Source organism: Bubalus kerabau, chromosome 20 (genome assembly GCF_029407905.1).
Source record: "Bubalus kerabau isolate K-KA32 ecotype Philippines breed swamp buffalo chromosome 20, PCC_UOA_SB_1v2, whole genome shotgun sequence".
Lineage (NCBI taxonomy): Eukaryota > Metazoa > Chordata > Mammalia > Artiodactyla > Bovidae > Bubalus > Bubalus kerabau.
The window spans coordinates 59,134,386-59,420,052 of NC_073643.1; the positions used below are offsets into that span (position 1 = coordinate 59,134,386).

Genomic DNA, 285,667 nt, shown 5'->3' on the forward strand with positions numbered 1-285,667 from the left:
ATTTTTAGATTATTATTTATAAATACATCTTAGAAATTCTAACCTATTCCATTATGTGAGAAACATGTATGAATCCCCAAGATCACTTGCCTTAAAAATCCTTTATATGTGAGTGTTCCTCCTAACATGTCAACTGAATCACACTAGAAGCATGAAATGTTAAAACTTTTTAAAGCATGTGTACTTTGGATTTTAAATATTAAGTTGGATTTTAAATACCCCATCTTAAGTTGAAGCCAACCTTGTGCCGTATCATTGCAGAAAAACACAACTGTATTCACTGTTGCAATTAGAACACTGAAATAACACTGGATTACGTACATGGCTGGATAAAGACATGCATTGTGTGTGTTATGATTTTGGGGAAAAGGTCCTACGGATTAGTCCATGGCAGTCAGAGTTTTCTGTTGATTTTAGGAGGGACTTCACATTGCAAGTGTGAGAAAATATTAATAACTCAGAGTATCAGCAGTTATAAGCATAGGTTTCCCGATCACGAGTGTGTGACCCCAGGCTAGTGACACAAGGTCTCTATTGCCCCGTTTCCTCATCTGCAAAATAGAGATAACAAGAACGCACCTCAACAGGTCCTTGGGACGATTAAATGGAGGAGCGGGGTTAAGGTGCTCGCTCTTTATTATTTGTTGTTAATAATCACGCAAAGGTCTCCTAGGAGCTTGTGAGAGACCACTGCTGTTGGCTGCTGATTCAGTCACTGTTTGATTAGGGGCTTAAAATACAGTAACATCAAACCAGCTTCCCCAAAGTCCCTGAAAGTAATAGCAATATATACAACAGATGCCCCAATAATGCTTATGTAAGTTACTCTCCCACAAAACATACCCAAATTCACAGCAAGGCACAGCCCTTGCACTACACTAATCCAAACCACAGTCTTCTTTTCAAAAGATGTGGTTCCAGAGAGTGGCCACTGGGGGTGAGTCCCCAGCAGCCGGCCCACCCCACTCCTTTTCCCCCAGCTGACGGGTCTATGCGGGTCACCTTGATGCCCTTCGCAGTGACCAGCTCACTAAGTATGGTCCGGCAGCCGTGTGCAGGGCCCGCTCAGTGCTTCTAAGAAAAAGCTACAGCCCCCACCACTGGGGGTGGTCAGCACTCAGCCTCTTGGGAACCAGCCTTGAAATCAAGCTGACAATGGACAGTAGGTCAGAGAAACCCAAAGAGTCTGGAGGTTGGGAGACACTGTCCAGCCCTGAACCCACCCTGCTCTCCTGCCTCCTCTGGTTGAGCTGATCTCCTAGCTGTCTAACGCAGCGTGAGGTTGGTTTCCTTTTCCTTGCTATTGAAAAACAGACATCTTAGTGTGGACACAACTGTCCCCTCAACTGACAGTTAACACGTGGAAGCACGGAGGCCTCCCTGCTCAAGAGGCTGCACACCCCAGGCTGAGGCCATGAATGGAAGAATCTTCCAGAATGTTGTTGACTTTGTCTCAAGGCAGAGAGAAAGCTGGGCTCCATCTGCTCCGAGCACTCCCAGCCCAGGTGGCCTCATCCCGATTTACAGCCTCAGTGTTCAGCGACGCCATCTCCACTGTCAATCAAACGAGAGGTTGGACTAGACGGAGAAAGGACTCTGAGCTGCACACCTCAGCCCTCGCGCACGGTGCACGCCCCGACACCCCCTGGGTGTCAGCCTCCACGCCTCCCCGGCCCAGGCCGCGTCCAGGGGAGTCTGTTAGCCTGAGTAGAACAACTCAGAGCGGATTTCTGACACCCAGAAGCTCCATTAAGGGACCCAGGACCTCAGTCACTTTCCCCGGAGGCTCCCGTGTGCCCGTGTGCGCTGTGTCAGTGACCACAATCACTTCTTCCTGCTGATGAGGCCCCGTCCAGGCTGGAGAGACGTACCGTCTCAGGAAAGCTGTGAAACCACCGCAGTTAAAGAGAGTGCTACCTGCCTTCCAGGGCCGGGGCCTGCGGTCCGCTTTGACAGACAGCCGGTGTGTGCTGAACGCTCTTGGGGGCCAGGAGGGTCTCCGGGTGATAGGTGAAGGCCCGGGGCTCCGAGCTGCTGGTTCCTGAGCCACAGCGCAGCATCCTCCCTAGAAATGCACTCTGCTGGGGACATGCAGGAGGGGCTGCCCGGCACCCCCGGTGGGCAGGCGGAGAAGCAGTGAATTGTGGGGCCGTGGGCGGCTGCTCCTCCAGCCTCCCGGCCCACGGAGAAGCACCATCAGCCAAGTGGGCGGCTTCCCCTGAGTTACTCCGGGCTCACCCAGCGGACAGACAGTGACATGAACACGTAAGGCAAGTCAGATAGAGAAAGGGGCAGGCGAGGAACAACGAAAAAGTTGGCCAGTAGAAATCGGATGAAATGAGTCCACCGGGGGAGCACAGGAGAAAACAAGGCGCCCAGGTAACCAGGTGGGTCATGGCCCCGTCACAGAGGAGCTGTGGAAGACCTCTGTGGCTCCCTCCTTCTACAAGACCCATCCAGTGTGTTCTATCTACAACCCGGGCTTCTATCAGGGGCAACTATTCACCGAGAATAAAAAGCCCTGTCACAGCTCCTTTAGAGTATCAGAAATAGTATGTTACTCGGGGGAAGAAACCTTGAAGGGGATTCTGGACACATAATTCTCCCTGGAGCTCAGAAACTGATAAGGGGCCACAGCACAGGCAGGCTGGGGAAGTGCCCACTTCCTCTCTGAAGTCCTGCTGCACTTAAAAAAAATATACATATTAATTAAATTAAATCTAAATTAAAATTTATTAATTAAAAATTTTAAAATATTTATTTATTTGGCTGTACTAGGTCTTAGCTGTAAAGGCAGGACCTTAGAGCTTCCTTGCAGCCTGCAGATGTGGCATTCAAACTCTTAGTTGCAACATATGGGATCTGGTTCCCTGACCTGGGATCGAACCCAGGTCCCTGGATTGAAAGCATGAAGCCTTAGCCACTGGACCACCAGGGAAGTCCCTTGCTGTGCTTTTTAAAGGATCAAAGAGTTTAGAAGGCCCGTCTCAATATGCCTGATGGTGAAAATGATTCCATGGGCGTTAAGTCCTCAAAAATTAACAAGAAGACCTCTCTCATCACTTAGTCTGGGTCCTCAAGATTTTTAACCAAACATTTTTAAAGAAGAACTGCAAACTAGAAAAAAAAAATTCCCCTGAAAATATTTAATGTAAGCAAATTCCTGGAGATGTGCTTTTTTATAAAACGTTGGTTAGCAACTGCCTTTTTTTTTTTTTTTTTTAGGGAACAGGGCAACAGGAAGGTGGGGACAAGACATCAGAAAATGGTATGATTGCTTTTTATTTCGATGAGAGTAACAAGGAAGCCCCCCGCCACTCTGCCTTATGTAAAAACACGTCCAGCATCGTGAGCAGCAGTCATCAGCGGGAAGGGACCAAGCCCCAGGCGCCCACAGAGCATCTTCAAGCCACAATTCTAGGCTCCCTCAACTGTGTGCAGAGCCACTGGCCAACACCATGAATTCAGCTTCCCATCGCATCTTGTCTTCTCTCCTTTCCTGTCTTTCAAGGCTTCAGGAATACAGCAGAAGGATCACGATGTGGAAAACAAGGATAGTTCTCACAAGCACATCGCTGTCGGCCTGTGCGGGGTAAACTCAGGAAGGCACGCAATAAATTAAAGCAGACCCCGTCTCTCGGGAGGGTCTGCAGTGGCCTCCAGGGTGGGGGCCGGGTCTGCCAGCAGCCGCGTTTCCAGCACTGGTGAGGTGTCGGGACCGCCACAGGGAGGAGGCAGTTGCCTCCTTTGGGAAGCCGCGGCGGTCTGCAGGGTGAGCGCTCGCTTGGAGGAGACAGGCCTCCGCTGCTGCTCCGGGGCTGCCTGGCCCGCGCCCTCCGCGGCCGGGGGCCCTCCCGGTGTTACCTGCTGGCGCGCCACAGCCGGTGCTGGTGGCAAACAGTCCACAGGGCTCCGTCTACCACTGGCTTCAGAAGTCCCTCGGTGGGGGGGGGGGGGGGATCAAACCGGAGGTTGCTGCTCAGTAAAACAATAAAGTGCTTTTTGTTGAGAGTAGCTGTTATTTACTGGTTCTTTTTTCATTTCACCTGAGGCACCAGCATCAATGACATGAAAGGCGATCATGTTTACCAGGAGTGAAAAAAAACTGTAAAAGCTTGTTTCTACTAAGAAGCCTGCAGTTCTACAACATACTTCTCTACTGGTTTCCATGTCTTCATGTTACTAAATTTTAACGCACTACTGGAAAGGGAAATAGTTTACGCTGGAGTGGGGAGGGTGGAAAACACGGAGACAGAAAAGGTCCATAAATATCCCTTAAGGGGTCCACTTGTGAAGGTGTGAGAGAGCGGGTGACAGCCGAGAAGGCCAGGCCCCGTGCTGAATCCAGATGTGTCTGGACGGGCGGAGACACGGATTGGCTTCTGGAAGGGTCCACATATCAACCTAAGAGTGTGCTCTGAGTCCACATGCTAGGTAACTGCTATAACACACTTGCATCTTCCATGGCCTCGATCCACCTGCAACACAGAAGAGAGGAGACACTCGGTTCTGCCTGGAACTCTGGTCACGGAACCCAAGAGTGATGAGACAACGGTATCACTAATCCAAGGTGAGTGACCAGGTCCCATTCTGTTTGCTTGCCTAGCATTTAGCAAAAGGCCCGGAGTGCAGTGCACAGTTGCTGAATCAATGCACGCCTGTGTGGGTGAGTCATAATACAGGCGGGCCCCACTTTATCATGCTGTGCTTTCCTGCGCTCAGAGACACTGCGTTTTCTCTAAATTTGAAGGTTTGTGGAAATCCTGTGTCCAGCAAGTCTAGCAAGCAGCACCATCTTCCCAACAGTATTCGCTCACTGTGTGTCTCTGCAGCACATTTTGGCAATTCTCACCGTATTTCAGACTTCTCCATTGTTAGTCGACTTGTTGTGGTGATCTGTGACCAGTGGTCTTTGATGTTACTACCACAAAAAGATTATGACCTCTTAAAAGGCCCAGATGATGGTTAGTACTTTTAGCAATAGAGCATTTTCCAGTTAAGGAATGCACACGTTTGTAGACATAACACGACTGCACAGTTAACAGGCTACATGATAAACACAACTCGTGTATGCACTGGGAAACCAAAAAGCTTGGGACTCCCTTGACTGCCACATGCGCTTCATTGCGTGGTCCGGAACCCCACCCACAGTCTGTCTGAGGTTTGCCTGGGAACTTCAACCTGCTCTTCTGCTGTGGCCCAAGGGACCCTGACAGGACAGGAGGGCTGGAGAACAGAAGCCAAAGCCCAGGGTGACAGCTGGTTCCCTTCTGAGAGAGGAGAGGGGGGAACGCAGGACTAGTTATTTGGGTACCTCTGAGCCAAATTGCTATCCTCGGCTTTGAAGCTATAAAATAGGGTTTTCTTGTGGTAAAGATGAAACGTAGGGCTGGCTTCGCTGCTGCCCTCCTCCTTGCCTGACGCGACGGTGAAGCCAAGCAGGGGCATACTCTCCAAGGCCACTGTGTCCTGCAGAGAGGCAGAGGGGAAAAGGACGTTAAACATGGCAAGACACCCATCAGCAGCTGAGCATCCATGCTCTTCACCCCTACTTCCTGCCAGCACCAGTCACGAGGAGGGAGACTTAACATTCTGCGACAGCGTTTACAGAGTCCTGGGACTTCCACATTATCTTGTTTAATCTTCATGACGGTCATGGAAGGTGTCACCACCATGCTAAGAAGAAACTGAGGCTCAGGGAAGGTAAATAATGCCCCAAGGTCACACAGCGTGGAAGGGGCAGGGCCAGCATTGGAACTCACGAACGTGTAACACTGCACATTCCTTCCACTGATTTGGTGTGTCAGTGACTCAGATTTTCCACTGTCATTACCCCTGTTAATGTATTCTGTGCTCAGCCCCCCATGGTCTCTTTCAGTGCTTCAATATGGAGCACTCAGGGCATCCGTGCTTAAAATCATGGAGCTCGGCAGAAAAAGAGCGAGCTTCTTATATGTAGATAAAGAGCGTTTTATAATAAACACACCCATATTTATGCACAAATACACGTTCATACAACTTAATAAGATTATACGTGAACAGAGATAAGTGGTTAAGCACATTAGAATGACTGTAGGAGAGAAGGGGGAGTTAAGTTTGTGTGTAAAAGGCAATCAACTTTCTAAGACTGCTGGATCAGAAAACACATTTGACAAAATTCAACATCCACTCATGATAAAAACCCTTAGCAAACTAGGGAATAGACAGGAACTTCTTAGGTCTTCCCGGTGGTACAGTGGATAAGAACCCATCTGCCAATGCAGGGGACATGGCTTTGATCCCTGCTTCAGGAAGATTCCACATGCCACAGAGCGGCTATGCCCGTGTGCTACAACCACTGAACCTGCACGCCTAGAGCCTGGGCTCTGCAACCAGAGAAGCTACGGCACCCAGCTCCCCTGCTCCCTGCAAACAGAGAAAGCCCTCGTGCGCCAGCAACGACGCAGTGCAGCCAGTAAACAAACAGAAGGGGACTTCCTCAACCTGTGAAGGGTGTCTATAAAATACCCACCAATAACATCATACTCAAGAGCGAAATACTTAATGCTTTTCCCCTAAGACTGAGACGAAGCAAGAGGGCACTGCCTGTTACCAATTAAATTCAACACTGCGCTGGAGATCCTAGCCATTGCATTAAGACAAGAAAAAGAAATAAAAGACATCAAGATCAGAAAAGAAGAAGCAAAACTACCTGTGCGTAAAAAGGATACGTTTGATTACAAACAACTACTAGAACTAATAATGAATTTAGCGATGTCACAGGATAATTAATTGCGGTCTTTTAAAAATATTTTTGTACTATCAGTGAACACTAGAAAATAAACTCCATTCAAAACTGCATCCAAAAATAAAGTACTTAGAATAAAGGTAACAGAAATGAGAGAAGTATAAGAATCTCAATACTAACAAGTACAAAATATTAAATGCAGAATTTAAAGAACTAAATAAATGAATTATTCATGGATTGGAAGATTCAATATGGCTATGATGTCAATTCTCCCCAGATTGATATATAGATTCAATAATCCCTGTCATAATCTTAACAGTCATTTTTATTGAAATTGACACATTTATATGGAAACACAAAAGACCCAAAACAACCTTTAAAAAGAACAAAGCTGGAGGATTTACACAAGGCTTACTATAAAGTATTAAAACCATGTTAAGATACTACTACCCTTTCACCAGAATGGCTAAAAGCAATACCAAGTGCTAACAAAGGTGGAGCAAACAGAACTCCCAAATTCACCTACATCGTTGCAGAGACTGTAAAATGCCACATCGTTTTGGAAAACTACCTGGTAAATTCTGAAAGACCATATATGTATATCGTTCTGTGATCCAGAAATTCCATTCCTAGGTATTCGCCCAAGGCAAAATAAAAACCTATTTTCACACAAAAACCTGTATGCAAAAGTTTAAACTGGCTTTATTCATAATCACCTCAAACTGGAAACAACTCAAATGTCCTTCAACTGGTGAAAGGATAAACAAAGAGGTATATTCACAAAATGGAATACTGCTCAGCCAGAAAAGGGTGTGACCAACTGTAGGCAACAATATGGATGATTCTTCAAAACACTGTGTTGAGTGGAAAAAGTCGTGCACGATTCCATTTATCTGAAGATCTAAAAGATATAACTAACATATGGTAGGAAAAAAATAAAACCCAGTGTGTTGCCTCTGGGGATGGGGGTGAGGTGAGGATTTACAGGGGCATGCATTAGTCAAAACTTAACAAATAGTATCAAGATTGGTATACTTCATCATATAGAAGTTGTACTTCAAAAGAAAAACAAAAGATACACAAATATTGAACTCTTAGGGAGAATTAGCTCAGTTGGTAAAGAGTCCGCCTGCAATGCAGGAGATCTCGGTTTGATTCCTGGGTTGGGAAGATCCCCTGGAGAAGGGATAGGCTACCCACTCCAGTATTCTTGGGCTTCCCTGGTGGCTCAGCTGGTAAAGAATCTACCTGCAATGTGGGAGACCTGGGTTCGATCTCTGGGTTGGGAAGATCCCCTGGAGAAGGGAACAGCTACCCACTCCAGTTTTCTGGCCTGGGTCGTGAACAGTGGGACAGGACTGAGCAACTTTGACTTTCACTGAGTGGCTTTCACATTCACTTTTCAAGGGGAATTATACTTGAAAAGCATCAAAAAGCAAGATGGACAAGAAAATGTTAACTGTATAATCGAAATTCCTCCAATGTTTCTTAATGTTTGAAATTTTTTGTAATAATTAATATATTAACTACATAACAAAATATTGGGAAAAATGTGAAAGATTCCTATATATTTCTGACAAGCAATCTCTCCCAGGGCTGATGCTGAGTAGCAAGTTACATCAGCTTTGGGTTACCTCAGGGTACGTGATGGGGCTGCATGGCAGTAGAGACAGTGAAATCTGTCCACCCACGTTACCAAATCTCTGTCTTTTGATGGAATTTGAAAGCTTGGCCTGTCACTGGTTTAGGCTTATTGAGCAACTATACAAGTTCCTCTCTCTGAAGAAGTGGAAGCATCCTGAAATCCATCTTTGAAAACCAACCCACACTGTCACTTCCACGACAACCGTCGCTCGGGACACAGAGCGTCCGGCTTTTCCGCTCTCAGACAGGATCCACGCTCTGATGGTCGCTTAACTGTCAATAGCTTTTATTCCCCAAGCGTGTTTTCCACGAGATGCTCTGTGGAGGAAGGGCCTGCTCTCAGGACAGCTGGGTGCTCTCCACACCTCGGGGACCCACAACACACCCCTGTGCACCCCCTCAAAAGCGCTGCTGTGAAGAAGTCTCACAAAGTGTCCACTCGGGTCTCCCAGAAGCCAGGTCTCAGAGGCCACGCCCCCTCGGGGAGGGCGTAGTCACACAGCACCCGTCACTCAGGCGCACAGGGGGTCCCCTCTGTGTGTCTGGGATCCTGGACGACGGGGCTGACTGCAGCCGCCACAGCTGCAGTCCCTCGTGAGGGGAGCTTCACGCCCCCACGGGGGACGTGCCTTGTGCCCGATCGCCAGCACCCGTGGTCAGGGGAGAAGGGCCCGCCCTGTGGTGATGTGCTCATCCTCGTGGGGAGAATGTGCTCACCCTCTGCAGGAGGGGAGAATGCACTGAAGGCCCGTTTTCCAAAGCGGATTTCGCCTGCAGAAACCATCAGATAGACAGCGGGGTCTGGACCTGGTGAATCTTCCCCTGTATCCCACAGGTTCAGCCCGAGCCAGGACCAGCGCGCCCCCTGCCGCGCAGCCGCGCTCACGCCTCTCTGCTGCAGAAGCAGGCTGGACCAGGGCCCTCTCCCCGCTGCATTGTAGCAGATCAAAGTCTAAGATGCTGCGATACACATGAAGGTCGGGCTTCTTTAGTAAAGAGCTGCCATGCACGAGGCAATACGGTTCCCTGACCGGTGCACAGACACAGAGGATGGTATTTCCCTCAGGCTCTTGGGTTCCGGCCCGAACAACGGAAGCGGAGGGCAGAAAGGCGCTCTCAGGCAGCGCCCTGGATTGCTGCCCCCGCCCGCCCCGGGGACGTGCCAAGGCCTCGCGGCACCGGCCCTGCCCGCTGCACCGCCTGGGCCCACAAGGGGACGGCCGGCTCCTCGGAGAGACAGACGCGTGCCGTGCACCCGCGTGGCGCCCTCAGAGAAGACCTGCCCGCCGTGGCAGCCGAGCGGGGGCCAGACGCAGGCCCCGTGGCGCGCCCGGCCCCACGCAGCCGGTGTGAGGCGACGCTTAACCCCCCCGGCCCGCGACAGCAGAGGACAGAAGGCAGGACCACGCTACCTCACGGGCCGCGTACGTGTAGAGCACTTTGCCGTTGATGACGAACCAGAGCTTCTTCCAGTGCCTCTTGCCCTTCTTACACCGGCTGAGGTAGCCGCTGATGGCGGAGCCCTCTCCGGAGGCGGCCACCTGGCGGAGGGAAGCAAGCGGGGCGGTCAAGGCTCCTGCGGGTGGACACGGTTCCGAAAGGACCTAAATGACACTGAAACCGGCCTGCGGGGCATTCGTGCCGCTCTGGAGTCGGGGCGCTCGGGTGGTCTCGCGGTGCCTCCGGCCCCTCAAAGGCCGCCCGACAGGGCCGGGTTTGAGAGACAGGGTTGACGAAGGGACCCGAGACCCGAGAGTCGAAAAGGGCCTGCAGGAGGCTGCCCTCTGGCGGTGAGGCGGATTCCTGGTTCTCTCCTCTCAGCCCAGGACCCCAAATCACAGAACTGCAGGTCTCGATCTGGGTCAAAGTTTCCTCCTCATAAAACTGGTTCTTATGCTTTTCAGCTTACTTTTTTCTCACATTTAAGAGGGGATCCTTTCTTTCTTCAATTGTTTCCCTAAAAGGTTGTATGATCTCCTGCCTAATGAGTTTGTTAACACCTCTTAGTAGCATCGGGGCTTCCCTGGTGGCTCAGAGGGTAAAGCGTCTGCCTGCAATACGGGAGGCCCGAGTTCGATGTCTGGGTTGGGAAGATCCCCTAGAGAAGGAAATGGCCACCCACTCCAGTACTCTTGTCTGGAGAATCCCACGGACGGAGGAGCCTGGCAGGCTACAGTCCACGGGGTCACAAAGAGTGGGACACGACTGACCGACTTGACTTTCTTTCAGTAGTATCAATGGTGTGGTCTTTTGAACACACCTCTCACAGGGGCTAAGATCACAGGCCTGGAGTAAGACCCATCTCAGGTTCCAACACAGACTCTAGCAACCACTAGAGGGGTGAGGTGAGACCACTTACTTCCTGTATGTCTCAGTGTCCTGACTAGTTAAACTGGAATCAAAGGACGTCAGACAGGTACCGGTCAGGTACAGTGTCTGACCCACAGTTAAGTGCTCCATAAACATTCACCTTAATACAAGAGCAAGAAGGCCAGGTTACAAAATAATGTCATTTGACTTTCTCAGTTCATAGGTGGGGAAACTGAGGCCCAGAGGAACTGGGGGGGGGGAGGGGGGTGGAATCTACCAAAGATGAAGTTCCGACTTAGTTGAAGAAAGGGCAAGAACTCAGAGCTCTCGGCAAATGTTCTCAAGGTCAGGGAACTCCAGTGTAGGGAGAGGAAGCTACAACCAGCCAGGTGTTTTGAGAAGTACCGGGCAAGGAACCTGCCCCTCTTGGGTCCCCAGGACCCCTCTAACTCGGACAAGCCTCCTCTCCCCAGAGCTGACCTGCCGGAGCAGCTCCCAGAGTCTGTTATCTGCCCCCATCTGATGCTCCCGGGACAGCGCTCCAGCAGACCGTCCCCTGGGAAGCAGGTCTCACTGCCAGGGTGGGGCTCCTGGGGGCGGGGGACAGGGCAGCTGGAGGCGGGGGCACATTGCTCCTGGGGATGCTGCGGAGCCCACAGTGTAGTCCATGTTGAGTAATAAAAAGGCTGTTGCTTTGGGCAAAACCTGCCAACATGGCTTGGGGCAGGTCCACACGGCACCTGGATCACGGTGGCCTGATGCCTGAAAGGTGAGAACAGTGGTTCTCAAACTCTATACCCATGGCACACTCAGGTTCTGTGAGTTCAGCTCCTGTTGACAGGACTGTGGGAGTGAGAGGGTGGTCTTTTCTCAATTTGTGGGAGGAGACTAGTTAATAAATGACAAGACAGCCATGCAGTGTAAGAAGTGTGAGATTTATGTGGACAAGCTAATGTGAAATTATGATATCAAAGGTAGATTAAGTGAAAGAAATGTATGGAAGATTCAGAGTATCATCTTTTGAGTTAAAAAAAGGATCTATGATCGTCTATCTTAATTATGTATATGCATAAACATTTCTGGAAGCATCCGTAAGAAATCTGATGGCAGTTAACTTTGAGGGGTGGGACTGAAGGAGTCTGGGGAGGGAGAGAGAGAAACTCAATTCTCATCACACATTCTTCTGTCCTTTTGAAAAAAAAAAATTGTTATCACATAGGTGTTAACTTCCACGATTTTTAAGATGCAAAAGGAATCAAGCTAATGGATAGAACCATACTCACTTAAAATTTTCATCCCTAACACTTTTTGAACCCTTGCCACCTGCTATTCAATAATGAATATTTAAAAATACTTGGTAACAGCTGCTCAGTCTTCTTTTGACAGCTTGTATATTCACGGGCACACATTTGTTTGTGGTTATGATTAGAATACAGTCAATAATCTGGTTCTGTCTGCAGAAAGGAATTGAGTTGTGCTAATTCTGAGGTTTCCTGGAAAGAGTCCTACAGCCTTTAGGAGGCTCACCACCTGAGCCTGTGTGGGATATCTCCAGGATGAGACAGGGATGAGGTTTGAGGGGACCAGACTCGGGAGGGCTGAGCCAGGCCGAACGGCTTTAGACCCAAGTGCTGCAGCGCTGTGTGCATCTGGGGATGGGTCAAGGCTGGGGGGCCGATGTGTCTCCCCGCATCTCTGACAGCCACTCGGGCTCCTGTTTTCTGCTACCAGCAGGGGTCTTCTCGGTCACACCCAGGAGATGGCCTATGCTTCAGGGCGGCCTTTGTGAGCACGAGCCAGAACGCCTCCCGTGAGGGATGCTCTCTAATGTGTCCTCAAGAGCCTGGTCCGGCTGGGGCAGGGGGTCTGAGGACCCAAAACCTTCTAAATCCCCCTGGCCCCCAGGACGGCAGCCCTATACCCGCCTCACCTCGGTCAGGGCTGACGAGACTTTCCTCTGCTTCCTGAAGGCCGAGGGGTTGATGCTGTGGAAGACGGACGAGAAGGCGCTGCTCGAGAAGCGGGCGGAGGAGAGGGGGAAGCTCATGCTCAGGGGCCGCTCTGCAGCGAGACAAGCCGCGGGGAGGAAGGTAAGCGTCTGCGCCCACGGCGGGGGACACAGACGCCTCCAAGACCTGAGCTCCCGCCCTCCCGAGGTGGCACCCAGCCACGAGGGGTGGGATGGGGTGGGGGTTCCATGTGACCCAAGAGAAGGGCCCCCCCCGGTAACAGAGCTGGAGTGGGGGCAGGCTTTCCCGATGCTGGCTATGCCCTCTTCCCCGTGTCTGCAGAGGCCAGCGGTCCTCTCCACGGCCCCAGGCAGCCCTGGGGTAGAGGTGACCGAGGGGAGTCTCTGGTTTCAGGCCCAAGATCCACCCTGCTCCCTCTCTAGCCAACCCTGAACACAGGCGCTCACAGGCCCTCTCAGCCACCTCAAGCTCTGCTATCCGAGGACCTCCAGCCCCTTCCCTGACCACAATGCCTCTGGTCTCCATCTCGACATCCTCATTCCAAGAGGGCCCCAGGGGACCCAGGCCTGAAAATAGGGCCGCTGTGCAGAGTGATGTGAGTGCCTGCCTACTGGCCTCGTCACGGAAACGCACAGACCCAGCATGCCATGTCCCAGACACGTGTCCCAGGCATGTCACCCAGACACGTGTCCCAGACACATGGACCCAGACGCGTCACCCAGACACATGGACTCAGACGTGTCACCCAGACACGTGTCCCAGACACGTGACCCAGACACATGGACCCAGACATGTGTCCCAGACGTCACCCAGACACGTCACCCAGACACGTGTCCCAGACACATGACCCAGACACATAGACCCAGACACATATCCCAGACACATGGACCCAGACACGTCACTCAGACACATGGACCCAGACACGTCACCCAGACACATGTCCCAGACATGTGAACCAGACACATGGACCCAGACACGTCACCCAGACACGTGTCCCAGACACATCACCCAGACACGTGACCCAGACACATGGACCCAGACACGTGTCCCAGACACGTGGACCTAGACGTGTCACGCAGACACGTATCCCAGACACATGGACCCAGACATGTGACCCAGACACGTGTCCCAGACACATGACCCAGACACGTGTCCCAGACACATGGACCCAGACACGTGTCCCAGACATGTGACCCAGATGTCACCCAGACACGTCACCCAGACATGTGTCCCAGACACATGACCCAGACACGTCACCCAGACACATGTCCCAGAAACACGGACCCAGACATGTCACTCAGACACATGGACCCAGACACGTCACCCAGACACGTGTCCCAGACACATGGACCCAGATATGTCACCCAGACATGTATCCCAAATACATGGACCCAGACACATGTCCCAGACATGTGACCCAGACACATGGACCCAAACACGTCCCAGATATGTGACCCAGACACATGGACCCAGACACGTGTCCCAGACACATGGAACCAGACACGTCACCCAGACACATGGACCCAGACACATGTCCCAGACACATGGACCCAGACATGTCACCCAGACATATGTCCCAGACACGTCACCCAGACACGTGTCCCAGACATGTCACCCAGATACGTGTCCCAGACACATGGACCCAGACACGTGTCCCAGATACGTGGACCTAGACATGTCACACAGATACGTATCCCAGACACATGGACCCAGACACGTGTCCCAGACACATGCCCCAGACTCAGCTGCTATGGAACCCTTCCTCTGGGGCCACCTCTGGATTTTCTACAGAACCAATGGTCGGGGAGAAGGTGCCCCAGAGCAGGGTTTAAACCCTGCCTCCTCCTGGAGGGCAGCATTTTGTCCGGAGACCCCCAAGAAAGCGGCTGGGAAAGGCCGTGGGAAGAAGCGGAGGGTGGTCCGTGGTACCTCTCATCATGCCTGGGGCGTCCCCGCCCCTCTTCTTCAGCTCCCCATAGCAGCCGTCACACACCTTGGCCATGCGGTCCTTGAGGTACTTCAGAGGGTACTTGTTCCGAGAGCAGTTCCGGCAGACGATCTGGGGGAGACGGGGGCCCGCGGGTCACAGGGTCTCACCCTCCCGGCCCAAGCAGAGGACCGTGTCCGACCCCTCTGCCAACCCGCCCCCACCTACTCGAGGGCGTCGTGCTCTGAGCAGAGTTATTATGCTCCTCTGCAGGTGCTTACCTGTTTTTCTTTTTAAAAAATTATAAAATAATATATAAAAATTATGTTTTTTATTTTTTTAAAATTTAATATATATTATATTTAATATATAATTTTTTTAAAATTATATATTTTTTATTATTTTTAAAATGATTTCTTGTCTTATGCTTGTGCCCAGTCATGTCCAAGTCTCTGCAACCCCATGGACTGTAGCTTATAATACCAAATATCATATTTGAAGCATATGATACCTAATATAATATCAAATACCTTATAATACCTAATATAATATTATAATATCTAATATTATAATATTATATACCTAATATTATAATACCTATAATTGTTTATAATACCTAATAAAATGAAAGTTCTGTGTGAAAAGTGAAAGTCTCTCAGTCATGTCCGACACTTTGCAACCCCATGGACTGCAGCCCATCAGGCTCCTCTGTCCATGGGATTTTTCAGGCAAGAATACTGGAGTGAGTTGTCATTTCCTTCTCCAGGGGATCCTCCTGACCCACAGATTGAAGCCGCATCTCCTCTGTCTCTTGCATGCAGGCGGATTCTTTATCCACTGAGCCATCGGGGAAGCCCAATAGAAGTGATATATAACATTATATTATTAATAGTTTCAGGTATACAATGCAGTGATTCAATGTATGTAATATAGTTGGCTCTCCATGTCTGCGGGTTCCATATCCACAGATTCAACCAATGACGGACCAAAAAGATTTTTAAAAATTCCACAAAGTTTCAAAAGCAAAACGTGCTGCCAACTATTTGCATGGAATTTACACTGTATTTATAACTATTTACACAGCATTTATAACTCAGCTGGAAAAGAATCCGCCTGCAATGTGGGAGACCTGGGTTCAATCCCTGGGTTGGGAAGATCCCCTGGAGAAAGGAAAGGCTACCCATTCCAGTATTCCTTGCCTGGAGAATCCCGTGGACAGACGTGCCTGGCAGGCTATATATAGTCCATGGGATTGCAAAAGAGTCAGACTCGACTGAGCAACTTTCACTTTTTACACAGCACTTCTATTCGTTAGGTATTATAAGCGAAATAGAGATGATCTAAAGTATGCTAGAGGATGTGTGTAGGTTACATGGAAATGTTACACTGTTTTAAATAATGGACGTGAGCGTCCTTGGATTTTGGTATCCACGGGGATCCTAGGATCCTAGAACCAGTCTCCCATGGATATCAAGGGAGACTATATGGTGAAATCACCACAATGTCTAGCTAGCAGCCGTCACCACACATAGTTTACAAATTATTTTTCTTGTGCTAAGAACTTTAAAGATCTATTCTCTTGGCAGCTTTCACATATACAATACAGCTTTTTAAAATTAATTAATTTAGCTTTTACTTAACTGCACCGGATCTTGGTTGCACAGGGATCTAGTTCCCTGACCAGAGACTGAATCCTGTCCCCTGCGTGGGAGCATGGACTCTTAGCCAGAGGACCACCAGGGATGTCTCTACAATAGTTTTGCTGACTATTATCACCAAGCCGTAAGCTTTCCGTTTTCTGATGAGCCTGCACCCTTAACCAAGACGGGATATTCTTCCTCCTGGAACAACAGCCCCATCCGCTACAATTTCCTTCGGGGAGCAGGGTGGTGGAGTGGAACGGGTCTGGGGTTTGGAGCCCTGGTGGGAGGGCACCAGTTAAAGGTGAATTAACTTCACGCCCCACCCTGGGCCCGGCCCGCAGCAGCTGCTGGACGCCCCGGGTCCCCAGCCGCGCGCACGTCTCTGTGCCTCACCTTGCCGCAGGCGTGGCAGTGGTGGCGCCTCAGGGTGAGGGAGAAATCGCAGCCGCAGTTCATGCACATCATGACATGCGTGACCGGCACCAGGGTCGGGGGCCTCTCCCCCAGGCTGACCCCCAGCCTCTCCCGTATCTGGAGCAACGGAGTCAGGCGGGCAGCGGGGTCAGGAGACCAGCTGGGCCGGCGCCCCGATTCCTGTAGGGGGGTGTGTGTGTGTGTACGGAGGTGTGGGGTGGACTCCACTCTACACCCCACCCCCCCACCGCACCCTCCAGGGCGCCGACCTCGGTTAGAAATGGGCGGGAGGGGCCAGGCTCTGGGCTGCACAGGGACCGCCCTGAGCTGGGCCGCGGGGAGGACCCAGTGGGGCCCCGATGGAAGGAGGTGCTCGACCCTGCGGGTGCACAGGGGCCCAGGGAGGCCCGCTCACCTCCACGCTGTGCTGGAAGGCGGCCAGCGCCTGGGCCTTGTAGTCCTCGGGGAGGGCCCGGCTCACGCAGCTGTGCCACTCGTCCCTCTCCGCACAGGAGCTGCAGGTACGAGCCAGATTGAGCGAGGGCTGTGCACCCTCTCGGAGTAGACCACGTCCCCGCGGCCCTCGCCACGCCCCACCCCACGCCTGAAACCCCGGCCCGGCCACCCGCCAGACCTGCACAGCGGCACGTCCGCTTCCAAGCGGGCGGCCTTGATTGTGAGGTGTCTCTGGGCCTGGCCTGTAAACGTGGAAACATCAAACACTCTAACTCCCAGGGCGGCTGCAGGGACCAGATGACATGTGGGGGTGGAGGACTCTGCCGATGGCAAAGCACTGCAGAAGCAAGGGGTCCCGTCCTCTCGGAGGGGTGCGCTGGCCGGGGGCACAGAGCCAGGCACCACTTGGGGGGCAGTGGGCAGATGCTGGCAACAGTCACTATCTCATTCTCTCTGTCCTCCTCAGTTTCCCACACACCCTCCCAGTCATTCACTCATTCAGAGCGCAGACATCCCCCCTTCCCCTCCGGGCCTGGCAGGGTCTCCTAAGAGGCGATGCCCCCGAGCAGCCGCCAGATGGAAATTCTCACAGACCCCACTAGGTGTCGCTCCAACCCCGCCACCGTGCCTAGAGCAGCTCCTGGCAGGAGCCCCCTTCCTGGTTTCTGAGCCTCGAGCCCCATCCCAGCTCCAGCTGGTCTTTTCCTGGAAAGAGGGCGGGGGACTCTTTCTTTGCCAGAAACCAACAAAACGGGGCAGAGCCTGAGGGCCTGGGAAAAAACAGCCATTTCTGATAGAAAGGCCTCACCCCACAAAAAGTAAAAGGGAAAATAAATTGATGAGGGTTCACCCCTGATGTTTCTCTCACTCTCCAGACCTGGCAGCCTAAACATAGACTATTTTATGAGCTAAGGTGTACCATGCACTTTTCACTGGCTTTAACCTTTCTTACTGCTGCAAAGACCCAATGATTCATAGGGTTTTACAACAAGGAGATATTGTTATATTTAAGCAATGGGCTCTGGAAACCCCTGAGATTCCATGTTAAATTTTATGTGTATGCACATGTTTTCTGGGGAGAGAAGCCATGGTTTTATCAGATTCGCCACATGACTGTGCAAAACTGGACAAGAAATAACGGAACAAAAGTCATTTACCCAAAAAGGACACCAAAATAAAAATGACAACACATTCAGCATCTGCGATTCCAAACTTTCCCACGTGCAAAATCCTGCCCCACACTCCCCCGGTCCTTCCTTTCCTCGTACCTGGCAGACAGAGTCAGGCAGGACTCGGGAGTCTCGATCTTCAGGGCGTAGGGCACTTTCTCCATCACAGGGCGGCTGACCTGGAAACCAGGAGCGGCCCTCAGGATGGGCACGGGAGGGGTCCTGCCACCACCCAGCTCTGAGCCTGAGCTTCCTCACTGCGAAGGGCAAACCTTTCTCACCTGGAAGATGGGGTGTGTGTCTGTGTGTGTGCATGTGTGTTTGTGTCTGTGTGTGTGTGTGTGCACAGTGGGAGCCCAGTTGCTGACTCTGATTCTGTGGCCACCCGCTGACCCCCAGGAAGGCATCCTTCTCGGAGCCCACTGTGCCGGACAAGCACCTGCCCAGTGGGCACCCTCCAGCATGGCCTCCGTTAGACTCCTGAGCAGACGGATGCTTTGGTCCAAAAAGGGAAGACACCTCCCAGGTTAGCGAGGTCGCCCTTCTCCTGGTTGGGGGCCTCAGGAGGGAGACAGCCCCCTGCAGGCCCCTTTCAGCTCTTCCTCCCTTCCAGCCCTCCGCCCTCCCAAGTGACAGCCTGCACGTACCCCATTCCCCCACTTCGGTGCTTCCCTTTCTGACCCAGTCCCCACGATGGGCGGGAATTACCTTCCTAAAACTCCCGGCTCATTGAAAATCCCCATTAGCTCCAACCAGCCCCGTATCTGGGACCCTGGTCACACTGAGTGAGGTCACACCTGACCCGGTCACACCGTCCTGTCTCTCCAAGCTCACCCACAAGACTGTCCAGCTGAGAAATAGCTGCCGCTTGAACAGGCATTTGCACACTCGCATGCGTTACTCAGAGCAGCCAAAAGGTGGAGGCCACTCTAGTGTCCACGGATGGATGATGGGTACACAAAGCGTGGGCTAGCCTACACCCACGATGGAGCACTATTCAGCCTTAAAAAGGAAGGAGGTTCTGACGCTTGCGACCACGTGGATGAACCCTGAGGCTGTTACGCTAAGTGAAGTAAGCCAGTCACAGAAGGACAGGCATTGCCTAGGAGTCCACTTATACGAGGTCCCTAGAGTTGCTGAGTTCATAGGGACAAAGAGTAGAATGGTAGTTGCCAATGCCTGGGGGAGGAGGGGGGAGAATTAAAGAGTTTAAGGGCACAGAGGTTCAGACTGGAAAGATGAAGAGAGTGCTGGGGATGGCCGGTGCAATGGTACACCGTGAAGGCACTCGATGCCGTCAAACTGTACGCTTAAAACATGGTTCCAACAGTAAACGTACATTACAGATATCTTACCACGATGGATAAACACACGCCTGCTTGCTTCCTCTCTCCGCATTCTCCTCCCCCCATGGACCCCCTTCCTTGTCTCTCTTCCGCATTTATCCAAATATTATCCACTCCGGGCAGCCCTCCCTCATCCCACCCTCCTTGAGCCCCCGACGACAGAATCCTGGGGCAACTCACAAGCCGGGGTCCTCCTTGTCCGCAGGCTGTGAGTTCCACAGGCGGGGCTGTGTCTCCACGTCCCCAGGGCCCCCGCCACCCCAGGGCCCCTGCCCCCAGGCTCTTACCTTCATGCTGGCCACCGCCAATGTGCTCTTCAGCCGGTACTTCCCGTCCTTCTGGGGGTACGTGTACAGCAGCACATCGCTCATCTGGGGAGAGGGGACCCCGTCAGACGTGTCTTGGGCCCAGAAGGCGCGTGCTGGGCGTGTCCTGGAGCCTCACTGAACACAAGCATCTCGCATTCCCAGGGACCAGGGGAGCAAGGGCACTCTAGGCTGAAACAGGAGACCCCTCCTCCGCAATTTCACATGGATACAGAGGAGCAAACGCATACATGCCCACAGGAAGTCCGGGACGGGGATGTCGGGACGAGGTTTATCCAGCACCACTCCAAAGGGAAACAACCCAAACATCTATCAGCGGGTATCAGGACACGGAAACGGCGGCACATTCACAGCTCGCAGCCACACAGCAACCAGCGGGCAGACGGAGCACGCCTGACGACAGGGCTCAGCCTCCAAGACACACCAGCGAGAAGAAGCCGGACTGTGGAGTCCACGCTGCTTCACAACATGTACATGAAGCTCCAGAAGAGCTCATCTGCACTGATGGAAGTCAGGGCAGCGGGTGCCTGGGGGACAGTGAGGGGAGGTGCCCCGGGGAACTTCCGGGGGGCTGGATATGCTCCGTATCTCAACCCAAGCAGGTCACACGTCAATATGCAGCTGTCGACAGACACCAACATATACACGTAACACTGATGAACTCTCTATCAAGTCAGCCTCTAACAAGCAGAGTTAAGGGAGGGAGGGAGGGAAGGGGAAGATTCTTGGGGACAGAGAGCTGGCGGGTCCTGTTCACTGCAAGTTAGATAGATAGCGTTAGTCACGGCCGACTCTCTGTGACCCCATGAACTGTAGCCCACCAGGCTCCTGTGTTTGCCTGGAGAATCGCAATACTGGAGTGGGTTGTCATTTCCTCCTCCAGGGGATCTTCCCCACCCAGGGATGGAACTCGCGTCTCTTGCATTGCAGGAAGATCCTATCCTGTCTGAGCCTCCAGGGAAGCCCGTTCACTGATGCACCTCCAGCAACATAGCTGATGCTCAATTAAGGTTTGTTGAATGAACAACTGAAGCTTGCCGCCCCGAAGCAGGGCAGACATGCACAAACGTAAGCCACTCTGCCTTCAGAGAAAGAGTGTTTCTGTCTGGCTAAGTGCACAGCGTGAAGAGCTGATGGCGTCCTCCAGGTGGCGCTATGGGCCGTCCAACCCTGCTGTGCAGGAGCTGAGTGGCTCCAGACAAGCTGTCTCACTCCCCGGGGCCTCAGCCGCCCCATCTGCCAAGTGGGGAACACCGCCACCCCCACTTCACTACAAGCATCGAGGGAGAGTGGCCCCCGGGGGGGCCCCATGCGTGGGAGCCAAAGGGGATCAGGAAGACCCGGTCTGAAGGTGGGGCGGGAACTCAGCGTCCGTGCTCCTCTCCCTGCAGACAGCGTCTGCAGAGGGGGCGGGAGGGGCGAGTTTTCCTGCCACTGGCTCTCCTGGCGCTTCTGGGACTGGCCTGGGCACTGAGCCGCGGTGTAGTCTCAGGCAAGCCCTTCCTCTCTCAGGGCCTCACTGTCTGAACAGAGTTGGAACAGACCAGGGTCGGCAAACTGTTTCATAAAGGGCCAGATATTCATGTACAGATGTGAGAGCTGGACCGTAAAGGCTGAGCGCTGAAGAGTTGATGCTTTCCAACTGTCTTGAGAGTCCCTTGGACTCCCAGGAGGTCAAACCAGTCCATCCTAAAGGAAACGAACACTGAAGGTTCATTGGAAGGACTGATGCTGAAGCTGAAGCTCCAATACTTTGGCCACCTGATGCTAAGAAATGACTCATCGGGAAAGACCCTGATGCTGGGAAAGATCGAAGGCAGGAAGGAGGAGAAGGGGACGACAGAGGGTGAGATGGTTGGACGGCATCATTGACTGGACGTGAGTTTGTGCAAATTCTGGGAGATAGTGAAGGACAGGGAAGCCTGGTGTGCTGCAGTCCATGGGGTCGCAAAGAGTTGGACCCAGCTGAGCAACTGAACAACAAAGAAAGTAAGTATTTCAGTCTCTGTGGGCCAGATGGTCTCTGCTTCAACTGCCTGACTCAGCCATCGTCTTCCAAAAGCAGGCACGAGCGACACTCGAGGAAGAACGCGTGAGGCTGCGCTCCCAGAGACCTCCCTCAGCAACACAGGGGGCCGGCCGACCCCCGGCCCAGAGCAAGCTTCCAAGCCCTGTCCGGCTCTGTTGTTCTAACACTGACAAGAACCACTGGCCAGGCCAGGCTGAGCCCCTGGCAGGAAGGATCTCAATTCGGGCCCCACCGTCCCTTCAGGCAGGCGCAGAGGGGGAACTGAGCCACAGACAGGCTCGACTCCCCCCTCCCAGGTCTACAGACTTCATCGTGGAGGGGTCAGAATCACAAGTGAATGAAGGTGCCTCCAGGGCGTGCAGGGTGGTGTGTTTGGGGGTGGCCACACCCCGCCCACCCGCAGGGGACCCCCCCGTGTCCCCACGGTGACCCCGCCTTTCTGCGGCTACCCCTGGAGCCACTGCTGCCATGGCAACGCCACCGGCACCCAGGGCTGTGTGAATGGTCCAGGACCACATGGCCTCCCTGCACGGCAGCGCCAGCCTGCCAGAGTGGGGGCTTCTCAGGGGAGGTGACAGGTGCTGGGGAGGATGAAGCAGAGGAAGAAGAGCCTCTGGACTTGGCTCCTCTGGTCTTTATATGGAGCTGAGTGACCAGTGAGGCCAGGCCAAGGCCCCGGGGCACAGGCCACAGAGGCTCAGCAAACCTTGGCAGGCAGCCGCGGATGAGATGCTTCCAGCCAGGCCCGCAATTCCCCTGTTCAGGACTGTGAGGCCAATCTGGAATTTAGCCCCCCAGCTGGCAGGGCCACTGGAGACCACCACACCCTGCCAACCCTACGAGCGAAAGCGCCCATCTGCAGCTGTGGCTCCACCAGGCCAACAGAGGTGTTCCCGACACACCGCGCTCCTCGCACCTCTACCCTGTGCTTCTGCTCTTCCTGCTCCTGAAATGCTCCTCCTTCATCCGCCTGACAAAACTCCAATCCTTCCTTCCAAGCTTAACGCGGGTACGGTTTTCCCCAGGGAAAAAATACACAAAACACTCAGCATACGGCACAGCACCCAGAGAGCACTCAACAAATGCCAGCTGCCCCTGTGCTATCCACCTTCCTATTTCCCCACTCTCCTGGATCCTCTCTTTCCTTCCATATCCCCCCCGCCCATCCCTGAGATTCTGCCCAAACTACTCTCATAACTCAATCTTTACCCTGGACACTGGAGGTTGAGGGCAGAGAAAGGGACCCTTAGCAATTGGGTTCCAGCACCCAGCACACAGGAGGTGCTTCAACAGAGAGAACTCCTACCCACTGACTCGGAGCCTTTCTACTTTTACTTTGCACACAATTCTAACAAAGTGAACGGAGACTGTAATAGCAGGAACAAAAACTGACAGCGAATGGTGGAGGAGTAGAGAGAAAAATTACTTCTAGCAGAGAGAAGAACTTAACAGGCAAAACACCTCGGGGGCTCAGGACGGGGGCCAGGACCTGCGTAAAGCTCAGCATCCACCGCTGTCGTTCAGTCGCTCAGTCGTGTCTGACTGTCTGCGACCCCATGGACTGCAGCATGCCAGGCCTCCCTGTCCATCACCACCTCCCAGGGCTTGCTCACACTCATGCCTGTTGAGTCAGTGATGCCATCCCACCATCTCACCCTCTGTCGTCCCCTTCTCCTCCTGCCCTCAATCTTTCCCAGCATCAGGGTCTTTTCCAGTGAGTGGGTACTCCCCTCCAGGCCTGGACGTGCCCTGGTGTTCCAGACTGGGCTGAGACGTCATTAAGGATGTCCCTCTGTCCTGTCCTGTGCAGACTGTAGACAGGGCCAGGCTCAGCTCAGAGCCCTGGCTTCCTTCGGGCCTCCGCCCCCGACCTGCTGGGAGGGCCGGCCAGGTCAACTCTCCTTTCTGGGTCTCTGGTGGCTCACATGTCAGATAAGGCAGCTGAACAGTTACCCCAAGTTTAAGACCCTCCTGGTTTTAGGATGGGCACATGAATAATGACATTACACGTCACAACATCCCCCTGAAATCTTTCAAGTAATACCTGAGGGAGAGGCTTAAATCCTCGGCTTTCGGCTTTCTTGGACGATCCTCGCCCTAAGGGGTCGGCTCTGGTCTCCACGGCCTTCCTGCCATCCTCAGGTAACAGCCCCCAAACGCTTCACAGAACCTGTAGTCCGGGCTTGACCGGAGGCTGGGTACTTACCAGAAACAGGTGCCGGGGGCGTCTGTTCTTCCCTGTTACTTTCATCAGCGTCCCTTCCTTCAGAAACTCCTGTGAGCAGAGAAGCAGACCTCGGTGGTCAGGCTGACCCCCTGCTCCATCCTGGAGAAGGCTGGGGGGAGGCCCTTAAGCAGGAAACCAATTACAGTGCCTCCCGGAGCTCGGGAGAGCGGCTCATGGAAGAAGCCCCCTGCCCAGGAGCCATGCTCCACGCCTGATGGGGCAGCCCTGGAGACGGGCATCTGGCCTTTGGGGAGCACCCTCTTTGAACCACACCAACCCAGACAGCGGGCCAGCCACAGAGTGGTCCCAACAATGACTCGGCCCCTGGTTTGCTGCCATGGGCGTCTGATGAGAACAGAGCCTCTGAGATGCCAGTTTGCTACAGCGGCTGAAGACCTGTGAACAGTTGCTACAGCCCCCTCCATTCTGGAGGATACAAACAGATGTCTGATACGTCTTCACTAAACTGAGGCCTCTGGCCAAAACACCGGGTGGGATTTTACACCTAAGTACCATCTCTCACTCTTGTTTCTTGTTCTTTGTGGCCCGGAACAGGTCATGAATACTTTTTTTTTTTTTTTACTACTCTAGAGCTGAGTTTTGTGTTTTCCATTTGGAAGCTTAAAAGTGGGTAAATCTGTCTTTTAAAAAACGTTGGGGTTCCTGAGAGATGGTTTCCCAGCAACTGGACTAAACTGAGGATACCGGTGTCTCTTCTGAGAGGAACGTGGAACCCCAATGGCACTGCTTTCTAAAGTCCCCGAGAGCAGAAAGCCCTAGGGGAGACAGCCAGGGGCCTGCGGAGCCCAGCACAGCCCTTGCCCTCCCGCCCTCCCCGCCCCCTGCCCCCCTCCCTCCCTGCCTGTGGGCACCTGCGGCCAGGCCCGTCTGGGGCCAGCCCAGCTGAACAATGGGGCTTATCAGGGCCTCGCCCACCTGCCTGCCGGCGCCCTCCGCTGTGGAGGCACTCACCCTTCCTGGCTGGAGGAGATCCCCTTGGCCCCGAACGCTGTGCTCGATGTGGACCAGCTTCTGAAGGTTTTCCTGCAGGCGGGAGCAGGGCGAGGGCGAGATGGTCAGGGCCCCTCATCTCCTCTGTAAGGAGCGGGCGGCCCTGCTTCCACTTCGGAGGAGGAAACGCAGCCCAGGAGGGACCTGCTCCCAGTCCGACTTCCTGTCGCTGGTGGGACCGGGAACCGAGCCTGGGTCCACGGGATGCCACCCGTGTGGGCTCCCGTCACTCCAACTAGTCCCTGCGGGCCTGGGCTGTGACAGTGCCCCCTGTCTGCACCGCGGACACCGTCACGTGGCCTCACTATGCCGTCCGATACCCGTTTATCTGTGACAGTGTCCTCTGTCTGCACGCCGCGGACACCGTCACGTGGCCTCACTATGCCGTCCGATACCCGTTTATCTGTGACAGTGTCCTCTGTCTGCACGCCGCGGACACCGTCACGTGGCCTCACTATGCCGTCCGATACCCGTTTATCTGGGGGCCACTGCTCCCGCTCTAGCCTGTGTCCCCCATAACGCCTGGAGCATCCAGATCGCAATAACCCACAAGTGGCAGAAGCCTCAGGCCAGACTGGCTCTGTGGGCTTAAACCCTTTGCTGGAGAGCTCGTTTACTGAGACAGAGTGACCGAGAAAATGCAGTGCCTGCCGAAGAAACACGCTCTGGGCTCCCTGAAGAAACACGTGTGCCCAGGAGCTCACTGAGAATTCACAACACGTACGGTCCCGGGCCCCTCCCCTGTCACAGCGGCCTGGAGTGCTGGAAGGGTGATGACCCTGAACCTCACGCAGGGTTGGGTCTAAAGTCAACGAACACGGTGAAAACTGCAGAGAAAATGCCCTGAAAAGGCTTCGACACCGTCCCCAGTTCAGTTCAGTCATTAAACCATGTCCGACTCTTTGCGACCCCATGGACTGCAGCACACCAGGCTTTCCTGTCCTTCACCATCTCCCAGAGTTTGCACAAAATCATGTTCCTTGAGTTGATGATGCCACCCAACCATCTCATCCTCTGTCGCCCCCTTCTCCTCCTGCCTTCAATCTTACCCAGCATCAGGGTCAGTTTAGGGCATAAAATCCTACCCATCAGAAAACGTGTAAAAGTTATTTTACCTCTGGTTATGACGTAGGAGCTGCAAGGAAACAATGCCCCCACCCTAACAGGGAGAAAAAAGAATCACATCATCTACAAAAGCAGAACTCTGCTTATGGCTATTGGAGCGCGGGGTCCCCAGGACCCCACCGTGGACACAGGAGATGAATGAGTTATCGCCTCTGGCAACACACAGGGAGGAGGTGGTCAGCATAAAGAAGCTTGAGAAGAAAGCAGCTAAAATGTTAATGGCTTCTTAAAAGTCAGGTATGGGCTGGCGGGACAGTATTAGAATAGAGGGAGCCCCAGACCCAAGGGGCACGTGGAGGCCCTCGCAAGCTCTTTCCAGGAGTTTCTGCCCGGTGCTTACAAGGAAGAGTGGGGGCAGAGAGAATCCCCTCTTGGTGCTGAAGGGGTGCAGGCTGCCAACTGTGAGGCGGGCACAAAACCCAGCCCATTTCCCCAGGGCCCTTTCTCCTATAAGACCCTTCACCACTGTGGGAGGTGAGGTGACCCTCCACCACCGTGGGAGGTGAGGCAACTCTCTCACTCCCAGACCCTGAGGCAAAGAGCCCATGGCTTCCGAGGCAAGGGCAGAAGCAGCTCGAGGTATCTGTTCCAAGAAGAGGTGGGTGACCTCTCAGGTGCAGAATCACACACCAAGACAAAGCAGAAACCTGCCCAAGACCCGCCACTGATACACGGCAGAGGCTGGCTGCCCGTGAAGGAGGGGCAGGAACGCCGAGAGCGAGCCAGGCTCTCAGGCCCTCCTTAAGACTGAGGCTTGTCCGCGGGAGCCGTGACCCATGAGCCCTGCGTGACAGGACGCAGTGGTCTATCCCTGAGGAGGGGAAGGACGCAGAGGTCCCTTCCGTGGTGCAGAGATTGCAAAAAGCAGAAGACGCAGCAGGGAAAGCCCCCGGGCCCTCGGGTCCCACACAGAGCAGCAGGTGACAGCAGCCACCTTCCAGAGGAGCATGACTGTGGGGGTCTGAAGGGGACGTCTGACGACAAAACCTAAACTCAGCTCAACTACTGACCGCACGGATTCAGTTCTCACCCTTGACGTGAACAGCCTGAGCAGAAAAAGAGACACGTCCACTTTTAAAGGTAGATGCTATTTCCCACAGGGTCTACAGTCCCTCTGCACATAACGGTGTTCAATCAGGCACGGGAGACACGCGAAGCAAGGGAGAACCCTAACCCATTTTCAAGACATAAAGTGTTCCAGAAAACCAGAACGTGAGGTGACACAGATGCCGGAGCCGGCAGATGGGGACATCACAGTGACTGTGACTACTTATGTTAGAGGAGCCACTGGAAAAGATGCATGCACGAACAGAGGGAGTTTCAGCAGAGACGGAGACAAACGAGAGATGGAGATGTGAACAGTAAGAAATGTGTTATCAGAAACGAAGAAGTCCTATGACAAGCTTAGCAGCAAATCGAACACAGCTCAGGAACGAATGAATGAACCTGGGGAGGGCTTCCCTTGTGGCTAAGCTGATAGAGAATCCGCCTGCAATCTGGGAGACCTGGGTTCGATCCCTGGGTTGGGAAGATCCCCTGGAGAAGGGAAAGGCTACCCACTGTAGTATTCTGGCCTGGATAATTCCATGGACTGTCAGTCCATGGGGTCGCAGAGAGTTGGACACGACTGAGCAACTTTCACTTTCACTTTCTTTTCAAGCTGAGATTTACCACCTTGAAACAAAAAGAGAAAGTAAGAGTGCAGGCTGGGGGGCAAGGGAAGAACAGAGCACCCAAGAAAAACTTCAAAAATTAATGGACAAAAAGCACAAGCCCAGGAAGCTTGATAATCACAACAGGATATATGCCACTACTTCTCCAAAACACACATATTTAGACATCATGGTCAAACTTCTAGAAGTCAAGTGTAAAGAGAAGATCTCGAAGGCAGCCAGTAAAAACGGGACCCATTACATAAAGAGGGTAAATATAACCACTGCAGCAGATTTCTTCTCCAAAACTAGGCAGGATATAAGGCAGTGGAGTGGCATCTGTAAAGCACTGAAAGAAAGTTCTGGTCAACCCAGATTTCTATACCCAGGAAAAACATTTTTTAAAAAGGAAGGTAAATCGATCAATTAAATGAATGGATGTTGGATGCTAGGAGCCAGGTTTCCACTCCCACACTCCTCTTGGGAGGGGAAATTTACAGAGAAGCCAGGGGAGGAGGCTGGAATGATCCACTTGGTAACAATTAGAGTTGAAGACTCAGTAAGACACTCATATTTAGTTTAATACAGATGGCTATGTATAGAAACGGCTATTCATATGAGTATATACACAGTAAATACACATGTAAGTCTTTGTTCTGTAGCTGACAGAATCAGAAGAAATGCTACCCCAGTAGCAGTGAACATACCGTGCCCACATCCTGGTTTCTAAAACCATTATCCAATTAAACAAACCAAGGCTGTCTGGAGAAACAGCTGATTCTAGGACTGGGGCAGGACACACGCAACGTGAACACGGAGCATCTCACAGTGCCAGGAAGTAAGGAAGTGCTCAAAAACTAAGCAAAATAAAAATCCCCACCCAGACCCCCACTGATGGGGGCATGTGAAAGGGGCACAGGACCAACTGGCCAACTCCTAATGGCCAAAGCTGGGACAATTTGAGAAATAAAATCAAGTGCATGGGATTAGAAGTCAAACATAACATGTTTGTGAGTTCTTACTGATATAAATAATTTAGGTATAAATTAACTTAGAACTGGTGAACACATTAATAAACAAGGGAGAAGAGGCCAATCTCCCTTGCAGAAGATGTCCAAATAATTTAGGTAGATACTCTTTCCTCAAAGGGAGGGAGCATAATTCCCCACTCCTTACATGCGGGCCGCGCACAGACACTTTCCTCCAACCAGTATGGACCGGCAGGTGGGGGTGGAGCTTTACGTGCAGAAATCCCACCAGCACAACCTTGACCAGGCAATCACGGTTCACATCAACAGTCCTACGTCACGTTGCCAGGGTGTGCCCTTCATCTGATATTAAAAGTAGCATTTTCTGCGATCTTTCTCCCCCTAAACTATAAACTATGCATGTGTGTGTGCGTAGTCGCTTCAGCTGTGTCCGACTCTTTGCGACCCTGTGGACTGTGGCCTGCTAGGTTCCTGTCCATGGGACTCTCCAGGCAAGAATACTGGAGGGAGCTGCCGTGTCCTTCTCCAGGGGATCTTGCCGACCCAGGGATCGAGCCTGTGTCTCTTATGTCTCCTGCACCGGCAGGCGGGTTCTTTACCACCAGTACCACCTGGGAAGCCCAAACTGTAAACTTAGGCTACTCACGACAGCTCAGCGTGGGAGTGAAGACGTGGCCCTTCCTGACCTGGTTTTTCTCTCTGGAAGCAGAGACATCCCCCCTCACAGGAAGTGGGAGCCCCCCGGTCCATCTGCTGCTACATCTGCTGCACCGACTCCCAGGCGCCTCTGTATTTTGGCTACATCGAGGGAGATCTCACTGTCTATACAAAGTGCCAAAGAGCAGGGAGCTCCCAGACATCGGGGGAGCAGAGAGGGCCCGATGACCCACCGGATTTCCCAGCCCGCTGGCTTCAGACTGCAGGCTTGCAGACTCCTCCACCAGCTACCCGGATGTCCCCCCAGACTCTTCCCAACTGCGCCTGCACTGGGCCGTCTGCCAGCCTCCCTGGCGGCCCTCTGAGCTCTGACGCCGGCACTCTCCCGTCTTCACGCCTGTATCCAGGCACTCTGCCTGGACCACCTCGGCCCCCTGTGCCTTCATGGCGTGCGTACAGTCCTCCCTGTAGGGGCGCCTTCTGTATCATCGCGTCTCAGCATCCCCGGGGGAGAGAGGAAACCCTTTTCTGAAACTTGTAGCACTTTCTCTCTCTCTCACGATGTTTATCATGATTCTTCATGTCCATGTCTTAAATGCTCTGCTAAGCAGTGACTTCCTCAAGGGCCAGGACTCATGGCTTTATCTCTGTATCTCCAGATCCCAACCTAAGACCTGACATATAGCAGGAGTCTAAAAGACGTTACTTCCCTTCCCCTTTTTCTACCTGTGGATGACTCGCTATAAGGATGCTCTGTGCACCTGCCACAGCAAAGCCAAGCAACAGCTTGGCACACATACCACCATCATTCCCACCTCTGCCTGTGTCAGACATCACTAATCAATCACTGAACTTTCCCCACTGAGCCAGGACTCAGCCTCAGAATCATTCCCAACACACAGCTCTAGCTTATTGACAGCTTAAAGGAGCAGGAAAAAAATGTAGACACCAGTAACCATGGAAACCACTGGAACAGAGTTGGGAGGTGGGATAAAGCTGACCATCTCGGACAGACACCCCGTAAACATCTGGTCAGCGTGTCCCGAATGAAGTTACACACTGTCAGAATCAGGCACGTGCTGAGAGATCATGTGGTCCCATGAATGAGCAGCTCTCAAACTTCTGTGGGCCAGACATTTACCTGGGGTGCTTGTTAAAACTGCCTATCTCTGAACCCTACCCCAGAAGTTCCAGTTGGCAAGACTGGAAGGCATGTCCAGAAATCTGTAGTTTACAGAGCACCCCGGGTGCTGATGTAGATGTCTCAGACCAGGGTCTGGACGCTACTTATCCGGTCTGTGAAAGTCTGCAGCCCTCCTCATTGTTCAAATAGATGGGGAACCAGAGACTCGGGGAGGGACACGCAGGGCCTGAAGTCACACACCAAGTGTCAGGGCCAGAAACCACGGCTCTTTGCAGGATCCCATGAGACACATGATGGCCTGCGCCCCCCACCAAGAAGTGGGGGTATCACAAAGCAGACCTGGGCAGGGTGGAGGGCCACTGGCACCTGCACCCACGGGGAAGGTGCCCGGGGCCAGACTTACGCCTTGCTCCATGCTGTCATTCGCACGGTCTGTGATCTTGGAGATGAGGGTCAGCGCACCTGTGGAGAGAAGCAGAGCACTGGACCTCCTGGGCAGGGCCGGGCCAGCTGCCACCTGCTCGCCTCCTGCTCCGGAAGTCCCCCTGCAGGGCCGTGCATGGGGGTGGCACCAATCCTTCCCACGGCTGGTGAGGGCAGTGGCCCAACCCCAGCTTGGCCGCTACTGCCTGAGTGCCTTTGACAGCAGTGTGACCCCTCTGTGCCTCAGTTTCCCTGGCTGCGTGTGGAGCATGTTAACACAGAGACTGCCCTGGCAAGTCACATGCAGTGATGGCCACACAGGACGGGGAGGAAATCAGGAATCTAGGGGGTTTTTTAGACCTGGCGCCCCCTCCTATCACCAAACTCTGGCCACGCCCCTTCTCCTCCTCCTCTGACTGGATGTTAGCCCACCCCCCAGGGAGTCCCCACGGTTGAGGCAAAGGGGGTGTCACTCAGCAGCCCCGGAGGCCTCCTGGCCCCTGCATACCCAGCCAGCACGGGAGGGGGCCGTGCTGTGCACCTGGGAACTGGGGTGGAGTCCAGAGCCGGGGGATGGGGGGTCCAAAGCTCCACTTTCTCTGGGTTCACACGCACACTTACCCTGCGTGTCGTCGTACTCCGCTGAGTCTGGGCAAAGGTTATTTAAATAGTCTGCAGATTGAACAAGAGTCAGGAGTCAGTTTGCCCTGGTGAGGCCTGCCCCCTGGGGTCCACAACAGGAGACCCTCAGTCTCCAGAGACGGAAGAAGACTTTCAGAAGGATGAGGGGAGCCGCCTCTCTCCTGTCGGCCCGACCATAAGAACACGCGGGCACAGAGCCAGGCCCTTAGCACCACCACCAGCGTGGCGCCTGCCACCGCTGGCCGTCCATTCATTCATCCACAGACGCCAACTGGGCGCCTGCTGTGTGCCTAGTGCCGTGCGAGGCCTGAAGAGGCACACGGTCTGCTGGGGGGACACAGATGTGACCACCACTCGGCAGAGGGTGACACGCGAGACCCCTTAACACATTCACACCCACAACTGCTCGACGCAGGCTGGTCTCACTCTAGCGACCTCTCCACGCCACTCACTCACTGGGGCAGGGTCGGCATTCTTGCTACTTCTTGAATGTGCCACGTTTGCTCAGACCCCAGGGTCTTTGCACTTACAATTTCTTCCCCTTGGTACGCTCTTCTTTCAGATGGTCATATGGCTCGTGCCCTCAGTTCACTGAGACCTCTGTTCAGTGTTACCTCCTCAGACAAATCTTATCTGACGCCCAGATCTAATACAGCAGCCTGTTCCCCTGAATGCCCTTAATCTGCCTTCATTTTCTTGAGAGCTCTTATCACGGACATAATATATTTTTAATTCCTTATTTGCTTGTTTGAGTATAAGCTCATAGTGTCACAGACTCTGGTTGTTTAATTTACCTCTACATCCTCAGTTTCTAGCACAGAGTCTGGTACACAGCAGGTGCTTAATAAATCCTGGTTGAATTAGATGAACAAACCCTCCATCTCCTGGCCCAAATGTCTTTTTTTACAGGTTGATTGCTTTCTGGGGTTACACGCGTATCTCTACGGGTGCAGTTCCATTTCTCCCCAGCAGAGCATCAGCTCCTGGGCCAGGGGTCTCTGTCCACTTTGGGGGCAGTTGCTCAGGGAGGGGATGACATTCCCAGGGGACAGTTTGTAGAAAAGGAAGCAAAGAGGATCTGGGGATGAGACCCAAGAAACACTGACATTCCTGGAGTCACGAGGAGGAGAGTGAGAAGAGTCAGAGAGGTCAGAAGGAGGAGGGAGAGCGTGTGTCACAGAAGCCCAGGAGGAAAGGGCTAGAGAAGCAGGAAGCGGTCAGTGACAAAGCCACAGAGAGGGCCAGCAGGTCCGAGGGGAAAACATCCGCTGACTCAGGAGGGCTCTGGTGATAAGAACAGATTTAGGCAAACGAGACCCACAGAAGCCAAGGAGGAAATGCAGACCAGGGGAAAACGAGAGTCGCTGTGTGTTCGGCTGGGAAAGGCTGCAGCGAGATGCAGCAGCTGGGCACTCAAGCAAGTTTCCACGTGGCCGCGGGGGTCCGGAGCTCAGCGGAAGGAAGGGGGTGGGCTGGGTGCCTGGCACCTTCCCAGCGGCGGGGGGCAGGACTGAGAGACCCTGCCCTCCCCGTCCAGCCACAGTGGGAGGCTGGGTGTCCCCCGCCACTCCGCGGGTGCCGCCCCTCCACTCTCCCCACCCGGCCTCTGCGCCCTGCCCTCCCGTCCAGCCACAGTGGGAGGCCGGGTGTCCCCCACCGCTCCGCAGGTGCTGCCCCTCTGCTCTCCCCACCCGGCCTCTGCGCCCGGCCCCCCGGGGGCCCACCTGTGAGGAGCGCTTCGTACTGGAACAGGCGTCGCACCACCCGCAGCAGCCGGTGCTTCATGTTCTGGCCGCCTCCCTGCTGACTCTGCTGATCCCGAGAGACCAGGACAATGAAACTCCATCAGGGACCCCTGCCCCCAGCTCCGGACTCACGGCATCCCATGTGAGCCCAGCCACACACGTCCCAGCCATGCCTTCTACTGGCCGGGCCGGGCCATCTCCAAAACCAGGGTCCCCTCCTCCAGGAAGTCCTCTCAGATTAGCTCTGCCCCACTCTGACAGTTCGTTCCTTCAGGCTCACACACTGCTACCTACACTCAGTAATATGTCTCTCCCAGCCCCCATTAGCGATAGAGAAAAGTCCATCAAGCTAGCGGTTACTGGATCCTCAGCTGGTGGCCATTTGTTGCTCACTCCGATGGCTTTAGGGCCCTGGCTTGCTTTGTGCTTCTCTCCCGGGACAGGAGAACAGGGACAGGAGAACAGCTGCTAAAACCCCTCCCCATGGCCAGTGCTCATGGAGTTGTCAGTGATGGCCCAAGGCGGGATGTTCTGGGTTTTCCCTTCTGCTGGGTCGCCCTCTCCTCCCCAACCCCCCTAGGTCTGACCTCCCAATTGGCATGAAGCCCTTCCATGCCCATCTCCACCCCTGCATCCTGAGAGCGGGTTCCTGGGATGACCAAGGGACCCACCTCAAATTCTCGGACAGCCGCTGCCAGCCGCGGGGCGTGGAGGCAGTTCTCACCGAGCAGACTCAGGTACCTGTCGAACTGCAGGATGTGAGTGGCGTGGTGCTCAAACTCCTGCTCCCGGGCCAAGAAGACGTCAGCCACCTTCTGTTGGCCTTCCCTGCAGTCAAGGAGAGGGGGACAGGACCCCAAGAACTCAGGCTCGTGGCCCCCATGACGGTGAGGACCGGCATGGCATCCCGGGTGGTGGACCCTCCCGCAGCAGGCGAGGGACCAGGCACCTCCGTGTCTTGGCGCCCCGGCCCGTCAGATGGAGACACCGCTTTACATGGTGCGGGGTGGGGGGGTTGCCCGCCCCTCCCCAGCATTCCCCTTGGCAACGGGGTGGGGGTGGGGGCCCGGGCAGCTCACCAGTGTGCCAGCCTCTCCTCCAGCTCCTCCAGGATCCCCTGGTGAAGGTCGTGGATGGCCGGGAGCTCACTTAGGCCGCGTCTCAGCTCCTCCCGGGCCACCAGGTCCTTGCCCTCGTAGTCCATCTCATCCAAGGCCCTCACGACTGCTCCGTGGAAATCCTGAAACCCAGAGAGGCCTGTTACTAATGTGTACGCCCACAGGACTGATTGAACCCAGGCCCCCTGGCAACCGCCCCGCGGCTCTGGAGTCCTGACTCCGTGCTGACTCCAGGGACCTCCTGCCAGGGTCTCAGACCCTGTGAACTGGGGGTGATCACAGGTAACAGATGCCCAAGGAGCCCCCACAAGCTCCTGGCGTGGAGCAGGTCTAAAGCTTGCTCATTCCTCCCCTTCCTTGTGGGGACTCCCCTGCCTTGGGTGTACCCTGTTCTTTTACGCGACAGGTAAGAAGTGGGGTAATTCCTTCTCTGAAGAAATATTATACAGCTCTTGCTTTACAACCATCCATCTTTAAAGAAGTTTATGGGCTGCTCTTTCACAACAAAGTCTAAAGAAACCATAGGCGCCTGCTCCCGGGTGTAAAAGCAGTGAAGACGGCGAGTGTGTAGAAACACCCACAGGAGGGCTAAGAGATCAAGAGAAAGCTGCCTCCCCATCACAACACAGCTGTGTGAAAAGTGAGCAAAGGAAAAAGCTGAAAGGAAGCGGGATGAAATGTAAACAGTGTCGGGGGTATGGAATTAGGAACCGATTACTTTCCCTCTTCTTGTCTCTGTTTTCTAAAATTTCTGTGAAACGATTAGGTACTTTAAAAATTAAATTTAATAAACATTAACATTATAAAGAATGTAAGACTTCTTTCTCACAACAAAAATATATGATCTTCAAATACACAGGCCCTTACATGAGGCTCAGCGCTTAAGAGTTATAAATACACGGAATATCCTGAAGCCACCTTGAGTACTGAAGCAGCGAACATCGGGTGAGCCTCAGCACCAAAAGTCACGGTCCAGCCATGCAGATGTTGCTGCTCAGTCACTAAGCCACGTCAGACTCTTTGCGACCCTATGGACCGTGGCCCAGGAATCCTCTGTCCATGGGATTCTCCAGGCAAGAACACTGGAGTGGGCGCTCGTGCCATCCTCCAGGGGATCTTCCGAACCCAGGGATCATCTCTTACATTACCTGCACTGGCAGGCGGATTCCTTACCACTAGCGCCACCCTGGAGTTTGCTCATATTCATGCCCACTGAGTCAGTGATGCTATCTAATCATCTCACCCTCTGTCGCACCCCCTTCTCCTCCTGTCCTCAATCCTTCCCAGCATCAGGGTCTTTCCTGATGAGTCAGCCCTTCGCATCAGGTGGCCAAAGTACTGGTCCAGCCCCAATCCAGAAGGTCAAGCCGCCTGGCAGATTCAGGAAGGACAACCACCCTGCCTTGTTCAACTGCCTCCCTGGCGGGGACCTCATCAGTGGGCAGGACAGTTAACCCCATCGCTGAACAGCTGTCACTGTGGGAGAAGTCTTTCGTTACAGAGGTATCTGAAAAGGGCAAGTGCCCAAGAGGCAGGGAGGTGGGACGGGGCCGAGGGAGGGAGCGGAGGAGAGGGAAAGAAGGGGAAACGAGAAGGCAGAGGAAGAGGCATGGATGGACGGAGCAAGACAGATCACAGGAGCGGGGCAGAGACCCAGGGAGACTCTCTGGCCGCCCCAGAACATCGGCAAGGAGGCCACTGTGCTCCAGGCGGGACAGCAGGTATGAGGTTGCAGAGGTCTCCACTTCAACACTGCACCCTGTCCCGCAATGAACTCCTGGACGCCACCACCTTCTCTGCCGGGAACCTTCTCTTCCCTCCACGGGGAGGGCGGTCACCCTGCTTGCTGTCCTGAGGAGCTCACCACCCCATCACTCAGGTCAGAAACTCTGAGTCCTCTGGGCAAAGAGAGCATGTGTGTCCTTAAGCGGAGGCCACACGCTCGAGCCATAATTAGAAACCGAATTCCATTGTACCTGAGCAGCCAAAGCCTTTCCTGAAAGCCAGTCCCGGGGGGTGGAGGAAGTATGAGTGACAGGGAGAGGCCAGCTGGGTGGGGTCGGCAGCCAGAGGGCGGTGGTTCTGAATTCTTAGTTCTGCCCAGAGCCGGCTCTGGGACACCGGGGTCGTTCTGAACCTGGAGGCGAGGTCTCTCTGCTGACCTGGCGCGGGAGGACCCACCCACCCCTTCCTTCCGGGTCTCTGTGTCTTTTAGGAGCCAGTCTCTCCAGCCCCACAGGGACTCCTAAGCCCTGTTCAGTCGCTCAGTCGTGTCTCTTTGCGACCCCGTGGACTGCAGCACACCAGGCCTCCCTGTCCTTCACCATCCCCTAGAGTTTGCTCAAACTCATGTCCACTGAGTCAGTGATGCCATCCAACCATCTCATCTTCTGTTGCCTGCTTCTCCTCCTGCCCTCAGTCTTTCCCAGCATCAATGTCTTTTCCAGTGAGTCAGTTCTTCGCATCAGGGGGCCAAAGCTTCAGCATCAGTCCTTCCAAGTAGCATTCAGGGCTGATTTCCTTTAGGATGGACTGGTTTGATGTCCTGGTTGTCCAAGGGACTTCTCAGCCCTGGAATCCAGGAGAGAGAAACATGCTGACCCAGCCGACCGCCCCTCCTGCCTGGCAGCTGGTTGACAGCGGACTTTAACACACTCCCTCATTGGCTCTGGCCAGGTTCCAGCTCAGCTACCCCAGAAGTGATCACAGGCAAACTGCCAAGCTATCCGAGCCTCAGTTTCCTCACCTGTAAAATGGGGAAGACAGTGCCACCAAGTATACACAGCGTGAGGCTCCTGAGAGGCTCATCCTGATGTTTAAAACTGCCTTGGAGACTGTCAAGCGCTATTCCCACAGCAGCAATGCTTCTGCTTTACTTTATTTTTTACAGTAAGTTCATTTATCTTTGGCCGCACTGGGTCTCCGTGGCCGCTTGAGGGCTTTCTCTAGTTGCGGGGAGTGGGGCTACTCTCCAGATGTGGCGCTCCAGCTTCTCCCTGCAGCAGCTTCTCTTGTTGCAGAGCACAGGCTGTTACTCTGCAGCAAACGGGATTTTCCCAGACCAGGGATTGAACCTGTGTCCCACTGCACTTGATTCTTATCCACTGCACCACCAGGGAAGCCCTGGCTCTGCTTGAGATAAGACATCCTCAGAACAGGGCCACGTCTGTACGTTCCCTCCCATCTTCTGACGTCCAGCAGAGTGTGCTATCAACAGAGGAGTTTTGTACGTTCCCTCCCATCTTCTGACGTCCAGCAGAGTGTGCTATCAACAGAGGAGTTTTATAATGCCTGCGGACAGATGGATGGCAGGGCCCTCATTTAACAGAAAAGGAGAGTGAGTCATGGGGGAGCCAAGACCTGAATCGGGTCACCCTGACACGCAGACCGAGTACACAGAAGTGGGGATAGGGAGGGGGAAGGACAAGCAAAGACAAGGCTGACGGCTGCGTTTGCATCACACTCCAGGGAGCTGAAATATTAATGGCTTTGCAAGCTGGCTTCTCATCTGTAATTAATTCTCACTCAATTGGCTCAGTCCCAACGGGCAGGACGGCCACCATCAACATGAGTCATTCCATAATCTGGGGCACAATGGGAATTGTTCAAACATCAGTTCGCAAACTCACTGGAAGCGCAGAGAACCCGCCACCCTGTCCATGGCTCCCTGGACGGTTTCTGCTGTCGCCGCACCTGGGGGCCCAGCAACCACCACAGATGGAGGCAAGGTGTACTGGGTCCGTGGTCCTCATCTCTTTATCACTCAACAAGTATCCTGAGCACCTGCTCTGCTCCGAGCCGTCAGGGAAGAAGGGTGGGAGCAGGAGAGATGCTGTCCTGCCCCCAAAGAGCATGCAGTCTCGGGGAAAGGCAGAGAGCAACGTGATGATGTCAACACAGGGTGTAAGCGTCCACTGGAAAAGCACTGGGGCGTGCAGGCCCCAGGAAGGAGACCTGGCTTAGCTCCAGGGGGGCCGCGCCCTGGAGACAAGAGGGGGAGTGGTATGCGCTGGGGACGGCAGGTGCAAAGGCCCTGAGGTGTGGGAGGAGCTGAGGTGGCTGTGGTCTGAGTGTGCGGGTGTGGCTAAGTGGGTGCATGTGTGTGTCCGCTCAGGATGGGAAGCTGAGGATGCCGAGGGGTCAGACGGGACCATCCCACAGGCGCCCTGCAGGCTTCTTAAGGGACTTGGGTTTCATCCTGGGGTGATGGGGAATCCTGAAGGGTGCTAAACAGGGGAGTAAAATGACCAGATCTCTCTCTTTACAAGTTCACTTTGCTGGGAGAACAAACTGGAGGTGGCCAGTCCGTTGTTCTGTGTTCGGTTCTAACTGTTGCCTCTTGACCTGCATACAGGTTTCTCAGGGGGCAGGTAAGGCCCAGTATTCCCCTCTCTTTAAGAATTTTTCACAGTTTGTTGTGATCCACAGTCAAAGGCTTTGATGTAGTCGGTGAAGCAGAAGTAGATATTTTTCTGGTATTCCCTTGTTTTCTCCATGATCCAATGAATGCTGATGATTTGATCTCTGGTTCCTCTGCCTTTTCTAAATCCAGCCTGTACATCTCAAACTTCTCAGTTCAAATGCTGCTGAAGGCTAGTTTGAAGGATTTTGAGCATAATCTTATTAGCACGTGAAATGAGCACAATTGCATGATAGTTTGAACATTCTTTGGCATGGCCCTTCTTTGGGATCAGAATGAAAACACCTTTTCCAGTCCTCTGGCCACTGCTGAGTTTTCCAAATTTGGTTACATGTTGAGTGCAGCACTTTAACAGCATCATCTTTTAGGATTTGAAATAGCTCAGCTGGAATTCCATCACCCCCACTAGCATTGTTCGTAGTGATGCTTCCTAAGGCCCACTTGACTTCTCATTCCAGGATGTCTGGCTCTAGGTGACTGATCACACCGTCATGGTTATTTGGGTCATTAAGACCTTTCGTACAGTTCTGTGTATTCTTGCCACCTCTTCTTGATCTCTTCTGCTTCTGTTAGGTCCTTACTGCTTCTATCCTTTATTGTGCCCATCTTTACATGAAATGTTCCCTTGATCTCCAATTTGCTTGAAGAGATCTCTAGTTCCACTATATATTACAACTGTCTTTTAAAGTAGATAAATTAATATTTTTAGTTGGAGTTTCAATATCAAGCTCTCAAAAATTAAACAGAAAAGTATACCACTTAATACTGTTAACAGATCAGCACACTCCAATTTGATGGATTCACATCAACCCCTACTGAGATCCCAGCTGCCTTTTATTTTTTTTTTTACAGCAATTGACAAGCTGATCCTAAAGTTCATATGAAGACGTAACAGATCCACAACAGTCCAAACAATCAAAAGGAACAAAGCTGGAGGAATCATGCTTCCTGATTTCAAAACTTACCATGAGGCTACAAGAACCGAGATTGTGTGGTAATGACATAAGGATATTTAGGTTAATGGAATGGATCTGAGAATCCAGAAATAAATCCTCACACATTTATAGTTAATTAATTTTTGACAAGGGTGCCAAGAAAATTCAATGGGAAAATAATCTTTTCAACAAATGGTGCTGAGATATTTGAATATCCATATGCAAAAGAATGAATGTGGACTCCTTCTTTAGCTCATACACAAAAGTTAAGTCACAATGAAAGACTAAAAGTAAGAGCTAATACTATAAAACTTTTAAAAAATGAGAGTAAATCTTCGCGATCTGGGGTTAGGTAAAGCTTTCTTTGCAGAAGACCCAGGTTTGATCCCTAGGTTGGGAAGATCCCCTGGAGAAGGGAAAGGCTACCCACTCTAGCATTCTGGCCTGGGGAATTCCACGGACTGTACAGTCACACTACACAGATGGCACAACTGAGCGACTTTCACTGTCAAAGCTTTGTTAGATACAACACCAGAAGCCCAAGCAATTGAAGAAAAAATAAATTAGGGTTTATCAAAATTTAAAACTTCTGTGCTTCAAAGAGTACTATCAAGAATACAGAATGGGGAAGATATATTTGTAAATCATGTATCTGATTAGGGGCTTGTATACATAATTATAGTAAAAAAAAAAACACCCATTAAAAAATAGGCAAAGGATTTGAAAAGACAGCTCTCCAAAAAATATATACAAATGGCCAAAAAACACGTGGAAGGATGCCTAACATCATTAGTCATCAGGGAAATGCAAAATCAAAGTCACAACTGATACCGCTTCACACCCACCAGGATGGTTATCATTAAAAAGACCTAACAACAAGCACTGCAAGGAACCGGAGAAACTGGATCGATCACACGACACTGGTGGGAGGGCGCTAGTGGCAAAGGATCCACCCGCCAATGCAGGAGATGCAGAGATGTGGGTTCAATCCCGTATCTGAAAATGGACTTGCGTCCAGAATATTTAAATAACTCCCACAAATCCATGAGAAAAGGACAGACAAGCCAACGAAAGAACAGGCCAAGGACGTTTTTCAAAAGAGGATTTCCAAAGGGCTAGTAAACAGAGGAAAGATAATTTCATTCATCATCAACTGAAACAACGTAAGAAACCACAATGGCCCTGACTAAAGCACTGCCTGTGTGGGAATGCTGGCCAGCGCGCGTGGGAAGTGCTAGACCCACATGCTGGGAGTCAGGGTGTATGTCGCTTCAACCACGTTATAAATCTACTTGGCAGCTTCTAATGAAGTTAAATCTACGCTCACCCTATGGCCCGACAATTCCACCGTCTTCCCAGGGGGCACAGCGGTAAAGAATCCACTTGCCAACGCAGGGGATGCAAGACACCCAGGTTCAGTCCCGGGGTGGGGAAGAGCCCCTGGAGAAGGAAGTGGCAACCCACTCCAGTGCTCCTGCCTGGAGAATCCCATGGACAGAGGAGCCTGGCGGGCTACAGTCCATGGGGTTGCAGAGAGTGGGACACGACTGAGAGACTAGCCCCTGGGTCTTAGTTGCCGCACGTGGGATCTTCATTGCATCGTGTGTGCGTTCTCTAGTTGTGGCAGGTGGACTCCAGAGATCTGGGGTCATGGCCTGAAGAGAGCCACCCTGACCTCAGAATGTCTCTGAAGTCTATTTCAGCTTAAAAATGAATGCATATTTTACACTGTTCTCCAAAATGTGCTGTGCTTAGCCGCTCAGTCGTGTCCGACTCTTTGTGATCCCGAGGACTGTAGCCCGCCAGGCTCCTCTTTCCATGGGGTTCTCCAGGCAAGAATACTGGAGTGGGTCACCATTCCCTTCTCCAGGGAATCTTCCTGACCCAGGGACCGAACCCAGGACTCCCGAATTGCAGATAGATTCTTTACCATCTGAGCCACCAGGGAAGCACCCAAATATATCCATGTCCAATTAATTTAAAATTATGTATCTAGAGCAAAGCAGAGGCTCTTAATAAATGTGCCATGTTTCTCTGGGGACGTCAACTACTCCACAGGCCATCTATTGTCTACCTGGAGCGGATTCACGTGTGTCCCAGCCTGGGAGGTAATGACTATACAGAATTTTGCACTGTCAGGCTACCTGCCCTTCTCTGCATGTTTCTATTATCGCCCCTCCAATCAAGCAGGGAGCAGACTGTCTCACTCATGTTTCTTTCACTCTCGCATTGACCTGGCTTTGTTCACAAACTGTGCTGAATGGGTGTTTGCTACTTTCCCACTAGGTTCTCAGTTCCAGGGGCAGCCTTTCAACTCCCAGTGATCAGGCTGCGCTCCGGACCAAAGAATTGCAAATCTCTGAGGGTGGGACCTGAGCATCCGTGTTTTTTAAAGCTCCTGGGTACCCAGGTACGGGTAGCCTGTGCTCAGGGAACTTATAGGATCACCCATCTGTGGGTCTCAAATGTCAGTGTCAACACCAGTACTGCCTGCAGGGTCCTGAGGACACAGATGTCCAGGCCCCACCCCCCAAGTCTCGGACCTAGAAGATCTGGGGTGGGATCTAAGCATACTTCTCTCCCTCAAGCTCCCGGGAGATGCGGATGCTGCTGGTTCAGGGACCGCACCTTGGGACCTGCTGATGGAGACGAGTCTTTCTCACACTGTCCTGTGCAGACACCCAGGGGGAAAGGAGGCAGAGGCAGAGGCAACTGTGGCCTCCCTCTGCCTCTGAACAAAAGTGTCTCCGTTTCATCCACTCTTCGTTTTGGCGTCCTGAGTGGCATTCCCTGTGAGAACAGGCTTCCGTGGCTAAAGACATCTGAGTCCCACCAGCCGTCTCAGGGTGTGGCCCCGAGACAGAAGAGACTTTCCAAGGTCACACAGCAATTTTTTTCCCTGTGTTGCATGAAAATATAAAAGGAAGAGCCAATGCCTACAGTGGGAACCTCCTCTCCTAAGATGCCCCGACAGCTCCTGCCTTCACACCTCCCAGTATGGGGAGCCCGTCACCCGCTCACCCCATCAGTTCAGGGGGAAAGAAAGCACGTCTTCTCACACTTGACTAAAATCTGTTTCTCTCTGCTTCTCTCAAAGATCCATGCCCCTCTGCCCTGGAAGAGCCCAGCAAAGACTTAGAAACCTAACCCCCACCGTATCCCTCCAAGCTGATTAAAAACTATTTCTGAATGGGCAGGGGCTTCAAAGATAAGTAAGAGACAGTTACTCTCCCTGTCCCTGAGAAACACAGAATTTTCTTGGTTCTGCACCCACTTTCCCAGGATGAAGCCATTTGGGGGCTTAGTCTGGGTTATACTTGGGGTCCCCCAGTGCCACTCCCTGCCACCAAACCCACCAGACCAACCTCCCCTACAACTCCTTTCCTGCACCTGCCTTGCTCGAGCCCTGAGGGCTTGGAGATTCCTATATTTCCCTTTTGAAACACGTGGCATTCAGGCTCTGCCTGAAGACCAGCCCTCCAGACACTTCCTGTACAGCCCACACTCCCAAGCCCTCCCCTCTGTGAACTTGTTTCTGCTGCTTCTACCTGCCGAAAAGCCTGTTTCTACTTCCTATCCATCCACGTCCATCTCAACATCTCCTCTTCCAGGAAGCCTCCCTGGACTTCATTCCTCCCACTCACATGACTTTGTCCCTCCTCAGGCTCCTTGCCACCTCACTGGAATGTCCCACATCTATCTGCGTATGGATGTGAGAGTTGGGGGCTTCCCAGGTGGTGCTAGTGGGTAAAGAACCCACCTGCCAATGCAGGAGACGTAAGAGATGAGGGTTCGATTCCTAGGTTGGGAAGATCCCCTATTGGAGAAGGAAATGGCAACCCACTCCAGTATTCTTGCCTGGAGAATTCCATGGACAGAGGAGCCTGGTGGGCTGCGGTCCACAGGGGTGCAAAGAGTCGGACACGAAGTGACTTAGTGCACACGCATGGGAGAGTTGGACCATAAGGAAAGCTGAGCACCGAAGAATGGATGCTCCAACTGTGGTGTTGGAGAAGACTCTTGAGAGTCCCTTGGACTGCAAGGAGGTTCAACCAGGCCAAACTAAAGGAGATCAACCCTGAATACTCATTGGAAGGACTGATGCTGAAGCTGAAGCTCCAATACTTTGGCCACCTGATGCAAAGAGCTGACTCATTGGAAAAGCCCTTTATGCTGGGAAAGACTGAAAATAGTAGGAGAAGGGGGCAACAAAGGATGAGATGGTTGGATGGCATCATCGACTCGATGGACATGAGTTTGAGCAAGCTCTGGGACAAAGTGAAGGACAGGGAAGCCTGGGGTGCTGCAGTCTATGGGGTTGCAAAGAGGTGAACACGACTGAGAGACTGAACAACAGCCAGTCTCTCAGGGCTCTGCAGTCAACCAGGCCTGGCTCCGCTTCTCACTCTGGGTAAGTCACCTTCTCTGGGACTCAGTTTTGGACCCACCCAACCACCTGAGAAATAGTTACTGAGCACAAACTGTGCAACTGAACGAGCTAACGTTAGTAAACTGCCAAGCACATGCCGGAGGGGCTCAGCAAAGGCCCCTGTGGCTGGGTGGAGAAAGTGGGGGCTAGCGGGCTCAAACTGACGGCCCACCAGTTTAAGTAAATAAAGTCTTAAATTCGCTGCTAAGTCCCTCTAGATCCTGTGTTTGTCCTAGTCATTCATGTCAGCACCGAGGCCGCCACCAAAGGAAACTCCTACGTACTGATAAGACAGAGGGCTTCTGAGTGACCCCCTGCTTTCTCTGGGCAGTGTGTGGAGTCGGGCTGGGTCCATGGTGCTCCTGATGCCCCCAACACCCTTCCCCGTGGTCACCGCCATTGGTGGGGGGAGTCGCTGTCAGAGGGAGGGCTCAGGGAGGACCCGGGAGCCTCTCCCTGCCCTTCTGCACTGTGTCTGCCCAATCCCCCTCCCCACGTCCTTTCGCTCCTTCCTAAGACCCTGCCAGTCCTCAAGCCCCCTGCTGCAGGCACCTCTTTTTGCCCAGGGTCCCTGAGAGCCCTCTCCTGGAGCGTCAGCTAACTGCTCTCCACTTAACGCTTTGCATGCACATCCTTCCCCAAGCCCCAACCCTCCGCCCCCACAACTTAACCCACCATCTGTCCCCAAGCTTAGCCTGGTCTGCTCCAGCGCTTGCTGCCTTAAGGAGCCAACAAGTCAGCCGGCCCTCCCCTTCCCGCACTCGACAGCCCACGGTCACCGGGCTCACAGTCCTCAAATCGGCCCGCTGCGCTGCAGGCCACCGGCACTCTTGAAGGGGTCACCCAACAGCCTCCCACGGACCTTCAGTGGATCGAGCCCAAACCCCCAGCCTGCCTCGCAGGGCTCGCCCAGACCCCCAGGTGCAAAGCCCACAGACATGACTGCGTCTACAGCATCTGAAGGACAGCAAGGAGGAAGCGGTCAGAGGAGGCGGTGCAGACAGGGGTGAGGATCAGGTCAAGGAGGGCCTCCCCGGGGAGGGGCCTCTCCTGGGGTCTCAGACAGTGACAGCTTCCAGAGTCACCTCTCCCAGTTGTGTGCTGGCTTCTGCATGGGCCTACAATGTCTTAGCCCAAAGGAGAGATCGAGGGTGGGAATGCTCTGCGTCTGCCAGGAGAGGGATGTTTTGCAGATGAGAAAACCGAGAACTGAAGGTGTCTAGGGACCATGTCGCTTCAAAATCTCCAGTGACTCACTATATGCGAGGAAAAGCAGAAGCCACTGAGCCTGGCGTTTTTAGGGACATCTCAGGCTGGTTCTAACCTTGGTTTTGGGCCAGTCATTTGACCCCTCATTCCCTCTCCACCCTGCCTTTCCCAACGCACCCATGCCAAGGGTGTGTTGACGGTGCCCATTCTCCACACGTCACCATGTACCTTCAGGCCTGGGAGTGCTCCTGGCTGACCACCTGCCCTCCTCCACCACCCGGGCCTGGTGACTCCTCAAACTCCGTGTCCGTGGCAGCTCTTCTGCCAGCCTTCCTGGGTACACGCAAGGGGAATAAGCCTGTCCATCCCCCACGCGCCTAAGGACACCTGCACAAATCACACTCACCACAGAGCAGCACCGTGGCTCACGTGTGCAGTTCTCCTCCCCACTTCCACCCTCTCCCCCAACAGAGAAGGAGACACCTACTCAAGGGCAGGTTCTGGGCCTTCTCCATCCTGGGGATCCAAGGCCTATCTCAGTGCCTACGGTATAGGAAACATCCTGGGATGTTCTGTCCAGAAGGAACGGTTAAGTCAGATGGATACACAGTGGGTGGGTGGGTGGGTGGGTGGGTGGATGGATGGATGGATGGACGCATGGGGAGTTTGATGAATGACTGGATGGATAGATGCGTGTATGGCTGGCTGGCTGGATGAATGGATGGATGAAAGGATGGATGAATGGATGGATGGATGGGTGTATCACTGGCTGGCTGGCTGGCTGGATGGATGGATGGGTAGGTGGTTGGGGAATTTGATGAAGGGATACATAGGTGGATGGCTGAATGGACAGATGGATGCATATATGGAGAGTTTGATGAATGACTAGATGGATAGATGGGTGGGCGGACCACTGAATAGATGGATGGATGGATGAAATGGACAGATGGATGGATGGATGGATAGATGGATGGATGGGTGGGTGGATGGGGAGTCTGATGTATGACTGGGTGGATAGATGGGTGGGTGGACCACTGAATGGATGGATGGATGGATGAATGGACAGATGGATGGATGGGTGGATGGGAGTCTCATGGACGACTGGGTGGATGCATACATCATTAGCTGCATGCACAGATGAAAAGAAAAACGAGTGGATAAAATCCTGGCTAGATGAGTGGATGAGAAATTGAACAAACAGACAGATGGGCAGGTGGATAAATAGATTTAGGACTTGGTTCATGGAAGGACAGAACAAGTCTTTAAACCAGAAGTCAGGAAAATTTCCTATAAAGGCCAGATGATAAATATTTCAGACTTTATGAGCCACATATGGTCTCAGTCACATAATTCTTCTTTGCCTCTTTTTTCCACAAGTGTTTAAAATATGTGAAATCCATTTTTAGTTCATAGGCTGTAAGAAAACAAGATCCTGACCATCAGAATTCAATTCTGGATGACCAGAAATTTTACTAATCCCAGAGGTAGCTCCATCTACCACATGAGAAACACAAAGTTAAATTCGAAACACAGAAGGTCAGAGGCCATCCCCATCCGCCTCTCAACAAGAACACAGTGGAGTTGAGGCGTGTTCTGGAATGAATGGGCCCACTGGTCCCTCTCCAAGACGGGGCAGCCTTGGGACTTCAACAGCAGTGGATCTCCATGGAGAAATTCTTAAGAGTACCCACCAACCTTAGCAATCAGACAAAGACCCTGGGGGAGGGCAGTGGTGGAGAACATCCCCAAGTCTGTCTCCTTTGGACCGGTGTCCCTGGCTAGGACTTGAGAGTCACGCTGGGGTGTTTGTGCCCCTTCTCTCCCCATAAGCACTGACGTCACAGTGCAGATCCAGACCACAATTTCCCACACTAGCTTCTGAGTATTTTTTATGGGCTCTTTTTTCCCCTCCTCAGGATATTGTCAGGGATTACCAGCGGCTTCAGCATCTTTCCAACTGGCAGGAAGCAGTGCAAGCCCAGATGGAAGTTTCCCAGTTAGAACCCTCTTAACGAAGTCATAAAACAGAAAGGCCCAGCCCCTCGGACACACAGCCAGCTCAGAAGCAAGCGAGAGAGCATCAGCCATGGGAGAGTCATGCTTCCCGTCGCTGTTGCTAAATGCATCTTTGAGGTTCATCCCTGGGGCCGGTTTGCTTCACACCCGAGGGCATGGGGTTTAACCTTGCACAAAAAGTCCTGAGTCAGAAGGGCAAAAACCGGGGGCTGGGAGCACAGACCACGCTCTCCCCCTCCCAGGGCCCTGGGCCTCAGCAATGGGACCCCAGGGCGATGCCACCGGCAGGGGCCTCAGCGGGTTCAGCCAGAGACCTGGCTGGTGCCGGTGTCTGCTGCCTCCAGGGAGGCCCCCGCGCTGAGGAGCTCCCGACACGCTACGGGAGCGCACCAGGAATCAGGAGACCTGCGGCTTCGTCCTGGCTCGGTCACCGCGTGACCCTGGCCAAGTCACTCCCCCTGGGCCTCCATGTCACCACCCACGAACGTTCAGGATGGATGTTCCCAGCTCTGATGTTCTTGGAAAGACACAAGGGATGATACAAAGCAGCGCAGGACCAGAAGGTAACCTCCGAGGAGCCCGCAGACGGTGAGAGAGCTCGGCCAAGCCGGGAACTGTCCCAAGAGCCTTTATGTGAGACGCGCCCTCACATCCCGTGGCTCTGCTGTGCCCTCTTCCCTGCCCCCTCCTATGACTCAGTCCCAACGCCACCTCCTCCAGGAAGCCTGCCGAGACTCCCTGAGGTTGTCAGTTACTCCCCCGTGCTCCGGATGATTACCCATCTCACTCATCTGTCTCCTTCGCTGGCCAGACTGCCCTTGGGGAAGGGCCCTGTCTGATCCCACTTTCCACCCCCAGCTCCCATCACACAGTGTGTGTCCAAAAAGCATTCACTGAGCTGAAGGGAACTGATGGCTCAGGGAGACTGCGGGCAGTGTGGCGGGCTGTGAAGGGGGGGTCGAGCCGCAGGTCCACGCAGTCCCCAGTCTGGCCTCCTTTCCTCTGAAAAGTCCAGAGGACAGCCCCTGCCCCTCCCACGTGCTCAGGCGTTGCTGCCCCAATGCCAGAGCGACTGAGACAACCTCTCGCTACCCCAGCTTTGCTTGGGTCATCGTGCAAACACATCACCTTCTCCCCAGAGGCCTAAACATACAATGCGTGCATACACATGTACGTGTACACGCACACACATACACATGCATGCTCTGACCACACATCTGAACTCAACACACACAGCTATGACCCAGAACTACATCTGTCTTCCTTCTGTCTTCCTCAACCTGAGGGTCAAGGAGACAGCAAACACCCTTCTGGAAACCTTAGCACGTTCCGCATACGCCACTCCCTACCCAGGCAGAGTGCAGCTCCATGGGAAGCCCATGCCATCCGCCCCCCCGAAGCACAGGGATCAGGGGCCCGGCTTCCCTGAGAAGCCCCGGTGAACAGGGTCTCTGCTAGTGGAAGGCACCTCTGTCTCCTCAACTGCTTTTCTGCCCCTTGTATCGTAGTCGTGTCAGAGGGCAATTCGCTCTGGACAATTGAAGTGACTAACTCACCAGATACAAGTGCTGGAGCATCTCCACGTATCTGCAGGGGGAGAGAGGGTGGAGTGGGCATTAATTCTCGTTCTGCACAAGCCGGGCAGGGGCTGACACTCTGTTACCAAGCTCAAGGCCACGGGCCGCGGCTCAGGGACTCACGCTTTCTCTGAAGACAGCAGCTCCTGCGCGATGACGTGGGCTCTGGACTGTCCTTCCACCTGCGGGAGGAAACAGAGCCGTCAGGAGGGGCTGTACCCAGGGGGACGGCAGGACGGGAAGCCCAGCTCCACAGGCGCCAGTCAGGCTAACAGAAGGACCGTCACGCTATCGGAGGAGGACCCACACGCTTCTCAGCCACCCCACCCCCCAGTACTCGCTACCAGGGCGGTGTTCAGCCTCGCCGCACCTTGGCTGCCCCACCTGTAACGGGGATGGGACATCAGCAGCATCTAATGCCCAGCCCGGGGCCTGCTGCCCCCTGCAGGCTTAGTAAGCTGCCCAAGGGGACTCTGCCCACAGCCGGGCAGGTTCTGAACAACCTGTGGTTCTCTGTGCCAAGCGAGCCCTCTCTTCCTGATTCTGTACTTGCTGTCCCCTCAGTGGCCTCTCCCCGCTCTGCCTGCCCACCTCCCAGTTATCATACTTGGAGACTTGGCCATCCTGTCTATCGCTTCCTCCAAGGAGCCCTCCGGATTCCCTCCCCAACTGGTTGGATTAGGTGTCCTTTCTGGGCGGCCTCTCTAGGGACACTGATTACCTCTCCCTGGAGGCAGGGCCTGTGAGGTGTGTCTCTGCGGCCAGTGCCCGGCACGGGGCTGCCCTTCCTCTGTTACCAAAAGAATGATCGAGTGAATGAATGAATGACTGTTTACGCCACTTGGGAAGCACTGACTCTCCCGGCTGACCATGAAGGTGAGCCATTTAACCCATCTGAACCAGAGCCTCCGCACCTCTGAGACAGGGGAATAACTGAGATTCTGTCTACAAACAAGAAGGATGGGCAAGGGCGGGGGCGGAGGCAGAGGCCCGGGCCTTCTGCCATGGGCACCCCCTGCGGCCCCAGACCTGCCCAGTATCAGACCCTGTGGAGGACCTGGACGAGCAGAGACCCTGCGGGGCAGTGACAGGATGGACATGGCGCCTGTACAGGCGAGGCTGGGCGGCGGGGTCGTGGTGGAGCAGAGGGCGCCAGGACCCACGACTCCTGGCCTCCCACCGCCTCCCGACGCGGCCCCGCGGAAGTCACTTTCCAAGATCAGACCTCAGCTTCCCGTGTGTGAGCAGAGTGACCTCTGAAGGCCCTTCTCTGCTCAACCTCCATGCTATTACACTTGAGAAGTGACGATCTACTCCCACGACCAGAAACGCACCGCCTGTCAAAGGAGCAGCTGCTAGGACGCCAGAACCAGGCATTGGGTTGCCATTTCCTCCTCCTGGGGATCGGGTTGCCATTTCTGGGCTCAAATCCCACCTTCTGCCTTGGGCTTGTTAAGTCATTTAACCTTTCCATACCTTGACTTTCCTATCTGTAAAATGGGCACAGTCCTATAATGGTATCTCACACACATGCATATTGTGAAGTTTAAACAAGTGTGTGTGTACATATATCTACACACACATGGAGCTTCCCTGGTGGCTCAGATAGTAAAGAATCTGCCAGCAATGCGGGAGACCCGAGTTCGATCCCTGGGTCGGGACGATCCCTAGGAGGAAGAAATGGCAACCCAATCCAGTATTCTTGCCTGGGAAATCCCCACGGACACAGGAGCCTGGCAGGGTGCAGTCCACAGGGTTGCAAAGAACTGGACATGACTGAGACTAACACACACACGTACACAGAGAAAGACCTCTCCTTGCGTCTGTGTCTGTGTCACACACCCGGAGCAGGGCCTGGCACACGGTAAACGCTACAGAAGTATCAGCTGTCCTTATGCCTGTGGCATCTGTACCCTGAGGTGGTGCTGGGCCCGGAACCCAGCGCCCAGGGATGGAGCAGGAACAAATCATCTGCAGGGACAGGCAGGGAAAGGCCTCCACCGCTGGGTCAAGGCCGAGCCGCTCCTCCGACAGCAGCGGCCGAGGCAGAGAACGCACACGGGCCCTGGGACTGAGCACACCCAGGTGCCAACGCCGGCTCCGGCACCGTGCACTTGTGAGACGGCCGGCACACCACGACCTCTAAGCCTCCGCTACTTCACCTGAAACACGCGGAGAGCAACCAGCCAGTCCCATGGGCTGGCTCTGGGACGATGCCCTCTTAACTCAGGGCCTTCGCGTTTGCTGTCCCCTCTGCCTGCAACACTCTGCCCCAGGTCTTTTTTAATTAAAAAAAAAATTATTCTTATTTGGCTGCACTGGGCCTTAGTTGCGGCACATGGAATCTTTGATCTTCACTGTGGGATGTGGGGTTTCAGTTGTGGGATGTAAATCCGCCTGCCAATGCAAGAGACGCAAGAGACGCGGGTTCGATCCCTGAGGGGTTGGGAGATCCCCTGGAGACGGGAATGGCAACCCAACACAATATTGTTGCCTGGGAAATCTCATGGACAGAGGAGCCTGGCGGGCTATGGTCCATGGAGATGCAAAGAGTCAGACACGACTGAAGTGACTGAGCTCAGCACGTGTGAACTCTCAGTTGCGGCATGTGGGATCCAGTTTCCTGACCGGGGATGGAACCTGGGCTCCCAGCATCGGGAGCATGGAGCCTTCGCCACTGGACCACCAGGGAATTCCCGGATCGTCTCAGTCTCACTTTTGGACTTTTTTGGATCTCTGCTCAAAAGCCACACACACACTCGGGGGGCCATCCGTGACAGTCTCACCCCGGGTTCTCGGCCTTGACCCCGCTGACATTCTGGGCCCCCCGGCTCTCACTGCCTATCAACAGTGACCACGGCCTCTGCCCGCTGGATGACGGCTGCAGCCCCTCCGAGCTGTGACAACCGGATGTGTCTCTGGACACTGCTGGATGTCCCCTGGGGCCGAGCCCGCCCCCGGTGAGCACCTCCGCTCTAACCTGCTTCTTGCATCCTTTTCTTTACAGCAGTCACACTGCCTAACGCCGCCCTGGGACACAGCAGAAGTTCAAGACGCCCTGGAATGGATGAATGGAACTGAGATACACAGTACGTGCTCAATAAATGAGCCTGCTCCCTGACTGGTCTGTCGCTAACTGCTTCCTGCGTAAGAGTACAGTGTTTTGGAGGTTCCGGTCTCCCCAAGGCCACCCAAATTCAGCAGAACGTGGGCCCGTGGTCAGCCCTCCTCTGGCCCCTCATTGCCCCCTCTGCTGCAGAGCAGAAGGGAAACCTGTGAGGCCTCAGCCAGCCTCCTGCCCCTGAGTGCCCCCTCCTGATGGGCACTACATCGAAGTCTGCCTTCTGCACCCGCAGGGCTGGCATGGGCTCTGTGGCCCTCGCGCCTGGAAACGCATCCTGCCGGGACAGGCCTGGACAGCTAAGGAGACCTCGTGGTCAAGCCTCCGTAACGAGAATCACTTTGTAGAGGATGGACAGGGCTCAGGAGACGCACTCTGTGAGATGAGGCTGAAAGTCAGGATGACCGCCGATCTTCCAGGGGCCTGTGCGTCCATTCTCACTTGCGTCCAGCTTGACGCTGAGACCTGTGCTTTGGTTTGGAAGGCCTGGGTTCAAGTCCTGGGCTCTGCCCCTTCCTACACCTACACCCTTGGACAAGTTATTCCTCTTCTCCCAGCTCCATCTGGAAAACACGGCTGATAATAATACCTACTAATGATCTGACTCTGCAACCCCATGGACTGTAGCCTGCCAGGCTCCTCTGTCCATGCGATTCTCCAGGCAAGAATCCTGGAGTGGGTCGCCATTCCCTTCTCCAGGGGATCTTCCCGACCCAGGGATCAAACCTGGGTCTCCTGCATTGCAGGGAGATTTTTTTTTTTTTTTTACCATCTGAGCCACCAGGAAAGAATAACAATAACAAACCAGGCAGCATTTACTGAACACTAAAGTTTAGCTCTGGATTTTCACATATATTATCTCACCGAACTGTCCCAACGACCCAGGAGGTAATTGCTATTATGAACCATTTTCAGATGAGGAAACTGAGGCACAACTAAGTCCTACCCTTTGCTCAGAGTCACCGCTAGTCAGTGGCAGACACGCGTTTCAGCCACAGGTAGTCAGCTCCAACCCTGAAGCACTGAGTGGCGTGCCTGGCACTCGGCAAGCGCTCAGTAAACGGTGTTTCGGTTCACTGAAGGAGGCGGAGTTTTCCAATCGGGAAACACCCGTCCTGGACCTGCACCGCGAGGGTGGTGGCAGGAGCCCGGCACTGCAGGGGCGCCCAGGGTCGGTGCCCACCCCCAGCCTCAGGGCAGCGCCCACGCTGGCACCCAGCAAGGAGAACAGGGCTGGACGTGGGGACACTTCCTACCCGCCGCCCGGCAGGACCGAGTGCAAGTCCCACTCAGACGCCTGTTTTCTCATCGGAAGATGGGGGGTCAGCGTCCCCCCACCGCACAGCCCGGATGAGGAGGTGACAGACGGAGGGGTCACGTCCCGCCCAAGCTTCTGGAGCTGTCGCCGCGGCCACTGGCACAGGCTGGGGGCCGTCGGGAGGCGCTTCTGGGCACGGGCCACCCCGCACGTCCCTCCACAGCCCTCCTGCCAGACGGGTCGACTCCGGGTGGGACGCAGGGGCCGTCCTGCTTTCTGACTGTGCCCATGATGGATGCGTGTTCACCAGCCGGACAAGAAGGGGGCCCGGCAAAGCCATGTGCCCGGGACTCTCCTCCGAAACTGCTCCTGGGCGTGGCCCCACTGGGGCCGTTTCATGCAGATGTTTGTTTAACCAGGAAATGAACTCCGAGGCTGACGGCAGTGTGCAGGGACAGACTTCTGGGAACAGGGCTCCTCCCAGGAGCGTGGGGGCCAGGGCCTGCGCTATCGCATTCCTCAGGCTGGCGCTGTGGGTGTTACGCCAGGCGGCCACCCCTCTGCCCCGGAGCTCCAAGCCGCTTATCTCCGCCGCTCCCCTGGGCCGCCCAGCCGCGCTTCCGCCCCAGGCCCCAGCAAACCTGCCGGCCCAGTGCTGGCTGTCCTGGGACCAGGGCAGGGCCGGAGGGAGGGGAAGAGGCCTCCCTTAGGGACCCTCCTGGCTAAACAGACGCAGGAAGAGTTGGCAGTCCTGGCCCTCTGCCCGGAGCTGTTTCTCCAGCTCGAGGACAGGAGTTCTCTGTCTCCTTCTAGAAAAGCAGTCCCCTAAGTCTGGTCTGAGAAACTCTGGGGTTCCACCTCCCTTTTCCAACTACGTATCTGCGTGAGTCTGGATCTGCACAGAAGTTGAACAAAGCAACACTTTCAACAGATGGAGAGGAGAATGCAGGTGTCTCCTACGAAGCCAGACATGAACAACATGTTTGCAAAAATGTAAAACCTAGGGACTTCCCTGGTGGCCAGTGGTTAAGAATCCACCTGCCAGTGCTGGGGATGAGGGTGCTAGCCTTGGTCGGGGAACTAGGAGCCTGCGTGCCATGGGGGACTAAGCCCGTGCACCACGACGAAGGACCAGCACTGCCAAAAATTAGAAACAAAAAATTAAAACCTGGTTACTCTTCTCACTGGTGGCTCAGATGGTAAAGCGTCTGTCTACAATGCGGGAGACCTGGGTTCCATCCCTGGGTCGGGAAGGTCCCCTGGAGAAGGAAATGGCAATCCACTCCAGTACTCTTGCCTGGAAAACTCCATGGATGGAGGAGCCTGGTAGGCTACAGTCCATGGATCACAAAGAGTCGGACATGACTGAGCGACCTCACTACTACTCTTCTCACTAAACATTTTGGAAAATAACTGTTTTTCATAATAAGTGCTATTTATGTTAACATAAAATGGTCTGTGCATGCTAAGTCACTTCAGTCATGTCTGACTCTCTCAGACCCTGTGGGTAGCCCACCAGGCTCCTCTGTCCATGGGATTCTCCAGGTAAGAATACTGGAGTGGGTTGCCATTTCCTTCTCCAGAGGATCTTCCTGACCCAGGGATCAAACCCACGTCTCCTGCATTGGCAGGCAAGTTCTTTTACCATGAACGCCACCCCGGAGGCCCTGAAATGGTCTGTTGTTGCTCTCTTTAGAATGAGTGAAAAGATGCACGTTTTAAGTTTTACTCAGTGTTACCTTCTCATGTGGTGACCATGGATAGATACAACTTACAGAAACAAAAACTCTCAGGGGCTTTGGATCATTTTTAAGAGGCCAGATATGGATCTGAGACCGAAAGGTTTTAAGAAGCACTGTTTTAGAGAGTCTCACACTGATCACAGAGGACTGTGGATGGAAATGCTCTGCATTCTCAGCGAAGAGCTCAGGCGCAGAGGTCTCGCGGCCACTGTAATGTAATAGCAATCCCTGTCACTGTTGCTGTGCGAAGCAGGGTAATGAGCCCCAGGCTGCCTGGCCTGGCCCTCAGCAGGGCCCCACGTATGCCCGGGGCTGCCGTTCTCTCCCCAGCATCCTGTCCTGCGGCAGAGGGAGAAACCACCCCCAAGCTCCTGTTTTGTCACCTGTCTCCTTGCTTGCAGGCCTGCTGGGTTGAGCCTTGCTCGGCCTTTAAACAGCTGCCTCTTTCCTTCACCCTCGTCTCTGCCAGCTCCCGGCAGAGCCCCGTGTCTTGACGTCCGGGGCCTGGCTCAGTGCCCCCTCCTCCGCACACACCTGCTCCCTGCCCACGGTCACCTGGGCACACCACTCCCCCACGCCGTAACCCTCAGCTTCTTGGCTCCTGGAGACATCTTTCCTTCTCAGATGACTGTCACCGACACCTGTGTCTGCTCCACCCACCCGGGCCTTGTCCCTGCTCAGAACTGCCCTGCTCTAAGTGGGTGGGCTCTCTCTGGTCACCATCTCAGACCTGAACTCCTGAGCGTCCCACAGCTTCAGCGCACTGCTCTCTTAGCTCATGAGAGCTACAGCCAGGGGCCTACTCCAGCCCACCCAAGGCTGAGGGCTGCCATTCTCTGTCACCTGCAGCCCCGAGTGGCCCCACAGCCCCCGAGAGAACCTGCCCTCCCACCGGATGCTGACGCCTGTGCTCTGGGGTCAGGAGACCTGGTTCGAGGCGTGGGCTCCACCCCTTCCTACACCTACACACCTGGACAAGCTCCTTCTCTTCTCTGAGCCCCATCGGCAAAACAGGGAGAACAATACCCACTGAGTAATATAATAGCTGGTGCTTCTCAGACAATATGACCGCTACTGTTGTTGTTCAATCGCTCAGTCGTGTCCGACTCTTTGCGACCCCATGGACTGCCTCCCTGTCCACCACCATCTCCAGGACCCTGCTCAAACTCATGTCCATTGAATCAGTGATGCCACCCAACTGTCCTGTCCTCTGTCGACCCCTTCTCCTCCTGCCCTCAGTCTTTCCCAGCATCAGGGTCTTTTCACATGAGTCAGTTCTTTGCATCAGATGGCCAAAGTACTAGAGTTTCAACTTCAGCATCAGTCCTTCCAATGAATATACAGGACTGATCTCCTTTAGGATGGACTGGTCGGATCTCCTTGCAGGCCAAGGGACTCTCAAAAGAGTCTTCTCCTGCACCACAGCTCAAAAGCATCAATTCTTCAGTGCTCAGCCTTCTTTATTGTCCAACTCTCACATCCGTACATGACTACTGGAAAAACCATAGCTTTGACTAGACGGACCTTTGTCGGCAAAGTGATGTTTTTGCTTAAGGACTTAGTATGTGTTAAGCATGGTTCTGAGCTTTCTACATGGATTATCTCATTAAATCCTCCCAACAACATATGAGGTAAGCACTATTACTCTTACCTCCATTTCACAGATGGGGAAACTGAGGCACAGGGAAGTTCTATCCCTCTCCTGTTCCATTCCTCCATTCTTCCCTGTCCCATGGAACTCAGATTTGTCCCGTAAGCTCGCCTAGCCTTTCCGTACCTCAGGGTTTTCCGGCTCATGCAGGTTCCTGTGTCCAGAAGTTCCCTGTGATCTATGAAGTGTCTCTAAGTCACTGGCTAAACCTTAGCTGGGCAAAGCTCCAGAGTGGGCTCCTGATGCTCCATGCCCGCCAGCCTCCTCGACCACATATCCTGTGGGTGGCGGGTGGGGGGAACCACATCCGGACAGAAAGAAGAGGCTGCTGACCAGGGCTTTTTCAAACCCTGGGAAATATTCCTAATGAGCCTTAGCTATTTTGAGGGTCCCAGCGAGGGGCCTTGCTGGAGTGTCCTGAGGTCACGTCTGGAGCTCAGGGAGCCAGACTCACACGGGCAGCAGGGACCCCACAAGAACGCTATCTCCGAGGCCCCCCGGGGCACCGCCGGAACAGACAGCATCTTCCCCCTTGGAATGCACCGGGGTTTCCAGCACAGACTTCGGCGGCTGTCAAGAGGTTCAGACAGGTGCTCGGAGAGAGGAGGGTTGCTTTTATCCCAGCTGCCACCTGTGTTCTCACAGGTGGCAGGGAAGGGATGAGGTGGGCCAAGGAGAGGCCACATTTGCAGGACAAGGAGGGAAGTAGGTGGGGCCAACGGAGCCTCTCCCCCTGTCTCCCCCTCCCCCAGGAACCAGCAGTCAGCTTCTGCTCCTGGGACTCCCAGCCTCACTCGGGCTCTTGAGCACAGGCTGCAGCGAGTCTGGGTTTGGCCCAGATTCTTCAGAAAACTTCCAGCATCGCAGAGAGTCTCTGGTCCTGGAGGCGATCTGTGATGCTGACAGCGTGTTATCTCGGAGCTTCAGGAGACCCCACGAGGCTTCCGGAGACCTGACTTCTCCTCGACTCCATCTCCAACCTGCTGGACAGCCTCGAGGGAGCTGCGGCCTCTCCCAGAGCCACAGTCTCCTCTCCTGGGAGACTAAGGGCTCTCGCATATCACAGACCCCACACCCGCCCCCTCCCCATCCCTGGTCCCTGGTCTCCACCACTCTCCTCTCTGCGTCTGTGCCTCTGCCTGGCTTAGTCTCCTCCTGTACGTGGAGTCACACGGTGTTTGTCCTTCTCTGACTCCCTGACTTCACTGAGTACTGAGCCCTGGGGGTCGGGCCACGTTGTACCACGTGACAGGACTTCCTTCCTTGTCAAGTCTGAGTAGTATTCCACTGCATGTGAAGTCCATGCTGTTTATGCACCCATCCTTCGATGGACACTGAGAGGCTAGATTTCATGTTAAGTGCTCTTAATAAAGTAAAGAAATCAAAGGGGTCCTGTCCTGAGCGTCTCACTTCAGTCTGAGAAAGGACCACCCAAAGGTCAGGAAGCCAGTCGACGCCTGGGCTCCCCACCTTCACGCCCTGTGCTCTGCCCTCCGAGGTATCTCTCTCCTTTCTATGTAGCCACGTCCCTCATTGCTTCACAGAGTGCACTACGCCTCACCTCCTCCTGGAAGCCTCCCTGGCTGTCCCGACTCTTAAGACTGGGGACACTCACGTGGCTCAGGCACAATTACACAGCTGAGACCCCGTAACTGTTCCATCTTCCCTGCAGCCTTTGTTCTGTAAATAACTGTGACGTGTAACCTTTATGAAAGTGCATAAAACGTAGCGCCTAGAGATTATCACACGAGGAGTCTTCTCATTCTCCACCCTGACCGTAAGTCCCCACGCTGGGCACCCCACTGGCTTCTTTTCCTGCACCTAGGGGAGCAGAGGGCACTGCGGATGCTCCACACAGCCCGGACGGCTGCCACACAGACCCGAGCTCAAACTTGAGCGTGCGTACGAGCCACCGGGGGGCTCTTGTTAACATGCAGATACTGGATGAACCTAGGGGCTCGGGTGCTGGGGGTCCGCGGGTCAGACTCTGAGCAGCAGGGCTGTGGACCAGACACAGACAGTGATGCCCACAAAGTCAGGAAGGACAAAGGGAGGGCAAAGGTGACCTTGTGGCCCCAGCTCTAAACTGGTCAGAGGGGTCTGAGCCTTGGCAGAGAGGAAAACCAGGCACAGAGGAAGCTCTCTGAGAACCGGGGCGTCCCAACGCTGCCATCCCCAGTCTGGGGGCTCCTGGCAGCCCGCAAGCCCTCCAGGGCCCTGAGCAAGGAGGCATGGGCCAGGCAGGCAGCCAGGACACTCCCTGGACCCCTGTGCCCCCATTCTCTTCCTTCTGCTTTAGGTTCTGAGAGTCTGCATCTTCATCCTCCTCCATTCAACTGTCTGAAGATAAACTCTCTGTGTTAACTTGGCCAAACCACTGTGCTCTGTAAATTGTACATGACTGAGGCGGTGCTTTTGTTCACTAAACTGTCCTTCAACTGAGATTGTTTTCCGTGCTTAAATGTAGGACGTGCGTCTAACGCATTCATCCATGGATCAGTTTCTTTGAGGATATTTACCGAATGCTGTTTTTCGTGCCAGGCAGCAGCGATGTACCTGTGAGTAGGACAGTCACGGTCCCTGCCCTCCTGGAGCTATTCTGAGAGGCAAAGGTGAACAGTGGGCAACCAAGCAGAAAAGATAACACAGAGCAATCACAGCCTGAGACAGGGCAGAGGAAGGGAAGCACAGGAGTGCGCAGGGTCAGCAGGGAGAGGCCTCTCGGGGGAGGTGCCGTCTCCTCGCAGCCCTGCAGCCCACGGTGCCAAGGGCAGGAAGAGCGTCTTGCGTGCAAATAAGCGCAAGTGCGAAGGCCCTGGGGTGCGGGTAAGTAACAGACAGCCTCATTCTGCAGCCTCTGTGGCTGAATTCCATTCCATCCGTGACTGACTCATGACGACAGATGAAATGCCAGGGACTCTCAAGTCTTTCCAACCTGGTGCCAATCGCCACAACAGCAAACTTGAGAGGAGAGGCAAAGACTTGGGGGTGGGGGGTAGGGCGCGTGGAAAAGTGGCGAGTTCCGCTGGGCATGTGCTGAGTCTGAGGTCTGCGGGGAAGTCTGCAGGGCTTCCGAGAAGGGCCCCTTAAAGCAGGTGGCAGCTGGAATGTGAGGCTAAATGGAGGTGTGGGCTGCAAGGTCAGCTCTGGGGACACACCTGAGAAGGGCTGGCCACTGGCCCGCGAGCGGCTGGAGCAGAGGACCGGGAGGAGAGCGGGGCTGGAGGAACCCCAGGAAATCAACACCTCCAGGGAGCAGCAGGTAGAGAGGATGGTCAGGGAAGCGGGTAGAGAGCGAGGAGAAGACAGAGCCAGAGACGCTGAGGCAGCTCCTGTGGCGGGGAGACCGCCAGAGTGGAGGCTTGGTGTCTGAGGTGGACAGTGTGCAGAGTGAGGGACCACAGCAAGGGGGGCGGGGAAGTGGGAGGAGCCTGCCTGTGGGCAGAGCAAAGGCCTGCAGAACCTGTCCAGCCCAACCCCTCCTCCCCTGCCCCCAAGGCTGACCTCCTAGGCTCCCTGCCACCTCCCACCTCTGCACTGCTGCTCCCTGACCACAGGGCTGTCCCCAGACCTTCCCATTTTCTTCCTCCTTCCCAACAGCCAGCTCCCAGCTCAGAGGTTTCCTCTTCATCACAAAGGCTAATGGGCCAGCTTGTAAAAGAGTATGGCAGGTCCTCAAAAAGCTTCTTGGGTCCCAAAATCACTGTGGATGGTGACTGCAGCCATGATATTAAAAGACGCTTGCTCCTTGGAAGAAAAGCTATGACCAACCCAGACAGCATATTAAAAAGCAGAGACATTGTTTTGCCGACAAAGGTCCATCCAGTCAAAGCTATGATTCTTCTAGTAGTCATGTATGGATACGAGAGTTGGACCATAAAGAAGGCTGAGCGCCAAATAATTGATGCTTTTGAACTTAGGTGTTGGAGAAGACTCTTGAGAGTCCCTTGGACTGCAAGGAGATCAAACCAGTCCACACTAAAGGGAATCAGTCCTAAATATTCATGGGAAGGACTGACGCTGAAGCTCCAATACTTTGGCCACCTGATGCAAAGAGCAGACTCATTAGAAAAGACCCTGATGCTGGGAAAGATTGGAGGCGGGAGGAGAAGGGGACGAGAGAGGATGAGATGGTTGGATGGCATCACTGACTCAGTAGACATGAATTTGAGCATATTTCTGGAGATACTGAAGGACAGGGAGGCCTGGCGTGCTGCAGTCCATGGGGTCACAGAGTCAGACGTGAGTGAGTCACAGAACAGCAACAAAGGATGGCTATGTGATCTAGCGATTCCACTTCTGGGAACATACACAAAAGAATTGAAAGCAGTGTCTTAAAGAGAGATTTGCACACCCAAGTTCACAGCAACGTGATTCGCAGCAGGGGGAAAGTGGAGGCAACCCAAGCATCCATAGATGGATGAACTGACAACATGTGATATGAACACATCATGGAATATCATCCAGCCTTCCAAGGAAGGAAATCCTGACACATGTGACAACATGCATGAACCTGGAAGACGTCCTGCCAGGTCAAATAAACCAGACACACAGATACAGATACCCTGTGAGTCCACACGGTGGAGGTATCTAGAGTGATCACAGAAGCAGAGAGCAGAATGCTGAGTGCCAGAGGCTGGGGCGGGGCGGGGCGTTGCTCTGTAAGACCCGCTGAGTCTCAGTTTGGGAAGATGAAAAAGTTCTGGAGAGGGACAGTAGGGATGGTTGCCCAACAATGTGAATGTTCTTGGCGCTACTGAACCGTATACTTAAAAATGGTCAACGTGGAAGATTTTATGTTCTGTGCATTTTAAACCCCGCCTTTTTTGTTTGTTTTTGCCGTGCCAGGTCTCAGCGGCAGCACACGGGGTCTTCTATTTCCAGCGCAGCACGTGGGATCTTTAGTTGCAGCGTGTGAGATCTAGTTCCCTGACCAGAGACTGAACCCAGGCCCCTGCGTTGGGAGCGTGGAATCTTAGCCACTGGACTGCCAGGGAAGTCCTTCAACGAAACTCTTAAAAAAAAGAAAAGCCTTCTCCAGCCTCCCGAAGTTTCCCGTCTCTCTTATCCCCAGTGCTCTGTCCCCTGCCTCTGTGGTACGTTCACCACCGCAACCCATCTTAGGGAGTTTTCTGGACGACTGCTCATCACCTTCTAGGAGGTGCACTCCAGCAGAGCCAGGAGACACCCTGTCTGACCTGTGGCTGCTGTTTCTTCAGCCCTTAGAGGGGTGCCTGGCACACAGTAGGTGCTCAGTAAATACCTGACCAAGAAATACAACTGCTGAAGAAGAGGAGGGCCGGGTGAGGTCACAGAGAGGAGAGGTGCAGACGGGAGGGCGCTCTCGTCAGAAAGGAGACGGTTTTCTGGGAAAGTGGGCTGGCTGCCGGGGAGGAAGCTGCGGCAGGTGAGGCCCGGCCTCCCGGGCCCGCCGGAGCGTGTCTGCGGTGGAGCCAACGGGCACCGGAACGCGGGGTTAGGGCTGTGGCGTGGAGAAGGTGCATGGTGACATGTAATACGAGTTGGGGGCTGGCCCCGTGGAGGTGACCAGGGTTTGAGCAGATCCTTTAACCCTGATGGATGGTCAGGGTGAGGTCGCAGGTGCGAAGCTGGGGGCAGGAGGCCAGCAAGGAAGCCAGGCTGGGCCCCCGGGACCCTGGGTGCAGTCGGGAGGGGCGTCCTGCCTGGGCGGGGACCAGAGGCGGTGGGCAGGCAGGACGGGTCTGCTCCAGAGGACAGGGCTGGGGTCAGGGGTAGACCCGTCCAAGAAAACAACATCCTTGGTGACAACGGGAGTCCGGCCAGGGAAGAGGTAACCCGAGGGGCCGTCAACTCTTGGGCTGATCTAGGGGAGCTGGTATGTTGCCCGAAAAGTCCCCGTTAGCTTGAAAACCGGGCACACTGTCGGGAGGGGAACTGGCCAGCCAGCTTGTGTCTCCTTTCATTGCTAGATCTATTTTTAGGTCCAGCTCGATTCTCCTTTTTTGCCCCCTCTTTCCTTCAGCCCACACCCTTTGTCTGTCCGCAAGTGGGAGCGAGAGAGGTCAGACAGGTGGGTGGACCAGCTGGGCTCAGCTTCCTGTCCTGCTGCAAAAATCTCTCCCCTCCTGCCTGGGTAGGCCCAAAACATCTGGGAAGGGTGGGTGGGGCTCGGCACTTTTTATTTATTGTTACGTAAACCATAAAACGTATCACCCTGGAGGAAGGGTGGGGCTCACCACCATATCCCCACACACGCCCAAGGTCCAGGGGAGGCCATCCCAGTCCAGGGCTGCCCCTTTGAGACGGCTGGAGTGGAAATCTGGGTCCCCTTGCCCCCAGGACGCGACAGAGGCACAGAGAGGTGAGGTCTGCTTTTCGGAGAAGCAGAATTTTCAGAGAGGATGGAAGACGGAAGAATAAGAAGTGAATGTTCCACCTCCCCACCCCAGGAAAGACTGCTCCGTCTAGAAACTTCCCAGCGATCGAGGGGCCCTCACCCCCCAGGACTACCAGGGAGGCCCTGCAACAGCCTGTGGTGGGGGCTTGATCAGGAGGCACAGACACTGATTGAAACCGGCCTGCCCTCGGCTCTGCCCTCTCCCGGGATCCACGCGCAGGAAAAAATGTGTGTGTGAGGAGGGGTACGAACGGGTGCCCTGCGGTGTTGTCCACAGAGCAGAGGAGGCTAAGACTCCGAGCTCCCAATGCAGGGGGCCTGGGGGTTCGATTCCCAGTAGGGGAAGGAGCTCCCACGTGCTGCAACTGAAAGTCTGCCCGCCTCAACTAAGGGACCCTGTACGCTGCACGAAGCCCGGGGGTCCTGTGTGCAGACGAACAAATGAGTTATTTCCCAAACACCAGAGACACTATACATGCCCTTCAGCGAGGGGAGGGCCGAAAAACGACAGCACAGCCAGACACGGAAGCGCCGGGCACGAAGAAGATGAAGCGAGAGCTCCCTGCACTGATGCGGGACAAGGTCTAAGACCCCAGCGAGTGAGCCCCACTGAGTGATCGGCCCTGTTTCTCAGAGCTTGATACAGTTTACGGGGAAAAAAAATAATCACAGCTCCACAAATAATGCCATCCGTTTTGTCCATTTCTGACGCTTAATGAATGACGTATGCCGGTGGAACACAGCGGAGAAGGTGTGGAAGGATACACAGCCAACTGCATACCAGGCGCCCCGGTGAGGGCCCGGGGGCCGGCAATGAGCGCCCCGGGGTACTGAGCCCTCACCTGTGGGGATCTCAGACGTGACGAGGAGCCCCCAGCGGAGCACGTCTCGGGTGATGAAGACCTGATGCCCACAGGGGCCTGCACCGCTGCAGCATCAGGAAGGCCTCACAGGGAAGAAGTGGGGGGGCCGGCTGGGGGGAGCACGCAGTCCACGTCTGGCAGGTGAGGACGCTGGGCTCCCGAGAGTGGACTGACCCGCCTGGGGGCCCGGCCTGCTACGTCTCCCTCTGGGCGCTCAGAAACGACCGGACGGTCCTTCTCGTGGAGGGAAGTGGCTGGCAACACAGCGGGAGCGGGGAGACGCAGGTGGTCCCAGGGGAAGGTGGGGAACCATCACGGGGTACACAGAGCTGCACATGGGGGGCCCCACTGTTTTCTCAGTCCCTCAGCTCTGCGGGGACCCAGCCCCAGCCCCAGCGTCAGAGTGAGGGCCAAGCCCCGAGGACAGCGAGGGCGCTCTGCTCCCAGGATCCCCGACCCCAGCGACACCCAGAAGGGCCAGAGTCAGAGCTCACCTCCCTTCCCCACACGCCCACTCATCCCAAGCCAAGAGCTCCTCCCGGAGGGAGGGGAGGAAGCGGAGAGGCAAGAGGAGGCCACCAGGATCGCAGCAGAGAAACAGACAGACAAGACTGGGCTTGGAGTCAGCGCTGTTTCCAGCCCCTTCAATCGCGTGCAGTGTGGCCTTGGGCAAGGGACTTAACCTTTCTGAGCCTCTGTGTCCTGGGCTGCAGAACAGGGAAAGGGCCACCAGCTTCAGCGCTGTCGTAAGGAACCAAAGAGACAGCGGACTTGGGAGCACTGGGTGCCCCGCGCACAGCTCACTGCCCAGAGTGTGAGGAGCAGGGAGAGGAGGGAAGGGGAAGGGACCACGGCCGAGCAGGTGGGAAAGGCCCCTGACCCCGGCCCTAACCCTTGAGCATCCTCACAGCACCAGGCAGACAGGTGAGCGAACTTTCAAAAGAAACCAAATGCACCAGATAAAACGAAACTCATGCCCACGTGTCAACTACTTGGTAAGCGCCAAGCACCCGGGCCGGCGCTCCCAGAGGAAGAGCCTGTGGTCAGAGTGGACCACCTCACCTGGGCTGGGAGGGGAAGACGCATGCCCGGGGTGGGGGACGGAGAGGAACAGGTGCCGAGGGAGGAGCCTGCTCCTCTGGCGTTTGGGCTCCTTCTCCCCGGCAGATGGGAGGGCGCCCAGGAGATGAGGGGAGAACCCCAGGCTGGCCTCAGGTGGCCCGGCGGTAGGTGTCACCCTGGTCTGAACTGCTGGGCCCCGGCACCTCGTGACGTCGCCCGGGGGGCACCACTGACAGCCGTGCGGCCACACTCAGGTCCTGCGGCTCCGATGGTTTCTGCAAACCTGAACGCGGGAAACAGCCCACGTGTCCTGGAAGTGCGTGAAAGGAGGGAGATCGGGTCGGGAATGGCGAGAGGCGTGGGCTCACCCCAGCACCGGATGGCGAGCACATGTAACCACCACCATGAACAAGGCCTGATGCCCAATAACAAGGTCCAGGCCTCGACTGTGACCTGCGCCTCGCCTCACCGTCCACCTCCAGAGCTTCCGTGGTGGCTCAGATGGTAAAGAATCTGCCTGCCACGCAGGACACCCAGATTCAATACCTGGATTGGGAAGATTCCCTGGAGGAGGGCAGGACAACCCACTCCCATATTCTTGCCTGAAGAATCCCATGGACAGAGGAGCCTGGCGGGCTGCAGTCCATGGGGTCGCAGAGAGTCGGACACGACTGAGCGACATCACTTTCCGGTTCACTTTCTCCCAGCCCCACCCATCCCCCCACCCCTCACTCCAGCATTACGGTAGGCAGGAAGGACATCTTCATGAAACACTCACACGCCTAACTCATCGCACCCTCACAATTCCCACTTCACAGATGATGAAACTGAGGCCCAGGGCCCCGAGGTCACTGGGATCTAGCCCTTGCGTGCTCAGTCACTCGGTTATGTCTGACTCTTTGTGACCCCGTGGACTGTAGCCTGCCAGGCCCCTCTGTCCGTGGGGATTCTCCAGGCAAGAATATTGGGGTGGGTTGCCTGGCCCTTCTCCAGGGGATCTTCCCGACCCAGGGACAGAACCCCAGTCTCCTGCATGGCAGGCAGATTCTTCACCATCTGAGCCACCAGGGAAGCCCTACCTTGATTCAGGTCAGGCAGCTCTATCCCATGTCCCCCCCGACCGAGGCTCTGGAAGCCCCAGGCTCCAGGGACCCAGGCGGACATGAGCAGTCATCCCCGCAGCATCCCGTGGCCCCCGTCTGCTGCGAGTCTTCAGGCAGCAGCACCGAACAAGACTCGGTCTCTGTGTCCAGCCAGGGCTCAGCTGTCTGAAAGCAGCTCCTTCCACCTGGAGACGGAAGGGATTGGGCCTACCCTCCACCTTCACGTCTCTGACCCCCCATCTCACCGGCCGCCCACCTACCTTGTGGGGGAGGCCGGGGTCTCTCACAGCGCGGTCCTCTTCCTCCTCCGAGCTTCCACGCTCTTCCTCCGACGTGAGGTCCTCCTTGGGGGCCACTGCCGAGATGGGACAGACCTTGTAGGGCTCGGTGTAGGCACTGGGGACGCAGCAGAGAAACAGGGTCAGAGCTGCCCGTCTGGCCAAGGGACGGCAAACCGGCCAGGGCCCTGCTAACGCCACGAGCCATTACCGAGTGCTCTGGGTCTCGCGGGGACCCAGAGATGGGCAAGACCAGGCAGGACCTCCTTCCTGCCCCCACCCCCGCCCATCTGTTCTGGTTCACTGGACATTCCAAGCTCTTCGCTGCCTCAGGACCTTTACACATGCTGTTCAAGACAGACCCCTCTCCCCATTAGCTGCAAGGAGACCCGGGTTGGGAAGATCCCCTGGAGAAGGGAACGGCAGCCCATGCCAGTATTCTGGCCTGGAAAATGCCAGGGACGGAGGAGCCTGGTGGACTGGCCCCATCACAGTAGCCTCCTTGCTCCCAGCCTCTCTACACAGCAGAGTGATTGACTGACAAGACAAACCAGGCCACATCTCACTCTCTTGCTCAAGAACCTTCAACGGCTCCCTTCTGCCTTTGGCAACGTGGTCCCAGATGACTTCTCATAAAATCTCTCTTCATACTAAAAATTCAAGCGTCTCATTAAATTTTTATCAATACTGATTCCTGCTCTCTGGGAATGATGGATGGATGGATGGATGGATGGATGGAGAAGCGGCCATGAGGAAGGAGTCTCCACTCTCTGGAGTGGCTGGCCAACCCTACTCCAGGCCTTCAACAGGCAGGCTCAGGACCCCTGCCTCAGGCCTGGTCCACGCAGGGGGAAGCATGGCCTGGAGGGTACATCAGGGGAGGACATGAGTGTTAGGCTGTGGTGCAAGGAGAGGCTATTCCTGGCACCAGAAAGAGCATGGACACCTCTCTCCATGTCTGCCCCAAGAAGGACCGGAGTCCTCTGGTTCACATGGGGGCCAAGAGCCAGATGATCAGGGAGAAGCGGCCTGTTCCTGCCTGGACTCCTGGTGCCGTGTGTGTGTGTGTGTGTGTGTGTAGTGTAGGCTTACAGTCATGCACCTGACTGTACAGAGACACAGCCCTGACCCAGGCTGGAGCCGCATGTGTGGATGTGTGTGTGTATATTGGGGGCTGCAGTCATGGTGGGTGTGTGTGAGTGTGTGTGTGTGAGTGTGTGTGTGTCTGTGTGTGTGTAGTGTGGGCCTGTGTGTGTGTGTAGTCTGTGCATGGCCTGCAGCCATGCACAAGTGTGCAGACGCACAGCCCTGACCCAGGCTGGAGCTGTGTGTGTGTGTGTGTGTGTGTGTGTGTGTGTGTAGTGTGTAGTGTGGGCTTACAGTTATGAACCTGTGTGCAGAGGCACAGCCCTGACCCAGGCTGGAGCTGTGTGTGTGTGTGTGTGTGTGTGTATTTGGGGCTGCAGTCATGGTGGGTGTGTGTGAGTGTTTGTGTGTATCTCTGTGTGTGTGTAGTGTGGGCTTACAGTTATGAACCTGTGTGTGGAGGCACAGCCCTGACCCAGGCTGGAGCCGTGTGTGTGTCTGTGTAGTGTGGGCCTGTGTGTGTGTGTGTGTGTAGTGTGGGCTTGCAGCCATGCACAAGTGTGCAGACGCACAGCCCTGACCCAAGCTGGAGCTGTGTGTGTGTGTGTGTGTGTCTGTGTGTGTGTAGTGCGGGCTTACAGTTATGAACTTGTGTGCAGAGGCACAGCCCTGACCCAGGCTGGAGCCAGGACCCGTTCAGCTATCCCACTGCCCGCCCTTCTGGCCCCAGCTCTGCCTTTCTCTTTACAATGGGATGGCCCAAAAGTTCATTTGGGGTTTTCTGTAACATTCATGGAATCTCGTTAAGATCATTAGAAGATTTCTTATCAGAATTTGGAGGATACAAGGTAGAGGGCCAATATATTCAAAATGCTTAAAGAAAAAAACCTGTCAGCTAAGAACCAACCCTGAATTCCACACAACTGTCCTTCAGAACTGAGCTGGATGCTAAGACATCCCTAAATAAACCTGCGGCAGCTCGTGACAACAAAGTCTGCGCTGCAGGAGGTGTTCGAGGGAGTCCTGCAGAGCGAAACGAAAGGGCAGTGGACAGACCACAAACTCACAGGGAGAAACAAAGGCCACACATGGGCAATCACACAACTGCAATGATGAATTCTACCAAACAGTCAAGGAAGAACGAATGCCAGTCATTCTAAAAATGTCCCCCCAAAGTTGAAGAGGGAACACTTCCCAACTCATTCCATGAGGCCAGTACTGCCTCCATCCTCCCAGACAGCGAGTCCGAAACCTGGGTACCTCGGGCCTGAACACTGACCGTCTCCCGAGTTCACCGTCACACCCTCCCCGACTCCACTGGCCTCTCTGTCATCACAGCCTCGGAGCCCAGGCCATCGCTTGCCTGGAGGTCTGTAACACTTGCTTCCACTTGGCACCCCTTCCCTGGGGCTGCCCTCCCATCTCTTCACCCAGCAGCCAGAGGGACGATCTCAGACCCCGCCTGATCCTGCCACCCTCCTGCTGAAACTGTTCGGGGTAGTCCAGTGCTGCTGCCATTTGGCCCCAGCAGCTCAGCCTGCTGGGCGAAGCTCCGCTACCCGAGGCGCGGGAAGCTGGGCCTCCTCGTGCCCCGATGCTGCCGTGAAGTCTGCCCAGCATCGGACACTGCCAGGTATCCGGGAACTTGGGGGGCTATGCCTCAAGCCAGGCAAGGGCTGGACTCCTTGCAGCAGACACTGGGGAGAGAGCTCATGGACGCCCAGAACACCAGAGATGGGGAGGGGCTGGCTCAAGGTCACATGGCAAACGGGGGCCGAAACACGAGGCCTCTGCCTGCACCTGGTCCCATTTAACAGACATGAAGGGGCCCAGTTGGCTTCCCTCAATGCACCACTGCGTGCAGCTGACTCAGGCTGCAAGGGCACATGGGCTTTGCTCTTGTTCTCTGTGCTCTTTTTATTTCCTTTTGGAGCAGCAGCGGGAGAATCCCCATGGACAGAGGAGCCTGGCGGGCTGCAGTCCATGGGTTCACAAAGAGTCGGACACGACTGAGGGACTTAGCACAACTCCCAGGTGGGGCTGCCTGGGTTCAAATCCTGGCCATGTATTACATTACCTTTCTAAGCCTCAGCAGTGCCCAACTCATTGAGCTGCTGGGAGGGGTCAACGAATTGTACTGCAAGACACAACAGTGCCTGGCACGTAATAACTCAATAACGGAGAGCCAGGGCTCTCCTCCTTCCCAGCTTGGCTGAGCATGGCTGCTCCACTTTGGACCAACTGCCGTCTAAAGTCAGCTCGTCTTTAACATCTGCTTCTATTCTGACCTCATCCTGATAACACCCATGAAGTCACAGAACGTATTCTCCTAACAGTTTAAAATAAACCACACGATTATTCATCTATGGCGTGTTTGACGACGATGCCCTTGCCCTCCCCTGAAGGTGCACAGACCTTCAGAGACAAACCCAGTGAGCACGGATCCACCATCTGTCCTCAAGCCAACCTCAGCTTCTGGCTAGAAACGTGTCCCGGGCTCTCTTTAATCTACTTCTTCCTCTCGCTTTTGTTTTCTAGAAAGATCTAAGAAGGGAGTCAGGAGACAAGGGCTGGGGTGCTCTCATGATATTCTGGCTCATTAATTTCATTGTCCTACTGAGGGGCTGTGAGCACAACAGATGAAGGCAAACTGCCATGAAAAATACGCTTTCACAACATAAAAAAGTGACTGTAACCCCACGGCTTGACAGAGTCAGTGGAAGCCTCAGTGACAGAGCTTATCTTAGACTGGACTCTCTAGTTAAATAAGCAAATCAAATAGTCTAGACCACTAGTGTCAACAGAACTGTGTCTACACACGTTTGATATTTGCTACCAGGCTGATCTTCAAATCCAGGGGAAGAAAAACACCTCCAAGACATGCTTTCTTAATAACTTCTGCCCAAACGCTCCGACACGCCCTGGAGAACTCATGTCCTTGGTGAGTAATCACTTCCTCCCTTGGGGGACAGACTGGGAACCCGCACAGAGGGTTCATCCATTTCCCCAGTTCAGTTCAGTTCAATTGCTCAGTCGTGTCCAACTCTTTGTGACCTCATGAACCACAGCACGCCAAGCCTCCCCGTCCATCACCAACTCCCGTAGTTCACCCAAACTCATGTCCATTGAGTCGGTGATGCCATCCAACCATCTCATCGTCTGTCGTCCCCTTCTCCTCCTGCCCCCAATCCCTCCCAGCATCAGGGTCTTTTCCAATGGGTCAACTCTTTGCATCAGGTGGTCAAAGTGTTGGAGTTTCAGCTTCAACATCAGTCCTTCCAATGAACACCCAGGACTGATCTCCTTTCGGATGGACTGGTTGGATCTCCCTGCAGTCCAAGGGACTCTCAAGAGTCTTCTCTAACACCGCAGTTCAAAAGCATCAATTCTTCTGTGCTCAGCTTTCTTTATAGTCCAACGGTCATATCCATACATGACCACTGGAAAATCCATTTGCCCAGTCAATCAGTATAGACCTGTGAGACAGGTCCCTTGCACAGCAGGCCCTAGGGAAGGTCTGTATTTTTAGCTGTCTGACTCCTATCTGGCCGGCTTTGACCACTCAGACTCTGTACTGTAGGTACTGGTAACACAGTGGTAAACAAACATGCACTGTTCCACGGCCTCTCCAGTCGAAATGCCCGTTATAATCATAACGAGGGGGGCTTCCCTGGCGGCCCAGTGGCTAAGATTCCACACTCCTAACGCAAGGCGTGAAGGTTTGACCCCTCAGGGAGCTAGATCTCACATGCTGTTAAGATCCCGAGTGCTGTGATTAAGACCCGGTGCAGTCAAACAAATAAACATCAAATAAGAAATAAATAAAAGTTCTGTTTAAAAAATCATAACTAGGTGAGGTGTTGCCTCCAGACACCTTCTCTGGATGCACCGATGTATAACACATGAGAAAGCCGTCTGACCCAAACAGCTCCCGTCTACTCACTCGCCCATCCACACACTTTTCACCCATTGGCCATACAGCCACTCAGCCCTCCCTCCCTCTCTCCACCAGTCCCCCCATCCCTCCATCCACCCACTCACCTACCCATTCATCTGTCCAACTACCCTTCTGCTCACCCACCCACCTGGCGATCCTTCTATCCATCCAACCCAACCACCCAATCTTCCACTCCCGCACTCACTGACTCACCAAAGGCGAGGCAGCTCCTACTTCAAAGAGCAAGCCCGTGAAGGGATGGAGGACTGCAGCACCATGCAAAGTGCTGGCTGGGAGGACGGGTCCAGAACTCAGACCGCCTGCTGTGAATCCCAGCTCTACCACTTCAAGCAAGTTACTGCAACTTTCCATGCCCGTTTTTTTTAATCTGCAAATCAAGGGTAATGACACATGCTAGGAAAACGGACAAAAATGCCACGTGGTCAGCACTGTTGGCTTCGAGACCAAATGGCTTAGAACTTCGGCATCAGATCAAGGAGAGGCGCTGTGTGACCTCAGGCAAGGCCTCTCTGTCTCTAAGCCACAGTGGGGATGACTATCTTGGTTCACTGTGGGCTTCAGTGAGAACAGGATGCGACCTTAATATGTCCCTTTTGGCCAGCCTGCAGAGGGGCCAAGTTTTAAATCCCCAAGACTAGTCTCCACAGGGCTGTGTCCTCCCCCTGGGCTGACTTGTGCTTTAAAGGGAACATAAATTAAAGCTGCTCAGAGCTCGTTACCCTAAACGACCCTCCAAATGAGCACAGTCCTTTCCAGCAGCCTGGAGTCGTAAAAGGACATGAGCACCCACGTGGGGGGACGAGCACTTTGTAAGCTGGCCCAGGGCGGTCCGGCTCTGCCCGTTAAATCCCACCCGGTGTGACACTCACTGGGAGCCGTAACCCTGAGCACAGCCAAAGGGGCCCCGTAACTCATAAAGCGGGAAGGCTGTCCCCTGCGGGAGCCTCTCACGGGCGCCTAGAGCCCTCGCTCTGCCCCCGCTGGTGCCGTGACATGTGGGAGGAGGCCAGATTGCAGATGTCACGGCCCCTGGCTCCTCTGAGATAGGCTGGAACCTTCCTGGAGCTCTCCAGCTTGGCGGGGCGGTGCAGGGGCTTCAGCACTGCGATCTCTGGGAGCTGGAAAGTTTGAGATGGAGGAGACAGGATGACGGACTCGGCAAATATGACTATCCTCATTAGCAGGGCGGCTGGAAGAGCTTAGAAGCGGATGGAGGAGAGGGCTGGGTGCAAAACCAGGGATTTCCAAATCCTCAGACGTGAGTCTAACTCTCTGATGTCAGCACCTTCAGAGTTCACTCAAACATCCCTCCAGACCTTCTCCAGGACACGTCTTCTGCCCTGATTATTTCCTGGTCACTCAAACCTGACCCCTCACCAGTCCCCCTTCTTCAAAGGCTCAGAAGTTGTCCTGGATACACGTATCACCTGCACTGGGGCTCTGAATCTCAGGCAGTGGAAACCGCCCAGGAAGATGGGCTCAGAGACCTGAGAGGCCTGCCTTCACCGCCAACCTGTTGCATGGTCGTGCTGGTGGGCCTCAGTTTGTGCATCTGTAAAATGGAGAAGCAGACACCCACAGCTGTGAAAACGGGTGTTGAGACTGGACTGTGTGCATTCGATGGCCTGGCTGGAGGGGAGGGCAGGCTCTGAGAGCAGCTGCTGCCTGCAGTCTTCTCCTGGCGTGAGCCTCTGCTTCGCTCCCTCTGGAGGGAGCGCGTCCCACACCCGGGGTCAGCCAAGGGAGAGTGCTCGTAATGCTTCCCAGAAGCATGATTGAAGGAGAGGCTTTTCTGAAAGTTCAATTTCCATCCTGCACTAAGTAGAAACAGCAGTGTATCCCCGCTCTCTGTCCTCCGCCAGCCACACCCCTCTTCCTCAAGCACACACGCCTCAGGGCTTTATAGGGATTTGTTTTCTTGTTGTAACAGGTTTATTGACATGTAATTCACATACCAGAAGGTTTACCCTTTTAGAGGGTACAATCCAGCGCTTTTTGGTATAGGCACGGAGCTGTGCGGCCATCACCACTATCTAATTTAGAAACTTTTCATCAACCCCAAACCATGTACCATTTAGCAATCAGCCACATTCCTCTCCCTCCCAACCGCTGGCAACCACTCACTTTCTGTCTCCAGTAGTCGCAGTGTTAGTTGCTCAGTCGTGTCCGACTCTTTGCAGCCCCCTGGACTGTAGCCCGCCAGGCTCCTCTGTCCATGAACTTCTCCAGGCAACAATACTGGAGTGGGCTGCCATTTCCATCTCGAGGGAGTCCTCCTGGCCCAGGGATCGAACCCGAGTCTCCCGCACTGCACGCAGATTCTTTACCACTGAGTCACCGGGGAAGCCCATGGCTCTGCCTATTCTAAACATTTCATACGAATGGACTCATACAGTCAAGTCATCATTTGTCCTTTTGCGTCTGGCTTCTCTGTTACTACAATGCATTCAAGGGCCATGTACCAGTACTGCACTCTGTTCAATGGCCACTAACACTCCACGGCATGGCTGTGCCACATTCTGCTTGTCCGTCCACCTCTCGAGAGACACTTGGGCTCTTTCCACGTCTCGGCTAGCCTGAAGAGTGCTCCTAGGAGCATTCACGTAAGAGTTTTTTGGAGAGGTATGTTTTCATTTCTCTTGGCACACCCAGGTGTGGAATGGCTGGGTCATACGGTAACTGTACGTCTAACATTTTGAAGAACTGCCAGACTATTTTTAGTATAACATCTGCACTCCACTGCCAGCGCTGAGGGCTCTGATTTCTTCCCATCCTCATCCCTACTTGCTACTGTCTGTCTTTGTTATTTTACCCTTCCTAGTGGCTTTGATGGAGAAGGCAATGGCACCCCACTCCAGTACTCTTGCCTAGAAAACCCCATGGACGGAGGAGCCTGGTGGGCTGCAGTCCATGGGGTCGCTAAGGGTCAGACACGACTGAGCGACTTCACTTTCATTTTCACTTTCATGCATTAGAGAAGGAAATGGCAACCCACTCCAGTGTTCTTGCCTGGAGAATCCCAGGGACAGGGGTGCCTGGGGGCTGCCGCCTACGGGGTCGCACAGAGTGGAACATGACTGAAGCGACTTAGGAGCAGCAGTGGCCTTGAAACGGTTTACGGGGATTGTCAAGGAATTCTGTTCTCCTTGACCACAGCTCAGCCTCTTCCTGACCCAAACAAACACTACAGTAATTCCTATTCAAAGAGAAATGTAAGTATGACTCCCAAGACTTCCTTTACAGAAAATCAAATGAGGTTCAGAGGTGCGGGGAGAACACATGACTACCTCTGGAGGCTCTGCAGAGGCCATGTAACACGACAGACTGATATAAAGAGGTAATGACAAGAGGAAAACCGTAGGCCAGAGCCCCGGTCTCGCCAGCGTGACGTTCTCTCTGGTTCTGGCTTCAGGTAACGGTCTTTGCTTCCTGCAACGTGGCCTGCCGGGGAGGACATGGGTGAAAAGCCCTGTGTGTCTGGCTCTCAGCAGCGGCCACACTGTGGGCAGGTGGCCCCCCCCGGACCACTGACCCCCGACCCCATCTCTGGGGCCACGGGAGAGGATAACGTTAAAGGTCACAAGGGTTAGGATTCCACCTCCCGAGGTCAGGCCCCAGCTCTGCCCCTTGTCAGCCCAATGCCCTGAGGTCAGCTGCCTAACCTGCCTCAGTTTCCTCACCCGTAAAACAGAGATGCTAACAGGACTTCCCCCTCCAGGGTTTATGAGACGATGCGTGTGCATGAGGCAGGTGGGCCGCTCAGCACAGCGCCAGGCAGGTGGATTTGCTACAATCAGTCTGAGCTAGAGGCCAGAACGTCTCGAACCCTTACAGACCCGCTGGTAATCCCATCTCTGTCACCAGCTTTCTGGGTGGACTCTCTCCTCTCCCTAGGCCTCAGTTTCCTCATCTGCGACACGAGAGAGTCAGAGGTCTTCTGCAGGCCCCACCACGACGACGTTCTGTGAGTTTGTGTCCAAAGGGGCCCCCTGGGAAGCTGAGGGGATCTGTCCCAGCGATTCCTGGCTCATCTCTGCTGTTCTGAGCCGTCACGCGCAGCCAAACCACCACCGCCCTGCCCCCTGCACGCCCCAGTCCCTCCCCATCTCTGCGCCTCTTTCGAGGCTGTTCCAAAATTCCTTCCTGCCTGCCTCCTGCTCCCCTGGCCCCTCACAGTCCAGCCACACACCACCTCTTCCGGGAAGCCTTCTCCGCCTCTCCAGCGAGATGGGGGCTCTCGTCCACAGTTACACGACTGCGGAAATCTGCACCCCTGAGCCAGCTCCCCTACCAGCCACCAGCTCCCTGAGGGCAGGAGTCGGGCTCACCGTGTGCTTCCGTGTCGTCCGTGAGTGGCACAGTAGGCACTCGTGTCGAATGACTGTCCACGGAGCTTGGTGACAGCTCAGAGTTCTACTTGGCAAAGGATAGTATACCCTCGAGACGGCAGGCCAAGCCCAAGGGAGAGGTGGCCAGACAAGTCTTAATGCACAGATGAGCTATTCTGCTAATTAGACCAGCCTTAAAAACAGTTCTTTTATTTTTATTCACTTACGTGGCTGTGCCCAGTCTTAGCTGTACATGTGGGATCCAGTTCCCTGACCAGGGATTGAACCCAGGCCCCCTGCACTGGGAGCGTGGAGTCTTAGCCACTGGCTCACCAGGGAAGCCCTGGCCGTACTTTTATACTGCTTTGAGTATGGCTGAAGGTGGGGGTTGGGAGAGCCCACCCCTCCACCGTGGGCTGGATCTGGACATGTGTGCGTGCTCGCTCAGTCATGTCCGACTCTTTGCGACCCCGTGGACTGTAGCCCGCCAGGCACCCCTGTCCGTGGATTTTCCGGGCAAGAATACTGGAGTGGGTTTCCATTTCCTCCTCCAGGGGATCTTGCCGACCCAGGGATGGAACCCACATCTCCTGTACTGCAGGCAGATTCTTCACCACTGAGCCACCAGGGAAGCCCCACGTGGACACAGCCGGACAATAATAATGGCAGCAGCAGAGAGGCCGAGCCCAGTGATCCTGAGTGCTGTGCTGACGACGTGCCAGGCGCCTGACGAGCCCTTCTCCAGCACTGTGTCCTGCAGGTGTCACGTGCCCATTTCACAGATGAAGAGCTGAGCAGGGACGGGATGCGTGCAGAGCTGGGGTCTCATCTGAGCGCAGGGACCCTGGCTTCAAAGGCGTCCCCGTAACCGCCCCCCTACACTGCTTCCACCAGCAGGAGCAGCCCAGGGGGTCGGGCCAGGGCTCTGAGCCCCGTTGCCACCCGCCTCCGGCAGCCGGGAATGCTGAGGCGCTGCACGGCTACCTGACTCCCTCAGGTCTGCTTCTCCCTCCCTCAGCCTCTCCCACCCGGAAGCACACTCAGGCAATCTGCACCTGGGCCCACTGCCCTCTGTGCCGGCGAGACAGACGTGAAAATGTGCGAGAGGTGCCTGGACACTCCGGGGTCCGCAGGGCACCCGACACCAGGCGGGCGGGAGGCGGGGCCGCCCCGACACATGTGAACATGTGGGTCTAGTGTGGTTGGAGCCGGACACCTGGATGGGGGACATGGGGTCCAGACAGAGACCATCGCCCTAAGGTTGAGACCCGGAAGGGAGGGTGACGCAGGTAAGGGCAACAGGCCTGGACCCAGACACCCGAGCACACACACGCTCTTGTCACGTGACTCATCTGTGGCCTCCTCTGCCCACAGTGGGGAAGGAGCACTTCCAGAGAAATACCATGCTTTGCCAAAGGCCTCTGAATGCCCCTTGCTTCTCGAGAGCAGAGCTACTGGCTGAGGACAGATGCCTGGGAAATGCCGAGTCTCCAGGTAGATGAACTCTCCTCTCCAGGCCCAGCTCTGACCTCACCCCTTCTTCCAGGAAGCCTTCCCAGCTGCGACCTCACCTCCTCCTCCAGGAAGCCTTCCCAGCTGCAACCTCACACCCTCCTCCAGGAAGCCTTCCCAGCTGCAACCTCACACCCTCCTCCAGGAAGCCTTCCCTGCTGCAACCTCACCTCCTCCTCCAGGAAGCCTTCCCAGCTGCAACCTCACCTCCTCCTCCAGGAAGCCTTCCCAGCTGCGACCTCATCTTCTCCTCAGGAACCTTTCCGGCCGCAACCTCACCCCCTCTTCCAGGAAGCCTTCCCAGCTGCAACCTCACCTCCTCCTCCAGGAAGCCTTCCCAGTTGCAACCTTACCTCCTCTAGGAAGCCTTCCCAGCTGCAACCTCATCTCTTCCTCCAGGAAGCCTTCCCAGCTATGACCTCAGCCCCTCTTCCAAGAAGCTTCCCAGGTGCAACTTCATCCCTTCTTCCAAGAAGCCTTCCCACCTGCGAGTTCATTTCCTCCTCCAGGAAGCCTTCCTTGACCACTGAGCAGGTCTACCATGAACCTAATGAGACTTCAGCATCAGGCCCCACACCTGCATGAGTCCCTCTCATGGCTTTGTAGATTATTTTCTACCCTTCGTTGTACATTCTTCATCTTAAAGAGACTCCCCAAATTACGTACGCTTCAGAATCTGCCCCACCCGGCCCCACCTGCCTGCTGAGGCCCTGCTCCCCCTCCGGGGCCCGGCACCCACGTGCTCCCCTCATTGCTTGTGGCCTTAGCTCTGCACAGGCTTCCCCTCCCTCACCAGCTCCCAGCGCTGAACTCTGCGCACAGCAGGTGCTCCACCAACCTGCTGGTTTTAGCGGGCTCCTGGGGGAAGCGGCTCCAGCCAGAGTGTGCATCCGTGAGTAGACATGGATCTGGGGGTGTCCCCGGTCACAGCTGCCCCCCAGCACGGGCAATGCAATTCCCCACAGGCCGAGCGCCTACTGTCTGCCCCGTCTCACCCAACATGTCACGTGTGCTGACCAGCTTACCCCACCCCCAGTGCGGGGGATACAGAGTGGGGAGGAGATGCCCTTTCTCTTCCCTGAGGCACCCACAGCCCAGTGAGACCGCAGACACGGGGGCGCAGAGGGCTGTGAACACAGCAGTTCAGTTCAGTTCAGTTGCTCAGTCGTGTCCAACTCTTTGCGACCCCATGGACCACAGCACGCCAGGCCTCCCTGTCCATCACCAACTCCTGGAGTTTACTCAAACTCATGTCCATCAAGTCAGTGATGCAATCCAGCCATCTTATCCTCTGTCGTCCCCTTCTCCTCCTGCCTTCAATCTTTTCCAGCATCAGCGTCTTTTCCAGTGAGTCAGCTCTTTGAACCAGGTGGCCAAAGGACTGGAGTTTCAGCTTCAGTATCAGTCCTTCCAGTGAATATTCAGGACTGATTTCCTTTAGGATGGACTGGCTGGATCTCCCTGTAGTCCAAGGGACTCTCAAGAGTCTTCTCCAACACCAGGCTCCCCACTCCAGTATCCTGGCCCGGAGGATCCCATGGACTGTATAGTCCATGGGGTCACAAAGAGTCGGACACGACTGAATGAACACAGCAAAAGGGCCCTAAGCTGTGGGGGCGAGCGTGGGGGTGAGTGGGGAGGGTCACAGAAGGATTCCAGGCCAGGGGACACCCCAGCCAGTCTCAAGGTTGAACAGGAGACAGAGAGGAAAACAAAAGTTAGGGGAGAGCTCCCAGGAACATCTGCAGAAGGCACCGGAGGAGAGGTGGTGGGACCTGTGTGCTGCAGCGGGGAGGGCGGGGAGGAGGGGCTGGCCAGCGGCAGGCTCACAAACGCCCCCCTGGAGTCGGCCTCCCGGGAGGGATGGGAGCCAGCGGAGGTTCTAGCCAGGGAAGGACCCAGGCAGCTGGGAGAGTTCTCCCTGGCCACGTGGGAAGACCAGCAGGAGGAGACGGCCTGGGTGGGGACGGGCGAGGTGGGGGCTCACTCAAGTCCGTGGGACGGAAAGAGGTGAAACAGCCAACTATCATTACCCTCGTTTCACAGATGAGAAGACTAAGGCTTCGAGATGCTGGGGGATTTGCTCAGGGTGACGCGGTGAGCAAAGGGTGGTCCCGAGACTCAGATTCAGGTCTTCCTGCCCCACATAGAACCCCTGTCTCTCGAAGGGTGAAATCGGGGACGTAAAAGCCACTAAGACAGTACCTGAGGCCTGGCACGGACTCAGAGAATGCTGGTCCCCTTTCCAATTCCTATCCAGGCTTTGAGAAATACCTCGTGCTCCCTGGGTGCACTTTGACAGAACTCCACGCGCACAGACTTCTCAGGCACGTTGCTGTAGCGTAAGCGAGGCCAGCCTGTACTCCCTGGGTCATGGCGCTGGCCGGCCCGTCTGCCCTCAGTCTCACAGATGGGCTGCACCAGGGCCGTGAGCACTGCTGTGGGTTTCTGGGGCTGCAGCAAGCCACCCACTTAACAGGTGCGGAGACTGAGGCCCAGAGCAGAAGGACTGCTTTCGCCCAGCTCAGGGCTCTCTTTTCCCTTGCTCCCAGGAGCCTCCCTGGGGAGGAGGGGTGGGCTGGTGGGGGTGGGGGTGGGTGGTTTGGGAGGCCGGCAGGGTGTGGCGTCCTGGAGGAAAGAGGCCGGGGAGGGGCAGGGCTGCCCGGGAAGTGGGACCTTTCCCTTCAGCAACAACAAAAAGCCTGTCCTTGGGGTGCAGAGAGGGGCCCCGCCCTCAGCCCCTCCAGCCGGGCCAAGACACATCTTCCAGGCCCCCTCCACCCACCTCCCAGCCTTGTCCTGCATTTCCTGTAAACACCAGCACTTCCTCTGGGGGGAGGGCCTGGCGGTGTTGGGGGGTGGGGGGGCCACACCCGGCGGCCTGCGAGACCAGCACACAATGGCTGGCCCGGGGCTCCAGCTGGCCCCTCCAACAGCCCGGGCCTTCCCTGCGACCCAAAGAAATGCCACTCTTGGTGAGAACTGGATGGTCCGCTGACGCTCCCCTGGCACAGGCGGGGCAGGGCAAGTCTGCAGGGCCATGCTGGGTCCCGCCACCCTGCACCAGCCCCTTCCACCCTGACTGCCGTGTGTTCAGTCCTAGAGGTGAGGGCGCTGGTCAGGAGCACAGAGTCTGAGGCCAGCCTGCCCGGGTTTCCAAAAACCTGGTTCTCTGCTGCTTACCAGCCAGGCAACCACCTCCGCCTCAGTGTTCTCATCTGTGAAATGGGGGAGAATAATAGTGCCGACCTCAACGAGTCAAGGTGAGGATTCAGTGAGCTGACAAGGGCTTCCTTGGTGGCTGAGACGGTAAAGAATCGGCCTGCCAGCAGTGGAGACGCAGACACAGAGAACAGACTTATGGATAAGGGCGTGGGAGAGGAAGCAGAGGGTGAGATGTACGGAGGAAGTGGCGTGGAAGAATATACACTACCATATGTAAACCAGACAGTCAGTGGGAATCTGCTGCACGACTCGGGGAACTCAAATGGGGCCCTGTAACAACTGAGAAGGGGGGCCCTGTAACGACCGAGAAGGGTGGGAGATGGAGGGAGGGTGGGGGGGGAGGTTCAAGAGGGAGGGGACATATGTATACCTGCGGCTAATTCAAGCTATTGTGTGACAGAAATCAAACCAATTCTGTAAAGCAATCATCCAGCAATTAAAAATAAATAAATGTAATTAATAAAAAAGAATCTGCTTGCCAATGCAGGAGAGCCAGGTTTGATCCCTGGGTCGGGAAGATCCCTTGGAGGAGGAAATGGCAACTCACTCCAGTATTCTTGTTTACAGAATCCCATAGACAGAGGAGCATGGCAAGGTTACAGTCCATGGGGGCGCAAAGAGCCAGACACGGCTGAGCAACTAACAGAGTTTTTAGTGAGTTGCATGTACAATATACATTATGGACAAGGGCAGCACCCAGGGCAGTAGCTGGGGTGTAGTAGCTATGTTATTGTTGCTGTTTTAAGTGTTTACTGAACGCTCCATCCAGGACAGACCCACGTCTTCAGGTTACAGCTCCCCAGAGGCAAGGCCACTCCCCTCCGCTGTGCGTTAGTCTCCTCACCTCCAAAGTCAAAGTGTCAGTTGCTCTGTCCTTTCCAACTCTTTGCGACCCCAGGATACTGCAGCCCGCCAGGCTCCTCTGTCCATGGGATTCTCCAGGCAAGAACACTGGAGTGGGTTGCCATGCCCTCCCCCAGAGGATCTTTCTGACCCAGGGATGGAACCCAGATCTCCTGCACTGCAGACAGATTCTTTACCGTCTGAGGCACAAACAGCTCTATATCTCTGAAAAGGGCAATTAAAACCCCTGTTCTGCCCACCTCCTGAGTTGTCGGGAGACCTAACAAGACAGGAAAGCATATCAACATGTTTCAGGCAGAAGCCGGCATTCCCAAGCAGATTATCCCCAAATCTCACCTTTGATGATGAACTCTGAAAATTCTCTCTAGACAGAGTTAATGTTAAAGCTACACCGAGAGCTTCCCGCGTACCAGGCCTCAGCTAAGCCCCCACCTGTGTGACCTCCCAGGGACTCTGGAGACGGGCCCACGAGAGGGTGTGAACATCGCACATCACGGACGATAAAACCGAGGCTTCGGCCTAATGTGTGTACGTGTGTTGCTCAGTCGCTCAGTCGTGTCTGACTCTTGGCAACCCCCACCGACCATAGCCCGCCAGGCTCCCCTGGTCCATGGGATTTCCCAGGCAAGAACACTGGAGTGGGTTGCCATTTCTTCCTGCAGGGGAGCTTCCTGACCCAGGGATGGAACCTGTGTCTCTCGTCGTCTCCTGCACTGGCAGGCGGATTCTTCACCACTGAGCCACCTGGGATGCCCTTCACCCTAATACCCCATGCGTTAAAACGGGCTGCACGGGACTTCCTCACCGCCCAGCTACGGTCTGCACAGCACTTTACAGTCTGCAAACACCTCAGTGGACACTCCCCACGAACCTGTGAGGGGGCGTCATCACCCCCAGGGAGGACAGGAGAAGACGAGACCAGAGAGCCCCAGCGACCTGCCTGAGGGTCCCACAGAAGAGCGCAGAAACGGAGACTAGAACGCGTGCGCGGCCTGAGCTGAGAGCTCTCCCTACGCTTGACAACGCCTGCTGCCGGGACGGACGGCAGTGGTGGGTCCCGGTCCAGGATCAGCCCCAGCAACCCTGCTCCCCGGACAGACGGCAATGGTGGGTCCCAGCCCGGCATCAGCCCCAGCAACCCCAGGTGCCATGTGAGAAGTTCTAGGGGCCTGTGGCCCGGTATCTGGAAGTACTGATGAACCACACAGCTAAGCCTGGTGGGTGGGGTGGGTGGGTGGGTGGGTGTGTGTGTGTGTGTGTGTGTGGTGGGTGTGTGTGTGTGTGTGTGTGTGTGTGTGTGTGTGTGTGTGTGTAACTGCTCTGAAATACAGGGCAGTGTCAGCTGGCACCGCCCACCCCCCATACGCCCAGGGCAGAGACTATGGGAGAGGGAGGCTGGGGAAACCGCCGTCCCACAGGCCATTCTGGCCCAGGATGAAAGAACGTGCTGGAAAAGAGGCAACCAGCTGGAAACAGAACCCTTGGGGATGGCATGGCACGGCATGCTCCTCCCTCAGCCCCACCCTCACGAACCCATCTTTCAGGTCCGCATGGTGCTGGGGGGCCGTCTGTGGGGGGTGGTCTGCTCCCAGGCCAGTCGAAACATATTCTTCCACGTGAAGGTCAAACCACACAGCCCGGTTCAATGATGAGTTTGTCCCCAGTGGGTGATTCAGGTGAGACGCCTTCTGTGAAACGAGCTGGAAGCACCATCAATCAGCGAAGCGTTTTCATAAGAGTCGCCTTCACCAAAAGACTCTATGGGCTTCCCTGGTGGCTCAGATGGTAAAGAATCTATCTGCCTCCAATGCAGGAGATCCAGGTTCGATCCCTGGGTCGGAAAGATCCCCTGGGGAAGGGCATGGCAACCCACTTCAGTGCTCTTGGCTGGAGAATCCCATGGACAGAGGAGCCTGGCGGGCTACAGTCCATGGGGTCACAGTTGGGCAGGACTGAGAGACTAACCCTTTCACTTTCTTTCCCTTTACTGAAGGAAACCGCAGGCTCTTTTCCAGCCCCAAAGCCAGCCTCATCCCAAATCCTCAGCCTTCATCCTTCCCCTCTCCCTGCCGGACCACCCCGCCCCCAGCTTCAGTCTCAGTCCCTCTCCAGACTCTGGATTCATCCCGTCCCTGGTCAGGGAGGAGCTGGGGGATTCTGTTCAGCTCTGCGGGATCTGAACACGAAGCGCATCCAGGCAGCGTTCCAACCGCAGCGACTGTAAGACAGGAGGGTGATCGCCGTGCCAGGGTCCGCCACGGCCACGCCGATCTGGGTAAGTCCACCTTGTAACCAGTCCACCCTAAAGGATCCAACCAGCCCATCCTAACGGAAATCAGTCCTGAACATGCATTGGAAGGACTGATGCTGAAGCTGAAACTCCAATACTTTGGCCACCTGATGTGAAGAACTGACTCATTGGAAAAGACCCTGTTGCTGGGAAAGATTGAAGGCGGGAGGAGAAGGGGACGACAGAGGATGGGATGGTTGGATGGCATCACCAACGCAATGGACATGAGTTTGAGTAAACTCTGGGAGTTGGCTATGGCCAGGGAGTCCTGGCGTGCTGCAGTCCATGGGATCCCAAAGGGTCAGACACAACTGAGCGACTGAACTGAACTGAACCGACCCTGCAACCCCACTCCAGGCTCTGGGAACCCGTTGTGCTAAACCCTCTCACCTCCTAGGCTCAGGAGTCCCGCCACCTTCATCCCAGCTGCACCACCTGTTCCCACACTCCTTGGGCCTGAGAAACTTCCCGAGCCTCTGCGAGCACAAAGAGGAACCAACAGATAAAAGTGCGACGATGCCACAGCCTTGGGTGGGAGACAAGGACCATGTCCCTGGTGGTACTCAAACTCCGGCTGGCTGAGGACGAAATGCCCAGTGAGCGGCAGGGCGTCCCCATCTCAGAAGCCCCTTCCAACCCCTAAGTGACTGACTTTACTAGTTTTTAATCCACGCTTCCAAGTGAAATAAGTTAGGAGCCGATGGGGCCAGCACGTGGAGGACGACTTCAGAACACAGCTGGATGGCACCTTTCCTGCAGTCCACCCCGGTCCACAGGGTGGACAGGGAACTCGCTGTCGGCCTTCAGAACATTCAGCATGGAGAGGGCCTGGGGTGGGGTGAGAGGCATCACGAGGGGTCTGTGGACAAGTGACAGAAAAGGAAAACAAAACCAACTCCCCCACCCACCCCCAAAATTAAAAAAGCTCTAGGTCTGAGTGAGCTGAGGAAGACTTTCTTTGGAACCTGGGCTGAGGTTGACACCTGTCGTTTCCCAGCTACTCCAAACCCAGACGTAGGGACGTCCTTACACACCTTAGAAGGTAATGAGGCGCCAGTCCTGGGTTACCGCAAATGACCAGACCAACAGCAGCCAGGGAAGAGCAGGGGTGAGGGAAAGACTTTTCAGAAAGAAAAACAACAACAACAATAAAAAAACCCCGGCACAAACAAAGGCACGGAGACAGGAGTGTGGCCTGTTTAGGAGATGTGCATTCAGGCCCAGCTCTGCACCAGCCCTTCAGAGACACTGTCTTTTAGTCTCCCCAGCAAGCCGAAGCGGCAGGGCTATCGGCTCTGAGGGGCAGAGACGTGAAACCGGGAACCTCAGACCACACGGCTGCGAAACGGTAGCCCGAGTTTTAAACCAAGTCTCTCTGAGACAACAGCAAGGTGCTCAGGCAGTGTGACCTGCATCTCCCTGTCCAGGCCATCCGTCCTCACTTCCCCTGACCCTCCCTTTATGTAAACACAGGCGTGCCAGCCAGGTCCCAAGACTGTCTGCCCTCAGGAGTGGACCGGACCAAGGGGAGGCGACTTCTTCATGCCCCTAGTTAAGGAGAAGTCAGATACGTAGAGAAGCATTTCTAAGATGCACTGGGGTACCTGGTCTGTTATAAATGCAGATTCCTGGGCCACAGCCTGTGGGTCAGAATCTCTGGGTACAGGTCCTAGAAAACTGCACTTTGATAGTTGTTTTTTCCCCCAAAGGCATAGGAGGAGTTGAGAACCGCTACAGCTAAGAGGGTCAGGAGACTCTGGTTCAAAGCCCAGCTCCCCTAGCCATGCAACCCTGGGCAAGCCACTTCCGCTTCCCGAGCCTCAGTTTCTCCATCTGTCAGGTGGGAATCCCTTTGCTCCAACTCATGTGGTTGCTGTGGGCATGGAAGGAAGTCAGAGAAGCTTGTGGGGTGTGCCCAGGTGTGGACCCCAAGAGACCAGTGCGCCTTCCAGCCACTGGACTGGCCCTCTGTCCTGAGGGCGAGGGGCAGTCGGGGGTGGCAGGGTGGACCCCACACCCCCCGAGTCGGGGCAGGCGGGCCACCTGGCATCCAGATGGTGCTCTGCATGCAGTGTCTGTGCAGAGCCCTGGGGCACAGAGCTGTCTGCAGCCAGGCCTGACTCAGCCCCCAGGAGAGGGCCTACAGAGGGAAGGGGGAGAGGGGTCCTCCCATTTCAAGGCCAAGAGGAAAAGATCACAGCAGGGAATTCTGGCTCAGCACACCAGCCTAACTCTCCTCCCAGCTAAAAGCTCCCTTTCAGTAGTGCCTGCGGGGGACAGTCTCCCAGTGGCAGAGACCCCAAGGGCTCCTTGGCTGTTGAGCACAGGACGACTCAGTTCATCTCTGTGCAGTTCACATGTACGGAGACCCTGCTGTGTGTCAGGGGGCTGTGCTAAGTTCTGGAGGGGGACCCTCCCTTTCATGGAGAGCCAGAGTCTAAAAAGGAAACACATAAATCAAGCAAAATGTCAAAACGTGAAAAACAGGCAACTTGATTTAGATTCTTGTTTTCTTGAAGAAACATCAAGGAGTCAATTCTCAGGGTTTTTACAAACAAGAATAAGAAACGTAAGACTTCATTTGATACATATAACTAACTCTAAAACACAGAATTAAAATAAAAAAACTTTAATAGCGGGGAGAAAGCACAGCACAGAGGCTTAAGGGGGCAACGCCTCGGACAAGGGGGCACCGTGGATAGTGGGGCCAGGGTCCAACGGCCAGCCTCCTGTCAGCCACCTGCCTGTCTGCCCACCCAGCCAGCACCCACCCTCACACCCGCACACAGCACTGTGTCCACAAGACCCCTGTGAACATGAGGATGAGGAGAGGGGCCTACTCGCTGGGTGTGCAGTGCAGGGGACCTTCAGCCAGAAACAGGCACACAGCTCCAAAACAGGGAAGGCTGCAGAAAGAGCTCGGGGCCGTAAGAGGAGGAGGGAGAACCCGGTAGGAAAATTCAGACGACGTGAGAGATGCCACTAACCGTCAAAAAAAGATACAACGAAGGCTTCAGGGGGAAGGTGGCGCTGGAAACAGGCTGAACGGTGCCCCTGGGAACGAGAACGTTCAGGAAGATGAGCGGAGCAGCTGGGACAAAAGCGACCACGTGGGCCAGGGCTCAGAAGTCCAGAGGAGGACTGCTTAGGAGGAGCGCAGGGACAGAATGCGGTTCAGGGGCGGAGCAGAGCTGTTGGGAGGAGACGGTCCTGACAGGTGTGCCAGGCCTTGAGTGGGCTCCAGGCCAAGCCTCAGGCTGAAGGCCTCTGTGCGGCCATCCCCGTGCTCCGGTGGCGGGGAGAAGGCCACCCTGAGAAGCTCCTGGCCCCCACAGAGAAGCCCTTCCCAGCCCCAGGGAGCAGCGGGTCTCTGGGTGCCTGTGATGCTGAGGCTGGACCGTGAGGGGAGACGCTCCCTAAGCCCCTTGTGGCACAGGGTGGAGAGGCTGCTGTGATCGCCACTCCAGTGTCTTGAGGACACCTTGGGTTTTCAACTCGGAGATGTTTCCCTGGATCCTGGAAAGCTACAGCGGCTCAAGCCAATGCCTATCCAGGAAAAAAGCCCCCCACCCCTGCAACTTAGCTGTCAGGCTGAGCTGCAGAGATGCAAGCCCAGTGCTCGGATGTTAGCAACTGCCCAAGTCCTCTCTGGGAAAAAAGGACTGTGGAGAGCCAGGGCCTGGGACCCCAACATGCTTGGGGGTGGGGAGTCTGAGATCCTAACATACTTGGGCGTGGGGGTCTGAGACCCTAACACACTTTGGGGTGCAGGGGCCTGGGACCCTGGCACACTTCGGGGTTGGGGGGCCTGGGACCCTGGCACACTGCAGGGATAGGGTGAAGGGGGTTCTAAAGCTCCCAGCAAAGCACACTCAGGTGACGGGAGGCGGGCTGGAGAGAGCTGTTTGGGGGGCAGGGACCCCTTAATCTTATCCATGAGGTCACCACTGCCTGGTCCCTGGCAATCAGCTTCCTCTCATACCCAGATCCACGGGCGATGCCCCAGGGACCCCACCCCGTGTCCTCTCTGGATAAGGGGGAAAGGACAGCGGTGGGTAATAACCATGTCCTTCAATGTCTGAGTCCCCTCTATCTTTTCTGGAATCTTATCCTAAAAACACACGTCTTCTCCTTAACTAAGCCTGTTCATCTCCTTCCCGCAGGCTCCAGTAGCCCCTTCCGTGTCTCAGAATCCTGAATTATTCACGCTGACCGTAATCTGATACCAGCCAGGGCAGAGCGGCATTGAGCCCTGGCCACCGCCGGGAGCTCAGCGTCAGAGGCTGCCGGGCACCTCCCACCAGCACCATGCTTTTGTTAACAATCCTCACGCGCGCTCCTCTTAGATGGGACCAACGGGGCAGGCCCTCTGGACAGCACCCCAGTCTCCAGCCACCTCTCCTATGGAAATAACCCAGTAAACACAGAAAAAGCTTCCACTATAAACACAGCCACCTGAGCACGCTTTGATGCAGCAAGTGATTGCTGAGGCCCCGTATACACGGCGGAGGGGAAGGAGTAGGTCAGCTGGGGGCACAACCGCCCAGAGGGAGTACTGTGCAGTCACTTGGCACTGCTGTGCTCCCAGAGCCCAACAGACGCGCTCCTTACCGCTTTCATTAATCAAGCAAATCATTTAATACAATATGCAAAGTGTTAGCTGCTCAGTCGTGTCCGACTCTGCAACTCCATGGACGGTAGCCCTCCAGGCTCCTCTGTCCATGGGATTCTCCAGGCAAGAATATAGGAGTGGGTTGCCATTTCCACCTCCAGGGGATGTTTCCAACCCAGGGATGAAACCCAGATCTCTGGCACTGTGGGCGGATTCTTTACTGTCTGAGACACCTGGGAAGCTAAGCAAGGTAACAGAGTTTATGCACAACGTAAGTACATCCCTGTTAAACCCTAGACACAGTCATATAAGGACCAGATACAACCCAGTGGTAGGACGGATTATGTCAGTCAGAACTGCCTTTTTTTTTAAACCTTCACATAGCATTCATGTAAGTGTGAGCATGTGTACATAAAGTTATTAACAGCAGTGTTTTCAGAAGAGTATAAGACTGGAGACAACCTCGATGCCCATCAATGGTGAAGTGGAAGTCGCTCAGCTGTTTACGACTCTGCAACGCCGTGGACTATACAGTTCATGGAATTCTCCAGGCCGGAATCAATAGGCGGCTAGATACTGGCGCCCCTTGCAGTCATTAGAAGAATGGGGGCAGGACTTCCCTGGTGGCGCAGTGGATAAGAACCTGCCTGCCCACCAGGGGATACAGGTTTGAATCCCACATGCCTCGTGGTGACTGAGCCCCTGAGCCACAAGTCCTGAAGCCCCCACGCTCTAGGGGCCGTGACCCCAACTTCTGAAGCCTGAGCGCTTCGACGCCGTGCTCCACAAGAGAAGACACCCCAGCGAGAAGCCTGCGAACCCTAACCAAGAGAAGCCCCTCCTCGCCACAACGGGAGAAAACCCCCACATAGCGATGACGACCCAGTGCAAACAAAAATAATACAGAAATAAATACTTCTTTAAAATGAAGAGGGGGGCAGATCTATGTTCTCTGAGCGGGAACAGTGTCTGTCAATGTCAACAACATGACAAAAGCAGGGTCAGGAAGGATGTATTCAACATGCTTCCATTTACGTTCAGAAGCAGTCAAGGATGGGCGTGTGTGTGCGTGTGTGTTCCTGCATGTCTGCACACCCTAAAACATCTTGGGAGGAGCTGGACAACAGGAGTTCGGTGGTGTGAGATCTGATTTTCTGCCACAGATCTAAGTTTCTGCAGTGCACTTTACATTCTACAAAACATGTTAAAAATTATTTTTGAACCAAAATGAACCGGTCAAATTTCTCTTCCCAGAGAAAGATTACCCCAACAGCCTGGTTTCCTCCCTGTGAGCAGAATTCTGGCCTTATGTACTGACGCTGTGACCCTGCGCTGGGCCACCCACGGTGGGCTCCTCGCCTCTCGTCCTCTGAACACTGGTCAGTTAATCAGATTAGCGTGGAGTGGCGGTCGGGTATTCCAGATGAAAAGGATGAGGTCTGGGCCGTCAAACCTCCCTGGGCCAGGGGTGAAGGGCACAGAGGTCTTGGGGACTCAGACCGCAAGTCCAGCTACTATCTGCAAACAGTTCCAAGCTTACAAAACGCTTTTCACAAACTCTTCCCGCTGCACCTTCACAAGTCTACGGGGTTCACAGTAGTATCTCCGCATCACAGCGGAGAGGACCTGGGGGCGAAATAAATTTCCGAATGCTGCTCAGCTAGAAGGGGGCAGATCCGACCTGAGAATCTGCACCACTGCCTGGTGACGGTGGAGCAAGAGGAGCTGCTGCAGACGCACGGCAACAGACCCTGCTCATGTCAAACATCGCTCAAGTCCTACTGGAATAAATCCTTTCACTCCGTTTCAACTAAATTCCCTATTGCTTCTAATCCATGGACACAAAGCTGCTCAAATGTTTTCTCCCAATGCCCGGAAGACAAGGCTAGAATACAGTCAGCCACTTCAGCGGAGGGGTGTGGGGGGGGGGCTGGCAGCCTGATTCTGTTGTGACCCAACCCCGCCTGTAGTTTGGGGGAGGGGGGATGAGGCTCCCTGGAATGTCGGAGGATTCTACTCTCCACTTGCTCCCGGTTTGAGCGGGAATGTGTGTACCTGGTATTTGGGGAGCAGACAAACGGTTTCTCTAGTTCCCCAGATTCACAGCTGCCAAGGAATGAAGCCCTAGGATGCAGGACACACACAGTCTTGTGTTGTTGTTGTTCAGGTGCTCAGTCGTGTCCGACTTTTTGTGACCCCAGGCGCCACGCCAGGGTCCTCCATCTTCCACTACCTCCCGGAGCTTGCTCAAACTCATGTCCACTGAGTCAGTGATGCCATCTGACCATCTCATCCTCTGTCGCCCCCTTCTCCTCCCGCCCACCATCTTTCCCAGCATCAGGGATCTTTTCCGGGTCTGCTCTTCGCATCAGGGGGCCAAAGTATTGGAGTTTCAGCTTCAGCATCAGTCCTGAATACTCATTGGAAGGATTTTTAGGATTGACTGGTTGGATCTTCTTGCAGTCCAAGGGACTCCCAAGAGTCTTCTCCAGCACTAGGCTTCAAAAGCCATCAGTCCCTCAGTGTGCAGCCTCCTTTGGAGCCCAAGAAAACCATCTGTCACTCTCACCGGATGGCATCTCCGACTCAGTGGACATGAGTCTGAGCAGACTTGGGGACGCAGAGACGGACAGGGAGGCCTGGCGTGCTGCAGTGCATGGGGCCGCAAAGAGTCAGGCATGACTGAGCGGCTGAACAACAGCTCCCTTATGGTCCCACCCTCACTTCCGTGGGTGACTACTAGAAAACCATAGGTTTGACTATACGCATCTTTGTTGGCAAAGTGATGTCTCTGCTTTTTGGAACACTGTCTAGGCTTGTCATAGCTTTCCTTCCAAGGGGCAAGCATCTTTTAATTTCACCATCCTCGATGATTTTGGAGCCCGAGAACTTGTCACTGCCAGAGCCTTACCCACACTCACTGAGAGGGTTTAGACGATGAGATCTGGGACTTCTGAGCCGATGAGATTCAGAAGAGATCTGCTGAGCTGATGCTGTCATGGGATGAGATCTCCGGGGGCCGTGGGATGGAGCAAACTTTGCATTTAGGATGAACACGAATCTCTGCGGGTCAGAGGGTGAACTGCCTGGGTTGATACCTTGGTTTTGGCCTTGTGAGACTCTAAGAGCAGTACCCAGCCCAGCCTACCAGATTTCTGACCTACAGAACTGAGAGATGTTAAAAAGTGGACTTTGGGTGGGAGGTGGGAAAGAGGTTCAGGAAGAAGGGGACATGTGTATGCCTATGGCTGATTTGTGTTGATGTATGGAAGAAACCAACACAACACCGCCTTACTCAATACAAATGCAGAGCAATACAGAACCACTATACTCCAGGCAAAACTAAATAAATCGAAAGAAAAGCAGACCTTGTCTTAAGCCAAGAAATGTGCAATAAACCATGATGACAGCAATAGAAAACTAGTAAGTCACCTCAGAAGTCACTTCCCTGAATCCTTCGCTTTTCCAGTTGGGGAAACTGAGGTCCAGAGAGCAGAATGCAGGTTCCACAGCAAGAGGCAGAGAGACAGAGGGAGCCAAAGGGCCCAGGGGCTCTGGGCTGGCTCCGAGGCGGAGGCAGGGCTCTGTGTCCCAAACCACACTGCAGAGCAAGTGAGCACCTTTGTGAATAGCCATTATCAGCCTCTTCCGACATGGTGATTCCGAGAGCCTGCAAGCGGTCCCGGCCAGCCTCCATCTCCGTGAGAGGACAGTCCATCCGGGCTAGACTCAGGCCAAAGAGAAATGGGCAGGGCAGGGGCAGGGTTAGGGCAGAGGCCGACTCAGAGGCCAGGATTCTAGTCCCCCGGCCAAAGCCGCCTAAATAACAGTGCCACCCCAGCCCCACCCCGCGCCATCAATTAGCTCCAATTGGCCTATTCAAAGGGCACAAATTCTCGCCTGCCGCCCAGGCTTCTAATCCATGGAAGCACCATGAGAATGGAGCCCTGTGAGCTGAGCAGTGGCCCCTCCAGAGATAAGTGGGAGGCAGGTCAGACCCCAACCTCCACCCTTCCCCTGCCCCACTGTGGGGACGAGAGTCTCACATAATCCCAGGTCAGGTCGATGGAGGCTGGAGAAGGCAGGGGCGGTCTGATGAAGGCGGCTGCAGCAGGGAGAACTCAGGCTGGGGTCCCACCCAGCACCCACCTCGCTCAGCCTCTGCAGCTCCCTGCTGCCCTGCGGAACCTCAAGCTTTCGGTCACTCCCTGTCGCAGACAACTTGGCCACTGTGCCCGGGTCTTGTCTCTGGACACCCCGGGCCCTCTCTGACTCTGTGCCTTGCTTGGAACGCCTTTTCCATGCTTCCTCACCTTGCAAATACTTACATGCCCTTCAAGCCCAGCTACAAGGCCCAATTTGCATCCTGGAAACTCCTCAGGGAAGCCCATCTTCAACGCACTTGGTGGCTCCTTCTAAGCTTCCAGAACATTGCTCATTGTCCGACCGTACCTATAATCGCACCCAGGCAGCTGTTCACGGATCTGTCTCCTACTTCCCACCTGGGCCACAGTCGGAAGTGCACCCGTGACCCACAGCTCCCAGCCCTGCAGGGGGCTGGCACCTGCAGAGTGCCAGTGGGTGCTCCTTAAGTTGATCTGGGTAGTTCTCTCTAGATGTGAGACTCACAGATGCTTCGCAAGGTCAGAATTCTACGCGGTAAAACCCCAGAGGCAGGAGCCCAAGAGAGTTGGTTACCTGTTCTTCTCTTGCACAAGGAGGGAGCAGAGACCCGGGTCACCCAGGGGTGCCGGGACAGATGAGGCGCAGGGCAGACGAGAGCAGGAAGGAGCAGGGGGTGCGTGAGCCCCCAGGTGCGGGAAGGGAGGGCCTGGACCCAGCACATGCGACGCCACCACGGCCAGCATGGGCGTCCTCATCCAGGGCAGAGACAAGCAGGAGAGAGGGAATGGGGTCTGGAGCTACGCGGACCTGTGGGCAAACCCCATCTTCTCCTCTGGATAACCACGCGGCCTTAGGCAAGTGACGTCCCTGCTTTGAGTCAGTTTCCTCATCTGTATAACGGGAAAGATGACTGTTCGTCCCGCTCAGAGGCCTCCCCAACTCTCATCCTCTGTCACGTTCATTCCTCAGGACAGTTCAGGACTCAGCCCCCACCTCACTTTCTCAGAGCTCTTCTCCAGCCAGAAACAGGCCAGGGCATCCGTGAGAAGCTCTCAGAACAGCCTGCACTTCTTTGGAGCACTCAGCACAGATGAATTTAAGCAATTTGCTGCCCAGTCAGGTGTCTCCTGTCTGAGTCCCCAGGCTGACTGTCACCCTGCCCTGCGTCTTCTTGCTATCCCAGGACCCAGGGCACTGATGGGGATCGGGAGGAATCCGTGGGAAGTCCGAGCTGGTGAGGCGTCCCTCGGGGACGACCGTGCCCTTCAGTGTCCAGAAGACATCCCTTTACGGAACTGCTTACTGAGCATCACTTGGGTACCAAGTTCTACACCAAGGGCCGGGGATACAGGGATGAGCTGCGGTGGTGACGCCACAGAGGGGCCCGCAGTGCAGCACAGGAGACCATGTCCCAGTCAGCACGGGCGGGCAGACGCTGCGCAGAGGCACAGTGGAGAAGGTGACCAGCCCTGGGGAGGGGACGGCGGGAGGGCAGGGCTGACCTGCTGGCGCCCGGGGCACACCGCAGAAGGCTTTCCGTTCTGGAAGCCTGCTCCGAGCATGCCATCCGGGGTCTGAACGCTCCCATCAGAGCGGCATGGCCCTCCCCCGGGCCCCCACCGTCCCCCTCATCACCTCATACGTTTATGAGGGGTGGCAGCTTATCCAGGGGAGAAGGGATGGAGAAACCAAGCCCCCTCTCTGGGCCTCAACTTGCCCCTTCTGTAAAGCGAGGGGGTTCAGAGAGGCCCGGTGGTATCACGGACCTCCCTCCCCGATGCTGAGAACAGGGGAGGGTCAAAGAAAGACCGGAAGTCGGGGCAAACCCAACAATGCACAAACGTCTCTTCACCCTGGTGTTGTTTCTCCGCCCTGGATGAAACTCTGGGGCCTCCTGGGGTCTGAGACTGGGTCTGGAGTGGGGCGGGGGCTCCTTATCTCACAGGCAAGCAGCTGCCTCTGCTCTGGTCTTAGCTAAGCCACTGACTCACGCCCACGGCTCTAAACCCAGCCTTGACCTCCGGCCTCGGGCCTCGGTTCGCACCAGGGGCCTCCCTGGAAACCAGATGCAGCATCTGCGAGGGACTCTCTGGGAGGGGACTGCGGGGCGAGCACAGCCCCCAGCAGGACACCACCTCCTTTCCTCTATCATCACCAGAGCAGCTCCAGGGGCGCCCAGCAATCGCCGCAGCCTGTCCGGGTCAGTCCCAGGTGGGAACAGTCTTGCCCAGCTCAACACTCAGCACGGAACACACGGCTGGTGGCTTCGTAGCAGGCATCCCTGAGCCCTATCTGCCGGCTGTGTGACCTTGGACAACACTCTCCCAGCCCCCAGCTCCTTCCCTGCTCTTCCCTGGCATATTCCAAACCCCCCCAGCCTTACAGGGACCTTCTCCTCCTGCCCTTCCGTGTTCTGGCACAATCAGAACCATAGTCATAATGACATTCAGGGCTTGCCCGACAGCTCCATGGGTAAAGAATCTGCATGCAATGCAGGAGACACAAGAGATGAGGGTTTGATCCCTGGGTCGGGAAGATCCCCTGGAGTAGGAAATGGCAACCCACTCCAGTATTCTTGCCTGGAGAATCCCCATGGACAGAGGGGTCTGGTGGGCTACAGCCCATGGGGTTGCAAAGAGTCGGACACGACTGAGCGACTAAGCACGGCCACCACCCGGCTTCCACAATAAACGCGAACCTGCTTCGTGCCAGGCCCTGTACCAAGCCCTTGGCGTGGGTTACTCTTAACCGTCAGGTATCTGTCACTCTCCTGTCCCTTTCAGTCGAGGAGACGGGGAAAGATCCCAGGAAAATGGCTAACTGCAGGCCCCACCCAGAAAACAACTCTGCCTACTTCCTGCCCTCCTTCAGGTCTTTGCTTAAATACTGCTTTTGATTTAATCAGAGTCTCGCCTACTTCAAACAGAGGTTGTCAAGAGAACCAATGGAGCCAGCAGACATCCAAAAGCTTTGCAAACTCTCAAGTGTGGTGAACGTTTATGTGGCTGCCACATCGAGGCTTTCTGAACTTCCTGGGTTTTCAAGTCCAACTTTCTGGCCCACAAAAGGAATCCCCAGGACGGCCTTTCAAATGGCAGAGGCTCACCCAGCCCCTCTGCACACACCCACAGTGAGGGTGAAACGGGCAACTCTTACTGGGAGCAAGGACCACTCAGTGGAGCTGGGACCCACTCGTGTGTCCTAGCTCTGGGGCCTCAGACCCTATTTGCCACCTCCGTCACATGACGTCTGGGCGCCTCCATTTTCCCACCTGTAAAATGGGGCTGATAATCAATGAGATAATGTGTGTAAAGCAGTGGGGTTAATTTCGTTAATTTCATTTCCATTCTTGTAAACCAGATGGTGAGGGGCTTATTTTAATCCGGGAGTTTATGATCCAACAGTTATTTATCCTCAACTGCTTCTCCAACTGCTACACCTTGGTCCCTTCAACAAAACTAAAGGCCTGTTTTTGAAACGTGGGCAGAAATCACCAGTTCTCTACCTCCCCCGCACAGAGGTCTGTAAACCACGGATTAAATTACGCATGAATAAGAAGACTCTTGAGAGACCCTTGGACTGCAAGGAGATCCAACCAGTCCATCCTAAAGGATATCAACCCTGAATACTCATTGGAAGGACTGATGCTGAAGCTGAAGCTCCAATTCTTTGGCCACCTGATGCGAAGAACTGACTCACTGGAAAAGATGCTGATACTGGGAAAGATTGTGGGCAAGAGGAGAAGGGGACGACAGAAGATGAGATGGTTGGATAGCATCACCGACTCAATGGATTTGAGTTTAAGCACACTCTAGGAGACAGTGAAGGACAGAGGAGCCTGGTGTGCTGCAGTCTATGGGACTGCAAAGAGCTGGACACAACTCAGCGACTGAACAGCAACATGAAATGCGAAAACTTTTGAACTTATGAAGGAGAATGATAATAGCAAAGCTATGCTGGGGTTCTGAGTTAAGAGTTCATGTCGGAGTTAGGATTTCATGTAAAAAAGGATCCTGCTGCAACAGAAAGTTTGAAGACCTCTGAGACAAAGCATGTGAGGGAGCTCCCCAAAGAGCAAATAACCAAGCTTCCCATCTGCTTCAGCGCTGCTGGGGCCTCAACTCCAGGAGGGGGCCTCCTGTTCCCCCACCGCCCCGGGGTAGCAACCCCCATAGACTGCCTCTTCAGCGTTCCGCAGGCTTCCGGTGCGGCGGGCGGTAACAGGAGGAGCTTTCTGGAACCCGGCTCAGAGCTGCTGCTGAGTCCTGTAGCCTCCTGCAGCCTCTCCACCCTGGGGGCTGGGCACCGTCAGGAGCTGCTTCCTTGGGACTCGACCTGCCCAGCCAAAAATGAGCCCAAGAGTTCAGATTTCCTGGCCAGTGTGTAAGTCATGATCCCTTCCAGTATCCATTCCACTGGTGTTTACTCACGGCCCATGACGGAGGCTCACGACCCCACAGGACAGCCCTGCCTGACCCCTCTCGAAGCACAAGAGACCCTCATGCTACCAGCACAACAGAACTTAAGGTTTCTGAGCAGATTCTGGTTTTGTCTGGTTGGGCTCCCCCCAACCCCCATATATAATATGTGTGTCTTATTGTCTTCATTAAAATGATGCAAGTACCCTGAAATTTCAAGTTCTTGGATCGTACCCTGACCTGGAGAAACTTCTCTTGGGCCCCGTTCAGGGCTCCAGACCAGCCCCACATACGTAGAGAACGGGTCTGTTTACATAGAGACCAGCCACATCATTCCCCCAACAATCTCAACCCTGAGACGTTCGTTTTGCAGGAAAACAGCCCAAGCAGAGGCCTCTCCAAGACACAGAAACGCTGCAGCTGTCAGCTGCAAGCTCAGAAGTCCCCAAGCCGGGCGGCTGCCTTTATCTCCGGGAGGCTGGGCAGTCTTGGGACACTCTCAAGGAGCCTGATGAAACACATCAATTCATCACTCAGAAATTATTACGAGGTTTTTGTCCCGTTGACCTGGAGTATCGTAAGCACGGATGATAAATCCCCCAAGGGCCCGTCCTGAGCCCAGCCGGGCAATCTAAGGAAGCGCTAACCTTCACAATATCATCCTCTGACAGGGCCTGCAACAGTGCATGCCTTGCCCTCTATAAATGGCTTTTACATCATCCCCCAGCCATGTGGATCTGAGTAAGGGGGCTGTCATTACAAGCTGTCCTTTCCGAATGCCTGTGCTGAGGACATTTCCGTTCTACAGATTCATTCAAAGGTGTGTGTCCCCACCTTTGACATCTGGGGGGTCAATTCCAGTTGCGAAGTTCTCAAAGGGGGTGAATCAGAGAAAGGGAAGAATTTATCCCTAAAGATACTTTCCTTCCTGTTCCAGCTCCAACACTTACTGGCTTGCCAGTCATGTTACCACTCTGAACCTCAGCTTCCTCTTCTAGTGAGGTTTTAGAACCAAAGGGACAGTCGACAAATTAAAGGTAGTGATGCCCACGAAGCGGGAGGCAACCTCCCCGCACAGCTGAGCGCAGCACAGGCGCTGGAAGCGGCCTGGGTTAGAGTCCTGGCTCAGCTGTTGAGCAGCTGCGTGACCTTCAGCCCTTTGCTTAACTTCTTTGTACCTTGGTTTCCTCATGTGCCAGGTGCAGATTTAAAAAAAGAAAGTATCTGTGTGGCAGGGTTGTTGTTTTTATTTCTCCCCCAGATTAACTGAGTTAACACACGTAAAGGGTCTGAGACAGCATCTGGCATCTCATGAACACGCAGCAAAGCCTCGTGAGCCCTGGAGCATGCGGCTCCCAGCAGCCAAGGCCGAGACTGACGGGGTTATCCGTGGATTCTCTCTGATTCCCCAGGACAGCTCAGTGAGAAGGGACCCCCGCACCACTGGAACCAGCAAGAAAACTGTGGCTCGGATCAGACGAGGGGCAGAGCCGGACTCAAACTCATTCTCTCCTGGCTGTGTGCCTGCCTCTCTGGTCCAGTCAGCCACGTGACCTTCCACCATCGGACCCCCCAAGACCCCCACGGCGGGGTAGTAGCCAGAGCTCTGGGTCATTCTGCTCTGAGTGATCATGCAGCCGCTGGGGCTGGGGGACATCACCCCACACACCACAGAGGCTGTGGAGCGAGTCCTGTTGTCATGCCTTGATTCCTTGATGTTTAGAAACCTTGCTGGGAGGAGGGAGGCTTCTTCTTCCTCACTACACTCCCTGTGCTTAGAGCACTAGCTAAGCATGACACTCCCTTGCTCTAAAGCCCTCAGTAGCTCCCTACGGCACACAGATCGGATCAGTTCACGCAGGGAACATGAGTCCAAATGCAGCACAGTTCTTTTCAGGGGTTTTCCCAGCCTCCCGCTACTGGGCTCATGTCCTCTCAGCTCCCTGGACCACCACCCTCTTCCGTTAAGAGCACTCAGATGGGGACTCAGAACTGCAGGCTCCAAGCCAGTCCAGAGCAACTGCAGGTGGGGAAGGGACCCAAGATTCAGATGCTCAGAAACCATACAGCCAGGGTCAGAGCTGGGACCCCAATTCAAACCTCTGTACACCTCCAGGATCGTTCTGAATAGCAAATATTCTTTGCTGCATTTTCAAATTATTTGCTGATAAACATGTGTATACATGTGCTCAGTCATGTCTGACTCTTTGCAACCCCATGGACTGCAGTCCACCAGGATCCTCTGTCTATGGGATATCCCCAGGCAAGAATACTGGAAGGGGCTGCCACTTCCTTCTCCAGGGGATCTTTCTGACTCAGGGATCAAACCTGCGTCCCCAGCACTGGCAGGCGGGCTCTCTACCGCTGAGCCACCAGGGAAGTCCAAACGTACAAGTAAACGTACAAATCTGAAAGGTTTCAGATAATGCAAATGATTTTGGGTCCTAACACTTCTTTCCAATGCCGTCTCATTAAAGCAAAATCCAAATCTTTTACAAAGGCTCCGGCCCACCCGGTCACTCTCCTCACTGCATTCTGTTCTCCAGGCCTCTCCACAAACCCCTAAGGGCCTCCAGGCTCAAGGCCTCTGTCCCTGCTGTTCCCTCTGCTTGGAACGCCCTTCCTCGTGATGATGTCTCATCACCATTCAGAGCTCACACAGTGTCACCTCCTCCAAGAAGCCCTCCCTGACTACCCTGTCTAAACCACCCCTTCCAGCAGCCACTTTCTATCACACCTTTCTCTTTCCTTCCTTCTCACAAAAGAATAACCTCATCACAGGAGAAAGATCTCGTTACCGACGATTCTCCTGTTGACTTTTTAGTTTGTCTTATACTCTGCCTCTCCCCAGCAGAATACCAGCTCTCTGCCAAGGGACACAGCTGACCTGAGTGCTCGGGCCACCACTGGGGCAGCCAGGGCAGCGGAAGGCACAGAGGAGGCACTTGATGCGAGCTCAGTGAGGAAACGCACGAACGACAGAGATAAGCTTTGGTCGCTGGCTGTTCCCTCTCTGCACGATACGCTGTCCCCAGTCCATGGGCTGGAACACTGAGGCCCCCCGCCCGGACGTCAGCACCATCCACTCCCAGACTGGAACAAAGCCTCTGCTGGGGCTCAGCTGGTCAAGGACAGCAGCCGCTGGCATCTCACCGAAGAATCCATGCAATAAGGCTGTCTGCTATTAGTGAGAATTGTTCTCACGCCTCCCACAGAGGGAGACCCTGACTTTATGAAGGAAAAACCACACAGTGATTAACACTTAATCAGGACGTTGTCTGTGTTACAGCTCTGCGAGGGTGGGGGACGGGGGGAAGATGGGGCTTTCATCTCACGCTAGTAAATGTTACAATCGGTGTGTTCCTGACACGATTTTCTTATTAGGGTCCTTCCTTGTAAATTTTATTGCATTTAATTAAAAATTATTGCTAAAAGAAACAGCTGCAGATGGTCTTATTTTAAGTCAGAAAATTAAAAACTGAATATTCTCATCAGTCAATTTCAACAAGAAGCACAGCCGCACGCATTAGGAGTGTGATGGTTTTGAGATTACGATAATTTTTATGGCATTTTCAGGTCCTTTCAATGAAACTTAATGAAAGCTCTGCATGAGTTCATTTGTCAAAAACATAATAATAATAAGAAGGCTCCCGGCTTGCAGGCAGATAGAGAGACACCAATGAATACCACTGCTGGGATGTGCCAAAAACCTGGCCAGCCAACTCTCAGCACCGATGGAATTGGTCAGCAGGAGGCTTGGTTGCAACCCTGCTGTCTACCCACTCAAGGATGCACAGCTGAGGCCGTAAATCACCTTTATTTTTACAATGATGTGTATTTCTGTCGCCGCAGCGCTGTCTGCGGCTGTAAAAGAAAAAAAGTCAGGTTTTCACTCTCAGGGAACCATTGCACCGAACCACCTACTGCATTCTAAAGATGCTGGAAGGGGCCCTCATGCTAGACTCTGCGCTCATTTCAGAGTTATAAGCAGCCGCGTCCTTGGTCTGGACAGTCTGTACCGTGACCCACCCCCCACGCCCCCACTTTGTTACTTGGCTTGTATCCCTTAGCTTGTATTTTTGGGACTAAATCCTGATTACTTCTCATATGTCTTGTTGGACACCAACTCCACACCTTTTGTTTCGGACCAGACAGACTGTAAAAGATGAAGAAAAGATCGAGTGGAGAGGTTTTCCCGGGTGGTCCAGTAGTCAAGACACTGCCTTCCAAGGGGCGGGGGTTCGATCCCTGGTTGGGGAATTAAGATCCCACATGTCGCGCCGCGCGGCCAAGAAAATAAAGAAGGAGAAAGCTTAAAAAAAAAAAAAAGACTGAGAAGAGAAAAGCAAAGGCAGACACAGCTGGGGCCCTGGGGGGACTGACGCTGGAGGACAGGACGGCTGTGCACGCTGCGGAGGCCGAACCCGACACAGCCCCACTGGGCCTTCATTTCCTCCGGGGGGCCCCTTGGCTCGCCTCCCTGCTTCCCGTGTCTTTATCCCCTCCGCTCTCCATCCTGCCTGGAAGGCCAATGAGGAACAGCCCCACCACAGCCCTGCCCGGCGGAAAACCTGCTGGGGTCTGCCCCGGGGTGTCAAGCAGAAACATGAGGTGCTTCTCAGCTGGGCCCCAGGCGGCCTTCCCACGTCTGGCTCGCCGGCATGGATGCCGAGCTCCGCAGTCTGAACGCGTAAAGGTCTTTCCTCACCCCAGCCGCCCCAGACTGAGTATTTCCATCGTGACTCCCTCGATGCCCCTCTGGAGATACCCTGGGGCCCCCCCCAGATGGCAAAGGCTCCTCGCCGCCCCCTCCTCAGAACCGCCTGGACGGACCTCGCACACGACTTTTATCACACTAGGCGCTAAGGACCTCTATCGGCCTTTCTCCCCAGCCAGCCAAAACACCCCAAGGGCAGCAACCATCACCCCCCTGACACACGCCAGTACTTAGAAAAGCAGCCGACGTTGAGTGGCTGGCAGTGATGGAATCAGCTGAGCTGCTGGAACATTCCACCACAAGACTGGAAATCCGGAAAAGACGGTGCAGGTTTAGTCCCTACACCTTTCAACCCTTACACCTTTCTACACGGTCTCCGTGTTTGCAGACGATGGGAACGGCTTTCCAGAAAAAAGAGATCGAGGAGATCCTCTGAAACACAGTAGGTCACTTTCACTGTGGTTTAACCTGCCAAACGCCACAGTCCCACGCGTCTGCCTGGGTTCACACCTTCCTCCACCTCTGAATGGGGAAATCCTGCTGTTGCTCAGTCACCAAGTCCATCCGATTCTTGTCCACCCCGTGGACTGTAGCACGCCAGGCCGCGCCATCCCTCACCATCTCTCAGAGTTTGTCCATTCATGTCCGTTGAAATCAGTGATGCCATCCAACCATCTCATCCTCTGTCATCCCCTTCTCCTCCCACCTTCAATCTTTCCCAGCATCAGGGTCTTTTCCTGCAAAGACTCAACTCTTTGCCTTAGGTGGCCAAAGTATTGGAGCTTCAGCATTTGTCCTTCCAATGAGTATTCAGGGTTGATTTCCTTTAGGATGGACAAGCAGGATCTACCTGCAGTCCAAGGGACTCTCAAGAGTCTCCTCCAGCACCACAGTTAGAACTTTTCTTCTTCAAGTGCCCATTCAGATGCCCCCTTGTCCGTGACGCCAGCCCACCCTCCTCTGGACGCCTACTCTTTGGGTCCGGAGCGTTTTCAGTCTTGCGCTCCAGGGACTTGAGTCTAGGTCCTTCCGACCCCCTCGACTCCACCTCCAGTGAGGTCAGTGATGACGGGGTGGCTCAGCTCTCCACCTCCTTCCACACAGCACCCGCGCACCTCTTGGCACAGCAGCACTCACTCCTCGAATGGCCGTCATCAGGGAGCCAAGAGATTCAGGCACCTGGATGCCCCAAGTTCCAGTGCTCACAAGCTCCCGGGCATGAAATCCAAGCTGCGTTCTGATCGTGGACAGCTCTGGAGGCGCCCGAAATGCTGGGCTCTCTTTCTCTGAAAGCCACTGCTTCTTGGGGCTGAGTCCTCTGAGCGGTACAGATGGCTGCCCCAACACAGAGCTTCCGGTCACTCATCCCGTGCCAAGGCCCACAGGAGGGCAAGGGTCTCCCCATCCCCGTGCCCGGCGGGAGGGAACGGCACCTGAGCACCTCATCAGCGAGTCCCAGGAGAGGCTGTCCGCCTTCTCCACAAGCTGCCGAGACCGCAGCAAACCCACCGGCAGGCAGAAACCAAAGGAGGACATCCCTCTGCTTTCCCTCGCGTCCCCGCCTCTGCACCTCCGAGCAAAGCCAGCATGTGGGTGGTGGCCGTGCTGGCCTGACTCCCGTGAGGGAGCTGCTTCGGAGCTCTTGGGTGGAGGGCACCAGTGAGCATGGCACTTTTCAACCACAGAGAACAGGATGGAAGGAGCACTGTGTGGAGAGTCAGGAAGACTTGGGTGTGAGTCTTGGTGTGGCGACTTACTGCCTGTGTGACCGAGGACGGCTGGAATCTCTTTCCTGGGCCTCAGCTTTCTCATCTGGAAAATGGGAACTGGAAAGCCCTAAGGTGCCTCACTGATCACGAGTTACAAGTGAAATATCTGCTACAGACAGAGTTACAGACAGTGAGATTTCGGAATCAAAACACCCTGGTCCTCGGGTGCCCAGGCTGGTGCGGGCAGCCCCGCCCCCATCCCCCGTGGAAGGCAGAGGCAATGTCGACGCCACACCCCACAGCTCACGAGTTCACACCTGCTCCTGGTTTATGCATGTGAGGTCCTGAACACTGGGTCTGATACAAGCACAAGTTGTAAGAGAGACACAGACACCCTCCCAGTGAAAGACCCGGTTCTGCACCTGCATCCACGGCTGTGGAGCCTTGATCGCGTCACTCCATAACAGCTCGTGCTCACCGACCTTCTCACTCCGTGCTGCACTAACTCATTTTGTCCTAAAGACACGAACAGGCCCGGTACGCCTAGTGTCGCCTTTTACAGACAAGGAAACCGAGATACGTGGGACTTCCCTGGTGGTCCAGTGGTTAAGAATCCACGCTTCCACTGCAGGGGGCGTCGTGGGTTCAATCCCTGGTTGGGGAACTAAAATCCTGCCTGCCACGCAATGCAACGGCAAAGAAAAAGAAACCGAAGCAGAGGGAGCAGTGAGGGGTAGGTCACAGTGAGAGGTGGAGCGCAGGCTGAAAAGCAAGCAGAGAAAGCGATGAGAAAAAGCCAGCGCGGCAATATGTTAATATCTAATCTAAGAAGCGGGCCCACGGACATTCACTGGAAAACTGCTTCTGCTCTTCCCTAAGTTTGAATGTTTTCACAATGAAATGGGGAAAGGGGGCCTCAGGGATCTGTGTGGAGGAATAATACTGAGTGATTAAAGTAGACGCTTCATCGTGCAAAAGCAAAGTTACAATTACAGGGATTTAAACAAGACACTTAGGACAGACCAGTGTGTGTGGTGCTTTGCATCCATTGGCTACTTAATAAGCTTATACAAAGCACCTCAAACTGTCTCAGAAAATACTTAATAAATGACAGTTCTTTCCCCCCGTGAAGCTCAAAATCACCAACCCATCAACATGCATCTATTAAGCTCCTAGTGCATAACCAACATACCAAGGTCTTGTGGGATATTCAGAAGGACTGGGTTGTCCCAACCAAGAGTCCTGACTGGGGACACAGAGCATTCTACTGGAAAAGGACGAGTGTTGGACTAGATGGCTGTTGAGAACATTTTTTCTGCGTTCAGTTCAGTTAGTTCAGTCGCTCAGTCGTGTCTGACTCTTTGTGACCCCATGGACTGCAGCACGCCAGGCCTCCTTGTTCATCACCAATTCCTGGAGCTCCCTCAAACTCATGTCCATTGAGTCGGTGATGCCATCCAGCCATCTCATCCTCAGTCATCCCCTTCTCTTCCCACCCAATCTATCCCAGCATCAGGGTCTTTTCAAATGAGTCAGTTCTTCGCATCAGGTGGCCAAAGCATTGGAGTTTCAGCTTCAGCATCAGTCCTTCCAATGAATATTCAGGACTGATTTCCTTTAGGATGGACTGGTTGGATCTCCTTGCAGTCCAAAGGACTCTCAAGAGTCTTCTCCAACACCACAGTTCAAAAGCATCAATTCTTCAGCTCTCAACTTTGTTTATAGTCCAACTCTCACATCCATACATGACCACTGGAAAAACCATAGCCTTGACTAGACGGACCTTTGTTGACAAAGTAATGTTTCTGCTTTTGAATATTCTGTCTAGGTTGGTCACAACTTTCCTTCCAAGGAGTAAGCGTCTTAATTTCATGGCCACAATCACCATCTGCAGTGATTTTGGAGCCCCCCAAAATAAAATCTGTCACTGTTTCCATCGTTTCCCCATCTATTTGCCATGAAGTGATGGGACCAGATGCCATGATCTTTGTTTTCTGAATGCTGAGTTTTAAGCCAGATTTTTCACTCTCCTCTTTCACTTTCATCAAGAGGCTCCTCAGTTCCTCTTCACTTTCTGCCATAAGGGTGGTGTCATCTGTGTATCTGAGGCTATTGATATTTCTCCGGCAATCTTGATTCCAGCTTGTGCTTCATCCAGCCCAGCGTTTCTCATGATGTACTCTGCATATAAGTCAAATAAGCAGGGTGACAATATACAGCCTTGACATACTCCTTATTTAGAACCAGTCTGTTGTTCCACGTTCATTTCTAACTGTTGCTTCTTCATCTGCATACAGATTTCTCAGGAGGCAGGTAAGGTGGTCTGATATTTCCATCTCTTGAAGAATTTTTCACAGTTTGTTGTGATCCACACAGTCAAAGGTTTTGGCATAGTCAGTAAAGCAGAAGCAGATGTTTTTCTGGAACTCTCTTGCTTTCTCAATAATCCAACGGATGTTGACAATTTGATCTCTGGTTCCTCTGCCTTTTCTAAATCTAGCTTGAACATCTGGAAGTTCGCGGTTCACATGCTGTGTATGAGAGTCAATTCAGGAGAAAAGAATGCTTTGGGGATACACTTTAAATCAAAGTTATGTATGTGTGTGGGTGCCAAGTCTCTCAGTTGTGTCTGACTCTTAGTGACCCCATGGACTGTAGCCCACCAGGCTCCTCTGTCCATGGGATTCTCCAGGCAAGAATACTGGAGTGGATTGCCATGCCCTCCTCCAGGGGATCTTCCAGACCCAGGGATTGAACCTGTGGCTCTTACATCTCCTGCATCGGCGGGTAGGCTCTCTGCCACTAGCGCTGCCTGGGAAGCCCAAAGTTGTGTACACCAAGGGGAAATGTACACAGCTAACAACGTGTACACTTCTACTTCATAAGACAGACGACAGCTACGAAGAACGTTTTAACTGGGAAAATGCTATTGTCTGTGTGGACAAACCCGGAAGGGAGTATCTGCACAGGAGAAACTTTACGATCATCCATCAGACCCTGAGCTGCTGCTCTGATTTGGAGAACTCTGAATTCTATCACACACTCCACACGTTTCTCGAAGGGAGGCACTTTTGCTAGGAAAAGGATTTAAATAACACTAAATTGCACCACGAGATTCCCCTTTCACCCTTCCTGGATCCTTCTGACCACGCCGAGGAGACTGTCTCCACATTGGCCCAGGACGCCTCTCACACCTCTCGCTGCTCAGCAAAGGGACGGAGCCTCCGCTCAAGGCCTCGGCAAGGCCCGAAGCTCAGGCCAGACTTCACCCGCCGGGGCTTAGTTCTTTGTCCTATACCTTATTTTCACAACTGCCTTCTACTTAAGACAACTAATACTGGTTCTCCATTTGCCGTCAGTGACACAGAATTTCCTTTTGAAATATCTTTTAAGTAAAAAAGAGGGACTGATTTAAAGACAAGCAGTGAGCCATAGTGTGGGTGGCTGAGAAATAACAGATCTGCTCCAATCAGACCACGGAACAGAGGAGCAAACGGGGGGCCCACAGGGAGGCAGGGCCGGGTGGGCTCTGAACTCCCCCTCCTGGGGCTCGCTGTCCAGCTCTGTTTCAGGAGCGTCGACACTTATCTTGGCCTCGGCCTCGGATCCTCACCGCAGCGAGGTCTGGGGACACACAAGCAGCGGAAAGAGGAGGGGACGGTCTCCCATCCTCTCATCCGGTCCTGGCCAACCCCAGCACCCCTGGGCACATGTCTCAGGTCAGCAGCAGCCCCCTGCGCTTGGTTCTCAAAGCCCCTATTCAGGAGAAGAAGCCGGGGCCCCCGCCCCTCGTGACAGCCCCCGCCGCCTCTCGATGCCGTGTGTCGGGCGCCGCCCTTGCCCAGACGTGTTCCAGCCCACAGCAGGGATTTCTCTCGCCCTCTGCTTCCCTCTGTTTCATGCAGGAAAACGGAAGAAAGCTCTGCTCACTGACTGATGTCCAAGAGGATGTGGTTCCTGCACGGGACATACATCCCAGCCAGCCTGGCCTGCAGGGAAATCCATTCCACAGCAGAGTGTAATGGTTCAAGACACTCAGCCAAGGCTCTGGCTGGAGCCTCAAATGTGAGATACCACGGGGAAAGCACCTAGCACGGGGCTGGCACACAGCAAGCAGGCAGGGCATGGAGAGGATTCACATCTTCTGCAGTATTTTATTCTGGTTTTAGATGAAGGCAGCTTTTTATTTTTCCTTCTGTTTTTTTTCTTTTTTTTTTTTTGGACTAAGCAAAAATCAAGGTGGGCTTTCCAAGGGGCTCAGTGGTAAGGAATTCCCCTGCCAATGCAGGCGACGTGGGTTTGATCCCTGGTCTGTGAAGATCCCCTGGCGAAAGAAATGGAAACCCACTCCAGTCTTGCCTGGAAAATCCCACGGACAGAGGAGCCTTGCAGGCTACAGTCCATGGGGTCACAAAAGGGTCAGACACGACTGAGCGACTAAACAGCAACAGACCAAGGCCACAGGCCCTTTGCATATGGCCAAGTAGCCTGCACACTGCATAACCCCACGGACACTATATATAGACTAAAAGGTGAGTGTGACCCTGGGGTTGGGCAGTGTGCAACCTGCATAACTGGACCTGGCATCCCTTAGCACCCTTCACAACAATTCCTGGACCAAGAGTCCTGACACTGATTTCTCCACCAAGAGAGATTTGAGGCAACTCTCTTTACCTCTTCGTGCCTCAGTTTCCTCTTCCGTAACAGGACCAAATGTTGTCAGAAGTTCCCTTCCAGCTCTGCAATTCTGTGATTCAACAGAAGCAGATTTCCATTTCCGAAGGACAGTCGTACAAAAGAGGAAATGAGCTCAGATGCCTGGCTGTAGGGGGAAGAGTCAGCAGGAGGGGGCAGGGCTAGTAGAGGGGTTGGCTTCCACCTCGGTGGGGTGGGGACATGATGGGAAGACGGCTTCTGGCTCAGACAGAAAGGAAAAATAGAAGTACCGAGCAACAGATGCAGCAGCTCTGGGAGGTAGAGAGTTCCCTGGGGCCTGAGGAATTCAACTACAGACCGGGTTAGGAGAGAGACCTATTAGACATGGGAAGTTAGACCACACACCCTTTGAGGTCCGTCCCAGTACGGAGACTTTATGGTTTCAAACCTTGGCTCTATTTCCATTAGCGCTGGAGGTACGCCACTGGGGTCGTGTGCACACGTGCTAAGTCACTTCAGTTGTGTCTGACTCTCTGTGACCCTGTGGACTGCAGCCCTCCAGGCTCCTCTGTCCATGGGATTCTCCAGGCGAGACTACTGGAGTGGGTTCCCAGGCTCTTCTCCAGGGGATCTTCCCCACCCAGGGATCAAACCCGAATCTCTTACATCTCCTGCATCAGCAGGCGGGGTTCTTTCCCACCTGGGAGGCTTCCCCCACACCCACCGGGGTTGGGTCTTGTCAAACCCCACTGATAAGTACTAATGCAGTGACCTTGTCTGCTTTTCTGCTCCCGCCCTCTTCAAAGTGCGCACATGCCCCCATTCTCCAAATTAAACTGGATCCCTCTAGGGGCACTGATGCCCACCTCTGCTCCAAACCAGGTCACAGAAAGAACCAATTCATAGCCTTACCCAGACTCGGGGCAGGGGGAGAGGGAGACAGGGTGGGGAACCGTATGAAAAATGCAGGAGAAACGTCACATAAACTCTCCTCGTGTCTGCACTCCACAGAGAGCTAATGCTAACTGCAAATCATTCTTATCGATTCATTACTGCAGGTCCCCTGGGAATGCGGAGCAACAGCAGCTGTATGGGACTAGACTGAGGTGCTGTATGTGCCGGGAAAGAACCAGGCTTTCCCTGAAAATCGCCGCCATTCTGACTTTTCATTAATTCAGATCAGGTGCCCCCCAAGCGTGTACGTGGTGGAGGTTGAATCGCAGCCCCTTTAAGGTGCATCCGCGGTGCATAAGAAACAGCAAGACTTGGCAAGTACCCACCCAGGATGATCAATAAGGCCATTCAGTCAGGCTCGGGAAGGTGAGGTCAGAAAACCCCCCCTGGTGTCAATAATTGCAGTGTTTCACTCTCATTCCCAAGGTGACCAAGTCCAAAAACAAACAGAAAGAATCAGCTTGGACATACCTCTTAAAGACCTCTATTGAGAAATTTAGCTTAGGGCGCCCTTAGCTCTTCAAACAATTTAAATAAATTGTCTTTTCTAGTTCCCTTGAATAGAATGTATATTAACACAATAAAAAGGGATCAATCTCAATTTAGGGTATTTTCCTGATGGTGAAAGATATTTAGTTTAGCAAGATTCCAGGCCCTTCTCTTTTGGTAACTTTCCCAGAGGGGAGTAGTAAAGCCATCTGCCTAGGAGATGAGAAACATATCCCAAATAATAGCAATACCCATGCACTATATTTGGCATCTGAGACAACATTTTCAAATAGACCAGGTACTCCGATCTTCCAAACACTCTGCCTAGAGGTAGCACGGATTCTTTTCACAGGTGAAGTAACCAAGACTTGGAGAGGGAAAGCCACTCAGCCCAAGTCACAAAGCTAGAGACAGAGCCCGAGGCAAAAAAGCCAGTCCGTTCTAACCACTATGCCTGTCCCCAACCTCCAGGATCTAACGCCTGATCATCTGAGGCGCTGATGTAATAAGAACAGAAATAAAGTGCAAAATGAAAGTCATGCACTAGACTCATCCCCAAACCATCCCTGCCCGGGTCCGTGGAAAAACCGTCTTTCACCAAACTGGCCCCTGGCACCAAAAAGCTCGGGGACCGCCACCCTCGCCTAAGCTTGCCTCTCGGATGGTTACCGCCGCCGGCCGGCAAAGGGAAGGCGAGTGTCACGGTACCTTTCTGCCTCCGGGTCGGCACTCTGCGGCTTGCTCTCGAAGGCGTTGAAGCTGCTCATGTCCACGTAGCCGTCGTTCTCGTTGGCCGTGGACAGGGCCCGGCTCTGGTCTTCAAATAGCTTCGTAAACGTCCCGGCCCGCGCGGGCCTCCGGGGCGGGATCTGGATGTTCTCGTAGTCCGAGTTCATGGCCGGGATGTTCTCGTAGTCCGAGGTGTCCGCGTTGGGGAACGAGATGGAGCGTGGCTTGGTGAGGGGCAGCGGCAGGAAGGGGGGGCGGGAGCGGTCCTCGAAGGACTCCACCCGGGACACCGTCCTGCTGAAGGGGACCCCCTTCCTCTTGCCCTCCCGGCAGAAGATGAGAGAGGAGGGCGAGTCGCAAGCCCGGAGCTTGCCCGTCCGCGCCCGAAGCTGCGGCGAGTTGCTGAGGCTCCTGCGGTCCATCTCCAGGAGCCGGGCCGGCCCGTGATAGCTGGACTCCGAGGACGACCTGGAGGAGGACACGTTGACGTCCACGTGCACCTTGCTCTCTGTCTTCTTCTTGAACGTCAGCGCCAGGAACCGCTTGAAGGACGACTTCTTCTTCTTGGAGTGCTTGTCCGGGGGCTCGCTCTCCACCAGGAGCGAGGGGGAGCTCTTGGTGATGGGCTTCTTGGTGATGCAGGCCAGGTCGAACGGGGGCGGAATGTCTACCATGGACGACGGGGTGGAGGTGCCGCTGGACGGCAGGTGGCTCCTCTGGGAGAAGCTGCCGGAGGAGCCGATGACGCAGGGCAGGGACAGGTTGTCTTCCTTCCTCTTGATGCCGTGGCCGTCGAGGCCGCACGCCTCGGGCTCCCGGTACAGGGACACGGGGATCTCCCGGCCCTCCACGGAGAACGATCGCGGGTACAGCGTGAAGCCTCTGGGCTTTGCCGGCAGAGCCCTGCCGACGTCCAGCGGCTTCCCCTCCAGCGACAGGACTGTCTTCCTCGCCTCCGCGGCGGCTGCCCCGACGCCGGCGGCCGCTGAGCCAGCTTCCGGCCCCATTTCTTCCGGGACCGTTTCTGGGACGTAGCCAGCCAGCTTCCCGGAGTGGGGCCTGGCCCTCGCCATGACGTTCTTCCTGTCGATGGGGACCAGGCCGCCCTCCCCATCGGGGCTCAGCTCCTGCAGGGCGGCCTGAGCTCCGGGCGTCTCCGCCTCCCCGGGGTCCGCCCCGCGGGGCTGGCCGACTCCCATCTCATAGGGGTTGGCATCCTCGTCCTCGGGCAGGACCAGGACGTCGGGCACAGGGGCGCCCTCCTCCCCGGTGCCACCCTGCGCGGAGTCCCGTCGCTCACGCCCCGGCCCGGTCTCGGGGTCCCGCTCCACGCGTTCTTCCGGCCCCGGCTCCTGTGCTGACTCTCCTGCGGACTCGGAATAAGAAGGGTAGCTCTCGCTACAGAAGGAGGTGCTCTCGGTGGGGAAGAACTCGTAGGGACTGGCCGAGAGCGGAGGCACAAGGTCGTCCACGCTGTCGCTCTCGAACGGGATGATGTGGCAGCTCTCCTCGGCTGCTTCATCCTGCACGGGGTCCTCGCCCTCCCGGGGGTCCTGCCCCGCCTCCGCTTCTGCCGGGTCAGCCGGCTCATCCCGCCCGCCGTGCTGGCCGCCATAACCCGCGGCATCTTCACACGCTTCCCGGGAGACTTCAGGGTCGTCGCTGGCCACCTCGGCCTCAGGAACACCCGTGGCCGACCCCTCGTCCTCTGGGGGCTCCTCGCCGGCATCGTCCCCCTCGACCCCCTCGTCCACACTGTGGCCGGGTTCTGCGTCCCCCTCCTCTGCCTCCTGGGGGGTCCCGGGAGCCCCGGGCTCCTCCTTGCCCCCAACCACGGTATCCTCGATGACCTCAAGGTGGGCTGGGATGCTATCGCTCGGAGACTCCGCCCCTCCGTCCCCAGGCTCCGCCCCTCCGTCCCCAGGCTCCCCAGGCTCCGCCCCTCCGTCCCCAGGCTCCCCAGGCTCCGCCTCTCCGTCCTCGTCCTCCAGGCTGCAGGCGCTGTGTTCTTCCGTCAGCTTCTCCTCCTCCTCCTCACTCGCCAACGTCTGGTCCTTGGTCCCCGTGGCCCTGGCACAGTCTGGGCCCTCCACGTCCTCGGGGGCAGGGGCGACGTCTCGGTCAGCCTGTTTGCTCAACACCGCCCAGGCCTCTGCAGCCACGGACTCCGCTGGCCCGCACACCTCGCCCCCATCCTGGCCCTCCTCCTCCTCCTCGCCAGCCTCCGGAGGCCCCATGACTGCATTCTCCACGCAGCCCGCATCCCTGGCTCCGTCCTCCCCCGGAGGGGCCCTGGGGGCCACGATGTAATCCTCATCGGCCTCGGACTCGGAGCACTCAGGGGTGGACCGGTGCTCTTCGTAGAGGCCCCTGTCTACGCAGGGCAGCTTCCCATTGCTGCATTTGTTCAAGCTGTTGATCACATAGACGCTGGCCCTCCACTCGCTGGGGGTGGCCAGCCGGGGCTTCGGGGCGATGGGGGGTTTCGGCCCCCTGGACATGGAGGAGTTGGGGCTGTGAAGGCTTTCAGGCCGGAGTGACGACGGGCAGAATTTGGGTGGTGTCTGTGGCGTGAGGGAACTGGCAGCCTTCGGCTTGGGGGCGACTGGTGGTTTGGGTGAATCTAAAGGATGAAAACACAGACAAGAAGGGGAGAGAAAGCACAGTTACCTTTACTTCCACTCAAGAGTCTCCTACCTACGTTTTCAAGAGAACACTGGAGCTGGCTTCCCAGCCCACGTAAGCCCAACCCAGCACGTTCTGCCAGGTTGATGCCCTCCGCCAACATCTTTAAATTCCCGTGTGCTCACGCACTCGGTCGTGTCTGACTTTTTCGGGACCCCACGGACCTTAGCCCACCGGGCTCCTCTCTCCATGGGGTTTCCCAGGCAAGAACACTGGAGTGGGTTGCCACTTCCTTTCCCACTCAAGATTCATTCTGTAAACAAGGTAAAGAGATCTTTTTTCTAAACACAGTCCAGCTAACAGAACCCAAACGAATGACAGCCTGTGCTCACAATAAAAGCGTCCTGATCTCTGCACTCATTCGCTCAAGTATGTAGTAAAGGCACGTGCCCAGGAGCCAACGAAGATCTTCACAGTCAGCATCCAGGCTCCCTCAAGGAGCCCACAGCCTCTCTCCCATTAGTGCAGCCTAGTCTCTACACACACCGCACCGTAGGTGGCAGAGTCTTCAGGGCCAAGCAGAGAAGAACACCTCTGCTGAATTCTCACAAATCGAATTAGGGAGACCAGCCTGACACAACGGGGACTTCCCTGGTGGTCCAGTGGTTAAGAATCCACCTTTCAAAGCGGGGGACTCAGGTTCCAATCCCTGGTCAGGCAACTAAGATCCCTCATGCCTCGGGGCAACTAAGCGGGCACACCACAGCTACCACGCCTGCCTGTGCACACTCGAGTCTGTGCTCCGCAGTAAGAGAAACCCGCGGGCTGCAGCTAGAAAAGGTCTGCATGTTGCAATGAAGACCCAGGGCAGCCGAAAAAAAAGAAAGGCTGGCAGAACCACCACAGGAGCTGCGGACTCTCGGAATACGATGACCGAGCACCTCCTTCCCTTGAGAATGGCACACCACCAGGCTTGGGATGGCAACGCCACGGTTTTCCTGAGGGCCACCTCTGAACTCTGCATGCCTCGAGGCTGGTGTCCAGCGAACTGCCCCGCGCCCAAACCTCACGGGGCAATCACATGGTATTTTCCAACACAGGTCTCATCCTGTGTGGCTGTTGAGGCTCTATCGGCCACAACAAAATGGAAGACGGACAACACGCACGTGTCACAGGGGTTAGGGAAGCAAGGGAGCCGCAGCTAGGGACGACCATTCGGAGGGGGTGAAACTGCAGCTCACTTTGGCAGGATGGGAGGGACCCGGACAGCGGGAGGGTCAAGGGTGGAATCGCCCACGTCCAAGTTCAGCGTCTCTCCTGCCACAGCCAGCCCATGCCTTCACACCTGCGGCTGGGCTTCCAAGCCCCTGTCCGCACTGCAGACAGGTGAGGAATGGGGATTCCCAGGGATGCCACTCTGTCCTGCCATCTTTGCTTCAGCACTGCCTGGCTGTCCACTGCCCAGGTTTAGGACGTGCATGTCCCTGCTGCAGTCCAATCTCAATTCCCAGTTCCATCCCCACTAAGCCTTGGGCGTGACACTCTGATACAAAGCTGGCTTGGCTGTCAGTTCAGCCTGGGACAGAGGGAAGGTGGAGCAGCTGGCCTGGAGGGTTGCCAGCAAACACCACCCCCTCCCACGGCATTCAACTCCCAGCTCCATCTCTGACCTCAGTCATTTCTAATCCAGGCCAGACTGACAAATATAATGTGAGCCCCATTTATCATTACACACATAATTATTATGAATTTTCTCATAGCCACATTAAAGAGTAAAAAAGAAACAGGTGACACTAACAATATACTTTTCAACTCAATATATCCCAGATATCACTTTGGATATTATCAGGTAATCAACGAATCATGTTTGGATCAACATGTAATTGATACACAAAGTTCATTCGGCAGATATCCGACATTCTTTACGATGCTAAGTTGTCGAAATTTAAGGTATATTTCACACTCGCAGCACGTCATGACTCAGACCAGCCTCACCACCGGGTGCTCAGGAGCACACGGGGGTGGTTGCCACAGTGGCAGCCAGCACAGCTCTAACTGATTTCAGCCCATCTCCATGGGGACTGTCCCACCGGCCCCTCGGTTTCAGTATGTGCGTGTGTGTGTGTGCGTGCGTGTGTGCACGCTAAGTTGATTCAGTCGTGTCCAACTCTTTGTGACCCCATGGACTGTAGCCCACCAGGCTCCTCTGTCCATGGGACTCTCCAGGCAAGAATGCTGGAGTGGGTTGCCATTCCAGTCTCCAGGGGATCTTCCCGACCGAGGGATTGAACTGGGTCTCCTGCGCTGCAGACGGATTCTTGACCCTCTGAGCCACCAGGGAAGCCCCCGTTTCAGTATATCTAAGGCCAAAGTCAGTGTCGTCTCCCCAAGCTGGCACGACTATGAAAAATTCAGCTGAGGGGCCCCAAAGGAAATTTAAAAAAAGGCCCTGGATACCAATAATACAGGGTTATAAAGCCCACGCACTCTGTGCCTGGAAGGGCCTGACTCCAAAGCCTCCTTACTTGTGTGCTGCACATAAATCTAATGAACTTACTGGCCTGGTTTCCAGGGCACAGCTAATTGGGAGGGGGCAGTGAGAACAGGGACACTGTCGGTTGTAACGTGGCAGCTGACAGCAAGGACAGGGGGGAAGAGGCCCAGCGCTCAAGACTTTAAAGACTCGGGACTTCTCTGGTGGTCCAGTGGCTAAGACTCCATGCTCCCAACGCAGGGGGCCGGGGTTCCAGCCCTCCTCGGGGAACCAGACCCCACATGCCGCAATTAAGACCTGGCACAGCTAAAGAAATAACCATTTTTTTAAAAAAAAAGGTTTTAAAGACGAAAGCACTCACTTCTTCAACACCCTAACCCATATCTACATTCACCCACACCAACAACCCAGTAAAGCCGCAGGCATCCAGATAAACAACCCCAAGTCTTCAAGATGAAAGAAGTGACCTTCCAACCCCTTGTTTCTATACACAATCCAATACAACCTCATTTAGAAAAATTTCTGTTCAATTTAGTTTTTTTTTTAAAGCCCGAAATATCTGGAGCTTAAAACAGCTAAGCTTCAGCTCCCTGTCACTGTGACATAGCAGGGTAACAGTTACAAGCCTTTGGAGCCTGGTGATCTGGGTTCAAATCCTACCTTTGCCACTTATAAGCTATGAGGCTGAGTCTCAGATTCCTCTTCTGTAAAACGGGTACAAGAGGCTGTTATACAGATCCAAAGATACACAGTACGTTAGCACGACTTCGCTTAGTAGTTTTCCATAAACAGGAGCTTCCCTGGAGGCTCAGACAGTAAAGAATCTGACTGCAATGCAGGGGATGCAGGTTCGATCCCTGGGTTGGAAAGATCCCCCGGAAAAGGGAATGGCAACCCACGCCAGTACTGTGCCTGGAAAATTCCATGGACAGAAGAGCCTGGAGGACTGTAGTCCCTGAGGTCACAAAAGAGTTGGACATGACCAGCAACCCTTTTTCACACTGTTGTTGTGCTAATAAAGTCAGGCTTCCCCTCCTTGACGTCTTCTCCAGCTGTTAAGTCTGGATCTACACTGATACATGACGTAAGACGAGCGTCACTTCTCAACATCAGGTGTCAGACACTGGCAGGCAATTATTCTCCAGGGGGTGGGGACTCTCATTTCTCATCTTTAACAGGTGGTATTTCACACAGGCACCACCAGAGCTGCCAGAGGGACAGATCGGCCATGAAAAATGCATCACTCCCACCCCGCCCCATCCTTCCTGCAATCAAGCTATTGATCTGCGGGCACCGTCTCCTCGGAAAAAGGTTACAGTGGGTGTCTTAGGCATGATCCAGCAAGAAAATGCCTTCCCTACGGGAGCCCCGAGGAGTGACAAGTACCCAGTGTCCACGTCCTGCTCCCCACTCTGGAGCTCAAGGCGTTTCACCCCCTTCCCCTCTGAGATCCAAGGATGGCAGAATCAGAAAGACCCCACCCGACCGACCCCTCATTGAGAGAGGAGACTGAGGCACAGACAGGGCGGGGGACTCAGCGACTCCAGAGAAGGGCCTCTGCAGAACGGGGTCTCTTGCTTCCTGGTCCAGTCCCTTCACTCTTTTGCCATCAAGCATTTCTTCTATGGGATCCCCGATGGCTCAGCAGTAAAGAATCCACCTGCCAATGCAGGAGATGCGGGTTCAATTCCCAGGTCTGGAAGATCCCCTGGAGGAGAAGATGGCAACTCACTCCAGTATTCTTTGGCTGGAAAATTCCATGAACAGAGGAGCCTGGGTGGGCTTCACAAGTCCATGGGGTCGTGAAGAGTCAGACACAACTGAGCATCTCTTGCACAGAGCAGACTCAGGGCTCCCGGCTTCTAGTGAAGCAGAGAAAGGCAAAACACAGAGAGACTGAGGCCGGAGAGACCAGGGACAGCGAACCAAGTGAGAAATCCCATAAGACTGAGTCAGAAGGACTGAGTGACCACAAAGTCAATGACTGGCTTTCCTTCGCTCCTGTCCAGCTCTCTGTAATCCAACTCCACTACATCAGTATTGATGGAGCACCCAGTGTCTTCTAGGCCCTCGTCCAGACTCTCTGGATACATCAATAAACAAGACAAAGACCACATTCCTCCTGGCCTTTACATTGTAGTGGTGGGAGATAAGCGATAAAAAGCCTAAGTTTGTTATCCATCATATGTGAGATGATCGTGACGTCCACGGGAAAAGATCAGGAGTTAGGAGGAGTTTGGAGAAAAGATGAGGAGCTTGCAACTTTAAACAGAGACCAGGATGGGTCTCAATGAGAGGACATCAGAGTGAAGACCTGAAAAGGTGAGGGGATTCAGGGCTCACCCGGCGTGTCCAAGGACGTCTGAGTGGTGCGAAGGGGGTGAGGCAGCGAAGGAGGGACAGGAGATGAGGGCAGAGGGGTCCTGGTGAGAGTGTAGATGACAACCCGGCCCTGAGCAGAAGGCCAAGCCCACTCCAGCTAGTGTGCTGAAAGCGGCAGCCGTGCTGAGCATGATAACGGGGAGGCCAGGGAGGGGGCACGGGCGATAATGATGCAGGCCAGAGAGGATGGAGGCTTGGACCAGGCTACAGCGGAAGAAGTGGTTAAAAAAGAAAGAAAGAAAGAAAAAGATCAGATTTTGAAGATGAAGGTAGAGCTGGTGGGATTTACAGACGGTTTGGATGTGGGGTGTGAGACAAAGAATAATCACGGGCAATGGGAAAGTTTTGAGTCAGAGCAACCAGCAGGGTGAAGGGCTGCCACCAGCTGAAACAGGGAAGGCTGCAGGTGTCGCGGGAGGAAACCAGAACTTTGATCTGCACCTGTTGCATCTGACTTCCCCATCACAGCCCTGGAAGGAGCGGTCAGCAGGCTCTTGGGTGGACCAGCCCGGGTTCCTGGGAGTGGCCTGGCTGGAGGCAGCCATCACAGAGACGGGATCGGGGCACGAGCTGGGTGAAATCACCAAAAGACTGAGTGGGGGGCAGAGACGAGAGCAGAGCCGGGATGGAGCCCCACCGGCCCCAAGGCTCCAAGAAGGAGCCAGCGAAGGAGACGGGACGCGGGAGGCGGGAAGACGAAGGGGGATGGCCCCCAGCTCTCCTTCCTCCCAGGGAGGAACCACACAGAGCCCCTGCGCAGGGCCGGGTTCCCTGGGTCTTAGACCAGTGCTGCCCAGAGGAGGCCCAGGGGGCAGATACACCAGGGTGCCTGCTGAAGGACAGGGACAACTTTCATCATAAAAAAAAAAATGAAGTTGGATATGATCCAGCAATCCTATGCCTGTGCATGTATCTGGAGAAAACCTAGCTCAAAAAGATACACGCACCCCAGAGTTCAGTGCAGCACCAGCTACCCCCGCTATGGCACGGAAGCAACCCAAGAGGAGTGGATGAAGGAGACGTGGCACATATGTACAGTGGAATATTACTCGGCCGGAAAAAGGAATGAACTCATGCCATCTGCAGCAACACGGATGGACCTAGAGATCAGCAAGCCACGTGAAGTAAGTCAGACAGGGAGAGACAGATACCGTATGACATCCAAAGCTAAGCTTCCCTTGTGGCTCAGCCGGTAAAGAATCCACCTGCAACGCAGGACACTTGGGTTCAATGGAGAAGGGAAAGGCTGCCCACCCCAGTATTCGGGCCTGGAGAATTCCAAGGACTGTATAGTCCATGGGGTCGCAGAGTCAGACACAACTGAGCGACTTTCACACTTTCATCTAAATCTAAAAAAGTGATACGAATGAACTTATTTACAAAACAGAAACAGATTCACAGATTTAGGAAAGACATTTATGATTATGGGTGGGGGGAGGTGGGGGAGGAATAAATTAAGAATTTGGAATTAACAGGTGCACTCGACTATATATAAGAAAGATAATCAACAAGGACCTACTGTACAGCATAGGGAACTCTACTCAAGATTCTATAATAACCTAAATGGGAAGAGAGTCTGAAAAGGAATATATATATATATATAATACATATATATAAATATTCGAGCGTGTGCAATCACTTCAATCGTGTCCCACTCTTTGCGACCCCATGAAGCCTGCCAAGCTCCTCTGTCCATGGGATTCTCCAGGCAAGAATACTGGAGTGGGTTGCCTTGCCATGCCCTCCTCCATGGGATTTTGCCAACTCAGGGATCAAACCATGTCTCCTACATCTCAGGCAGATTCTTTATATATGGGTAAGCTCCTATTGCATATATATGGTCAAAGATGTTATGAAAAAATATGAATTTTTTTGCCAACCCTATATATATATATATATATATATATATATATATATATATATATATATAACAGAATCATTTTGCTGTACACCTGAAACTAACACAGCACTGTAAATGAACTCTGCTCCAGTATAAAATAAAAATTTAAAAAAAGGAGGTTAGGTGTTCCAGGCAGAGGCACAGAGCTTGCAAAGGCCCAGAGGCAGTTAGATGCAAGGCCTTTGGAAGTATGCCCAAGAGTCCAGTTTGGCTGAGCTGTAGAATATGGCGGGGATGGATTAATAACAGGATAAATCAGAGCAGGGGCTTCCTCCTCTGGGTTCAGTGGAACTTTCTGACTCTCTAGAACCCAGCAGCCAAGTATGGATGTGAGAGGTGGACCATAAACAAGGCTGAGGGCCAAAGAATGGATGCTTTCGAACTGTGGTGCTGGAGAAGACTCTTGAGAGTCCTGTGGACTGCAAGGAGATCCAACCAATCCATCCTAAAGGAAATCAGTCCTGAATATTCATTGGAAGGACTGATGCTGACGTTGAAGCTCCAACACTTTGGCCATCTGATGTGACAAGCCGACTCATCGGAAAAGACCCTGAAGCTGGGAAAGATTGAGGGGTGGAGGAGAAGGGGGTGACAGAGTATAACCCGGTTGGATGTTATCACCGACTCAACGGACACGAGTCCGAGCAAATTTCAGGAGATGGTGAAGGACAGGGAAGCCTGGTGTGTTGCAGTCCACGGGGTCGCAAAGAGTCGGACACGACTGAGCGACTGAACAACCACAGCAAGAACCAAGCACGGATGGACCCTCTCTCCCCCCGGAACACACAGCCTGGGGGCACACCCTCGCCACCCTGAGGTACCAGTGCCCAAGACCTCCTGGCAATACGCTACCCCTGAGGATGAATACAGGATACCGAATGCAGAATACCTTGTCAATCAAGATGCCAAGAGTTAACTGAGGGCGGGGGTGGCAGGTGGGGAGTCACAGTGACAGGAGGAAGAGATTTTTCACAGCCTCTGGAGATAGAAATCATCTGTAACCAGCCAGGCCCCTGGTACCAGTTTACATTTTCTATTTTAATTAAATATCTGCCACTCACACATTCATGCTGCTGGTAGCCGTTCCCTTCTCCAGCGGATCTTCCCAACCCAGGGATCAAACCCAGGTCTCCCGCATTGCTGGAAGATTCTTTACCAGCTGAGCCACAAGGGAAGCCCAAGAATACTGGAGTGGGTAGCCTATCCTTTCTCCAGGGGATCTTCCCGACCCAGGAATCGAACCAGGGTCTCCTGCATTGCAGGCGGATTCTTTACCAGCTGAGCTACCAGGGAAGCCTCCCTTGTCAGCTCTGCAGAGGTTAAATGAGAAGAGGTACCTGGAGCAGCACTGGACTGGGAGCTGGAGCTCTGATCTCCATGGCTGCCTCTGCCATGCGTTGAAGGGACACCTTGGGCAAGACCCCTCCTGTCCTTGAGCCTCTGTTTCCACATCTGCAGGGTGAGGGGACGGCACCGAGCAGTCAGTGCATGCCATCTGCTCTGGCCGACGACAGTCCTTTGAACTGTGGCTTTTCTGATGGCGTCCCCTGCCACCCCCGATGTGGGCCCCTGCGTCCGCTGCGACTGCAGCTCGCTCTTCTCCCTCTGGAACTCTCACAACCTAATGTTCCAAGAGTAATTACCTTCCGATTTCACCTGCCAACTGCATCTTAACTTACGTTTCGTTCCTGGATGCCTGCTGGAATGTCCAAGTCAAGCCTGATGATTTCGAATGAGGCTGCGGTCAGGTGAGTCCAGCGACCCACGACGGGTGTGGGACCCACAACCCATGTGGGAAAGGCATGGCTCAGACAGACCTGACTCCACCCCCAGCTCCACCACACATCAGCTGTGTGATCTCAAGGCACGTCCCTGTGCCTCTCTGAGCCTCAGTTTCTTTCTAGGTAAAATGGAAGAAATACCCTGCTTTTTTCATAATGCTGTTGAGAAGTTCAAAGCAAAAAACCCACATAAGGTACCTAACAAAGTCAACTGGCAAACGTTTCCTGTACACCCACTATGTGTTATGCACCAGGTAAATAAAGCAGGCTCTCAAGCTGGCAGTTTCAACCCTGACTCAACTCCTTATTAGGCCAGCAACCATAAAATCCCTGCAGCTCAATTTTCCTATCTATAAAATGAGAACGGCAACAGTACTCACGATGAGGTTACTGTGAAAACCGAACTGATCCAAGTATAAAACACTGAAGAGCAGAGTCTGGGTCAATATGAACCAGTAATTTGTTGGTCACGTGTGTGATGGGGGCTTCCCAGGTGGCTCAGTGCTAAAGAATCCCCCTGCGATGCAGGAGAGCTGGGTTCCATCCCTGGGTCAGGAAGATCCCTTGGAGGAGGAAATGGCAACCCACCCGGGTATTCTTGCCTGGGAAATCCCATGGACAGAGGAACCTGGCGGGCTACAGTCCATGGGGCCTTGAAGAGTCAGTCGGATACGACTCCGTAACTAAATAACAATGTAAGGTAACAGACACTGTGCTTGGGACCAACAAGCTTTGTTTAATTATGAGACCTCAACGACAATGATCTTATCATCCCCATTTTCAAGATGAAGAAATAGACACTGAGAGGTTAAGTAACCTGCTCCAGGTCAAATAACTAAGCCTACGGTGGTTATGGGGTTCAATCCCACGGAGTCTATGAACCACTCTGCTGCATGATCAAGAAATTCAGAGCCAGGCACATACATATCATTACGTGAGGTCTATGATTGCTATCACACAGAAAAAGTAACCAGATTTACACTAGATGCAAATTACAGGATGCTGGAACCCAAGGGCGTAAGTGCTGAGATTTCCTGGGACCAAGCCTGCCGCTAAGCGTTTTCTGGCTCACTCCAAACCCCAGAGTCTCGGAGAATGGAGGGCTTGCCCAAGTCTCGTGCAGGGAAACGTGGGAAAACCGCACGGGGCTCTCACCATTGTTTTCCAGCGAGTTTTATTAGGCGTGTAGGAAAGACTTAGCCTGGCTCTGTCCGCGCTAGATCAAGCAGCAGGCCACCTCCTTCCTAGAAGGAGGGGGCTGGCTGGGCACTGGGATCCGGCTCCGGTCTTCTCTCTACTCCTCCAAGGTGGCACCCCACCCCCACCCCCACCCCCAGCCCCCTACTCCGCGACCATCACTCGCTCAGGGTCCAGGTGTGTCCACGCCCAGCCACAACAGGGCCTGGACACAGGGAGGCGGCCACCGCGTCCTAAGCCCCCAAGTGTCTCCTTTGTCAGATCAATGAGCCAAACGTCTCTGACCCGCACCTCACTCCTCAGACAAAGATTTTATTCATTAAAAACACTTGAGAAAGGAAAAGCCCACAACGCACAGACACACACACACACACACTTTTGTACACCCACCCAGGGCAGCAGGATATGGTTCTAAGACAGCCAAAATGGTGGCTTCCTGTTTCTTTAGGGATGTGTGTTTTGGAGTTCGGATTCGGACAAGGGTGTTGGTCGGAGAGGGAGCTGCCTTCTGCTCAATTCTATGAGAAAAAAAAAAAAAAGAAAAGAGCGATAACCGCTCCTTGGCAGGCAAGTGAACTCAGCTGGGACGGCTGCCTCCTCGTAAACTCGCCTCTTGGAGGCAACTTTCTGCCCTCCCCGCGGAGGAGTCGGGACCCCAGAGAACTGGGTCCAGGCACCGCCCATCTCTGGGTCTCAGTCAGTAAGTCTGTTAAACGGCACTCCTCGAGGGGATCGCTCTGTACCGCCGAACGCATTTGGGATCTCACGGACGCCCCGACCGGGCAGAGGCAGAGTCTCAGGGCAGAGACGCGAGGGCTGGGAGGGAACGCCTGGAGAGCCGTCCCCTGGGCACAAAGCGGGGCCCCGGGCCAGGGCCCCGCAGGGGATGCGGGCGCGCCGCTGCGGGGGGCGGGGGCGGGGTGTGGTCATTTAGGGCTTTTTAATTCCGAAGGGGACCGAGCTCCAAGTCTGCGGGGGTCCAAGAGAGGGAGAGGCGTGAGAAGCCGCCAAGGGCGCGCCGCGCACGAGTGAGGGACCAGGCATGGACCCCGGCGAGGGGAAGAGCGCAGACGGACCCGGGGGGCCAAGAGGGCCTCTGGGGGGCCAGCGAGAGCCTGAAGGGGACCCCAAGCAGCAGGAGGGAGGATTCAGGGGCGCGACCAAGTCGCTTTTGCGAAGGGAGTGTCCTTCCCCGTCGCGAGGGGACCCCCAAGCCGGGGGCCGCGGTGGGAGCCGGAGGCGGCCTATCGGGGCCGGGGTGCGGCCTCCCGAGACCGAGGGGGCGTCCCCGAGGTGGGGCGTCCCGGACGGGGCTGAGAGCCCCCGACGCTCTCGGCCTCCTCGGGACCCGCCCGTCCCTCAGCCGAGGCGGAAGGTCGGGGGGTTTCTGGGCAGCTCGCTCCGGAGCGCCTCGCGGGCTCCAACTTGGAGCGCCGGACGGGCGCCTTGGCGCGCGTGCCCCGCGGAGCCTCCTACCTGCTCTGTTCATCTTCCAGCGCGCGGAGCCCGGGGCCGCCCGTCGGTGCCTCCGTCCGTCCGAGCGCGAGTCCGCGCGCCGCCTCACTCCATGGCCGCCCCGCGGGGCCCGCACCCCCCCCGGCGCCTGCCCCGCCCCCGGCGCGCGCCGGACTCCGCGCGGCGCGCAGGGCAGTGGGGGCGCGGGGCGCGGGCCTCCGGGGCTGGGCGGGGCCGGGGAGCGGAGCGGGTGCGCGGTCGGGGCGCGGGGGGCGGCGGCGCGCTCACTGAGGCCGCGGCGCGGCGCGCGGGGCCGGGGGGGCGCGAGCCTCGGGGGGCGGGGCCGGGGGCGCGGGCGCGCGGGCGGGGGGCGGGGGCCGGGCCGGCGCGCGGCGTCGTGTCCGCTCCGGGCGCCCGGCTCCGCGCGCGCTGCGTTCTGGCCGCCGCGCCTCTGCCGGTGCCGCCGCTGCGCCTCCGCCCCCTCCGAGACGTTTCCTCCCGCTCTCCGAGAGGAAGGCTTTTTTTATTTCTCCTTTCTGCTCCGTCAGGGATCGAGGGAGCCAAGGGGCGAGGCGTCCCCGCGCACATTTAAAGGGGCCGTGGCGTGGGGCCTCGGGGAGCTGCGCGAGGTTCCAGGGACTAGGACGGGGGGCGTGGTGAAGCGGCGAGTTGGGCTTCTAGGGGTCCCTTCGCCCAGCGGACCATCTGTCACTTGATTTTCAACCTCGGGCATTCATTCATTCAGTCCCGGGCCCAGCACCGTGCCGTGCTGTGCGCAGGACAACCCAAAATTCTTGCCCCTCGTGGAGTTTAGATGGGAGGTCTGTGGAGACACAAGAAAAATAAGCAATAAACATTGCAAAGAGTTACGAGTGCCTTGAGGGAGATAAACCAGGGGGGGCAGAACAGGAGCGCGCGAAGTGACCCGATCAGCGCTGTAATTTTAAAACTGTGAATTCTTAGGGCCCTCCCCAGACTTACTGACTCAGAAATCCCCTGTGTAAGAAATCTTTCTGATGCAAGCTAGTTTGACAACCTCTGGAGGACAGAACAGGTGATCAAGGAAGGCCTCCCCGAGGCAGTGACATGGAAAGGGAGACCCGGTAAGGCGGAGCCTTTGCTCAGCGCAAAGCGGCCAGCACCTCGCTGGGACCCGGGCCTGGCACTGGCACACGCGGATGACGCAAGCCTTTACCCTTGAGCCCCTGTCGGATTGGCCGCGCAAACGTAGCCAATTCTGTTTCCCTGGACAAGCGCTGGGATGAGGACAGGTGTGCACAGAAACTTGCAAACTTAGAGGTGGCCCCTGAATGAAGAGGGTATCAGAAAAAAAAAAAAAAAAACCCTTTCAGATGGAGGGAGTAGCTTGGGCACAGACTTAGAGGTGTGAGAAGACACCACCTCATGGAAGAGCCAGGAGGGGTTCAGCGAGGCAGGGTGAAAGGGAGGCCACATCTGTTAAGAGGCACAGACAGAGGGGTGTTTTAAATGTCATACTAAGGCTTCCTTCTATCAGCTGTTTAAAGCGGTCTCGTATATAACTGGCAGTCAGCCCTTACGGAGCACCTGCTGTGTGCCCCGCAAAGTGTTAAGCTCTGTATCTGGACGTTGACTCATTTAAGTCGCCCCACAACCTTATGAAGCTGGTAGCAAAATTCTTCCCATGTTACATTTGAGGAAAACGAGTAAGCTAAGAGTTAAAATGAGCTTGTCTGACGGTTCTTGCCCTGGTTGCTCCATGTCTGCATCTCCAGGGCCCAGCTCAAGCTGTGGCTTGGTCATGGAGTAGTTTGGTTGTGAGCCTACCGTCTGCCAGAGTGCAGGCCAGCGGCAGCCCCAGCCTGTGGAAGGAGCTCATGGGTGGGGCAGCTTGGCAATTTAGCAGGCTTCCCTGGTGGCTCAGAAGGTAAAGAATCCACCTGCAATGCGGGAGACCTGAGTTCAATCCCTGGGTGGGGAAGATCCCCTGGAGAAGGGAACAGCTACCCACTCCAGTATTCTGGCCTGGAGAATCCCATGGGAGAGGAGCCCAGCAGGCTATAGTCCATAAGGTCACAGGAGTTGGACACAACTTAGCAAGTAAACCACCAACCACCAGGCAATTTAGCCAGTGTATCCACTATGTGCCTTCCTGTCCCTCACGTGGAGAGTAAAGGCCCAGAAGTGACCCCTTGCCAGGGTGATGGCTCCAGAGCACGGCCTGTGTCTGCTCTGCTGACCCCTGCAGCCCTGGTGTCCAATATAGAACCCAGCACTTAGTAGGTCTTCACAAATTATGTGTTGTCCACAAAAATAAAGGCCTGGGACAGAGGTTCGGACAGTTGTTTGGGATTTTCTGGGACTGAAAATGGCAGAGGCTAGAATTTTTGTGACTTTGACCAGCTGTGCTGGGAGCTTGCGAGGAGGCAGAATTCCAAATGGACATGAAGCTTTTTGCAGCCGTGACTGTCCTCCCTGAACCTAGATGCCTGTGGTCCAGCCTTTGGTCCAGGTGGTCCCCAGAGAACCAGATACTTTCATTGCATAGATGAAACACCTCACAGCTCTGAGCGATGTCCATGGAGCCCCGCAGTGGCACTCAGGTGCTTCTTAAGAATGCAGAGTTTTAGACCCCAGCCCAGCCCCAGTGAACCACAGGCTGCATTTTAACAAGCTCTCCAGGTGATCTGTTCATCCCTCTGGAGGAACCCTGCCCTGGATAACTCGATCCATTACCTTTTGGCCAGATGTGCTGCCAAAGTCCAGAGGACTAGAGAAGACTTCCCCAGGTTCTCATTGCAGTGACAACTTAATTCTCTGACCTCTGCCTCCTTATTAATACATTATCAGAAGGTTGGCAGGTTTCTAGGAATCTGGGGGCCAGCACCCAGCAGAACTCCAGGTGCCAATTGTCTCAGTCGTGTCTGGCTCTTGGCGACCCCGTGGACTGTAGCTCGTCAGGCTCCCTGCCCATGGGATTCTCCAGGCAAGAAGACTGGAGCTGTATATCAATAATGGGTGCCATTTCCTCCTCCGGGGATCTTACTGACCCAGGGATCAAACCCAAGTCTTCCTGTGTTGAAGGCGGATTTTTTACTGCTGAGCCACCAGGGAAGACCCCTGGTGCCTATTAGGTGCTCACTCAAATATATATAACCTGTATGAAGGTGTGATTTGAATTGTTTCATGAGCCAGGTGATGCCTGACACAGAAGGTGTTCAGTGCACACAGTGAAGACAGGACTCGATACATGTTTCCCCCAATCAGGATGAAAAATCTTATATAGTGTTTTCGCACTCGCCAAGCATGTTCATACACCTAACCAAGTCTGTAGGGTTTGATTTTTCCATCTTTTAACCCCACAGTACAGGATCAGATTATGCACACTTTCAGGCAAGGGTTCCAGGGTGTACCTCCCTGTTTCTCCAGATTCAGAAATGAATTTGGCCCTTTCAAAGGACTTCTTCATCTCTGAACTGCCACAGAGTCCTTAAGCCTCTGGCCTTTTGTGGGGAAATTCTTTTGCCTCTGAAATGGGAAAGTGATGGCAGACTTTGTGTTGCTTAAGACAGGCTCTTCGTAAACTGTATGGATCCCTGTGTGGAAGCGGTGGAGAAGGTGATGGAGGTGGTGAGGTGTGATGGGGGCGGGGGGGGGAGGTGGGGGGTGGGTGGCGAGGGGCTGGGAGTAGCTGTGTCATTCACAGTGAGGGTGGCAGGCGTGATGTTGTGGTGTCGCTGGTGCTGCGGGAGGAGGCAATGGAGGTGCTGGTGCGGAGGGAGGGAGGCGTCCACTTGAATATGGATGCGAAGGAGGGAGTGGAGCAATCACTGAGATATTTGATGCAAGAGGAAATCTGTTTTAAAAGCTGAGATCGTTTCTGAGAACTAACAGTAAAACCCAAAGAACCAAGGACCATACCCCCCCACCCCACCCCACCCCCAAGGCAGGAGCAGAAGGCTCAGATAACTCAGCCAATGGCCAACTTACCCTTCCCTGTAGGGCCTGCGGAAGGGAGAAGGGAGGGCAGGAAGAGACCTTGGTGCTTGGTTAAGACCTTGTCACAACTGTTGAATTTGGGATTTGAGACTAAGCAAAGTCTACTTTAAAAAAATCATAGCACCACGGGCAGTTGGGGAAAAAAAAAACAAAAACAACCCAGGTCTGAACTTGTTTAGCTGAAACCGCACGGTGGTGTGGAGTGATGGGCTGTGAAGTTGAAACGCTTACTGCTTTGTTTGCTTTTCCTAATACGAGAAAATGGATGGGAGAGACGAGAGGGCTTTACAAACATCCGGAGCTAATACTGGTGGTTGGACTTGCTTAGTCCGCGTGGAACTGAGCCATAACCGCTCTCGGAGCTCAGGAATGGGGGTAAATGCTGTGTGGCGGTGATGACCACCCTCGCTCTGGTTTTGAGCCTTTCACGCACATATTCTTCCCAGGAACCCTGTAAAGGGTTTATTACCTGTCCGTTTCACACATGGGAAAACCGAGGCCCAGGCTGGTGAACTGACAGGCCCTTCCGGTGCAGCCAGAACTCCCATCCGCTTCGCCCTGAGAATGTGTTCTTAACTCTCAGGGTGTGCTGCTCTCTCTGAGATGGGCACAAAGGCTGCCTAGGTTTCACGTTTCTGAAATCATTCACCACTTTACTTCCTGCTCTCAGCAGACGTGAGCCACTCACGGTAGGTGTTACGCCGACTCGACAGGCTGGGAAACTGAGGCCCAGCGGGAAAAATATGGTGAGTCAGGGGATTCCAAAGCTGGGAGCCACACCTCCTGACATCCAAGACCCAAGTCGGAACCCCGTGGTGCCCTGCACGCAACTTAGGTGGCCGTAGATCCAGACCACTGAAATCCAGCTCCTTGCTCCCGCCTGCCTGCAGCCTCGGCCAAAGGCGGAGCCAGCACCGAAGCTGGATGTGCAGAAACAGGGAGCACCCAGGCGGCGTGAGCTCCACGGCCAAGCATCCCGGACAGGCGGTAGGGCTTGGTGGTCAGGAGCCACACTGGAGTGACCTGGGCGGGAGGGCAGGTCCCAGCCTCAGCATCCCCTCTGATAGCTGGTATTTGCTGAGCGCTTAGTTGGTGCACTCAGTAAGTGACGCTAGTGCCTGCCATGGCAGGAGACACAGGAGATGCGGGTTCGCTCCCTGGGTCCGGAAGATCCCCTGGAGGAGGGCATGGCAACCCACTCCAGTACTCTGGCCTACAGAATTCCATGGACAGAGGAGCCTGGTGGGCTACAGTCCTTGGGGTCGCAAAGACGTGGACACGACAAGCAACTTTGCACACACGCACGTAAGTCTCTTTACTTATTTGGTGTCTTGGTAGGTCATTTACTTTTCTCAAGAAGCCTATGAAGTAGGCAGTGTTATGACCCCCTGGGTTACCCAGGAGGCTACCAAGGCACAGCGAGGCCGAGGCGTTCGCCCGGGGATGCGCAGCTAGTGAGTCGTGGGGATTGCACCCTGGCTGGCTTTCTTACCCACTTCTGCCACCCTGTCAAGGACATGATAATGGTGTCTGGTCGTAAAAGGAGATAAATTATCTAAAGCGTTCAGGAGCGGGGAAGGGGAGACGGGAGTTGCTCCAGAAATGATCATTAATCATTTAGAACACGTACGACATAGTTGGTGTCCAAATGCTGCCAAACAAAGTATACGGGGAACGGGGGGCAGGCACGCCCCACAATCAGCGCGGAAGAGGGATGGGAAGGAGCATTTACTGAGCAGCCTCTGTATAACGGGACCGGTGAGACGCAGCAACGTGGGGGCCCCCAGGAGCATGGTGGGGGAGCCGGGGCCCAGCTTCCTGCTCCAGCCTGGGGTTTTGTTTCTGGCCGAGATGGGAGTGCTGGCATAAAGCTGGGGCGTGGGCCAGCCACCTTCACAGCCCTCTCTGTAGCAGATACCCCTGGTTTCCTGGGTTCCACGCGGGCGGCCACGCCTTGTGCGTGGTATTCAAAAGGAAGTGACGCCAGGCCCCACAGCCTCTTGGGCTGCTTGCCCCACAACCCCGTGGCCTCGACAGCATCAGCTTCAGGGCTTATCTCCCCCTGGAAAGTAACTGAGTTGCCTTCTTGGCTCCAGGGGTGACCAGGTCTGAGCCAGACACCTGCCTGGGGTGGACTCGGCTTGGCAAGGCCGCCCCTCCCTTCCTGCACCCCAGAGATCAGCCCCCACCCCCACCCCACACACACCGGGCTAGGCTCGAAGTCAGGGAGGAGGGGGCGTCCTGAAGGCCCCTAGTTTCACCAGTCACTGACCCTGTGGCCTTGGGGTGGGGGGACACCTCAACTCCGTGCACCTCGATTTTGTCCTCTGTAAAATGGGAACAAGGAGACCTTTCTCTCAGGTCGTGGCGAGGGTTGAAGGATGTGAGTTCCCCTCTCTCTTCCCTTTCCTGTACTTGAGGAGCTGGTGGTTTGCTCTGAGAAAAGGGGTTGGATCAGCTCACCATGGCACAGTAGAGCTGGGGGTGAAGGCAGAGGGCTGAGTTGGGCCGTGGGGCTGGGGAAGGGCTGGTGACAAGGGGCTGCGCTTTAAAGGTCAAGCGGCGTTTAAGGGGGAGGGCAAGGTTGTCATTCCAGGTGGGGATACAGCCTGTGGGGATGGAAGAGGGCAGGCCTGGGGCAAGGTCTCCAATGGCCAGCCAGAGAGTCTGGACTGTACACTGCAGGTGACAGGAAGGCTCAGAGTATTTATAGGGGAGGGAGGGGGTGACAGGGCCAGACCTGTGTGGTAGCCAGAGTGGGAGAGGAGCCAGAGGGGCAAGCCTGGAGGCAGGGTGACCGACGGAGGCTGGGAGCAGGGCCCCCGAGAGAGATTAGGCCTAAGTTCATGCATGCTGCTGATTCAAGATGCAGAGTTCAAATCCATGCAAGGAAGCCTTCCAGGAGGAGGCAGGCTTTGCTCTGCGCCCTGAAAAAAAAAAAAAAAATCACACAAGCAGACTGGAGCAGGAGAGAGCTGCCACACAGGGTGCGGGTAGGAACTGGGGGTCAGTGGGAAGCCCAGTGGGGCTGATGCGTCCAGGATGCACAAAGCTGAGGGGGACAAGCAGGGGCCTTGAAGGCCTTTGTCCAGCTGGCTTCTGACGCCCCAAGGAAGGGCTGAGCGTGGGGGAGAGCGGAGTCCGGGGCCGGGCAGGGCCACTCAGAGTTTTTATCACCACTGGGTGGGATCCAAGGTCTGTGGAGGAAGTGACCGCCCTCTTCCGGCCAGCCATATTTTTTTTTTTCCTTTCTGCTGCCCCGTTGGCTTTTTCCCGAGGCCGCATTTCCACGAGGCCCCTCCTGGCCGGCTGGGCGTGGGCATGGCTCCACCACACACCCAGCGGCAGGGGTGGCCCGGCCCTAGGCTTCCTGCCCCTCTCTGGGCAGGCTGATTGGAGGAAAACAGCCCTCGAGCCTTCTTCAAAACAGGAAACTGCTCTCCCTGCTTCCTGAAGGACAGGAACTGTCCCCATGGCAACCGTGGGACAAAGAGGCCAGGTTAACCCTTCTGAGGTCCGGCCTGGTGGAGGCCCCTTCGCACCAGCCCCTTATGGGGGTGGCGCTGCGTAGGTCATGTCCTCCAAATCTCACCAGCACTCGGGGGCAGGGGTGGGGGGCAGGGCCCGGATACCCATTGGATGGATGGCAACGTGGAGGTTCTTAACTCCGAGGACGAGTCGAGTGCAGCGGGGCACACGGCGGGGTCAGAGGTCAGCCGGCTCCGCTGAAGCCTGGCTCTGGGCTGGCTGGGTTCCTGGCGGGGCGGGACTGGCGGCTGGGCCTTCCAGCCTCGGTTTCTCTACCTGTGAAACCGGCCACAGCGCAGGGCTGCGGTGCCTGTTCGTCTGGCACATGCGCACTCGTGCTGTTCCAGGCCCCGGATGTGGCTGGGACAGCACTAAGCTCCTGCCTTGCAGGCTGTGTGTACATGGGGGGCGGGGGCGGCCAAGGCCCACACGTCCATGCAGGCCTGAGACTCACAGGGAATGGCCGGTGCTGTGGGCGGCGGGGTGGCAGCTGTGCCGTCTGGGGACCCTGAGGCCGGGGAGGGCGAGGGGGCAGCCGGGAGCCAGGTTTGTCCTCAGAGCTGGGCAGGTGAGGCAGGCACGGCCGTCCGCGTGTTTAAAGATCTGTCTCTGGCTGGAGGGGCCACCACGAGTGACAGCGTTTCCTGGGGGCCCTTGCCCTGGGACCCAGGAGAGCCCTGAGTCTTGGGGAGAGGTGGTCTGCACTGGCGCTGGGGGGCAGCCTTCTCCTCGGCGGCCCACCAGGACACACCCACCCTCCCCACCTCGGATGCCAGAGGCCTGCTTCGAGGAGGACGTGGTGTGGCATTCGCTGTCACCTCCGGCCCCGCACTCCCTGCCCCACTGGACTCCTCTCCACCCCGTCCCCCTGCCCTGACTTGGCCACACTGGCCTTCCTCTGCCTCCCAGACCCTGCCTGGACCCCTCCGGCTCCTGGGACTTTTCCTGCTCTCTAAAGTCCATTCTAAAGGAGATCAGGCCTGGGATTTCTTTGGAAGGAATGATGCTAAAGCTGAAACTCCGGTACTTTGGCCACCTCATGCAAAGAGTTGACTCACTGGAAAAGACTCTGATGCTGGGAGGGATTGGGGGCAGGAGGAGAAGGGGACGACAGAGGATGAGATGGCTGGATGGCATCACTGACTCGATGGACGTGAGTTTGAGTGAACTCTGGGAGTTGGTGATGGTCAGGGAGGCCTGGCGTGCTGCAGTTCATGGGGTCACAAAGAGTCGGACACGACTGAGCGACTGAACTGAACTGAACTGAAAGTGCCTTCCCTGGAGAAGGCAGTGGCACCCGACTCCAGTACTCTTGCCTGGAAAATCCCATGGACGGAGGAGCCTGGTGGGCTGCGGTCCATGGGGTCGCTGAGGATCGGACACGACTGAGCGACTTCACTTTCACTTCCATGCATTGGAGAGGGAAATGGCAACCCACTCTAGTGTTTTTGCCTGGAGAATCCCAGGGATGGGGGAGCCTGGTGGGCTGCTGTCTATGGGGTCGCACAGACTCGGACACGACTGAAGTGACTTAGCTTAGCTTAAAGTGCCTTCCCAGGAGGAGGGCATGGCAACCCGCTCCAGTATCCACACCTGGAGAGTCCTGTGGACAGAGGAGCCTGGTGGGCTGCAGTCCATGGGGTCGCAAAGAGTCGGACGCGACTGAGCGACTAACACAACCACCACCACCACCAAGCGCCTTCCCGTATGAGGATGTGTATGTTTCAGTGTTCCTCTCCCAGTTTATCCCTCCCTGTCCTTTCCCCGCCGCATCTCCCAATTTATCCCTTCCTGTCCTTCCTCTGCTGCGTCCACAGTCTGTTCTGGGGAATTTGCTGTGTGACGCAGGGAGCTCAAGCCCTGTGACAGCCTAGAGGGGTGGGGTGGGGAGGGAGGTGGGAGAGGGGCTCAAGACTGAGGGCACATACATATGCCTGTGGCTAACTCACGCTGATGCATGGCAGAGACCCAGACAACACTGCAAAGCAATCCTCCTCCAGTTAAAAACAAATACATTTATTAAAAAAAAAAGAAAAGTGAATGATTTCAGAGTAAGTTAGCATCGGTCCAAGATAGAATGACTAGGCTAATGGTAAAAAGAAAATAAAATGCCTCCCTAAATCCTCAGCACAGGGCTGGGTGGACCCCCACCCCACCCCCAGCCACCATCAGGTCTCCTGTGGCACCTCTTCACAGGTGCATCCCTCGCTGACCCCTCACCAGTGTCCTGTCTCCGCCCGCACTTACCCACACCTGAGATGGTCTCAGGACTTCACTTGTCTCCCTGTGTGGTGTCCACCTCCCCACCTGGACAGGGCGCCTGGGGCAGAGCCTGGCAGGGCATGCAGCGTGCTGCTCCCATGTCTGTGGCACATCTAAGGGACGACAGTGACAGAGGCCCCCTTCCCGGGCCCGCTCACTGCCACAGTCTGAAGACACGTGTCTCTCACCCGGAAAGCAGCTCTCAAGAGCTGGTGGGAGGCGAGGGGACCTAGGGTTAAGTGTCTGCCCTGTAAAGAAATGCAAAAGTAGGAAGTCAAGAAACACCTGGAGTAATAGGCAAATTTGGCCTTGGAGTACAGAATGAAGCAGGGCAAAAGCTAATAGAGTGTTGCCAAGAGAATGCACTGGTCATAGCAAACACCCTCTTCCAATAACACAAGAGAAGACTCTACACATGGACATCACCAGATGGTCAACACCGAAATCAGATTGATCATATTCTTTGCAGCCAAAGATGGAGAAGCTCTATACAGTCAGCAAAAATAAGACCAGGAGCTGACTGTGGCTCTGGTCATGAATTCCTTATTGCCAAATTCAGACTTAAATTGAAGAAAGTAGGGAAAACCACTACACCACCCAGGTATGACCTAAATCAAATCCCTTATGATTATACAGTGAAAGTGAGAAATAGATTTAAGGGACTAGATCTGACAGACAGAGTGCCTGATGAACTATGGATGGAGGTTCGTGACATTGTCAGGAGACAGGGAGCAAGACCGTCCCCACGGAAAAGAAATGCGAAAAAGCAAAATGGCTGTCTGAGGAGGCCTTACAAATAGCTGTGAAAAGAAGAGAAGCGAAAAGCAAAGGAGAAAAGGAAAGATATACCCATTTGAATGCAGAGTTCCAAAGACCAGCAAGGAGAGATAAGAAAGCCTTCCTCAGTGATCAGTGCAAAGAAATAGAGGAAAACAATAGAATGGGAAAGACTAGAGATCTCTTCACTCAAGATAATTTGAGATACCAAGGGAACATTTCATTCAAAGATGAATAAAGGACTCAATAAAGGGCTCAATAAAGGACAGAAATGGCAGGGACCTAACAGAAGCAGAAGATATTAAGAAGAGGTGGCAAGAATACACAGAACTGTACAAAAAAGATCTTCACATCTTCAGATAATCACCATGGTGTGATCACTCACCTAGAGCCAGACATCCTGGAATGTGAAGTCAAGTGGGCCTTAGGAAGCATCACTACGAACAAAGCTAGTGGAGGTGATGGATTTCCAGTTGAGCTATTTCAAATCCTGAAAGATGATGCTGTGAAAGTGCTGCATTCAATGTGCCAGCAAATTTGGAAAACTCAGCAGTGGCCACAGGACTGGAAAAGGTCCTTTGCATTCCAATCCCAAAGGAAGGCAATGCCAAAGAATGATCAAACTACCGCACAATTGCACTCATCTCACACGCTAGTAAAGTAATGCTCAAAATTCTCCAAGCCAGGCTTCAACAATACGTGAACCGTGAACTTCCTGATGTTCAAGCTGGTTTCAGAAAAGGCAGAGGAACCAGAGATCAAATTGCCAACATCCACTGGATCATGGAAAAAGCAAGAGAGTTCCAGAAAAACATCTATTTCTGCTTTATTGACTATGCCAAAGCCTTTGAATGTGTGGATCACAATAAACTGTGGAAAATTCTGAAAGAGATGGGAATCCCAGACCACCTGACCTGCCTCTTGAGAAACCTGTATGCAGGTCAGGAAGCAACAGTTAGAACTGGACATGGAACAACAGACTGGTTCCAAATAGGAAAAGAAGTACATCAAGGCTGTATATTGTCAGCCTGCTTATTTAACTTCTATGCAGAGTACATCATGAGAAACGCTGGGCTGGAGGAAGCACAAGCTGGAATCAAGATTGCCGGGAGAAATATCAATAACCTCAGATATGCAGATGACATCACCCTTATGGCAGAAAGTGAAGAAGAACTAAAGAGCCTCTTGATGAAAGTGAAAGAGGAGAATGAAAAAGTTGGCTTAAAGCTCAACATTTAGAAAACTAAGATCATGGCATCTGGTCCCATCACTTCATGGCAAATAGATGGGGAAACAGTAGAAACGGTGGCTGACTTTATTTTCTGGGCTCCAAAATCACTGCAGATGGTGATTGCAGCCAGGAAATTAAAAGATGTTTACTCCTTGGAAGGAAAGTTATGACCAACCTAGATAGCATATTCAAAAGCAGAGACATTACTTTGCCAACAAAGGTCCGTCTAGTCAAGGCTATGGTTTTTCCAGTGGTCATGTATGGATGTGAGAGTTGGACTATAAAGAAAGCTGAGTGCCGAAGAATTGATGCTTTTGAACTGTGTTGTTGGAGAAGACTCTTGAGAGTCCCTTGGACTGCAAGGAGATCCAACCAGTCCATCCTAAAGGAGATCAGTCCTGGGTGTTCCTTGGAAGGACTGATGTTGAAGCTGAAACTCCAATACTTTGGCCACCTGATGTGAAGAGCTGACTCATTTGAACAAGACCCCGATGCTGGGAAAGATTGAGGGCAGGAGGAGAAGGGGACGACAGAGGATGAGATGGTTGGATGGCATCACCGACTCAATGGACATGGGTTTGGGTGGACTCCGGGAGTTGGTGATGGACAGGGAGGCCTGGCATGCTGTGGTTCATGGGGTCGCAAAGAGTCAGACACGACTGAGGGCCTGAACTGAACTGTAAAGAAACTGACTTGGTTCAGCAACTGACAGTCACCAGAACTGTGTTGGGGACGTCCCTGCTGACTCAGACAGTGAAGAGTCTGCCTGTAATGCAGGAGACCTGGGTTTGATCCCCGAGTCAGGAAGATCCCCTGGAGAAGGGCACGGCTGCCCACTCCAGTCCTCTCGCCTGGAGAATCCCACAGATGGAGGAGCCTGGCGGGCTACAGTCCACGGGGTCACAAAGAGTCGGACGCGACTGAGTGACGACCGCTTTCATTTTCACAAGAACTGTGTTGGGGGCTAGTGCACTGGGAGGGAGCCAGCATTCTCTCCATTTTTCAGGTGAGGAAACTGAGGCTCAGAGAAGCAAAGTCTTGAGCCTGAGACCACACGGCTAGGAGGGGTGGAGTTGAGGGGAAGCCCAGTGGCCTGCGCCATTCTCCTTACCCTTCTGAACGCTGAAAGGGGCCTCGCACGCGGACAAGGAAAGGTGACTGACTTTCTGAAAAAACCTCTGAGGGTTTGTCTGGGCCACTGCTATTGACCACATCACTGGGTTAACCCAGGGGGATACAAACCTCCTGGTCTGAAGCACTTTCTGGGCTGTTCAAGGATGACTTCCAAAAGCCCATTCCAGGCCCAGTAAGCTAAGGGTCCCTGGGGTTGAGGCAGAGGTTCTTCTTTTGGGAAACATGGGGCTGCGGCTGTGGAGGCCCCACTGTGAGTGGAGATCAGGCTAGGAGGAGCACAGGGACCCTTTCCGGCCACAGAGCCTGAGGTTCCAACTGGGTCATCAGACGAGAGCCTGCCCATTAATAATCCAGCAGTGTGCAGGAACATCAGAAGGGGCAGGGGTGTGTCCAAACTCCGCCCTGACACACTGGGCGAGCCCCCAGAAGGCCTGCCAAGTGGTCGATTCCAACCTCCAACCCCTGACGGCCGCCTGCTCCTGACTTGCCCCCTGTGACGGGGAGCTTACATCCTCACAGGACCGTCATCCCCTCGCAGGACATCTCTGCACAACCGAGGTGGCGGTGTCCTGACGGACCAGCGAGGCTGGTGCTTGTAAAAGAGGCATTCTGATGCCTCAGCCACAGGGCCTGACTCAGGGTTTATTTTTCCCCGTGGAGCTCCGCAGTGGAGCTGCATCTCTCTGCTGGCCAGTGGCAGAGAGCGGGGGAGACAGCGGCTCTGGAAAGGCCGTATTAATTAGCTTAATAAGCACGTGTGCACCTGTGTGGAGGGACCCGGAGGCAATTTCACTCCCTGCTGTGGACATCATCAGTTTCTGGGGGGTGAGCCTCTCCTACCTGAAATCCACACTCAGATAAACAAAGCAGGTTCAATCTGGGAACACCGCTGCCGGGGTCTCCATCCTTCCAGCAGGGGCTGCGGTCAACACACAGGGCGCCCAGCAGGAGACACCTCCTAGCTGCCCTCTGGCAGAGGGGGCTGCTAGCCAGAGCCTGACCCCCTCCAGTTCAGGGGAGGCCCTGGGCGGGGGGTGGGGGACGGCATATGAGGGAGGGGACCTTCTGCACGTGGTCTGGTGGATCCCCATGATCTCACCGTCTTAGCCGGGGACAGAGCTCAGACTTTGGGATGCGGGTGTGGACCACACTCTGGGGTCTGAGCCTCCAGGCCCGGCCTACCTCCCAGCTCTGGGCCCCCAGCAAGTCCTTGTCCCACTGGGGGTTCACCCTCCTTTGTAAGAGGGGGCACTTCGAGCACCACGCCACATGCCCACTAGGAGAGGTGAAGGAATCAATGACCCTGCAGTGCCGAGCCTGGTGCCTGTTAACACATAAGCACTCAGTATGTTAGATACTGTCCGGCCAGCAAGGAGATCCAGCCAGGCCATCCTACAGGAAATCAGCCCTGAATACTCATTGGAAGGACTGATGCTGAGGCTAAGCTCCAATACTTTGGCCACCTGATGCAAAGAGCTGACTCATTGGAAAAGACCCTGATGCTGGGAAAGACGGAAGGCAGGAGGAGAAGGGGGCGACAGAGGATGAGATGGTTGGATGGCATCATCGACTCAAAGGACGTGAGTCTGAGCAAAGTCCAGGAGATGGTAAAGGAACAGGGAAGCCTGGCGTGCTGCAGTCCATGGGGTTGCAAAGGGTCGGACACAACTGAGCAACTCAACAACAACAACATTAGATATCATTACTGAGTATTATTAGGGAAGAAGTACCTGGCACAGAACAGGCCATCAATTACGACCTGAAGTCTTTCAGCAGGTAGACATGTGCTTGTGTCTGTGAAGGTCTAATCCATACGCCACTCCTCTCTGACTTGATAGTTTGACTAATTTTTAGCTATTCATAAACACACTGTGTTCACATTTCACTAGTGAACAGGCAGCAGCGTCCAGACCTTGCTCCAGGGTCTGGTCAAACTTACTTTTAAAGCCTGAGGAGGATCTGTCTCCTTTGGGATGCAGACACTCCCCCACCTGCACAGACGTGGGCTCGGTGCCTCCTCAAACTGGTGGAGCTGTGGTGCTTTACACATTATGTTTAATCATCACAGGCACCATGTGTGACAGGTATGACTATACCCATTTTACAGATGAGGAAACCGAGGCCCAGGGAGTTGCTTAGGAAAACAGAAGAGCAGTAGAAGGCTGTGACCCCAGCTGATGCTTTTCCCACAGCCCTTATCTCAGGACCTTCCCAAACAAAATGGAGATAATTTCCCCCCAAACAGTGGCAGGGACGTGGGTTGGAGGGATCCCTTGTGACCAGGGCACACACCTGGGGCAGCGGCAGGGCAGTGTCTGTAACCCCAGCCTCTCTTCTGACATTTGTTTCAACCCCGTGTATCAACACCCTGTCTGTGCCAAGCCTCGGAAGGGACCCTGGAGGTCAGACACGCTCAGAGCACAAGCAAAAAGCCAGGCGCAGCCATGCAGCTGTGGGGCCCAGAGCAAAATGAAAATGCAGTGCCTCCTGTTCGAAAATCAAGAATTTCACACGGTGACCGTAGAACACAGAGGTTTAAACCAAGCCCGGGCCCTGCTGGTCATGGGTCCCTGCGTGCCTGCCAAGGCCACGTGCCCGTGAGGCTGGCCCCGTGCACGTCACAGCTTCTGCAGCAGCATCTCCGAGAGCCCAGCCCCCAGCCTGGCAGGGAACAGAAGCCAAGTACACACGTACTGAGCAGTAAGCTCCCCCAGCTCTGTGACACGGACGCAGGATCGTGGGTTTGCAGCTGGGTAAAGTGAGGCCGGGGAAGGCTTCCAGCCTCGCCAGGTCTCACCAGAGCCGGGATCTCGGCCTCCTGCCTGGAGTGTAGGTCCACCGTTCCAGGCTGACCCCAATCCCAACCTTTGTTTTCCTGATCCCAGAAACAAGGGGTAGTGTTTACCACGGGCTGAAGTCTGTTTTATTTTTGTGTTTCCCAATAATTGATTCCAACAGTTCCTACAGACGTCCTGCTGAGGGAAAACATGTTTTGCTCAGTCAGCCTTCGACTTCCTCGCGGCGCCTCGGCGGTGGGGGCCCACGGCCACAAGGAAAGCGTGGGGTGACTTTTCCCTTGTTTTTTTTTTTTTTTCCATCTCACTGTCGGGGGACAACAAAACATGTTTTCCTTTTTCTCCAAAGGAAATCGGAACTTTCTTATTGACTATTTGTTGCCTAAAATTCAGCTTCCCACTCTTGTGATTATCTTGGACTGGGGCGAGTTATGCGACCAAACTTCAGAATAAAGGATTATCATTTTATTGAAAGGACAACCATCACAGCCGAAATTTTCATTCATGTGGAGCCATCGACGCCTCTGAAATTCACTTTGGCTTCCTCATCAGAGTCTGTGCACGCTCTTTAAGTGGCTTTATTATTCCAAGTTCTCACATTTTCTCATAAGGTTACGTACTTCAAAGTGCAAGACTGGGAAAACGTTGTTGTTCAGTCGCTAAGTCCTGTTCAACTCTTTGCAACCCTATGGACTGCAGCACACCAGGCTTTCCAGTCCTTCACTATCTCCTGGAGTTTTCTCAAATTCATGTCCATTGAGTCAGTGACACCATCCAACCATCTCATCCCCTGTCGTCCCCTTCTCCTCCTGCCCTCAATCTTTCCCAGCATCAGGGTCTTTTCCAATGAGTCGGCTCATCACATCAGATGCCCAAAGTATTAGAGCTCCAGCATCAGTCCTTCCAATGAATATCCAGAGTTGATTTCCTTCAAAGTTGACTGGTTTCATCTCTTTGCAGTCCAAAGGACTCTCAAGAGTCTTCTCCAGCACCCCAGTTCAAAAGCATCAATTCTTTGGCACTCAGCCTTCTTTAAGGTCCAACTCTCACATGCACACACAAGCTATTGGTAAAACCATAGCTTTGATTAGACGGACCTTTGTCAGCAAAGTGAGTCACTACTTTTGAATATGCTGTCTAGGTTTGTCATAGCTTTCCTTCCAAGGAGCAAGCGTCTTTTAACTTCATGGCTGCAGTCACTGTCTGCAGTGACTTTGGAGTCCAAGAAAATAAAATCTGTCACTGTTTCCACTTCTTCCCCATCTATTTGTCATGATGGGACTGGATGCCATGATCTTAGCTTTTTGAATGCTAAATTTTAAGCCAGCTTTTTCACTCTCTTCTTTCACTGTCTTCAAGAGGCTCTTTAGTTCCTCTCAGCTTTCTGCCATTAGAGTGGTATCATCTGCATATCTGAGGTTGCTCATATTTCTCCCAGCAAACTTGATTCCAGCTTGTGATTCATCCAGCCCGGCATTTCATATAGAAAGAGCCAGTGTTCCGGTCAGGACAGTCGGTGCTCAGAGTCCACTGAAGCAGATGCGGGCGTGTGGTCTGAGGTAGAAGTCAAGCATCTTTTTCCCTCCATGTGCATATCTAACCGATCCAGCATTTATTTAAACTCATCACATTGCACCTCACTGCAGGGTCTGTGCTGTTACCAGTCTGGTGGTTCCAGCCATGCTGGTCGAGCTCTGCGCTTGCTATTCTCTTCTCAGTCTAGCGTCTGCAGTTGTGCCGAGACCGCCTCTTAGTCACTGCCGTGTCTGTGAAATCGCTCAGTCATGGCTGGCGTAATGACCCCTGTGCTGCGGAGCATTCAGGTTGTATCCAATGTTTTACTTTATGACTTGCTTGTTCTAAGTCATGGTAATAAAGAGAGCAATAATAGCTGAGACAATGTGCCAGACTGTGCTCTAAGTGCTTTCCATATATTAACTTGTTTAATCTTTACAGCTAGCCTTGGAGGGAGGTGCTCTTGTGACCCCCTCTTTGAGAGACGAGGCCCTTGAGGCACAGAGAGAGAAGGCAGGTCTGTGGTCTGGACCCAGGCAGGCTGGCTCTGTGACCTGCACTTTCATCCACTTCCATCTAAAATCAGAGAGTGGAGGAGAGGGGAGGTGTAGACAGGGATGAATCAAATGCAGGCTGGAATGCCTTCCTTGTCCAGAGAACTAATGAGGTAGCCTGGTGGCTGTGGAGCCTGAGAGTCCTGGGACACCCCCCCTCCCAACAAGGCTGTACCACTCACAGGCTGGGTGACTTTGGGCAAGTGACCATTCCTCTTTAAGCCTCAGTTTTCCTGTCTGTAAAATGGAGACACTCAGCCCATTTATCTGGACTGTTGTGGGGCTCACGGGAGTTTCCCTGTCCTGTCTTAACCATCTTAACTGGTGACCCAGGGGCCTCAGTGGCCCCAGAAGGCTCTCCCCAAAGAGGTTTTTGCTTTGCAGGCATCCTGGCTTTCCTGTTGTCTGGAGCAGCTGAGGGCATGGCCAGTGGCACCCCAGAACCTGCTTCTTGCCGCCTGTCTCTGCATCCAGAGATCTGAAGCTCAGGGCTTTCCTGACCATCAGCTCCCCAGGTTGGGTGCTGTCCTGAGACCGCCCCCGCCCCCGGCCCCAGCCTCATTTGCTGGGCAGCAGCTCCTCCCCCTTCAAGAACAGCTCTCCTGACCTGCAGGTCTGAGTGAGGTCTGATGCCACTGCCAGCCTCCTGGAGCTGGGCTGTGAGCTCTGTGAGGAGGAATCTGATCGTGACTCTGCTCACAGAGCCAGGCACAGGCTCCCGCCAGGCGGCATTTGTGGGATGGATGAATGAATTGCATCAAGCAGTTAGCAGCGACCAACCATCCTGGCTTGCCGGGGACCGAGGGGCTTCCTGGGTGGCAGGGCTTCCGGTGCTAGAAGCACGAATGCCTTAGTGAAACCAGAGAAGCTGCTCGCCCTGAGTGACCACTGCGCGGCAAGCCTTGGGTTCAGCCTTTACAGTCCCTGTTGGACCTAATCCTGTGTCTTAGGTTGAGTCCCGTAGAAGCAAGAGCCCCACTCAGGGATCCGGGTGCACATGAATTATTGAAGAAGCACTCTCGGCAGGAACAAGGGAGGCCGGGGCAAGATGCCAAGCGAGGCTGTGGTCCCCGCTGGAGACTGGCCTCTTCCTGGCCCCTTCCCCGCCCCTCCCCCCAGCTCTGGAGCGCCGAGAGCACTGTGGAGGTGGTCCCACCTTGAGGGAAGGGGTCCTGGAGAAGGGTGGCACCGAGCGCAATGCTCGGGAGAGGGGCAGCTGTCGGCCGTTAGCGGCCAGCATCACTGCAGCTGGGGGACTGGGGCTTTGTCCTGCAACGGGGCTCAGACTGAGGCCCCCCGTGTCCACTGCACTTCATCACAACCGTGGAGAGAGATGAAAGATGGGAACATCCGTGCCAGCTCTTTTAGCTCCAAACCACTCCATGCAGTGACATCTGCGGTCCCACAAAGGCTGTGGGCCCCATTTCTCTCCTCCCTCGTCTCATGGAACTCCCAGGCCCCCACCTCTTCTCCAGTCCCTACACTCCGCGGCGTGCCCTCCCAGTCTGCTCCCTCTGCCTGGCCTCCCCTTGGCCAAGCTCTCTCCCCGGCTGCCTCTTGCCTGTCATTCGGGTCTCAGCTCAAGTGCCACCTCCTTGATGTCCCCCCAGTGCTGCTAGTCACTCTCCACCGTGCGAGCCAATTTGCCTCCTGGCACTCACAGCTATCTGAAATGACTCTTTTCCATTTGTGTTCTTCAACTGCTTCCTATCTGTCTCCATCTCCAAATACAAATTCCCTGAGGGCAGCGAGCCTTTCTGTCCATAGGGACTCAATAAATTATCCATCCAGTGAACGAGCGTGTCCCCACTTTATAGATGACAAATGGCAGCGTCTGAAAAGTCACAGGACTTAAACGAAAGGTCACCTGCTGCTGAGCGGTGGAGCCGGAGATTAAACCGGGCAGACCACAAGGCTGGGCTGCCCACCACCAGGCTGTCCCACCTCGCTCACCGAGTGGCCAGTCTGTGACGGCGGAGACGGGTCACACTGTGCACGCCTGGCCCAGAACACAGGCCGGGAGATGTGTGGGGAGTGGACGAGTGAGAGGTCAGTGATGAGAAGCCCTTCCTGCCTCTTGCAAGGGGCAGCAGAGGCTGCCTGCTCTCTGCTTGCCTTTCCTGGGGACTTGGGACTCCCTTCAGCCGCAACACCATCCTGCCATCAGAATGCACGGCCAGCTCCAGGCTGGGATGGCGGCTGCTGTCTGCCGGGTGATCAATGTGAATAATAAACGTTTAGAGTTAATAAGCTCGAGTTAACTTCTCTCGCTTCGGTGACTAATGGGCTTCCCGGAGCCCATAACTCACGCTGTCCACAGGCCTCCCTTCCCTCCGCGGCTGCCCAGCCCCGGCCTGCTGTGAAATGTTGCTCTGTGAGGAGGAGGGACCTGGCCAGGCTGGGGCCTTATTTATGGCTGGGACGAAGGGTTTTCGGGGAGCAGCAGGGTCTTTCTGGCTGGTTTCTGGCTCCAGGAAGATGGTTGGGAGTAGGGGAGGTGGGCAATCAATCAGCCACCAGCGACTGCAGAACCGTGGGTGGTGTCTTTCCCCGCCCAGACCTCCTGTTTCTCGTCTGTCAAGGGAGATGATAATAACCTGGGCTGTTCCAAGGATCAGAGATGTGATGGATATCTGGACAGTGCTGGACAGTGGCGAGCAGTTGGTCAGTTCTGTTCGCAAATGTGTGAAAAAACTTGAAGGAGAAGAGAAGGTAGCCATGAATGGAGAGTGCAAAGGTCTTCAGACTCGCAGACCCAGACCTCCAGGGGGCCTGCTAGAAATGCAGACTCTTGGGCCCTGCTGCAGACCTGTCAGACCCGAATCTGCACGTTAAGGTCCCCTGTGACGTCTGTGCAAGTTCCAGGTTGGGAACTGCAGGCCTAGGCCAGGCATGATGCCTCAGTATCTGGAGCACTGGTCCACCAGTCCCCTGACAAGGGCAGATATTGCTCATCAATCCCAGCACTCTGGCCAGCGGAGCCTGCAGATGGCCTCAGAGCTGGCATGCCAGGGGGGAACCTGAATATTGTCCTGGTCCCCCACGTTTCATCCAGGTCAGGAAACCCAGCCCAGTCCCTTCTGCACAGTTTCTGGAACCAGTACTGTTCACAGAATAGCGGAGGTAGCAGGACGCACGGAAAAGGCAGATGAGGGAAACTGAGACAGGGCGAACTGCGAGGCTCAGTGAGCAGCGGGACTCCTGCTCGTGGAGGCGAGGCGTGGCCGCCAGATTACTCCTCCGAGGGCCTGCGGTGAGCCTGGATCCCAGCTGGGCGGACGGGGGACTCCTGCTTGTGGAGGCGAGGCGTGGCCACCAGATTACTCCTCCCGACCTACCGTCCTTTGTTCATTATGATGACATGGCAAGAACCGCTCAAAATGGCTTTTTTAAGAAAAAGCGTTGATATTTACTACTTTAATGATTGGAGCTATAAAAACTTACTGTGAAAGTCAAAACAATACAGAAGAGACATAAAAATACAGGACTCTTGCTCCTAGCAATCCTCTTGCCCCAGGCGGGGGTAAACAATGTTAGCTGTTTGGTGACGAGTTCTTTCCATTTTACTCTTTGCTCTTTCAAAACATGTTTACAAAAATAAGATCACACCATGTACCTGACTTGGCAACTTGTTTTTTTGTCCAGTAATATAAACAAGCAGAGTTCCAGGTCCGTACATACGGCTGCCAGATATTTTATAGAATGAATGTCCCAGGATTCATTTAAGCACTGCCCTACTAATCAACATGGAATGCATGCCTTTTTTTTTGTTTGTTTTAAAACAAATATTCTTGGACATAGCACCTTACGTGTCTGTACGGTTTTGCAGGATAAATTCTCTAAAGTGGAATTGCTGGATCAAAGGGCACACACATTTTAAACTTTAATAGAAACGGCAGATTACTGTCCCAAAAGATTGCGGCAACTCACACTCCCACCGGCAGTGTCCAAACTGTTTGACTGCCCCCCACCTTGCTGGCACTGGAGGTCATCAATGTTTAATATCGTTTTCCGATCTGATGGGAGAGAAACGGCATCTCACTGTTCTTTTTGTTTGCAGCTCCACCACAGCCTGACTGAGGAGTGGCTTTATTGGCCATTTGCATTTCTGTAGTGAATGGCCTGATCAGAGTCTTTGCCTGCTTTTCTTCCTTGATTTTTGGTGTGTGTTTTCAGGCACTCTTTGTATGTTACTATTAACTCTTTTTTTTTCCTCATACATGATCCAACTCTGTGCCAAAAGAGAATTCCGAAAGAGGAACCAAGAGGAATAAATGCAAATTCTTACTCTTGGGTCTGCAAACCCCCAGCACCTTGGACAAAGGAGGCAGAGCTTCTCGGCTGCTCAGTGCCAGCAAGGAGGCGGGCAGTCAGTCTTGACACTGCTGCTGGGAGGGTGAGTTACCACAGCTCAAGAGGAGGTGGCAATGGGATACAGTTTCTAAAACAGCTAAACGGGGTCAGAAGTGCATCCAGAGAGAGAGGGGGCTTAAAACACTGTGCCAGCTTCTGGGGAAGGCACTCAGCTCGGAGCCGCTGGAAAGGGGCAAAGAGGGGGCCAGAGCCCCCACCGCATGAGTGGCTGACCCTGCTCAGCTCAGAACCGAGCGGGGCTATCCCAGGATGGAAGGAGCAGACGAGCTATGGGCCCACGGGCAGAGTGAGGCTGCTCCCAGCTGAGAGGAAGGAGGAATTTTCTCTTTAACTTTCTCTTTTTCAAACTGTATCTCAAGCACCTCCTGCTTCTTTCCCTGATATACCTTCTTATGAAAATGAAAAGGGAAAGAGTTAGTTGCTCAGCTGTGTCTCACTCTTTGCCACCCCCTGGACTGCAGCCCGCCAGGCTCCTCTGTCCACTGAATTCCCCACACAAGAATTCTGGAGTGGGCAGTCATTTCCTTCTCCAGGGGAATCTTCCTGTCCCAAAGATCGAACCTGGGTCTCCTGCATTACAGGCAGCTTCTTTACCATCTGAGCCACCAGGGACGCCCCTTCTCATAGCGCTTATGATGTCTACCAGGTTTCCCAGGTGGCGCTAGTGGGAAAGGACCCCCCTGCCAATGTGGGAGATGCGAGCGATGCTGGTTTGATCCCTGGATAACATGTCTAGTTAAGGCTATGGTTTTCTCAGTACTCATGTATGGATGTGAGAGTTGGACTATAAAGAAAGCTGAGGGCCAAAGAACTGATGCTTTTGAACTGTGGTGTTGGAGAAGACTCTTGAGAGTTCCTTGGAGTGCAAGGAGAGCCAACCAGTCCATCCTAAAGAAGATCAGTCCTGAATATTTGTTGGAAGGACTGATGTTGAAGCTGAAACTCCGATACTTTGGCCACCTGATGCGAAGAACCGACTCATTTGAAAAGACCCTGATGCTGGGAAAGATTGAAGGCGGGAGGAGAAGGGGATGACAGAGGATGAGATGGTTGGATGGCATCACCAACTCAGTGGACATGAGTTTGGATAAACTCTAGGAGTTGGTGATGAACAGAGAGGCCTGGTGTGCTGCAGTCCATGGGGTCGCAAAGCTCTCTGAGCGCAGACATTTATGTCTATTTTGTTCACCACTGTGTCCCCTCCAGAAGTAATTTTATTGTTTCTCCCAGGCTGAGTTGTGCAGAAATGGGTTAGGCTGACCGTAAGTAGTGAGCTCCCCATCAGAAGAGGTGAGCAAGCAGAATCTACCTGGCCACCTAGCAAGCCTTCTGTACAGGGGACCCCAGCATTCATGTGTGGTCCTCTCATCAAGGTGAGATCCAGAAAGGCCTCTGGATCAACGGGAGACCTCCTGGGCCTCCCAGTGCTGCGAGGGGCCTGCACCTCAGCCAGCTGGGGCAACAGAGTGCTCCAACTGGGTCAGCTTCTGTTTATGTCCTCGTCCTGGCCCATCCTGAGCCTGGCCCCGCCCCCGGTCAACCCCAGTCCAACCTCAACTCTCCCCCCAGCGTGAGGTCCTCATGTTTTGGAAAATCCACGGGCATCACACCAGACTGAAAATATCTCAGAATATCGCTTTCGACTTCCTCCCGCCCCCGAGGCCCCCGGCCTGGGCGGGGAGCAACCTTTCCCTAGCTGTTGATTTTCAAGAAAGGCTCTTCCATCGCTGCGACACAGGGAATTTCCAGTATTTTTCTTCCTCTGCTCTATTTTTTTTTTTTTTCCCCTTGGCCTTCAGACACTTACATTGTGTTGTCCTGACGCAGCTCAGGCAGTATTTGGCCCCAGAGGCCTGGGCTGGGTCAGCGAGGCTGGACTACCAACCCAGGCTCCTTGGGCGCAGGGACAATACCTCCATAATTCACTGAAAACTCCCCTCGGATGACTTTTTCCTGTTGCTGATTGTCTCCACGGTCCAGGCCCGCACAAACTGCTTTTTCCTGCAGCTAAATTTAAAAGAGCCGGACCCTGGAAACAGTGCACCAGGCTGGCCTCGCCATGGGGGCAAAGTCGGGGGAAGGCTGAATGGAAGCGGAGCCCACCGCCTGGAACGTACACACAGACAGGTGGCCGCAGCCCATGATAATTTCATCCTTGGAGCCTCTCAGCCCAGAGTCACAGACCTTGGGGTTTAGAGGAGCCTTTTGGTTCTGCAGTGGTCAGAGAGGCCCCCTCTGGGCTGTCCCAGAGCAGGGCAGTGGGCAGGGCTGGGGTCCATAGGGCAGTGCCAGACCCCAGCAGGCCCTGTATTCACAGGTCTCAGGCGGAGAGGAGCAGGGGGCCCCGGGTGGCCAGGAGGGGTGAGCCGCTCTCCACTGGGGGTATGCAAGCAGAGGGGGCATGGCACCCACCAGGGAGGCTGTCAAGGGGTGATGGGCTGGGTGGGAGGCAGGGAGACCAGGGCCCTTCCAGCCTCTGGAGCTCTGGCCTTGACCATTCTGCACCAGAGGCCTTGGAGGTTCAAGCAGGAGTGGAGGCCACAGCGTGGCTTGTGCCTTTTCTTTTTTAGACATTTATTTATTTATTTGGCTGTGTTGGGTCTTAGTTGCAGTGCTGGGGATCTTTCATTGTGGCGTGCAGGCTCAGTAGGAGGGGTGCACGGGCTCAGTTGCCTTGCAGCATGTGGGGTCTTATTTCCCCCATCAGGGATCGAATCTGTGGCCCCTGAGCTGCAAGGCGGATTCCTCACTGCTAGGAAAGTCCCTGGCCTGTGACTTTTGACAAGAGGGGAAGCCAAACTCTCTGGCTTTATTTCCGGCTCTGCCGAGGACCTGCTGTGGGATCTCAGGCGGGGTTTTTTGCCTCACGGTGTCTGAGTGCCCCTATTGTCAAAAGGGGTATCAGAAAAGCACTTGCATCATAGGCTTATCAGGAGAAGTAAGCACGTTAATACCTGGGAGTTGCTCAGAACAGTGCCTGACGCAGAGTAAATGTGAAAAAAAAATAGGATGACTATCAAGGGATTTTGAGCGGAGCCTCACCTTTCAGAGGCCAGAAATGGCAGCCCTGTGTCCTAAGCGCCGCCCTCTCTGTGACTCCCAGTAAGTCCCCAACGCCTGGGGACCTGGTTTTGTCCTTAACAGGCTAGATGTGTGGTGGGGCAGCCACAGGGCTGGCAAGAGGCCCCGTCCCGAGCCCCCTGCCCCGTGAAGCCCCGCTTCCTCCTGCCCCCTTTCCCATGTGGCCCTTTCCTGGGGCCTGGGAGCCCAGCCTGGCACTGCTATCACTGTGCCACCCTGGATCACCCGCCCAGCCACCTCGCAGCCCCGTCACCTCTCAGGGCTGGTCGCTGTGTCCCAGGGCTGCTGAGGGGCAGAGGGCGAACAGACGGCCCTGCGACGCAGGAAGCCCTGGCTCCCGAGCCCTAACGAAGGATCGGGGTGGCCGGCGTGAGGTCAGTGCGGGTGTGGGCAGGTCGGGCCTCGTGGAGACGCCCCCCAGTGGACTGGAGATCACAGGACACCGACCCAAGGTTCTCACAGAGAAGAGCCCGCCGAGATTGGAGGGCCGGGAGAAAAGGCTGGATCCCACTTCCTAGAGCAAATGGCCAGGGGATGAGAAGAAGGGAACAAGTATCACAGACAGAGGCAGACTCAGCGAGTGCCCCAGACACTCTCAATGACAAACCTCTCAGCACCTGCCAATTAAGGGACCTGCCCCAATTGCTGGAGAGTCACGCATCACCGCCAAGATGTTCGCCACATTTATTTATCAAATCTCTATTTAGTAGACCCATTCACATTTTCAACTTAGATGGAATGAAGAGAAACTTCAATGACTGTTTGATTTGCCATTCATACGAGGTCACGGCAGACTGCGGAGATGGAACGTAGAGTGACCCTGTTAAATTCTAGCCAAACACTGTTGCTTGCAAAGACAGTGAGCTTCAGGCCAAAGTCCCTTGATTAAGAAGGGAGAGGCAAGTGTGGCAGAGGTGTTAAACACGGGGTCACCCACTGGAGACTTGCTGTAGTGGGAGGGCGGGAAGGGGAAGGGAGGAGTTGCTTTCTCGCTCTGTGCTCTGCCTGCTTTCACCCAAAATAAACTGCTCACAGCTGGTGACACAGCCGAGAAGCGTCCTTGAAAGCACTAGCGAGGTGAGGACTCCGTCATCCTCAGGAAGTCTCCTCCTGAACTCCCACCCCACGTGACCAGCAGGCCAACTTGGGGAAAGGGTTCCGGACCTCAGGCTGGGAGACCCCAGGAACTAAACACGCCCCAGCTCTCGGAACCTCCTTTATAGCCTGCAGCTCCAGTGCCGCACATCTCCTGAAAGCTCCTGAGTGGAGAGGTACCCTTGCTCCCTCTTCACCTGTGGAGGTGACGCACGCCACTGGACCTGGGAGAGGTGGCATCAGCCCATTCACCTGGGCGGCTACAGGGCACGGTCCCTCACCCTTGCCCCCAGGCAGCCTCTCCACTGGAACGGCACCTCCATCCTTCCAGAACACTGGAGTCACACCTAATCCCCCTCTCCTCTCTGCAGCCCAAACCCAGCCTGTTAGGAAATCCTGTTGGCTTCATCTTCAAAACACATCCACACTCTCCCAGACTCCTCCTCACCCCCAGACTGTTCTTCCCAGCACTGGAGGAGGAGGGACTCACGTTAGTACTTCTGGGGGAAATTGTTGCTTTTTATTCTTCTGACACTCTCCTCTCCTTCCCTCTTTTTTTTTTTTTTTTTTCCCTCTTTCCCCTCTGAGTCTCTTTTCCCATTTCCAGCATTTTAATCTCATGCGAAGAGTTGACTCATTGGAAAAGACTCTGATGCTGGGAGGGATTGGAGGCAGCAGGAGAAGGGGACGACAAAGGATGAGATGGCTGGATGGCATCACCAACTCGATGGACATGAGTTTGGGTGAACTCCGGGAGTTGGTGATGGACAGGGAGGCCTGGCGTGCTACAATTCATGGGGTCACAAAGAGTCGGACATGACTGAGCAACTGAACTGAACTGAACTGAATCTCTGTCCTAAGCACACACTTTGTATTCCAAAGGCTTGAGTTCAAATCCTGGCTCTGCCGTTTACTGTGCAACTTTGGGCAAGTTATTTAACTTTTCAGTGTTTCAATTTCCACTTCTAAAAAATGGAGAGACTAGAAAAGTAAAGTCAGAGATACTACCTGAGGTCAATACTTAGTTACTCTAAAGCTACTCAGATCAAGACAAGACAGGATGGTACTGGCAAAAGAAGAGACAGATTGGTGCAACAGAAAGGAGAGCCCGGAACAGACCCACAAAGATATAATCAACTGATCTTTGACAAAAGAGCAAAGCAACACAATGGGGGAAAGAAAGTCTCTTCAACAAATGGTGCTGGGACAACTGGACATCTACACACACACACACACACAAATAACTAGACCCAGACCTCACATCCTTCTACAAGAATTAACTCAAAATGGTCACTTCCCTGATGGTCCAGTGACTTAGACTTGAGCTCCCAATGCAGGGGGCCTGGGTGTGATCCCTGGTCACGGAACTAGATTTCACACGCCGCAGCTGAAAGTTCGAGAGCTGCAACTAAAGATCCCACGTGCCACAATAAGACCCAGTGCAGCCAAATAAATAAATACACAAAAATAAACATTAAAAAAAGGAATTAACTCACAATGGGTGACTGACCTGAATATAAGCTGCCAACTACAAAACTCCTAGAAGGTAACAGAGCAGAAAATCGGGAAGACCTTGTGTACGGTGATATCTTTCTAGATACAACACAAAAGGCACCATTCCTGAAAGAAATAACTGATAGGCTAGGTTTCACTCAAATTAAAAACCTTCACTCTGCAAAAGACAGTGTCAAGACAACGAAAAGGGACACTGGGGGAAAATATTTGCAAAAGACACCTAAAAAAGAGTTATTCAGAATACGCAAACAACTTAAAACATAACAACAAATCAACAACCTGACTGAATAATAGGCAAAGGGGGCCTTCCTGGTGGTCCAGTGGTTAGAAGTCCGTCTTGCAATGTAGGATACATGGGTTTGATCCCAGTCTGGAAAGATCCCACCTGCCACAGAGCAGCCGAGCCCGTGCACCACATCTACCGAGCCCACACTCTGGAGCCTGCAGGCCACAACCACGGAGCCCTTTGCTGCAACACTGAAGCCTGCACGTAGAACCTGTGCCTGCAACGAGAAGCCCCCGCCACGGGGAGCCCCCGCCCCACAGCCAGAGAAAACCCGCGCACAGCAACAGACACCCAGCACAGGCAAAAGCAGATAAATAACAAAAGCAGGGGGAAAACAGGCAAAACATCTAAATCGACACCTCACCAGAAAAGATATGCAGATGGCGAGTAAGCATAGGAAAAGATGCCCAAGATCATACGCCGTGATGAAAGTCCAAGTTAAACAATGAGATGATACTAGGCCCAAATCGGGGCACGGACACCGCCAAACGTGGCGCACCAGAAGCAGGCAGCTCCTTGCTGGTGGGGATGCAAAGCGCTTCGACCGCTTGGTAAGACAGGTGGTGGTTTCCTACAGAACTCAACACACGTTTACCATGTGACTTAGCAATCACCTTCCTTGGTGTTTACACAAATGAGTTGAAAAACTGTTTTCAAAACACAAATGAAAACCTGCACGTAGATATTTCAGCAGCTTTATTGTTCATAGCTGCCCAAGCTTGGAAGCAACTAAGATGTCCTTCAGTGCATGAAGGAATAAACTGTGGCCCATCCAGATGATGAAATATTATTCTGTGCTAAATGAAGTGACGCGCTGAAGAACTGATGCTCTTGAACTGTGGTGTTGGAGAAGACTCTTGAGAGTCCCTTGGACTGCAAGGAGATCCAACCAGTCCATCCTGAAGGAAATCAATCCTGAATATTTGTTGGAAGGACTGATACTGAAGTTGAAGCTCCAATACTTTGGCCACCTGATAGGAAGAGCTGACTCACTGGAAAAGACCCTGATGCTGGGAAAGACTGAAGGTGGGAGGAGAAGGGGGCGACAGAGGATGAGATGGTTGGATGGCATCGCTGACTCAATGGACTCAATCAGTCTGAGTCAACTCCGGGAGAAGGTGATGGACAGGGAAGCCTGGCGTGCTGCAGTCCATGGGGTCGCAAAGAGTCGGACAGGACTTAGTGACAACAAAAAGAAATGAGCTACCAAGCTATGAAAAGACAGGGAGAAACCTTAAATGCATATAATTAAGTGAAAGAAGCCAATCTGAAAATGTTACAAACTGTATGATTCCAACTACATGGCATTCTGGAAAAGAAAAAACCCTGGATACGAGCATCGAGGGCAAGGAGCACAGAGGGTGCTCTGTGAAACTACTCTGTGATACTGTAATGGTGGATTCGGCATCACTCCATCTTCGTCCAAATCCACAGAATGTCCATCGAGAGTGAGCCCTAGTGTGAACTGCTGGCTTGTGTGGTGCAGATGTGGCAGCGTAGGTTCACCAGCTGTAACAAACACACCACTCTGGGGTGTGGGGGTCACGGGGTTGGGGGGTGCAATGTTAGTGGGGAGGAAGGCTGTGCCTGTGTGTGTGGTGGGGACTGGGAGGGAGTCGGGAGTAAGTGGGAACTGTCTGTACTTTCTGCTCGGTTTTGCTGTGCACCTAAAACTGCTCTAAAAAATAAAGCTTATCTTTAAAAAAAAAAAATTAGAAACAGAGTCCCTTCCTTCTGGCTCTAATGTCACGCCTGAAGGGGGGCACATGAGGACAGCTCCTAGTGCAGAGTCTGAAAGAAGCGTCCATTAACTTGAGGACCAAAGGAAATTATTTGAAGACCATTAATTTGAAGACCAAACGGTGGGGGCTTCTGATCGGGCTGTGGAGCGCTGTGCACACACGGACCTGCCTCTGGGAACTCTGGCTTTTCCTCTTCCCCCAAGAAACCCTCTCTGCTCTTTGCTACAAGCAGCACCCCTGCTCAAGCCTGCACCCCAAATTCTCACTGTAGACAGGTCCTGTCCCCAGTCCTCAAATCCAGTGGCTTTCAACTTTTTGTGACTCATCTCCCAGTGAAGAAAGGTTTTACACAGTGAGGACCAAGAGCCCCAGCCATGGTGGCTGCACGGCTCCTGAGTGCTCCAGAGCTCCTCCTGCGCTTCTCACGACGACAGAGGCGTGGGACAGACAGGGAAACCGAGGCCGGAGGGTGGCGCGACGCATTCGCCGTCACGGGCCTGGGCTTCTGACCACTACACTCGAGGTGACGGAAACAAAGCTGTGGCCTCACTAGCCACCATGCTCCCTGTTTCCTATCCCAGCTCTTTTTAAAAATGCGGATCACAACCCAGTAAATGGATTTCGCAGCTCACTCGTGGGTAGTCGCCTGCAGGTCCCTGGCAGGATGTGCTGCTCTCTGAGATTCCGAGCGTGGTCCTCCACAGCCCACCAGCAACACCCCCCCCAATTCACTTTCCTCCAGCCCCACAGGGCCAGGAATGGAAAGACCCCATTTCTCTCCCACATGTGAGCTGACAGCTCCAGGCGCAGCTCCCCTGTCCCTGAAGCCCCGGAACTGAGGAAACAGCGGAGGGTCCAGCCCCATCTCCCCGGTGGGGAAAGTCATTGTGATGCAGCCTGCAGAGGAGCCTCGTCTGTCTAGAGGGGCTTTCATTTCCGCAGGCTGAGCTGGGGGCGGGAGGAGATGGCGCACAGATAGGGAGCGATGCTGGGCTGGAGCTTCAGTCCTGCTTCCAGCAGCCAGCCAAGCTCATTAACCCTTGATGGAGCTGGAGGCTGAGAGGCAGCCAGCAGGCGGGCCCTGCAGCAGAGCTTGGCACTGGGGTGGGGGGGGGCGCTCTTCAATTACTTATTAATAGTTATTCTCAGCCACATGCACTGAGCACGAGCTGAGCCTTTCCTCTGCATTATCACATGGAATCCATCCACAGCCCTGGAAGGCTGCAACTGGGATCATCCCCACTTTACAGAGGGGAAAGTGGAGGCCCAGAGACAAAATCGCTTGCCCATGGTCCAAAGGCTTGGATGGGAGGAGCGCACGGTTTTGTTTTCTGGAGGGGGAGACACTTTCGGGCTCCCAGGGAGGGATGTCAGGGACCTCAGAGGGCTCCCCCGAGCCAACCACATCCTCTTGGGCGAGCTCCCCGCTCTGTCTCCCGCCTCTCTGAACTCCTGGCACTATGCTGCTGTGCTGTGCATCTCAAGCCGGTCTCACCCACTCCGGCTGCGCTTTACCACCCCTGCGTTGCTGCTCGGGCAGCCTGGGCCACTGCTGCTCACTGCGAGACAGCTGACTCCACGTGCTGTCCTTGTGTCCGGCACCTCGGTGAAGCCATACTAGGTCTGTTATTTGCCTATCGATTCTTGGTTGGCTGTTCTACGCAGATGAGCCAATCACCTGCAAACAGTGATCATTTCATGATTTCCTTTCACACCTGTGTAACTCTTTGCTATGGACATTTGTGCTTCTCCTCAAAGTTTATATAATGGAGCCCTAACCTACAATGTGGTGGTACTTGGAGATGGGCCTTTTAGAGGTAACCAGGTTTAGATGGGGCTTCCCAGGTGGCCCGAGTGGAAAAGAACCCGCCTGCCAATGCAGGAGACGGAAGAGATGCAGGTTTGATCCCTGGGTCAGGAAGATCCCCTGGAGAAGGGAATGGCAACCCACTCCAGTATGCTTGCCTGGAGAATCCCATGGACGTAGGAGCCTGGCAGGCGACAGTCCACGGGGTCACAGAGCGTCGGACACGACTGAGCAACTTAGCAGAGCACATAGCACAGGTCTCGGGTGGGGTCACGGGGGCAGAACCCCATCAGGAGACTGGGGCCCGTGAAAGAGGAGACCAGCGATGCCTCTGCACGCACACACCAAGGCCAGCCAGGCCCAGGGACAGGAGCGTCACCAAGAACCTGATGTGCATGCAGCACCCTGACCTTGGACGTACAGGCTCCAGATGGCGAAACATGTATGTCGTTTAAGCCACACACCCTGCAGTATTCTGTAAGAGCAGCTCGAACTGACTAGGACACTCTTACTCCTATTTCTCTCCACAGAATGTTGAGAATTTCTAATACAGCGCTCTTGACAGTGGCTTCCCTGGTGTCTCAGGGGTAAAGAACCTACCCGCCAGTGCAGGAGACTCGAGTTCCATCCCTGCCTGGGTCAGGAAGATCCCCTGGAGGAGGAAACGGCACCCACTCCAGAATGCTTGCCTGAGAAATCCCACGGACAGAGGACCCTGGTGGGCTGCAGTCCACAGAGTCACGAAGAGTCGGACATGACTGAGGGCTGAGCACCGAGCGCACTTAGGTTTTGACAGGAGTACACTCAGCTTGCTCCTAACCTCACAGAGCAGCAGTTAGAACCAGACACGGAACAAGCGACTGGACGAAATAGGGAAAGGCGTGCATCAAGGCAATATACCGTCACCTAGCTTATTTAACGGAGAAGGCACTGGCACCCCACTCCAGTACTCTTGCCTGGAAAATCCCATGGATGGAGGAGCCTGGAAGGCTGCAGTCCATGGGGTCGCTGAGGGTCAGACACGACTGAGCGACTTCACTTTCCCTTTTCACTTTCATGCATTGGAGAAGGAAACGGCAACCCACTCCAGTGTTCTTGCCTGGAGAATCCCAGGGACAGGGAAGCCTGGTGGGCTGCCGTCTATGGGGTCACACAGAGTCGGACACGACTGAAGCGACTTAGCAATAGCAATAGCTTATTTAACTTCCATACAGAGTACACCATGTAAAACGCTGGGCTGGATGACTCACAACCTGGAATCAAGATTGCTGGGAGAAACCTCAACAACTTCAGATATGCAGATGACACACACCACCCTAAAGGCAGAAACTGAAGAGGAAGTGAAGAGCCTCTTGATGAGGGTGAAAGAGGAGAGTGAGAAAGCTGGCTTAAAGCTCAACATTCAGAAAATTAAGATCATGGCATCCAGTCCCATCACTTCATGATAAACAGATGGGGTAAAAGGGGAAACAGTGACAGATTTTATTTTCCTGGGCTCCAAAATCATTGCAGACGGTGACTACACACATGAAATTAAAAGATGCTTGATCCTTGGAAGAAAAGCTATGACCAACCTAAACAGAATATTAAAAAGCAGAGACATCACTTTGCCGACAAAGGTCCGTCTAGTCAAAGCTATGGTTTTTACCGTAGTCGTGTACGGACATGAGAGTTGGAGCATAACAAGGCTGAGTGCCGAAGAATTGATGCTTTCAAACTGTGGTGTTGGAGAAGACTCTTGAGAGTCCCTTGGACAGCAAGGAGATCAAACCAGTCAATCTTAAAGGAAATCGACCCTGAGAGTTAATTGGAAGCACTGATGCTGAAGCTGAAGCTCCAATACTTTGGCCACCTGATGCAAAGAGCCAAGTCGCTGGAAAAGACCCTGATCCTGGGAAAGACTGAGGGCAGGAGGAGGAGTGGGCAGCAAAGGTTGAGATGGCATCATCAGCTCAATGGACATGAGTTTGAGCAAACTCTGGGAGATGGTGAAGGACACGGAAGCCTGGCATTTTGTAGTGCATGGGGTCGCAAAGAGTCAGACACGACTGAATGCTTGAACAACAGCAGCAACGTGCTGGCATCATACTCCATGGTAAAAAGCTGAAAGCCTTTCCTGTAAATTCAGGAAAAAGACAAGGATGCCCGCTCTCACCACTTCTATTAACACAGCACTGGAAGTCCTAGCCACAGCAATCTGACAAGTGAATTCAGTGAAGTCGTGGGATACAAGATCAATATACATAAATCTGTTGATTTTTTAATATATTCTAATAATGAGTTATCAGAAAAAGATCTTTTTTCTTTTTTTCCCCAGAAAAAGAAAGTAAAAAAAGCAAGTTCATGTAAAATCACATGAAAAAAATAAAATACCTAGGAATAAACTTAAACAATGAGGTGAAAGATCTATACTCTGAAAACTATAAAAAAACTGAAGATGATACAAAGAAATGAAAAGATATCCTGTGCTCTTGGATTGGAAGAATTACTATTAAAATGGACATACCACCCAAAGCAATCTACAGATTTAATGCAATCCCATTAGAATACTCATGACATTTCTCACAGAACAAATAATCCTAAAATTCATATGGAACCACAAAAGACCCTGAATTGCCAAAGCAATCTTGATGAAAAACAACAAAGCTGGAGGTATCCACTCCCAGACTACAAAGCTACAGTAATCAAAACAGCATGGCTCTGGTGCAAAAACAGACAAATAGGTCAGTGATACAGAACAGACAGCCTAGAAATAGAGCTGCGCACCTGCGGTCAGTTCTTCTACAACAAAGCAGGTGAGAACACACAAGGGGGGAAAGACAGTCTCTTCAAAAAGTGGTGCTGGGTGGCTCCATGTAAAGTGAGAAGATGTGAACATTTTCTCAAACAGTATACAAAAGTACACTCAAAATGGATTAAAGTCCTGAATGGAAGACTGAAATCATAAAACTCCTAGAAGAGAACATAAGCAAAATACTCTGACATAAACTACAGCAATATTTTTGGGGTCCATTTCCTAAGGCGAAAGAAATAAGAACAAATATAACAAATGGACCTAACTAAACTTAAAAGCTTTTGCACTGCAAAGGGAACCATTGATAAAACAAAAGACCACCTACGGAATGGGAGAAGTTATGTGATCAACAAGGAGTAAATATCCAAAATACACAAACAGCTCTTACAACACAATATAAAATAAAATAAAATATATTTTTAAATGGGCAGAAGATTTGAATGGACCTTCTCCCAAACAATATAGACACCAAGCACATAAAAAGATTCTCAATATTGCTAACAGAGACATGCGAGTCAAAGCCACAGTGTGATATCACCTCACGCCCGTCAGAACAGCTAGCATGGAAAAGTCTACAAATAACACATGCTGGGAAGGATACAGAAAAAGGGAACCTCAGTACACTGTTGATGGGACTGTAAATTTGGGCTGTGACTATGTAAAACAGTATGGAGGATCCTTAAAACACTAAAAATAGAAATCCCATATGATTCAGCAATTCCACTCCTGGGTCTATGTCTGGAAAAAATGAAAACGCTAATTTGAAAAGAGACATGCACCCCAACGTTCACAGCAGCACTGTTTACAACAGTCAAGATGTGGAGGCAATCCAAGTGCTCATGGATGGATACAGACGGCACACACACACACACGCACACACGCACGCACACGGATATCACTCAGCCATAAAAAAGAACAGAATTCTGCCACTGGCAACAATGCAGATGGACCTAGAGAATATTATGCTTGGTCAAATAAGTCAGACAATGATAAACACTGTGTATCATTTATATGCGAAATCTAGAAAACACAAATGAATATATGTGGGGGGCGGGGAACAGCCTCACACAGGAAACAAGCCAGCAGTTACCAAAGGGGAGAGGGAAAGGGGAGGGGCAAATGAGAGGAAGGAGAGCAGGGGGTACAAACTGCTACATATAAAGTAGGTAAGGAACAAGGATATATTGTATAGCACAGGGAATTATAGGCACTATCTTTCAATAACTTAATGGAGTATAATCTGTAAAAATACTGAATCACTGTACTGTACACTGGAAATTAATATTGTAAATCAACTATACTTCAATAAAATTAAATTAAAAAAATACCGAGTCTTCTAATACACAAATTATATATTTCTATTTATTTGCCTTTAATTTTTCCTGTTTTTTAAAAACCTGAAGTAAAATCCACATTCTTACCACTTTACAGCGTACAGTCCAGTGGCTTTCAGCACATTCAATGTTAGGCGAGCACACCACTAATTCCAGAACATGTCCATCACCCCCAGAAGAAGCCCATACTTTTCAAGCAGTCAGTCTTCATGCTAAATCCCCTGGTCCCTGGCAACCACTAATCTGCTTTCTGTCTCCAGTGATTTGTCTACTGTGTATATTTAATGTATGTGGTCCCATACAATATGTGGCTTTTGGGGTTTGGCATAATGATTTTGAGGTTCATCCACGTGAACCTTGGTCCTTTCAAGGCTTGTTTTCTTATAATTCTAAAATTAAGGTGCAATTTATATATAGTAAAAAAAAAATTACTGTTTTAAGTATACACTTCCATGAGTTCTGACAAATGCATACAATCAGGGAACCTCTGCCATTATCGAGACATAAAGTAATTCCATCAGTGCCCCCTTCCAGAATTCCCTCCTGTATTTTGTTGTCATCCCCTTCCAACCACTGATCTATTTTTTCTGTCCCTACAGTTTCAACAAGGATTGTTTCTAAGACTAATTTATTCCCATTCCGACTGCCTGGCTTTTCTGGGGTCTCCAGGTCTTCTGCTTGGTTAGAACTTGAGTATCTCTCAGTGGTCTGTTCACAGCGCCCTGGAATTTCTTTTTTGTTTGTTTTTTAATTTATTTATTTTAATTGGAGGCTAATTATTTTACAATATTGTAGTGCTTTTTGCCATACACCGACATGAATCAGCCATGGGTGTACATGTGTTCCCCATCCTGGAGTTCTTTACCTGGATTCATGAAGCCACGCCCTCAGTGTGTGCAGTTTAGCATTCTGTACAGATTCAAGGAAACCTCTATGCAGGCTCCTAGAGCCCTCTCTGCATAGCTAGCTCCCTTTGATAAGTCTGCACCCAAATTTCAGTCCCTGCTGTCTGCCCAGACTCTCCTCTCTCTCCTCAGTTCGGCAATACTGGCGCACTGTGCCTGAACTCTCCTTCCCTGGACCATGATCCAGAAAGCATCTTTGGCAGAAAGCTGGCATGGGGGGTGGGGGGCAGGGACACTGTAGAAGTGACTTCCTCTTGTCCTGGTTGGTTGTGCCAGGAGGACCTCTCCAGTATCAGTTACTCCAACGTGTCTGGAGGCAACAATCAGTCCATCTCTCTCTCTCTCTCTTTTATTTTTATCTTTTGGCTGTGCTGGGTCTTTGCTGCTGCACAGGGGCTTTCTTTTGTTGTGGCGGGCAGGGGCTATTCTTTGCTGCAGTGTGCAGGCTTCTCGTCATGGTGGCTTTGCTCGAGCAGATCGGGCTCTGCAGCTCTGGCACAGCAGTTGTGCACAGGCTGAGCTGCTCCGAGCCACGTGGGATCTTCCCAGAGAGGGATCCAACCGGTACCCCTTGCACTGCAAGGTGGGTTCTTAACCACTGGACCACCGGTGGTGGAAGCCCCCATCTCTTTCTGTTTCATAATATCTTGGTCCTTGCATACATTTTCAGATCCTTCTGTTTATTTAAACGTTGACATGTATTCACTTTATATTGCCCAACACTTCCAGCGTCCAGAGTCTTGGCTGTTTTGGTGGCTGGCATTTTTAGAGTTTGGATTATGAGCTCACATTCAGCTGGACTCTCTGAAGAAGCCTAAAGAAAATGCCTTCTATTCTAGTCACACGAGAGCTACGACTTCCTCAGATAGTCACACTTTCCCACCACGCCTGGTTTGTGGACGGCACTGCTGTGGGCATGACGCCATAGCCCCCTCCCCTGCTGATTCTGTGGAGAAAGGGGGCTTCCCCTTTCCTGCCTCCTCCACAGGAGACGGCTGGATTGCGTAGCACTGGACAACTCTTTGACTGTCTGGGCAATCCCCTTATTAACCTTATAAACAGGTTAAATTCAAAGAAGGTTCTAACTTTCTGTATTCAATTCCTGTCTCCACACCTCTTCCTAGTAGAGTTACCAGAGGCAAGTTACCCATTCCACCAGTGGAAGGCACCCCTGCTCACGCCAGCTCACTTTTAGCCCGATTTCAGCGTGGCCAGCACCCTGCATGGGGTCCAGGGCCACCCTTTACAGACGGGTGTGTGTCTCCTGTTCACACAATCCTGAAGCGCACAGCTGAGCACGCAGGCCCCGAGGGCGGATCTGTGGTGGAAGTTATGTGGTGAGCTGACCTCTCCACTAAATCTCCACCAGAGTCCTGCCTGAGAGGCTAGAGGGTCCTCTGTGCCGGGACAGGGGTTGACGGTACTTCCCCGTGCCTTCCAGTCCTCCCGTGTCCTTCTGATCAGGAGGGGAGGAGGGGGGAGCGGCAAGATGCCAGGGACCCCTGACAACTACCAGGCCCTTAAGGTCGGAGGATGCAGGCAGAACACAGAACACAGAAAATCATTTCAAATCCATTTTTAGGGGAACAAATGTATAATTCAAAAAAAGCCTTTGAATGATACAAAGGATAAAAATTAAACGTCAAAGAATCGAATGTAAATAGCATCTATTCACAGAGGGAGCATAAGGAGCTACGTGTAGAGCTCCTCACAGACCAGGGCCTGAGGTCTCTTCTGGGCTTGAAGAACAAGGCAGAGCCTCTGGAGTCCTCACCCTGCTGGGGAGTGGCTCTTGAGAGCCTGTGACAAGTGGACCCACAGCTGATGTGACATCGGCCCCACTCAGGGACCACCAAGAAGGAATTGGAACCGCAGAGGGGGCTGCCATCTCTGAGCTCAGGGGAGGGGCATCCAATCCATAAAAGGATACCGGGGCTGGGCTCACGGGATGCCCGCACGTGGAGGCCACGGGGCTCTGGCTGTCCCTGCACAACCAGAGGCCCCAGGGTGCGCCCCGTCCCTGCCCTGTCACCTCTCCCCAGGCCCCTCTCCTCCCACCTCCCTGCCCCTCAGCTCGCCTCCTCCCTTGTTCCTCCACACACACCCCCGCCCCACTCTCCCTTCTCGGGGCGCTCCGTCCCTTCCTCTGTCTCTTCTCCCACCCGCCTGGCTTTCTCTCTCTCTCTCTGCTCCCTCTTCTTCCTCTCACCCTGTTTTCCACCTGGGCCAGAACCTGGGCCCTTCCCCACCCAGCAAAGGCCACTCGGCCCCACACTAAGCAAAGCTTAGTCCCACCTGAGACCTCCCCAGGGTTCACGTGTCATCAGCTCAGCCCCTTGGAGACCTTCGCTTCCCTGGGAGGCTCCTGGGCTGACTGCACTGGCCACAGAGGAAGCTCTGGGTGGGAGGCACCGTATCTCTAAGGCCTTGCACTGGAAAGGGCTGTCAGGGCCTCCAGCTTCGTAGGAGCCAGCGCATCCCATGGCTGCACCCGGATGCTGGCGGCATGCTCATTTATTAGGCTGAGTTCAAAGAAGGGGTGGGAGGCTGGAGAGGCAGGGCGGTGGGGGGGGCGCCCGGGAGGGGCATGGGAGGGGCTGCATCTGGGCCACGCTCCAGGTGGCCACGGGGGTGGCATCACTTCTTGGAGGCCTGCTTCTTCCAGGTGGCTGTCTTCTTGCTGCTCTTCCAGGCTTTGTTGAGAGCACGCAGATCCAAATCAGCCTGGATCATTCTAGAAACCAAAGCAGAGAGAAGCAGGTGCTGGGCGACGGGTGGAGAGAGCTGGTCTGCCAGCACCCGGCCCTCCCTGGCCTGAGCCGCCTCGCAGCTGAGACCCCTGGGTGTTGCTCCGATCGGGGGTCCTGGTGGCACTTGTGACCTTCCTGGATGCTCAGTATGGCTTTTCTGTCTTCATGAGAAATAAGAGGTTTTCACGCAGAACATGATTTGCTTCACCGTTACCACGGCCAGCGCACTGGATCTTGAAGGCCTAGGACGTTTCTTGCCAGGAGGCAGCAGGCAGTCTCAGAGCAATGGGCCTGGGCCGTGGGGCTTCGCCGAAAAGTCTACCAAAGGCCTCCATCTCCACCACCCAGACCACTGCCGGAAGCACCAGGGAGCTGCCTCCAGGGCCAGCTGGACATTGTGCTGATAAAAAGGGGCAGATGTCGGGGACTCCTGGAGGACCCATGCCCGAGGGGGCAGTGACCTGCCTGAGGCCACTTGGCTCCACGTGGCCTCTGCGGCCTGTGGTGGAGCCGGGAGCCCTTCCGTGAGCCACACCCATTCTGCCGACCACAGGAGGGTCCCTAAGCCCCGGGCCGGGGTGGCCACCTACTTCCTCTCGGCTTCGGTGGAGGGCTCCTCCAACTTGTCCCCCAAGGCCAACGAGGAGAGGCTTCCTTGGACGTCCCCCGAGACCACTTTCTTGGATGAGGTGGGGTCTTCCAGGCCCGGGACAGAGGCTAAAACACTGCAGGGGAGGCAGGGAGGGGAGGTAGCGCTCAGTGGAAGCACAGCCGGGGTAGAGGGGGCCCGGGCCAGCTGCCCTGGCTCAGCGCCAACCCGTCAAGGTTCCGGTTCCAAGAGAAAAGGGCGCTGGAGCTTCTCCTCCCGAGGTGGATGGAAGGAGGACCCCCCGGGACCTGAGACTCCCTGGATATGTTTCCCTGGCTTCTGCTTACAGCTGGACCTGTCCTTAACCCTGTGTCTGCCACATCGGTACACCCAACGCTGACCACTGGAAAAGTCGGCCAAGGGGGCTCCACAGGGCAAGCAGAGAGAGGCACGGAGGCCCAGCAAGTTGGTCCCCATGTACCGGGTTAAGGGTTGACTGTGTCCCCCCTGATCCTCAGGCTGGAGTCCTAACCGCTGGGACCCCCAGAACGTGACTTCATTTGGAAATGAGTAGAGATGGAGTCACACCAGAGCAGCGTGACCTCTCACCTGGGGTCCTCACAAAGCGGGGAGTGTGGACACAGACATGCCTGGGGCAGGCCTCATGAAGACAGCCGTGCTGCCCGGCCCGGGAGCCCCCAGGAGCGGGAGAGGGGCGTGAACAGACCTGTCCCTGGCCCCTGCGGAGGGAGCGGGGCGCCCACGCCTCCGTCTGGCCTCTGGCCTCCGGCCTCCTGAGATTCTGGACAGCACCTGCTCAGGCCTCTGCAATGCTCACCCCTCAGGGCACCTCAAGGCTCTGCAGCCATCACGCATGATGCGCCCTCTCCTCAGAGAGCCCGGCCTCCAGAGGCAGCTCCCTGATGGGCTCCCCTGGGCCCAGGGCAGATGGCGTGAATGGAGGGGGCCCTCCCTCCTGGCAGCTTCAGGGGAGGGCCTGGCGGGGGCGGGCTTCTCCCTGGCACTGGGCCCCACCCTTCACGGCACCCTCCTTGGACCAAGCCTGGGGGTGCAGCTGAGGAGGAGAGGCTCGCGATACTGGGCCCGGCCCAGCCAGCTGCCCCTCCTTCCACTGGGGCTCCTCCGCCTCTTCCGATGCAGGCATGCGTCAAGCGGCACAGCCGGGAAGCGCTTCCCCTCATGGACGGTGGCACTTCACAGTTTACAGAGCCTCTGCTTCAGTTTATACGGAACACTACAGTTTACAGAGCCTGGCGAGGATTCCACAGGCGCTTCAGCACCGTGCTCCGTTTGAAACGCGCTCTTCAGAGAGCTGGTCAGCTGAGAAGGGGCTCTGGCATTTACGAGCATCTTGTGGTCGACGGAGAGCTTCACAGGGTGCCGGGCACCTTACAGTTTGTGAAGCACGTTCCTAGCTCCTAGCTCAAGGCCGTCTTCGTGTTTGGGTCGAGGGCACATGGAGTTACAGAACGCTCTGGAGTCCACGGGCCACGTCAGTGTTCACGGCCCCTGTGGCTGGTGGGGCAGGGGCCACCTGGCAAAGGACTCAATCTTTCAGATTTCACCTCAGTCTGCACAGTGCTCCTGGGCTTACCGGGCACACGACAGTTTACAAAGCATGATGTCATCGCAGAGCACATCACCTCTTAGAGCTTCTCATTCTCTTGACTCTCTGCTCCGAGATGGTCCTGGGAGCATGGGGTCTCCTCCCTACTGGTAGCAGGCAGGTGGCTGTCTGATGCCGTGTGTGGGGTGCCACCCGGCCCCGCCTCTCCTGGCACTTGCCTGCCTTCTCTGTTCCCTACGCCAATGGAGGGGCTGCAGGAGGGGCTCCTCGCCTGCCAGGCCTCTGTAGGGGGCTCACCTCCTGGACACATCGCCCAGCAGCTGGGCCAGAGCCACAGCTTCACTGTCCTCTCCCCACCGCCCTTGCCAGGCCGTGTGGGCAGGCCCAGGTGGCACCAACCACAACAGTGGCGGGTGGATCTGTGTCTGTGGCCCTGAGTGTGGGCCAACCTGCCTCCCTGGGCCCAGGCCCTCTGAATCCAGGTGGCAGCAGGGCTTCCCTGGTGGCTCAGGCAGTAAAGAATCTGCCTGCGATGTAGGAGACCCAGGTTCAATCCCTGGGTCAGGAAGACCCCCTGGAGAAGCAAATGGCAACCCACTCCAGTATTCTTGCCTGGAGAAACCCATGGACAGAGGAGCCTGGCGGGCTACAGTCTATGGGGTTGCAAAGAGTCAGACATGCTTAGCAACTAAACCACCACAGACAGAGGTGGCAGGAAAACAGAGCCCAGTGGGTGCGTCTCCTGAGACTTCCTGTGCTGGACACATGGCGGGGTCCCCTCGCCCCCACCCAACCTGCCCCTGTGCCCCGGATGGGTTGTGGCTCATCATCTTAGGAACTCAAAGCACCACCAAGTGGAGAGGCAGAGTCAGGCAGAGCAGGAAGGACCCTGGGTGAGGGGTGACCAGCAGAGGATTCACAACAAGAGTGGGGGTGACCCTGATGGGGAGGCGCCCCCACGCGAGCCCTCCACAGCCCCCAGCCACGGAGCCCACCTTGGGGAGGCCTTAGTGCCTGGGGCCTATCAAGGGCTTCACCCACTGTGGCCCTGCCCATCAAAGCTGCCTGGGCTACCCTACTGCTCAGACCACCCCCACACCTGGCTGCCAGCTGCACCCACGGTCTGGGAATCCGGTGGCCCAGCCTCCATCACCCCCACCCCGGGGGCAGGGGTGAGCACCCAGAGTCTCTAGGTGCTTCCAGGAAGACCTCACTGCTCTCTCCTGGGGGAGTGGGGTCCTTCCTGCCCTGGGTCGTGTCGCCACCTTGCCCTGGTCCTCTCCGCAGCCCAGCGTGCCTCTGTCCACGGGCACCCATCGCAGGGCCTGCCAGCAGCATAGCCTGCCGTGGCCACAAGGAGGCCTGCCTGAGCCCCATGAGGGCGGCGGGAAGAGCAGCCGCCAAACACCCAGGTGGCAGCAGCTCAGACTCACAAGGCGCCACCTCCCCAGGACGCCACCCTGCGTCCAACCCAGCTATCCTTCTGACCCAGCTGCTGTCCCCCGGCCCCAGGCTCTCGTGACCGTGCCAGCCTGCTGAGCCCTCTCGCGGCGGGGGGCCCCCTGTGCCTCCCATCAGGGGCCCCCCCGCATGCCGAGCCCTTTGTGCCACTGCCTGAACCCTGCCCCAGAGCCGCGTTGTGTCAGAGAGAAGCCAAGGGGGTGAGGAGAGGGCTGGGCCGGCGTGGACGCGTGCTGAATACAAGGCTGCCAGGGACGGAGGCTATCTGCTTGATGCCTCTTGTCTCCAGGCTGGCCCTGGCTCCCCGCTGTGGCTCTGGGTACCGGGTCAGGAGCCTTCACTGGGCCTTGCGTAGGTGGCCCTGTCCTGGGGGTCAGAGATGACAGCTGGGGCCATGCCTGCAGCGTGCTGCTCCTCCCCTGCCTCCACTCAGCCTGGCTGGCTGTGTGCTGAGGGGCTCGGGGAGGCTCCTTCCTGGGTGGGTCTGTGTGGGAGGAAGGAGCCACAGCACGGAGCACCCGGAGACCTTGAGGGAAGGCAGGCTCACCCTGGGAGTGCGGGCTGCGGGACTGATGTGGACCGGTTGGTGGGGCAGGGAGGGCACAATCCGGTGGCCGGAGGGAGAACGGGACCTGAGCTACTGGAGAGGAAAGCAGGGGCAGGGGATGGTTTGAGACCAAACCAGCCCTCACCCCCAGGAGCCCACGAGCCGAGGAAAACAGCCCCTTTCCTCCCTGCTGCGGCAAGTACCCACAGAGCATCTCCATTCCCCTCTTCTAAAACTGTTAAAAGTGTAACACAAAATTTATCACCTTAACAGCTGTTCAGTGTGCAGTTCAATAGTATGACGTATAGCATGATGTACGTTCACATTGTTGGGCAACAGATCTCTTCAACTTTTTCATCCTGCAAAGTTGAACCTGTCCCCATTAAACTAGCCTCCCCATCCCCCGGGCCTGGCAATCACCACTCTACTCTGTCTCTACAGCCCTGACTGCTGCAGGGGCCTCACTAGGTGCAGTCGTACAGTATTTGTGGTGTGTCTGGCTTATTTCACAAAGAAATAAGCGTCCCGGTTCATGCATGTTGCAGCAGGTGTCAGAATTTCCCTCCTTTTTAAGGCTGAATAATACTCCACTGTGTGGACAGACCACGCTTTCTTCATCCACTCATCCATCGATCGGGTGGTTTCTCCAATGCTTAGTGCACTTCACTCCCTTTCATGTCAGTTTCCGGCCCTATGGATGAGCAACAGTAGTGCAGACCCAGGTCTTGTCCACCTCCAAATCCCTAGGGCCAAGCGCAAGGCTGGGCAAGCGGCAGCTGATTAGAAATTGACCAAGTGGCCTGACTTTCAGGCTGCAAAGGGGTGGCCTCTGGACAGAGGGCTCTCCCATCACTGGAGGCGTGCAGAGGTGGCCGGTGATCAGCAGACACCCTGTTTGCCAGCCTCTTCTTGCTCTGACCTGGCCTCTGACGCCCTGGGACAAAATCAGCCCTCGGTCTTCATTCAACAGACATTTCCCAAGGGCCTCCTTTGTGCTGGGCCCTGAGAAGAGGATGTGAACACAAGAAAGCGGGGGTCCAGGGCTTGTGGGGCAGGGCTCCCAGCCCTCCGATGGCTTCACACATGCCGAGACCTGCAGCCACTTCCCACCCACTGCCTGGGCCTCACAGAAGGGCCGGCCTCAGGCGGCCCCGCCCCCAGGGCTGTAGGAGTCTGGGGCCTTCCCGGGAGCCCTGTAGCACCCCTCACTGACCATGCGTGGGCACCCCACTCTTATGCTCTTTGTCACAGTCAGCCTCTGAGAGGACCCCAGCCCCAGCCAAGGTCTGACTGCAAGAAACGAGAGACCCCAGGCAAGAACCACCGGGCTGAGCCCAGTCAGAGACAATAACAAACGATTCTCTGGCTTCACACAGCTAAGCTGGGGTGATCTGTTTCACAGATACAGACAGTAGGAACTGTTGTTATGGCAACATCTTCTGGTAGAGATGCCATTCCCTTTTCCCCCGAGTGCTTTAAAACTGTCAACGTTACAAGCCTTTTGAGAATTTGGAGGCATCCTACTGGTTTATAATATTTTCAGGAATCTGCCCCTTTCCAATTGCAAGAACCTGGACTGTGTGCATGTTGTGGGAGGGGGGGTCGGGTGGGACCGGGGTGTGTGTGAGTACGCACACGTGAGCGCACATCTGTATGACTCTTCTTTCCCCATAGCATCAACTCCCTTCAGAACCCTTGAACACAGCAAAGTAGGGACCGGGCACTGTGGCCTGCAGCCTCTCAGGAAACGCTGGGGAGCATCTGGCCGCCGCTGCCCAGGACGAGGCGCAGCATGCTTCCCCTCACCTTCCCACTTGACAGACACACAAGCGGAGGCCGAGAGAGCCTAAGCGCTTGGCCCAGATCGCACAGAGAGGTGGTCTTTCTCCTGTCTGCCCCGCACCTTTCTATCTTAGGCATACGCAAGGTTTTCCCTGTAGCTCATCCTTTTGAGGACAGCTATCCCTTGTGTAACAGTCTTTGGCAGCTCCAACACCCCTCAGTGGAGGGCCAGCCTTCTTCTGAGCGATTCTGAAAGTGCCTCCGCCCATGGCCTTGGCTCATCTTCTGTTTGGCCCCTCCGGCCGTGTCTCCCCTCCTCCTTCTGTCTCAGCGTATTTTTACTTAGACCTCGCAGCCCCACTGCCTCCATCTTCCCTTCCCCCGGAATTGCTGATGAGCTTGTCTCCAAGGACCTCCAAGCCCCCCACTTTGAGTTTCGGCCACAACTTTCCTCTCCACAACGTCAGCGTCTGCCCTTCCACAGGCTCCTCCAGCTCCTGCCTTCCCCACTAAGCATTCCAGGATTCTGGGGTCACGGCCTGACCTCCACATCCCTCCAGGAGTGGATTTCTCCCCAGACCGCTTTAGGGTCAGGCAGACATTCTGACAAAGCCCAAACTCAGCGCCCTGGGGAGACACTGGTGTCAGGACTCCTAGAAAACTGAGGGCCTAGTAGGAGGAGCGGGCTGCCGGACTCAGCGCGGTGGGGGCGCAGCCACAGGCAGGCCCATGATGGCAGGCAGGCAATGCTTCTTAGGCAGGTGCTGCCCAAGCACTCAAGAATCCGTGCAGACTCCCAATACCATCGTCAGCAGCGTCATAAACCCCAGGCTCGTCCCTGGACCAGGCGATATGCTTTTGCCGCCGAGACACCTACCTTTGTTTGTTTCTCCCGCACCAAGGAGAGCCCAGGCACCTCCCACAGCACCAGCCCCTCCCTTCCAGCCACCCTGCCCTGCACCTAACCCTCACCCCACCTGCTTCATGTTTTACCTGAATTTGTAGTTCTCAGGCAGGAAGTAGCCCATCTTGCAGTCCTGTCGAGCCTGGAAGATCTGTTTCAGCAGATTCTGCCTGCTGAAGCCATAGCCATTCAAAACGCAGCCCCCAAAAAGTAGCTTTCCCCCAGCGAACATCTGTTGGCACACAAGGACACAGCGCAGGCTGCCCTCAGCACTGAGTCTCAGGATGGGCCGCTGGCTCTCAGAGCCTGTTCCCAGATCCGAGCCTCCCTTTGGTGCTCCAGGGAAGGGTGTGCTCTCGCCCAAGTGCCCCAGTGAGTATGGCCGAGCCTGTTCCCTAGCCAGACCTCTGGGTCAGAGGGCGGCCTCACTGTCCCAGCCTTTGCTCCCTGCAGGCCAGACCGGCTAAAATACCCCTTCCCAGAGCCCTGGGGCGAGAAAGTGTCTTTCTTCTCAGAGGCCCCTGACCCGCTCTGCCTCCAAGCCACTTATCCCGTATCGCTGATCGTCTGGTCCTGGAGGACGGGGGCCCCCGAGGGCAGGAAACGTAGTTTCTCCTGCTGCTCTCTGAACCCCTACCCTCTGTCTGTCAGTCTCAACAAGAGAGGCCTGTCTGAGGTTTCTGTGCAAGGGTAGCTGTTTGTTGTGGCCCAAACCAACAAGGAAACAACAGACATTCCACAGAAGGAACACAAGTAGAGAAACAAAGACAGTCGTACGCTGCAGATAAAAATCATAATTAAAAAGCAGGATCTCAAAGTCAGAACATTCTTGGACAGGCCAGATACCAAAATGAGAGCAGGGTGTGGCCCAGGGCTCCCCACAGCGCTGGTGCCGGCAGGTACCCAGTGCTAACAATGAGGCCATCTGGAGATGATAGAGTGATCCTTTTTCTAAACTGCATTTTCCAAAATCTTTGGGTGAAGCATCCTCTGCCCCTTCAGCCTCCTGGGATGGGGACGCGTGGGGCCAGCCTGGGGTGGGAGGCTGGGTTCGGGGGACGAGGGTCCAGGCTGCAGCCCCAGCTCGATGTGCTGGGGGCCTCTCGGTCTGTGCTGCTCTCTGGGCCTTGGCCTGGCCCCTACGCCTGCAATTCTGTGAGGGTAGCAGCTGCAGAGGCCAGGGTGGCGGCAGCAGGCGGCCCCGGGCCCTGGCTCACCAGAATCATGCCCTGCGTCACAGCGTACTTCTTCACCAGCAGGGGCGGGTCCCTCTGCAGCGGGCCGTCCAGGTCGTAGCACAGCAGGCGGTAGGGGTCGTGCCGGCACTGCCAAGAGAAAGCAGTGCCTGTCGCCCCCACGCCAAGGAGACGCACTGGGATTCCCATGTTCTCTGCCAGGTCGGGCTCCTCCGAGCCCCGAGCCCCGCACCACAGCCCCTCTAACTCCTGCCCAAGGGCCCTTCAGCCCCTGCTGTGACCGTCCCTTGACCATCCCCAGAGGATGTCTCAGGTCCATTCAGGGCCCTCTACTGGTGAAGATCATCGCAAAGACGGCTGCTCACACCACGTGACATCCACGAGCCAGCCTCCTGGGTTCTGCAGGATTTGTTTCTCCCCTTTACCTGGGAGAAGCCCCACAGAGATCTGCAGGTGAGTCCTGTTCCTGGGGGTCCCCCTTTCCAGGACTCCTCCCCGCTCTGTCTACGCCAGCTGGCTGCCCCTCTGAACACCCCCGGTCACCCAATCCAGCCAGAACCTGAACTGAACGTATACTTCTGGGTACAGCCTGGTCAGTCCAGAGTAAAGCTGGTCTCTCTCCGCTCCTCCTTGGATGCTACAGATCCACTGATATGACTGCTGTGTAGTGTGATGTCTTCTGATTTTATCTGTCTTTTGTTCCAGGTGCCCCTAGCTATCCTGTCTGCCCTTTCAGTTTAAACTGTGAAACTGCACCCAGGGTTCTAGCTATCAGAGCAGAGGAACATCAGGGAACATTTCCGCCTTAACCGAAGACCCCAGAATGGTGGAACCAGAGTCACCGTGAGATCCACCACCAACCCCGGGCCTGTCCTCTGTCCTCAAATCCAGCCGCTCGCTCCTGCACTGCTTCAATCTCCTCGGGCCAGACCTTCCCGTACTTCCAGACGTTTATTCGTGAACAATGAATAGCCCTGAGATAAACTAAAGTCAACGCTAACCTCCCACATGGCCAGGGTTGATATCCATACATGGGCAGATACAGAGCAGGTACTCGGTAATAATGCTCATGGAATCTAACGAAACTGGAATTGGCTCCAGAAAATACATGTGGCTTTGATGTATGAGCCCCATAGGAAGTCTTCTGGCCTCTGATCAGAAGGTTCCACTGCTAAGCCCCAGGCCCTGGCTGGCGTGCAGACCCGAGGGGGGACACTCTGGGGTCAGGGAGGTGGCACCTGGGGGAAGAGGGCTGGAGGGGGCATCCCCAGGGCATACGTGGAAACTTAGCACTCAGGGTTGCAGCTGGAGGAAGAGAGGGCCAAGCAATGGGTCTGAGAGGGCCCAAGGCACCAAGGCTCTGCAGGCAGTCAGCAGGACACGGAGGTCTCGCGCTCACACGTGCTCACAACTGGGCCCTCTGTGCCCCGTGGTCTGAGGACGGGGTCACCCCATGGAGCGTGCCAACCCTGCCGGGAACGGCTAAGACTTGGGAACAACTCTGCAGCAAGGAGATGGGGTGGATTCCACGCGCCCCTGACTGACTGACCCCTGGGACTTCAAGCACAGTGAGCTGGAACCTGGAGCAGCCACTCTCCACCCACTTTCGCACAGGCTGCTGCCTCCACTGGGAACACTCACCCACCAGCAAAAGCCTCTCTTCCTGGGAGCCGTGGGCTGACCCTGAAGTGGGCAGCCCTGTTCTGGGATTCTACTGGCCCTGTCTTCTCACAGCCCTCGCTGGGGCTGCCATGAGTGCCCCCCTGGGCACAGGACCCACACTGGGGTGCTCAGCCACGAACACTCCAGAGCCCTGAGGGTTTCATGGTGAGCGCGGCTCCTCTAAATACTCAGTCTAGTGCATGACCACCATGTGCAGCTTGTGGTCTGGAAGAAAACGGCAGCACCCTGATGGGTCTCAAGGTCAGAACAGGCCCCCACCTCGAGTGGTGACGTTCCTCGGGGACAGCAGGATGAGTGAGTGAGAGTAGGAACAGCGTGTGCGAAGGCCCAGGGGAAAGGCGATGGAACAGGGCCCCCAGGTGCTCAGTCAGAGGCCCAGCCCATCCCAGCCCCGGGGGTCTCCCCTCCACCCGCCTCCTGGGCCTGCAGAGGGCTCACCTGGATGCAGGGAGAGGCGCGGCCCTGCTGCCGGCGGCTGTAGAGCATGTCCAGCAGCCACTGGAGCTGCCCCGAGCTGGTGGGGTTCTGGCCCGACACGACCCCGAACACCAGCACCTGACTGGGGTCTCGGGGCGCTGACAGGAAGCGCTCCAGCTCCACGTCGGACACCAGGGGTGCCCGCACCAAGCACCTGCAGCCGGCCCGGATGTCCTCTTTGCTAATGAGCTTCCGCAGCACCAGGGGGCAGTCGGAGAGTGAGGCCGCCCACCTGGTGGGGCTGCGAACCTCTCTGGCCTTCCCTCTGCCAGGAAGAACAAACAGGTGGCACTCAGTGGTCGGGGCGCAGGCTCCAGCAGCCCAGTCCCAGATCCAGGTGGACAAAGGCCAGGTGGCCGCGGAGCTGGAGTCGAGATCCAGGCAGTTCTAGCCTGGCCTCCACCACCAGTGTGCAGCTCTGCCTTCAAGGGGCCCCCTAACCTCTCTGTGCCTCAGTTTCCTCTGGTGCAAAGCGGTATTCACAAGGGAATCCATCCATCCAACAGAATCATCCTGAACACCTTTCTTTCTCACACATCTCATGTCCCAAACAGTCTATCAGAAAGCTTGTCCACTCTACTTTCAAAACAAATCGAGGATCCGACCACTTTCCCTGCCCACACTTCTAGGAACACACCTAAACCCTCAACTGCTCTTGCCTGGCTGCCTGCAAGTGTCTCCTAATGGGTCTCTCAATTATCCTGTTATAAGCAGGTGGCTCAGCTGGTAAAGAATCAACCTGCAGTGCGGGAGACCTGGGTTCCATCCCTGGGTTGGGAAGATCCCCTGGAAAAGGGAAAGGCTACCCACTCCAGTATTCTGGCCTGGACAATTCCATGGACTCTATTACATGGGGTCGCAAAGAGTTGTTCATGACTGAGTGACTTTCACTTCACTTCTTAACCAAGTCACACCCAGACATGGACAACTTATGATTATCAAAGGGGAAAAGAGTGTTGAGGGATAAATTAGGAGCTTGGGATGAACATATACACACCACTGTACATAAAATGGGGCTTCCCAGGTGGCCCAGTAGTAAAGAATCTGCCTGTCAATGCAGATTCACAGGTTCAATCCCTGGGCTGGGAGGATCCCCTGAAGGAGGAAATGGCAGCCCACTCCAGTATTCTTGCCTGGACAATTCCATGCACAGCGGAGCCTGGTGGGTCACAGTTCATGGGGTTACAAAGAGCGACTGCACACGCATGTACGTACAGAAGATAAGCAACAAGGACCCATAGCACAGGGGACTCCACTCATATCTTGTACTAACCTGTAATTCTGTAATATCATTTAAGGAAAATAACCTGAAAAGGTGTGTGTGTACTTTATTACATGCCTGAAATGTTATTAATCAACTATGCTGTTGTTGTATTTACTCACTAGGTCATATCTGACTCTCTGTGACTGCATGGACTATAGCCTGCCAGATTCCTCTGTGCGGATTTCCCAGGAAAGAACACTGGAGTGGGTTGCCATTTCTTCTTCCAGGGGATCTTCTTGACCCAGAGATTGAACCCTCATCTCCTGCATTGGCAGGTGGATTCTTAACCCCTGAGCCACCAGGGAAGCCCATTAATCTATTACACTTAAAAAAATTTTTTAAGAGCCAAGTCACACCATGTCACTACTCTCTTCCAGCTCCCATCTGCACAGGATAAAAGCCAAAGTCCCTGCGAGGCCCTCCAAGCCTGTGCTTGATCCGGCTCCTTTCTCGCCCCCTTGCTCGCTGCACCAGGCGCTCTGGCCTCTTCTCACCCTCCAACCTCAGGGCCTTTGCTCCTGCCATTCCTGCTGCCTACTTGGCTCTACCCCCAGACACCCACTTTCTCACCTTCTTCATGTCTCTGTGCAAATGTCACCCTCTCAGTGACACCTTCTCTGACCGTCCTGTTAAGAACTGCATCCTTCCACCACCAACACATGTCCCCTGTCCTTGCCTATTTTCCTTAGCACTGCTCACAATCCAAAATGATATACATTTTGCCTATTTTGGTTATTTTATTTCTCCATCCCAACAGAACAAAGATTACATGAATCCATGAGTTTGGAGAGTTCTACTCAGCAGGATAATAGTAAAGATTCAATTGTTGCTATTCAGTGGCTAAGCTGTGTCTGACTCTTTGCGACCCCATGGACTACCAGGTTCCAGGTTCTACCAGCACACCAGGTTCCCAAGTCCTTCACTATCTCCCAGAGTTTGCTCACATTCATGTCCATTGAGTCGGTGATGCCATCCAACCATCTCATCCTCTGTCACCCCTTCTCCTTTGGCCTTCAATCTTTCCCAGCATCATGGTCTTTTCCAATGACTTGGCCTTTTGCATCAGGTGGCCAAAGTATTGAAGCTTCAGCTTCAATATCAGTCCTTCCAATGAATATTCTGGGTTGATTTCCCTTAGGATTGACTAGTTTGATCTCATGGCAGTCCAAGAGACTCTCAAAAGTATTCTCCAGCACCATAATTCAAAAAAGTCAATTCTTTGGCATTCAGTCTTCCTTATGGCTCAACACTCACATCTGTACATGACGACTGGAAAAACCATAGCTTTGACTAGATGGACCTTTGTCAGCTAAGTAATGTTCTGCTTTCTAATATGCTGTCTAGGCTGGTTGTAGCTTTTCTTCCAAGGAGCGAGCGTCTTTTACTTTCATGGCTGCAGTCACCATCTGCAGTGATTTTGGAGCCCAAGGAAATAAAATCTGTCATGTTTCCACTGTTTCCCCATCTATTTGCCATGAAGTGATGGGACCGGATGCCATGATCTTAGTTTTTTGAATGTTGAGTTTTAAGCCAACTTTTTCACTCTCTTCTTTCACCCTCATTAAGAGGCTCTGTAGTTCCCCTCACTTTCTGCCATTGGAGTGCTATCATCTACATAACTGAGGCTGTTGATATTTTTTTCCCAGCAATCTTAATTCCAGCTTGTGATTTATCCAGCATAGCATTTCACACGATGTACTGCGCATAGAAGTTATATAAGCAAGGTGACAACATACAGCTTGTTGTACTCCTTTCCCAATTTGGAACCACTCAGTTGTTCCATGTCTGTTTCTAACTGGTGCTTCTTGACCCACATAGAGGTTTCTCAGGAGACAGGTAAGGTGGTCTGGTATTCCCAACTCTTAAAGAAGTTTCTACAGTTTGCAGTGATCCACACAAAGGCTTTAGCAATAGTCAATGAAGCAGAAGTAGATGTTGTCCTGGAATTCTCTTGATTTCTTTATGATTCAACAAATGCTGGTAATTTGATCTCTGGTTCCTCTGCCTTTTCTAAACCCAGCTTGTACATCTGGAATTTCTCAGTTCACATATTGCAGAAGCCTAGCTTGAAGGATTTTGAGCATAATCTTGTTAGCATGTGAAATGAGAGCAACTGTATGATAGTTTGAACATTCTTTGGCATTGCCCCTCTTTGGGACTGGAATGAAAACAGATCCTCATAAAATAAAATGGACAGTCTCTGTGGACCTACAGGATCTAGCAGACATACACATACTCTATGACAGCCATTTCACATCCAGGAACATCCCAACTAGAAAGAAGGACATATGCAAACACCAGCATGGTTTGTCATTACCCAAACGGTAACCAACCTAAATATTCGTCAACATTAGGATGTGCAAAATTTTTAGTGTAATCCTACGATAGATTATTACATAGCAATGAAAAGAGGCAGAATTTTGCCACACAGAACAACATGGATAAATCTCACAGTATAACATTGAGCAAAAGAGGCCAGACCCCAAAGGACACATACTGAATGGTTCTATTGAAGTAAGTTAAAAAATAAACACTAAGCTATGAAAGGGAAATTCTACTACTTCTTGGGGCCAATGGGGTATGCTCACTTACAGACACACACTGAGCTATACACTTAGGATTTTTTTTCATTTTTCTGTATTTTATAAAACTTTTTAAAGCATATAAGAGATACCTTGATCCTATGCATTTTTCTAAGTTTTCTTGAAACCTCATGAATCAGATGGTGTCACTTCCTGCCTCACAGTTGCGCAACGGCTTCCTCTGAGGCTCACGGGTGCGCCAGGCCCGGCTCCTGCCTGCCTTTCTGTGCTCACTCTGCGCCCCTCTCCCGCCTTCCTCACGATGCCCCGCCCTGGCCTCCTCACTTCCCTCACACACACCAGACTCGTTCTTGTCTCGAGGTCCCTGTGCCTGTTTTGTCCTCTGCCTCATGTTCCTTCCCATCCTTCTTCGTTTCTAATCCTTCAGGCCTCTATTAACATATCTCTTCGCAACTGCTTCCCTGACTGTCTACCTAGGGGAACACATCCCACCCCCCTTCCCAGTCACTCTCCATGCTTGGGATGGGCTGGCCTTTTACTGGATGGTAAAAATCCTGGTCTTTGCAGCACCAGTGGTCTCACTCACAGTGACGCACCATTTTTGTCCTCGCAGGAAAGCTGCTACAGACCACAGATGAAGGAGTGGGCAAGGGCATGTCCCAAAAACCTTACTTATGGGTCCTGACATTGGAATTTCCTATCATTTCACATGTCACAAAAACCTCTTTTTCCTCCTCCTAAGCATTTAAAAACATAAACATGACTCTTAGCTAGCCCATAAACAAAGCAGGCGTGGAGGCCAGATTTCAGCCCTGGCTGTAGTTTGCCAGCCTATGCTCTAACCCTTTCTACTTTCTTCCCAGGCTTTATCCCCATCTAAAATATTTTAGCTGTTCACATGTCTCTCTTCTATCTTTTCTCCGTTTTTGTCCACCGTTGTGAGTCTCCTACCCATCTTAGCATCTGACACATGAAGCCCACCTGCGTGAAGCCATGGCCTTGGTGCGGAACTTGCTGGGCTTCTTCCGCGTGGGGCTCACAGGAGCCGACTCAGGCTCTTCCTTTGAAGCTACTTCAATCAAGGACTCGGGTTGGGCTGACTGCGACCGTAATAAGAGCGTATCTCCTGAGTACAGACTCAGCTTGGTGCTGCGCTCGGGGAAGAGAACGGACTTCAGTCTGGTCCGATTGACTTCTGCCTCTTCCTTTACCGGGTATTTGATGGTGAACAGGCCTGTGGACAGAAGACCCTGGGGTTGCTCCCCTGGCCACCGTGCCTTCTCTGAGCCTGCACTCCCTAGAGTCTGATGCAGGACTGCCCCCACTACTGTTGTCTGGCCCAGTGCTCCCACCCCAGTGCGGGTGGTGGGCCAGTCAGAGCTGGCCGAATGGAAGAACACATCAATCTCAATTCTGGCCCTCCGTCAAGAACCCAGCTCTGATCCCTCCTGCCCCGTGGGCCTGTGTTTCATTTAGCTTTGTGTTCTTAATAGTACTCTGGGTAGAGGCTGGGTGCCCAACGTGTCCCCGCTGTTCCTGGTGCCTCCAACTCTGTTCTTTGCTGTACTTACTGTCTTTTCCTTTTGCTTTCTCTACTACACTGGCCAGAGACCTCTCATTTCTTCATTCACTTACCAAACATTTCCTCAATGTCGGGCACTGGGCATAAAGATGATCCCCCACAGGGTTCCCTGCCTCTGGGAACTCCAAGCAGGAGTTGGGGACAGGGATGGGAAAACAAAGACATATTCATAATGCTAGGAGGGAAGACTTATACTTAGAGCATGGACAAAGTGCTATGGGGCCCAGAGGAGTGTGTGACAGCCTGCTAGAAGGTATGGGAAGGCCTTCCAGAGGCAGCGCGTAGCTGAACTGAGTATTTAGGAACAAGGAGCAACTCCCCAGGGAGGCCATGGGGGGCACCACTGCCCTTGTGTGCCCAGCCAGGGGGTGGCATGGGGTGGGACAATCAATGTTTCTCCGTACCCTGGCCCATGAGCAGTGAGGAGGAGAGCCCAGATACGGGAGGGGTCTCGAGGCCACCCGCGCCAGCCCTGGAGACTCTGCGGGCATGACAGGGTGAGCCTGGTGACTTGGCTGCTTTTCTCTCTTCTACCAAGACCTTCAACAAGGAGAAGAATAGAGGGTGCAAGTGGATGATGGACAATATGGGAGATGGAGCCAAAAAGTGAACCCTGTGTAGGTGGGTATGAGGAGAGAGAGAGCAACAGAAAGACCAAGAGAGACCCAGGAAAAAAGCAATCATGTGGAGACATAAAGACACACAGAGAGCTCTCAGAAGCTGAGGTTGGCAAAGGCCACCATTATCAGCCGAGCGGCCCTGAGGAAGCTCCTTCCCCACTCTGAGCCTCGTCATTCCATCACCAGTGGGGAATCCTGCCGCACCATCTCCCTGGGGTGGTGAAGAGCTGTCCTTGGAGATGACCTGAAGGTGGCCCAGGATCTGGGAAGCCCTGGGACAGGACTGCACCCCCGTTTCTGCCTCCCTACCTGCCGCCAGCAGGATGGAGTTCATGAACTGGGACACTGTCTTCTGAAACCGCCTCTTGATCTCTGCCAGGGCCCGGCTCATCTTAGATATCTTTTCATCCATGATGCTGATTCTGCGGGTTATCTAGGGAGAGGCCAAGGGAAGGGCATCAGCAGCAGCCCAACCGGGAGCCGTCTGTCCGGCGCAGTGACCACAGGCATGGCCCTGGCACAAGAGGATGTGCTGTCCCTGCAGGGGACCCACCTTGTCCCCTCGGCCCACTGAATTCCTGCACGCTGACTCAACCTGCCTCAAATGTCCCCCACCCCCAGGGAGGCTGGTTGCTCTGGGCAGAACTGTTCCTTGCCTTGGACCCCCACTGTGCTCTCTAGGCGGTCTGAAGTCAGAGGTTAGGTAGCCCTTTGTGATCAGCTGCGTGGAAGCCTGTCTCCCCAACCAGACTCCAACCTCCTGGAGGACAAGCATCGGCTCTTGGTCTCCCTTGTATCTGGGAGCCAATCACACAGGAGGTGATCAGTTTATGCTTGTTGTATTCTGAGTAACTGTATGGACAAATGCCTCTCGGGATCCTCTGCTGCCTGCATGACCCTCAGAACCCTTTTCACCCTGCTGGCATATCTCAGCTGAGAGGCTGCCGTGTGCCAGGGTTCCATAGACTGACTGGTACCCATGGGCACCAGGCCAGGTCTCTAGCTCAGTTTGGGATTACTGCAAAGGGCCACCTTGGCTCCACGGCTCCTGGGAGGTGAGTTGAGGCCATCCTGCAGGTCAACCTCTGCTTCTGCTGGGGTGGACCGAGGCTCAGCTTCTGGAGCTCATGCAATCAGTGTCTGACTTTTTTTCCAGGAAGTCCTGGCCTACTTGCTAAGCCAGCAGTAATCACTCTCCATGCTGAGCTTGCACACCTGCTCATTCCTAGCTTTTCTGCCCTGGATTCTGATCACCTTTTACTTTCTTTATCCCTAAAACTTCACCAGTCCCCTGAAGCAGGGTCCATGATGTCTGTATCTCCCACTTCACACAGAGGAGGTGGGAAGTAATTTTTCCCCTGAAGAATTGAAGCCTCAAGTAGAGAACAGGGTGGGCGGTGGACAGATTTTTGAAGAACTGTGATGTCAGCTACACGTCTCTCTTGTCCTGCAGGCAAGGCTTCTGTAAAAAATGCCCCGATTAACAGCAAAGCCTCAACCATCCTTCTGATGGTTGGTCCCAATCTCTGTCTCTGGACTAATTTTATTTATTTTTAATTTATACCCAGTCTTGCTTCCAAAAAGGATTTGAGGCAGTACTGGGTGAATAAAGCATTTAAAATGAGGCATTTCCTTGCTTCCAAAGTGCTGCCTTGATAGAAATATTTAGTGAGGAGCCTGACTGCAGGGCCATAAAATCTGGGACTGCCACTCTGCCTGTCACTCTGATGGGTGGTTCCTTCCAGGGTAATGCGTGTCTGGGGAACCATTTAACAAGTTTTCCAATGACAGGGACTGTGAGCAAAGAGGCCACCTTACCCGCATCCTCAGCTTCCCTAGATGACCACAGGTTTGCTGATGGGTGACAGGTAGCCCCAAATACACACACACACACACACACACACACTCATGATGGAGCTGAACGGAATTTTAAAATCCCAGGAAAGAAGTGTGGGAAAGTTGGGTGGGCCTTTACACTTTACTATACAAATGGGGAATCTGAGACACAGGAAGAGATGGTAGATGAGATGGCCCAAGGCCCCCTCCTAGACAAGGCTCTCTCTCTCAAGATTTCACATAAAAATATTGAGATGTTTAACCTGCGAGGCTTGACATTTGGAAATCCTGCTACCCACAATAAGCTTAATAGTTCCTCATTTGTTGTTTTTCTGGTCAGAAGGTTGTAAAATCCAGTACACCACCTGCATTCTCAAAGAGAAGGGGTTATGACGAGGATGCTTTGGGGCAAGTCAGTTTCCTCTGTCAACATCAACATCGAGACTACCATCGAGAATGCAGTGGTTTTCAGAAGCTGTTTTAATGTATTTGCCTATTTATCCCTACACTAAATGTCCCCAAGACAGTTATGCTTTTTGAGTTACAACGTTCGTGTATGATTTCAATACCTTTAGACCATGAAATTTTTGCAGGTTGTTTTATGTCGCTGGATATGTTCCAGTGTTTCCTACTTTACAGTCTGTGGGAACTTAAACAGAATTTATATCCTGTTGTTGTGTGAAAATTGTATATCTAAATCTTAAGTATGTTGAATTGGTTCATAGTGCTCTTCATGTCTACTGTATCCTTCTACTTTTTCCAATCTATTAATTCTATTAATTTTTGAGTTTCATATTGAAACTCCAACTAAAATCTTAATTTCTCTACTTAAAAAATAACTGTAATATATAGTAGAACTGTATATAAGTTTGTTCTGTATTTTTAAAATCTCCTGTAAATGTGTTACCATACTTAAATAATTTAAAAAAATAAAAAAGAAAGAGTTACAGTGTACTTGTTAATAAACAACTTTCAGCTTCCTTCTGCACCGTCAGCCTCTGCAAGCTTCTTGTAGTGGGAATTTTACCTTTAGATTCCTGCTGTAGATCTGCTAGCGATACAAGGCAAGCTGCACATGTGGTTTTAAATGTTTCTGAAGTCACATTAAAAAGTTCTCAGAAGATGAAATCAATTCTAATAACATGTTTATCTAACACAATAGGTCAAAAATATGATGACTGCAACATGTAATCAAAATAAATGATCAGTAAGAACTGTGACGTTCACTTTTCACACTGAGTCTTTGAACTTCCAGCCCATCTCAGCCTCGAGCTGTCACATTTCAAGTGCTCAGCAGGCATCTGTGACTCACAGCTACCGTGTTGGAACACAAGGCTCTGGACCTCTAATTCTAGCTCACGAAGGCTGCGCTTAGTTAAGGAAACGTAAGATGTGAATGACTGTGGGGCTTTCCGAGGCCCAGAGGGCATGTTTGGTATGTGGACTTAAGCGTGACTTCTCTCGGCTGTTTCATGAGGGTCTTCAACTGCTTACATCGTGGTTCTCAGCCGTGTTCCAAATTTGAAAGATTATCAGACAGGAGGGTGCCAGAAAAAAGATGCATTACCGCAATTTTACAGGAACAAAGTTTTTCTATTACCTACTGCCTTGATAAATCAATGCACATTTAAAAAATACAGTATAAAAAGGTTTTCAAGAAATATAGACATGGGACCGCACACATTCTGGGAACCTAGGCACCAACAGTGACATTTAGGGTAAGAGCAGGGGGCCAAATTGACAGCACGGACTCCGCACAGTCATTTGTCTCAGCCCAGAGGGACTCAAAACCCTGAGGCTGCTTTGGTCTTTGGTGTGGGGAGTGTAGGCTGAAGTCACAGGCATCTGAGTTTCCTGGCTGCTTGATGAGACCCTTGAATGAACCCAGCACCCCCTCAGCTTCCCTCGCTCCCCTACACCAAGCCGGTGAAGCTGCATCACAACCACGGTGATGCTTTTGCCCCTTCCATTAGGCTGAACGTATTTCACAGATGAGAAGGAGTGAGGCTTCTTAAATATCCCTGGCGGGCAATCCAGCACATGGCAGGTGCCAATTTATGTTTATTGAATTAGTTAATCAATTTTAAAAGTTGAAATGCTACCAAAATGTAAGAAAAAACAGTGCAATGCTTCCCTCCAGGAGAAATACAGGAGTTCTCTGTATCTTGCTCAGATATCACTGCTGCTGCTGCTGCTGCTAAGTCGCTTCAGTCGTGTCCGACTCTGTGCGACCCCATAGACGCAGCCCACCAGCCTCCCCCATCCCTGGGATTCTCCAGGCAAGAACACTGGAGTGGGTTGCCATTTCCTACTCCAATGCATGAAAGTGAAAAGTGAAAGGGAAGTCGCTCAGTTGTGTCCGACTCTTAGCGACCCCATGGACGACAGCCCACCAGGCTCCTCCGTCCATGGGATTGTCTCCAACAAATGTCTGCCTCGCCTGTGCCCACAGAAAGGGAAACTGGGACACCTCTGAGAGTGCAAGTGAAGTGAAAGTTGCTCAGTTGTATCTGACTCTTTGCCACCCCATGGGCTATACAGTCCATGGAATTCTCCAGGCCAGAATACTAGAGTGGGTAGCCATTCCCTTCTCCAGGGGATCTTCCCAACCCAGGGATCGAACCCAGGTTTCCTGCATTGCAGGTGCATTCTTTACCAGCTAAGCCACAAGGGAAGCCTAAGAGTGAAAGGGATGCTACTAATAATTTCTGGGCTGACAGGTGTAAACCAGAACTGGGCCGGGGAAGGCTGGGAGGTGTGGTCCCCCTGCTTCCACTCCAAGCAAGCCAATCCCTTGTGTGTAATGCCAGTGGCTGGTGCCACCAAGGAGTCCTTGGCTACCCCAGTGTCTCACGGTGAATGTCAACTGTTCTCCTCTAGACTTTAAACTCCTGGGGGATCAGGGACTTTGTCCCCTTCATCCTATCCATCTCTCTGCAATACTATGGACCAGCACAGAGGAGGTTCCATGAAGACCCAGTGAATGAACTGGGTTTCCAGACTCTGCCACTGTCTCACCTGCCCACTTAGCAAGTACTTCATCTAAAGCAGTCCTCGTACTGAGTCCTGGGGCAACAACACAAGTAGGAATCCCCAGTTCAGTAGAGAAGGCTGGCTTATAAATAAAGCAGTGTTGGAATGAGGTGACTCATGGCTGGGAGGGCTGAGTAAGGGGCCAGGAGGACTCTACCTGGGATGGGCAAGGAGCTGGTGGAGAGGATCAACACGCGGGCATTGGTTCTATGCAGCACCAACTCTTCCTCTTCTGCCAACAGCACCATAATCTTCCTTCAGGAACACACTCCTACCTACTCATTTGCTCAAGTGGTATACCAGGGGCTGATCATACCCCTGGGCTCCTGGGTTGGACACGACACTCAAGCCTGGCCAGTGAGAGCACCACACACTTCCGGCCACAGAGAACATTCCAGGCATGGGCACCAGATGGAACCAATGATGTTAGTGTTGGCACCTCTACTGGAACACATAGCAAAAGAGGTTCTTTTTCTCTTGGGAAAACCAAAGCTGGAAGAACAATGACCCTGGAGAGGCGCATGACCATCTGGTCACCATAAGGTGAGAAAAACTCCTTGAGAACGAAGCCAACAAAGAGGAGGGCAGAGCGAGGGGATGGGAAGATCTTATAGAACCCTTTGAGGGCCTGGATCCAGTCATGTCTGACGCTGCCTATCTACAGATTGACTTTTCAGTTTACTGAGCCTACACTGTCTCTTCCCATCCTTAAGCTAGTCTGCGCTGGATTCTGAGGCACCTGAAAGACACTCGACACAAGTTTCAGAGAGAAGGCAGTACTAAAGTCTGACACTGAATGATGAGCAGAAGTCCACTAGACAGGGAAAGAGGTCAGGCCTTGTATGGGGTGAGACGCTCTGGGCTCAGCCCCGGGTGACTGGTCTATGAGCCTTACCCGCTTATCGTGCGATATTCCGTGGGGACAGTTGCTGGCCGATATGGGGAGCGTTACTGTCTCATTCATGGAGGTGAAGGTGACCATCATAGTGTCCTGCCCGAGCACCGTCAGCTTCATTTGCTCATTCACCTGTGGATGAAGGAACCAGGACTCGGTGGGTCCCTGCTTCTGCTGTCCCACCTACTGTTCCTGACACACCGCAAAACACAAAGCCTCTCTTGGCCTGGGGCTGAGGGAGCCATAAGATCTTTCTGGTTATTATGTTAGAATCTTGCTTTCATGGAGAAGACAAAAGAATCCCCATTTCTCTTTGAGGGATCAGCAGAAAAAGTAAGGATGTTTCTTCACCACTGCCCCTTCCCTTTCCAACCCAAACCTGTAAGCAGCTATGAAGGAGATGGAAGGATCCAATAGCCAAGTCAGCTCTTACCAGGTTGATTTCCTCCACAGAATGGGGAAAAATACAACAAAACAACTATCCCAAGGCTCATAAGAGTGAGCAAAAGCAGGCAGATTTCTGAGTCAAAACTTAAAAGGACCAACATGGGATGAGTTCTCTCTGGCCCAAAGAACCAAAGGACAAAACCTGGGGCAAGCCACAGTCACAGGAAAGTAAGGAGAGCTTTACAGAAGGGGTAGAGAAATAGAGTCCTGGATGCTACTGATAATCAGGCCACGGCTCTAGCTGATCCCTGGACCACGTGTGAACAGTGCAGACTCAAGGCAGCTTACTTCCAGGGAAACAGAAAACTGAACTGAGATTTGAGCTGCTGCCCACTACTGGTGAGACAAGGTTTGCACTATAACTCTAAGTAAGTCCACTGCCTGTTAAAACAAAACAGTCAACACATCAGAGCTCAGAGACTCCAAAACATAACATCCACAATGTCGGCAATCCAAAACGACTCAACATATGAAGAACCAGTGAAGTGTGAGCCATTCTCAAGGCAACAAATGACCAATCCTGTCTGATATGTCCCAGATGTTGAAATTAGCAGACAAGGCTTTATAGCAGCTAATTTAACTATGTTCCATAAAGCAAAGAAAGACATACTTCTGATGAAAAAAATTAGGAAATCTCAGCAAACAGAAAATATAAATAGCAGCTAAATGGAAATTACAGAGTTGAAAACAAATACCTGGAATTTCTAACCTTCACAGGATTAGCACAACAGCAGAATGGAAATGACAGAATAAAGTCAGTGAACTTGGAGATATATCCATGTAAATTATGTAATCTGAAAAATAAACAGAAAAATATTAAACAACAACAAAAACAGCAGAGCTTCAGGGACCTTCAGGACAATCTTCAGTTCAGTTCAGTCGCTCAGTCGTGTCCGACTCTGCAACCCCATGAATCGCAGCACGCCAGGCCTCCCTGTTCATCACCAACTCCCAGAGTTCACTCAGACTCATGTCCATCGAGTCACTGATGCCATCCAGCCATCTCATCCTCCACCGTCCCCTTCTCCTCCTGCCCCCAATCCCTCCCAGCATCAGAGTCTTTTCCAATGAGTCAACTCATCGCAAGAGGTGGCCAAAGTACTGGAGTTTCAGCTTTAGCATCATTCCTTCCAAAGAAATCCCAGGGCTGATCTCCTTCAGAATGGACTGGTTGGATCTCCTTGCAATCCAAGGGACTCTCAAGAGTCTTTTCCAACACCACAGTTCAAAAGCATCAATTCTTCGGCGCTCAGTTTTCTTCAGAGTCCAACTCTCACATCCATACATGACCACTGGAAAAACCATAGCCTTGACTAGACGGACCTTTGTTGGCAAAGTAATGTCTCTGCTTTTGAATATGCTATCTAGGTTGGTCATAACTTTCCTTCCAAGGAGTAAGCGTCTTTTAATTTCATGGCTGCAGTCACCACCTGAAGTGATTTTGGAGCCCCAAAAAATAAAGTCTGACACTGTTTCCACTGTTTCCCCATCTATTTCCCATGAAGTGATGGGACCAGATGCCATGATCTTCATTTTCTGAATGTTGAGCTTTAAGCCAACTTTTTCACTCTCCACTTTCACTTTCATTAAAAGGCTTTTTAGTTCCTCTTCACTTTCTGCCATAAGGGTGGTGTCATCTGCGTATCTGAGGTTATTGATGTTTCTCCCAGCAATCTTGATTCCAGCTTGTGCTTCTTCCAGCCCAGCGTTTCTCATGATGTACTCTGCATAGAAGTTAAATAAGCAGGGTGACAATATACAGCCTTGACAAACTCCTTTTCCTATTTGGAACCAGTCTGTTGTTCCATGTCCAGTTCTAACTGTTGCTTCCTAACCTGCATACAGATTTCTCAAGAGGCAGGTCAGGTGGTCTGGTATGCCCATCTCTTTCAGAATTTTCCACAGTTTGTTGTGATCCACACAGTCAAAGGCTTTGGCATAGTCAATAAAGCAGAAATAGATGTTTTTCTGGAACTCTCTTGCTTTTTCCATGATCCAGCAGATGTTGGCAATTTGATCTCTGGTTCCTCTGCCTTTTCTAAAACCAGCTTGAACATCAGGAAGTTCATGGTTCACATATTGCTGAAGCCTGGCTTGGAGAATTTTGAGCATAAAAGGTCTAAAATACATGTAACTGGAGTCTCAGAAGAGATGGAAAGAGATTGGAGCACTCCCCCCACCCCCAAATAGGGGCAGAAGACTTCCCAAATTTGATGAAAGATGTGAATTTACATATTAAAGAAGGTCAGTAAACCCCAAACAGAATTTATATGAAGATAACCACATGTAGAAACATCATAGTCAAACTTATAAAACAAAAACAGAAAATCTTGAAAGCAGCTAGAGAAAATGAACAATGATTTAAATAACCAGAGATTTCTCATCAGAAACTATGGAGGACAGACACTATGGAACATCTTTAAAATGCTAATTTTTTAAGAAGTCAAACAGAATTTCATACCCAACAAAAATATTTTTTCATAAAAACATTTTCCACATGAAAAACGTTGCCAGAAGATGTTCATTTCAAGAAATGCTAAAGGAAGTTCTTCAGGCTGAAGAGAAATGATACCAGGAGGAAAACAGATTTTCAGAGAGGAATGAAAATGCTGGGAATGGTAAATATCTGGGCAGAAACAAACTAGCCACTGTAGCCTTCAAGACAGATGCAAACTCCTGGCCTGACGTCCAATGCCTCTTGCCTCCACCCCATGATACACACAGCCCTGGCTTCTTTTCTTGCATGAAAAGCACCTGTGAACTTTTAACAATGCCACACTGACGCCTAACTTTGGAGGTACTATTCCTCTACCCAGAGTTCTTTCCCTCCTTCTCATCTGTATCTGTGACAATAGTGTGCACACTCGCGCTACACCTCAAGGCCGCCGTGTCTTCCAGGCCACCCCTGACTGACAGGACCCTGCTATGCGTTTCTGCATGCAGCTCTAGGGCCTAGAAGAATGAATTGAAACGCACTGCTGAAACACCCTCCCCACCATGGTTTCTTTCAGCTCTCACAAAAGCAGTGTGAGGCAAGGACGGAGGCTCTGGTGACCCATCTTGTACTGATGAGACACCAAGGCTCAGAGAAGCTGAGTGGTTTTTAGAAAGCTGCACAGCCAGGGTTCAGCAAGACATTAGTACTTGGCTCCTCAGATCCTCATCCCAGTTCTCTGTCTACTTGGTCACACTGACATATAATATGGTGCCTGCTTGCGAGCAATTTATAATCTTTTTGAATTGTAAACTTTTCATACAACTACAAAATGTTAAATATTAAGGCAATAACAATACACCTCTGGACTGGGGAGCTGGGACCTGGTCAAGCAGAAAGACTTGTGAAAACTACAAAATCCAGAACCCATAGCAGACCAACTCAATCTGGATCTCTGTGGAGCTGTGTCTGGGGTCTGTTAAAAGTGCCATGGGTGATTCTGATATTCAGCCACAACTGAGAACCTCTTCACTGCATAACTAATTGTCCAATGATTGAAATTCCTCATTTCAGTGTGGATTGCCTTTTAATCCAGACAGTGGGCCCTGGAAGAAGAGAGAAATGGGCATGAACTGGAGAGCCACAAAGATAGGAAGTCTGACTAGGGGTTTGAAGGAAGAACGATTTGGATTGGCAGAGCGAGAAGATGTATTTCAGGCCAATGGGGTGGGAAAGGTGAGTCATGTTCAAAGACTTGAATGTTTCTAAACAGAGGTATGGACTACAGGAATGGGCTTATAAGAATGAGAATCCAGTGGCCAATGTAGAGGATGAACAGGAAGGGCATGAGACAGGATGCGTGAGCCCCACCATAAACTCCAAGAATGATTCTGTCTGTTAACTCTTACCTTGGGTGGATTCTGTGTTCTATGATCTTTCTCTGAATCTCAACCCATGAGCTAATCCCTGTCTCACAGTGCTTACCCTCCTCTACCACATATTATTCCCCTAGACTTCTAAGTTCCTTGAGGGGTATAATCTACCTTTCTATCCCCAAGGTTGATGATTTTAAACAATGGGTGATTTTTGCCCCTCAGATAACCTCTGGCGCTGTCTGGAGATATTTTTGGTTGTTCTAATTAGGAAAGTGGGTATCACTGGCATCTGGGGTGATACTGATAAATATCCCACAACGCACAGTTATCATAAAGAATTACCCATCTGAAAATGTCAGTGGTTCCAGGGATGAGAAACTCTGCCATAGGTAAAGTGATAAGCACACCTAATTTGCTTTATTAGTAAATTAATGTAATCAGTTGTTATTTAGTACTAGTAATTCAACATTAACTTATTAGTAAACTTTGAAGAATAGCTTAACAACCAAAAGAATGAAAAAAGGATTTTTGTCTATCAGCTACCTTTAATGCTCAGGGTTTTTTTATTTTACAGATAGTAAATTACAAAAACAAACACTGACGAGGACCAAAATAACGTAACTTTTCTTACGGCCACATTAGACATTAAAAATAAAACCATCAACTACTGTAACAGCTAATCCCTAAAATAAAGGACATTTTTAACTATAAAACATAATATTGTTAATAATAAAAATACAATAGGAAGAATATTACTAAGAAAGGTCAGTACAACAGTCTGCAGGCAACTGAAAAGTTCACTTCAGCCAACCGTGGGCCACTGCCCATCAACGTACAGACCTCTGGATGAGATCACAAGCTCCTAGAGGCCATGCTCCTGTCACACAGGCAGCCTCCTGGTTCTTAATGCCCTACCTCTGCTGCCCACCCCTACCTTGTATTCCAGAGAGAGTAAAGTCTCCGTCTTAGAAGTCCAGCTCCACTTGTGGACTACGTAGCCCTTCTGGTCGTTGGTGATACCACCTTCCTCATCCAAGACCAAGACGTATGGGCAGCTAGGAGAGATACATAAATGATGAGCTGCCTCCAGGCCCCTGAAGCAAGCCCTCATCACTACAGGCTATCAGCGGGCAGGACGCTGAGACTCTGCCCTAGAAGGAAGAACCAGGACTCTTGCAAGTAGCCCCACTTCCCCCGCCTAACATGGTCTGAGGTCCCTTCACATCTGTTGATGCTACTTGGGGGAGTCTGCTAGGAAGCGCAGGTCTGAGGGAGATGGTGGAGACTCAGGCTAAACCCAAGGGAGACAGAAATGGAATGTGTGCCTGCAGCCCAGGAGCTTGAGCATGTAAGATCTCAGGCACCAAAATGGGAAATGGAATATATGTCTCATGAAAAGTAAGTCATTTCTTCCAACACAGCTCCTTAAGACTATCAGACAAAATCCACATTTGGCTGCCAAGAATATGTGCTACCCATGGCCTCTCCTTCACTGTTTCCTAGTATAAAACACTTCTCTTCCCTAAAGAATTCTTCCATGAACCTAGCTGACAGTCAGCATCTTAGTGTTCTGGAGGAGCAAGTGGAGCAGGACTTGGGGAGTTCCCCTTTTTGGTGGCTGTGACATGGGTCCAGCAAGTAAGGGCCTCAGGGCAGCCGTGCCCCTGAGGCACCACTTGGGACCTCCACGCTGTGTTCCTAGACCTCTGGACGCGGACTGGCCCCTCCTTTCTCCAGGGGCTCCTACCTTCTACGTCAGTGCCCCACTTCATCACCCTCAGAGATTCTTCCAGGGGCCAAGACTCCTCCCACCTACTCACCGGGCCTTTAGGTTGTAGTGAACACAGCCCTGGCCTTCAGCATTGAACAGGGCCAGGAAGGAGAAGCTGGGTGTGTCGTTAAAGAGGCAGGTGATGGCTCTCCCTCTGCAGCACGTGGGGATCTGACACATGGCGATGTTCCCAGAGGGATAGCTGGCAGAAATGGTTAAGTAGAAATAACAGAAACTCTCCAGGTTCTGCTCTCAGGTGCCTCATGGAAAGCACAACATTGTAAAGCAACTTTCCTCCAATTAAAATATAAATTAAAAAAAAAAAATCCCAATATATGCATAACAGGAGTCCCAAAGATGAAGTAGGGGGACAGAAAGAATGTTTGAAGATATAATGGGTGAAAACTTTTCATGGAAGATATGACTGTATATGTTCAAGAAACTCAACAAACTCCAAGTACAATAAATTCAAACAGAGCCACACTGAGACACATTATTATCAAACGGCATAAAGACAAAGACTCTTGAAAGCAGCAAAAGAAGAGACTTGTCATGTACAAAGGATCCTTAATATGATTGGCCAATTTCTCATCAAAAAACAAGGAGGCACTGATGTATAGAACAGTCTTATGGACTCGGTGGGAGAGGGAGAGGGTGGGAAGATTTGGGAGAATGGCATTGAAACATGTAGAATATCATGTATGAAACGAGTCGCCAGTCCAGGTTTGATGCACGATACTGGATGCTTGGGGCTGGTGCACTGGGATGACCCAGAGGGATGGTATGGGGAGGGAGGAGGGAGGAAGGTTCAGGATGGGGAACACAAGTATACCTGTGGTGGATTCATTTCGATATTTGGCAAAACCAATACAATACTGTAAAGTTTAAAAATAAAATAAAATTAAAAAAAAAAGAAAAAACAAACAAACAAACAAGGAGGCCAGAGGTACTGGGATGTAATATTTAAAGAGCTGAAAGAAAAAAGCTATCAACCAAGACTTCTATATCGAGTAAAACTATTCTTCAAAATGAAGGAGAAATTAAAATTTTTCATATAAACTAAAGCTGAGGGAGTTAACCACTAGTGCACCTGCCCAACAAAAAATGCTAAAAGAAGTTCTTAAGGCTGAAATGAAAAAACACTTCTTGCTGTTTTTCAGTCACTAAGTCACGACTGACTTTTTGCAACTCCATGGACTGCAGCACACCAGGTTTCTTGGTCCTCCACTATCTCCCAGAGTTTGCTCAAATTCATGTCCATTAAGTCGGTAATGCTATCTAACCATCTCATCTTCTGCCTCATCTTTCTTCTTTTGCCTTCAATCTTTCCCAGCATCAAGATTTTTTCCAGTGAATCGGCTCTTTGCCAACAGGTGGCCAAAGTACTGGAGCTTCAGCATCAGTCCTTCCAATGAATATTCAGGATTGATTTCCTTTAGGGTTGACTGGTTTCATCTCCATGCTGTCCAAGGGACTCTCAAGAGTCTTCTCCAGCACCACAATTTGAAAGCATCAGTTCTTCAGTACTCAGCCTTCTTTTATGGTCCAGCTCTCACATTCATACATGACTACTGGAAAAACCATAGCTTTGACTATATGGAACTTTGTCGGCCAAGAGATGTCTCTGCTTTTTAATATGCTATCTAGGTTGGTCATAGCTTTCCTTCCAAGGAGCGTCTTTTAATTTCATGGCTACAGTCATTGTCTGCAGTGATTCTGGAGCCCAGGAAAATAAAATCTGCCACTGCTTCCACTTTTTCCTCTTCTGTTTGCCATGAAGTGATGGGACCGGATGCCATTATCTTAGTTTTCTGAATGTTGAGTGTTAAGCCAGTTTTTTCACTCTCTTCTTTCACCCTCATCAAGAGACTCTTTACTTCCTCTTCACTTTCTGCCATTAGAGTGGTATCATCTGCATATCTAAGGTTACTGATATTTCTCCTGACAATCTTGATTCCAGCTTGTGATTCATCCAGCCTGGCATTTTCCATGATGAACTCTACATATAAGTTAAATAGGCAGGGTGACAACTTACAGCTTTGTCATACCCCTTCCCCAATTTGGAACCAGTCCATTGTTCCATGTCCAGTTCTAACTGTTGCTTCTTGACCCAGACACAGGTTTCTCAGAAGAGAGTTAAAGTGGTCTGGTACTCCCATCTTTTCAAGAATTTTCCACAGTTTGCTGTGATCTGCACAGTCAAGGCTTTAGTGTAGCCAGTGAAGCAGACATAGATGTTTTTCTGGAATTCCCTTGCTTTCTCCATGATCCAATGAATGTTGGAAATTTGATCTCTGGTTCCTCTGCCTCTCTGAAATTCAGCTTGTACATCTGGAAGTTCTCAGTTCAGGTACTGTTGAAGCTGAGTTTGAAGGATTTGCAACATAACGTTGCCAGGATGTGAAAACACACTTGAAAATAACTCAAAGACATACAAAGGAAGAAAGAACACTGATAAAGGTAACTACGCAAGTAAATATATGATTCAGTATTATATTATTTTTGGTTTATAAGTATTTTTTCCCATATAATTTTAAAGTACAATTACATAAAATAATAATTATAAATCTATGTTAATGGCACACAATGTATATATAAAGAGTTAATTTCTGTTAATAACAAAATAAAGGAGGCGGAATGGAGCTGTATAGGAGCAGAGTCTTATATGCTATTGAGCTTATGTTGGTATTTACTCAAACTAATTTATTGTCAATTGTAATTAATTTCTTGGGGCTATTGTAACTAAGTATCACAAACTGGATGACTTAAACAGCAGAAGTTTATTCTCTCATGGTCTGGAGTCTAGAAATCTGAAATCAAAGCGCTGATAGGGCTATGTTCTCAGAGGCTCTGGGGAAGAACACTTCCTTGCCTCTTCCTATTTTTCTGGTGGTTACCAAGAATCTTCAGGATTCCTTTGTTTACAGACACATCATTCTAACCTTTATCTCAATCATCACATGATCGTTTTCTCTGCGTGTTTGTTTTCTCTTCTTATAAGGACACCAGCAGATGAGGACTCATTCTAATCCAATGTGACTGTATCTTAATAATTATATCCCATCATACCAGGGAACCACTAAGAAAATAACTAGAAAATATGGAGAAAAGTATATCGGAGAGCTATAATTCAGCAATCCCACTCTTGGGTATGTATCTGGAGAAAAACATGGTTCGAATGAGCACCCCAGTGTTCACTGCAGCACTGTTGACAACAGCCAAGACATGGAAGCAACCTAAATGTCCACTGACAGATGAATGCATAAAGAAGATGTGGCACACATATACAATGGAATAGTACTCAGCCATTAAAAAGAATGAAATAATGCCATTTGTAGCAACATGGATGGACCTGGAGATTATCATACTAAGTGAAATAAGTCAGAGAAGGACAAATATCATATGATATTGCTTATATGAAGAATAAAAAAAATGGTACAAATGAACTTATTTACAAAACAGAAATATAGTCCCAGATGTAGAAAACAAGCTTGTGGTTACCAGGAGGGAAAGGGTGTGGGGGGAGATAAACCGGAAGACTGGGACTGACATATACACACCACTATATAAAAAGTAGATAACTAAGAACCTACTGGGTGGCACAGAGAATTATTCTCAACACTCTGCCATGACCAATATGGGAAAAGAATCTTAGAAAGAGTAGATATAGTAAATCAACTACATATCAATTTTTTAAAAGATGAAAAAAATTAAAAAGAGTGGAGATTCACTTCACTGTACAGCAGAAACTACTAACATTGTAAATCAATTATATTCCAATACATTTTTATAAAATATTTGAACTAAAGGAGAATGATATCAAATCAACAACTGAACCTTCCACTGTAATGAGCTATTAAAAGAGCAAAGTAAAACTAAAGCTAGCAGAAGTGGGAAATAATACAAGAAAATAAGGAACAGAAAAAGACAATGGAGAGAACCAGAAACACGCCAAACTGGTTCTCTGAAAAGACCTGTGAAGTTAACAAAACTCTGGCTAGACTAAGGGGTGGGGAGGTGGGGAGGAAGACTCAATCCACCAGCTGCACTTGTGTTTTGGCCATTTTGTCACAGTGACACAGACGCTGTCCTTCAAGATCACCGGGTCCCACTTTGTCATTTTGTAATGGAGAGGAGTAAGTCCCAGAGGGATGCGGTGGCTTGGGCAGGGTCACCAAGAACTGGGCCTAGAATCCAGGCCCCTCCTCCGCTCCTCCCACGGCGGAACTACACTAATGGCCAGGATGTGATGATCACTGGGGACCAGGTCAAGCACACCAGCGTCAATGGCTCAGGTCTCCAGCAGGAGACCTTCAGGATTCTGCGGCAGGGGAGTGAGTATGGATCCCAAAAGGCCGAGCTGCCTGCGGGCCCCCAAACCCCTGATCTATACTAGTTCACCTGCTCTGGTGGCAGACACAGGCTTCATGAACTCTGGGGAATGGTCCCATTCAATGCAGTGTGGAGTCAGAAAAGGGGTTCCATTCAATGCAGTGTGGAGTCAGAGAGGGGGAGCCCCACGACCCCTGTGAGCAGCAGCTGCCTAAGAAGGAGTTTGCTGGACTCAACATACAGGGTGCCCTGGAAGCAGGGCTGAGCAGAGGGTGATGAATGCACTCATTTATGGCCAGAGAAACAATAGGACTCCTGTGACAGGCACTGCAGTTCTGAATGCCCAGTTCAGTGTTGAGGAAGCCAAAGAAAATGAGGGGCCATGGCCGGCAGACCTGCTGAGCTGCCTGTTGAGGCAGCTCAGACAGCCACCCTCTCTGCCAAAGGTGGTAGACCCTGTGTGCTTAGTGGTTTTATTAGTACAATGAGGTTTCCCCCTGGCTTCCAGAACCCCTGTCCTGCTCTCTGTGGGAGGGAATAATCCTGAAAGGCATAAAAATGGTGCTGGGAAGAGGGCCCCGAATAGAGGTCAGGAGACCCTGGATCCAGGTCTGGCTCTGCCACCAGTTTCCCCTGTGGCATTGGGTGAGCCACCCCTCTGGGTCTTGGTTTCCCTGTTGCTACAATGAAGGGACAAGAATGAAAAGATTGGTGTTTCTTTGCATCTCTTTCAACTTAGGCTGCCGAGTCTGGAGTCAGCACTCTGCCCTCTCTGGCCTCAGAGCCTTGCTGACAAACAGGCTGTGCATCTGAGTCCGGTCCAGCTCTAGAGCATGTTGGGGAGAGGGCGACAGGGCCCCCGTAAGGAGATTAGGGTCCAAGGTGCCTTCCTGATACACTGTTTCTCCCCCTGATTGTTCTCCAAAGGGAGCCCTCTCTCACCATCAACACCCAAATTCAAACTCCTTTTCCTCATTTCAGAAGAAAGCAATCATATTCAAGTTGCACGTCCAAGGTAAAGTGGCACTTTCACTCTATTCATCATCACATATGATACTCGATAAACATTTGTGAAAGAAAAAAGCCATCTGACTCCATTCACTCTAAAATATGCATAACCCTCAGCATTTACCTGCCAAGGATTTGCATATTAGAAAGCTCAGTTTTCCTCAATCTAGCGTTCTAAAATCCAGGTACACAAACAAGTTGTGGGGGTCTGCAGAACCCCTGCAATCACAGGTCATGTTTTTCCTGCATGTCTGAATGCATGTTTCTAGGAAGAGGGTCTACACCTTTCATCAGATTCTCAAAGAGAAAATATGTCCCCCTGTGCCACTCCCACACCCTGAGGCTGGGACCCAGCTCCCATATGCTCACGAACGCAGATAGACCTCTGCTGCAGAGCAACCTGGGCAGGCACATGCCAGGTGGGGTTCTGGGGTGTGGGTTAGACTCCAAATACATGGATCTTGTGGGCAAAGTATTCAAGAACCACAGGGCTCATCTAATGAGCCTGGAACAGAAAGATGAAGAGTCTCCCACCTGGACTGAGGGTCTCCTATCACCTTGTCTCAGCTAGAGATGTTCTGTGTCTCTAACCTCTTCTTGCTTGGGAGAGCCTCGAAGGCAGAGACCATTACTATACCCCCAGCCCAGACTGACACGTGATCATACACAACTGGTTTTGTTGCATCCTGGTCCACAGGACCTGAACTGGAGGCTTGACTCTCAGGACTTCTTCCTCTGACCTGGACCAATTCTTAATACCCCGAAGCACTGGTCACCAGGCTTCTCTGATAAACTGAAAAGCCAAAGGAAACCCCAGCTTTTTCAAACCCTGGAGTTCTCCGGGCTGAGCTGCGGGGAGAAAGGACCGAACAGAAGGATACTAAACGAAGGAGGACCCATCGTAGAAGGAGTAATGCAACTTGATGACCTTCCTGGGGCCCTTCCACTCCAGAGAGTGCCGGTCGGAGTGGAGGCGGTGGGCGGGAGGCTGGTGAGGGGCGGGAGCATAAGTCTGAACACCCGGAGGGTGAGGGTGGTGGGAGCTCTGGGTCTGAGCATCCCCTTTGGGGGTCGACATTAGATGAGGGGGCATCTTTGCCCTGTAGTTGCGTATGATGATGGGGTAGAAGATATTCCTCCCTTTCCACGAGACCCTTTCGGCTTCTCTGCAGGGAAGGAGATCAACATGTCTTCTAGCCACTTGGCTCTCACTCACCAGGGAGGCTCCCTGTAGCTCCTCCCCAGCTCCCGAGACTCCCATCCCATCTCCCTGTCCCCGGAGGACCTTCTCCCACCCCAACACCTCATCCTCACAGGTAATGCTTTTAGGAAGAACTGAGAAGGGCTGTACCCGTCAGACCACTCCTGGCCTCATTTCCACCTTTTGCACAGTGGTGGAGACCCATGGGGTGGGCCTGTGTGCAGAACGGGGTGGGGAGCTGGAGGCTCTGATCCCCTCCCAATCCTGAGGTTACAAAGGAAGACAGTTTCCTTCTGAAATGTCACAGTTATGAGCAAACTGGGTGGCTGCCCTCTACCCAAGCTCTACAGCTGCAGAGACAGTCTTCCTGGAGCTCCAGGACATACATATGCTTAGATGTGACTATGTTTGAAGTCCTTCATGGGCCTTGTTCCAGGGAACAAGGCAAATGCAGGTTCACCTGCTAGGCCTCGTGACCCACAAAATCATAAATGTCATTAATCACCCATGTAGATATGTTTTGTTTGAGAGGTGTTTCTTTTTTTCCAAAGAGAACATCTAACAAATTGTTAAAAAATAAACATGCTTAACTATAAGAGTGTGTAAATTATAAGAAGCCATGCAAAGGGGTCTGACTGGTGAGGAGGCAAAAAGCATTGCCCTGGGTCAGGCTCACTGAGCTGGAGGACCTCAGACAATGCTTTACTACCATGCACTTGGGGTACCATAGTTTCCTCATCTGCAGAATGAGCATAAACCTACCTTCTTCATAAGGTTACAGCAGGACTAAAAAGGACTATGAACGGTGAAGGACTAGGGATGTGCGTGTGAGGGACGACAATCACCCCTCCACTGTCGCTGGGGGCACCGGGTGGCCAACACGCCCAGGATCCCCCTTCCGCACACACAGGCCATGCCCTCCTTTCCCACCTGCCCCAACCTCTGAGGTGCTCACATAATGCGACACATCTCCTGCAGCTTCTCCCGGGCTTCAGGACAAGGGTCGTTCAACTCGGTAACCTCGGAGGCAGAGGTTCCCGCTCCTGCTCCTCGCTGCGGCGATGCCAAAGCATCGTCTGTATTTTTGGGTTTGCCTGTAGCTGGAGACGAAGAGGTTAAGGACAGTTTGAGACAATGGTTTCTCAAGATGCTCCTGTTTACCTGGGGAGAGGGGCTGGGGACAGCAGGAGAGCTGCATCCTTTGAGAGTCAAAATAACTGGGAATCATTTATGCTTCCAGAGACAGGAACTCCCACAGGTCTTATGAAACAGGCGTCACTCTGTGAGTCAACCGAGTGGGTGTCAGGAACATTCATGCAGGATGGTGAATCCAGCCACGTTTCCCCAAGGGCGGCCTCGTTCTGGATAGAGAGAGGACACCTACTGCCATGGATACAGAAGGGATTCCTTGTGATACTTCTGACTTAAGACAAAAAGTCTCAATTCCAGCTCAAGGAACGGGCTTCAACACTTCTGTGATGCTGGCTTATCTCAGCCTGCAGCAGAGGGCAGAGTGTATGGACTGAGACTTGGAGTGTGATGTTTTGGAGTTTTCTGCATGTGCTTGTGGTAAAATACATATAACAAAAACTTAGCAAAGAGGCCAGTTCAGAGGCATCAAATCCATCCACGGTGCTGTGCAGCTGTTACCACCATCTATTCCCCTAACTCTCTACATTCTGTAAAACTGAAACTGCAGCAACAACTCCCCATCCTCCCCTCAGCCCCTGGCAACCGCCGTCTAACTTCCTATCTTTATGACTAAGTACCGTGCGTAAGTGCAGTCATCCAGGATTTGTCTTTTTTGTGACTGGTATATTTCATGTGGTATAATGTCCTCAAGGTTCACTGATATTGTAACAATACTGCAGAATTCCCTTCCTTTTTAAGACTGAACAATATTCCATAGGTACAAACCAAATTTTATTTTTTTACCACACCATGTGGCATGTGGATCTTAGTTCCCCAACCAACCAGGGATCAAACTCATGCCCCCTGCCCTGGAAGCATGGCATCTTGACCACTGGATCTCCAGGGATGACCCATGACCAACTATTCTTTATCCATCATTTACTGATGGACAGTTGAGTTCCACCCATGTTTTAGCTACTGTGAATAAAGCTGCTATGAACACTTGTAGAAACATCTCTTTGAGACCCTGCTTCTAATTCTTTTGGGTATTGCTGAGAATTGAAGTCACTAGATTATATGGTAATCCCATGTTTAATTTTTGAGGAACTGCCATACTGTTTTCCACAGTAAACCTGGCTGTACCATTTTATATTCCTACCAACAGTGCACAAGGGTTCCAATATCTCTACATTTTCATCAGCACTTGTTTTCTGGTTTTTGACAGTAATCATCCTACTGGGGGTGAGGTAGTATCTCATTGCAGTTTTGATATCCATTCTCCCAATAGTTAGTGATGTTGAGCCTCTTTTAATATGTCTATGGGCCACCTATATCTTCTTTTGAGAAATGTCTATTCAAGTCCTTTGCCCATTTTTGAATCAGGTTTTTTTGTTCTTAAGTTTTAGAAGCTCTCTATATATTCTGGATATTACTCCCTCATCAGACATGATTTGCAATTATTCCCTGCCATTCTGTGGACTCTCTTCTTGTCAATAGTGTCTTCTGATGCACAAAATTTAAAAAATGCATGAAATGCAATATGTCTATGTTTCTCTTTCTTGGCCAATGCCTCTGGTGACTTATCCAAAGGAATGAGTCATTGGATCATGGATTGGATTACGGATTCACTGAATCATGAATCATTGTGAAATCCAATGTCATAATGTTTTTGTCTCATTTTCTTTAAGCATTTTACTGTTGTAGGTCTTAAAGTCCTTGATCCATTTTGAGTTAATTTTTCTATATGGTGTTAGGTAAGGGTCCAATTTCATTCTCTTGCATGTGGATATCCAGTTTTCCCATCATCATTTGTTGAAAAGACTATCTTTTCCCCATTGAATGGTCTTGGAACCCTGTCAAAAATCATTTGCTCATATATGTTAACCTTTATTTCTGGGTTCTCTACTCCATTTCACCGGTTAATATGTTTGTCACGGTGACAATACTGCACTGGTTTGATGAGTAAAGCTTTGCAGTAAGTTTTGCAATTTTATGAGTCCTCCAGTTTTACTGTCCTTTTTAAAATATTTATTTGCTTTTACTTATTTATGTGGCTGTACTGGGTCTTAGCTGTGGCCTGCAGGATCTTCTGTCTTTGTTGCAGCATGCACCATCTTCCAGTTGCAACATGTGGGATCCACTTCCCTGATGAGGGACTGAACTCAGGTCCCTGCATTGGAAGGACAGAGTCTTGGCCACTGGACCACTAGGGAAGTCTTTCCTCTGTCGCTCTTTTTCAAGATTTTTTTGACTACCCAGTGGTCTCTTGAGATTTCTTATAACTTTTAGGATGAGTTTTTCTATTTCTTCAAAAAAACATCTGTAGGGGACATCCTTAGTGGTCCAGTGGTTAAGAATCTGTGTGCCAATGCAGGGAACATGGGTTCTATCCCTGGTCAAGAAAGATTACATGTGTCATGGAGCAACTAAGCCCATGTGTCACAACTGCTGAGCCTGCATTCTACAGCCGTGAGCTGACACTGCTGAGCCTGCGCGCCTGGGAGCCGCAGCAACAAGAGAGGCCATTGCAACGAGAAGTCAGTGCACTGCGATGAGAGGGGCCTCCACTCGCTACAACCAGAGAAAGTCTATCAGCAGTGAAGACCCAGTGCAGCCGAAATAAATCAATTAATTAAAAAAAAACTTTGGCATTTTGATAGTGATTATATCGAGCCTTAGACTACTTGGGGAAGTACTGACATTTTAACAATGTCAAATCTTCCAATTCATGAACATGGAATGTGTTTCCATTTATGTCTTCTTTAATTTCCCTAACCAATGGTTTATAGTTTTCATTGCACAAGTTTTTCACCTCTTTTGTTAATTTCTAAGTGTTTGACTCTTGTTACTATTGTAAATGGGACTGTTTTCATAATTTCTATTGTTTACTGTTCATGTATAGAAATAAAGCCGACTTTTGTGTTGACTTTGTAGCCCGCTACTTTGCTAAATTCATTTATTAGTTCTAACAGCTTCCTTTGTGTAGAATATTTAGGGTTTTCTCCATATAAGAAAAGCTATGACAAACCTAGACAGCGTATTTTAAAAGAGACATTACTCTGCCAACAAAAGTCCATCTAGTCAAAGCTATGGTTTTTCCAGTCATCATGTTTGGATGTGAGAGTTGGACCATAAACAAGGCTGAGCACTGGAGAATTGATGCTTTTGAAGTGTGGTGTTGGAGAAGACTCTTGAGAGCCCCTTGGACTGCAAGAAGATCAAACCAGTCAATCCTAAAGGAAATCAATCCTGAATATTCATTGGAAGGACTGATACTGACGCTGAAATTCAAATACTTTGGCTACCTGATGTGAAGAGCCGATTCATTAGAAAAGAACCTGATGCTGGGAAAGACAGAAAGCAGGAGGATGACAGAGGATGAGATGGTTGGAAGGCATCATGGACTCAATGGAGATGAGTCTGAGCAAGCTCTGGGAGACAGTGAAGGACAGGGACGTCTGGCACGCTGCAGTCCATGGGGTCACAAAGAGCTGGAGAGGACTGAGCGACTGAACAACAACCATATAAGATCATATCATCTGCAAACAGGTAATTTTAACTCTTTCTTTTCAATCTGAATACCTTTTATTTTTCTTGCTTAACTGCTCTGGCTAGAACTTATTGTAATATGTTGAATAGAGGTGAAAGCAGACAACCTTGCTTCATATCTGATCGTAGTGGAAAAGCTTTCATCTTCTACCACTGAATACGATGTCCACTGTGCAGTTTTCATGTATGACTTGTATTAAGTGGAAGTAGTTTCCTTCTATTCCTAGTCTGTTGAGTGCTTTTTTTTTTATCATAAGAAGAAGTTAAGTTTTGTCAAATGCTTTTTCTGCACCAACTGAGAAGATCATGTGGATTTTTATCCCTTCATTCTGTTAAATGTGATATATTACAATGATTGAGTTTTATCTGTTAAAACATGCTTGCCTTCCAGGAATAAATCCTGCTTGGTATCATGTTATATAATCCTTTTAATATGCTGCCAAATTCTGTTTGCTAATATTTTGCTAAGGATTTTTACATCAATGTTCATCAGGTATACTGGTTTCTTGTAGTTTTCTTATAGTGTCTTTGGCTCTGATATCAGGGCAATACTGGCCTCATGGAATGAGTTGGGAAGCATCCCTCTTCAATTTGGGGGAAAAATTTTAGAATGATTGGCATTAGTTCTTCCTTGAATGTTTCGTAGAATTCATCGCTGAAATTTTATACTTTCCCATGTGTTACCTTTATGGATCTTTATTTCTCCCTGAGTTTGTGGCTCTGTCTAGTGTCCTTTCATTTCACTGCCTTGAAGGCTCTGTTCATTTTTCTTCAATCTTTTTCTTTCTGTTCTTCAAACTCAGTAATTTCCATTGTCCTGTCTTTGAGTTCACGGATTTTCTTCTGTATGCTGAAATCTGTAGTGGCAATATTTTATGCTTATTTCATTTAAGTGTTAGGTGGCGTGAGGATATGATGATGTAAAACTGTGGAGGGGATCATCCGTGGCTGAATTTCCAGAAACATCTATTCAGATCCTACGTGCTTCTGAGCCTCTGCTGCCCACTCAGCTGGAGCCATATGCTTCCCTTTGATATATGCAGGATCATCTTCAGTTTGGTCTCAAAAACAAAATGAGACTTCAGGCAAGGGGCACTGCTTAGGCTCCACCTGAGCCATGGAAGCTTCAGAATGGTGTCTCCCTCACTGTTAGCCAAGACTTGAGGTTTCTGGTTGGTGCCTGGGTACCATCTCTGGTACCTGCAACCTTCAGTGGTTTGCAGTCCCTTCCCTGACTCCTCCAGCCACCAGACCAGAGGGCCAGCTACCTGCTGCTAACCTCCTAGAACACCTTCTGACCTGAGCACTCATTTCTGGCTTGCCCCTGGTTGGTTTGGATCCCAAAGTATGACAACCAGGAACAACTGTTGACAGACTTCCCGGAGTTCTCTGCCTGAAAAGCTGGGCTGTGCTCCAGAAATAGCTGTTGTCCGCTCAGAGAGTAGGTGCAACTCCCTTTCATGTCTGTGTGACCCTAGAATGGCAAAGAGGGCCAGCTGGCAAGGTGTGACAGCATGAGTACGTGGAACAGGTATCAGAGGCTCCAAACCCAAAGTGACTTAAAAGCACAATGACTCTACAATATGTTCTTTAAAAAAAATTTTCTTTTAAATTTGGCTGTGAGATATTTTCAGTTAGTTCAGTTCAGTCGTTCAGTCATGTCTGACTCTTTGTGACCCCATGGATTGCAGCATGCCAGGCTTCCCTGTCCATCACCAATGCCTGAAGCCTGCTAAAACTCATGTCCATTGAGTCAGTAATGCCATCCAACCATCTCATCCTCTATCGTCCCCTTCTCCTCCTGCCTTCAATCTTTCCCAGCATCAGTATTTTTTTTAGTGAGTCAGTTCTTCACATCAGGTAGCCAAAGAATTGGAGCTTCAGCATCAGTCCTTCCAATGAATATTTAGGACAATTTCCTTTAGAATTGACTGGTCTGATCTCCTTGTAGTCCAAGGGACTCTCAAGAGTCTTCCCCAACACCACAGTTCAAAAGCATCAATTTTTCAGCGCTCAGCTTTCTTTACAGTTCAACTCTCACATCCACACATGACAACTGGAAAAACCATAATTTGACTAGATGGATCTTTGTTGGCAAAGTAATGTCTCTGCTTTTTAATATGTTGTCTATGTTGGTCATAGCTTTTCTTCCAAGGAGCAAGTGACTTTTAATTTCATGGCTGCAGTCACCATCTACAGTGATTTTGGAGCCCAAGAAAATAAAGTCTCTCATTGTTTCCATTGTTTCCCCATCTATTTGCCAAGAAGTGATGGGACCAGATGCCATGATCTTGGTTTTCTGAATGTTGACTTTAAAGCCAGCTTTTCCACTCTCCTTTTTCACTTTCATCAAGAGGCTCCTCAGTTCCTCTTTGCTTTCTGCCATAAGGGTGGTATAATCTGCATATCAGAAGTTATTAATATTTATCCTGGCAATCTTGATTCCAGCTTGTGCTTCATCCAGCCCACCATTTCCCACGACGTACTCTACATATAACTTAAACAAGCAAGGTGACGATATACAACCTTGACGTACTCTTTTCCCAAATTGGAACCAGTCCATTGTTCCATGTCCGGTTCTAACTGTTGCTTCTTGACCTGCACAGAGATTTCTCAGGAGGCAGGGAAGGTGGTCTGGTATTCCCATCCCTTTAAGAATTTTCCACAGTTTGTTGTGATCCACACAGTCAAAGGCTTTGGTGTAGTCAGTGAAGCAGAAGTAGGTGTTTTTCTGGTATTCTCTTGCTTTTTTATGATCCAATGGATGTTGGCAATTTGATCTCTGGTTCCTCTCCCTTTTCTAAATCCAGTTTGAACATCTGGAAATTCTTGATTTACATACTGTTAAGCCTTGCTTGGAGGATTTTGAGCATTACTTTGCTAGCATGTGAGATGAGTGCAATTATGCAGTAGTCTGAACATTCTTTGGCATTGCTCTTCTTTGGGATTGGAATGAAAATTGACCTTTTCCAGTCCTGTGGCCATTGCTGAGTTTTCCAAATTTGCTGGCATATTGAGTGCAGCACTTTCATAGCATCATCTTTTAGGACTTAAAATAGCTCAACTGGAATTCCATCACCTCCACTTAGTGATGCTTCCTAAGGCCCACCTGACTTCGTATTCCAGGATGTCTGGCTCTAGGTGAGTGATTACACCATCATGGTTATCTGGGTCGTGAAGATCTTTTTTGCAGAGTTCTTCCGTGTATTCTTGCCACCTTTTCTTAATTATCTTCTGCTTTTGTTAGGTCCATACCATTTCTGTCCTTTATTGTGCCCATCTTTGTATGAAATATTCCCTTGGTATCTCTAATTTTCTTGAAGAGATCTCGAGTCTTTCCCATTCTATTGTTTTCCTCTATTTCTTTGCACTGATCACTGAGGAAGGCTTTCTTATATCTCCTTGCTATTCTTTGGAACTCTGCATTCAGATGGGTATAGCTTTCCTTTTCTCTTTTGCCTTTCACTTCTCTTCTTTTCTCAGCTATTTGTAAGTTCTCCTCAGACAACCATTTTGCCTTTTTGCATTTCTTTTTCTAGGGGATGATCTTGATCACTGTCTCTTGTACAACATCATGAACCTCTGTCCAAATAGTTCTTCAGGCACTCTGTCTATGAGATCTAATCACTTGAATCTATTTGTCACTTCCACTGTATAGTCGTAAGGGATTTGATTTAGGTCATATCGAATGGCCTAGTGGTTTTCCCTACTTTTTTCAATAACAAGTTCATGATCTGAGTCATAGTCAGTTCCCAGTCTTGTTTTTGCTGACTGTATAGAGCTTCTCCATCTTCAGCTGCAAAGAATATAATCAATCTGATTTCAGTATTGACCATCTGGTGATGTCCATGTGTAGTGTCATCTCTTGTGTTGTTGGAAGAGGGTCTTTGCTATGACCAGTGCGTTCTCTTGGCAAAACACTGTTAGCCTTTGCCCTGCTTCATTTGGTACTCCAAGGCCAAACTTGCCTGTTACTCCAGGTATCTCTTGACTTCCTACTTTTGCATTACAGTCCCCTGTGATGAAAAGGACATCTTCTTTTGCTGTTAGTTCTAGAAGGTCTTGTAGGTCTTCATAGAACTGTTCAACTTCAGCTTCTTTGGCATTAGTAGGATCTTTTCCTTTCGGCATATGAACGCTTATTTGCAGAGTGTGGCATCTAGTTTCCTGACTAGGGATTGAACCCAGGCCTCCAGCCCTGGGAGCGTGGAGTCTTAGCTATGGGACCACCAGCAATATGTTCCTTAAGATACAGCACTTTAGAGTGAACATGGGTATAATTAATAGTTATGTCAGGACAACAGCATAAAATGGGACTTAAGTGGATAAACTAGGACACGTGGTTACTTATAAACTATTAGGGAAGGTTAACCACCCATCCTAGCACTCATGTGTGAGAATAATTTCTGAACAACATCAGGAACCTATAAGAAATGCAGCATTGTTGAACATACATCCTAGCGAGAGTGACGCAATATCATAGGGTGATCACATCTTCAGGTGGCAGAGGAAAACAGCCACACTGACAAAGAGATCAACAGACATATGGAACTTTTGTTTTGAAATAACCTTACTCAAGGCATCACCCTTGAACTGAAGTCATTAGGGAGAAAAATCATGAATTCAGTAAGGGTCCTGAGGAGACTCTGTTTCCCCTCAAAATAACTGCACTGATGTAAGGCCAGCTCAGGAGGAGATAGGATAAACCAGGAGAATATAAAGTGGGACACTGGAAGTGATGCTCAGAGCGGGAGAAAATGCATCAACATGGGTAAAGGAACAGGGGGGACAAGAAGCTGAGGATGTCAGCTCCAGCAAGGAAGGTGTTCTTCGTCTTAGAATCCACATGTGCAGCCCTGGCATTCAGAAGAGTGGCTGACAAGTAGCAATTGTTCAACAAACATCTGTTCACTGACGGAAAAAGTGAGAGGATTAGCTTGATATGAAGAGTGAGGCCTGGAGGAAGGCAAAACTCATGACCATCCGAGGTAGGCTCAGGAATACAACCCAAGCTTCTCAACTTCCAGCCTGACTTCCAGGGTCTGCGGGAATCACTAGACAGTCTTTGAGCTTCCCAACTTTCCATATGTCTTCTGTGAACACAGTTCCTCCCCTACCCCACCACCCTGCCAGCACAGCCTGGGGGCCCCTGGAAGATCCAAAGGGAGAAAAGTTCCTTCTCTGCCCTCTCCAGCCCCAACTCACCCCTCCTCTAAGCTCTGACTGCATGGTCAGTGCTACACTCTATGGTCTCACCTGCCCCCAGTTCTTTCTTTTAAGCTCTTCCTTCTGCTCTGTCTTCTGCAATAGAATAGCAGCAGCCTCTATGTCTGTTTTCTGCCCACATAAACTGGCCCAGCTGGGGACTCACGCTAACGTCTGGTATCCAAATACCTCTGTTCATGTATTGGTTCCCCTACCTTCTGAGTGAGTACACAAGTCTCTAGGCAGAGATGGTGAGTACGGGATAACGCAGTAGGTGGAAGATGTGGGTTTGACAGGGGTGCTGCCCCAGGTAAGAGGAACTGCATTAACAGAAGTGGAGGCTTGTAAACATTCAAACAATGAGACTCCAGGTGGAGGGGCCGGGTTGAGATATGTCACCTTGTGTGGCACACAGTCTGTTAACAGCTGCTGGGTCTCCAGCCAGGGCAGCTACCTACCCTCCCTATCAGAAAACCAAACCATCTCATCAGCCCCACCGGAAATCTTCTATCCACCTCCCCACCCCACCCCCACCACCAAAGATATGGGGGTGGGGATCACGGTTACCTGTTTTCTTCTTGAATTCCCTTCCGGTTGAGAGGGAAAAGCTCAGACAGCCAGTAGAGGCCTCGTAGACAAGCTGATAAGGTGAGTTCACGCCCATGGCTGGGATATTCGTAAAGGAATCTGGAGTGGAACAGAAAGGGATGCTGATTACAGTTTTTTAATTTTAATTTTTTAACCAAGAGTACAATAATGAACTTTCTGTCCTAGTCATATGGTACGCCAGATATTCTGAAGTGTCCTGTTGTTACAAAACCACCAAATTCTGGAAGAAAAAGATTTTTATTGCTGGAAAAGGCTCAGAGTGATTAAGAGAAATCTTTAGAAGTCTCCTCTACAGTGTCCCCTCTGCCTAGCCCCCAGTATCTCTCAAGAATGAAATGACATCAGAGCAGGGAAGAGAAGGCAGGCACAAAAGGTGACGTTACTCTAAGGATAAATGCAGATACAACTGCTACACTAGGTCAAGGGACTAAACACGGGGCTAGCTAGAAGAGAATTTAGAGTTATCTCTTTCCCTCCTCCAAGCCGCAGAAACCAGATGCTTCTGCAACAAGAGATCAGTCTCTTGCAGAATCACACTGTCATGTACGAAGTCACTTGATAGTAGGCCACTTAAGAATTAAAATCTAGCACCCCTTTACTTGTGGAAAATCTTGGCCACTCTTCCACAAACTTCACTAAATCATTTGCTTATTCTTCCCCCAAATACAGTCATTTCACATGCTGGGCATGAAATTGTTGGGAAATGTCAAGCAATTCATCACAGCTCATTCAAATTCATAAAGAAAATGGCAAACATGACCTTCTAAATAGACAAAACCTGTACCCAGAGACTGCACATTGAATGATACAAACCAAAGACAATCACCTTCACTGGTAACCCAAAGCTGGAAATTAGGACCACATGAAAAGAACTGAGAAAGATGGAATAAAACCAGTAAGTCCTACTGGTGCAGAGAAAATTCACCAAGAAAGCAGTATTTAACAAGAACTATATACATCCTGAGACCTTTTGCCCAGAAATCCTCTCTCCTGGGAGAGTAATCTTAATACTTAATCCATCACAACAGTGATAAGAACCAATATGCATGAAGTTGCATATTACAATGCATATTGTACTAACAGCAAGAAGCCTGGAAACCTAAGCATCGGTTAATCATGGACCATGAGCGTCAGAACTCTACACTCACTTAGAATGACAACTGTAAAGCTGTGGTCATGTTGGATACACTGTGTCTGTTAAGTAAAGGAAACTGAAAAATAGGAAAATTATAGTATCCTTCGAAAAATATGTATACATACACAAATACACACAGAGAGAAGAACCACAAAGGGAACTGCAAAAGTAAAAAATAGCTATTACATAAAAGTGGCAACTTTTTGCTGTTTTATTTCATAATATGGCCATCAACTAAAAATCAAGGAGCAGTCCAGTTTTCTTTCCTACATGTCAGGACTAGACAGGAGAAAAGACAGGAAGTAATTTTATTACTAAGGAAATGCTGCCTTAGCAATGGGTATACTCTAGTTACAGCATTCGAGGAATGCCACTCCAGACTCAGTTACATATTGGGTCTACCTCAGCCATCAGAAGGAACAGAAAAGCAAAACTCACCCAAAACAAATCACTAGGCACTGGAATCTTCTTCTTAAAGCCCTCCTAGGATGAATGCTTTCCCAAAGGAAACAGATTGCTCCCTCATTTATATTTTGCCATTCAGATTTTCTTTTCAAACTCTAGGTTTATTTGAAGGAGCATCAGGAATAGACGTGCCAACAAGTAAGAGAGATTTCCTGGGGGAGCGTGATGCAGGAGAGGCTTGCTCAGCGCTCCTCTGATGCAGACAGACACACATCACCAACAGACTCTCTGCAAAGTCTCCTCCACCAGGTTAACCACAAGCCATGAGGGAAGCCACTGTGTCACAGGTGAAAGCATGTGGCCCTGAAAGATGCTTAAACACCCTATGAGGTGGAGAGCTATAGGGACGACTGCTTCGTTTTCAGGGTCAGGGAACACAACATTCAGGAAGGAGAGCATAGCTCGCAGGTTTGAGGGTGGGTGGCTGGGCCAGGCTACCCATTCCTCTCCAAAGGACTCGCCTACCCACATGACAGACAGCCAGGCGGCTGTCTCCCAAACAAAGTAGAGCTCCAATGGAGTGGAGCTCCAAGCCCCATGTGGACTGCAGGGTGCAGAACTCCATGCCTGCTGGCAACCTTCTGCATAAACAGGGCATAATCAGAGGGCCTGTTGTTATCAGAGCAGAGCTGACCCTGAACACAAGGGGCGAGTGCATTCTCTTAAAACAGAAAGAAACCCATGTGTGTGCACACTCAGTTGTGCTGACTCTTTGAGGCCCCATGAACTGTAGCCTGCCAGGCTCCTCTGTTCATAATTTCCCAGGCAAGAACGTTGGAGTGGGTTTTCATTTCCTCCTCCAGGGAATCTTCCCCACCCAGGCATCAAACCCACATCTCTTGTGTCTCTTACAGTGGCAGGTAGATTCTTTACCACTGTGCCTCCTGGGAAGCTACTTCATGGTAAACCATTGGGGTATGCTTGATCAGGACTTTACCTTAGGAAAGGAAACCAAAGTTTATCAAAATAACCTTCTCTAGCTCATATTTACAGTAAGTCTACTGATATTGTAAGCACACGCCTAATTCTTATAAGAAATAAAAACTGTCGGTTTTTTCAGATGGTGTGATTTTTTTTTCTGAATGGTTTTATCCCAGCAATAAAACATGAGTCCCTTCACATCTGCCTTTAGCAAAAAGGTCCAAATTTGTTTGTATTGTTAACCGTTTGATACCCAAGTCATCCTTTCTGCATGGAGTGGTCGCCCTGGTCAACTCTCCTGCCCTTGGCAACAACTAGTTTTGCTTTTCCGCATCACTCACTGGTGGCTTCACGTGGACACGCAGCAGCTCTCTAAAATCATTCTCAGGGAGTTCATGAAATCCCACATTTCCCCCCAAGCCTTGCAGTTTTACTGTGTAATTTATTTGCCCTGTGCCCTGTGTGTTCACGTCAGATGTTTAGCCTCTGACCATCAAGGGAAGCCTGACAAACAGTCAGCGGACAGGGACAGACACTGAAAAGGGGATGGATTTTATAGGTTAGGGCAAATGGCTATGGGTTATAAATTTATTATGCTTCCCCATCAAGGTTCTTAATAGCGAGGACTTTCGGGCATTTGAAATGAATACCTCTATATCCACCAAGCTTAAGAGATACAACAGTACAGATGCGACTGAACTACTGTCTTTTAAATCATAGATGTTCCCCTTCCCACTGGCAGAGATCATGTGCTCTAGCTCTGTGTCTATTATTTCAGGCCCTCTGATTATTCCCATTCACTTTGTATAATGTACTCAAAAGCAGTATGCTATAATTTTGTTATTTTACACTTTATTTAAATGGCATTATACCAAATGTCAGAGAAGGCAATGGCACCCCACTCCAGTACTCTTGCCTGGAGAATCCCAGGGATGGAGGAGCCTGGTGGGCTGCCGTCTATGGGGTCGCACAGAATCAGACATAACTGAAGCGACTTAGCAGCAGCAGCAGCAGCATACCAAATGTATCTTCTATACCTTTTTTTTTTTGCTTAACACCATTTTTTGTTTATCTATGTTGATGTGTGTGCTTCAGTGCTTGATTAATTTCCACTTCTCATTATGTCCCATCATCTAAAGACTGTAATTTTTCTCTTGTTGATTAACATTTAGGTTGTTTCCTTTTTTTTTTTCCATCCCAAACAATTCTGCAATAGACATTGTGATATGACTTCTTATAACATGTGTGTGTGTTTCTCTAGGGCAGTGCAATTCTCAAGTGTGGCCTGGTATGAATCCACACCAGGTCATGACCAGGTGAATACAGGAACCGAGAATACACATTTAGAAGTCTATGTACCAATCTGGTGTTCCTGTGACAATATCACATTTGGAAATGGGGTGATCCACAAGGGACTGGAAATTTTACAAAGTGGTCCTTCACCGCAGAGCGTGGAAGAAGCAGGGCTCTAGGAAATGCCTCAGCAGAGAAACTGCTGGGCGTAAGATGCTAGAGCACCTCCCCCCTCACAGACACCACCACCCTGCTCTCCACGGGAACTGCACCAACACGCACACTCACCGGCAGCATGTGAGAATCCCCGCTGCTTCGCATCCACCTCAAGTCTTGGAAACGTCAAACATTTAAGCTGAGGACTTGACCTTTCCACTGCACTCTTGTTGGTACCGTCTGACCTTTCACCTAAGAGCTGAAACTCAGGTACCCACCTTTCCCCATCTGTCCGGCACTGCCAGAATTTCTCCCGATGGTGCCAATCAGGAAGTCAAAAGCCATCTCTTTGGCATTGAGGTGCAGAAGCTGGCTGGCCTCCACGAAGCGCTTTGTAATGTCCAAGGGGTTGGCACCTACTAAGAAAGTCATCAAAGGCAACTACTCACTTTTCTCCAGTGTGGGGAAAGTGCTTCTAGAAAGTGCTTCCCTAAGTGGCCCTGGAAGTAAGGGGGAGTGAAGATCTATTCCCAGGGTGAGGAGGTGTGAGGGGGCTCCTAATGAGAGGGCCTTGAGCTCCGAAGGTCTCCAGGTGGTCCCTAGCTCTCTGCCCTCTCCCCTTCTCTCCCCCCACCCACAGGCCTGGAGACTGATGCTTTTGTTGCGGTTGTTCAGTTGCTAAGTTGTGTCTGACTCTTTACCGCTCCATGGACTGCAGCATGCCAGGCTTCCCTGTCCTTCACTGTTTTCCGGAGTTTGCTCAAACTCATGTCCATTGAGTTGGTGATGCTATCTAAGCTGATGTCACTGGTATTAAAAATAACAGAACCTAGAAGGCTTCATCAGTGATGAGCTCCCAGGTCCCCGATAGTGGGATGAGAGACCCTTATCGTGGACAGACGCCGGTTCTCAAGACTCTCCTGGTTCTGGCTACCAATCAGCCCTCCCAACTAGCCCCCTCCTTCTGGGTGCGGCCTCTGTCTACCACTGCATCATTTCCACAAACTGGGCCCTTCAATACCTCGGACCTCACACTGCTCACCGTCAACCTCTCAACCTGGGCTTGGCAAAGCTGGAGGGACGGAAGGACAACGTGGGGGATGGAGCGGGAGGGGGACGGATGATTCCTGGGGGTGGTCTCAGGAAGTAGTTGAGTGGCAAAGCAGACCCTTGGCTGCCATTTCTCCACAGCACGTCCTTGTAGACCTGTCTGGGGAGGGTATGGTGGACACACACAGCTGCCCAGGCCAGACCCTCTGGGCCCAGAAAAATGAGCTTCACAGAGCCAGCCTTGGCCAACTTACCAGACACAGACTCCAGCATGGCCTTCATCTTCAGGCTGAGGAGCTCGGTCAGCAGGTGGATGGACTGCCGCTGGAACCTGTGCAGGATCTCCTGGCTGGACTGCCTGCGGCGGCCGTGGGTGGGAGCGTGCGTGAATTTGGCCAGCCCGGTGGAAGCGGGCAGCATCGGCAGTGGGAGAGCTGGTGGGGGCAGCTTCTTCTGGACAGGGGTCTGCACGGGGGCTGATTCCATAAGCACCACGGGCGGGGCGCCAATGCTGATCTCCAGGCCCAAGATGTCAGAGGGGGTGGGGACCATGGGGTCGGTGACCAGCTCCTCCCAGGTGAACTCAAAGATGTTCCTGATGCCCTTGGGTACAGAAATGCCTGCGTTCCGGCAGCCGACGAGCAGCCTGGAGATGTGGGCCAGCAGCTTGGGGGCAGTGGCGGTGTACTGCAGGTACAGTTCTCGGTTACTCTTGATGTCATTCATGGTACTTCAGCACGCATACTGCTAGGTGATGCTGTCCATTCTAGACAAGAGGGACCTTCGGTTGTAAGCAGCTAGACAGCCTGAGGGCTGAATGAGAGCCTACGTTCTCGCCTAAGGCCAGGTCTCGGGACAGACGAATGTGCTGAAACGGCCCTTATAGGTCATCGAGCCGGTGCATCCTATATGGGAGGGTAGACGTATCACCGGTCACTCTCCCTGGCAAACGGATGCCACCCCACCCTGCTTCCCTTCCCGGGGACGCGTCAGAGACCAACTTAGTGAGTCACGAGGGGAAGGGCCTGGGGAGAAGCAAATTCCCCACGTGGACCCTGGGCTAGAGGAAGGGAAAGGAAGGGGAAGGGAAAAGGTTTCGGGGCACCTCTAGGAGTCAGAGATCTGAGGATGGAAGTTCTTCTTTTGGTCTCTCAATAAAAACCTGCAAAAATAAAAAATGTTTCATTGGTCCCCGCTGAGGGAAGGTGACATGAAAACTCCCAGCTGCAAGGCGAGGATGGGCCTGGATTCAACCTGTACCTCCAAGGGCAGAGGGGAGAGAGTGAGGATGAGCTTTTTAATCCTACTGAAGCCTTCTCATCATTTCTGCCACTGGGCCTCCCAACATGCACTCCCCACCACGTCCACGCCCTCATCTCCTGCCAGACAGATACACCCTTCCACTCCTCGCTCTGTGTCCTCTGGAGCCAGCCTGAGGTTGCCGTTCCAGAACCGCACCCCTGGTGCAAGCCCTCAGTGTTCACAGTACGCTGCCCTGGTTTGATAAGGCTATTATCACTCCCATTTCACCAATGGAGGAACTGGAGGCTTATGCAGACAGAGCTCTCGGTCGGGAGTTGTCTGTCTGCAGACTCTTGGCATAGAGACCTTTCTAAACATGACTCCCCCACAGCCTTCCAGCTGCCTGCCCATCCGTCAGCAAGAAAATCTCCAAGGAACAAGGGTGCCATAGAGCAAACCCTTCTGACATTCTGCTGGTCTGCAGATAAAGTGGCTTTCTACATCTATTTGCTGACCCTCTGGCAGCTCCATTCCTCAGCTTTGGAGACTCAGAAAAATAGGTTCGTTTTTGAACTGATAAGTCTACAAAACAAAGAGACCACTCAGAATTGTGGTCATCTGGGCAACTAGCCAGAGGGATCTGACCCTAGCAGGCAGGGCAGATCTGTTTTAAAGCCAGGACTCAAATGAAGAGAAGATGAATACAATCTGTGAAATGTTCACTGGTTTGAGGAACCTCATCCCACCCCCTAACAGTTCCTTTCTTGTGACATTAATTTGGAAGACATGCCTTACAAACAGATCAACTCTGGCTTTTAAAAGTTTTATTGAGATACAATTCACATACCATACAATTCACTCTTTTCAAAGGGTACAATGGTTTTTAGTATAGGCGCTGCTGTGCAACAATCACCACTAATTTTAGAACATTTTCATCACCCCCAAAAGAAACCCATTAGCACTCACTCCATTCATTCTTCCTCCCCCCAGGGAACCACTAATGTGCTGCCTGTGTCTACATATCTGCCTGTTCCGGACATTTCACATGGATGGAATCATACACTATGCGGTCTTTTGTTAACTTGCTCCTTTCATTTACAATCACGTTTCTGAGGTTGATCCATGTTATGGAAGTGTCAGTCCTTCAACTCATGTACCTCATTATATGGAGAGACCACAATTTGTTGATCCATTCAGTGTTTGACGACACTTTCGTTGTTCCCACTTCTGGCTGTTATGAACAGTGCTCCTGTGAACACTCAGGTACAAGTTGTTGTGCAGATGGAGACTTTCACTCTCTTGAGTTGAGAGCCAGGAATGGAACTGCTGGGTCATATGGTAACTCAATGTTTAACATTTTCAGGAACTATCAGGCTGCTTTCCAAAGTGGCTGCACCATTCTACAGTTCTTTTTGCAAAACCAGTATTGTATGAGGGTTTCAATTTCTCCATGTCCTTGTCAACACTTGTTATTATATTGTTTTGATTCCAACATCCTAGAGGGTATGAAGTGCTATCTTATTGTGGTTTTCATTTGTACATCCTTAGACAGCAGACTGGTTCCAAATAGGAAAAGGAGTACGTCAAGGCTGTATATTGTCACCCTGCTTATTTAACTTCTATGCAGAGTACATCATGAGAAACGCTGGGCTGGAGGAAGCACAAGCTGGAATCAAGATTGCCGGGAGAAATATCAATAACCTCAGATATGCAGATGACACCACCCTTATGGCAGAAAGTGAAGAGGAGCTAAAGAGTCTCTTGATGAAAGTGAAAGAAGAGAGTGAAAAAGTTGGCTTAAAGCTCAACATTCAGAAAACGAATATCATGGCATCTGGTCCCATCACTTCATGGGAAATAGATGGGCAAACAATGTCAGACTTTATTTTTTTGGGCTCCAAAATCATTGCAGATGGTGACTGCAGCCATAAAGTTAAAAGACACTTACTCCTTGGAAGGAAAGTTATGACCAACCTAGATAGCATATTCAAAAGCAGAGACATTACTTTGGCAACAAAGGTCCATCTAGTCAAGGCTATAGCTTTTCCAGTGGTCATGTATGGATATGAGAGTTGGACTGTGAAGAAGGCTGAGCGCTGAAGAATTGATGCTTTTGAACTGTGGTGTTGGAGAAGATGCTTGAGAGTCCCTTGGACTGCAAGGAGATCCAACCAGTCCATTCTGAAGGAGATCAGCCCTGGGATTTCTTTGGAAGGAATGATGCTAAAGCTGAAAATCCAGTATTTTGGCCACCTCATGCGAAGAGTTGACTCATCGGAAAAGACTCTGATGCTGGGAGGGATTGGGGGCAGGAGGAGAAGGGGACGACAGAGGATGAGATGACTGGATGGCATCACCGACTCAATGGATGTGAGTTTGAGTGAACTCCAGGAGTTGGTGATGGACAGGGAGGCCTGGCGTGCTGCAGTTCATGGGGTCGCAAAGAGTCGGACACGACTGAGTGACTGAACTGAACTGTAGTGACTAATAATGCTGTGCATCTTTTTGTGTGTTTATTGGCCACTTCTGTATCTTCTTTGGGGAAAAGCCTTTTCAGGTTGAAAAACTTTTTTTTTAAGAAATTTCATTTTAAATTAAACGCACAGATAACTTTCATTTGTTACCATATATTTCTGTCTTCAGAATTCAGCTGGAGGGGACCACGTGACTCCGCTCTGGCCTGTGAAAGGCATGTGGAGCTGCTGGGTAGGACTCCTGCTGACATCATGGCGCCCCCACACCAGCGCTTAACCACCTGCCTCCAAACCTGTGTCACATAAGGGAATGAACCCCTGATCTCTTTAAGCCCCTTTACTCAGATCTCTTTCCTGCAGCCAAATGTGACTCCTGCCAGCCAGCCAGCTGTGCGGGAACAGCATCACTCCCTCCTTCCCATGTATCTTATTTTCACTATCACTTGTTCATTTCTCCATCACTGAGACATAGGCCTTGCCCTCAGCATTCATCAGGCAGAAGAGACTTGCAAAATCTGTATCATCAGGGTCACACAGCCAAAAAAAAGACAAAGGCCATGAAAACCCAAAGACAAAAGTCTAAAGGAAGCTGCACTGAAGGTTGTCATAGAAGACAAGCAAGAAGCCACCAGGCAGGTAGGGAAGAGAAGGCATTCTTGGTAAAGAAGAGTATGTACAAAGAACAGAGACATTTAAAGCATGGAGGGTTCAGGGAACCACAAAACACCTCAGGATGGTTGGGGCTTGGGGCTCTACAGGGATGCAGCAGACAAAGCTGAAAAGATATCTAGAATCAGATCTTGAAGGGCCTTATATGCCATGCCAAAGAATTTGCATGTTATATAATCATCCTTAGGACAAGTACTCAGATGTGTTGTCTTTGACTGCTAGTTGCATCCCATGTGGTCTCTGCAAACCATGGCAGGCACCATATCTTCCTCCCCTTTTACAGTCTCCATGACTCTCAGTAAGACACCAAGTGAGCTGCCACACGACAGAAGGTGAAAAACATTTATGGCATCAAAGTCCAACAGACAGCCTAAGAGACCCACATAGACAGCTGTACACAAAGCTGCAATGAATGACTCCCACAAAGAAATGAAAGAGCATGGAAGAAGTTTATAACGGATACGAAAAAAGACCATCTTCATTCCAGCATCTTCGAAGTTTTGCTGCCTGTCTCCTCTGTCCCAGGCCAGGGGAAGTACAGAGATGAGGGGCACACACATGGCAAATCAGAGTGCTCTCTGCCAGGCAGAAGGGAAACCCAGAAAAGGCAGTGTCACCGGGTAGCTAACTGCTCAGTCCCGATGACCTCAAACCTAAACCTGTGGACTCTAGACCCTGCTTCCCAAGACAATGAGGATTAAATGAGGTCGCATGTGTTAAGGGTTGGCACAATGTCCAGCAAAGTGCTCAGTGAATGTTAAGTAGAAAAAGACGATTATTTGAAGCGGTTGAAGGCTGTATGATGGAAATGACAGAAACTGGTCCACAAGTTGAAGCTGACTAGTGAGCAAGGACAGGAAGAGCACTCCAAGTGATGGGAACAGCCCTGGTTCAGGCTGGAGGCTCTAATAACCTGGCAAGTTTGGGGAACCACATGTAACTCAAGGATGCCACAGGTGATCGGCAGGGTTGGGGGTGGGCAGCAGCCTGCTGAGAGGAGCTGGTATAAACTGCTGAACGTGGACTTCATCGTGCATGCGATGGGAAACCACGGAAGGACTGCAAGCAGAAGTGGCATCTGTACAGAGGGCACTCCCCCCAGGGGGCCGGCAGTGTGCTGGGGAGGAATGAGACACGTAACTGCAGTGGGATCGGCCGAGGAGGAGAGCTGTACCCACTGCACCCCGACTTCTGCGTCAAAAAGCAACTCCCAGCCCCTGCACCTCAAAGAGTACCCCAGAAGGCACAGACCCAGCGAACTCCCAGGGGTATACCATGGAGCAGCAGGACAAGGATGAAAAGTGGGTAAGTCCTGAACAGGCTCTGGGGAAACCAAGGGCACCCGACCAAGAAGGAAGCTGAGGGGGAAGTTCGGGCATGGATATGAAGAGAGCAAAGGGCATATTTCCCTCTTGTTAAGAATACATTCTGGGGTAGAAGTTGTATCCAGCTGTATATTTAAAGTCAAAATTAAACTCAGCCCCCTCAGGTGACCTGGTCCTGGCTTTCTTTGCTCTTTTGTCTAGTTTCTGCCTCTCTTTAGTTTTAACCAGAACACTTTTGATAAGGATGGTGAGCAGTCCAGATGTAACCATGTGACCACCATCAGTGAGTAAATGCAGCTTCAGGCTGGGACAGGCAAGAGGAAAGAGGCACAAGTGGAAACAGGAACATCAACAGACGCTGTCCTCTCCATTCAATATATAAAGAACATTCTGGTCAGATGTATGAACTCTCTAGCAGATGAGAGGAAGAGGGGCTGAGCTATGGAGAGAAGTGGATGTGAGAGGAAGCAGAGTGGGGCCACATGCATATGCTCAAGCTTAACCGCCTGGAGCCCGGCAAGGTTTACTTGTGAGACTAGAACCTTGCAGTCACCACTTGTCATCAAATGGAGTTCACTTGAAAACCACCTCCATCCCCCACCAGTGGTATTTACTGGGGCACCAAAGGGCCCTTGAAGATGAGTCTCCCAGAAAGACTCATCCAGAGACATAAAAATGATCTACCCTTTGACCCCGTGATTTCAATTGTGAAATGCCCAAGACAACAGTTTTAAAAGAAGGGACGGCAGCTGTATACATGTAGTTAAGCCAAACAAAAAGATGCCTATAGCCACTTCATTCCTCACAGCGAAATACTGCAGACAGCCAACAACTGAGGAAGTGTTTAATGACAACATGGATTCATTTGAACCATTAGCCAGCAAAAAAATAACTGAGTTCAGTTCTGAGAAATAATGTTAAAAATACACATATGTGGATGGTAGGCCTACATGATAACACATCCCATAAAGACATATGCTGATCATAATGGGAAGCAGAGACACAAAGTCTTTCTGTCTGAAGATAAAGATGACACTTCAGGAAAGAAAACAGTAAGCAAGGGTCCTGTGAAGATGGCAGCATGTTCTCAGATGGGCTTGTGACCTAGGAGACCAGGGGGAGCAGCGCCCACTCGTGTGTTTCCTGGTTTCCATACTGACCCTGAACAACTGGGACTGTCTGTGAGAGAAGAATGGTGTGCGGAGTGAGGGGTCAGGAGCTAGGCCCGTGTTCAAGCTCAGGGAATATGACTGGATAGAAACAGAACACGTCGTACCCCAGAAAAAAAGTTACAATCAAGCAAAACCACCACTGAGCAGGTGAGCTTAGGATTGGAGAGAGCATGGCAGTTAGAAATGTAGTGGGGAAGATGCTGTTGAAACGGACAGTAGAAAAAAATATTTGTGGACACTCCTGTCACTGGAGAGATGGATACTTACTGGGCACAGTTACACAAACACCTGAGATCTACTGAGAAACAGTAACAGAAGATCAACACTAGGTCTGGGTGACAGGTCTTCACTAAACAGCCTGCTTCATCTGACTGTCCTGGTTTCCCGGTCTTCCTAGACAAGAAGCTACACCACCCCATCGTTCTCCCCACTCTGCCCACACACTTGCTCTGTGTGTGTTAAGCTAACGTCCAGACCCACAGCAGCAAACACCTCACCACCAACCAGCCAGCAGGGCAGGTGCCGGGACCAGGGGAGTTCCGTTCCCTCTCAAGGTTTTCAGCAGGTTAACCGAGTCACTGGTCACCACTTACCTTAGCCATATAGTTTCTTACAGGAACTGCCTGACATATAACTGACTTAGTTCAATTTACTGGCTGAAAAGAAATTAAACACATATGGCGTGGCTGCTCTGTGTTGTATTAACTGTAAAGACCAGTACCCTCGCCCATTCCAGATTCTAAATTCTACTGCCTCATCTGTATGTCACAACAAGGTCAGCTGAGAGCTATCTCCCAGGCTGCACTATGGCTTTAAGAGGAAATAAATTATCCCACAAGTCTTTGGCAAATGCACAGCTAAACACAGCAGGAATCTCATGTATATGGATTTAAAGTTTCTCCTTTGGGACTTTTGCAAGCAAACAAAAGGATTTATTTAGCCAATTCAAACGAACTGTATTAAAACACACAAAGGCCTGGAGAAAAGATTACAATGAAAACAAATAATTCAAAGCAATTTCTAATCCAAGACATTTTGCTTAGCTCCACAACGCCATGAATGAGGCGCGGCCATGCTTTCCGACCGGAGATTCAGCAGTGGTGGCTCCCAAGTAAAACACAGCCAAGGGGTAACGTGAGTGCTTAATGAACGGCTGGAAGAGACCTGTTTGCCGATCACTTAGTTACTAACAAGAGATTTATATATAGTTAAACCACAAAACATGTAAAAACAGATCCGAGCTGTGCTGTGCATTCACTAGCACTAGACATGTGTCTTTTGAGCATCTGAAGTGTGGTATAGTATGACCAAGGAACTATATTTTAAGTTTATGAAATTTAAAGCTTGATAACCAATTTCGTTACTGGCCAACTCTTAAATGTTTTTAAGTGTGTTTGGATCAACTTAGGTATGTGAATCTACTTTTTCAAATGTATATTTTGTGAAATCCAAATAGAGATTAAGTATTCCTGATGAAAATGAGCATCTGAATCAAGATGTGCTAGAAGTGGACACACAATGGGTTTTGAAGACATGGTGTGAAAAGAAATGCAAAACGTCCCATTGAACTTTCTGTGTATTGATGGAATGATGAAATATTTTGGATATTCTGGGTTCAATCGAGTTGACTCTGAACAACCTGGGTTTGACCTGGGAGGGCCCATGTGTGTGGACCCTTCACTACCGCCACAGCACCACACGCTCCACACTGGCTGCATGTGCGGGTATGAACTGCATGTAGAGGGCGGACTGTGGAACTCGAGCGGCTACAGACTCTGGTGGATCCCCCCGCAGACACAGAGGGATGGTTTTATACCACAGAAAGAATTCGCTTTTTAAATGTGGCTCCTAGAAACCAAACTGACACACAGGGCTTACACCTCATTTCTACTGGGCAATGCTGCTTCAGAGCACGGGTCTGCCATCTAAGAATTCCAGTGCCATCTGCTGGACACACTCCTGCATAACAGGCCCAAGAGAACCAGTAAAACTGAACTGTGTTAACGCTCAAGGACTCTGGGTCTGAAATGGAACGGGATGTCAAAAACTAGGCACAAGACACTCAACTAGTTTGAATGCTGTGAAAGGGGAATTCGAACGAGGCTTATACATTTTTAAATCCTAGAGAAAATCCAACTTACAGTTATTAGCTGACAGTGACCATGAGCCAATGTGCATAGACTGGTCTGCTTTCCACCGTGGGTGCCCTGGGTAAGGACAAGAGGTTATTTGGGTGCCCTTCCCACGACCACTGCCTCCCATAAAAGTGAAACTGTCACCTGCTCAGTCGTGTCTCTTTGTGACCCCATGGACTGTACCCCGCCAGGCTCCTCTGTCCATGGAATTCCCCAGGCAAGAGTACTGCAGTGGGTTACCATGCCCTCCTCCAGGGAATCTTCCTGACCCAGGGATCAAACCCACATCTCCTGCATTGCAGGCGGACTCTTTCCTGTCAGAGCCACCAGGGAAGCCCGCTGCCTCCTGTACTGTGGGCTTCCTGCTGCCCGACCTGTCTTGCCACCCTTCTCTACAGCCTGCCTCTCCAGGCCCTCTGCTCTCCCTATGTGCACTACCTTCCGCACCTCCCTCTGCCTCATACACGCTCTTCCCAGCTCCCTCATATTTGCCTAGAATTTACCTTCCTCTGTTTTCTTCTATTTTCCCTTATGACCCTAGGATACCTAACAATTCTGTTTTTTCTTTTAGTATTCCAATTTCTGTCTCCTCTCCATTTGTCCTACAAGCTGTTTCAGCTGGTTTTACAGAAATGCTGAAGTCTTTGGTCCACTTTGAGGTGGTTTTGTACATGGCGTGAGTTAAGTATCCAAGTCCATTCTTTTGGAGGTGGAGAGTCAACTGTCTCAGAATCATGTTGAGATCTATTCTTTCCCTACTGGATGGTCTTGGCACCACTGTCAAAAATCAAGTGACCACAGATGTATGGGGTTTATTTCTGAACTCTCAATCCTGTCTCATTGTTTATTAATACATCAGAACCACACTGTTTCAATCCTGGTAGCTTTGTAGTAAGTCTTGAAATAAAGAAGTAAGTCCCCCAACTTTGTCCTTCTTCGAAATTGTTTTAGATATTCTGGGTCTCTTGTAATTTCATACAAATTTTAGGATAAGTTTGACAATTTCCGCAAAAAAGGAAGCTTGGTCAGTTGGTTTTCATGAATTATTTTTCCTAGATGTATTTGCCTGACAAAATGACCTTTTGTAGGTCTTGCAACTCTGCCCTTGATCTGGACTTCAGAGGTTAAGTTGGTAAGAATTTGGGATTTTAATACTGCTCAATACTGGGGTTAAACAGAGAGCAGAGGGTGCTGGAGAAAGCAGGAGTCTGGAACACCACCTACGCCATCTGCCACTTGGATAGCGCGTGACGAGTCACCGACCCTGTGCTCCAGCTTGCACTCTGTAATGACAACGGGGCCCTCACAGCAATACCGCCGTGCTGTGGATCGGAGACCACGGGCTCCTGCAGGCCCTTGGAAGATCTGCTCCAGTGCTTCTTACAGGACTCACTGGCGAGGGAGGAAGCTGTAACAGCCCGGTGGGCCTGGTGGCCAACTTCTACTGCTTGTCTGCAGCTGTGAAGAGGACACTGGGAGAGCACACAGATGTACCCAGGCACAGGAGGTCCTTCTGGAGCACTGCTAACCCACCTGTTGTTAGCAAAGACAAAGGGATCTAGCAGCCCCTCACTCCAGCCCAAGTCCATCCCACTCAGGCTGGGATGAGTCGGCTCTCAAGTGAGGTGAGGGCCTAGATCCGCAGCACCAGAAGAGCGGGCGGAGCTGAAAAACTGACTCTGATGGCTAAGATGCATCTTGCTCGCTGACGAGGCCCAGCAGCCTCCACGTGTGCCCGTCACTATAAACGCTTACTGAATGCCTACTCTGCAAGTGACATGAACATCTACTTTTCTGGACTACAAAGTCCTCCCTGGTCTTCCTGATCATTTCAAATGATACCCTAAATTCTCCACCAGTGTCAGGGTCCTCCTGGAGACCAGATCACTTCGTCCCCCAATGTCCCCTTCTGTGCTACCATTTGGCAGGCTGAAATTCTTCCTAACAGATGCTCCATCAACTGACTTGGAAGCTGAATGCTTGGAACAAAGACATCTGCCAGCCAGCACTGGCAAAAGGAAAGAAATGGAGCCTTTAAATTTGAGTAAGTCATCGGAGTGGGCATGAGAGACAAGATTACAGATTCCTTAGGATTACAGATTCCTCAGTATCAAATATTACAGAATATGTCTACTCTATCTCAGCTCACATGTAAATCCAGATGAACTGGTGTCTCCATACCGATCAGAATGAAATGAACAGCTAAGTGGCCAGAGTTCCCACAGTACCATTCACTTTCTTCCCTGCTGACAAATCCAGCCTGAAGTCTGGGTCTTCAGGGAAAGGACAGGAAGAGAAAGTTACAATTCAGTCCTTAAAGTTATTTTCTCCACTGTGGGAGAGGAAGGCACCATTAACAGTACAGACCCAAGTTATAGTGTTTTTAACTTCATGTTACTTGTTTATAATATGATATCATATCATCCAGAGTTTCAAAAGTGACCGTCGGCGCTTGTGGCGGGCTGCTGGGGGCAGGAGCAGATGATGTCTGTGACGCGCAGGGGTCGTGGCTCTGGCCAGAGTGCTGCCCTGGGTCCCTCTGTGCAGGGGCAGGTCGGCTCCATGCCTGGCTGCTCAGAGACTCAGTTCTCTTTTGGTCCACAAAGTAATACGATGGTGGTGCAAACTCAGGGTCTCTCTCAGCCCGGAGATCTGACTGCCTCTTCGACCAGTACCCAAAGGAAAAGTCTAGTAAAAATAAAGTGTTATTAGAACTGATTATTGAGTCATTTGAATGTTTTTGGTTCTTAATTATCATATGTATTTCTTAAAAGCCACCTTAAATTCTCTGGAGAACTAAACTACAAGGTACATGCAATGCCCACAAAAGTACATGGAAGGAAGCAGACTAAGAAACAAAGAGTGAACAGTCCCACAGAGAGAAAAGCTCAAGGAAGGCTCCGCGGAGAAAGAAGGTTGGCAGGTTCTGGAGACAATGCCAAAAAAGCACTAAAACAGAAATAACTAAGTGTTTAAATCATTTGCTTGACACGTTATAGGTACTTCATAGCAAAACACAAGTTTTGTCCTCTACTGAGTTTTAGAAGACACAAAAGGCACTGTGCAGAGCTATCTGTCTCTAACCGCGGCACAAACCAAAGCCACGCACCATCCGCATCTTTCACTTGAGTCGTGGATCTCACAGGCTTCAACACTTTAAGCCAATGTACCACTGAAATGATTGTTTTCAAAATGGCATAAACCAGAGTCTTTCCCCAAAGAGAGGCCACTGCAGGTACCACAGTGTCTTTACAGAAAAAAACTTAAAGAAAAATTTGCATAAACCAGTGGAACCATGTGTGAATTCAAGTTAATATACTTGGACGCAGATTGTTTTCAAGCGAGCACAAAAGAGACTGTTAAAAACACAGACTACATTAAAGTACCAAACTTTCCTAAGACTTTAAAAGAGAAATTCTGGACAAATACTATCCCGAAGCTGTAAAACCACAAAAGGGCAGCAGGAATTTCCGAAACCTGCCCTCAAGTGCGTCTTTAAAATACCTCATCCTTTAGGCATGATGCCTTGCAGACCCTGGTCTTCTATGTCACACTTTCTAGTGCGCCTGGTTATTGAGAAGAAACAAGCTCAAGGACCTAGAGAATCCTTTAAGCTTCCCAGGACCACTAAGACTCACCAGAATCACAGTCTGCTCGGGAGAACGGACCCCTCACCTTTCTTCTGTCCCACTCAAGGACATGTGGCACCCCGGGCCTGATATCCTTCCCCTCCTGAACCAGAGTCACACTCTGCTCGGGAGAACCGACCCCTCACCTTTTCCTCTGTCCCACTCGCGGACGTGCGGCACCCCGGGTCTGGTATCTCTCCTCTCCTGAACGATGACTTCTACTTTGCTACTCTGGGCAGCTGTACGAGGAGCTGGCGTGACCTCTGGTTCTGGGGGCAAAGGTCCAATAACATCTCCATCTATTTTTGTAAAGGAAATAAGACTTCATTACAATAAAGCTTACGACTACTTTAAAAAGTTAAATAGAACATACTTATCCTGAGAGTACAAGCAATATCTGGTGTTCACTGAGCACCTATTATATGCCGGGTTGTAGGCTAAGCACTTTGTACACAGTAATTCACTTAGCTCTTTCACAACCCAAACAAACTCAGGATTGGTACTCCATTTTATCCCCATTTTACAGATAAGGAAAATTAACATCAGAAATGCTACAAAGGTAAATAGTGAAGAGCCGGGATTCAAACCCAGATTGGATGGATTTCAAAGTCTCTGTTTGACACTATGACACCCCACCTCCCCTGATCAACAATCGAAGGACCAGAAACCCTTCAATTACTCAAAGAAAGACTCTCAGGCAAAGCAAGGATGACGAGAGAGCTGGAGCCTGATGACAGTCAGCAGGCTATTCTGGCCATATTTAAAAAAAAAAAAACGGTGTTTTAAAAAAACGCTGGTGGCACTTCACATCTTGTGGAAATGACATGTTCAGGAGTAGAGCAAAAACAGAGAAACAATACACAGATTTAACATGTCACGGGAAGACAGCATTTATACAAAACTAAATGGGCCATCTTCCAATTTTTAAGTGTCTCAATCTCTTTTCAAAGCTAAACTGAAGTGAGTTCAGAATTTTAAAATGGCATGGGCTTATGTTAGAGCTGGAGAAGCTTCTATCCGCCCCACTGGGATGTAAGTGAGAAGGTTGTGTGTGAATCCCAAAGCACATTCCTAGAAAGGTAGCTGGTTCCTGCCCATTCTTCCCCTGGGCTGAATCATGAACAGGTCCTGGGGAGCTAGTGACCCTGCAGGTGACAGCAACCCTCTAGGGAACGGCAGAAGCAGTAAGACAGGAGGAAGTGGGAGAACAGGTGACCATCTGGGGCAGAGCTACCACCTGCCCTGGACACCCCCCAGCGCTGCAATGTTAAACTCGAGAAGCAGACATCCAGCTGGTTTGAGCCAGTCTATGCAGTCTGTTGGGCAGTTCAGCCCAGACGAGCGTTAACTCACACAGTGAGTGTGTCTGACCACAGTACTGAAGTGTTTCCAAGCATTGTAACAGACAGATGTGGTAAGCTGTCTCTACCCACATTTGTAAATTATTTACTACCTTTCTGTATGCATGTCTTCTTTAAAACACAGTTATAATAACCAACAAAAACTGCTGCCACAGCCAAAGAAAATAGACCTAAAATATGTACATGCACAACTAAACTTTATCCTAAAATACCTTTTAAGCATTTACCTCTAGGTCTCACTTACTGAACCGTGCTATTGTATGAAGCAACAAAATGTACCGCTAACATCCTTGTCTACAACCTGGTATTTTCTTGGGAGTGAAAACTGTTCCTGTTCCTGGATGTACCTCTGAGGTGCACTGCTTGCTCAGAAAATAAAACTAGATGGTTGATTTCTGCACTGCCATTCCTACTACTGAGATGTCAATGGAACTAAAATATTTCCTTTTGAGATTTAGAAACACAACCATGATGTACCTCTGTTTTCTTCCTCTGCTCCATCTTCTTTTGATTTTTTCATCTTTTTCTGTCGGAGTTTGGCAAGTCTTGCTTCTAATATGGCTTTTCTCTTTTCCTTTATATTTTCTCGTTTTGTTCTCTGATCTGTTGTCTGAACAGGACAGAAAATTACAAAATGATTAGCCCCATTCACAATATTTCTGTTGAAAAGGATGAAATAATTTTATTCTAAAAATAAATTGACTTTTCTGCCACCTCTTAGAAGCCATCTGTTGAAATGTTCAAAATGAATATCCTTGTGTAAGTCCTCTTATACAAGCCCTTTGACATTTTCTGAAGTTCAGTTCACAGAGCATCCCAGAAGAGTTAACATTTTAGGAAACCAACGAATTCTGCTAATTCCTTAATCCCCCTCTAATAACTTTCCATTTTCTTACCCAGGCCACTTTAAAAGTGCCATATTGGAAAATAAATTTAAAAAATCAAAGTCACACAGGTTACTTTTGAACAACTATAATATTAAAGTCTGAAACACCAAAATAATACAGCAATTATCTTTATGAAACCTGTCTGAATTCTGAATAGCTATGTACATTTCTAATTAATTTTACTAGATTTTTTTTTTTTTTTTACAGTATGATTCAATGAGAAACCCAACTGTTCAAATCCTTCGAGTCAACTGAGTTTAATCTGTACCTGTTCACGTAGCATTTCTAAGGTCTTCATCTGCTTGTTTCTCAACTCTTTATCTCGGGCAAAAGCAAAGTATCCAACACCAAGTTGCCGGGCCTCTGAAATAGGTAGAAATTACCCCAAAGATTAGATTTCCCTTCTCAGTGAATTAGATTTACGCCAAATTTCTAGCCAGGCCTCTGAAATAAGTAAAAATTACCCCAAAGATTAGATTTCCCTGCTCAGTAAATTAGATTCAGGACAAATTTCCACCAAAGCAGAAAGGAACACAGGGATGTCTTCCACACTTTTTTTTTAAGAAGCAGGTAAAAAACATTAGAAGTTTCTTTCACTCTATTTGCCAAGTGATAAACGCAACAAGTATTCATTAACTTTTTAGTCACAGGCTGTCTTCACTATTCTTGGGGCACACACTTGGATTAACAGACCCTTTGTTAGGTTAAAAAGTGAACAGTTATTTTCAACTCCAAAAGTAGAATTATTTATTTATACAGAAGAGCTGTTTCTTTGTGAATACTTCCTTTCCCACCTGCCATTTAAATGTTCAAGAAAAAAAAATGACTTAAAAAATCTGCCAGATGACTGTACCATTTTCACGGATGTCTTCATAATGTACGGGCCCCATTGGCCTTCTCAGGGCCTCCCTCTCTTCTTCCTCCCATTGCTGGCGCTGGAGCTCTTTTCTCATATCTTCAGACAGTAAGGTTTTCTCATTTGCAGGACTAACGAAACTAGGCAAATAGAGCAAAAATCATCTTAGGTACGAGCTGTAGCATAGCAATGCTTCGGTTCAGACATTTGGGGTCATGGATGAGTAACTCTAGTTGTGAAGAGGACAGTTCCTTATGGAGGTTTCTGACTCATACTACTACTGGGAAACTGCAAAAAAACTATTTCTTTCTTTCTTTAATCCAAGCAGGCAGCTCGTTATATTAGCATAATAAAATCTTGCCTCAGCACTCACATCTCTTTCCTTCCCAGCCTGGTCTTGGGCTGAATTGAAGGGGCAGGCCAGGCAGGGCAAGGAACTATGGGCCTTCAGTGGGGGCCTCCCGTGCAGGGCCTGGTGTCCCAGGCGGTGGCTCAGGGCTTCCCCACTTCCTTCCCTGTGCCAGGCCCAGGCCTACCTGGCATGGACAAGGTGGAGCTTCTCCCAACACTTTTCACACAATAGCTGCCCTTGGGAAGAAGGATTTTATTCTCTGTGATGTTTTTTACAAATTACCTCTTCAGGTGCCACGGAAAAAAATCTAGCCATAAATTCTTATTTCAAAATGCAAAAAGGTATAAAGAAAGAGTTAAGCGACCTTCCTCCCTGCCCCCACCTTGTCTGGGTCCATGACTTTATCTGCTGCGGGATTACCAAATCTATATTCTTGAATGCACTTTCTATGCAGTGGTTTGTTCATTTACTCTGGGCTCATTCTCCGTTACTCTGTAGGCAGACATGCTCCCAAGTGAACAGACAGGCTCTAGCTCACTCCTTTCAGTATGGGTGACCAACCATCCAAGGTGTTCTCTGAATGTGGACTATGTGTGCATGTGCATGTAACCACAAAAAGTGCTTCCTGCAAACAGTCTTACACATTAAAAAATATTCTTACAACAGAGCCCCAGAGAAAATTAACTAAAAATAGCCGTGCTCACAAAACAATCCCTGTGTCTGCATGTCAGACCTGGGCAGAGCGTTGTGTGTCACACACTTACAGCCTCCCCTGAAGATTTTTATCCATTTCCAGCAGATCTGGCAAATCCTTTCTCATACAGCGCCGGGATCGCCCTAAAGAATCCACATAATCCACCCTGAAATAAAAGTGAAAAGACATGAAAAACTGTACCTAACACACGGTTCCCTAAGATAAGGAGCTGGTGCACAATGAAAAGTTAATATAGGCTCCATCACAAACCCATCACCAAGGGCTTCCTGGGTAACTCAAACTGTAAATAATCTGCCTGCAATGCGGGAGACCCACATTCAATCCATGGGTTGGGAAGAACCCCTGGAGAAGGGCATGGCAACCCACTCCAGTATTCTTGCCTGGAGAATCCCATGGACAGAGGAGCCTGGCAGCTACAGTCCATAGGCTCACAAAGAGTCGGACACGACTGAGCGACTAACACACATCACCAAGAAAAACCCTCAACCTGAGGGTGGTGGTTGACCACCACCATTGGTAGAAACATGCTCTTCAAACTTAAAAGTTGACACACAATAGGTTCATTGCATCCTTGATTAAATCTTAGTTTTAGAAACTGTAGAAAATGACTGATCATGTGTATCTCCGATCTCAAAGATAAAACTCCACACAGACCCCTGCTGCACTATCTCAGAAATTACTTTAACCTGGTTTACACATTTGCAAGGAGATCCAACCAGTCCATCCTAAAAGAGATCAGTCCTAGGTGTTCATTGGAAGCACTGATGTTGAAGCTGAAACTCCCAATCCTTTGGCCACCTGATGCGAAGAGATGACTCACTGGAAAAGACCCTGATGTTGGGAAAGATTGAAGGTGGGAGGAGAAGGGGACGACAGAGGATGAGATGGTTGGATGGCATCACTGATTGAATGGACATGAGTTTGGGTGAACTCCGGGGATGGTGATGGACAGGGAGGCCTGGCGCGCTGCAGTTTGTGGGGTCGCAAAGAGTCAGACACGACTGAGCGACTGAACTGAACACCTTTTCAAATATTCTCTCAGCATCATAATAACTATGCTCTGTAGCAGATTTGTTCACCTCCTCACAGTCTTCCCAAATTTGATGGTTTTTGTTTCCTTTGTTTCTTCTAATTGATACAATTCTTCCCAGTGGATTAAAAATTTAACAGAAATATAGAAGAAAGCGAAGAATAATTAAAGAGCTTCTTGATGAAAGTGAAAGAGGAGAGTGAAAAAGTTGGCTTAAAACTCAACGTTCAGAAAACTAAGATCATGGCACCCGGTCCCATCACTTCATGGTAAATAGGTGGGGAAACAACAGATGGGGAAACAGTGACAGACTTTAATTTCTTGGGCTCCAAAATGACTGCAAATGGTGACTGCAGCCATGAAATTAAAAGCAACTTGCTCCTTGGAAGAAGAGCTACGACCAGCCTAGACAGCATATTAAAAAGCAGAGACATTACTTTGCTGACAAAGGTCCGTCTAGTCAAGGATATGGTTTTCCCAGTAGTCATGTATGGATGTGAGTGTTGGACTAAAAAGAAAGCTGGGCACTGAAGAACTGATGCTTTTGAACTGTGGTGTTGGAGAAGACTCTTGAGAGTCTCTTGGACTGCAAGGTGATCCAACCAGTCTATTCTGAAGATCAGTCCTGAATATCCACTGGAAGGACTGATGCTAAAGCTGAAAACTCCAGTACTTTGCCACCTGATGCGAAGAACTGACTCACTGGAAGAGACCCTGATGCTGGGCACAATCGAGGGCAGGAGGAGAAGGGGACGACAGAGGATGAGATGGTTGAATGGTATCAACGACTCAATGGACATGAGTTTGAATAAACTCCGGGAGTTGGTGATGGACAGGGAGGCCTGGCATGCTGCAGTCCACGGGTCGCAAAGAGTTGGACATGACTGAACTGAACCAAATAGAAGTATTCTGAAAGGCTCTTTTTAACTAGGAGGAAGCCAAGGCAACACACATTTTGTACTGCAAAAGCACCTCAACAGCGGGCCAGTCTGTTATCTTTTACCCTTGTTCTTCTTTCCTCAGTTCAGTTCAGTCGCTCAGTCGGGTCCGACTCTTTATGAGACCCCATGAATCACAGCACACCAGGCCTCCCTGTCCATCACCATCTCCCGAAGTTCACTCAGACTCACGTCCATCGAGTCAGTGACGCCATCCAGCCATTTCATCCTCTGTCGTCCCCTTCTCCTCCTGCCCTCAATCCTTCCCAGCATCAGAGTCTTTTCCAATGAGTCAAATCTTCGCATGAGGTGGCCAAAGTACCCAAAGTAAGTACCTTGTTTCATGCAGCAAGCAGGGAAACCAGGCAGCCAGCAAGGCCAGTGAAGTACTCCAGTGCCCACAACAGGAAATAAGGGCAGGTGTTCATGGATAGCATTTCATTTGCATTGCGATGCAAAAGACTTTTAATGTTTTAAATTACAGGTAGGGGCTGCCCCAGACCCTTTGGCAGGAGGCTAAAAGCACAGCAGGGCCAGCACTGCTGCTGGACCAACCCAAGCTCAGATCCCCACGCGTGTGCCTTGTGGCTCTGCACGTCTTTTCTTTCCAGCTGAACATGCCAAGTTCAACTGTCAGCCTGTGATTTAAAAGGTGAGCTTGGGAATCCACAGCTACAGTTCTAAAGCTGATGGCCACAGAAATAAAACCTCCAACAGCAACAAGCAGTTTCTCCCTTTTCTTCTTTTCCTTCAATGAATGGAGAACCAAAACCACCTAACCAGATGGTCTGAGTAATTATTTACAGTATTTTTGTGGAAAGATTTTCCACCACCTGGAACTTAACTGCAAAAGGATTTTACAAGCAGCTACAATTCTGGAACCTAATTTAGAAATAAAAAAAGTGTCAGAACTGCTTTCAGTGCATCTTCCTTCACCCTGTGGGGCACGTGACACCTTCAATTGCCCTTCAAGGTCTTCAAATCAGTAACAAATTGTTTGTAATCATAGAGGCATTAATAAGGTGGGGAGACATTAATTTCAAAGGAGAGGAGATTTCTGCTATGAAAAGCAATCATAAGCTATTCTGTCTCTGGAAAAGGCCTCCAAAACATACAGATCTCATTGAAACAGAAGTGGCAGGACAGGAGCCAGCAACAAAAATCAATGCGCAAGCTCTCAGGGAAACAATCACCTGAGGCCAGAGGGGAACACAGGAGGCCTCAGTCATGCCCTCTTCACAGGATGCTGGGGGAAGTTAGGGCACAGACCCTTGAAACGCTCCTAACAAGAGTTGCTAAGTTGCTTCAGTCGTGTCCAAATCTGTGTGACCCCATGGACGGCAGCCCACCAGGCTCCCCCGTCCCTGGGATTCTCCAGGCAAGAACACTGGAGTGGGCTGCCACTTCCTTCTCCAATGCATGAAAGTAAAAAGTGAAAGTGAAGTCGCTCAGTCGTGTCCGACTCCCAGCGACCCCATGGACTGCAGCCCACCAGGCCCCTCCGTCCATGGGATTTTCCAGGCAAGAGTACTGGAGTGGGGTGCCATTGCCTTCTCCGCCTAACAAGAGCAGGCAGGGTCTAAAAAGCAGCAAAAGTCTGCCTCAATCCTTTTCTGGTAATGAGGCCAGTTATGCGTCAATACAGGCTTCTCAGGTCACTCAGCGGTAAAGAATTCAGCTGCCAGTGCAGGAGATGCAGGAGATGCGGGTTCAAGTTTTGGGTTGGGAAGATCCCTGGAGGAGAAAATGACAACCCACTCCAGTATTCTTGCCTGGAAAATTCCATGGATAGAGGAGTCTGGCGGGCTACAGTTCATGGGGTTGCAAAGAGTCAGACACAACTTAGCGACTAAACGAGACCCAAAGGAGCAGAAGGTGTGTTTAAGTGCTATCAGAGTCCAGACGAGGGAGAGACCATTTAGACTAGAAATGCTGAAGAGAAGTATGACGAAAGGGACGGCATCACACCCGCTCCCCTGTGACGCTACAGCGAGCGCACGGCCGCTAAGGCCACCTCAGATGGAAGTGGTTTACAAGGCTGGTAAGAAGACCCTGCTGCAGCATGAGGATGCACGTACTCTGCGTTCCCGAGCAGCGGGGGCCACTCTCTTCACTCATAAAAGACTCCTTCCCGTGGGGGGAATGGCTGACGAAAGATCAACAGGTCCCGCTGACAACCCTAAGCAGTTCCTAAAAAACATTCCCATGATATGGACATCTGAGCCTTCAGCGGGGAGGGGTGGGCTCCACGGCGGCAGCAAAGGTCAGGCAGGGTTACTCCCAGGAACACAGCGTCAGTGCACCTGCATGCAATCACAAGCGCTTCTCAACAAGTTTCTAAACAACGTCTTAGGTACAGAAAAATCACCATGGCATTTCCTCTGCGGTTTCTTTGTAAAGAAAAGACTGGTTTGGTTTCTCCATCATTCACCTACTAGGCATCACCATTCCTGTTTTGCAGACGAGGAAACTGAAGCCAAGAGAGGGTAGGAACCTGATCACAACTGTACCACCAGTGAAAGGCGGAGTCCATGCTGTCCAGACACAGGTCCGTGATACCCTAAACCATACTGGCAGAAATGCCACAGCCAGGGTAAGGCTCACCGGATCAGTTGTGCCAGCCTGATTTCACTGGAAACAGAGCTCATGCTATCTACATGATGATGCCTGAATAAGGACCTGGGTAAGGCAGCAGGGTGGGTAGAAAGGAACATTCTTCTGCCTAAACAACTCTTCCACATCAATGAAACAGGGGAAACAATGCCTCCACGCCTGGCACAGTGCCTGGCACATGGCAGGAACACAGTCTATTTGTAATTATTAATTATTTTAAGTAGCAGCTACTACGTCTACACCTATAAATGCAATCCTACTTTCAGTGGAGTCTCTAAACACTAGAGAGAAATGGCTTGGTAATAGCAAAATAATATGGCTCTCAAAAAGTAAACCCAAGTCTGACAACATTAACATGACCAAATGGCATAATATCACCAACCATTCTTCACTGGGATCCTGGGGCGGAGGAATATCTTTTTCAGAAAGAGCTCCCTCATCATCGTCGCTTTCTTCGGTCTTTCTGTAACCTCTATTGGCGCCAATAGATTCCATTTCTTTGTGTTTGTCTATCATCTTCTGGGTGAAATCCACAAGGTACATATCCTCCACTTCTTCATCTAGGACACAAAAATCAATTTTCAGATGCATGGAACTGAATGGAACAGTCACAGTCACCACTGGGCGGCTACACCCGCTGACAGTTCACCAGTCGAGGTCTCCACCTGCCCCCTAAAAGCTTAAAAGGCACAGAGCCTCCTGGGGGCCTGACAGAGAAGCTGTAGACAGGCCACTGGACACACATACCACATAAAAAAAATCTTTAAAAGCCTGCAGTTTTCTGTTGCCTCATCAGTAACAAGACTAGAAGATAAAAGTGTCTGACTTCAATAGACTCATCTAGCCAATCAGATAACACAGAGGCAGAACAGCACTGCTCAGTAAGCATTTGTGACTCAGTGATTCCCCGTCTCTAACCACATGGGTCGTATCCCATAACCCTGGGTATACTGCTGCGGGATGCCAAGTGTTTGAAGGGTCCTAACACAGGTAAAAGAAGTCATCTGAATTCTTTTCAATCCATGAACACCACCTTCAGGTGAGGCCTGGGGCCAGGATCTGCAGGGCATACAGAAATGTCTAACGTGCCATCTATCTGCAGGCCTTATCTACTTGAGCCAAAACCTACACTGAAAGTTAAATAGTGACCCATGATTCTAATTTAACACAGGACAGCGGATGCATTCATGAACAATGTATGCATCAAGTTTCACTCTGCTGGATTTAAGCTCTAAGGAACAGATGGTAGGTTCCCTACTACCAGGGGTTGATGTTACCCTCACTGTACAGTGGAAAATAACTGAGGCTCCAAAACTTGCCCAAACATGCTGGTCCAATAAGCCCATCAGGAGGTGGGCCTGCCAGTATGGACAGAACCAAATCTCCATGTCCACACACTCCTTTATCTTGATTCTATATTAACAATATAAGTAAAGTTTGAATCAAATGAAAAAAGACTATATTTTTAGCCACAAGAACACATAATTCAACTGGGAAAGAAATACATTTTCCCACAGCTGAGTTAAATAAGACCACAAAACAGTGAGGCCTCCTGGCTGGCTGACACCTGCTGCTTCTTCAGGGGGAAGGCAGGGCCTCCCCCAGGGCCCTCAGCTTTGTGAGCACCCAGCCCGGCCCTGCTGGGCTCCCAGCACGGGAACGTGGCTCTGCTGTCTAGGCAGCTGTGATCAGGGTCCAGCCCCTCCTCTCCTGCTGCGTGCCCCGCCTGGCCCTCAGCCCTAGCCCCGCAAGTCAGCCCAGCCAGCTGTGGGCCTCTCTTCCCTCTGCTCTCCCCATTCCCCACTGCAGAAGCCCTACTCCAGTTCTCCAAAACCTTTAAGACCCCGTCAGAGCCACCTTCTCCCTAAAGACTTCAGCATATGCCTTTTAGGGCAGTAAGAGAGGCACTGCCCTGTAAAATCTCTTGCACTGCTGTTGAACTCTAGGTTGGGTTTCCTTTCTGTGAGGCAGGTATGAGGGAGGTATGAGGGAGGATCTTTTAATTATTATCTTAGAAGCAACTATAACCAGCTTCCCAGGCAGCAGAGTGGTTAAGGCTTTGAGCTTCCACCGCAGAGGGTATAAGTTCGATCCCTGGTCGGGGAACTAAGATCCTGCATGCTGTACAGCACAGTAAAAAATGTTTTACTTTTTAAAAAATAAATTACAAAAGCAACTATAAGCACTTCAAGGAATAAAATTAAACACAGAGGGGAGAAAAACAGGGGAAAAGGAATGATAACTCCAGTACTCTGATATAACCATAATTCCCCTCAGGTTGTTTTTCCTTAAACACAACCATAACTGTTTGTAATCATGGTCTATTTAGACCTTTTTCCCTAAACTTGTCTTCTTCTGTGCCATTTTCCTCCACTGATGATGCCTCCGTTGAGGGCAGAGGCAGAGCATCTGGCTAACACTGTACTGACTTGTCCCTCTATAGTGCTTTACAGGCCCAGCACCCACGGGGCAAATAAAAACTATCGCTGATTTTCTTATCTCTGTGCTGACAGGCAGGCCTTCCCCAGGAGCTCAGCTGGTAAAGAATCCACCAGCAATGCAGGAGACCCCAGTTTGATTCCTGGGTTAGGAAGATGCTGACACAGAAAGTCAAATCTATTTAAGTTTCTCCCTATTCTCATAATTATTTTAATAAATACAAAAAAATACCACAGAGTTGTATGAATTACAGAAAATAAAGATGCATAAATAATTATATTTACCTATAAAGTCTCCTTTAGTCATTTTTTCATATAATTTGGCCTTTTCTTCCAATTTCTCCCTAGGAGAAAAAAAAAGACAAGTATAAAAATGGTCTTATCACTGCCATTCCTGGTAAAACTGCCCTCCCCGGCCTTACTGCTACAACCTGCCCAAGGGGCCCAGCCTGCTGACTAGAGCTGAGTCCCCACCCTTAGGGAACCCTCAGACCCAGCCAGGTCTGCTCTGCCAACTAAACATAAAGCCTGGCCCATGCTTCTTTCATTCACGACTGTACCAAAGAACCAAAAACAATGCCTGGTGCATAGCAGATGTTCAGTCAGTATTTGAGTAATGAATACATGAATGAATGAAGATTCCAATTTAATTTAAATGCCAAATGCAACAAATTAAATACCAAAAAAAGAGAGGTATCGAAACAAAAACATTTTCTGTTACGGATCACCAAATTCCACAGTAACTGTCTATCACTGGTTTTATACAAGGGTCCCTGGTCTCCCCTTGGCTAATTAGGTCTCTCTAAGGGAGGTAGAGACCAACCTCTTAGAAGTCTGTTAAAAATATGATAATGCCTGTTTTATACAGAACATAGATAAATTATTCATGACAGATAGCTAATAAAAAACAAACATCAACCCTGGCATTTCAATTCAGCAGCCTCTCTGCTCATGTTAATTCTAGTGACATTTATTCTTTAGTGGCTAAGAGCTGACAATTCTTTTATTCTAGAAATACTTATGATGATAAAGAGGACCAAAGAAGTCATCTGAGCGTTTGCTTGTGAAGGATCGTACTTTATTATAGCAGAAAATTTCATTTCTAATGGTGAGTATGATGTTAGCTAATAGGGCATAAGATGTTATGGAGAAACTCAAATGAACATTTCAGGCAATCCAATACAAAGCCATAGTAAACAAAATAGTATGGGACTGGCATAAAAACAGACACACAGAACAGCGGAATGGAAAGACAGCCCAGAGATAAACCCACACACATGTGGTCAATTAATTTACAACAGAAGAGGCAAGAATATGCAATGGGGAAAGAGCTGCCTCGTGAATAAATCGTGTTGGGAAAACTGGACAGCCACATGCAAAACGATGACCCTAAAAAACTGTATTACACGCCTGAATTACAAATTCACAGTGGAGCCACAAAACTCCTGGAAGAAAACACAGGCAACACATTCCTGACATCAGTGTGGCAATGATTTTTTCGGATCTGACAACAAAAGGAAAAGCAACAAAAGCAAAAATAAACAAGAGGGACTATATCAAACTAAAAAGCTCCTGCAGAGCAAAGGAGACCATCACCAAAACGAAAAGGCAACCTATTACTGAATGGGAGAAAATATTTGCAAATCGTATGTCTGCCATAGGCTTAATATCCAAAATAAAGAACTTACAACTCAACACCAAGAAAACCAAACAGCGCGACTTTAAAAAACGACCTGAATAAACATCTTGTCAGAGACGTACAGATGGACAACAGGTACATGAAAAGGTGCTCAGCATCACTACTCATGAGGGGAACGGAGACTGAAACCACAGTGAGATGTCCCCTCACACCTGACAGAACAGCTGCTACAAAAAGATAAGAAAGAGCCAGGGTCGGCTGGTGAGGATGTGGGGAAAGGAACCTTCATGCAGTGTAGGGGGGGTGTAAACTGGGGCAGCCACTAAGGAGAAAGAGTATGAGATTCCTCACAAAATAAACACAACTACCGTATGGGAACTTCCCTGGTGATCCAGAGGTTAAGACTCTGAGCGTCCACTGCAGGGGCGTGGGTTCACCCTCGTATAAGTGGCTGTCCAGAGAACTAAGAGCCTGCATGCCACACGGTATGCCCCCCCAAAAAAAAGTAAGTAAGTTTGTAGATACGGTGAGCAGTTGCCAGAGGCAGCAGGAGGATGGGGAGGAAATGGATGAAATGGGTCAAAATGTACAAACTTCCAGTTATAAAGTATGTTAGGAATGAGGATACAACGTCCAGCATAATGACCACAGTTAAATACTGTATTGCATACCTGAAGTCTGTTAAAAGAGTAGATCTCAAACGTTCCTAGTCAAGTAAGTGTTAGTCGTTCAGTCGTGTGCAACTCATTGCGATCCCATGGGCTGGAGCCTGCCAGGCTCCTCGGTTCATGGGATTCTCCAGGCAAGAATACTGGAATGGGTTGCCATTCCCTTCTCCAGGGGATCTTCCTGACACAGGGATCGAACTGCGTGGTGATAGATGTTAGTTAGTTAATTATTAGATCTATATATCATGAGAAATGCTGGGCTGGAAGAAGCACAAGCTGGAATCAAGACTGCCGGGAGAAATATCAATAACCTCACATATGCAGATGACACCACCCTTATGGCAGAAAGTGAAGAGGAACTAAAAAGCCTCTTGGTGAAAGTGAAAGACGAGAGTGAAAAAGTTGTCTTAAAGCTCAACATTCAGAAAACTAAGATCAGGGCATCTGGTCCTATCACTTCATGGTAAATAGATGGGGAAACAGTGGAAACAGTGTCAGACTTTATTTTTTTGGGCTCCAAAATCACTGCAGATGGTGATTGCGGCCATGAAATTAAAAGACACTTACTCCTTGGAAGGAAAGTTATGACCAACCTAGATAGCATATTGAAAAGCAGAGACAATACTTTGCCAACAAAGGTCTGTCTAGTCAAGGCTATGGTTTTTCCAGTGGTTATGTATGGATGTGAGAGCTGGACTGTGAAGAAAGCTGAGCACCAAAGAATTGATACTTTTGAACTGTGGTGTTGGAGAAGACTCTTGAAACTCCCTCGGACAGCAAGGAGATCCAACCAGTCCATCCTAAAGGAGATCAGTCCTGGGTGTTCTTTGGAAGGAATGATGCTAAAGCTGAAACTCCAGTACTCTGGCCAACTCATGAGAAGAGTTGACTCATTGGAAAAGACCCTGATGCTGGGAGGGATTGGGGGCAGGAGGAGAAGGGGACGACAGAGTGAGATGGCTGGATGGCATCACCAACTCGATGGACATGAGTTTGGGTAAACTCCGGGAGTTGGTGCTGGACAGGGAGGCCTGGCATGCTGCGATTCATGGGGTCGCAAAAAGTCGGACACGACTGAGCAACTGAACTGAACTGAACTGACTGTGGTGGGCACTTCACAATAGATACAAATATTGAGTTACTCTGTTGTACATCTGAAACTAATACAATGTTATGTTTCAATTACACCTTAATAAAATACACATATAAGGCATAAAAAAGTTACAGCATCTTTCAACAAAATTAAAATTCTAAGCATAAGGTAGAATAGTGAGAAAAATGTCTCAACAGTGAACATGTCTTTAAGTAAAGTCTCCAGCATGTTGGGGATACAGCAAATGCTAAGAAAATAATCCCCAAATGGGCTAATATTCTGCCCTTTACTCTCAGACCCAGAAGAGCCAAGCAGTCTGAGCAACCACTATTTTCAACTGCCAACTTTTTATTATGCAATGGATCTAAACACACACATGGCAGTCACGCCAGAGAAAACTTGGGATTCTGAATCCAGGGTGCTAGTGCAAACAAGGGAAGAGCTCTTCTTTACAGAAGAACGCCAGCTAGTAAACAGAATGAAAAAATAATACACACACAATGACAGATTTAGAAAAATTCTAATTTTGAAATCATCAGTGTAATAACTGACTCAGCGATGACATAATCATCACATGAAAACACACTGGTGAACACAACATTCACAGAGCCTCAGTTTCCCTCCTTAGATTATTATTAATTTCAAATGAGGAAGAGCATCTTATCAGTGGAAAACTACAGCAGATCTACCTTAACTGAGTGATCAAACTTATCATCACCAATAATGACTTAAGCTGACATCATGAACCTCCTGATGTGACTCAACAGGACATATCATCACCTAGATAGTCTAACAATCGTTGGTAATTAAGTCTGACTCTAATCAGACTGTGGGACACCGCAGAAACAATTGGCCTGGACCTTTCAAATGATGTCAATGGTGTAACAGACAACAAAAAGGCAAGGGAGGGACTTCCCTGGTGGCCCAGTGGTTGAGAATCTGCCTGCCAATGGAGGGAGCACAGGTTCTGTCGCTGACCTGTGAACTAGGATCCCACATGCCACACGGCAAACAAGCCTGTGTGCCACAATTACTGAGTCCACGTGTAACTGCTGAAGCTTCCTGTGCCTAGAGCCCGTGCTCTACAACAAGAGAGTCACCACAATGAGAATCCCTCACACTACAACTAGAGAGCAGCCCCTACTTGCCAAAACTAGAGAAAGTCTGCATGCTGCAACAAAGACTCAGGGCAGCCGCAATTAAAGAAAAATGTAAACAGGCAAAGGAACTGTTTTCTATTCAAAGAGACTAAAGAGATATGACAACTACATGCAATGCGTACTGTTTAATTAAACGCTTTAAAAAACAATAAAGGACATATCTGTACTAGGATAACTGGTGAAATATGAATATGGACCATATGATACTACTTTATCAGTGGCAAATTTCTGGGATATGACAGCGGTATTGTGGTTTACGCAGGAAAATGTCCCTATTCCTGCATAACCACTGTACTGCTGCCATATCCCAGAAATATGCCACTGATAAAATAGTATCATATAGAAGATATACGCTGAAATATAACTTTCTCTACACACACAAGAGAGGGAGGGGAGGAAAGAAAGCAAATTTTAAAAGATGTTAAGTAGTGAATTTAGGTGAAAAGTATTAGAATGTTCACTGTAGTCTTGTTTCAAATATTCTGCTGGTTGGAAGCTTTTCATAGTAAACAGTTGGGAGGAAAATTCCATTTCTAATTACCAACAGCACACCACCTAGCAGTCCTGAACCACAACATAGGGAGCTTCTTAAGCACTTGTGGATAATCTCAGTGCCTAACAGGGGCTCACAGGGGGACTGTTTCATCTTTTAAACTGAGGCTATGTCTTATCTTCTTATAAGATTATAAATATGTCTGCAAACTATATTATTTTCAGATAATAGAGTATCTGAAGGATAGAAGGATGATAAAAATTAAAATTGTAAATCAAATAAAGGTGAACTTTCACTTCTTTGCTCAGGGAGCCACAAAGGTAGCTCCATTTTTTAGAGAGTAACTTCACCTCGCTTTGTCCAAAGTCTTCTGTTCTTCAATCTTCTGTTCAGCATCCTTTTCAGCTCGATTAGAAACTCCTGCATTCTGTTTGCTCCAGATACTTGGTTTCTGGAGAAGAATTTAAAAACACAGAATCACCAACTGACTTAAAAAAATCTCTACTTGTACATCAGAAAGGGGAAAAAAGATAATTAGATCTTGTGAATCAATGGAAATAACTGGACCTCTAACAGCCAACTTATGTCCTGCAAATAAACTATACATAGCAAAGCTGGAGCTGGGGGAAAAAAAAAAAAAGACCCTAAATTACATTTAAAAATTTCTTTGTACAATTGTAGTTACTTTTTTAAATCTCCTGAATGATTACAACCTGATTCAAGACTTTAATGAAAAATATGTAAGATTTAGTAATACAAATAATAGATACCATTACTTATAAAATTGGAAAAACACTCACATACTGAAGAATTAGAGCATTATAATGTGCTTTTGAATCTTACTAATTTCTATTTCAATATTTGAAATATTTTATGCAGATGTTCAAATACAAGACAAGGATTTATAGGTAGCAGATACCCTGGACACTTTCAAAAAACCTAATTATGGTTTAATTCCCCTATGTTTGGGGTCAATGGAGATAATTAGATTTTATTTTTACCTTGTTGGTTGGTTTTGGTTTTCCCAAAACTCCAGCATCTTTTAGAAGTTTTTCTTGTTTGAATTCTTCTTGTTTTCGGAAGAGTTCAGCCTTAAGGTCTACCAACTAGAATAAAGCAAATAAGCAAAAAAAACAAAAACAAAAACAATTAACTCTAATGAGTGATTGGATTTCTAAGTTTTTATAATTCTGAAAACAAGATCACAAGCTCTTATAAATGGACAAAAGTGGATATAAAATTAAATGTTTAAATGTAGAGTCTAGTACAAAATAAATCCAAGTCATATTTCATTCCAGCTCTGTGGTAAACATATTTAATTTTCAACACTTCAAGGCTTTACTCTGGGCCAAGAGAGTATGATAAGGCAAAGCAAATGAAATCTGCATCTTCTAGATTCAGATTCAACTAACATCATTAACCACTTTCTCTCTGACTGCCACTGTACTCAGCTTTTTCATGTAGTAAAAGTAAAAAAAAAAATTTTTTTTTTAATTTCACTTAAACATCACAACCATTTATTATTTCTACAGGAAAACGTCTTTGATTGGCAACAATCTGAACCCCAGTATGTGTCTGGCACTTAACACTGAACAGCAGAATACAAATGTGAATTAGACATACTCCTGCCTCAAAGAACCTACAATCTAGTAAGAAATGTAACTTACAACACCAGTCAGATGTAATACGTGACTTTAAGAGTGAAATTAAGTGGCATAAAAATTCAGATAAAGGAGTATTTCCTTTTGTCCAGAGTGATCAGAGATGGCTTTGAAATGAGCCTCAAAGGACAGGCAAGATTTCAACAGCTAGAAATAAAACAGACTGAATGAATTTTGTTTCAGCAAGTTTTGGAAACCACAAGTTTAGCTTGTGGTTAAGAACAAGAAAAGCCAGGGGAAAAGGAACAGGGGACTTGGATCTATCATCACTATCTACTCTGCACAAAAGGGTATAATGGCAGTTTCCTTTTTAAAGATCGAAGTACAGCTGCTTATATAAAAAGGCATTTGAAAACTGAATACTTAAAAAGCCCCGCATTACAGACTTACTTTTAAAGGAAATCAAAATAACTGCATTCAGTGATTTCTATTTTGGAAGAAAGTATTTAAAAATAGGTTTGGCACAGATTTTAATAACGTCAAGGGCTGGTTTATCCCAGAACCTAATACTCTAAATTTTAAAAAACAAATTTAAAACTTAAGCTTTTTCTTTTAAGCCTTAACCACATCAAATTTCTAGTCGCACATCTTCCTACTATACTTTTGAATTTTAAAAGGACTGTCAGCTCCCAGATGGCATTCACATTATTATTACTAATTTTAACCCATCAGGAAAAAATAACTAATTTTATAGTTTTTTGGTTCCTAATCCTCAAACATTATGTGTGTGTGCTAAGTCACTTCAGTCATGTGAAACTCTTTGCAACCCCATGGACTGTAGCTCTCCAGACTTCTCTGTCCATGGGATCCTCCAGGCAAGAGTACTGGAGTGGGTTCCCATCCCCTCCTCCAGGCGATCTTCCCGATTCAGGGGTCGAACCCCCCATCTCTTCCGTCTCCTGCACTGGCAAGCAGGTTCCTTACCACTAGTGCCACCCGGGAAGCCCTCAAACATTATTAACTAGTACTGATTTTCAGTATGAGATGGGGGCAAGGGGCTCAAATATTGGGATATTTCCTTCATATCCCTTGCACCCCAACATTCTGCAGTAAATCCAAGATTAAGCCAAAGGTTAGGCAATTGGCTGCTATACTGGGAAAGACAACTGCCATGGAGTCAACCAGACTGAGTGAGCCCAGTTCTACCACTAAGAACTCTGTATGTGAGCTGGAGAAATCCACTTCATTTTCTGAGCCTCAGTGGCATTATCTATAAAGTGGGGATATTACTAGTGCCTGCTTCCTAATGCAGTCAGTAGAGCACAGGGAGACTGTGCATATAAAGTGCTGGCACAAACAAGTACTGAGAACTGGTTTTCTTCCTCAGTTCAGCTCAGTCGCTCAGTCGCGTCCCACTCTTTGTGACCTCATGGACTGCACCACCCCAGGCTTCCCTGTCCATCACCAACTCCCTGAGCTTGCTCAAATTCATGCCCATTGAGTTGGTGATGCCATCCAACCATCTCATCCTCTGTCATCCCCTTTTCCTCCTGCCTTCAATCTTTCCCAGCATCAGGGTCTTTTACAGTGAGTCGGTTCTTCATCAGGTGGCCAAAGGACTGGAGTTTCAGCTTCAGCATCAGTCCTTCCAATGAATATTCAGAACTGATTTCCTTTAGGATGGACTGGTTTGATCTCCTTGCAGTCCAAGGGACTCTCAAGAAGTAACTGAATTAACAAAAGTGCTTACATCCTGTTAGACCTTACAGCTCCCGGGCAGCGCTTCCTACGGGTGTATTAACAACTGTTGAGCCGTCCTGCCGGGGGACGCTGGGCCTCTCGGACCCCGGGGAACAAGTCCACTACTGTTCCGGGGGGTGGGGGGGAACGTGTGTGCACAGCTCGCAGAGGCCGGGGTCCCCCTCCGACAGTCACGGAGACGAGGCTGCCAAGGAGGCCTGGCCTGTCGTCGCGGAGGGGAGGCAGGGACAGTCCTAACCCGGAAAAGACACCAGGCTCAGGACGGCGTCCGAGGGGAGAGCCTGGGCCCGGCGCCCCGGCAGAGGGGAGACGCTAAATCCAGCGTTCTATTAGTGAGAAAGTGGGCCCGCCCCTCGAAAGCAAGCAAGCACGCTCCTCCTTTTTTTCCAGAGAAAAGCCAGGTCCGGGGTCCTCTCTGAGGAGAGATCAAGTCTGGGCCCCCGAGTGAAGAAACAAGCTAGGTCGAGATTCTTATCCTGCGGAGGCGAGGAGACGCGGAGCCCGTTCTATTCCCCGTACTCACCGAGGACGCCGTGACGTCCAAAGGCTTCTTCCTCCTGTCCATATTCGCCCCGGAATGTCCGGAGGTGTACGCCTCAAGGTGCCAGGACGGCCTCTTAAACCGCCTTCCGCTTGAACCGGAAGTTGTCGCAGGAGAGCGCCACTATTTATGGCTCTGGCGCCATCTTGAGAAGGTCAGAGTGTAGCGAGTAATGTGTCCTTCTCCATTTTGAGACGGTCAGAGAGTATCGAGAAGTGAAGCAAATTGCTAAGGCCATCTTGAAAAAGGCAGAAGATAATAGGGCTAGTGTTTAGTGCCATCTTGAGAAGGTCTAAAACGCCACGCCATCTTGAGTGGGGCGGATTGGGTGTGGCGAAGGCGCCATCTTGGGAAGGGCGGAGTGAACTAACATGATTATCTTCCTAGTGAAAAGAAAGAAACTTTAGTAGGCCTGGAAAGATCTAAACACCCTTTGAAGACCTGCCGTTCGCCAGGCACTGCTTGGTGCATCTCACAGGTTAATTTATTTAAAATCTTACAGAACTCATATGAGCTAAAGATTAGCATATTAATTCTAGTAGAAATAACAACAGGAGAAGGCAATGGCACCCCACTCCAGTACTCTTGCTTGGAAAATACCATGGATGGAGGAGCCTGTTAGGCTGCAATCCATGGGGTCGCTAAGAGTTGGACACAACTGAGCGACTTCACTTTCCCTTTTCACTTTCATGCATTGGAGAAGGAAATGGCAACCCACTCCAGTGTTCTTGCCTGGAGAATCCCAGGGACAGGGGAGCCTGGTGGGTTGTCGTCTGTGGGGTCACACAGAGTCGGACACGACTGAAGTGACTTAGCATAGCATAGAAATAACAATCATAATAGCTAATGTTCATACACTGCTTACTTTGTGTCACTTTACATATTTCAGCCGGAGAAGGAAATGGCAACCCACTCCAATATTCTTGTCTGGAGAATTCCAGGAACAGAGGAACTTGACAAGCTGCAGTCCATGGGGTCACAGAGAGTCGGACACTGCTGAGTGACTAACACACACGTATTTCAGCTGGTAAGAACAGGGACTCCAGAAGTCGACTTCCTCGGTTCATATCACTCCTTCACCACTTATTAACTGTGTGACCTTAAGAAAGTTAGTTACTTTCTCTGTGCTTTAGTTTCCAAATGGGAATAAAATAGTACTTACTAAATGGGGCTCAGTGAAAATTAGATGAAGTAAATGAGCTAGTCGATAAAAATATTCATGACTGTGCTATTCAGACTAATGACAGGCCCCAGATGTCCATCTTCTAATCCTCAGAACCTGTCATTATGTTATCTTACATGGCAAAAGGGAATTTGCACATGTGATTAAATTAAAGATTTTGAGATGAGGTTATCTAAGTAAGTCCAATGGAATGCAGGATATCAAATCAGTTAATCCTAAAGGAAATCAACCCTAAATATTCATTGGAAGGACTGATGCTGAGGTTGAAGCTCCAGTACTTTGGCCACCTGATGTGAAGAGCTGATGTATGAAGACCCTGATGCTGGACAAGATTGAGGGCAGGAGGAGAAGGGGCGACAGAGGATGAGATGCTTGGATGGTGGCATCATTGACTCAGTGGACATGAGTTTGAGCAAACTCTGGGAGATGGTGAAGGACGGGGAAGTCTGGCATGCTGCAGCCCATGGGGTCACAAAGAGCCGGACACGACTGAGCGACTGAACAACTACAACAATCACAAGGGTGTTTTATGTAAGAGGGAGGCAGAAAGGTCAGAATCAATGAGAGACATCTGAAGTCACGACACTACGGGCTTTGAAGAGGCAGGATGGGACCCATGCTGAGGAATGCAGGCAGCCTCTAGAAGCTAGAAGAGACACGGAACTGAGTCCTCCTCTAGAGCCTCCAGTGCAACACTGCTGATACCTAGATTTCAGCCGTATAAGGTTCATTTCAGACTTCCCACCTCCAGAACTTTCAGATAAGATCAGATCAGTCGCTCAGTCGTGTCCAACTCTTCGCGACCCCATGAATCGCAGCACGCCAGGCCTCCCTGTCCATCACCTACTCCCAGAGTTCACTCAGACTCACGTCCATCGAGTCGGTGATGCCATCCAGCCATCTCATCCTCTGTCGTCCCCTTCTCCTCCTGCCCCCAATCCCTCCCAGCATCAGAGTCTTTTCCAATGAGTCAACTCTTCGCATGAGGTGGCCAAAGTACTGGAGTTTCAGCTTTAGCATCATTCCTTCCAAAGAAACCCCAGGGCTGATCTCCTTCAGAATGGACTGGTTGGATCTCCTTGAGAATAAACTTGTGTTGTCTTAAACCACTGTGGCGATGTGTTATAGCCGCAGTGAGAACCTGTGCGAATGATGACGACCGCAGCGACAGCACGTGTCCGCCTTTTTTCATGGATTAGCTCATTTAGCCCTTGCGAGGGTCCCAGAGGTGGGAGCTATTTATCCCATGTTACTGAGGAGGAAAATGAGGCCCAAGAGGTTAAATGACATGCCAAAGGGCATTTGCCAACTAGTAAGTAATGGACCAGTGTTCTTCCCTGGAGAATCTGAAGGACAGAGGAGCCTGGGGGGGCCACAGTCCATGGGCTCACAAAGAATCGGACACAACTGAGCGACTAAGCATGTATGCACGCACAAGTGATGGATCCCAGTGTCAAAAAATAACTCAAAGACAGTGAGTTATTTATTTGCATGCTATTTACTTGTAAAGAGAAGAATCTTTAGTTTCTTTGCCAGCCGGCCTCTGGTAGTGAGGCTGATCAGCGTTCTGATCGTCCACTGATAGAAAGACAGAACATTTAGTTGTTTATGGATGCCCCAGAAGACCTGGAGAGTTTAGCTTTCTCTGTGTGAGGTGTCAGCGTCCTTGCCACCATCTCCATGTTCATTGTTGTTGTTCAGTCCATAAGTTGCGTCCAGCTCTTTCTGACCCCATGGACTGCAGCACACCAGGCTTCCCTGTCCTTCACCGTCTCCCAGAGCTTGCTCAAACTCATGTCCATTGAGTCGGTGAAGCCATCCAACCATCTCATCCTCTGTCACCCCCTTCTCCTCCTGCTTTCAATCTTTCCAAGCATCAGGGTCTTTTCTAATGAGTTGGCTCCTCCCTTGTTCATTAGACAGACCATCACCCTTATCTGAAGTCCTCACTACTGTGGCATCCAGCCTGATTTCAGTTGCCTTCCAAGCCATTTCAGTGACCAGGAGCAAACCAATGAGTCTCCCCCATCCCCCCAGCCCCTGCACACATCCACGTCTGGAGAAGCACAGAAAACTTAATCTGGATTGACCAGAATACCCTCCTGGCACTCCAACCATTTTTCACATACTCTGTTCCTCAAATTCTCCTCTTCCTTTTATGCTTTCCAAATGTCTGGGTCTGTCTAGAATTGCCTTCCTCTAAGGGGCAACAGAATGGGAAAGACTAGGGATCTCTTCAAGAAAATCAGAGATACCAAAGGAACATTTCATGCAAAGATGAGCTCGATAAAGGACAGAAATGGTATGGACCTAACAGAAGCAGAAGATATTAAGAAGAGATGGCAAGAATACACAGAAGAACTGTACAAAAAAGATCTTCACAACCCAGATAACCACGATGGTGTGATCACTCACCTAGAGCCAGACATCCTGGAATGTGAAGTCAAGTGGGCCTTAGAAAGCATCACTACGAACAAAGCTAGTGGAGGTGATGGAATTCCAGTGGAGCTCTTCCAAATCCTGAAAGATGATGCTGTGAAAGTGCTGCACTCACTATGCCAGCAAATTTGGAAAACTCAGCAGTGGCCACAGGACTGGAAAAGGTCAGTTTTCATTCCAATCCCAAAGAAAGGCAATGCCAAAGAATGCTCAAACTACTGCACAATTGCACTCATCTCACACGCTAGTAAAGTAATGCTCAAAATTCTCCAAGCCAGGCTTCAGCAATATATGAACCGTGAACTTCCTGATGTTCAAGCTGGTTTTAGAAAAGGCAGAGGAACCAGAGATCAAATTGCCAACATCCTCTGGATCATCGAAAAAGTAAGAGAGTTCCAGAAAAACATCTATTTCTGCTTTATTGACTATGCCAAAGCCTTTAACTGTGTGGATCACAATAAACTGTGGAAAATTCTGAAAGAGATGGGAATACCAGACCACCTGATCTGCCTCTTGAGAAATTTGTATGCAGGTCAGGAAGCAACAGTTAGAACTGGACATGGAACAACAGACTGGTTCCAAATAGGAAAAGGAGTTTGTCAAGGCTGTATATTGTCACCCTGCTTATTCAACTTATATGCAGAGGACATCATGAGAAACGCTGGACTGGAAGAAACACAAGCTGGAATCAAGATTGCTGGGAGAAATATCAATAACCTCAGATATGCAGATGACACCACCACCCTTATGGCAGAAAGTGAAGAGGAACTCAAAGCCTCTTGATGAAAGTGAAAGAGGAGAGTGAAAAAGTTGGCTTAAAGCTCAATATTCAGAAAACGAAGATCATGGCATCCGGTCCCACCACTTCATGGGAAATAAATGGGGAAACAGAGGAAACAGTGTCAGACTTTATTTTTCTGGGCTTCAAAATCACTACAGATGGTGACTGCAGCCATGAAATTAAAAGATGCTTACTCCTTGGAAGGAAAGTTATGACCAACCTAGATAGCATATTCAAAAGCAGAGACATTACTTTGCCAACAAAGGTCCGTCTAGTCAAGGCTATGGTTTTTCCTGTGGTCATGTATGGATGTGAGAGTTGGACTGTGAAGAAGGCTGAGCGCTGAAGAATTGATGCTTTTGAACTGTGGTGTTGGAGAAGACTCTTGAGAGTCCCTTGGACTGCAAGGAGATCCAACCAGTCCATTCTGAAGGAGATCAGCCCTGGGATTTCTTTGGAAGGAATGATGCTAAAGCTGAAACTCCAGTACTTTGGCCACCTCATGCGAAGAGTTGACTCATTGGAAAAGACTCTGATGCTGGGAGGGATTGGGGGCAGGAGGAGAAGGGGACGACAGAGGATGAGATGGCTGGATGGCATCACTGACTTGATGGACGTGAGTCTGAGTGAACTCTGGGAGTTGGTGATGGACAGGGAGGCCTGGCGTGCTGCGATTCATGGGGTCGCGAAGAGTTGGACATGACTGAGCGACTGATCTGATCTGAAGGGGGCTTCCCTGGTGCTCAGAAGGTAAAGAATCTGCCTGCAATGCAGGAGAGCCGGCTTTGATCCCTGGATCAGGAAGATCTCCTGGAGAAGGGAATGGCAACCCACTCCAGTATTCTTGCCTGGAGAATTCCCATGGACAGAGGAGCCTGGCGGGTGACAGTCCATGGGGTCCCAGAGAGTTGGACAGGACTGAGCAGGTAATGCTTCCACTTTCACCAGGTACAAAAACCGAGGCCACAGCCCTCTGTTCATCACCATGCTGTGCTGTCTTCCTGGGATGTCATGTTCTAAACCGGATGTCGGGCCACGGTGTCTCGAACATAGACCTGGATTTGTTCTGGAAGAGAGGGGATGGCAGGCCCCTGGTCTTGAGAAGCACAGACGATTTCCTCCATGCCCAGGCCCAGCTGAACTGCACCCCTCTGCTTACCTTGAGAACCTCACGTCACCCCTCTGAGCCTCACTTCTGGCACCCAGTTGCGTGCACAGATGTTGGAGGTACAGAGGAGTGTGGAAATGGTGTGCAAGCCGCAAAGTGCTGTGCACGCATCTCTCTGGGGACGCAGAAGTTCACTCAGCGCCAGTTTTCTCACCGCAGAAGGCTCATGCGTGGGGACAGGCTGTGTTATGACGCTGCATATTTTGCAGTGCTTTGAGCTCCAGCTTCTGCCCCAAGCCCTGTTGGGTCCCCCAGGGGTGAGGCTGGGTGCGAGAGCAATTATCTTCTTCCTTTTCCCCTCCTATTGGACTTTAATGATCTGTCAGATCTCCTAGGGACTGTAAATAAAGGGGCAGGAGAGGTGACTTTTGGAAACTCATGGCAATGACTTTCCCTGAGAGCATGGCCACCCAGGCAGGCTCTTATTTTTAAAGTGGAACCCTGCAGTCTCTGGCATGAAGTTTCATAGCGACGGGGTTGCAAGCTGTCGCCCGTGCTGCCATGGTTAATGTTTTAATTGGTAATTAAGTCAAGAGGTCTAATTCAGCCCAGGCTCCTTTTGGCACTGAGTGGTCTCTCTCCACATAGTCTCCTGTTTCCTCAAACGGAAAATGTGTCTCTCCCAGACGCATCCCACCTGCAGTGTCTTAACTTTTGTTCCGTCTCCCACACATTGTCTCTGATCCCAAGTTACTCAGCAGTGTGGCTGGATCAGCCAAGTCCAGTGTGTGAAAAAAAAGATTAGGTCCGATCTAAGCAAAATTAGGTTCTAAATATGAGCAGAGCATGTGGTATAAAGATACCCAGACTCATGGCCTGGATGACGAAGATGCTCACCTTTATTAGGATCAGGCACAGAATCAGGTATTGGCATTACCTCATGGACTCCTCACAACAGCCTCGATGGTGGGTGCTGTTATTATTTTATTCCGCACATGAGGCAACTGAGACTCAGAGAAGTTGAGTGACTAGTCCATGGTCACGCAGCTAGTCTTGGCCCCAGGATGTGATCTCATGAAGCCTTCTTCCAGGACCTCACACTGTCCTCCTCCTGTGGATCTGAGTATATATTCACCATACTCATTCATTCATGTAATCGTTAATCCATTCAGCTTTACTGGAGAAGGGGGACATCTTTATGGGAGCTGACCCCAGAATATTTCTGCAGTTGGACACAGTCATTACATCACTGCAGACAGGAGGGACCCACCAGGTAAATGCCAGGAGGTCTGATGGGGCAAGCTGGGACTGGGCATGGATCCTTTGGTGCCCTGAAAAGCCCACCCGAGCTTGCAAATCTAGGGTAACCAGATAGTTAGTGGGGCTTTTCCAACAGCCTGAGAAATCAATGCTTGCGGCCGTCACTGAAAACAAGAGGTGCTAAGAACTCTACAACCTTGAGAAAACCGCCAACAAACAGGGCCAAGTGCTGCCTCCCAACTTCAACCCCACAGCTTCTTATGAGCAGGAGAAGATGCTTTACTACGTCTTGCTTGTGGTCCTCGCCCTTCGCACGTCTGGAGATGGAAATGATCCAGGTTCCTTTGCGGCCCCAAGTCTGATCTGAGGATGTACTTGGAAGGAAAAGGCCCGGAACCACATTCCTTCTGCAGACACTCTTGGGTCCCAGAGCCGGGGCCTGAGCTATTTATTGTGGACGCCCTGCTGCCTCCTCTCACTTCCTGCATGGTCTGCTGCTGCTGCTGCTAAGTCGCTTCAGTCGTGTCCGACTCTGTGTGACTCCAAAGACGGCAGCCCACCAGGCTCCCCTGCCCCTGGGATTCTCCAGGCAAGAACACTGGAGTGCGTTGCCATTTCCTTCTCCAACGCATGGTCTAGATGGACGCAGATAGAGACAGGGCGGGAGAGGTGCCCATGGGGGATGGACCACGACTCTCACAAGAGAGATGCTAACAATGGCTACATGCCTCCTGGTTCCCACAAGGGAGGGGCACGCTGCAGGGAAGCTGCCGCCAGCCAGCCAGCCAGCCAGGACCAGGATTTTGGTGGGAGGGAGCTAGGTCCAGTCTTGGAGGGTGGGGAAGGCCTAGGATGGTTAAGAGAGGGAGACGCAGAGGTTGCCTTGATGACCAGGGCTGTTTTCATGAGCACACATCCTCCGTCCCTTCATTCCATGAGCCTCCCTCCACACCCCAAATCCCTCTTCTTCCTTCCCCCAGAGTTCACCCTCAGAACAACACACACAGGGACTTCCCTGGTGGTCCAGTGGTTAAGAATCCGCCTTGCGAAGCAGGGGACATCGGTTCGATCCCGGTTCCGGGAAGATCCTCTATGCCTTGGGGCAGCCAAGCCCGTGTGAGAACTACTGAAGCCTGAGCACCCTGGAGCCTGGGCTGTGTGCAACGAGAGAAACTGCTGCAGTGAGAAGCGCTCACACCACAGCTGGAGAGTAGCCCCCACTCGCCGCAATTAGAGAAAGACTGCACAGCGACGAAGCCCCAGCACAGCCACAAATAAATAATTTTTCTATTTTAAGAGAAGAAGCAGCCCAGCAGCTCGGGCGGCGGGAGGAGCGGCAGCGGTCAGGCTACTCCGCTTCGCGAAGGCTCTCGGCGCGCCGTGGCCCTCAGGCACCCGGCTCTCGCCCGCCCCGTCGCCACGATGCCCAAGAGGAAGGTCAGCTCCGCCGAGGGGGCAGCGAAGGAGGAGCCCAAGAGGAGGTCGGCGAGGTTGTCAGCTAAACCGGCTCCTGTAAAAGTGGAAACGAAGCCAAAAAAGGCGGCGGGAAAGGATAAATCTTCAGACAAAAAAGTGCAAACAAAAGGGAAAAGAGGAGCAAAGGGAAAACAGGCGGAAGTGGCCAACCAGGAGACTAAAGAAGACTTACCTGCAGAAAATGGAGAGACTAAAAACGAGGAGAGCCCAGCCTCTGATGAAGCAGAAGAGAAAGAAGCCAAGTCTGATTAATAACCACACACCGAGTTCCTGTCAGTGGTCCCTGTTTCCCTTCTTGTACAATCCAGAGGAATATTTTTATCAACTATTTTGTAAATGCAAGTTTTTTAGTAGCTCTAGAAACATTTTTAAAAAGGAGGGAATCCCACCTCATCCCATTTTTTAAGTGTAAATGCTTTTTTTTAAGAGGTGAAATCATTTGCTGGTTGTTTATTTTTTGGTACAACCAGAAAATAGTGGGATATTGGATACGGGAGGCTTTGATTGTCTTGGGTGTCAGCTTAACATTCCATAGACGGGGGTAGCTTTTATATCCTGTAACACAAAAGCATACTAAATGACAGTTGGAGTCAGTTGTGCATTTAATGTCTTGAACACTTTAAATTACTTCTCTTCCCATATTGTTTTGGTAGAATTATTTCCTACAGCAAACCACTTTTTGATCTTGGCTCTCCTGGTCAGAATTTTGTGCACTATACTATAACATCTTTGGTCGTGGTAGTCCAGTTTTCCTAGTAACTTGGTTAATGTGCTGTGAACGATTGACAGTTTGGGTATGTAGTGTATATGATATTAAATTGTGAATCAGTGGGACTTATGATGTAACAACGTATCAATATTTGAAGATATTGGTACTTGATATCCTGTTAAGAAAAGTTTGCTCCAAATTTTAAGCTGGAAAGTCACTGGAATAACTGTTAAGAATAATAACTACATGATATTTTAGATTTTTGGTACATATGTGAAGAATTGTGTACAAATGGAAATGTCTGTGTAGTGATCCTCAAAACAACCAATAAAATCTCAGTTATAAAAGAAAAAAAAAAAAAAAAAAAGAGAAGAAGCAAAGGCTGCCTGGGTGACCAAGAGTCTGTTCGTGAAAGCACCTTCTCCATTCCTTCATTCCAGAGAGCCTCCCCTGCACCCCGACTCCATCTTCTTCCTCCCCGAGTTCAGCCTCCACATGACACACGCAGGGAGTTGACTGTTCTGCTTTTATTCGAGCATTCCATACCCAACACACGACTAACAAGGGCCTGCTCCGTGTTGGGAATCATGCCAGGGGCTTTGCACATGCTCTCCCCATTTACCTGCATAGCAGCCTGGGGGCTCTGGGGAGGACTTTTACACCCATTTGACAGATGAGAAGAGAGTGATGGTGACTCACAGCTGAACCAGAATTCCATCCAGGGATATTGACTGTAAAGACTCTGCTCTTGCAACTCATAACCGGCTACTCATTCATTCAAAAAAAAGTGATTTTTGACACGTGCCAGGTGTTGTGCAAGGCGCCGGAGGTATAGAAATAAACGAGACGGGCACGGCGCTTGCCTCTGTGTCCTCAGGTGCCAGTGGGAAGACTGACCCCTCCATCACAAGGTAACGGGCACACCAGCTCGCGGTAAGTCACGGCCGTTGTGAGGACAGAGAAACATGAGTGGTGGCAGCGATCTAATACAGACTGCGGCCAGGGAAGCTGTCTCTGGGCAGGTGACATTTCAGCTGTACCTGGCGGACTTCCCTGGTGGCGCGGTGGATAAGAATCCGCCCGCCAGTGCAGGGGGCATGGGTTCCACCCCTGGCCCAGGAAGGTCGCACGTGCCCCACAGCTGTTGAGCCCGCAAGCCTAGAGCCTGTGCTGCAGCAAGAGAAGAAGCCAGTGCCGTGAGAAGCCCACACACTGCAGTGAAGAGTCGCCCCTGCTCACGGCAACAGTGAAGGCCCCGCCCAGCCAAAGGTAAATGAAATAAACTGAACCTGAGTAGCTGGAAGAGCAAGAGGAAAGGTATTTAAGGAACTGCTGTGTTAGTCGCTCAGTTGTGTCCGACTCTTTGCGACCCCGTGGACTGTAGCCACCAGGCTCCTCTGTCTGTGGGATTCTCCAGGCAAGAATACTGGCATGGGGTACCCTTCCCTTCTCCAGGGGATCTTCCTGACCAGGGCTCGAACCCAGGTCTCCTGCACTGCAGGCAGATTCTTTACCATCTGAGCCACCAAGGAAGTCAAGCTGTGCAGTGGCTGTGCTTTTTTTCTTTTGGGGGCTGGGGTGGGGGCTTCCCTGGCGGCTCAGATGGTAAAGAATCCTCCTGCAGTGTGGGAGACCTGGGTTTGATCGCTGAGTCAGGAAGATCCCCTGGAGAAGGGAACGGCTACCCACTCCACTATTCTTGCCTGGAGAATCCCACGGACAGAGGAGCCTGGTAGGCTACAGTCCACAGGATCGCGAAGAGTCGAACATGACTGAGTGACTTTCACTTTCGTGGATTCTAACTTTTCATTGAAGGAACATCAGTGGTGTACCCACTGCCGTCACAGCAAGGAAGGCGCTGGATCTGCAGGAGAGGCGACCTGTAGACCCAATTCTGGAATGCTTGGGAATGCCTAAGTTGGAAGCTGAATCCCAGGGCAGGTGGAAATTGTAATTTCTCTCATATCAGGACAAAGTTGCCTGACTCGCCATCTTGACTTAGAAGTCCAAATAAAGAAAATGATATCCACCACTGTTCTGGTTTATGCATCACTAACCTAACCTGGCCATAATTGCTGAGAAGCAATTACCTCTGAGATCTCCATTTTACAGGTGAGGAGGCTCAGAGAGGTTAAGCGACTAACCCAAGGTCACCCAGCTAGAGATGAGAGGATTGAGACCCCAAATCAGACTTCTCTGACTCCACAACCCATGTGTTGCTGTGTGCGTGCATATGTGTTTACATAATAAATTCTAACATCTTCCCCAAACTTCTTTCAAAAAATAAAGCCAAGATAGCCCTTTACTTTCATCCAAGGCTGGGATTTATGGGGCTGTCCATCCAGGTCACCCAGAAAAGGCTTGGGAAGCCAGCACACCCCTCCCCTCGCCTCCCTCCCAGAGTCCTGTGTTTGGGTAACAACGCCTTCCACAGACAGTACATATTTAAGTATCTCCAGGGCCCAGAACATCTGCTGCACGGATGCTCGCGTCTCCTCCTGCAGGTGCGTGGTTCTGCGTGGGCGAGAAGACGCGCTATAAATGTCAGCAGATATTCACACCCGACTGTCTAAGAATTGCCATGCCTTTGCAGAAGGGCTTGTGTCTGCAGCCGCAGGCGTGGGAGTCACGCCCCCTCCAGGGATCCTGCGTCTGTGGTTGGCGTTCTTGGGATCGCTAACGCGTAGGGTCGTGGTTTGGAGCGGTGGGAGTGCACACAACCCGGCCAGAAATGAACCAGCCTGTGGAACCCAGGCAGGGAGTCCGCCCGCGGCCGCCCGCGGAAGGGCAGCAGGGTGACGACGTTTTCCAACGGAGCGGTCTGCTTCCTGCTCCCCAAAGCTGTTGTGGGGAGGGGTGTGGCGGGGGCGGATGTCTTCTCGGTAATTTAGAGGGAACAAAGAACCAAATCAAACGCGGACTCTTACCAGCTCTAGGGAGACTCATCAGTGTGAGAAGCAGTTTATCATAAAGGAATTGGGCTTCTCCTCACGGAAGTAATCAACGTGGAAGGCTGTCTAAGCCTCACAACCAGTTTTGAAAACAAGCCAGAGTGAGTTTTACCAAGGCTTCTGTTTATTCCTCTCCTGGACCATTAGGGAGACAGTTCTTCACACTCACTGTCCTCAATGGGGCTGTGTTCCCAGCCTTTGGTCTATCACATTGTCCTGGGAAGAGACTGGACCCGTGGGTGCCTTGCTGGGCCATTTAAGAACAGGGACAGGCCCCTGGTAGCCAGCTCTAGGGGTTGACTGGGTACCTGAGGTCTCTCTCTGTCCTGCGTCCAATCTCCCTTCTGCTGAGAGGACTCCAATTTATTGCAGGGCACCACTGTTGCCTCAAGTCTACTTGGTTTGGGAGGAGCTGACCTACATCTAGTCTAAAGATGGAGGTGTGACCCAGCCCCAGCCAATGGGCAGATTCCATTGCCATGGTCTCAGTCACTGGTCTGAGGGTGGGCACGTGACCCAGATCAGTCCAGTGAGAGACAAGACTGGGACCGTTGCTGGAGCTACTGGTGAAAGAGAAGTTCTCTTTTCATAGGTGTTGCTAACAGCCAAGAGTTGAGGCTGGGGCTGCTCAAAGTCATCTTGCCCCTAAGAGGGGAGGGCCTGTCACAGAATAAAGCTGACCTAGAGGAAAGTAGAGCACTGAAGAAGAGCCATAGACAGCTTCCAGATGCCATCTGCAGAGCACCTAGATCCAGCCATGCCTGAAGCTGTCATGGCCCTGGAAAGTGTTACGTAAGTGAAGCCATATATCCCTCTGTGATCAAGTCAGTGTAAATTGGGTTTCTAACACTGTCCACCAGGAGAATCTTAACTCACACCAGGCATTTACTTAACCAAGGGATCTGATGCTCCCAAGAAATCAGGGCAGGGCTCAGTTCAAGGGCAGACTGAGGGTGCCTGCTGACAGACAAGAGGCTTGAGCCTGGTGGACACTAAAGGCCCAAGCCCAAGGCTAGGAATTTTCCTGCATGTTGTGTGGTAATCAAGACCAACACTCTGTGTAAAGATGCCCAACACCGTGAGTCATCAGGGAAGCCCAAATCAAAACCACAATGAGATACCACTTCTCACCCGCTAGGATGGCTAGAACTGTTTTTTTTTTTTTTTTTTTAATGGAAAAAGGCACATTGGCAAGGATGTAGAGCCCTCATACACTGCTGTAGCGAAGGTAAAATGGAGCAGCTACTTCGGAAGGCAGTCTGGCAGTTCCCCAAACAGTTAAATACAGAGTTACCATGTGACCCAGCAATTCCCCTCCTAGGTCTGAACTCTAGAAAACTGAAAATATGTTCATCCAAAAACTTGTACACAAATTATTCACAGCAGCACTGTTCATAATAGTCAAAAGGTGGAGGCGACCCAAATGCCCATCAACAGATGACGAACAAACAAAAGACGGATAAACAAAATCTGGTCTACCCACGCAATGCGATATTATTCATCCATAAAAGGGTGGTGTGGTGGTACAGCTACCGCACGGGTGAGTGAGCCCTGAAACATCCCACTGAGTACAAGCAGACAGGCGCTCAGCCAGACGCATGGGAGTCCATTTATAGTTAGTGGTGTGGACAGAGGAGCCTGGCGGGCCACGTCCATAGGGTCGCAAGAGCCAGACACGCTCAGCCAGACGCATGGGAGTCCATTTATAGTTAGTGGTATGGACAGAGGAGCCTGGCGGGCTACGTCCATAGGGTCGCAAGAGCCAGACACGACCTAGCGACTAAACCACCACCACCAGCATTGATGTCCAGCGTAGAAAAATCAATAGAGATGGAAAGATTAACGATTGCCATGGAGTGGGGAGTTTCCCTGGTGGCTCAGATTGCGAGAGACCGGGGTTCGACCCTGGGTCGGGAAGATCCCCTGGAGGAGGACATGGCAACCCACTCCAGTATTCTTGTCTGGAAAATCCCAGGGACAGAGGAGCCTGGCGGGCTGCAGTCCATGGGGTCCCAGAGAATCGGACACGACTGAGCCACTTTCCCTTATGGAATGGGGAGGGAGGAATTTGGACTGGCTGCTGGTGGGTGTGTTGTTTCTTCTGTGGGATATGGAAATGTTCTGGAATTAGATAGTTGTACAATATAGTGAACATACTAAAAAAAAACACACACGCACAGAAATGTATACTTTAAAATGGTGAATTTTATATTATGGGACGTGTTATCTTGACAAATGCTATATAAAAGAGAAAGAGAAAAACCTGCCGTGCTGGGAAGATCTGAAAGAATGGGCAGGATCTCCATGTAAAGGAAGTTGGTGAGAGGGGAATGGCTCAGGGATGAACGCCTAGGTGAGAGTATAAGGAATTTTCAGTTCAGTTCAGTTCAGTTCAGTCGCTCAGTCGTGTCCAACTCTTTGTGACCCCATGGACTGCAGCACGCCAGGCCTCCCTGTTCATCACCAGCTCCCGGAGGCTACCCAACCCCATGTCCATTGAGTCGGTGATGCCATCCAACCATCTCATCCTCTGTCATCCCCTTCTCCTCCTGCCTTCAATCTTTCCCAGCATCAGGGTCTTTTCCAATGAGTCAGCTCTTCACATCAGTTGGACGAAGTACTGGAGTTTCAGCTTCAGCATCAGTCCTTCCAGGGAATATTCAGGACTGATCTCCTTTAGGAGGGACTGGTTTGATCTCCTTGCTGTCCAAGGGACTCTCACTCAAGAGTCTTCTCCAACACCACAGTTCAAAAGCATCAATTCTTCGGCCCTCAGCTTTCTTTATAGTCCAACTCTCACATCCATACACGACCACTGGAAAAACCATAGCCTTGACTAGACGGACCTTTGTTGACAAAGTAATGTCTCTGCTTTTCAATATGTTGTCTAGGTTGGTCATAACTTTCCTTCCAAGGAGTAAGCGTCTTTTAATTTCACAGCTGCAGTCACCATCTGCAGTGATTTTGAAGCCCCCAAAAATAAAGTCTCTCACTGTTTCCACTGTTTCCCCATCTATTTGCCATGAAGTGATGGGACCGGATGCCATGATCTTAGTTTTCTGAATGTTGAGCTCTAAGCCAACTTTTTCACTCTCCTCTTTCACTTTCATCGAAATGTTCTTTAGTTCTTCTTTGTTTTCTGCCATAAGGGTGGTGTCATCTGCATATCTGAGGTTATTGATATTTCTCCCAGCAATCTTGATTCCAGCTTGTGAATTTTCCACAGTTTGTTGTGATCCACACAGTCAAAGGCTTTGGCATAGTCAATAAGGCAGAAGTAGATAAGGAATTTTAGGCTGATTTTATTTTCTGTACAAATGCCCCATGTATGCCGGGGTTGAATGTCCAGCACTTAGCCACCAGGAACCCAGCAGTGGATGTTCCAGGCAGTCAATCTGACCTTGGGTTTGCCTCAGTGTGGGGAAGCGAGCTGGCCCCAGCCCGTCCATAAATGGCAGTTCCCCATGGAGCTGGAGCATTGCCCAGATCAAAGATGAGGAATGGCATACTCGGGTCCCAGGGGAAAGGTGAAAGGTGAGGTGCAGAAACAAGTGTAACGAGTGTCAGGGTTTGTGGACTGAAGAAGATGGGGACCATTCCACATAATTCCAGCTCCCCTAGAAAAGACAATGTCTTAAAACCATCTGCCTGCAATGCGGGAGACACGGGTTCGATCCCTGGGTCAGGATGATCCTCTAGAAGGAAATGGCAACCCGCTCCAGTATTCTTGCCTGGAGAATTCCAAGGACAGAGGAGACTGGCGGGCTACAGTCCATAGTGTCGAAAAGAGTCAGACTCGACTAAGTGACTAACACTTTCACTTTTCATCCCTTAGGGGACCTCTCTGGTGCTCCAGTGGATAAGACTCCAAGCTGCCAACACAGCGTTCTAGGGTTCGATTCCTGGTCAGGGAACTAAGATCTCACATGCCATATGGTGTGGCCAAAGATTTTGTTTGTTTGTTTTTAAATCCCTTATGGGTACACAGGGCTCTGTAGCTTACAGATACTAATGATAACACTTGCAGCCCTGCCCCCCTGCCTGCGGCTGCAAACACCCATGACTCTGCCAGCAAGTGCTTCTCTGGGTGCAGGAGTAAACCCGGCCCAGGCACAGGGCAGTCTGTAAACGCCTGGGAGTTAATGCCCAGCAGCGCCCCTGAAACAACCATCAGTGGCAGCTGCTGCATCAGTACCCCAGCCTCCCCCGGTGACGGGCACACCTCTGAGGGGAATCCTCAGCCATCTCTTGGCGTTCTCCAGCAGCATCGAGTCCCACTGCCCACAGCCCGCTCTTTACTTCCCCTCCTGTTTCCTCTTCACTTCCCTGTTCCTTCATCCTTACAGCCTGGAACACCTCCCAGGTAATCTACGCCTGTGGACATCTCAAGTCGCAGAGTCTGCTTTGGGGGAACCCAGCCTCGGGTAAGAGCTAGCATCTATTTGCACGTCTACTCTGCTAGGGATAACACTACACTCTACATGGATCGTCTCCCTGCCCTTACAGTACCTCTGAGGTCAGCACGGTTACACTCATCTGTTGCTTAGTCTCTAAGTCGTGTCTGACTCTTTGCGACCCCATGGACCATAGCCCTCCCGGCTCTTCTGGCCATGGGCTATTTCCCAGGCAAGAATACTGGAGTGGGTTGCCATTTCCTTCTCCAGGGGATCTTCTCGACCCAAGGATCGAACCCAGGGGTCCTGCTTTGGCAGGCAAATTCTTTACCACTGAGCCACCAGGGAAGCCGGATACTCATTTACCCAAATGAGGAAACTGGGGCTCACGAAGGCTAAGCAACTTGCTGCTGGCTGACAACTCAGATTCAAACCCAGGCTGAGCAGTTTCTAATAAAACCATCTCTTTACTGCACCAGGAACCTCCCTGTGGCCTTGATATAAATGTGCAGTCGCGTTTGCCTTGAGTGCTGACTCCGGTCACTGTGTTGAGGAGGATTCTGAGGCTTCATTCATGCTCCGTGTCGAGGAGTTGGACTTTATCGTTGATGTAGCTTCTCGTTCTGTTTCCTTCAGGAGACTGGCTCCTTCCGGACTCCTTGTGATTCCATAGGCTGCCAGTCCGGGGGACCAACACCCACTCCCACCACTGAACACATGGCCCATGCTGGCCAATCTGAGATCTTTCCTGAAATGTTCAAATTGGAGGGAGAGGGGCATGCTCTCAACTTTTCCCCCAGGTTCGTAGCAGAAAGGAGGTAACCTCAGAGTTGCCAGCTTCTAGTCACCAAGAACCTTGCCTGAGACTTTAATGCCAGCAAACATTCGAACACCTAAGGGATAGATGAAGAGGGGAGACGGGGACCCGATGAGGTTCCCAGGAGAGCCCAGAGCTTCCCTGCCGCCTGCAGCTCCTTCTCTGGCTTTCTGAGGTACTCCAGTATCCGTACAATAAATCCCGTTTTCCTCAAGCTGATCTCTTCCAGCCAGAAGAATCCTGACTAACAGAGTGTCATGATTGATTAGTAATGTCTGCCTTGGGCATGTGAGTAGGGAGCAGAGGTTCACATGTCAGATATTTCCCATTCCTGGCTAAGGGTTTGTTTGAGACAGTGAGCATGAACCATGCTTATTATTCCTAAAGCAGTAAGAATATCACTCGTGCATGCCAAGTCACTTCAGTCGTGTCCAACTCTGTGCGACCCCATAGACAGCAGCCCACCAGGCTCTGCCGTCCCTGGGATTCTCCAGGCAAGATCAGAGCTAGTCAAGGCCAAACCCTTGATTCAAATCCAGGCCATTGGTCTCTGGCCTGAAGTCTTTCCACCACACCACTTGCTTATTCACTCATTCATTTACATGGTACATTATTCCATATACAGTGATTTGGCTAAAACCTCAACAGCATGTAGTCAGGCATGGTTCAAAGCACTTAGTACACTTCACTCACTTGCCAGTTTCTCTGTTAACTAGAAGGGCAGAAAAATAGGTGGATGAGGTGTTTCCTGACCTCAAGGAGCTCACGGTCCAGTCAGTAAGATAAACACGTAGGTGGTAATTAATAATTTCATGTTCACGTCCATGCTCTCAACCTAACGATGCCAAGACTCAGCTTAGGCATCACCTCCTCCAGGAGGCCCCCCTGGGTGTTCCCAGCCTCTAGGTGCTGGGGAGCCCTGGCTGGTCCATCTCTGATGCCCAGTTGCCAGCACCAGGCCTTTTCCAGAGTGGGTGCCTGAGAGTATTTACTTCATTAACATACACTCGAAAGTCTCTGGGGATGCATGGATGGATGAGGGAAGGAGAGACCAAGGGTCTCTCTCCAGGGTCAACAGGAAAGCAAATCTCTGGTAAAGAATCCTCCTGCAATGCAGGAGACCCCAGGTTCCATCCCTGGGGTGGGAAGATCCCCTGCAGAAGGGAAAGGCTGCCCACTCCAATGTTCTGGCCTGGAGGATTCCATGGACTGTGTAGTCCATGGGGTCACAAAGAGTCAGACACGACTGAGCAACTTTCACTTCCCTTCACTTTCATTAGAGATGAAGACACTAAGCCAGTCTGATAGAATAAACACTGAAGAAACAGTGTCACAAAGGAATATATTTTACGTGATTCAAAAAAAAAAAAAAGGAATATATTTTACGTGATTCAAATGAAAGAATGAACATTTTAAACAACACGACACCAAAACAAACAAACAAACAAAAAAACCCAAACCACAACGAGGAATGTGTTCCCAAAGACCATGCATAATTAAAAACTCTCACATTTCAAGACCCTCAAGGACCGAACTAAGGCAACTTGTTTATGGTTTGAGTGGCGCCACCGTGTGGCAGAAGTGCAGTATGACACAATTGTCGAGGCCTGCCTGCTTTGAAAATGCTTGAAACTTGAATTTCCTTCTTCTCACTGGTGCCTGTGTGTGTGTGTGCGCGCGCACGTGCACGTGCGAAGGGGGCAATATTTATATCCCTTTCCATTTTGCATTTAAAATAGGACTTTGTTAACGTTTTACAAAGCACCGCCTCAACTTCACGCAGAACGTGCCTCCCCCACCCGAATGTCAGTCTGAAGGTGTGAGGCCCCGATTTGCTGCTCCCGGTCTGGGATGGGTCCCACAAGCCCACATGCTCACTTGACCACCCCTTCTCTCTTGGATCCAAACCCAGGGAGGGTTTTGGAGGCACAAAGCCAGGGCAGGCCTACAACCTCAGGGGTACCACCAACACAATAGCAATGCCCTCTCCCTCAGAGGCAAGCCCCTCGCTCTCAGTTCTGGGGTGGCCCCACCTTCGTCTTGAGGTTGGGATCCAGGACATCTCAGACTATCCAATCACATATCCAATAAGTCAAAGCTGTGGATTTTTTTCAGCAGTCATGCACAGAGGTGAGAGTTGAGCGCCAAAGAATTGATGTTTTTGAACTGTGGTGCTGGAGAAGATTCTTGAGAGTCCCTTGGACTGCAAGGAGATCCAACCAGACTAGTCAATCCTAAAGGAAATCAGTCTTGAGTATTCATCAGAAGGACTGATGCTGAAGCTGAAGTTTCAATACTTTGGCCACCTGATGCAAACAGCCAATTCATTGGAAAAGATCCTGATGCTGGGAAGACTGGGGGCAGGAGGAGAAGGAGATGACAGAGGATGAGATGGCTGGATGTCATCACTGACTCAATGGACATGAGTTTGAGCAAACTCTGGGAGATGGTGAAGGACGGGGAAGCCTGTGTGCTGCAGTCCATGGGGTCGCAAAGACTCCGACACGCAGAGCGACCGAACAACTAACTGAGCACTTGCTGTGTGCCGCTGGTGCAGAGAGGGTCCCTGTTCTCGTGGAGCTCTGTCCAGGGAGCTGCTTTCCCACCAGATCCTGCTCTTGACAAGCTCCGTCTCACGTTGGCTACGTGGTATTCAGGCAATTCCAGCCCTGTACTTTCTTGGGGGTAAAGGGAAATCAATCAATGTCAATCATGTTGCAGGAGCATCAGCTGTGTTCCGATCACCCACCCCTTGGGCCCCTCGGGTTCTGGGGATGAAAAGACACGTGAGTTGCCCCATCGTGAGGGATCTGGGATGGCCCCAATTGCAGATATTTTGGTCTGTGATTCTACAGAGTGGTTCCCAGCTTGGGAGGACAAGGGTCCCAGCAGCCTCTGTCAGTGTCCTGCAAGGGGCCCTGGCCTGTCCATCTGGTGGTGCCCGAGGCCCCTTTCTGGCTGCTGGACATGCCGGCAGTACACTGTCCCCTGGGAGCAGCCCCAACCAATGGCTGCAGAGAGTCGGGGAATAAGTGTGCCAGCCCCCTCGCCCTTCAGGTAGGACAACTCTGAGCTACTTCCTCCCTGACCCTCAGCTAAGTCTCCACGGCTTTCCGCTCCAATTGTCCACATCTGAGCACTCTTTGCTGGCTGCCTCCCCTGTCTCACCCGGGCTTTTTCAGCCATGCACCCTGGCTCCCTTCCCAAGGAAAATGCACGCACTTGAATTCTCCACTCAGGGTCTGCCTCTGAGGGAACCCAAACTAAGACAGAGGAATATTTTTTAAAAGCCCCAAAGGCGATCCCAAGATCCTTCCTTCTGTCCTGCTGAATTAAGAACCCCTCCAGCAAACCATCGGAAAGTCAGCTTGCCTGGGATTAACTCCCAGCAATGCCACTAGCCAGCTGTGTTACCTTGATAAGCTACTTAAGGCATCTGAGCCGCAGTTTTCCTACCTGTCAAGGAGAGTGTCTCCTTTCCCAAGCACTGTGAAGATTCCCTGAGAGATACATGGACTCACTCACCTTCAATGGACGTGGACACTGAGAAAACCGTCTATGATCTTTTAAATGTCAGGAAGCATTACCTTAATATACGTGTCACAAAAATCTCTGTCAGATTGCTCTGATTTACTTGCTATGTAGGTCACATAGCAAGGAAATGCCTGAAAAGTACAATTTAATGGCCACTTATTAAGCTCTTCTTCCCTTGGCCTGGAATGATGCTCTGGAATTATAAATGAGAAGGACCCTTGTTCCCTACCAGCTGGAGGAGACGCAAATAAACAAATAATTGTATGGTGTGAAAAGGGCTCTAAGACGCATCTATGGTAGGCACTTGTGGGTTTTGGCTGCTGGGGTCCCCTCTTGGCCTGGGGGGACCCTGAACTTTCCCTCCAGAAGTTGTTCCTCCCAACTCTAGTTCCTGGACTTCAGGGGGTGTCATGTGACTCCAGCTAGGCCAATCAGAGCTGTCGATCCCCTGGTCACTGGGATTGGTCCAAGGACCAGCACGTGACCCAGGACTGACCAATGAGACTCAATCCTGGGACTTTCACAAGTTTGCTGGGAGAGGCAGCCTTGGACTGAACTTCAAGCTGGGAGGTGAAAGCTGAGCTTGGAGGGGTTTCTGGGGGCTGCCTGAGGTAGAAGCCCACACAAAGGAAGGCAGAGCCAGTGGATGCTGGAAGCAGAGTCTGGGTGGCTCAGTTTAACCCTTTGTCTCAGCTGTGTTCAAAGCAGTTCTACCACATGGGTGTTTCCACTAAATAAACCAATGGTCTATAAGGAAAAAAACACACACACTTTTTTTCTTAAGCCATCTGCTACCAAGAATCATGCAAAGGAGTGTGCAAGACACAAAGGAGGCATACTTGAACAAGACATCAGCCACTGAATAAAGGGTCTGGAAATCTTCTGAAGAAAGAGACCTCTGATCTGGGTTTTGAGCAATAAATAGAAGTTTGTTCTTTGATGATTAAGGCAGGAAAGGGCATTTGAGGCAGAGAAAGTAACATAAAGGAGTGGAGGGGGGACCTGGGGGTCCTTCAATATGGCTGGAATATGGGACATAAGAAGATGAGGCAGGGATGCTAGAAGGGGCCGGATCACAGTCAAATGTCAGGCTGCCAGGGTCATCTTTTCTCCTGTGGGAGGCTGGAGGAGCAAAGAGTAGATGCTTGTATGCGGGAAGCAGAAGGGAAGGTGGATCAGGCCTCACAGAACTGTAGAGACTTTATGAATGTCTCTCACAGACAGTGTCCTCCTCACAGGCAGCTATCTAAGGGCTTCATATGCTGTCAGCTGAGGTCACACTCAGTGAACACAGGTCAAAGCTGAGGTCTGGGAGACCCTGGACAAGCTAACCACCTCCCACCTCCCTCCTCCGTCGCCAAGCTTAATGATATAGGTGCTCAGCATTCACGTGGCAGAGGGGTAGGTGCTGCATGGGAAGGGAGAGGAAGATGTGGGCGGCAGCTTCAACCTCTGCTCCCCACCCTGAGCAATTCCACTCTGGCCCCAAACTTGCACCCTGCTGCCTCAGGAAGACAGAGCCCTGCAATTATGGGACCACCTTTCTTAGAAGGCACCAGGGCCCACACTCCTTGGAGCCTCCCCCTGGAGCAGCCGCCTCAAGAATCTCACGCCCACCTCGGAGGCTTGGCAAACCCACACAGTCTTCTCAGTGACTTTCAGGAGTACTTACATGTTGGTGCCTTTGGCATTTCCTGTTATCTGGCTCTTTAATCCAGTCTAGGGGCCAACAGAGCTCATGGACTGGGGCACAGATGTCAAGGCGTTGCATGAGGCCACAGAGCCTGCAGTTGACCCCAACTCCGCATGACTCTGTGCATGGTCTGGGGCCATAGTGGCATCACCTGCAAGCTTATTAATAAAACAGAATCCAAGCCCCGCTCCCCCCACCAGAAGTTCTTAAGTCAAAATCCGCATTTTAACAAGTCCCCGGCTGAAAAGTGTTGGGCTCTGAGCTACATGAAACTAGCCAAACAAGAAGACAGAAGAAAGGACTTTCTGGGTGGTTCATTGGCTAAGAATCCACCTGCCAATGCAGGGGACACAGGTTCGATCCCTGGTCCAGGAAGTTCCCACACGGTCCAGGCAACTAAGCCCACACACGGCAACTAGAGTGTAGCCGCACTCACCGTAACTAGAGAAAGCCTGTGTATAGCACGAACACCCAGAGTAGCCAATAAAAAAAAAAAAAAGCAGAAAAATGCCCCAAATTAACTTTGGTTGGGTTGAAATGAGGGAATTATAAAGGGTCATTTTTTGCTCTTCTGTATATTCCAGAATGTTGTTATATTATTTTCATAATGAAAAAAAGAACATTTAAAATTAAAGAAAGTCTAAAACACAAAATTACACAGTTATAAAACTTAAGAAATGGTTATTTGCATTTAAAAATAGGCCTCATTTTCAATCTGTTATTATTTATTTGTTTTAATCGTGCCTTCCCTTGAAAAGGAAATTTTTTTTTCTGCCTCCAAACCCAGAAGCAGAAATTCCTTTGAAGGCCCGGGCCTTGTCCTGTGAGAATGGCCGTGTCGGGACAGGCATCTTTCCATCTGCAAAGGGAACTCATTGTAATATTTGTGCTAGTTGTTCAGTCGTGTCTGACTCTTTGCCACCCCATGGACTGCAGCCCACCAAGCTCCTCTGTCCATGGGGATTCTCCAGGCTAGAATACTGGAGTGGGTTGCCATGCCCTCTCCAGGGGATCTTCCCAACCCAGGGATCAAACCCAGGTCTCCTGCATTGCAGGCAGATTCTTTACCATCTGAGTCACCAGGGAAGCGTAGGTCTTAGTAAAATCCATTTCTGTGTTCACTGAAATGAACAACAAGGAATGATTTAAGTGCACATGTGATCTGAGACTTGCCGTTTCCCCATGATCATCTTCCCGTATTTGTTTTTTTTCTGCCTACACAGAGTGCCGGCCCCTCTCCTTTCCTAAATTCTCAGGTTGGCAAGCCAAAGCTGCTGCCTTCAAACTTGGTCTCTTTGCGTCCTTCACTCTTACCCATCCCTCAGCACTCAGCGTGTCACTCCTCAGGCACTGACTCCTCCAAGACCCGTTAGTCCTGTATTAGGCACACTCTCAATGGCAAGTGGTGGAGAAACAAGCTTAAACTGATTTAAGTCCAAAAGGATGACAATCGGTTCAGATACCAGAAAAGCCTGGGGGTGACGGCTTCAGGTACAGCTGGATCTAGGGTCTCAAATTACACCACCAGGAAGCTACTTGAAAAAGCTCTCAGGGACTTCCCTGGTGGTCCAGTGGTGAGGAATCCACCTGCCAATGCAGGGGACACAGGTTGGATCCCCGATCCAGCAAGATTCCACATGCTGAAGGGCAGCTGAGAAGAACCGCAACTACTGAGCCCGTGTCCCACAACGACTGAAGCCCTCGGGCCGCAGAGTCCGTGCTCCGCAGCAAGAGAAGTCACTGCAACGAGAAGCCTGCACACTGCAACTAGAGAGTAGTCCCCACTCACCACACCTAGAGAAAGCCCCATGAAGACCCAGCGCAGCCAAAAATAAAATAATAAATTAAAAAAAAAAAAAAAAGAGTAAAAATCTCCCCACCTTCCTCTAGAGGATTCCAGATTTAGACAGGTTCTTCCCTTGGGTGCTCATGAAAAACCCAGATTTTTGATCCTCCAACCTAGAAACACCCAGCAGAAAGAGAACCGTCTTTTTCCACTTGTCCCCCACACAAGTCCCAGCCTTGAATCTCATTGGCCAGATTTAGGTCACACGTATATCTTTGACCAATCATTGGAGTGGTCAGGGAATGGAATGCTCTGATTGGCCAGGGTTGTGCACCTACCGTAAACTCACCATCACCACCTGAATCATAGGGACTGGTGGAAGGTAAAGGTGGGTCCCCAAAGGAAAATTGAGAAAATGAAGGTACGAGGCTGGGTGGGCATTAACTCCAGTAGTTTACAACAGACCACTTGTTACAAGTTTTCAAATTATACCACCTATTACAAAATAGTATCCTGCAATTTTGCCTTGGTAACGTTTGCTGGCTTTTAAAAACTATATACAAATTTGAGCAGTTAATTGATTCTTGTCTGTCTCCCTAACTCTAAGGGGAAGGATCATATGTACTCACAGATAACAGTATTCACAATGCCCCCCACACAGTAGAAGTGAAGTGAAGTGAAAGTCGCTCAGTCATGTCCAACTCTTTGCGACCCCATGGACTATACAGTCCATGGGATTCTCCAGGCCAGAATACTGGAGTGGGTAGCCTTTCCCTTTTCCAGGGGATCTTCTCCACCCAGGGATGGAACCCAAGTCTCCCGCATTGCAGGTGGATTCTTTACCAGCAGAGCCACAAGAGTGTACTCATAGATAACGGTATTCACAATGCCTACTATATTCACACATAGTAGGCGTTCATCAAATATTTATCGGATGGACTCTTTCCAGCTGCCTTAACAACAGCTGTGTTGACTCACATTTGCCAGAGGCAGTTCTGGAACGCCAGCGATCCGGCTTTTCATTTTGAATGAGATCTGGCTATCATCACAGCCAGAACCACTGTTCTAGCTGGGCCCTGGGACAGTCGGTGCCACAGAAATGCTGCCCTGCAGAACTGGGGACATCTGCCACGTGGCCAGTGGCAGCTAGAGACTGTTGTCCAATAGTACAGCCCCTGGGTGGGTTGGCAGCAGACAGAGTGGGGAGACTGGGGAAGATCTTGAATTCTACTGTACTGTAGCCCTTACATCTGAAAGTGGACTACTTCAAGCCATATGGCCTTCCTGTGTGGTAATATGATTATATCCATTTGTTTGGAGCAAGTGACTGAGGTTCAGAGTAGCCCACAAGGTCTGCTGGCTCATACCCAGCGGAGCCTGTACTTGAACCAGCGCTTGTCAGTACATGACAGTCTTCCCGCCATCAGCTCTGCCATCAGCTTTCCACATCCGCTTTAGCAAGTCTCTTCACCTCTGAGGCCTCAGTCTTTTCATCCATAAAACGGGCATGGTTATCCTCACCTGAACAGGGTGTTGTGAGATGAGATGAACTCTTGCACAATATGCAGAAGTCCTAGGCAGGTAGTAGGCACAGATTCCTCCCTCAAATTCCTTCCCCTCCCTCTAGACATTTCTCCAGCCAAGTTCTATATTCCGAGTGCCTCCCTGGCTGTAACTGAAACAGAGATGTGAGCTAAGAAGGGGAGGCCACCAGGAGAGGTCTTCTCTGGGTTTGACTAGACAATGAAATCCATACCTGATTGTCAGACACACTTGTCGCTCAGGACACAGTCCAAGAAACAGCCTGCCTAAGGGCAGCACCAAGCCTTTCCCACCCCTGGGACTCCCCACAGCAGCTCAGGAGTGTCTGGTCCTCAGGTGACAACTTAGGTCCAGGAGCCGAAATCTGCGCTGGGCAAGAAGTGTGGACCTCAAAGACTCCTGCCTCAGGAGTCAATGTCTCTTGTAACAACAGCTCCATGTGAGAAGTTTCTTGGGAGCCTGGAAGGGACACACCCAGTAATAAGACTCTGTACATGGGGAATTTCAATGTTTTGATGTCCCCCCTGAGCCTTTAGAATTCATTCATGGTCATTCTAGTTCAGAGGCAATTCTCCAATCAAGAGTCATTTTTAACATAAGCAATGTTGCCTGGCAACACAGCCAACATGCCACTTTTCTCCAGTTTCTGGGGTTAACAGAGATGGTAAGTTAACCCAAGGTCAAATGTGTTCTTGAGAGAAGGAGAGGGGGTTTGTTTAACTCTTCATCCATAGGTATTTCCTCCCCACACATATGAACACACACACACAGCAGCCCTTCCTCCAGTCCTTTGCTCTCTCCCGTCTTACACTGATTCAGAAAAAGAAAGATAAAACAGGAACACAGGGTGGCCTGGGGAGCTGACTTTCAAAAGTCTAGACTTCTTGGGAGTCAAATGCCAAGAATTTCAAAAGCAAAGCCTTTCTTGTTTGAAAGTTAAGACTTCCGAGGTTCAAATGCTGGAAACCTTGAATTCCAAGGCCAAGATTGATAAGTTTCGAATGCCATTGTTATTTTCCCGAGTTTGACCTTTGGGGTTTCAGAAAGTGAAGCCCTGAATCAGTGCACAGATTTGGTGTGCTAACCAATAGATTTGGGGAGAAGAGACAAAGAGGCGGGTGACCCAGGCCTCCGAACTTTGGATGGTTTTCTAGACTGAGAAAGCGGGGAGGAGATGAGTATGAGGGAGTCCAGACGAGGGGTGCAGAGCTACAGAGATCTGGCAGTCGTAGTGGTGCCCAGTGAGGACCGCTGCTTAGAGGATTAGCAGGAAGGGCCCGTCTGTGCCCTGAGGGGCCTCTGTTTCTAGCTGACATGCCCCTGTGCACAGCCCTGGCTCCTCACCCCATCGGAGGTGGTAAGGGTGCCTGGAGCCTGGCAAGGGGCTGGTGGCCCGGAGGGAATCTTGCGACCTTGCACTAGGATGGTTCTGAGCAGAGCCCACCTGTGGTCTCCCGGCCAGGTGACACAGCAGGGAAAACCCAGCCCCACCCTTCCGGAAATCCACACCCCACGAAGATGAGCGAGGAGGCCCCCTGCTGCTGTGTGTGTGAGGGAGGGCGCGGGGCTCTTGACGCCAGTTCCCCAGCGTGACTTGAGGGCCAGGTCATTGATTTATTGGATAAGCTGTTCTTCCCCTCTGAGCAAGGTTCTGGGGCTCACCCTGCTGCTTCCTCCATCAAGTTCTTTCATCTCTTTGTGCCTCACTTTCTTCACCTGTAAAATGGAGAGGAAAATACTCCCCGAAATTTGAAGAGTCATTTTGAAGTCTAAGAGGGTTAGTATATCCTTGTGGAATCTAAAAATAAATGATACAAATGAACTTACAAAAAAGAAAGAGACTCACTCACTTAGAGAACAAACTTAAGATTGCAGGGTGGGGCCGGGTAGGAGAGGAGATGGATTGAGGAAGGGATCCTCAGGGAGTTTGGGATGGACACGGACATATTGCTATATTTAAAATGGATAACCAGCCTTCAATTAAAATAAAATAAATAAATAAATAAATGGAAAATTTAAAAAAATAAAACGGATAACCAACAAAGACTGTACAGCACATGAAACTCTGTTCAATATTAAGAGGGGGATTTGGGAGAGATTGGGTAAGTATATATGCATGGCTGAGTCCCTTTGCTGTTCACCTAAAACTATCACAATATTGATAATCGGCTATACCCCAATACAAAATAAATTAAAAAACAAAAAAAGGATTAGTATATCTAAAGAAATCAGAAAAATTCCATGCAGCTAGCAAACCCTCTGCAAATGTTTAGAACTATTATTTCTACATGTCGGACATTCCTCTATGCACCAGGGGTACAGTGGGGACCAATCAAAGCATCAGCCCATGGAGCTTCCGTTAGGGAGCCAGGTAATAACAGACACAAAACTAGTATCTGTCTTTGGAAGAAAGATAAAGCAGGGGAAGCTAAGGCGGTCCCTTCACTCTGAGCGCCGGCCCCTTGGGGGAGGTGAGCAGCACCCATGGCCCCCCGGGCTCACTGGCCTCCAGGCAGGTCCCTGAAAGGGGCCCTGCCCCCTCGCCACTTCCCTGGGTAACCAGCCCAAGCTGCCAGCCCCTTGCTGGAGGGCCTTGGCCCTCAGGAGCACTAGGAGAGTCTACAGAATCACGGATACAAAGGATATTCCCAGAAGCGCTGTTCCCACCAACCAGATGTTCCCACGCCTTTCTCCGACAGATTAGTGTCCTAGCAACTGGAAAAGGGGGAAACGGTCTGTTTCTCTCTGGGAACCCAAGGGACAAAGGACATTTAAGTTCAGCCTCTGGGAAAGCCCCACAGGTGTTCGGTTCAGGGCACCTCCTTCCTCGTGGTCCCAGGTCACTGTGGGGCTCTGCGAGCCCTGGGTGACTTCCTGTGGTCCTTCAGAGCGGAGAGAATGGAATTGCTGCTCCTTACAATAGACCTGCTTCCTGGCTAGTCTCTGAACCCCCTCTTCCTTGTCTTTATTTAGGGCTCCCGTCACTCGGAGAACTAGGGTCCGCCAGACTACCCCCCCCTTGTTCTCATATGCAAACGATGGCACAGTGGTCTGGTTCTGTTCCCTCCTGTACCTGCCATGGAGTAAGAAACCTAGTCACCCCTCCCACGCCATCCACAGTTTCGATTTCTGGGGTGAGCCATGGTCTGAAATTGTACGTGGAAGATTCCAGAAATAATCAATCCATGAGTTTCAAATCGCTGGCTGCGCTGAGTCGTGTGCTGAAATCTCTCTCCATGGTGCTCCCTCCCACCTGGGATGTGAATCACCCTTTTGTCCAACACATCCACGCTGGATACGCTTCCCTTCCCGCGTCGGTCACTTAGCAATCATCTCAGGTATCAGATGGGCTGTCCTGGTAACGTGGTGTTCGTGTTCAAGCTGCCTTTCTTTGACTTAACAGTGGTCCCTGAGTGCAAGAGTACCGATGCCAGCATCTCAGATATTCTCTGACTGTGCCTAATCTCTACGTTACACTTTATCGTAAGCAAAGCATGGTCTGGGGGCTTCCCTGGTAAAGAATCCGCCTGCCACTGCAAGAGACATGAGTTTGATCCCTGACCTGGGAAGATCCAACATGCTGCGGGACCTTTCCCAGGCAAGCCACTAAACCCGCGCACCACAACTACTGAAGCCCGAGTGCCCTGGGGCCCGCGCTCTTTCCAGAGAAGCCGCTGCAGCGGAAGCCCGGGTACTGCAACTGGAGAGTGAGCCCTGCTCGCTGCAACCAGAGAAGAGCCCACACAGCGACAAAGACCTAGCACAGCCCAGAATAAATGAGCAAAATCACATTTTTTCAGTTCATTAAAAAAGAAAAAGCACACTCTGTGTAGGTGTTGGTACTACACGTGGGTTTAGGCATCTCTGCAGGTCATGGATTTTACTCCTTAAGGATCAGAGAGGGGGAAATGTATACTGCTGCTGCTGCTGCTAAGTCGCTTCAGTCGTGTCCAACTCTGTGCGACCCCATAGACGGCAGCCCACTAGGCTCCCCCCGTCCCTGGGATTCTCCAGGCAAGAACACTGGAGTGGGTTGCCATTTCCTTCTCGAATACATGAAAGTGAAAAGTGAAAGTGAAGTCGCTCAGTCGTGTCCGACTCTTAGCGACCTCATGGACTGTAGCCCACCAGGCTCCTCCGTCCATGGGATTTTCAAGGCAAGGATACTGGAGTGGGGTGCCATTGCCTTCTCACTGCATAACAAACAATTCCGGACCTCAGAGTATCCAATTGTAGCATCTATTTATGGGTCCAGGATCAGCCGTGGGTGGGCTGGGCATTCTCTCGCCTTGGATGGGCTCTCATGTGCCTGGGGGCTGCTGGCTGGCCACAGATCTAGGTTGGTCTTGGCCTGGGGCAAGTCCACATGTCTCTGTCCTCCACCAGGCCAGCCTGGTGCATGGTGATGGCAGAGGGTGAGTACTGCCCAAGTGCAGGGGTCCATTTCAGCCTCTGCTGGGGTCACATCTACTGAAACCCCATTGGTTGAAGCACCTCACATGGCCAAGTCCAGCATCAAGGAACAGGCACTGCACAGTTCAATGGCAAAGGGTGAAGCTCCAGGAGATAAAGAGTTAAGACCGAGTGGTATAACCTCCCCGCCCCAACCTGTTCTGCATCCCCCTGCTTTGCCAGACCACTGCTAGCTCAATTGTAGACCCTTCCCCAGCTTCTAATGACCACCCTGTCTTTCACCCACTCTTGACATCCGTTCCCTCACAGAATGGACTCTTGCAGGCCACCCCACCCAGAGGGACTTCTAGCAACATGAATCTGACCATGTCTCTCCCCTGCCCCAAACCCCACATGACTTTCTGTTGCCCTTAGAGTGAAATCCCAACTCCTTACAGGGAGCTTCCCTGGTGGTCCAGTGGTTGAGCATCCGCCTTCCATCAAGAGGACAGGCGAAGGTTCTACCCCTGACCGGGCAACTAAGTCTCCACATGCTGCGGAGCAACCAAGCCCGCGCGAGCCGCACCTGGAGAAGTCCAAGCACTGCGAGTAGGGAGGCCTGGGTGCCGTAACCCAGAGCCTGCACGCCATGATGAAGACCCATTTCAGCCCAAAAAGTAAACAAAAAAACGGATGAACAGACTCCTTACGGGATTACAGAGCCCGTGGGATAAGCCTTCGCCATTTCTCTCAGCCTCACTTCTGACCACAGCCTTCTTTCCTCTGAGTCTTTCAGCAGCTGGGGTCCTCACTCAGCTCCCCCAGTGGGCTCGGCCTGCTTCTCTCCTCTGGGCCCAAAACATGCCCAGGGACACCCACTCCACAAATCCCTGCTGAGCATCTTACTCTGTGTCGGGGACCCAGTGAGGCCTTGGGGACGTGGCAGGACTGGTAAGGCCGTTCTTGTCTCGTTCAGCAAACACGTGGCCCCTCTCTGAACAAGCACGGAGCCAGGTGCTGGGACTGCTCTGGGGGTATTTCCTGGCCACCTTTGTTTGGTGGTGACCCATTTACCCACCTGTCTGTGTCGCCCTGGGGTCCTCCAGCCCCTTGGGGACTCTGGCACCTGTGGATCTGGTACACGGCATGGAGCTGGAGAAAGGGGCCCTGGATGAAAGCGAACAGACCCAGAACTTATCCTCAGAAGGCCACACACAGTCCAGGCAGGGACACTCACATACAGTGTGTCAAGGCTGCAGACCTGGGACGAGGCAAGCTCGGATCGGGGGAGAATTGGTTCACTGTTGTTGTTATTAAGTTGCTAAATCGTGGCTGACTGTTTGCGACACCATGGACTGCAGCCCGCCAGCTCCTCTGTCCATGGGATTCTCCAGGCAAGAATACTGGAGTGGGTTCCCATTGCCTTCTCCAGGGTCAGTCTTCCTGACCCAGAGATCGAACCCACGTCTCCTGCACTGGTAGGCAGGTCCTTTTCCACTGAGCTATCACTGGTAAATTTCCCTGTTCTATTCATTTGGCTCATAGTAGGTGCCAAATCGATATTATTTAAAAAAAAATTTTTTTTTTGATGTGGATCATTTTTCCTTGAAAGTCTTTATCGAATTTGCTACAATATTGCTTCTGTTTTATGGCTTTTGGTTTTGGGGCCACGAGGCATGTGGGATCTTGGCTCCTCGACCAGGGATCAAACCTCCACCCCCAGCACTGGAAGGTCAGGTCTTAACCACTGGACCGTCAGGGAAGTCCCCAGATCAGTACTTTCATTTCCCCACTCTTGGAAAACCCCAGCTGATTTTTCAAGACCCTGATCAAAAGCCTTCTCCTGCAGGAAACGTTTCCTCTCTCTCTCTCCTGTCATAGGAGATGCTGAGTGCGCTCCACCCAGATTCCCGTCACCAAAACAGAGCACCCACCTCCCAGCTGCTGTGTATGCTGACTGCTAAGAGCTCTGGCTGCACCTGCCCCCGAGAATGGCTTTCAGCCAGCGGGAGCCTCCCGGGGGCCGCGTCAGGGATGCTACACTCTTCCCGTGGGAAGGGGGCAAGCACTGTTCCCTCAAGTATTGTTCCTGCTCCAGGGCAACCCGTGGGGTCAGGCTGAGGCCAGACTTCTCCTGAAACCACATCCCTGCTTGCCTGGTTTCTTCCCTGCCTCATCTGGCTTCCCTCTCTCCCCTACTTACATAAATGTGTGCACAAGAATGCCTGTCTAAGTCTTGGCCCAATCTAAGACAGTGTGTGTGTGTATCCTGCTCCTATTCAGTCATTAAGTCGTGTTAGAACCTTTGTGACCCCATGGACTGTCACCTGCCAGGCTCCTCTGTCCGTGGGATTCTCCAGGCAAGAATACTGGAGTGGTTTGCCATTCCCTTCTCCAGGGGATCTTCCCAACCCAAGGATGGAATCTGGGTCTCCTGCATTGGCAGGCGGATTCTTTGCCACTGTGCCACCAGGGAAAGCCTGTGTATATATGCGTGTGTGTGTGTGTGTGTTAGTTGCTCAGCCGCATCCTACTCTTTGCAGCTCCGTGGACTATAGCCTGCCAGGCTACTCTGTCTGTGGAATTTCCAGGCAAGAATACTGCAGTGGGTTTGCCATGCCCTCTTCCAGGGGATCTTCCTGACCCAGGGATCGAACCCCAGTCTCCTGCGCTGCAGGCAGATTCTTTACCTTCAGGGCCACCAGGGAGTCCTGTATGTGTATGTCTATATCCACATATCTTATGTGATGTAAGCCTTTTCCAGGCCTGGACCCTAGAGCCCTCTCAAGCATCCCTGTGTCCTGTTCCCTTTCACCCACTCAGTGTGCATAAATCACGTGGAACTGGGGTCACAACACAGGAGAAACTTGATCTCTGAATGACCACACGGAGAAGCTGATTTGGAACTTCCCACAAGTGAGAAAGAAGCTTATCTCGTATTTGCGCCACTAAGGATTTGGCGGTCTGTTGGGCCCTGCAGGTAACGTTCCTGTAATGAGTGCATCTGGGTCGGGTCATCTGTCAGCCTGGCTGATGCTCTGGCCCAGTGTCAGCCTTGGCGTGATCAGGCTGGGGCTCCAGCTCAGACACATTTGGCCTCCCTGGGACTCAGTTCCCTCAGCTGCAAAGGAAAAGGCACAAACTCCTCTTTGATCAGAAGCATTAAATGAGATCGGTTAATTTCATGTGTCAGCTTGACTGGCCTTAATAAGGTGCCCGGGTATTTAGTCAAATGTTACACTGCATGTGTCTGTGTGGATGTCCCTGGATGAGATTAACATTTCAATCAGTTGACTGAGTAAAGCAGCTTGCCCTCCCCAGCGTGGACGGGCCCCGTCCAATCCATTGAAAGCCTGAATAGAATAAAAGGCTAAGAAAGAAGCTTTTCTCTATGCCAGTCTTGGAGGTGGGACATTGGTCTTCTTCTGCCTTAGGACTCAGACTGGAACTTTCATCATTAGCTTTCCCAGGACTAGACTTCTCTGTCTCCATACATATGTGTTAGTCGACTGCTCAGTCATGTCTGACTCCATGACCCCATGAACTGTAGCCCACCTATGGACAGGCTCCCCTGTGCATAGGATTCTCCAGGCAAGGATACTGGAGTGGGTTGCCATTTCCTCTTCCAGGGGATCTTCCCAACCCAGGGATTGAACCCAGGTCTCCTACATTGCAGGCAGATTCTTTACCATCTGAACCACCAGGGAAGGCTCTTTTCTAAAAATAAATCTGTCTATACCTATCTATGTCTAAATATCTATATATCGATATATCAATATTTATATGTATGTATACACACACACACACCCTACTGGTTCAGTGGTGATTCCAGACTCATTCATGTGGGATATTCAGCCAGCCTTCGTTGCTGGAGCATAGCCACATCACACAATGTCACCATATGTGCCTCCTCCCCTTCAGTCATCTGTAGGATCCCTGCCCCAGGGCTTGGCCCCTCACCTTCACCTGGACCATCACACACCCCTCATCAGCCTCCCTGCTTCTGATCTTGCCTCACCAATCCATCCTCCCTGAGGGCCAGAAGAATGAGGTCTCAAAACCCCACATCAGTCAGTGTTATACATGCAGTAAGAAAGCTTACTGACTAAGCTTAGAAGCCTCAGTTTCTTCACCTGTAAAATGGGAAAGGTGGACTAGATGAACTTGATGCCTCCTTCCAGCTGTTTGTTTCTTTGGTTTGGAAATGTGGTCCTTACTCCCTGTTTCCGGAGCCTTCTGGATCCTGAATCTCTCTGCCACATCACCTCCCGTTTCTGCTGCTTCTGCCCTCATCAAGAACTCATTTCTCCCACACTCTTGGCTCCTCTTCCCATTTCTGCTCCTCTGCTTACAACATTCCATCCCTACTACTTTCTCCCCTGGTCCTATCACACTGCAAGCTTACTCACTTGCTGCCATTCTGGTTGCTATTTCCCTGGCATTACCCTACACATATTGCCTTGGTGTTTGTACACTTCTGTTTCTCCACTCCCTCCCGTAGAACAGCCTCTCCTATTTTAACCCTCCCATTCCTACTGCCCACAAAGGTCTGTCTAGTCAAAGCCATGGTTTTTCCAGTAGTCAGGCATGGATGTGAGAGTTGGACCATAGAGAAAGCTGAGTGCCAAAGAATGGATGCTTTTGAACTGTGGTGTTGGAGAAGACTCCTGAGAGTCCCTTGGACTGCAAGGAGATCCAACCAGTTCATTCTAAAGGAGATCAGCCCTGGGTGTTCATTGGAAGGACTGATGTTGACGCTGAAACTCCAATCCTTTGGCCACCTGATGTGAAGACCTGACTCATTAGAAAAGACCCTGATGCTGGGAAAGATTGAAGGCAGGAGGAGAAGGGGACGACAGAGGATGAGATGGGTGGATGGCATCACTGACTCGATGGACGTGAGTTTGAGCAAGCTCAGGGAGATAGTGGAGGACAGGGAAGTTTGGCGTGCTGCAGTCCACTGGGTCGAAAGAGTCGGGCACGCCTCAGGGACTGAACAACAGCAGATTCCTACTGCAGTTCCTCGTATTCGGGCTGCTGCTGTTTCCTTGTTCCTGTCCTTAGCGTTACCTGTCCAGGCACCACTCTTCTCATCACTGCTACTTCTCTGATCGCCCCTCCTGGCAAATGATTTCTTCTCTGACCCTTCGTCATCTCTGTAGCTTTTTCTCTTTCTTCTCCTTCAGCGAATAGGATTTCTTCTGTTATTCTTCCTCCTCTTCTTTCCTCTGACATTTTTTTTTCCCTTCTGTGGGATTCAAAAATATGTGCAAATCCTTCGACACTCCTCCCATAAGAGGGGGAGTCTGTGCTTGGAATTTGGGAGGCTGGTGGCTGCTTTAAGGATACGTCTGTATTATTTGAGTTTATTTTATTCACAACAATATATATTGCATTTATAACATTTTTAAATAAAGAGATGCTTTAAAACTAAAAACAAAAAAAAAAGAATAAACAGGTTGTGAGACTTGTGCCTTCTGATGCAGGGCCGTGAAAGTGGAGCGGGCTCCACCTCTGCTGTCTGAAAGGCTCACTCTGGGAGCTCTGAGCCCAATGTGAGCAGTTCAGCTGCCCTGAGGCCACCATCCAGCTCAGGAACCAGTGAGGCAAGAGGCGTCCGGATGGTGCCAGCCTCCAGCCGTCCCTGCTGAGCGCCCAGATATCATGGAACTGAGACATGCCCTCTGCCCTGTCCAGATTCCCGACCCTAGAATTCACAGCCATAATAACTTGACTGCTTTACACCACTTGACTTTAGGGTGGCATACTCTGCAGCAGCAGGAGTTGAAAGGCTCTCCCCTCACCCACAAGGCCCATCCTGGAGAGGCCCAGGACTCTGCCCTGCCCTGGTAACTGCCTTCTTCTGCCAGAGCCTCCTGACCTTGGCACTGGAACCGCTGCCTGTCCCATCAGCGATTCCAGCCCCGTCACCCTCTGGGCTGCGGGCATCTGGGCCATGCATGAGGCCATCTGTCTGGGTACAGACAGCAGTGATTCACGATTCTGCAGCCGGGAAAGACTTACTTCCTCGTCAAAAGCTCTCGGCCAATAAGGCAAGTTGTAGAGTCCGCACTCTGTGGACTCGGGCCTTTGTGCTCATCTGCCCCGCCTCACCCCAACCCCCTGCGCCTGCTCCCGAAGTACGGAAGTGATTAATGATTCACGATGAATACAGGGCTGGGGTGTGACCCATCTGAGGGTCTTAGGAGCACAAATAGGTGATAGATGGATCAGATAGACTGAGTGTGTGGCACTGTCTGGGGGTGCTTGGAGCTGGGCAGATCTGGGTTTGATGGCCAGTTCTGCCAACTTCTGGCTGTGTGACCTTGAGAAAGACACAACCTCTCTGGGCCACACTGCCCTCCTTTGTAACATGGGTTAATTACACCAACTTTGCAGAAGTATTGGGGATCTAAGATCCCATAAAAGCCCACGCTTACCTTACAAAAGGGGTACTTCTGAAGGCCAAAGTTTAGGTTGGCTTCAATGATAGGATCAAGACACCTGGGATTGCCTTTTGGAATACAAGCACCCGGCTCCAGCTTTCCTGAACTCTGTAAGGACACTTATGATGGTTCCTCGTTTGCAGGTGGGGAATCTGTGGCTCAAAGAGATAAGGTCATTTGCCCAAGGACACCTGGCTAAACACAGACTAACCCAAGATGCAAGCAGAGGCCAGTTGTCTTCCCCCAGCACTCGTGGAGGGCAGTGTTTTCTGCTGAGCCCTGCGTTCGTACTTTGCTCTGCTGTTGACTAGCAAGACCCCCTCCCTCTCAGAGCAGGAGGGGGGAGGGAGGCAGCTAGGCAAACACGGTGACTTGATTGGGCAGGGGGGAGGCAGCCTTTACTGAGTTACAAATGCTTTTTCTTGCTGTCATAAAATTTTATTTATTTAAGAACCTTAAGTAATTTTTTTAGATAGGTAATCCGCAGTGGTAAAGAAGCCATCTGCCAATGCAGGAGACGCAGGTTCAATCCCTGGGCAGGGACGTTCCCCTGTGGGAGGAAATGGCAACCCACTCCAGTATACTTGCCTGAAGAATTCCACAGACAGAGGAGCCTGGTGGGCTACAAGTTCATGGGGGTCAAAAAAAGAGTCAGACATGACTGAGGATGAACTCCTTAATGCATTTCCAGAGTTCAAAATTTCAAGGGCTTCCCTGGTGGCTCAGTGGTAAAGAATCTGCCGGCCAATGCTGGAGACACGGGTTCGATCCCTAGTCCGGGAAGATCCCACATGCGGCAGACCAACTAAGCCCACGCGCCTCTGAGTACTACTGAGCCTGTGTTCTAAAGCCTAGGAGACTCGACTACTGAAGCCAGTGCCCCTCTAGAGCCTGTGCTCCGCATCAGGAGGAGTCACCGCAACTAGAGAAAAGCCCCTGCAGCAAAGAAGACCCAGCACAACCCAAAATAAACAAAACGATTTAAAATAATTTTAAATAACAAATAAAGTCACTTTAAAAATTTTCAAGAAGAACAAACAAGGATGCAATGAGAAGAGAGTCTCCCGCATCTGCCCCCAGCCACTCTGTCAAGGGGATCTCTGTGTCCACAAGAGAGAATTTTCCACATGCTCGAGCAAACATGAAGGCAGAGCCTTCACTTTTTTTCCCTGCACATTTTATAAACATGTACTCCACTTTGCCCTCTTCCAAAGAGACCTTTCCTCCTTTTTTTAATGGCTGTGTGGTATTCCTTTGTCTGGATTGCTCACACACCTCCTTCCCCGCATTCTAAAGGAAGAAGCGAGTCTGATTTCCAAGGCTAGGACTCCCAGTGCCCCTTCCCTGGCTGTTCTTCCTCAGAAACACTGTGCCCTGGGGAGCTTAGTGGCTTCTGGGCTGATGGAAGCGAGCTCTGGTGGGCTTCCGTGGACAAAGCCTGCAGATAGACAGACCTTCTGACCGCTGGCCTCCAGCTTTTTGCTGGGTCCACTGGCAGGGCCCGCCCTTTCTGAGCCTCCTTTATCCCAAGATACAACTCGAAGACCCCACGCGCAGGCAGAGGTGAGGGCTGCTGCAGAAAGTCGTTTGCCTTTTACTAGCCTGAAGCCCGGGGACACTCGCTGATTCACTCGTTCTTTCATTTATTCAGCCACTTATTGATATATTCCTCCCCACCCCCCATTTATTCACTCGCTAATTTACATAAATCATACACCCATTCACTAATTGATTAACTCATTCCCTCACCGTTTTCTCACTCATCCATACACCCATGTGTTCACTCACTGATTCCCTCCCTTATTCACCCATTTATTCAGGCATTCATTGTTTGCACTCATTCATTCACGGTCTGATTCGCGGTGATGAGCGTTCCTGGGACGTGCTAAGTGCGGATTCGCGGGAGGCTGGCGCGGCGAGCCAGCTCAGGCCGCTGCGGGGGCCCCTCCGGCCGCGCTCCGCGCCGCCCCCGCCGGCCCCGGCCGCCGCGCCCCCGCGCCCGGGAAAGCGCGCGCTCTCGGGGCGCCTCTGCTCAGCGGCGGGCTCCGGAGCTGAGCCGAGCGCTTGGCGGCGGCTCGAGACCCTCGACCCTCGGCGGCCGCCCATGCCCGCCGCGCCCTGGGCGCACGGCCCTCCCCAGCGCTGCGCTGCGCCGCCGGGCCCGGCGGGGGCGGGGCCGGGCTGGCGAGGCCGGGCCGGGCCGCAGGGCGGCCGCCGGGATGCGGGGCTGGCGGAGGAACCTCGCGTTCTGCCTGCAGCGGCTGCCGGACGAAGGTAGGACGCGGCCGCCGCCCAGGCCGGTGAGCACCGGCGCGGCGCGGGGCGAGGAGGGCGGGCCCAGCGCGGGGCTGATCGGGGGGCGTCCGTTGGGGGTCCCCGCGGGAGGCGAGGGGCGGACGGCCGTCTCCTTCCCAGGCGCGGGAGGGGAGCGCCTGAAGCGCCGAGCCCGAAGGGTCACCGCAGGACATGCGGCTTGGAGCGCAGCCGGGCCGGGGGGACACAGCGGGCAGCTGCACGGGGCCCGCGGAGGTGGGACCGGGGTCCGGGCGACCGCTTGGGGCTGGGGGTGGGGGGCGAAGGG

The 285,667-nt window shown here is 51.5% G+C and overlaps 4 protein-coding genes and 3 long non-coding RNA genes across 9 annotated transcripts in view; 3 read left to right on the forward strand and 4 right to left on the reverse strand.

Moving 5' to 3' along the window:
- Nucleotides 1-3,265: 3,265 nt before the first annotated feature.
- Nucleotides 3,266-124,388, reverse strand: FGD5 (FYVE, RhoGEF and PH domain containing 5). Of its 3 annotated transcripts, none has more exons than XM_055557107.1 (21): nt 124,265-124,388; nt 110,389-113,032; nt 66,720-66,855; nt 49,404-49,462; nt 49,260-49,290; nt 34,656-34,816; nt 34,248-34,404; nt 33,556-33,640; nt 31,811-31,861; nt 31,170-31,228; nt 25,161-25,232; nt 24,168-24,236; nt 19,894-19,977; nt 18,360-18,439; nt 17,051-17,150; nt 16,615-16,815; nt 14,581-14,710; nt 12,612-12,742; nt 9,784-9,912; nt 5,315-5,469; nt 3,266-4,478 (listed from the first exon to the last, which is right to left on the reverse strand). In XM_055557107.1, exons 1-21 carry the CDS (start codon nt 124,275-124,277, stop codon nt 4,442-4,444), a joined length of 4,584 nt encoding a protein of 1,527 aa, XP_055413082.1. In that variant the 5' UTR covers nt 124,278-124,388; the 3' UTR covers nt 3,266-4,441. The 3 variants fall into 3 exon arrangements, with proteins under 3 accessions (XP_055413082.1, XP_055413083.1, XP_055413081.1); XM_055557108.1 differs by having other exon boundaries at nt 16,615-16,752; nt 33,556-33,643; XM_055557106.1 differs by having other exon boundaries at nt 33,556-33,643.
- A 39,199-nt stretch (nt 124,389-163,587) lies between these two features.
- C20H3orf20 (chromosome 20 C3orf20 homolog) lies at nt 163,588-222,872 on the reverse strand. Its single transcript, XM_055557700.1, has 16 exons — nt 222,807-222,872; nt 214,038-214,549; nt 213,012-213,152; nt 208,722-208,841; nt 199,225-199,363; nt 197,950-198,234; nt 191,778-191,930; nt 190,892-191,012; nt 185,701-185,832; nt 180,246-180,369; nt 178,716-178,968; nt 173,889-174,192; nt 171,789-171,896; nt 170,661-170,803; nt 164,291-164,425; nt 163,588-163,684 (listed from the first exon to the last, which is right to left on the reverse strand). The coding sequence occupies exons 2-16, from the start codon at nt 214,507-214,509 to the stop codon at nt 163,588-163,590; spliced, it is 2,727 nt and encodes a 908-aa protein (XP_055413675.1). The 5' UTR covers nt 214,510-214,549; nt 222,807-222,872.
- A 2,300-nt stretch (nt 222,873-225,172) lies between these two features.
- CCDC174 (coiled-coil domain containing 174) lies at nt 225,173-246,742 on the reverse strand. The gene is made up of 11 exons (XM_055557019.1): nt 246,558-246,742; nt 243,674-243,778; nt 243,023-243,123; nt 237,905-237,963; nt 235,564-235,741; nt 230,650-230,745; nt 229,531-229,673; nt 228,946-229,040; nt 228,268-228,400; nt 226,576-226,728; nt 225,173-225,488 (listed from the first exon to the last, which is right to left on the reverse strand). The coding sequence occupies exons 1-11, from the start codon at nt 246,597-246,599 to the stop codon at nt 225,190-225,192; spliced, it is 1,404 nt and encodes a 467-aa protein (XP_055412994.1). The 5' UTR covers nt 246,600-246,742; the 3' UTR covers nt 225,173-225,189.
- A 179-nt stretch (nt 246,743-246,921) lies between these two features.
- LOC129634770 (uncharacterized) lies at nt 246,922-254,646 on the forward strand. The gene is made up of 3 exons (XR_008705892.1): nt 246,922-247,053; nt 247,465-247,602; nt 254,327-254,646. It is a non-coding gene; the product is annotated as an uncharacterized LOC129634770 (long non-coding RNA).
- A 5-nt stretch (nt 254,647-254,651) lies between these two features.
- Nucleotides 254,652-255,869, forward strand: LOC129634769 (non-histone chromosomal protein HMG-14). The gene has a single exon (XM_055557020.1). It carries the CDS (start codon nt 254,769-254,771, stop codon nt 255,072-255,074), a length of 306 nt encoding a protein of 101 aa, XP_055412995.1. The 5' UTR covers nt 254,652-254,768; the 3' UTR covers nt 255,075-255,869.
- A 10,359-nt stretch (nt 255,870-266,228) lies between these two features.
- Nucleotides 266,229-267,571, reverse strand: LOC129635031 (uncharacterized). Its single transcript, XR_008706083.1, has 2 exons — nt 267,219-267,571; nt 266,229-266,371 (listed from the first exon to the last, which is right to left on the reverse strand). It is a non-coding gene; the product is annotated as an uncharacterized LOC129635031 (long non-coding RNA).
- Nucleotides 267,572-285,269: 17,698 nt separating this feature from the next.
- Nucleotides 285,270-285,667, forward strand: part of LOC129635030 (uncharacterized) — a 5,292-nt gene continuing 4,894 nt past the window's right edge. The window contains exon 1 of the long non-coding RNA XR_008706081.1: nt 285,270-285,360. This is a non-coding gene — a long non-coding RNA (uncharacterized LOC129635030). The remainder of the gene's footprint in view (nt 285,361-285,667) is intronic.

Excerpts from the sequence above, each read along its gene's own strand:
- FGD5 (XM_055557106.1), bottom strand. Across the intron at positions 49,463-66,719 it reads ACCCCGGCCTCCCCCACAAG|GTGGAAGGACAGTCCAGAGC; the intron begins GTAGGTGGGCGG and ends TTCCTCCCGCAG. Across the intron at positions 4,479-5,314 it reads GATAGCAATTTGGCTCAGAG|GTGGATCGAGGCCATGGAAG; the intron begins GTACCCAAATAA and ends TCTGTGTTGCAG.
- C20H3orf20 (XM_055557700.1), bottom strand. The coding sequence starts at position 214,509 with ATGAATGACATCAAGAGTAACCGAGAACTGTACCTGCAGTACACCGCC. Across the intron at positions 208,842-213,011 it reads TGCCGGACAGATGGGGAAAG|ATTCCTTTACGAATATCCCA; the intron begins GTGGGTACCTGA and ends GTTCCACTCCAG. Across the intron at positions 185,833-190,891 it reads TACTCTCTCTGGAATACAAG|GTGAATGAGCAAATGAAGCT; the intron begins GTAGGGGTGGGC and ends CTTCATCCACAG.
- CCDC174 (XM_055557019.1), bottom strand. The coding sequence starts at position 246,599 with ATGGACAGGAGGAAGAAGCCTTTGGACGTCACGGCGTCCTCG. Across the intron at positions 237,964-243,022 it reads AAGACTTTGGACAAAGCGAG|GGAGAAATTGGAAGAAAAGG; the intron begins GTGAAGTTACTC and ends TTTTTCTCCTAG. Across the intron at positions 229,674-230,649 it reads AAAAATCTTCAGGGGAGGCT|TTTCGTTAGTCCTGCAAATG; the intron begins GTAAGTGTGTGA and ends CTATTTGCCTAG.
- LOC129634769 (XM_055557020.1), top strand. The coding sequence starts at position 254,769 with ATGCCCAAGAGGAAGGTCAGCTCCGCCGAGGGGGCAGCGAAGGAGGAG.